Source organism: Crassostrea angulata, chromosome 7 (genome assembly GCF_025612915.1).
Source record: "Crassostrea angulata isolate pt1a10 chromosome 7, ASM2561291v2, whole genome shotgun sequence".
NCBI classification, from domain to species: domain Eukaryota; kingdom Metazoa; phylum Mollusca; class Bivalvia; order Ostreida; family Ostreidae; genus Magallana; species Magallana angulata.
The window spans coordinates 9,175,458-9,391,909 of NC_069117.1; the positions used below are offsets into that span (position 1 = coordinate 9,175,458).

Genomic DNA, 216,452 nt, shown 5'->3' on the forward strand with positions numbered 1-216,452 from the left:
CAACAATGACTTAAACTCCTAAAAAAAAGCATGTACTCCAAAAAAACCAAAATATTCTTATAAATTAATGCCTAATGTATAAACCAGCATACTTTCTGCGGCAACTTTATGCCAGTTGTACACACACAGACTTTCGTTAACTTGTCAAATGAAAACAGGTACATGTTAAGATGTGAAGCTTTTTACACTCATACTACACAAATCACTTACAAAATAATATTGTTAAGACCTTTATGAGATCCCAACAAACAACTTTTCCAGTGACATCCATATCAAAATCCTAACCGTTTTTGAGTTATTAAGCAAAAACTTTTAGAGGCTATTGGCCCTTAATTTAAGGGGCCAGCCCTTTTTTATTGGTGTCACATGAAAGCCCTTGATATTCTGCACAACTTTTATTCTACATGTCTTAACAAAATATTTTTCGTTAAAAAGATATAATGGAAAATATGTCTAAATTTTTGCACTTTTTGGAATCCTGTTTTTTGACCCCCTACCTTTTCCTAAATAAGGAACGTAATCCAAAAACAAAAACCGATGTATACAACTTCAATGTCTTTGTTATTCAAATTCGTTGGATTCCCATTCCCTGCTATCATAGTCTCGGAGCCTTTGTCTGGAAACCAAAGGCCCTAAAACATTTTAAAAGGGGAATAACTCGTTAACGGAAAGGGAATTCTAACTTTTATGAATTGATGAAGATAGTGTTTTGTAAAGTCCATTAGCCCTGAAAATTTGAGCAAAAACCGTTCAGAAATGAGCACGATATGAAGCCTTAAAGTTCGCGTCTAGGAAGAAAAAAAAAAAAAGAAAAATAAGAATAATCTTAACCCGCACAATAATAGAAAGGTCTTCCGTTGGAAACGGAAGACCTTAATAATAATAATAAAACATCAGAATAACAATAGGTCTTTTCGACCGAAAGTCGAAAAGCCCTAATAATAAAACATCAGAATAACAATAGGTCTTTTCGACCGAAAGTCGAAAAGCCCTAATAATAATAATAATAACTAGATTCGATCTCGTTGCGAGCAACGAGTGGGTCTTCCGTCCAATAATTTATTTTCACATGATTTAAAAAAAAATAAGAAAAAATTCAAAATATTTAAAATTCATCCAATCATTTCGACAAAGATGTCATTAGACGCAGAATTGTAAGTGCAACTTAGATATTATGTTTGGAAATTATTCTGATGTCATTTAAACACGATTTAATTAAATTTAATTTTTTTAAAAAATTTTAAATTCATCCAATCAATCCGAGAAAGATGTCATTGGACGCAGAATTCAAAGCGCAACTTAGATATTATGTTTAAAAATTAGTCTGATGTCATTAAAACACGATTTGATTAAATTTAAAATTTTCAAAAAATTTAAAATCATCCAATCAATTCGACAAAGATATCATTAGACGCAGAATTCAAAACGCAACTTAAATATCATGTTCAAAAATTTTTATGATCTCATTTAAACACGATTTAATTAAATTTAAATTTTTTAAATTTTTTTAAATTCATCCCATCAATTCGAGAAAGATGTCATTGGACGCAGAATTCAAAGCGCAACTTAGATATTATGTTTAAGAACTAGTCTGATGTCATTTAAACACGATTTGATTAAATTTAAAATTTTCAAAAAATTTAAAAATCATCCAATCAATTCGACAAAGATGTCAGTAGACGCAGAATTCTAAGCACAACTTAGATATCATGTTTTAAAATTAGGCTGAAGTCATTTTAACGCGATTTAAATGAGTTTAAAATTTTTAAAAAATTTAAAATTCATTCAATTTATTCAAGAAAGATGTCATCAGACGCAAATTTGTAAGCGCAACTTAGATATTAAGTTTTAAAATTAGTCTGAGGTCATTTTAATGCAATTTAAATGAGTTTAAATTTTTTTAAAAATTTAAAACTCATCCAATCATTTCGACAAAAATGTCATTAGACGCGAAATTCTAAGCACATCTTAGATATCATGTTTTAAAATTAGGCTGAGGTCATTTTAACGCGATTTAAGTGAGTTTAAAAATTTTTAAAAATTTAAAATTCATTCAATTTATTCGAGAAAGATGTCATCAGACGCAGAATTGTAAGCGCAACTTAGATATTATGTTTTAAAATTAGTCTGCGGTCATTTTAATGCAATTTAAATGAGTTTAAATTTTTTTAAAAATTTAAAATTCATCCAATCAATTCGAGAAAGATGTCATCACACTTAAAATTGTAAGCGTAACCTAAATATTATGTTTTGAAATTAGTCTGAAGTCATTTAAACACGATTTAATTAAATTTAAAATTTTCAAAATTTTTAAAAATCATCCAATCAATTCGAGAAAGATGTCATTAGAGGCAGAATTGTCAGCACAACTTCAATATTACATTTAAAAATTAGTCTCAGGTCAATTTATAAAGATTTAATTAAATTTAAAATTTTTTAAAAATTTATAATTTATCCAATCAATTCGAAAAAGATGTCATCAGACGCAGAATTGTAAGTGCAACTTGGATATTATGTTTTAAAATTAGTCTGAGATCATTTTAACACGATTTAATTAAATTTTAAATTTTTAAAAAAGTTAAATTTCATACAATTAATTCGATAAAAATTTCATTGGACAAAAAATTGTAAGCGCAACTTAGATATTATGTTTTAAAATTAGTCTGAGGTCATTTTATAACGATTTAATTAAATTTAAAATTTTCAAAAAAATTTAAATTTCATCCCATCAATTGGAAAAAGATTTTATTAGACGTAGAATTAAAATGCAACTTAGATATTATGTTTTAAAATTAGTCTGAGGTCATTATAACACATTTAATATGAGTTTTAAAATTTAGCTTCCCTACTCGGAATTTCCAGACAATGATTTTTCTCGTGATGCTAGTCTATCATGTCCTCTATCATTCCTGAAATTTTCAGCTTTCTATCTTTTCTCGCTTTCAAATAGATGTGTGGACAATGAAAACTCATCGAAAGTGTGTTCTATATCTTGACCCCGGCTAGCTTCCGTACTCGGAATTTCCGGACAATGATTTTCCTCGGGAGGCTATACGATCATGTCCTCTATCATTCCTGAAAATGTCAGCTTTTTATCTTTGGACGTTTTTGAGGAGATGCGTGGACAAGACGTTTTCGTCAAAAACGTGTCCTATATTTTGACCCCAGCTAGCTTCCGTACTCGGAATTTCCAGACAATGATTTTCCTCGTGCGGCTAGACGTTCATGTCCTCTATCATTCCTAAAAATTTCAGCTTTCTATCTTTGGACGTTTTTGAGGAGATGCGTGGACAAGACGTTTTCGTCAAAAACGTGTCCTATATTTTGACCCCAGCTAGCTTCCGTACTCGGAATTTCCGGACAATGATTTTCCTCGTGAGGCTAGACGTTCATGTCCTCTATCATTCCTGAAAATTTCAGCTTTCTATCTTTGCTCGTTTTTGAGGAGATACGTGGACAAGAACTTTTTAAAAAATGACAAAATGGCGGATAAGTCCGAACCGGAAGTGATTTTTACAAAATAAAAAAAAGCGTATCAAGTTTATATAATAATAGATCGATGCTGAAAATTTGACAAAAATCGGACCACCCATCTCAGAGAAATCTTCTGCACAAAAATTGTAAAGAAAAGAAAAAGAAAAAAAAAAACCTGAAAAAGAAACATTACAATAATAGAAGGGTCTTCCGCTGAAGACGGAAGACCCTAATAAAACAACAGAATAACAATAGGTCTTTTCGACCGAAAGTCGAAAAGCCCTAATAATACTAGCCTTCTTATGGAGCTACTTCTCCTTAAAGGTCACGTGACAAGGGGCTCTCAATAGGGAAAAGAGTACCAATTCTTTCCCCTTAAAACTTAATGTTAGATGATAAAACGTATAAAATATATCTTTTTAATAATTATTTTAAAAATCTAATGAAAGAACTTACTGCTAACCGAACTTGCAGACATATCCTTTTTATAATCTAAAATTTCATTTCAAGCACTAACAGAAAATCACAGGAAATACATTTAGTTACATGGCATTTATATGTCCAAATTGAACTTGTTTCCAACTCACAGCGACCCGCAGCAAATTAACCAAACACTCTAAAATGACACCCACCTCCTATTTTAACCGTACTTCCTCATTTCATCATTGAATTTAAACACTGGTAATTTTACTTTAAAATGACAAGTATTCACCCAATCACCTAACCCCTACCTTTTTCTGCTCGGCTCAATCTTTTACGAACTGTTTCTATTCTTCAACTCCTATTAAAGATATCCCTAAACGAACGCGATTTGACGACACAATTCGAAAGGGGAACATGCCTACATTTTTAAAACTACGGATTAAAGGTCACCGCTGTCTGTCCGTATCAAATATGTCTTTGGAGTACTCCCTGAAGAGGAGTTTCCCGCTCTGTCGTCATCGGAAAATGCGCTTCGTTGACCTTTTGACCGTTTGCCAAGATTTTGTGCGGTTTGCACGACGAAGTACGCATTGGGTTTTTTTAACCCAGCCAAAATTAATTCGTCAATGTAGGAAAATGTATGTCACAAGTAATTAAGTCATTGGCATCTTCAAGTGCTTTGTGTAAAGAATGATTCGATAGATAATGCACAGATTCATTACTTTAAAATGTTGCCTGAACAGATCATTGCTGTTTTGTTTGCAATCATTCACGCTTTCATTGAAGCTTTCGCTCAAAACCTCACGGTCTTTCTAACAAAAGTCAGGCTCACTATACATCATTTACGATCGCTCAACATGATTGCATCTGTCTTGGCACATGTGCATTGATTAATGGAACAAAATGGTTTGGAACTTACAAAAAAGGTGTGACAAAAGCGCCTTTGAGTTCACATAATAGTATTAATTGGCGACTCTGAAATGTATACAAATCTACCTACAACTTTCCTGGAATTAAAATCTGACACAAACTCAGCAGATAGTTTGAAAGGTAGTTGGAGCTTATGGGCTGGTCCAAAGCTGCACTGAGTGCGAAAATATGGATCATTGCTGGAAAAGGGTTTCTTAAAACTGCATCTTGCAACATTTGAAAATACCACTCATGTTCAATCCTATTGTCTTTAACAACATCTCATACCTGTTAACCTTTGAAAGCTGCTATGTGGGAGAATCTCCCCCTTACCAACTTGGCTAAGGGGAGATTTTGCGTAAACGACGTTTTTTCACGTGAAATGCAAATATATATTAAAAATACTGTTAGATACCTTATTTTTCCATTGTAGTTAATGCATTTGCAATCATTTTAAATTTTATTATTTCTATGACTACCAGTGTGCAATTACAACTTGTGTTGCTGTACAGGTTCAGAAAACTATTATTTTGTTTGCATGGTACAATACAAGAAGTCATGTGTCACTTTTTATATTAAGTCTTCTTATTGTTCAGTATTGAACCATCACTGCATGCTGACATCTAGGGTAAACACAGAAAATTTATTTTGTGTTTTTTGAATTTGCAGTGAAACCCAGTTAAGAAAATACCAGTAAATAACATTCATTAAAATTATTGTTTGCCTTATACATATAGGATAGATTTTTAATTCACAAAACAGCATGTATTTCTCCAGTATCATTTAAAAATGATCTCTGTTGAAATATCTATAGCATCCCTGGAATTCATAATACCGGTGTTATATAGTGCCTTTTCCCCCTAGCCATCTTTCCCCCCGGAAAATGGCTATATAGCAGTTCTTTCCCCCGGAAAAAGGGCTATATAGCAGTTTTTCCCCCACGGAAAGCTGACTATATAGTGGGCTTTCCCCCTTTTTATAGCCAGATTACCCCCACGGAAAGCCTACTATATAGTGGATTTTCCCCCATTTTTACTTTCCGGCCATGTTTATTGCGGACCATTCGTGACAATAATTTGCAATAACTGATATGATATTAATTTCTCACAAAAAGGATAATTATGGCATTTATTAATACATAGAATAAAATAAATGGTTTTTCAACCCCAAATATGAACTAAGGCATGCGCCTTCATAACATGCATGTGTCATCATCGTTTATTCCACCTGTTCTCGCCCCTTTTTGGAATACCTTTTACACGGAAAACCTCGAATCTTTTTCATCTAATCGATGCTTATCTACAGTTTTGACTTCGACGTTATGAACACGTGAGAACACATCTGAGTGAAAATACGCCGGTTCGGAAATTTAATTTTCCAATGTATTACCATCAATGTATAAGCTTCTCCCAGGGAACTAACTGACCAATCTTGACTTAATTTTGTAGAGGAATGGAATAACAAGAGGCCCATGGGCCACATCGCTCACCTGATGAACAATGGGTATGATAAAATCAGCTAAATGAAGTCATAATACAAACAATCTGGACAATGTACAATAATACATGTAGATCCTGTAAAAATAAAATCCATTTTCCCCCTGGATATTCTTATGTTTATAATCATTAGTCCCTTTTCTAACAGGATGATTTTATAGTCATATCACATGTTGAGTATTGCAGTCCTCATTCAAACACAATATTTCAAGTGGCCGAGAGTCATATGGGTGTAAACTAGAATGAATTTCATCTAATCAGCAAGGTCGAAGTTTGTGTTCATAAAGATACACGTAATATGGAATGCGCGGGTGCTCTTTGACCGAAAGGAGTGATTTTTGCTTTTTTGGTCACACATTACAACTGTATTGAAAGCCAGCACTAGAAACTCGAACACTTTCCAGATTACTTTCACAATGCTGAAAACTAGTCGGACACTTTAAACATTCTACAACAAAATCTGCAGAGCTACACAAACGCCAAAATACTTTGTTGTTCCAAACCATGAACTAATACAACATGTATCAACCCGTTAAAATTATCTCCGCATATGAAAGAACGCCTTTAAGATCAGCGCAGACTTATCACCAAAAATTACAAAAAAGAACAATTCAACCCTGTTTCTTAAAGGGACTTGGACACGATTTTAGAACATTTTTTTTTCTTTCTTTTTTTTTTTGGTATAAAATGGTTTACTTGCTCATTTTGAATGATTAACCAAAATTTAAATGTTGGAAGTCAAGTTATAAGAGAGATACAGAGGTAAGAAATCATCATGATGTAAACAAAGCTCGAGTCTTATATTTGTTTACAAATAATGTAAAGTATGGAATTACCATTTCTTTGACCAAATGACTCCTGACAAATAAGGTAAACTGATCCAATGTGTTTATAGATGATATGATAAGCAGAAAAAGCATTATTTGATTGAGACTTATACCACCGGTATGTAAACCATATCAAAGCTCGAGCTGTATCTTGCTTATACCTCAATATTTGACTTTCAAATTTTGACAAATCATTAAAAGTACCCAAATTAACCATTCTAAACATTAAAATTGGAAAAATAAAATTTTGAATTTTGAGCTCAAATTGTGTTCAAGTCCCTTTAAGGACCATGAATAGGAATTACTGCCGACATGTCCAACGCTTTAAAAGGCTTCACAGAAAATGTGTCCGGGTAGCAAATCTATTCAATTAATTGTGGACTCTTGCGGAAATTCTGATAATAAACGAAGATGTTATTTCTGCAGTTCGACGAACACAAAGATTCAATATATATATATATATATATATATATATATATATATATATATATATATATATATATATATATATATATATATATAATGATTTATTGAGTAGTATATATGAATAAATTCAAGTTATTGTAATTATATAATTTCGAGGTTTTTTTTCTCCCTATAACATTTAATATATATGACATAATTATTTTATAAACTTGTCATAATTTAGTTTTTAAAAATTCAATTTAAATCTGAGTAAGATTAGAGGCTCAGTGAGGGAAAATGAAACCCTTATCGAAGCATCTGTTACAAATCCGATATTACCGTGTCGCACTAAGACCGTGTTTTAAAGTTTATAAATAAAAAGTATTTAAACCCGAGTTGTTTGTATGTACCGAGTTCTAACCTTGAGTTTGCTTGTTAAGTGTTTAACAATACCAAAAAATTTATCCCATTCATGTTCGGAAGAGAAGCAACTTTTTGATTCTGAAGATGAGCTGGATGAAATTTCCGAGAGACCGACCACGAGAAATGTATCGAACCAATCAAATACGGCTCCTATCACAGGCCAGGCTAAGGTCCGGGGAAAAATTTAAAAAAAAAAGGCAAAAGGCCCGTGAAAAGAAAACAACTTACGTAAATTCATCTGTAAAAGGCCAACGTAATTAAAATAAAGGCATTTTCGAATCGTATAATAAAACGTCCATGTGGGGTATTTTTTAAGAATCTTAAAAGAAATAAAGTGTATAAGTCCGTTGGATTTATTACTGTTGATCAGTAGCTTTCGCTGCTAATTACGATTTCGTATAAACTTTAAAACCTTAAAACGAAGGTTAACAAATATTGGAATAATAAAAGGCACACTGCAGCCGTTATCTCGGTCAGTTCAGTTATATTTCAATAACGAAATGTTAAACAATGAAAAATTTGAATAAAAGGGTAGGGTACTCCTCATTAAGTTTTGCACCGACGTCATTCGTTATAAGTAGAGGAAAACAAAAATGCATCATTGATTTGTCAACCTTGAATTGATGAACACTACCTATAACAAGGGTACCCTTAAGGCAACCGTCCGCCCGCCCTCCATTTTCAACATCTGAATAACCGAATTTTTTTTTCTTTGGAAACCCGAGTAAAAAGTTTGTAAATTTTAAACTACAGCATTGTACATCTTTACACTAGTCTTTTTTATGTTTTTTGTTTACAATCGATGTGTAATATGCGGGTTAAATGATTTTAATCAACCGGAAGACGAAACAAAACGATTCCCTTTTTGAATTATGATGCATTTTTTGTGTTCCATACAGAATTCATTTTTTTTTCTTTGAATAATTCTATCTTTGAAAGGAGACCGATTCTGCTGGTGTAAATAGGTAAAATTATATAACTTTCTAAGATAAATGGTTTTTAAGTTTGTAAAAAAAAATCAATTATTTGATACTACAATAGCCAAAAAATCGGACCAAGCAGCTTTCACTAACTGTGGTACGATGTTATCCAGAAAAGGAATAAAAATATTTTATCCTGAATTTTATTGGGTTTTTTCCCTCAAAAGTATGTACTTATCAAAAAATGATGTTCCCGAAGTTATAATTTGTAATTTCCCGCGCCTGCAGTGGATATTCGTCAAGAAACGTATATTAAAAAAACATAAGCTTCAAGGACAGACAGGCATAGGAACTGCGCTGTGAATAAATAAAACTTCGTAAACAATCAATTCAAAGTGGCATGCCGCGCAGGTAACATTTGACTTGCAGGTTTAGCTATTAAAACAGGTAACCGTAGCGAAACGGTCGTTAACTATCGAGTCCTATCCCATTCTGTTCAAGACGATCGTAAATCTCCGAATTCACCGGGAAAAGAATCGACACCTTCCATTGAAATCAATGTTTATTCAGTGAAGGCACGGAGCGGTTTTAGGAAGGTAAGATTTTTTAAACATCTGTCGAAAGATACTGAACAAAAAAGCTGATATTAACTCTTCTATATATTGCAATGCGCGTTATTAACATTTTTGCGATTTTTTAAGTTATGCTTTCCATATACAAAATCGATAACTGTACCTCAAAGTGAAATATAAGGTGTACGTACTAAATTTAGCATTCATATTGGACGTACATGTTTGTCAAAGTGTCTCTTGAATAAACTAACATAGGTGTGCACGCACCATTGATTTGAATACAGTCAGCAGAAAACTTGTATAAAAGGTGTCTGTTTGTGAAAATTCAAAAACGTATCAGATTTCTTTAAATCAGCATCTATCAATGGCCCCGATAGCCAAATACGGCGGCCAAATGATTTAAATGCTACAAGGAGCGGAATACAGTGTTGTTTAGTTAATCTGAACAGGCGAACAGAACGACAATCTATGAATACGGTCTGACTCACTGGACTACGGAAAAGAATAAATTTATCAAGTCAGTCCTACACATAGATGACACACCTAAAACTTTAGGCTTGTTTATAACAACAGAAGATATTCTGTGTTCATCCTTTATTTCCATTGTACTTGTTCATAAAAAAAACAAGGTGTCACGGAAAACAAAACCTCTCAATTAAGCTTATATCCATCGCTATGATTTTATTTAAAAAAATTATTTTCAATTCTACAAACTAACAGATTTTATTTGATAAACGAAAATATGCTAAAAAGGCAGTAAGCCTAAATAACACAGTTCAGTGTTCCAGACGATTCACAGACGATAATTTTAGCCAAAACTTTACATACCGGATCAGCTTATACTCTCTAAAAAAAAAATGAAGGCTTCAAAGAAAGTATGTGACCCAGAACATTCACATGAAAATGGAACACATAAAATCCTTGTCGGTAACCCCAAATAAAATTGCCTCGACGATTTTTAAACCAGTTTAAGATAGAAACGCATCTTCAAGGAATTCTGGAGTTTTCCCGAGCCATTATTAACCGGGTCCATTTAACATTCAAATTACTGGGATTTGGTTTTTTTTATGTACATTGTATACTTGTCCAAATTTTGTTGGAATAAGACTGACAAACTGGTAAGGGGACGTTAAATGGCGAGTGTTTAAATGCGATATTAGTATTCATTTATTTGTTGTGAATAACTGTCACATGCAGTGTTAAAGCAAGTTTTGTTATTGTTTTAACTAAAATTCTGTATTCTTTCAGTTTTAATGTAATAAAGTCTAGTGATCATTGTTCAAATCTCCACATGTTTATTCTCTCTAGAAATCTCCCCCAACGGACCTGTTACCGCTTTTTCCAAAATGCAAACGATTTTTTAAAGAAATTACATTTGGCTTCTGATAATGAAAAAAGCCAATTTTGTAACCAATTGAGTCATCAATGAGCCTTGTTGTAGAAAGATGATATTTTGTGATGATAAAATTCCAGTTTAACCAACAAGAATATAGAGTTAATAGTATTTCCCCTAAACTCAACAAAACCTAAATTTTTATCTTAAAATTGAGAACTGGTGTTAAATGCACGATAGCAGTTAATATCTATTATAACCGTTGGCAAAACACCTACCACTTAAACGCAGAAGTAGATTGGTTTGTGATTCATTAATATATCAGGGTAAAAGAGGACTTTTCATTTTCCGATCTTCTCTAGTTTTGATTTCGCCACGCAGTATTCCATAAAAAGTCAATTTTTGTTGTAAGCATTTTCTAAATCATTAAAAGGGAAGCAAAATATGACAATATTTGACTTCGATTATGTACAAGCAACTTACAAAAAAAAAATTGGTGTACCTAGTATGACCTGAGGTTTTGATAATAAATAAATATCGTCCCGATGAAAATAATGTTTTTTTAAAATATGTTTGATAATATTTATATTGTAATGTATTTTAAAGATAATATAGAAAGTTATTTAGAAGCTTTGTTAGCCATATCTCAATAACAAACAAGTTTGCTTTCATCGCTTGCTAAATATGTTAATTTCTTCCTAAATTTTTTTTTTATCAGTGAAGATACAGAGCACAAAATGATATTAGCCGGGTTTAGTTGTCTATGGCATACATGTATGTCACTCGTATCAACAATGTTATCAACCAACAATGTTGAAAACATTTTTGTTTTCAATCCAATCAATAGTGTTATAACAATTTTTGTTATTGATGGGACAACATTGATGTTACCACTACGAGTTTAAATAGAAATGTTCGTAGTGGCCAAAATGTTTTCAGTGCGTGAAGAAATTAGGAATTTTTTTTTGTTTTACCGACGTTGTTTCGATTATCAATGACAGTCTACCATTAGTGCAATATGTTTTTCCATTGTCCCAACAGAAAGTCAACTAAACATAATGTTTCTTTCAGTTTTCTTCTATGCATTTTTAAATTCGTCTGCTTACGGCGAGGACATTCTTTTTAGCAAAGTCCGGATAAAACCATGTAACCTAAAAGACACGAATGTATATTGCACGCTTTATAAATATCTTTAATGAAAGAGAGTGCTTACGTGAATATGATTCTAAAAGACAACTTGGAATATCGTATCTAATAGAGTACAGTCAGTAGGCAAAAATGTTGGATGCTATTATTCCTGACGTTACGCATATCCTTATCATTCAAATAATTATCTTCAATTCCAGGTTTTGTACAATCACAATGAAGTTGTTATCTCTGCTGTCTGTCGGTATATTTTTGTCCTCTGCAAGTGCAGAGCAGTACCCTGAAATCTTCCATTGGGCGGAAAGTGTAGAAGAAAATTCTGCGGTCACCCTATACTGCAATGAACCTAACTTGAATATCAACACAACTGGTACCACCGGATCTGTTAAATGGTACACCCCCAGTGGATCAGAAATAATGAGTTCAAACAAGAACTACAAGTTAGAGGATGTCGATAATTACTTGAACTTGAAGCTAACCGTCAACAAGGTAAATAATACCAACAACGGTATTTATAAATGCACACTCCAAAACTCAAATGTCAGAATCACGCTGATCCGAGGCGCCAACGTCCGCGGACCCAAGTACACCAGGTTCCTTGACGAGTACGAGTATAACGTGATTGTGGCGGTTGTGGCCACTGTGGTGTTTCTGGTACCCTTCCTAGGTAGCTGTGGAGTGTGGAAGTTCAGATATAGGGAGGATGAAGACGAAAAGGCCAACATGTTCAACATGACCCACGAGGACAACGGGGCAGGGCCAGTGATGTATGAGATTCCCACAAAAACAGTGGAATCGCCCGAAGGCAATGGAGCTTACGATAATTTGGCGACGGACACGAAATTGTAAAACATTCTAAAGCATAAGCGCGTTTATACATATATATTTCTCTATTATTATATACACGTATTCGTATAAACTTATATTTTTTATTATCATTTATATACATTTTGTACTGTATACAGATGTTTTTCTCTGAACCTAAAACGCAATAAATTTTATTTTGAATCAGTGAGTTTACTAAAAGATAACAAAATTGGATGTGTTAAAACTGTTTTGGCTGGTTTTTTGTTTTAAGGCATGTAGAAAGTGTCCTTACATACATGACATGTTGCATATAAAGTCTGAAGAGTGGGCCAACAAGTTTAGGAAGGGTGTTGCTAAAACTCGGAACGGAAACGGCAAATGTATTATAAATTTAATCACTTGAATAGGTTATACACTTGACAAAAACAATGTGCTTTGTACAAGTTGTTGATATCAACCAACTTTAAATGAATATTTGGATTTTACTCTTATGAAAATTGTTAAACTTTAGAAATGCATTTAGCTTGCTGATGCACAGAACGGAAATACGAAATAAACATATTACATTGTGATGAAATTTGAACAATAAATTAATGTTTAATCTATCGAACATAATGCTCTTTCATCAACATTAAAATCTCAATGTGCTGAAAAAGAACAGTTACATGTATGGGTAATAAGTTACAAGTAGAATAAGAACGATAAAATCAGTGGGTTTTTTTTTTTAGAAAATCAAAATCACGACACACGAACATAAACCAAGACCGTCATCTATAAGAAGTTATGCTGCATGACATGTTAACTGCTTATCTTATATCCTCCTTTTTGATAAATAATGCTGTAGATGTCTTTTAAATTCTTCCTTCTTTTAATATACACTACCTGAGAATGCTTCCATTCACGTTACAGCTTTTCTGGCCTAATAGTTTTTAAAAAGAAGATTTTTAAAGTTTTTCCCTATTACTCCTATGTAAAAATCCATCCCCCCATTGTTGCCCTAACATACCCCTAGGGACCATGATTTGATGAAACTTGAATCTACACTACCTACCTGAAGATGCTTTCATACAAGTTAAAGCTTTTTAGGTCACCTGAGTCACTCAGGTGACCTATTGCAATTGGTCTTCGTCCGTCGTCGTGCGTCTGTGCGTCGTGCGTAAACAATTTTACATTTTTAACTTCTTCTTGAAAACTACCAGGCCAATCGTTACCATTTTTGGTGTGAAGCATCTCTATGGTAAGAAGAATCTAAATTGTGAAATTCATGGCTCTACCACCCCTAGGGTGCCACGGGCGGGGCCAAATATGCAAAAAAAAGCCAAATTTTCAAAAATCTTCTTCTCTACTCCCACGCATGTGAGGAAAAAACTAAATGCATGGTTATGTTGTCCATGAAGCCCTCTACCAAAATTGTGAAATTTATGGCCCCTGGGTCAGGGGTTCTGACTCTAGGGTGGGGCCAATGTGGCCATATAGTAAAAATGTATTAAATCTTAGAAAATCTTCTTCTCTACTACCATATACATTGGTCAAAAACTAAATGCATGATTATGATGTCCATGAAGCCCTTAACCTAAATTGTGAAATTTATGACCCCTGGGTCAGGGGTTCAGGCTCTAGGGTGGGGCCAATATGGCCAAATCGTAAAAATGTATTAAATCTTAGAAAATCTTCTTCTCTACTATCATATATATTTGTCAAAAACTAAATGCATGATAATGATGTCCATGAAGCCCTCAACCTAAATTGTGAAATTCATGACCCCATGGTCAGGGGTTCAGGCTCTAGGGTGGGGCCAATATGGCCAAATTGTAAAAATGTATTAAATCTTAGAAAATCTTCTTCTCTACCCCCATATATATTTGTTAAAAACTAAATGCATGATTATGATGTCCATGAAGCCCTCTACCAAAATTGTGAAATTCATGACCCCTGGGTCAGGGGTTCAGGCTCTAGGGTGGGGCCAATATGGCCAAATAGTAAAAATGTATTAAATCTTAGAAAATCTTCTTCTCTACTCCCATATATATTTGTTAAAAATTAAATGCATTGTTATGATGTCCATGAGGCCCTCTACCAAAATTGTGAAATTCATGACCACTTTATTAGGTGTTCAGGCTCTAGGGTGGGGCCAATATGGCCATATAGTAAAACTTTTTTAAATCTTAAAAAATCTTCTTCTCTACTCCCACACATGTGAGCAAAAAACTGAATACATGGTTATGATGTCCATGAGGGCCTCTACTAAAATTGTGAAATTCATGCCCCTTTGTTAGGTGTTCAGGCTCTAGGGTTGGGCCAATATGGCCATATAGTAAAAATGTTTTAAATCTTAAAAAATCTTCTTCTCTACTCCCACACATGTGGGCAAAAAAATAAATACATGGTTATGATATCCACAATCTCCTTTACCTAAATTGTGAAATTCATGGTCCTTGGGTCAGGGGTTCAGAACATGAAAAGGGGGGGGGGGGGCAATATCGCAATATAGTGTTAATGCATATAATGTTTAAAAATTTTCTTCTCTATTCTCACACATCTGTATAAAAAAACTGACTAATAATTATGTTTACCAGGAAGTCCTCTACTGAAATTTTAATTTTCATGTCCCCTCAAGGATGGGTTTTGACTCTAGGGCAGGGCCAAATAGGATGTATAGATGTTAATGCATATAACGTTAAAACTCCCACACACCTGAAAGGAAAACTGAATTCATGATTTTGTAGACCAGATCTTTTAGTTTTTCACCAAAATAATAGGTTTCACAGTTCTTTTTGAAATGTGGTCGTCATTACAAATTTATAATTTTTCTACTCCAGTATGAAACCTAATTAATTAGATGCGTATATGAGACTCCATGACAAGTTTGTGTATGGGATATATGCTACTCAGGTGACCGTTAAGGCCAATTGGCCTCTTGTCTGGCCTAAAATTGGTTTTAGAAGATTTTTAGAAAATATCAACAAATTTTAAATAATTCTGAATTATCTCCCCTTTATAGCGAGCGCAGCTCGCCGGCGCGCAGCGCCGGCGCGAAGCAAGCTCTACCGGCAAGGCGTGTGTGAATAGAAAATTCGGACTAGTTGCACATTCATTCAACGGATTTTTTTGGCGTCAGTAAATCGGACCAGTAATGCATCGTTTTAATCGTCCCAGTAGTTCCCTGTAATCATGGCAATTTTTATCACTTCACACTCTCACGAGAATCAGCAAGACAAATTTAGACAGTAAAAACAATAACGATGTAAGCGACATACAGTCAATGTTACCTCTAAAGTTCACCTCAGTACACTTTCAATCAAAAATAATCGTGTGACGTCACAAACGTTTACACATTGATCCGATATATTTTTTCGGAGTCAGTAAATTTTGACCCACAATTCATAGTACCAATGGTTTCCAACCTCACGTTCCAACATCACGTTCTCCCGAGAATCAAAGTAATACCTTTGAAAAGCTTATAAGATGTGTAATTTTAAGAACATCATGCTTTTTAAGTAAATAAAACAGTATACTTCGCATACTTTTATTTCTCAGGGGAGTTTTAAAGAGTAAGACGACACTTAACCAACGTCAGCTTTGACGTCACAATAAGCACTGATAAGGGGAAACTCTAATTGAAGTTATTGTAAATCTGCTGAAATGACCAAAATCCTCTTAAAATCTTGCAAAGGCTAAGATAAAGAACAGCTGACGAATAAGGACATTTTTTCAGATACAGGAACAGTTGTAAATTGCACTAATTTGGATGAATGCTCACAAATATTTTATTTACTATAATTACGGTAATTTCCTGAAACGTAACGTTATACGTAGCAGCGCCTTTTTTTAAAGGGGGTGGGTGGGTGGATGGCAGCCTCATCCAAAAAATCTTTGCAAGCAAAAAGAAAAATAAATCATGAAACTATGAATAATGAAAATTTACTGAAAAATAGGTATGTTTTATTTTTTGGCATTAAAGAACAAGATAGGATAAGGGCCATTTATGGCCCCCTTAGCAAATATGTTTATTTTACTACCATGCATAGTATTGACCTCAGTTATCAACATGATAGGATTTTTTTCTTGGTAACCCTTCAGTATAGTTGCCTAGCAACGAAACAAATGTGACCATGGTTTCGGTCTAAATTAAGAAAAAAACCTCTTCATTCAATTGGGAAATGCTAAGTTACTGTTATTTGATTAGCATAAGTTTATTTAATTGAAGTATCAACATGAATTAATGCATTAAATGCATAAAATTATTTACTCAGCGTTTCCATGGCAACCATGGATTTCCTTAGTAACCAACTAAATAACTTCTATTTCAAGCCCGATTGCATTCTGAGAAGTATACAAGTTAATAAAAAAAACTTTTAAAAGCTTTTAAATAAATAATGTAACATATTTTTTTTACATTAATGTTAATGACATTGTGTTTCCTGTTACCACAAAAAACATTCCATAGCAACCATATGAATATAGATAGATCTGCAAATGTATAAGGTTGTTTGTGCTTAACATAGCATTGACCTTTGTTCTCGACATCGAGGATTTTCTTGGTAACCATTTGATATACATATACATGTCGAATCATGCAATTCAAAAGATATGAGTGAGGGTTCTGTTATTGAATAGATAAAGGAAACACCTTGTCCTTTTACTTATATGGTAGTTACAATAAATTACGTATTTATCATCTTTCTTTTTAAAACTTTTAAAACTATTAATAACATTAACACATCAAAAGAAAAACGTAATTTAAATTCAGAAATTCATTTATTCAATGACTTTTTTCGGTAACCAATTAAATAATATTTCTAGCCCAAATACAAACAGCATGCACAAGTAAAAAAGGTACATAGTATTTAACATTGCAGTTATTTTTCTCCTTATTTTTTTCTACATATTGAAATGTGCATGTTTCCTAGGTACACATTCCAGAATATATGTGTTCACAGAAAGAGAGAAGATAATGTACAAAATAGTATTATCGATTTTATTCAAATCCAATGATTGGTACCTGTACATGTAACAAAGAATAATACATATCTCCCTTAAGTATTAACAAACATAAATGAAACACATGTAAAAATTAGTATCGTCCATTATACTTCACATATAATGGCTTAAGCAAGCACACATAACATATAGTATTCATATTAAAGTAATGGTTTCAAGAAATCATATTATAGTCAACAACATTGTGATTGTACATGTACACATGTTGTATGTACACATCAAAGAATTCTTCACAACAGGCTACATGTAAATTAAATAATCAACATAATTTATCGTACTATCAACAGAATGTATGGTACATTCATGTACATTAGCAAATACATATCACAATTACATGTACATATGTGCACTGTAATAATGTTTCATTATCTGAAAGAAAAAAATCAACTTTGAACAACACACTTTTAAAAATATATGCTATATACATACTGTAAACTACCATTTATTCGCGACGACTTTATTTCGCAAGCTTAATCCACGTACGTTTTGTTATTACAATCATACGCCAAAGACTGGTTCATGGTGAGATATATTCGAGGTGACAAAGCCCTTGCAAAAATTTCTCGCATACAAATAAAAGTTGGTTTACAGTATATGCCTGCTCACAAAAATTCTGTTATATGTAATATTCTTTCATGGCCATTTACTTTACATTTTCATCTGAATTGAGTCCAATTTTCATGAAGCAGATCTACACAAGCTAGCACATACAATGAAGATTCATGATCTGAAAAAAAAATCAACAATACAAAACACATTTCTTAAACATATGCCATGAAATGCATTCATAAGCAATATTTCTAAGGTTTCACAATTTTGATTCAATTTAATTGATTAAATTGTCTTAATAATTTGATTAAGACACTATTCTTCTCAAGGTCACTGACTCAATCACTACATCTGTTTACAAGCTCAATACCTTACCCCTGTGCTATGATGATGTTCAACCATAATGATTGATACAATTTAACAAAGCATTTTTAAAAATCCAAATGAGGTACTATAGTTGGCCATAAGTATGTTCCCAAAATGGTCGACGTTAACGTAGATCTCGTCATCGCCTGAAGTTTTTTGACTAACTACTTTTAACAACAAAGTAAAATGACTAGGCAAACATATATATATTACTTTGTATTATATCCTAGGATATGAAATATTCTTGCAATTTTCCTCGTTTCCCGATGTAAAGGCTCGAAATCAATATAAAGTGAGACTACTCGAAATGTCAACTACAACTTTTTCTAGGTCACGGAAAATTCGGATTTCGTTTTTAGACTTTTGTAACCGTATAATTAGCATTTTTCACATAATTTCAAAGATATTAATGTCTGAACAGTATGTATTGTAATGATGTTATTCAGCTCTGTTTAACTGGGCCCTGAAGTCTGGTTATCTTTTTCTAACAAACTATTGGCGATTTGTGAAGTGACGAACAATTACTGATGAGAAGCAGTCTACCTACAGTTTTATTCATCACATTATACTTTGGTCTTGCTGTAAATCAAGCTGTTTGATTTTTGAAAGCATGTTTTTGGTTGGTTCTGGGGACTTTGAAATCGGATTCAGTCATCTCGTGGTTACCTAATCTTACAACTTTCAGATCGAGTTACGATTTTACCATTATTCCGGTCTTCCGTATTTTTAAACTTTACATAACAGTTTCGGCTGTTTATTCCGTTGATCTTTCCAGTATTTATGCATAAATACCAAATCTGACATCTGTAATACGACTTGTTTTTGTCTTCCCATACGTTTTTGTCGTTGTTGTTGTTGTGCAGACGATAAATGTTTACCAAAGGGAAATAACTCCAAAAATAAACTCGATCGGCAAAAGAAGAAAAAAAGTCGGAGAATCATAGGACACATTTTTTAAATCTGGCCATCAAAGAAAAATATGCTTTATTTCCTTTTGAAATGTACCTTACAGAAAAAAAAAATGTTACGGCTGCCATTTTGGGAACATACTTATGGCCAACTACTGCAATTTTTTATTCATATAGGTTTGAAAAATATGAATGTTTAAATTATTTTCATAAATAATTTTTAATAAAGAATGAAATGTATAATTAATTTATTTGATATTATTGAAACAAACATATTTCTACATTTTTAGAAATACAAAAAAAATATTGTATAAAATAATTTTAAGAGCATATATTCTTCTTTGAACAACAAAATCTTGTTTTATATTTGATACTTAAACGATCCATATGGTAATGTTTCAGTGTAATATTCCACCTTAATGCAAATACAATCAACATCTGCTTTTCAGTACTTTCAGTACTTTGATTATGTACTGTCAACAAAGTTGGGGGCTTTCCACATTCTAAAAATGGATTTCGAGGGGTTTGAAGACGAATTTGGTTTTCAGCAATACAATCGTGATTTAGCATTGTAAAATGTTAAAAGGATTAACAAAAATCAACCAGTACTTACATTACTTTGAGCTTCTAAGTACTACACGGCTTCTGTGCACAATTTCACTGTACATAGGCTACTATTATAGCTTCTATAGTGACATCAGGCGACAATCGTCGTCTGTAAAAACGAATGCGTTTGTTTACACCACTTTTTTCATAAAAAAAAATAATAAAACACATTCTATTTTAATACATATGAACATTTTTAATAATATTTGTTCTAAATTAGTAAATTTTAACTTTTTATAAGGATATGGTATGTAGTCATTTCAAGCAGTCGGCAGCAGTGCTGCAGGAACGCTACGTAAGCAGCGTCAATCTGGATACTTTGTTGTTCACATTAAAATTCATATTTAAAGGATAAAAACTAAATAAAATCAAAATGAAAAGTAACATTGCTGATAATTTTGTGAAAATACACATATGTAACTACATAAAATAATGTGCACTTACCAAACTTCTGCAAGTTCAGCTTCACCGTCACAATATGTTTGTTTCCGGAAAAAATTAAGCCGATCGATTCAGACTGATTATTATAATTTTTCACATGATTTTTTCTCCGAATTTTCGATATTTGAACATGAGCGACTAAGAATACCACGACAAAAATTTAAGCATAGAAAGTACATATCTATTGCTTACTACAGACGAAATTTTGTTGTGGTATTCTTAGTCGCTCATATTTTTTAGAACGCAAGAAAGTTGAAAATAGTGGTTTTCTTGGTGTTTTTCAGAAATAGGCATGTATTCTATCCATTTAATTTTATTTTACCAACACTTGTGAAGAAATCAAACAGTTACTATAGTTTGTGCTTGTTATCAACTTTATAAAAAATATGATATTTGTTAATGTACGTGCAGTATATTTTATAGAAAAATTGGGGGCATTTCTACTATATATATCCTATCTAGTCCTTTCACGTTGTTAATTTTATTTTATTAATTTATTATAATTCATTGCTGTGCTCGCCCCAACGGTTGCACCGTAAAACATATTAGATGGTGTGGTCATTCATTTCAATAAACTTGAATTTCCTTCGCTCAGTGATGCTTTGTGCAAAGTTTGGTTGAAAGTTCCAGGGTTCTGGGAAAGAAGATGAAGATGTTAAATGTTTACGCCAACGACGACAGACAATGGACAAATTTTGATTAAAAAAAAGCTCACTTCAGCTTTCAGATCAGGTGAGCTAAAATGGATATTTGATGTCTTTTGTTAAAATTATACTGAAAAACATTTTCAAACTTATTTCATGGCACCATATGTTACCTAATCATAAACATTAAACATGGTATGAAGAAATATTCGTATATAAACGTATACATAAAGTGATGTTTTAGTTTAACTTTTCTCGTGTGACGTATGAATGCGAAAATGATTTGTTTTCCCGCGAACTGAAATGTCACATTTTCATGACACGTGACTGGCGGGTATATCTGTATGTCCGTCTAGTGAAATATTCGGCCATGTGACCAACGCTTTGCCTATTTATCTTGACAAAATATTTATTACAAAAAAACGCATTTCGTAAGTTCTTAAAATATATGGAGTATTTACCATTTAAATTTAGTTTTTGATTAGAGTAGTTGCACTTTGAATTGACGTCACATTGCTGTGTCTGGAGCAGGACTAAATGACAGCGTCGAGATTTGCTTATACCTCTGTGAAGAAAGGGGGAAAACGTTAAACATTAAACAAGATAAAAAAAAAAGTAACATTGTGCCGGATAATTATGCCAACGCCAAGCTGGCATTTTTACACCCGTCTGAGCTGCATGTCTAGACCAATTCAAATATGCCATATGATAGACCGTTGTTTACAGAGTTTATAACTACCCCCCCCCCCCCCCATTTCCTGTAGGAAAGTTGAAATTTCCTATCGGCCAATTTTACTGATACTACTGTTTCTATTTTGTTATATCAATCCATGGTTTCGTTTCACAGTAAATGTTAGAACAATAAAGAATAATTTTAAAGCCGTGTTCCAGTGTCCATATAAATGATAAGTTCGTGAGAGAAACGAGATTCATGAAATATAATTATGTTTTATTACTTTCGTATTTGGAATATTTATCATAATTCAAATTTTAAAGAAGTGAGTCCAAAAGTATCGTGTCAATATCTGTACAAGGTTTTTTGGTGCGCAATTAATATCGGTGATAACAGAAAAATTACGATAGGTAAATGCACCTTTGACGTGGATACGCTGTAATTCCAGAAATGCAGATCTGACATTGTGTGTTCCCTCGTTCCTGTTCTAATATCACGAATCTTTAAATCGATACTAAACGTAACTATTTTGTGGCTGGAAAAACATTCAAATCCGTCTTATCTCTTTGTCAATGGTAAGTGAAAATAAAATTTTCATTTAATACTTATTTTGAATTCCATAAAATTGATCCATTAATTCTTTAAATTATATAATTGCTTTAACAGATAATTATGCCATTTAGAGGTACGTTGTAGAAAAGTTTTGCCTTAACTATCAAAAAGTGTAGAATGCTTAATGTTAATGCAAATTGCATTTTTATAGGGGGTATTTTTTTGTTTTTACATTTGTTATATTACAATGTTTTTCTCTCTTGAAGCTTAATAAGCAGACGATTTCCCGGTCTACATTAGGTACTTTTCTCTATTTTAATTTTAGATAAAATGAGGTGCCTTGTTTGTGTTGCGAGTTTAAATCTTCTTTTCACGTTTACATCAAACGCAATTTCGCCGACCAAAAATAAATCAACTGGTACAACTCAAATAAGAGAATCAGTTACAAAAACAGCAATGCTAACAGCTACAACTAAACCAGCCCCATCTGTAACATCGTCAGTTTCAGTTACATCAACACCAAGCGGGACAGCTCCAACAACACCAAATACAACAAAAACATCTGATTCATCTACATCTACACCAACCGCTACATCTTCAACAAGATTAGGTACAACCACATCAACACCACCCGAAACATCTTCAACAACATTCAGTACAGCAACTTCAACACAACCCGAAACATCTTCAACAACATTCAGTACAGCTACTTCAACAAAACCCGAAACATCTTCAACAACATTCAGTACAACTACTTCAACACAACCCGAAACATCTTCAACAACAATAAGTACAGCTACTTTAATAAAACCCGAAGCATCTTCAACAACATTCAGTACAACTTCATCAACACCATCCGAAACATCTTCAACAACATTCAGTACAACAACATCCACACCATCCGAAACATCTTCAACAACATTCAGTACAACAACATCCACACCATCCGAAACATCTTCAACAACATTCAGTACAACAACATCCACACCATCCGAAACATCTTCAACAACATTCAGGACAACTACATCAACACCACCCGAAACATCTTCAACAACATTCAGTACAACATCAACACCACCCGAAACAACTTCAACAATATTCAGTACAGCTACATCAACACAACCCGAAACATCTTTAACAACATCACCAAATTTAACTTCATCATCACTCGGAACATCTTCAACAACCAGATTAGGTACATCCACGTCAATACCGACCGGAACTTCAACAACATCAAGTACAACTAAATCAACAACATCAGGTACAATATCAACACAAACTGGAACACCTTCTACTACATCACCACCACCAGGAACATCTTCAACAACATTAGGTACAGCTACATCTACACTAAACGCTTCATTTACAACAACATTAGGTACAACCACATTAACACCTACTGGAATATCTTTAACAACAATAGGTAAAACTTCATCAACACAAACCGAAACATCTTCAACAACATTAGGTACAAATACATCTACACGAAACGCTTCGTTTACAACAACATTTGATACAACCACATCAACACCTACTGGTACATCTTTAACAACATCAGGTAAAACTTTATCAACACAACCCGAAACATCTTCAACAACCCCAGGTACAACTTTATCGGGTACAATATCAACACTAACTGGGACATCTTTAACAACAACATCGGGTACGACTACTTCAGTGCATACCGAAAGAGCTTCAACAACAGCATCAGGTACACCTACAACAATGTCATTTGAATCAACTACATCTATATCGCCCGCAACACCTTTAACAACAATAACATCAAGCAGAACTACAATAACCCAAAGTTCAAGTACAACACCAGGAGGAACAGCTTCCACGACAAAAGAAACATCCAAGCCTTTAACAACAACGCATTACACAAGCGTTCCGACAGAAGCTCCGATATTCGGTAATTACAAAACTACAAAAATTATGATTTGATGTAGTTTTGGTTTAAAAAACGAAGTTTACCGAAAATTAATATGTACATGTTGAATTGTATGTGCCTCGTTTGGGGTTTTTTTCATGTCGCTGTACATGCATAATCATTAGAAACCTTGAGAGTTTTTTAAATTGATAAAATGGTATTTGATCTTATTTTTGATAAATTTTAAGATATCTATTCAGGGGAAGAAAGTATATTCCAGCTACAAATTGTACTTACATTGGTGAACATTTCTGAAATTAGTCCAGATGTTGAATTGATCTTGAAAGAAAAGGTTTGCTATTTCATTCGATTGTCAAAAAACCGATTTGATTGAATTCTCGCGTTTGTTTGAAGTAAATTTGTCGATTTTTCAGTTAAATCAAATGGTCTTTCTTGGTTACACCAATGCTGTGAAAAACACCAGGTATACAAACATATTTATTTGGAATTACATGTAATTGGTATAAAAGAATAGTTAATTCTCAATATTTCTTTAAAAATCAAGTGTTAGCCGTAACAATATGTTTTTGTACAAATTTCAACAAAAACAAATACAAATATTTGTTTATGAACTTTCATCAGTAAAGTTTACTTGTTTTGTCTGTAGCTTTTCATCAAAAAATTCCAAACGCTCTGTAATATCTTCGAGACGGAACAACCTCAATCGTGATGGTTCAGCGAACAACTTACAAAGGTATAGCCTTTCGAACGGATTATACTAGCATAGAAAATAGCTTTGTGATGACAGTCATATTAAAAGTTGTTGTTATTGAATTATGGAATTTCTCTTAAATTTATTTCAATTGCATACAAATTTGAATATTTTTTTAATCCAAACAAGCAAAAATTTGCCAAAATTGGATTTAATACGATATCAGTACTGTTTAAAATTTGGTTTACTTATGATAATTAATATATAAAAAAGTCCTTCTTGAAAGGGGCAATGTCACGATTTTGATCAAAAATTCTTTTTTTTCCGATTTTAATGTTTACAATACTCCAGTAAGACATTCGTAATAGGTATGGAGGGTAATCGTGTTCAAAAATCCAGATATGTAAACGTGTTAATCCGAATATGCAATCATGTTGATGTGTGAGCGTGAGCATGAATATGTGTAATTCTGATCGTGTAACCTATAAAACTCGGGCATAAACACGTGTAAGATTTGACACAGTTCCTTCGCATGATGCACATTTTGCAACTTTATTGTTTATATTAGTTAATTAAACCTTCAACTTTGCACACTTTCAATCCGTTGTTTCTGCGTTTGTAACTTCAGGCTCGGCAATAACACATCTGACATGATACAAATTGACAAATGTAAAGTCTACAAGTTTGTCGAATTTTGACATGACCTCATATGGCAACTGCCTTGCTGCGGGAAAAGGCATGCCGTAACCGCCGGACCGGAATGAACGAAAAATAAACATAATATTCAGCTTAACTGTTGCAATAAGCTTTTAATGAACGACACCTTTTCTATCGAAAACACCGGTATTATTTTTAGAAAAAAAAATTGAGGTATGATTGAAACTGGACCAAACAGGAAGAGGTTCATGTAGAAAAAAAATCGTTGCCGATGTGACGAATGTGCTAATTTCCGTAATATAATTCTTATGGAATTATAAAAGGAAATGCCTAATATCTTTTATCTCTATAAAAAAATGACATGTAATTTAAACTGGAATATAAGTAAATGCGTACTCTTTTCTAGAAATGAGACGGATCAAGAAATTTCCTAAGGGGGTAAATATATTTTGAGCGGCATGGGGTTCGAAGACCACCGTAAGGTCCCATGTAACTCCATTACTTCTGAATTCTAAGAATTTTGAGAGTGAATTTTTAACCGGGTGTTCGATTATTGAAATAGTAAAAATTGCAGACGGGTGAGTGGCTGTCAAAAAGGTACCCTTATTGTACCGATAACTCCTCGAACAGTTTTCAAGATAGGAAGTTGTTCTTTTGCAGACCATTTATACTTATATATATCAGAAGTATGCAAATTGCTAGGATTTTGATTTCTGATAATTTATAAAAATATCAGCTGTTGAACTTAGTCATTTTTGGGCAAAAACATTGCATATAGAGTACACCATTTTTACTCTTGTTATTTTTCTGAATTAGTTAGAATAAACGACCTGCATGGATTTGGTAATTTTTCGCGGAAAAATTTATGTTACTTTACATGTATTTATACTTTTTGCTGTTGTGTAAGTGAAAGATAAATAATAACACAATCTTCAATAATAATCAAAAAAAATAGCGCATATTTTTGTGCGCCGTAAATTGAAGTTTTACTATGGGAGGCACTGTAGCTCAAAGATCGTCCATCTGTGTTTTTAGACAGGGAGCTACAGACCTGCAGCTAGTTCACAAGTGGCTGTAAAGCTGTATTATACTAGCTCTTAAGAAATTTTTATCAACCAACTTCACAAAGTGAGTCTGTATTGAACCGACATTCAGGACGTCATACTCAATCCCGTAATAATTGCTTAAAATAATTTTTTTAAAAATGTCAATTTTTACCTGCATAATAGGCTTTTTTCCTATATATTGCCGACAATGCAAAGAAACATTTCTTAAAATATTTTATACACATTTTAATTTCACGACAGTTAACCTTATCTTTGGAATTTTTATTCATTTTTTTTAAAGAGGGTGTCGCTTCTTATGTCTCATATTACCGGGTAATCACAATCTCAAAACCAATGTCTTTAAATAGTTTGTTTTTCTTATCGATAACTTTGCAACTCAGCTGACGGACCCCGTGTAATTTTTCGCGTGGTGGGGGGGGTGGTCTTGTCACAACTTCTTGGTAGCGATAAGGATGCATTTGGAGATATTTTCTTAATTCAGCCGAGGCCTATACTTTAACAATTTGTTGCATGTACTCTAATAACAGTGGCGTCGGAAGCAAATTGAAGGGGGGGGGGCTTAACTAATCATGAAAAATATTGACAAGAATTCCCATAATCATGAAAATTCTAATCCGTGGGGGAGGGTATACCAAAAACTCCAATCTTACTTGCCCAATGAAATTCCTAATCCGTAGTGGGTGGGGGGGGGGGGGGGGTGGGGGTGGGGGGGGGGGGGTGTGCTAGTATACCTACTATGACTCTAATTTTCGATATCACTATTAATATTTCATTCTCTTTAAGGTCTTTTAAGGAACAATTTCGTTTGTTTATTGTTGTAATACAAAATCTACTAACTTTATTTCAATAATGATAATAATTCAATTCAGTGACAAAATGATGTTACAAATTCAGTCCTCTTGAAATGCACTTTCTAGAAATTCCCTTGCATTATCCGGCTGTAAATCCCGGTAATAGAACTTATAAAAATGTCTTGAAAAGGTCCATTTAGCAGTTTTTTTAAGAATCCTTTTCATAGAAATTCCATTTCGAACGGTTGACGATGTAGAAGCGCCTGTTACTGAATGGGCTTTATACATATTTGTATCAATACCTGCTGTAGCCATCACCTGTTTTATGTACCTTGACAAAGTGGAAGTGGACACTGATTTATAAGATGCCTTTAGTGCATCAATGTGTTTTGTTTATTTTTTACTGAAGCTAGGTTACAAAACTTCAGCAAACTTTACACAACAATGCGAAACAATGTTTGAAAGACACTTTTAAATCTTATAAAGACATCATTCTCACTTTACAATATCCTGAAATCGTTACGTTTTGAGTTGAGACGGTTCATGGTTTGTTATTGTCATTTTTTCATTGACCCCAATCATGATCACTACTTCGATAAAAAGTTGATGGTTTAGATAGAAATGTTTCATCATACACACTGCTATATACTAAGTTATCTATTTGTCAGAGGTTAGATCTATGTATCTTATATAAAATATCTGCTCGTTTTTTCTAGGTACTTTATTTTAAAATTTTTCATTACTTTTTTTCAATTGTTTTCTTTTAATACTGAATGATTCTAATGGATATAATATGAAATACTCTAATGGGTTATATTTTTAAAAAAATATTTCATTTAAATTTAAACTTTGACAATCTTTCGGAACACAAGTTTTCAATATAATTGATTTTTATCTTCAGCACCAAGAACATCTCTGTCATAATTCAGATTAGCGTGAACAGTTTAAGGGATCTCCACAGAACTATACACGATTTTGTCAACAGTGTTTCCACCAATTTCCTGCATAATATCACGGAAATTACAGACAGTTCCTGGAGTGCATTAAATACAACATATGACATTATGGAACAGCTAGAGATCCAAACAAATGGTACAGTAATCATCGAAGCAGACAAAAGAAGGCTTAACTAAATTAATTTTATATAGTTATTTGTGTATATACATTTAACATGCATGCAATGTACATTTAATCAGCAATTTAATGCAGCATTCAGTTATTCAATGATATATTAGATATATCGGAATGCAACGCTACAGGCAGACTCTGTGTACCAGGATACAAATGTCGCCCAAGCCATAAGAACAACTACACTGGCATTTGTTACCATATATGCGATCTAGAAACAAGGGTCTGTTACAATGGAGGCCACTGCTATTTTGATGCAATTAAAAACCGCACAGGCTGCAGGTAGATAAAAAAATTCTATTTGTGAAAGGTAAAAGGGAAAAAAATTGATCTATATAAAAGTTAAATTTTAAACATGTCAGTTAAATTAATACTTAGTTACAGTTTTTGCACTTACTTGGCTTCAAAATTAAGCAAAATTAATATTCAATGTATGCTTTAACTGATATTTACCATATATCTAAAACATTTATGTCAATAAGCTTTTACAGTCTTGCTCCTTTCAAATTTGCTGTCTTTTTGTCTTCTATTTGGTACTTAGATTTAATGATGAGGACTATCTCCATGATCATGATTTACTACAAAGGAGCAATAATTTATTTTTACTTCTCAAATTCAAAAACAAGATTAAATTATTCAAATTTATGGTAAACAAAAACTATGACATTGTAATCATTATTTCATCTTTAATTTTTAACTAGTTCTATATGGTTTAATAAAGTTCCATTTATTGCTGTTAATTTGTGTTCATCTGTATGATCAGTTGTACAACGACATGGCGGACTGTTTATCATGGAGCTGACTGCATGGAGCAGGCTGGTCAAATAATACCTATAGTAGGATTCTCTGTTGGGTCGTTAGTCATTTTCATCGCAATAATCGTCGTCATCGCTATTATCAGGCGCTGGAAATGTCATGATCATCAAAGTAAATTGGGGTAAATAAGACAGAACAGTTTACACTGGAAAAAATCTTTACATTTAGTAATTTTAAATAAATGTAAGGTATTTCGATAGATTATTAAAAAGACCCTCAATATAAAGCTAAAAAAATTAAAAGTATCAAACTCTCGTTTAAAGTTAGTTTGATTTTGATAGAAATGGTGCATATGATGTTAAATCTGGATCGCGGTCTGATTTTCCCTCTGAGCCTGATAGAGTGGAAGTGATGGAATTTAACTATCGTGAATCGACAAAAATTAATTATTCAGTGAACGAGGTAATTATAAATGGCTAAGGTGTAATGATAATATCTGGTTTCAAAATTCATCTCATTTTGCTTAATTTAGTGTTTTTAATCAATAATGACTCAATGAGATATACAAATAGTTTTTAAGGCAAATGGCTGGATTCTTGAAGTCAAATCGTTTATTAATTGTAGGATTGTTTAAGTGATGAAATGAAGTATCAGGATGCGGAAACAGAGAGAAAATCCCCGTCTACACAGAAGGATCAAAGAATTGACATTGATTCAAAAAGTCAAGATGTAATAGAAACTAATTTTATTCCCGAGTCCGATGTTATTACCGCCCCGGCAACAACATTGGAAGAAACAAAACATGACATCAAAAGCAGCCAGTTGTCTGTGATAACTACAAATGTTCCGGATGATTTTATAAAAAGGCAAACTAATCAAGAGGTATATTACATGCAAAGGATTATTCAATAATGTTTAATTTTCCAAGTTAATATTTTTGAGGGAATTAGAAAAAGTTACATCGTTGTGGAATTAGTTTGAAGAAATTGAAAAACATACTTAATATTTTGCATCTTCTTATCTATTCAAAGATTTCTGGACCCTTTAGTCCCAGAGATGCAGATATCCGTAGACAAAAGTCATTTCTATTTGGATCTAAGTCATCTTGAAATGAATGAGCAACCTTCATCAAAGTGCGAGGGCAGTTCAACAGCGCATTTACATTTCATTTTGTCAGATGTACAATGTTTAGCGTTTCAGGCTTTTTAAATTTTAAATCTTTGTAGACTTTGTTACCACCATTTTACGAATAAAAGTTACAGTAATGTGCTATTTAATTAAATATATCAGATAAAACAGCATTTACTTCTGTGTTTGTGCTATTTGTCGATCGACATATAAAGCGTCGTGGTGTGAGTCGCTTTAGGACCAGACATTAGTTGTATTTGGGTCTTCTTAGATTGTGTCGAATTTGCAATACTGCTCACATTCAATTTGTGAGGAACTATCTGATGCACCACTTTCCGTAACCAAAAAAAAATCATCATTATAAAGAGTTTGCTTTCTAAAAGGTACAATATAATTTTCTAACAATAGTTTTATAACCCGGAACAAAGCTTGCTTGAAAAAATATGACAGTACTTTTTGTTTTGCATTCAGTTGCACATTTTTACCAAACATTAAATGCAACATTTCTTAGGTAGTTGTATAGTTTTATGTGCCTTTGATATGTTTCACTGTAATTAAAATATTTGGAAGAAATCGTTAATTTTCTATTCTTTGTTTAAATTTTAGTTTTAATTTTGCTGGCATTTTCATCTTTTTTTAATTATTATGATTGTCTAATCCATTAAAATTCCAAAAAAACTAAAAATACTTTTTACTAAACAGCTTGGTTTTAAAGTATCATAAAATGAGCCTGCGTGTCTATATCATGTATTAGATAATATCAACACTAATATTTAATAGAACAATCATTAAACTCTCTCGCATAAAAAATTAAAAGAATGATCACACCCTGTATTGTTCCTTATCCCTGATGCCAATAAAGTGCCACATAAATCTTGTAAATATTGACGTCATTAGAGGGGTGTCCCTTGGTACCACGGCTTGTAGGTCAGTGTTGGTCTGGAGTTTCCCCACCTATACGATCCGGTAGGCCACAAGCTGATAGCACCAATCCAGACAGCGAATTTATAGTCTGTTTATACTGGTATCTGTAACAATAATTAATAATATACAGATTCAAAATATTGCTTAATTTGCAAACAGAATTTCAGATCTTAAATTACAAGTGGGATTGCTACAGAATAAACGAGTATTAGTATATAATAACGTAAAAATTAGACATTATTTAAAATTAATTTTCTTATATTTAGTTTGAAGTACATTTGCATGTTTTAAATCTGTTTTAACTTGAAATATAAAATATCTATCTGATATAAACTGTAGATCCCCACAGAAAGCATTGTCATTACTTTGTTTTCACTTACACTATAGTCAGTATTTGACTCCTATACTAAAGGCAAATTTTCAAGAACTTGATATTTTTTGGCTCTTACTAAACTATTCCGTATAAGAAAACAAGGAGACTAACTAATACACATAAATGTACTTATTTTCATTAAGAAGAAGGTAAATTGTAAGCCACGTGTTTTCATCTTCGTATTCGATATGAACCAGGTACCCTTCAAGTCATTACATCAAGACTAGAATTTTAAAATATTTTTTTTCTTAAAAATTGATCTTAATTTTTTTTTTTTTTGGGGGGGGGGGGGGGATCAGAAGTTCGAAACTTTGATCACCTTATTTCAAAAAGAAAAAAACCCATTTTAAAAAGCAGTATAGAAGAAAAGATTAAATCATTAAAATTCCGCCCCTTTTTTCCAGATCATGTTTCGTTGTCGAAAATCAAAGTGAATGTCATATCACCTTATAACGGACGGAAGACCTTCTCGTTGCTCGCTGCGAGATCGTAGTTAGTTATTATTATTATTCTTTGTTATCATGATACATTGCATTAGGTTTTGAGTGATCATATATGATCAATCAAAATGGTGCAGGGAATTGTAATAAAAGAAGTCTTTGAATTTTGAGTAAAACACAAAATATTTTCTGTATAAAAAATTTATTTCGTAATGTACCATCCCGTTAAAATCAATCAATATGATGCAGGGAATTGTTATAAAAGAAGTATCTGAATTTTACATTAAACACAGTATGTTTTTCTGTATATAATATTTATTTGATAATGCACCATTCCGTGTAAATCAATCAAAATAAATGCAGGGAACTGCAATGAAAGAATTCTCTGAACTTCAAGTAAAACACAAAATAATTCTCTGTATATATTAATTTTATAAAGTACCATTCCGTGTTAATCAATCAATTGATGCAGAGAACTAAACTATCTTCAATAAAATAGTAAAGGAAAAATTACATATTTACAGAGTTTAGTATGGGACTTTATTTTGTGGCGGAGGGTTTTTTAGGAAGAAAATGAACAGTTTTCATAACTCAGTTGTTTTAGAGTACCGTCACTATAGCTTCGATTAGTTCCTTATTTTCAGTGCAAAAAAAATTTCTAGATATTTTGTGCATTCAGATATCTTCATTTTGTTACGAAAAACATAATTTTACAATTTTTCAATATTGGCAAATTTAGCTTATATTTCATAAACGTCAAGGAAAATGAATGCCAATTTTTGCCTAAAATCAGCTAATTTCATGCCATATATCAAATTGTACATAATAGACCATACTTTTTGTTTTATTTTCTAAAATTTTAAGATTTTTCTGACAAGTTTATCATAATTTGAGAAAACGCTGAGACTTTTATATAATTTCACTACATGTTGAATTGGTAATAGATAAAAATAGCGTTTTATCAGTGAAAAAAAGGCAAAATATCAATTAGGTGAAGAAATTGTAACATTTTTTTTTCTGATAATTTTAATGTAAAATAGTATAAATTTGTATTTGATGCCATGGTTCATTCCGATAATAAGATATAGAGGGAAAATCGATTTATGTGCAATCTGCACTTTCAGTGCAGAAAGGTCATTAAATACACCGTAGCCCCAAATGAAGCATATAGACCCCAACATTTTGTTTTGAATTTTGGTTAAGCTATGTGTGTATATTTTAAAAAAATACAAGACTTTTGATCGCAGGATCCAACGTCCTTAAAGTAAACCAAAAATGTGTTTTCTTTAAATAATATTAATTTTAATGTGTCAGTCCGCGTAAATCAATCAAAAATAAATCCCAAATGATGCAAATGACTGCAATGAAAGAATTCTCGGAATTTTGAATAAAATAGCATTCTTTCCTGAATCATGGAAGACTGCGTTTTGAAATAAACAGATTTCCGGAAATTTACCATTTTACATGTTTTCTAAAGATTTTGTGAATCCCTACATAAAAATAAAAGCTTGATATTAAAGTCAAATTCAATAAAGTCAAGTGTATACATACAAAATACCACTGACAACTAATGAATAAGTATTTGTTAAGGAAAGTAAATGTATGATTAAATGATTGAAATAGTACCGATAACGATACATTTTATGTTGAATTTGTACATGACATAATGAAGCATTACATAATCATAGAAGTTCTTTCAATTTCAAGCTCTTTGCTAGGCGTAGAATTAATATGTTCTCACTGAATATGGGCTAAATGAAATGAGTTTACAGAGCAAATGTTAAACTAAGCTTTAAAATCTAGCATTCCACGAACATTAACAACATTGTTTAAACGTATGCTTCGAATCTGCCCCCTCCAAAAAAAAAATTTTAAAGGAAGATTAGGGTTTAACCAATTGATTTACATATTGCCACCCTTTTTGTTGTTCGATTCTTTAAGAGACTAAATACAGTGAATTTTACTGTGTAGTTACACATAATTATACTTTCTAGTCAGTATATTTTTGTATGGCTCCAACTTCAGAAACCAAAGGCTCAGGAACTAGGCTTTTCTGACTACTGAACCTTTTAAATTTCCATAGGTCCTAAATAAAACCTTCAAACTAATTAACCGACGAATGTTTGAACCTTCGGATTACTGGACCGTCAGGATAATCAACCTTCGGATTACTGGACCGTCAGGTTAATCAACCTTCGGATTACTGGACCGTCAGGATAAGCAACCTTCGGATTACTGGACCATCAGGATAATCAACCTTCGGATTACTGGACCGTCAGGTTAATCAACCTTCGAATTACTGGACCCTCAGGATAATCAACCTTCGGATTACTGGACCCTCAGGATAATCAACCTTCCGATTACTGGACCGTCGGGATAATCAACCTTCGGATTACTGGACCGTCAGGATAATCAACCTTCGGATTACTGGACCGTCAGGATAATCAACCTTCGGATTACTGGACCGTCAGGATAATCAACCTTCGGATTACTGGACCGTCAGGATAAGCAACCTTCGGATTACTGGACCTTCAGATTACTGGACTGTCAGGTTAATCAACCTTCGGATTACTGGACCGTCAGGATAATCAACCTTCGGATTACTGGACCATCAGGATAAGCAACCTTCAGACTATAGCTACTGGATCATGTCTGCTTCGATGACAATAAGTACGCAAAAGTATTGAAGCCTAGATTTATTGCACCGTAAATACACTCTGCCAAAATAAAAGGATTGTTTAACTTAACTTCAGCATGAAAGCAAATTTTAAACATTTATTTTCGTAAAGGGGAAATACGAGTGAAGACTGTACTTTTGAGCTCGTTCAACCAGATATTTTTCAATCTTTGCATTGATAAGTTATCTATCAAATAACGATTAAATAATAGGTGACGTATAGTATGTGCACCATACCTTTAAGTTTATACACTGTACATTGTTAAAACAATAACATCTACAGTTATTGCTAAAGAATGATATTATTTGTTAGGTCGGGAATTCTTTTTTTATAATCAAGAGATATCAGGTAATCTGAATTATTTAGCTTTTGTTGGTTATGAATATAGATATGATGTAAAAGAAAGAAACACGTAAATACGATTCAAATTTAATAATAAAATATTTCACAACAGTTATTCAAAACATAGCCAACATTTGGACTAGCATATTTCGATTAATCTAAGATAAAATGAGAGAAAACCCAAACTGAATTTGTCAATATATCTTAAAGAGTTAAGCCAAAATAATGTGTTGAATTTAAAACAAATATCAGGTAAAAAATACTAGTATTGCACGTTCTGAAAATAACGCGTTCTAAGCTTTCCACTTTTCGAACGACGTCATGTGTTATGTTATTTCTCTGTTTTAAAAAAAAAACCTTTAGACCCTTTGAAGGCTTTTCTCATGGGTGCAATATATTTTAAACGAGATTGCAATATATTTTTGTTCATTATATCTCATGTTTATTGCATGGGGCAATTAACCAATGTCATGGTAACTCATACAGATCATTTCACTCCACTTTTGTGAAACCTTACAATGTCGAATATGTTAATAAATTACCGAAGCTCCAGTCCGGGTTCTTTATTTGACAGAATTCTCAAAAAAAGTGGCAATGACCATTGAATGGATCCCATCCAGGCCTACAAGCTGTTTAAATACAATGTTTAGAATTGTGTGTAGTAGAAAATGAACACTAAAATTGTTACGTAAAAAAGCATTTTTTTTCAAGCTGTTTTGTTCCGTAGATAGGACCATGACTTAAAACACAAATTCAACTACATGTTAATAAGCACACCCTAATATGTAAGCATACTATTTTGCGTTAATTTCTAGCTTCTTCGTGTTTTTCACAGAAAGGGTACTCATATTACGCTTTCAATAAACATATAATTTGGCATCAAATATTGGTTTTAGGAAAATACTAGAGAACTACAAGCAAATGCAATTATTTAATATGAATTTGAAAATTTTTAAAACTTTAGTTTTAAATTTTATTTTTATGCTCTTGCTGTTATCATTTGCATAATAATTTCATCCATTTGACAACTCTAGAAAACCCTTCTGTAATAATTTCAGATTTACGAAACATTTTAGAAGCCAACAAGACTGGAAGATTTCGTTCACTAAAACTGCTGCACACTTGGTTTTATTTCTTAAACATTGATGAACACACTCCGGTCGAAGAATACCATTTATTGCTTGGATTCGGAAGTTTTTTTCAGTAAGTGCGTAGTTCTCAAATTCAAGCTATCTGCTCATGTCCAAACATCTTTTACCGTAACTTGCAAACAACTTGCCAAAGTTAAAGTCTTTTCACAAGGAAGAACAAGTATCGATTTAATTTAGAAAATGATAAAATCAGGGACGCATGCTCCGTGGTAAAATGCCATTTTATTGGTAGTTATAACGTTTTTTTTTTTCAATTAAAAATATTTGTTTAGAAGTTGTCTTGATTACATACATGTAATAATTTATAGCTTTTAAAAATGTCTTAAAATCTTTGGTATATTTGATGGCTATTTTGTTTTTATCACAAAGCCTTCCTAAGTAAATATTGAACACAAATGGCATGTGAATAATAGTAAACAATAAGATGTGTAAGTTATGCTTGCATATATGCTTTGATATTTTTTTTATCTTATTTTCCTTTATGCCCAATAATGTTATTTAAAAACAAAACATAACAATCCCTATATAGGGGTCATTCAGCCCCTGAAAATGTACAAATTGGATTTTGAAAAAGAATAAAAACAATTTTTTTTATATAATTTATTAACTCAAGTTGAAAGTTTAGCAATATTCATTTCTCGAAAGGTATCAAAATCCGAAGATCATCCATGAATTAAAAAAAGGAGATTCATTTCTTAGAGGTCGAATTAAGTAGACAGTGTGATTGATTAGACAGAATATTCACAAGTAGACACATCATGATGTTAGAAGATTCACAAGTAGACACGTGTCATTGTTTAGACAGTAGATTCACGAGTAGACGCATATCATTGATTAGACATACCATTTACGATTAGACAATTGTTTTTGATTAAACGGTAGGTTAACGATAGACACGTCATTGATTAACCAGTAGAGTAGACACATATCATTAATCCACGAATTGACACATATCATTGATTAGAGAGTATATTCACGAGTATACACTTATAATTCATTAGACAGTAGATTCACGAGTAGACATATGTCATTGATTAGACAAAAAGTTGACAAGTGGACACAAGTCTTTGATTAAAAGCTAGATTCCCGAAAGGATACATATCATTGATTAGACAGAAGATTCGCGGCTGAAGTCAAAATTGATACAATCGTTTATTCACTTTCGCATATAAAATAGTAACGAAGCATACAAGGAACGTTGTTCCACAACCCTGATGCCAATAAATTGACGCATAACTCCCCGGCATCATTAGTAGGTTCCCCCGGATACCAAGGCTGGTAGTCCAGGGTTGGTCCGGAAAGTCCCCATTTGTACGGTCCGGTAGGTGACAAACTGATAGCACCTATCCAAACAGCAAACGCAAAATATTTGTCCGCTTCAACTTAAAATAAATACATATTTAAAACAGTGTTCATAAAGCATATAACAGACATGATTTGAAAGAAAATTTACATTTAACTTCCTGGCGACTAATGTATATTTTCTTTGAGTGAGTGGAGGTTTTGTGTAAAAGAAACAATTGATTTATATTTTTTTCTCCACTCTGTTTTTAATATAAGACAGTGTTCAATAATTACACTTGAGAGACAATAATAAAAGCTTTCCAACCATTTCTGATGTTTAAAACCTACTTTCATCAATAGGAAAGATTGTTTTAAGCCACGTGTTTTCTTCTTCGTTTTCGATTCTGACCAGATAACCTCCAAGCTCTTTGCAATGAAACTGAAATATTTGTGAAATTGGTTTCTATTTCTTTTTCATTTATTTTATATGCATTTAAATTACAAGTGCTTCAAAATAAATGTTAACGAATAAGATGAAGTCACAATTTAACTAATAAAATGTATACATTTATTTGCTTACTTTGCGGCGGAACAGACATACTTATATAGATATCTACACGATAAACAGAAAGTTGTTTACCATAAAAATGACGAATAAAAATGCATTACAAAAGCCTCTCTCTTGTATCCTAGAGAGCCTCCCACAAAACCTGAATTGTCAGATTAGTTGAGTCTTTGGCAGTAGCCCTAAACTTTAAACTGTCAAATTACGGGTAGTCGGTACATACTGGCAATCACAACTTTATTCAACTGTTTTGTTAGTATATCATGCATTACCAAAGTTTCATTCCATGTGTATTTGACAGAATTTCCAAAATAGTAGCAATGGCTGCTGTATGGAGTCCATCCAGGCTTACATGCTGTAATACAAACAAAGCAATGCGTAGATAGTTTACAGAAAATTCAGAGCATTCAATGAAAATGATAACGAATAAGAAATTTTGATGGGAACTTTACGAGTTGTTTGATTAAAATTTTTAACTTTTGTTTTGACTGGTTGTTTCGAAGTACCAGAATGCGGGCTTTTTTTTTTAAATTTTAAACTTTACAAGAAAAGAATTTCTACGGATCTTTTTGTTTTGTTTTGACTAACAACATCTTACTACTACGTCTGCAAACTTAACAAATTTATGTTCATGGACATGTACCTTCTTAAAAGCTAAAATATTTAAATTTGAATCAATTAAGCTATCTTTCAAACTGCTTTGTATTTACCGTTGTCGTTTTTGTAGAAGTTCCATCCACTTGCCATTTCCATAAAACCTTTTTGTATAAATCTCTGATTCATGGAACATTTTAGTAGCCAACAGTACTGGAGGATTTCGTTCACCAAAACCCCCTCACACTCTTTCCCATGTCTCAAACATTGATGAACACACTGAGGCCGATTTATCTCGTGGATAGCTTGGATTCGGAATTTAGTTTCATTAAGAACGTAGTTGTCGAGCTCAAGATTTCTGCTCATGGCCAAACATATTTTACCCTGAATTTGCATACAACTTGCCCAGGCTGATAGACAAAATCCATACAGGAAAAGTGTAGAGACGTTAAACTCAAACATAGTGTTTAGTGTTTTGAATGTTGCCGTCATATGTAATTCTAACTGATTTTGCTTAGCCTAAAGAGCTTGAAAACTGCACCGTCACTCAATCATATAGAATATGTGAATAATTAAGTAAATATTAATTTTAAAGCGTGACTTCAGAGAAAGTGATGCACCAATTAAAGCAAATATTTAATATCATATCATCAATTATAAGGTTCAAAAGAATTATTAGACGATTTTAAATATAGGGAAACCAAGTTTGAATTGAATCTGACTCTTTGAAGGATATCATTTTATCAAAGTAGCAATACCACTATTTATGAATTTTTGATAAGAAAAAAAAAACACTTGTATTACAATATAATCATGTTGTTCTGAAAAACATTTTGATATTCCTATTGATATATTTTAACATATTTAGCTTATATTTCATAGAAGTCAAGAAAAAAAAATAACTCAAATTATTTTTAATTCTCATATGAGACATTAAATGTATGTCTATTTGTATGCAATGTTTTGATTTAAAAAGTTGGCATTACAATTCTTTTGGTTGTGTGTGTTTTATAATTTGAATACCCCAAAATGTTGTAACAATCTCTACATTTGCTGTTGTATTCATCATGTACTGGCATTTGAAGCCATCAGTAAAGCAGGGTTTTCTAACTTGCATATAAAGTCACTACATGTGTTCAACTTCATACTGTATTAAAATAATAACTAAATAATAGGTCCAACTTTAAATATGTGTTTGATTTCTTCAAATATTTAATTTTCATGCCAAATTTAAGCAATGATTTCAGAGAAAATATCATCTTTGTTTGGTACCGCATATTTAAAAAAAAATGGCATGTGACATAGGTCACAAATAAAATAAATAAACATCTTACATTGTAGGTCCCCATCCTTATCTCCAAGATGGTTTTGGTGGATTGACATTACTAGTATTTCAGGTGCCAACATCCTTCTGATACATTTTGTTTTGTTTCATATGGTGCTTTTCTTTCTCACAACTGATCACATGCACACAGACTCAGACTTGAGCATTTTATAATTTGTTTGACTTAATTCATTATTTTTTATCATTGAACTGTACACTTTGTTTTCTATAGATTAAATACTACATTGCTAAAGTAGTTTGTTTTGATTTTATGGGCTATATTTTTAACATATTAGTTTTTTTCTAATGTTAAACAAAAAAAAAAGCAAACACAAAACGTCAAAAAAGGTTTATTATTTTAAAGTATTATAAGCATGCATGCATGCGTTCATAGAAAGCCGATCGCTTTATCGGGGACTAACTAGTTCTGCTCAAAATCAGTAACCAAATTAATCACTTTCGCATACAAAATAGTAAGAGTTATCACACATTATATCATTCCACATTCCTGATCCCAATAAATTGACACACAACTCAACGTTATAAGTTGGGTTCCCTGGGTACCAAGGCTGGTAGTCCAGGGTTGGTCCGGAAAGTTCCCACCTGTACGGTCCGGTTGGTGACGAGCTGATAGCACCAATCCAGACAGCGAATTTATAGTGTCTGTTTATACTGGTATCGGTGACACTAACTGAAAATATGTAGTTTCTAAATGTTGATCAATGGGCAAACAGGCATCTTAATCTTATATAAGATTAATGAATACTTCAGTGCTGTATAAACGAATTTTGAAGGAAGAGTTAAGTGAATATTAATCTTTGAGTAGAATTAGTCAAATACTAGCTGAAGTGTATTCTTCTACCAAGCAATATTAAGAGTTAGTTTGTGCGAATTTGCGATTTTATTGGAAAGAGAGAAAACGTCTTGTTGCTCTTTATTTTGATAAAAGAATAATCGTGTGGTCAAGTGATACAAATGTTTACTGCAAAACTGTTCATGTCTACTAGCTATTCCGTCATCCATCATCCTAATAAAAACATTACACTCAAACCGAATAGTATTTCTTTACATATGTTACACATACTTCTATGTGAAATTTTTAACATTTCGTGACTGATATGTCTTTTTATCAATAGCAAAAGATAAAATGAGACCACAACGATTGAAATCAATTACCCGTGACGAAATGTCAAAACATGAAATTAGTATTTTTCTGCGTGTCTGATATAATTGACATTTTTGTGATTAATATAAGTCTTTGGTGATAGTTTAAAAATAAAACACCTAAATGATCTCTGATAAAACAGCCAGAGCTATTGTAATATTGGTGTCTGCATTGTTTTAACAACACATTGTACGTACTTTAAGTTTGCTCTTTATTATGTCTCCTACATTGTTTTAGATATAAAACGACCAGAACCGTTGTAATGTTGGTGTCTGCAGTGTTTTAACAAGACATTGTACGTACTTTAAATTTGCTGTTTATTATGTCTTCTACATTGTTTTAGATATAAAGCAATTCAAAGGAAACGTTAATTTGATGTAACTTTTATCTTCCATAAATGTAACGTCATTTCCAAACAATCCAAAAGCTCTTAGCTAAATTTAACCAATCGGTCACCCCGAAGACAATACAAACAAAGTTGGTTTTTTTTCATATTTTAAGTACAATATACTGGGTGAACACTTAGAAGCTTTGTTAAGTGTATATTATTTAAAGTATATTCCTAGAAGTCTTCAAATATGAACGAAATGTTTTTTGGGCAATAAGTGATTAAACATGGACGATTTCTTGCATTTTAATTATTTTTTCGAGAGAAACCTTGTCATGATTGCTTTGTAATCTCTTGTTTCTCTGTTTAAAAGTCAAATTTTAAAGGCGATTTAAACGTTGCAAATACTCCTTGTTCTTACCTTACTTAACTGGTACTAGGTCATTGAAGAAAGATCTACTCATAAAAAGATATTAGAACTTACTTTCATCAATAGCATAATAATTAGTAAGCCACGTGTTTTCCTCTTCGTTTTCGATTTGAACCAGGTACCCTCCAAGGTCATTGCATCGGGACTAAAATTTAAAAACATGATTTCTAAGTAAAAAAAAAGTTTACTGTGATTAAAACAAACTGCCTTCTAATATAAACTACATGTAGCTCCAGAGACGAGTTAGGAACACGACACATCAAGCTAATAAAGTCTCAAATATTTGTAATTAAATCAAATTACAAAAATTAAATTGCCAAAAATGGACTTGTAATTATAAAACTAAAAACAGTAGCAAACATTTATTTACGCTGGATGTTTGATTCACTTTAAAGACATTTTTTTTACAAAAGCTTTGGTTAAGCTTAAAAGAACCATCTAAGTATTCCCTCTACAATTTGGGTGTTCTATTTATGGTTATTTTAGTTCGATATGGTTTTAAACTTTAAGGTTTAATGTGCTTAAACTTTATGTATAATATAAGTAAATATAACAGCTACTCGTTAAATCAAGAATTAAAACTTTCTTCTTAATTTGTATTTATAGATAAATCAATATTCATTAACCGAGAAGTCTGGCATATTATGATTTCCTTTGTAGCGTTTATTTCTTTGACCAAAGGTGCAGTAAAGCGACGGTTTGTTTGGACACAAATGTATGCCATCATGTTGATTCGTAGCTATTCATACAATTTGATAATAAATGACTATAACCAAGATTGTCTTATGTTATTGTTCATTATAACTCATATTGACTGTATGGGGCATTCAACGAATATCATGGTGACACATGTCATACAGATCATTTTACTTCACTTTTTTATAACTAATCCATAAACACTACAAAGTCAAATATGTTAATATATTACCGAAGCTCCAGTCCGGGTTTCTTTGACAGAATTCTCAAAAAAGTAGCAATGACCATTGAATGGATCCCACCCAGGCCTACAAGCTGTTTAAATACAATGTTTAGGATTGCATCTAGTGAAAAAAAAAAAACCTCTAAAATTGTAATACATCATAATCAAGCTGCTCTGCTCTGTGTAAACAATAAAACTATCGTTTATAATACAAATTCAAATGTATGTAAGCACAGCCTAGTATGTCAGCATACTATTTTGCTTTGATTTGTAGCTTCTTCATTTTTACTCATCATTAACATTGAATTTGCCATCAAGTATTTTAGGAAAATAATAAATAGAGTGCATACAAACAAATGCAAGTAGAACGTATGAATTCAATAAACATTATAAAAAGTACAGTATCTTTAGTTTCAAATTTTATTTTCATGTTCTTACCATCACCATTTGCGTAATAATTCCATCCATTTGACAACTGTAGAAAACCCTTCTGCAATAATCTCAGATTCATGGAACATTTTAAAAGCCAACAAGACTGGAAGATTTCGTTCACTAAAACCCCTACACACTTGGTTCCATTTCTTAAACATTGATGAACGCACTCGGGTCGAAGAATACCATTTATTTCTTGGATTCGGAAGTTTTTTGCAATCAGTGCGTAGTTGTCAAATTCTAGCTTTCTGCTCATGGCCAAACATCTTTTATCCGCAATTTGCAAACAACTTGCCAAAGTTATATAAATGAAAACATACAAGAAACAGTGTATATCTCTGAAGTTAACCATGGCAATGAAAGTGCTCTGATCGTGAATCAGAATTGTGAGGTCGACTCTTATTTTGATTTCTTACAGATCTAGAACCATTCAAGATGGCAAACCTATATCAATTAAAATTATACTGAATAATTGTAAATGCTTTGTGCAGAAGTTTATCTCAAGGGATAAATCATATTATATACATTAAAGCACATTTTTTAATATCAATTTATCAAATGGTTGAATCTCAAAGAGAATATTTAGCATGATTTATAATTAATTTGAGATATTAGGAAGAATAAAAGTATTTTTGTATTGATATTATTTTTTTGATGCTTTATAATTCAAGTGAAATGCTTCGGATCACTAAATGTTTTTTCATAAGAAAAAACAAATATCGATTCATTTTAGAAAATACTGACACTTCGAAGAGTTACAAAACTCACAATTCTCTCTATGTAAACAAAGCTTTTGATTACATTTTGAATGTTTAAGTGAAACCTCCAAGTTTAGACCTAGAATGAAACTGTTTATTTACGCTTAAATGAATAAGAAGATATACTAATCAGCTTGAAAAAGATCTTTTACAGGTATTTTGAACATGTGTTATAATAAAAACAGGACACGAGCCTTGTTTACAGGACTAAGAATTGTAAGCTCTTTATCTTGTTTATAACTCTACGTCGGACTCTGATATTCCATGTGATCATTAAAGGGGCATTCCTAAAGCATTGTAAATTATTTTTTAAAAAAAGAATTTGACCAAAATCGTGACCATGCCCCTTTAAAACATACTTTCATGAATAGGAAAGATTTTTGTAAGCCACGTGTTTTCTTCTTCATTTTCCATTCTGGCCAGATAACCTCCAAGCTTTTGGCAATGAAACTGAAATATTTGTGAAATTTGTTTCTATTTCTTTTTTATATCTTTTATATGCATTTGAATATTACAAGTGGATTCAAAATGAATGTTTACTATTAAGATGAAGTCCAAATTAAGTAATAAAATGTTTACATGTATATGCTTACTTTGCGATGAAACAAACACAAATATCAAGACGATAAACAGGAAGTTGTTAACCTTAAAATGTCGAATATAAATGCATTACAAAAGTTTCTTTTTTGTTTCCTAGAGACTCCCAAAAACCTGAACTGTCAGATTAGTTGAGTCATTGAGTCTATAAAAAAAAACCTCAGACTCTTTCCCATGTTTCAGACATTGATGAACACACTGAGGTCAATTTATCTCGTGGATAGCTTGGATTCGGAATTTAGTTTCATTAAGATTAGTTCTCGAGTTCAAAATTTTTGCTTATGGCCACACATAAAATAAAAAAAAAACATACAAGAAAAGTGTAGAGGCGTTGAATTCAAACATAATGTTTAGTGTCTTGAATGTTGCCGTCAAATATAACTCTAATTGTTTTTTCCTGTCCTACAGAGCATGCAAACCGTTGCGTCACTCAATCTTATAGAATATGTAAATGTTCTTTAAAGTAAATACTTATCTAAAGGCGTTACTTCAGAGAATTTGCTGCACCAATTAAAGCAGTTATTTAATATCAACTCATCAGTTATAAGGTTCAAAAGAATTTTAGGCGATATCTTTATAATAAATAAAAAATATAGGGAGACAAAGTTCGAATTCAATCGAGGTCTTTGATATCATTTTATCAAAGTAGCAATACTATCACTAATGAATTTTTGATAAGAAAAAAGTATATTTTCTGTATATTTGTTTATCCGTATACGTTATTATCTTTTCCAGACTTCAACCCATTTGCTTATACTTTAACGGGAGGGGGGGGGGGGGGGTAAAGGCTAAAACTTTGACATGTTTAATATAGAGAGGATTTTGTATTATTTAGCGATGAAAGTATTTCGATACAAGTTATTCTATTCCAGTAAGAATGATTTTTTAGTAACTAAAGGAATATCCGCAAACACATAGAAAAAAAGACCTTGTGAGATTTAAAAGATTTATTGCGTATTACAGAAAGTATTTGAAAAGCCGAACATGTACACTCTGTTGTTGGCATTATTATGATTACTATACCTTTTCAGACCCTGATGAAATTATTACACATTTAAACAACAACTTTGTAATTACATTTGTATGTCAATACATTTCCTTCCATCAAATATTTGTATCATTCTTGTAGAATTAATCAAACATCATCAAGAGTAAATTGAATATACTTGTTAATAGAATTCAGGCGATAGTTTTGTTTTCCAAGCTTATACTATCATATAATTTTATATTTTTAGTGTTCCAACGGTTAAGAATGATAACATTATGGTATATCTACACACTGTCAATCTGTTTCTAGGAGATACTTCGACCTCTTCCCATTTGCCAAGGATATACTGGTAGGTCATACCTGGAAAGCACCATAAATAATACAAATTTATACTTATTAATCATTTCCTTAAATACCTTTTATTCATATTTGGCATACTTCAAAGACATTAATTTTGCACATTGTAATTTCAGTTATAATTCAAAACTCGGGGTATAAGCTTTAATATCCATGCAGAGTTAAAACCAATTTTAGTGTCAAATCGATGCCTTGCTGTCTTAGCTTTTCTGATAATGATAGAATGAATAGTATAATAAATGAACCGTTAAGTTTTAAAACAGTTATTATGTATTTTCATTCAATGTATATATATAAGCGCTGAGGTGACTGTTCACCGTAATGCCGCTGTGACGGTGATCAATGGAGCTGTTGTATGGACTGAATACGTCTGTCACAGGGTCACTGAAAATCTTCGGCCGCTTAATGGAGAACTAAAAGTAGACATTGGTATTATGAGAGAGAGAGAGAGAGAGAGAGAGAGAGAGAGAGAGAGAGAGAGAGAGAGAGAGATGGTTAGTTGTAAAATTAGATTCATTATAATACTTCTATCTTGTTTTCAATAACAGTAAATCAGTAAAGGAGATTTGATTTTAATGATTGATTAATGTTGACTGAAAATATTATGGACTAGAATGCTTTACTGATGATAATTCTTTATCCCTGGGTTTAGGCAGACTAGACGCTGATCTCCTGGGTAAATACATCCTGGATTCCAAAATCTGAGCCTGGTGCCTTCTTTCGTAAATCTTAAAATATAAAAAATCATCATGTCGATAAAAGTGTTGGATGAATAGCAGTTGGCATTCCGTTTGAAGGTGTAGGGTGCATTTGATTTTTAATGTACCTGATTAGAAAAACCTGCAGCGTCTGAATACCAGCATGGATTATAATGTGAGAAGTAATTATAATCCAGATCACTATTCAACTCATTACTGATAAAATCGTCAGCTTCAACTTCATGAGATTTACTGAGATACCTAGAAAATAAATGTCTTTTTTTTAATTCAGTTAAGAAAATCTTTGCTAAGCATTGATAATTTTCTTTTCCATCATCAAGCACTAAATATGCAGACGATAGTGTAAAGGGTTTTGGAAAAAAGAAGGGTACCTGTGATCAGTCGATAGACGCTTGCAGCAGACGATAAGAAGAAAGATGGCGACTAGCCCTGAAACGGTACCAACAGACAAACCAACAACAAACTCGACGCGTCCTGTCTTTTCCTCACACCAATGACCATAATACACAGTCATTATACTACTTCGACATCTTAAAAAAATATGTATCATATATTTTTTTTTTCAAATCAACTTCATAAGTTCAATTAATTAATGATCTGGCATATATATACAGTCTGTGGCACCATTTTTGGCTGAACGAATGAGGTGTTCAATACTATTATCTCATTAAACACAGTCCTTTCTTGGTAACTTTTCATGCATTTTATTGTGTTTAATCTTTTGGTTTTCTAAACTTTTGTGTTTATATATACATGTATGCTTATATCTTACCTGCATGCAGTCTGATTGGCAATGATGTCAAAGTAACAGCGGCCTTCATTCTTACACGGTAACCTCGTTCTTTCTTCAGAACACTTGTGCTTGCATTCACCACTGTAGTTCTGGGCATAGCAGTCATATCCCGGGTAACACCGTCTGACATTGGTCACTGCATCACACTCAGTCTTATCTATGTTGTTACAAAAAACATTATTTTTCAGGTAAAATGAGGATAGATGAGAAAATAACAGAGAGAGAGAGAGAGAGAGAGAGAGAGAGAGAGAGAGAGAACAAATAGACTGACTGTTTGTTTGATCCTCCAAACTCTTCGTTATAACGTCTGTTTGGTTGATTAAATATCTTACGGTCGTTTGGTTGATCTCTTGAATATTTTTGACAACGATTTCTTGAAAATCTTGTAAGCTATCTTCTTTTCTCCTCAGTTCTTCGAGAGTCACATTTATTTCCGTATCTACACTGAACCTTTATTATAATAAATATAATAATTTAACAAACACATTGCACATTATGACATATATATATATATATATATATATATATATATATATATATATATATATATATATATATATATATATATATATATATATATAAAACGACGAGAGTATTGCCAGAAACTGAACTGAATACAAACTCTGGTGTGTTCCTATATTTTACTGCTCCTCTCATATCTCGTCTTTGCCCGCCTTTCGACTTTTCGATGCTGTAAAATTCAAACGAATTGAAAACTTTTTTTTTCAAGTTATAAAACCCCTACCCTATGGGGGGAGGTTTTTTTTTATTTGTTCGCAATTTTGGAGATTTAACTTTCGACCTCCAAACTGTGCCTGAAAAGTTAAGGAATTATGTGCATACATAATAAAACTATCAACGAACAAACCAAAATCCAGAAAAGTCAGGAGTCTGGCGTCGGAATAAGGCTTACTAGATTTACCGCTTTGTCAGAGAAACTTGCGTGCCATGTAGCGTCAATTCAGTGAATCAATGTTAGTTTTGCTTCGGTGATCGTTCGTTCTGTCAATTTGTAAACAAGTTTGTTGATTTCATGTTAAAGCTATCATTTTAGAAATGGGGGTGGGGGTATCTCATCCAGAAAATCTCAAAAATAATAGGCGGGGGGGGGGGGGTCGTAAAATATGAAAATCCTAATCCGTGGGGGTTGGGGGGACGTATACCTATGACTCCAAATTCACTGCCAATTACCTATTTTCACTTTGATTTGTTCAGATTCCAAAACATTATGTGTGTGTGTGGGGGGGGGGGGGGGGCTCCATGACAATTCAGTCAGTTTAACAAACATCAAACATGTTTGTTGCGCGAAAAATTGCCATCCAACGTCTTCCGATGCTACGTTCCGTGTGCCAGTGGGGCATGAATATTTTTAGAATAGCGCTTTTCGGCTTTCTTTTTATATGCCAGTCAAAAATTCGATTAAAAAAAAGTTCATAGATTCGAAAAGGTTTCAGATTCTATATAAAATAATATGCAAATTAGAATGTTTATATAGGAAGAAAGTGAGCGTCGGCCTTATATATTTTAAAAATTGAAACAAATTTGAAATGGGGAGGGGGGTCCATGTCTTAAGTGCCTGTGGTTGAATGGAGGAATTTCGTCTTTTGAACAGGAATAACACCTTCCCAAATATGAATACCATGTTTTCGACTACATTTGAAAACAACATTAGCTTGATAATGGAACAATTTACAGAAATAAAACCTCTCTCATATAAACTTTATATGTATGATGGATCTAGTTTCATGTATCTTTCCTTACCATGTTTACACGATCATATAACAGTTCATCGTCAATAAATGATCTACCTTATTGTTACGTCATATCCGGTGAATATGTGATCCTCGAGCTGTTAAGAAGAAAATAAAATCAGTCATTTAAAGACTCGGTCACAACTGGTCGTACGTGTTTGGTGACCATACGTGTGCTACGGGTTTTGCCAGTCGTGGCTCCCGTTGCTGGTCGTAGCGTTGAAAATCGTGTTGAAGTGATAGAGAGTGCAACATAAGACAAACGGACGTAGTTGTCACGCACAGTTTTGTTTGGAGACAAGATGGCGCTCGCAATGTGCGATGCCCGTTTGAACCGTACTTGCGTCTAACGAGTATCGAGCAACGACGTGCGTTTGTCATGCGAACAGCAGTAATACATGTAACATTTGCGTCGTAGATCACTTGCAAGTCAATCGTACCGACGTCTTTCTTAACAACAGCTGCACGGACAACAATTAGTTATCACATTAGATAAAGACTTTTTTTAGACAGGTAATGAAATTGCCGTAAGCAAATGAATGTTGAAACGTCAAAAGAACTCAAAGAAGTGGAATACTTTTATTCTGCAATTGCTGCTTTGATGAATTAAGTAGCCAAACTGGACAACACAAATAAACAATGTTTTGAAAACATAGTTTATCTTTCATATCTGATACCATAAAAGATTAAAAATTTTCTACGAAATCTTGAGGAAAGTCTGAACAAAAAATCGAATTTTCAAATTTTTCCTGGCCAGTGTTATATAGTAAACTATTTGTTGAACTTTACAATATTATCAGAAAAGCTTCGACGAAACTTTCACTGCCAATAATTATTGCTTTTTGTACCTTTTTATTTGGTCAAGCGCATGTGCTGACATGTATTTGAGGATGGAAGGATTAATCTAGGTCTTTCAAAAAGGGTACACTCTATGCCACTTATTTTAAGAGTAGATGCAGGGACAGAAAATTGTTGAATGGCAGGTGTCCTTTCACTGCTCCGTGAAGACAATAACAATGAATTTGTTGAAAACTGTGTTTTTACATTGATTCCCCTAATAATAAAAGAGAGAAAGATGGTAGAGATACCTTAAAGAAACGTACATTAGCTCGTGTATACTACTTTTTGTTGGTATTTGGCTGTTGCGATATTATTTCTACAGAAATTATGTTACTCCATTAAACACTAAAAAACGTTATAAGGTTCCAAAAAGTTTTAATGCCTCGTGCAACGTGCTTGGGAGCAATAGATTTAGATGCAACATTGTTTCTAAAGCAATTTCAGAACACTCGTTAGATGGAAAAAATGTGTTTGTTTTCTAAATATATGATTTTTCCATGTGTCCATTACTCTTTCAAGGTCATTCTGGATGACAGGAATGAAACAAAATCTCAAACATCCTATATGGATAGCATCAGACAAATCAAGAACTCCACTTTCTCTTATGTCTTTCAAAAGTGGTGAACACGAATTAATGCACTCAAAAATTATGTGCGTGATGGGTTTTCATTCGTACTCGAATTGTTAATAAGTGTTTTTTTGTGTAAAATAAGATAAAGGCTATCAATCTATCAATCTCTCCATCCTCAAATAAATGTCTACACATGCGTTTAACCAAATAAAGAGTTAAAGAAAGCATTTGGCAGTAAGCAGTTGGCAGTAAACAGTTGGCAGTAATCATTAAGCAGTAAACAGGCGGCAGTAAACAGTTGGCAGCTGACAGTTGGCTGTCGTATATGGCATTCCATAGTCTTCCACTTTCGCCTTTATTCCTGAAACAAGACCATCTACAAGCAGTAAGCAAGTTGGCAGTAAACAGTAATCAGTTGGCAGTAAGCAAGTTGGCAGTAAGCAGTTGGCAGTAGGCAGCAAGCAGTTGGCAGCTGACAGTTGGCTGTCGTATATGGAATTCCAAAAATTCCTTCTTGTTCTGTTTTTCTTCTTTCTTTTCCACCTTTTTTGTCGGAAAGTACGAGGGGAATTACTAGAAGCTTTGATTTGATTTTGATGAATGGTAAAACTGTCGATTATCTCTACCTTATAGGGAATTTTTCATTATGATTTTTTTTTACATACAGCTTGTTTATGGGCAATTCCCACGCACCACGAGCACTTGGTGTACGCATGACGTAAGTTTGACATACGTTAACTGTGCGTTCAATTTATTTGTTGATGGTGAGCACAAGCGACTTGTAGTCGCCGTACGCGAGATCTCCTTACGACATTTGTGCAAGTCAAATCCTACGAATATCTCTCGGGTTCCTTGAGTGATCATGAAGTGCAACTGCAGCGTACGTTTTCAGATCTCGCGTGGAAACCGTGGTGACTGTTGTGCATGTCCAACAGCCACTGTCCGTGCTTACGTGAAGCGTATGTCCTTCCAAAATCGTAAGATGCACTTGCGTTTCTCGCAAGATTTTCATTTATATTCCCCCGTAGACAACCCGTATAAGCACGTACAACCAGCTGATCGAGAAAAATGCCATTAATGTTACTGTAACGTTTCTGGGTTCAGGTATTCGGCTGCTCTGCCTGAGCAATTTAAGAAATATGTAAAGAAACTATAAATTTCTCAATCAAATATTTTAATCAATAATATTTACAATATCCCACTCTATTATGGAGTGTGCGCGCTTTCTATTAACCCTAACAGCTATCACAAGCTAATATAATAACAACTCAAGTCTGGAAAGCCTTATTCAGGCACATAAGACTTATCCTAATACCAAGGGTTTGTCCTCACCTATCACGAAGTGAACACCATCAGCTTCGGACTGCAACTGCCTTACAACCTCCGTTGTAGCCGCTTATATACTATCATAACCCACGTGATCAACGAGGATCGAAAGGGAGTGATAAACCGGAAGCGCTTATTACTCAGCTCCAGTAAACAGAATGGGATAAATGATCTCGATTTCGATATTTGTTTCATTACCCACGCCTCCAGGAAATGCGTCTCGCATTTAAATCATTAACCTGGTCTAACTATCACGCATGGGACATGAAAACAATAATAATAACAACAAAATACTAAATTTACGACTTTCACTTATTCTGATAAATCAACAAATGATTAATAGAGTATGCTCTATGAACAAATAAAATCAGCAAAAAGAGTCATTGTCGTAAAAAGAAAACCATCATGATACAAATCAGCCAATGATTTATGAATGGCGCAAGCGCCGCTGTTTTATGATCACAAAAAAATGTTATGATTTCAAAAGATTTCAGTCAACAATTGCCAAAACGCTTTCTTTAAAACCAATTCTCGTCCTCGTGAATTTCAACAACTGTTTTTCCGTCTCTTTGATACGTCTCCTGCACTCGATCCAGTTTCCGCCGTTTGTGTCCTTCAGTCTGCGTACCCACATCTTCGAACTGCCCATTGGTCTGGGTACTGGCATCGACAAGTTGACGCTGTGTCTGTGTATTTGCATCACGAGACGACAATACAGACACTGGAGATAAATCTGCATCAATGGATGAGCGTTTTCTTGGAGTGGTCATCGGGTGTCGAAACGGGGAAGGAGCGCGTGGCGTCAGAAGATCCTTAGAAACCTTCGAATTTGTTGTTGGCGCGCAAACAAGAGTCGGTCTTGTCGGCTTTCTTTGGACAACTTCTTCAACCAGTGGCTGCTGTGGTGTACTCCCAACTACATCCGACATATTCCCTGGGTCCAGTTGCTCCCAATCATCAGTGCCGCTATCAGCCGTAACTGAAACAATTTCATTATGTCGAGTGCGGCGATGTCTCCCCATGTCACTTTTCTTATTCGTGGCATAGTCACAATCGGCGCATTCAAATTTCTTCTGCCTGCTCTTTCTTCCACATTCCACTACATGCTTTTCCCACTCGGGCACCGTTTCACTGCCTTTAACCAATGTCCTTCCTACGAAAGCACGCCCCTTCTCAAGAAATCTTTCTTCTGGCTCGACAATATAATCTGAGGCTCCAAATGTATTCTGTCCTGGGATTATAGCCTGTACAATCATTTCACTCCGAAGAGGGATACAAATATCGTCGGCCGCAACAACACGAAAACAACCCAGGGTCCCCTCACAAGAAATGCGATATTCCTCATTGTTAAGTCGTATTGTATTAGAGTTGAGATCTATTATACCCTTGCCTTTTTTCAGAAAATCTAGACCAAGAATTCCATCGACCGTAACATCTGTAACCATTGCTGGGATGAATGCTTCAGTCTTCCCAATTTTGATATGATATTCTGCTTTTCCATATAGAGAAAGTGGGTTTCCACTTGCGTTCAAAACTTTCTGTCCACTCTCCTCTAGTGCTGGGCGTTTTTCTGCTGAAATTATATCATGCACCCTTTTTGAGATCAACGTCAATGATGCACCTGTATCAATCAACATTTTTGACCGTACTCCATGTATATCAGCTTCAACAAAAATACCAGATTCGTTTATCATGGTGCTTCCACCAACATGTCCTTGCGCATAGCGCTGCTTCCTCCTGCGCTCACTACGAATCCGCCGCGCATTGCCACCTTTCTTCGCTGATGCATTACTGTTTCTGTTTGTTTCTTTATCTTTAAGTCTCGGACAATTTCTACGAATGTGTCCCTTTTCCTTGCAGTAATAGCAAGTCACCCCATCATTTGTGTTTCTGACTGGCAACTGTAATGTTCGTCTCCTCCGAAAATTCTGATCTTGGACCTGTTTTTCCAAATTATCTAACTGGGTTTGCATCCTCGTCATTAATTCAATAAGCTCTGTTGATTGTGCGGGTTGATCGCACTCGCGTTCCTTACCCTCAGTCATCCGCAAATCACCTCGCCTTTCTGTTCTATAGTATGCATCTAGTTCTACAGCAAGTCGGATTGCATCATTTAAGTTTTCAGGCCTATTCTGTTTAATGCGCAAGCGCATATCCGAATTTACTAATGCATCAATGAATGCGTCCTTACCAAGCGTCTCCCTTAATTCCGCTGTCGCCGTAGGATAAGCAAGGCACGTCAATCTACGGATGGCCTGTCCTAGCTCGGACAGGGTCTCGGACGCTCTTTGTTTTCTCTCCTTTAACTGCGCCCGGTAAAGTTCGGTCTGATTGGGTGGAGCAAATCGTTCTTCAAGAGCTTTTACCAACAAGTCATAATGCTGCCCTGTTACTTTCGAAACATTTCCCAGTACGCCCTGAGCTGTCCCTCTTAGTGATACAGCTAAATACAGGCCTTTCTCTTTTTCCGACCAATTGTTTATAGTAGCGCATGCATCAAAATGGGACTTATAGTCAAGCCAAGAATTACTTCCATCAAATGTCGCTGGTTTGATGTTACACCTTGAACCTTTATTACCGTGGTCAAATTCCTCTCGTAGTCGATTTTCATTTATCAAATTTCTGGTTCCAGCTCCCAGGCTATGCGTCTGTGCGCTGTTATGAAAATCTCTTTGTCGATCATTTGGCGCATTCGCTAATAAAGCAGAAGCATTCACAATCGACGGCGCTCGCGCTCTCCGCTGTGGGCTCACCATACCTGGATGTTCATTATTCCTTAAGCTGTAATTATACAGCGCATCCGCAAGTTCTGTTTCACTTCTGCCATTTCTGTTTTGCGCTCTCGCTGGTCGCAATGTAACATGTTCATTGAATACTCCTTCAACAATGTTTCCACTTTGCTCATTTCCCTGCAGTACCACTGTATCATCAGTTGCATGACTCTGGTCCCCGATCGCACCAACCAAAGTCGCTATGCCCGAATCACGCGCTTGCGCTCGTCTATCTAACGGTGTTGAGTATCTCTCTATCTCCTTGCGCAATCGCTCGCAACTGCTCTCCAAAAATGAAATTTCTTCATCTACTATTTCCTCCATTGTAAATACTGATTTAAAATTATTAGTATAGATTATTTCTTTTGCCGAATCCCGACGCTGCCACCAAATTTATGTAACGTTTCTGGGTTCAGGTATTCGGCTGCTCTGCCTGAGCAATTTAAGAAATATGTAAAGAAACTATAAATTTCTCAATCAAATATTTTAATCAATAATATTTACAATATCCCACTCTATTATGGAGTGTGCGCGCTTTCTATTAACCCTAACAGCTATCACAAGCTAATATAATAACAACTCAAGTCTCGAAAGCCTTATTCAGGCACATAAGACTTATCCTAATACCAAGGGTTTGTCCTCACCTATCACGAAGTGAACACCATCAGCTTCGGACTGCAACTGCCTTACAACCTCCGTTGTAGCCGCTTATATACTATCATAACCCACGTGATCAACGAGGATCGAAAGGGAGTGATAAACCGGAAGCGCTTATTACTCAGCTCCAGTAAACAGAATGGGATAAATGATCTCGATTTCGACATTTGTTTCATTACACAGTTGTGCAGGATATATAAAGTTCACCCACTTATTTACAAATTATAAAGGAAATTTTGATTCGTGTCTATATTTTTTGTTACAAAATTTATAGCGCCTCTCTTCATTATTATTTTTTTAGGCCGTGGAGTAAAAAAAACTACTAAAACAGTAACGAAGAGTAAACAAACTTAATAAAACTGATGGCTCCAAATTGATTTATATTTATATCCTTACAAGAAAGTAATTGATTAAAAACTACTTTAAACTATATACCTCTTTTTTCAGGTTGGTTTCAAATACGTCGCTATAATTCAAACCAGTGAAGTTCAGCAGAAAAAAGATCCGAAAAACAGCACCGGAAACTAAAAAAAATAATTCTGATTAAAACCAGATCTTTGATTGGCTCCGAAAAATTTCGATGTCGCTACACAGACTTTGTGTAGCGACATCGAATTTGTTGAACTGGGTCAAAGATCTGATTTTAATCAGATTTAAAAAAAAAATGTTAAATTTTTCATCAAGTTTCTTCTCAGCCTCGGAAGAGGGCGAACTAAGTTCCATGGCTTGTGCCGGATCCCAGTTGTATATTAGTACAATAAAAATATGTTCATATCAATTTAAAAGTTCATCTTGTGACGACAAAAGAGTTTTGTTACTTTATAATTGGTAGTAAGGAGTTTCTAATATAGGATGATAAAATGATCTTACAATTGTATTTTATAAAAAATGACCATTTAAACTTTAAATACTTTGACACTGTTTCTTAAGGATATCCCTTTATTTTGAATACCTTTGCATTTTAAGATAATTATATCTAATGTTAACATATATATCTCAATGCTATCAAATATGTTGTTAGTTACCATGAACTTTCATGGTATTACAACTGCCATTACGTGCATAATCAATAACCCAAACACATACCTATAAGCGGTTCGGAAGGGTATTCGTTACCTCCGTGACTTTCGGTTAGGGGTTGCCTTGTGACCTCGGATGAAGTTGTTTTAGTTGTGTCAGTCGAAAAAGCTGTTGTTTCACTGTGCGAATGTGTATTTGTGTCACTGGATAAGGTTGTTGTAGTTTTGTCACTGGGTGTAGATATTGTAGTTGTGTCACTGGGTCTAGATATTGTATTTGTGTAACTGGGTGTAAGTGTTGTATTTGTGTCACCGGGTGTAGGTGTTGAAGTTGTGTCACTGGGTGTAGGTGTTGTAGTTGTGTCACTGGGTGTAGGTGTTCTAGTTGTGTCACTGGGTGTAGATATTGTAGTTGTGTCACTGGGTGTAAATATTGTAGTTGTGTCACTGGGTGTAGGTGATGTAGATGTGTCACTGGTTGAAGGTGATGTAGCTGTGTCACTGGGTGTAGGTGATGTAGTTGTGTCACTGGGTGTAGGTGATGTATTTGTGTCACTGGGTGTAGATATTGTAGATGTGTCAATGGGTGTAGGTGTTGTAGTTGTGTCACTGGGTGTAGATATTGTATTTGTGTCACTGGTTGTAGGTGTTGTAGTTGTGTCACTGGATGTAGGTGATGTAGTTGTGTCACTGGGTGTAGGTGATGTAGTTGTGTCACTGGGTGTAGTTGCTGTAGATGTGTCACTGGGTCTAGATATTGTATTTGTGTAACTGGGTGTAAGTGTTGTATTTGTGTCATTGGGTGTAGGTGTTGTAGTTGTGTCACTGGGTGTAGATGATGTAGTTGTGTCACTGAGTGAAAGTGATGTAATTGTGTCACTGGGTGTAGTTGGTGTAGATGTGTCACTTGGTGTAGGTGTTGTAGTTGTGTCACTGGGTGTAGATATTGTATTTGTGTCACTGGGTGTAGTTGTTGTAGATGTGTCACTGGTTGAAGGTGATGAAGTTGTGTCACTGGGTGTAGGTGATGTAGTTGTGTCATTGGGTGTAGGTGTTCTAGTTGTGTCACTGGGTGTAGTTGTTCTAGTTGTGTCACTGGGTGTAGGTGATGTAGTTGTGTCACTGGGTGAAGATGATGTAGTTGTGTCACTGGGTGTAGATATTGTAGTTGTTTCACTGGGTGTAGATATTGTATTTGTGTCACTGGGTGTAGGTATTGTAGTTGTGTCACTGGGTCTAGATATTGTATTTGTGTCACTGGGTGTAGATATTGTATTTGTGTCACTGGGTGTAGTTGGTGTAGTTGTGTCACTGGGTGTAGATATTGTAGTTGTGTCACTGGGTGTAGTTGTTGTAGTTGTGTCACTGGGTGAAGGTGATGTAGTTTGGTCACTGGGTGAAGGTGATGTAATTGTGTCACTGGGTGTAGTTGTGTCACTGGGTGTAGATATTGTACTTGTGTCACTGGGTGTAAATATTGTAGTTGTGTCACTTGGTGTAGATATTTTAGTTGTGTCACTGGATGTAGATATTGTAGTTGTGTCACTGGGTGTTGGTGATGTAGTTGTGTCACTGGGTGTAGTTGGTGTAGTTGTGTCACTGGGTGTAGTTGTTGTAGTTGTGTCACTGGGTGTAGATATTGTAGTTGTGTCACTGGGTGTAGTTGTTGTAGTTGTGTCACTGGGTGTAGGTGATGTAGTTGTGTCACTTGGTGTAGCTATTGTAGTTGTGTCACTGGGTGTAAATATTGTAGTTGTGTCACTGGCTATAGGTGATGTAGTTGTGTCACTGGCTGTAGGTGATGTAGTTGTGTCACTGGGTGTTGTTGATGTAGTTATGTCACTGGGTGTAGTTGATGTAGTTGTGTCACTTGGTGTAGATATTGTAGTTGTGTCACTGGGTGTAAATATTGTTGTTGTGTCACTGGGTGTAAATATTGCAGTTGTATCACTGGGTGATGGTGATGTAGTTATGTCACTTGGCGTAGCTATTGTAGTTGTGTCACTGGGTGTAGTTGTTATAGTTGTGTCACTGGGTGTAGATATTGGAGTTGTGTCACTGGGTGTTGGTGATGTAGTTATGTCACTGGGTGTAGATATTGTATTTGTGTCACTGGTTGTAGGTATTGTATTTGTGTCACTGGGTGTAGGTATTGTAATTGTGTCACTGGGTGTAGGTGATGTAGTTGTGTCACTTGGTGTAGCTGTTGTAGTTGTGTCACTGGGTGTAAATATTGTTGTTGTGTCACTGGATGTAAATATTGCAGTTGTGTCACTGGGTGTAGGTGATGTAGTTATGTCACTGGGTGTAGCTATTGTAGTTGTGTCACTGGGTGTAGTTGTTATAGTTGTGTCACTGGGTGTAGATATTGGAGTTGTGTCACTGGGTGTACATATTGTGGTTGTGTCACTGGGTGTAGTTGTTATAGTTGTGTCACTGGGTGTAGATGATGTAGTTGTGTCACTGGGTGTAGATGATGTAGTTGTGTCACTGGGTGTAGGTGATGTAGTTATGTCACTGGGTGTAGTTGTTGTAGTTGTGTCACTGGGTGTAGTTGTTGTAGTTGTGTCACTGGGTGTAGATATTGTAGTTGTGTCACTGGGTGTAGTTGTTGTAGTTGTGTCACTGGGTGTAGATATTGTAGTTGTGTCACTAGGTGTAGATATTGTATTTGTGTCACTGGGTGTAGATATTGTGTTTGTGTCACTGGGTGTAGATATTGTATTTGTGTCACTGGGTGTAGTTGGTGTAGTTGTGTCACTGGGTGAAGGTGATGTAGTTTGGTCACTGGGTGTAGGTGATGTAATTGTGTCACTGGGTGTAGTTGTGTCACTGGGTGTAGATATTGTACTTGTGTCACTGGGTTTAAATATTGTAGTTGTGTCACTTGGTGTAGATATTTTAGTTGTGTCACTGGGTGTAGATATTGTAGTTGTGTCACTGGGTGTAGTTGTTGTAGTTGTGTCACTGGGTGTAGGTGATGTAGTTATGTCACTTGGTGTAGCTATTGTAGTTGTGTCACTGGGTGTAGTTGTGTCACTGGTTCTAGGTGATGTAGTTGTGTCACTGGTTCTAGGTGATGTAGTTGTGTCACTGAAGATGGATGTTGTAGTTATGTCACTGGGTGTAGATGTAGAAGTTGTGTCAGTTGATTTTGGTGTTGTGTTTGTGTCATTGGATAAAGTTGTTGTTGCTGTTTCATTGAATGAAAAAGTTGCTGTAGCTGTATCACCGAGAAACTTTGTTGTTGCTTTTTCACTGGATGAAATTGTTGTGTCAATGGATAAAGTAGTTGTAGCGGTATCATTTGTTGTTGTATTTGTATACCCATTTGTATTTGTCGGTTGTTGCTGAATATTGGAAACGGAAGTTGACGTTGGAAAGTGGATTGTGGTCAGGGCAAGAAAGCCAAATAGAGCTACAACAATGAACAAGTTTGTATCATATCTTTGATTTTACAATTAAAAACTACCACTCTTCTTTTGAAGTTTTGCTACACCTGAATTTTACATTTAATTTAGTCTATATTCTGCATTAATTTTGAAAGAAATTAGGAAAAGAAATTGTAAGCTTACAGGAATCATCAACACGAATCAGTGAGGATTTAAATGTCTATTACCTCGAAATGCTTCAGGTTCGAACATAAATTAATTACTTAAATATTGCAAGATATATTATATTGAGAGTTGGAAAACATATCTATTCCGGCCAAAACAAAACTTACAGGATTTCTAAAACGGACAATGGCGGACAATGAGGGATAAATTAAACCGATAAATAGTTAAAATGGAAATGCATATCATATTTGTTTTTTTATACAGTCAGGTATATTAGTTATACTGTGTATCATAAAATATGAACAGAAAATAGTGTGTATATAGCAGAAATAAACATATAATCATTATTGTTTTAAAAAATAAAAGTAAATCAGTAGAATATTTTGAACTCAAAACCTGTATGTCTATATTCACTAATCCAGAACGAAACCAGTGCGCCATGCGAGCCTTTATCATATGCGGTATAAAGCGTAACGCAGTGGCTAACGGATCTGTAGGTCATGAGTCATGAGTTCGAATCCCGCTTGGGATTTAAAAATTTTTACCATTCCAAAAATTTTTAAAACGTATTTTTTGGTTAAATACATGTATTGTGAAATTTAACAACACTAAACAGGTGAAAGTATTTCAATCATGATGTACTTTAATCTACATTAATATTGGCAGATGTCACCAACCACCTTAAAACAAGATTGTTATGTCTAGATTTTTTTATATTATCCTCCAAAAATATTTTGAAAAGTACATAATTGGTAAAAGTAGTAGAGTAAACCCAGAGACAAAAAAAAAATCATTTAAAACAGCTTAAAATAAGTACGATTTGCATCAATTGCGCATATTTAGACCCATATTATGATAAAAACCTTTTGTATTTCAGATATTTTCTAACCCACTCCGCGTCCAAAAGAAACAAAATAACCGTTATAATTCGAAAAATCTGCAAAAAATAATCGGTGAAATTTTCACTCTCCCTTTGCGCCCAGATTCTTGTTGAATCTACATCTTGAGCGCCCACTTTCTTTGATCTAATATGGCCCAATTTTTTACTTTAAGATAACACACTTACCTGTAATAATTTCCATATTTTCCCCCCAATTAAATTGGGTTTTTTTTTTTTTACAATTAGTAGATTTAATCCCCAACTTTCTTGCTTTAGGTACTGCCACCCTTTCCTGGGTTGTCTTTCAGACAAAAGACACGACCCGCAAACAGAAGTAACATTCAACGATGTAAGGTAATAAATAGCTCTTTGACTTGTTTTAACCATTGGGCCCTCTTTTAATTTTTTTATTTCTTTTCTGTAAGTAGTGATGACATAACTTGCCTACTTGATTATATCTTGGATTTTAGTCATGACATGTATATATTCTTAACTAATACATTGTGTTTTACAAAGCTTAGAAACAATCAAATATATTACTGGTATACATATCACTTGACAATGATACTTTTATTACAGTACTTCAAGGTAATTTATCTTGTCTCGTGAAGTCGTTTTCAAGCTTTGAAAAGGTTTCGCCGTAGCGACATCGTTGTTACACATTGTATGAAAAAGTTAGACGTGTTTCAATAATCATACATTTTAAGTCACAATTTTGTTCATTACTTTGAGACATCTGTTGTCAACGTTGGATTTCAATGTGGATTCGTTTTTCTACATTTCAGATTTATTTTGTCATTCTCTCCTACAGAAATTTATTTTCATAATTTTAAAGTTGTGAAACAAGTACGCCCTTTGTGAGGATGTCACTAGTGTTGTGTGGTTTAGCTTAATAAAACTGAGTAACAGTTACTCAGAAATTAATCAATAGTGCCTCTGTTGGAATTAACCAAACCATACCTCATGTTGTTGGCCTTTTCCTGTTTGCTATCAATGTAAACCAACTGTTTGAATTAATTCAAATATTAAATTTTGTATTACATAATTTTAACTTTTTTAGTTTGTGTTTCTTTGCTTCAAAACAAACCAATCTTTCCCTTGAGTCAATAAAGGTGCAGGAATGAGACTTTTTAAATAAATGAATGTATAGGTGCGGTGGCCAAAGGTACACAAAACCGGTTTCTGATAAGAAAGGAGTCCAACTGTTAGAGTTTTAAGATACAGCAGTGCTGGACTGCTTCATGTTTGAATGTATTTTACGATAAATGCTAAACCTGTAAAAGTGGTAAATCTACTCCAGTAGGCAAGATAGTTTCAATGGGAAAAACTGCATGATTGTGGAATGGGGGAAATTCTATTAAAAACAAGATTTCCTTAAAGAATTTTTTATCCAAATCATATTTTTGGGGGGAAATAGCAATTGTTTTGTCAATCTTGGGTGGGAAAAAAGACCGTTAGCTGTATGGGATATTTTTGAACACCATAAGTATATTTCTAAACCATCAATCTGATAATTCACAGAAAGAATATTTGATAATAAAATCAACTTGTGTGTATCAGGGAAAAATCTTTATTGCATTTAAAGTTGTACCACATCTCAACATTGTCTGAGTTAAACACTGTCAAACAAAAATAGATAAAATTTCAAATCACTTTTTCATAAACTGTTATAATTCAAATGCTTAAAGTGTTTGGCTGAGTTTGGAATTCCTAGCACCAACCACATTTAAAGGCTGTAAAATACTGCTACCAATAACAGTGAATATAAAATATTTTAAAAAATCTGAGGAGACAAGGCATTGTGTATATATATAACAACAACATCAAAATACAATTAATAAATAAAATAAATATAATAATTAGAGTATATCAATACAGATATGTCACAACAATTCATTGTTGTCCGATTAAACTGTCATTATCTTGAATATAAATATATGTTGTGCATGATAAGAAAATGGTCACTAACAGATAAATCACCTTTGAATCTTCCAATTTGGCAAACATATCACATTCAATTGAGTACAACAGATAAAAATCTCAATTTGTTTGTGTTGTTGGAAAAAAAATATACCAAAAAGTCTCCCATCAAAAAAGCAATTATTAAAAATTGACATAAACCGTGTGTACCCCCAGCGTTATAATTGGCATAAAGATAATAATGTTGTAGTGAAATCCAAATACAACAAAGAATACAACAAAGAATAAACATTGTTTGTTTTAAATATCAAATCAGTCACCTTGGAGGTGAAAGTAAATGCTTTATCATTACATGTGTACATGTACAAACATAGTTAAGGCATCCAGATTGTTTTTTTTTCATGACTTCTTTTTATAAAAGATCTGTTCAGTTTTAAACCCCATGGATGGCATCTCCTTCATCGTATTTCGGAGCGATTTTTCACACCTATGATGATCAGCTTCCCGTCTCGGAGACCAGCGAAGATGTGGCTGTTGCTGGTAGTGATGGCGAGGGAGTGGACCGGCACGTGTAGAGGAAGGACCGTCAGCTGTCGCAATCTGTGGGGAAACAACATTCATGTATCAATGACTATTACATCGCTAATGTACATGTTGATATTAATAATATAAAAATATATAATATCAAAATTCAAATGTAAAATAGACTCTCATATTGTAATCATAAATAGCAAAATCCATCTAATAGCTCAGTTCTATTTCTACTGGTAAATGCTAATCTATCAAATACGTGAAGAATATTTCTGAAATCTTGTATCCTTTGGTTAAGTACAGTTCTCTTGCTGTTGTACTTGAAATGAACTTTATATATTATCTTTAATGATGGGTTTACCTGACATTGCTGTAATACTAATTTGTCATGTATAATAAACATGGCAACTAATTGTATAATCACGCTACATGAAGACTCTTACCCAAACGTTTCCCAGATACAGAGCTGTCCCTGACTGTCCCCTGTCACCAGGTGATCGCCAACATTGATCACATGACCCAGTCCATGGTTCACCCTCTCTGTGCATAAGTGTTGTCCGTTGATCGAATAAAGATGGAGGGAAAATCTCTCCTATAAATCACATCAAAATCATAAAACAAGATTGCTGAAAATTTTAAGATTTCAAAACAAGTCTGCCTATAACAAAAATCTTTTTTGAAGATGAAACAAGAAAATTCTCCATTTTCATAAAATAACTTCAAAATTATTCCCTTGTACTAGTTACATGAAGTAAGTTTTACAAAAGTATGGGATGAAAAAAACTGTTAAGAAACACATGAATGACAGAGCTTGATCATACCTTAGGTTCTATTGGCAGTGTCTCATGACAATATAGAACAATTCGACCCATGTCATCCATTACCATATGAGGAATATTTAGGGTGTATCCCATGGTGCACGGTGGTCGTAGGGTCCTCATATAGAGTCCCCTACGAACTGTGTGTATAATCACAGTGCCATCCTGGAAAATAAAACCAAGTATTTGTAGATCTATGCTGAAAATGTACTCAACATATATTAGAAATAAAGTTTTACAGAAAAGCATTAAAACTTCAAAGTTAAAAATAATGGTAATAAACTGTAACTGATAAGGTCTTGTGACATTTTTTAATACTACATCTTTTTTCATCGTAAATATATATAATTATACTTATTATATAAGTATTTATAAAATCAATGATCTGTGAATTTAACTACTGAATGCTGTACCAAGTCTCAGCTTACCTTGGAGGCCGACACTGCAGTGTCCAGTTCTACAGAAATCTGGACTGCAGTTATTTCTGCGTCATGTCCGTACAAGGTCTGGAGTCTCCTATTGTTCACACTGCTACTAATTCCTCCCTACAATCCAGATGTTTTGACTTTTTACCAAATTTGTAAATACAATGTTTATACTGAACATTTCACTGGCATGTTCTCAACATTTGAACATCAGCATGTCTTAAATGAAATACAGTTTCAATGTTTTTCAATGGCAATAATCATGAACTGTATATAAGTGAACAATGTGTTGAAGTTTACTGTTTACCTGCATGATAACCTCCCACACGATACAGGAAGTGTCCGCGGAACCAGTGATCAGCTGTCGACCACAGTGATCCAGGGCCAGGCATGTCACCACAGCTAAACAGGAAGTATTGATAAGGTCAAGGCTATATCTAAAAGTCTCTCAAGAGTCAAGGTCATAAGTAAACGAACTATCTTAATTTTATACATGTATATATTAAGCCTATTTCTTCTTATTTCAAAGTTCTTTAACTAGAAACAATATGATCTTTCATGCACACTTTACTTGCTCTGATAAATGGATCGGAACAATTAAAGGATGAAAATACAATAAACAATTTGAAAGTACAATGTACCTGTGTGTTGTATGACGTGGTTGACCTTTTTGCCCTTTCCCAGGTGATACACCTGTAGACTGTTATCCCAGTGACCTACACTGAACAGCAGCTTGGCATCATGGGATACTGTGAATAACTTTGAATCGACCTTCAGGCTCGGGGAGAATGGACAGGGCATCCTTCTCTTACTTCTGCAGGAAATAAAAATGGTGACATTTATTTTATTAAATTCACATATAATGTTTGCACAAATTTCTCACTCATCAGATCTGTTAGGTTAAAATATATATATATATATATATATATATATATATATATATATATATATAATGCTTACTTCGGGTTACTTAAAGCTGGATCTTTTTCGAAAGTGAAGTAGTTGGAGATTGACTTATCATAGGGAAGCCAGCCGTGGAGTCCAATGATCCCTCCCTCTGAGATTGTCACCTAGAAATTCATAGCAGAGATAAGGTAGATGTTATTTTTTAGGAAAATGAGGAAAAAAGAGGGCATCTTTAGTAGCTGAACCTATATCAATAAAGTCTTCAGCAACTAATTATCAATAATATGGGTTGTTAATAATTCTATTTCTTTACCATAGTATCAGCCATTCCATGCTGTATAATAGATCTGGCCTGACTTCTAGGGACCGAAATGTACACTAAAGGATCTGTCTCCTGGGAAACCTGTCCAGAAAAAGATCACAGAATCAATACTGATGTCCTGGCTGTGCAACAGTTATCAGGTAAATATACACAACACATATCTAGAAAACACTTACCTCCACAAAGAAGACCTTGAGCTGATGGAGAAAATCGAACACACTGAGGGGGCGGTCAGCCTTGACGGCCCTGGCTACCACCTCATCCATCGTCATCCTTTTGGGGTGGGGTTCCTGTAATCAAGGTTAAAAGTGATACTTGCTGATCTTTCTTTCCATTTTAAAACATAGTACTTGTCAATTTGCATTTACATGCATAATTTTTGTATATTAAATCTTTACTTTACCTATGATAAATTCATATTTGTAATACAATGTATAATCCTCAAGGTTAAAGTTGAATTCTTGAACATGAAACTAAACAGCCTTTTAGTGAAGTTTGGAAGTAAAAGTTACTATGCCATTTAATGTTAACATTGGAATAATGTTTATCAAATATAGTTATCTGCTCGTATCTGATTGCAACTATGTCACTCATTTGATATTCATTGATTTTAGTAAATACATAATTATCTAATAGATGAGTATCAATTTTTAACTATGTTATGTACATACATGTACTAAGAATTGGACTACCTACTTAAGCCCTCTTCTTTTGCACCAAGAGGTGGCATAACATATGTTTAAAATGATGAGCATTAGTTAGCCTATCTCTTACAGAAAATACAGAAGCAGTTCTTATTTAGAGAGAGAGGCATACCTTCAGAAGCTGACAGGGGGTCTGCCCAAAGTTGTTGATCATCCCCTCAATGGCCTTCCTCTCTTTCTCATCCTTCACTGCATCCAGATCCACCGCTCCTATAACAAGATCATCCCTCCAATTACTGCTTTATCCAGGCAATATCAAATCATGTACCGGGGGAAAAAAGAGAGGAATCCTTAAAAGTGTCACATTAATAACAGAAACATGTCCACCAGAGGCATCAGAATATTGGATATTTTATACTCTGTCCCAAGTTTCTGCTTCCACCCTTTTTTGCATAATTTTTTGATAATCATAAATACCTTTGTTGCCCAAACTACATTCATTTAGTAAAATGAAAAATGTCCAAATATTCTGTTTTGAAACACCCCCTCTATAGCCTCACATTTTAATACACATCCAAAAATAAAAAGTCTATGAGGATTTTGCATTGCAAACTACATGAAAAGTCCCAACATGTTAACGTTAAAAAATCGTTTTATATATCTCTACTTCTGAATGATAAGAGATGTAAACATTTCCCAATATAAATCTCTGTACAAACTTTTTTTTCATTCCTGTGAGTTTCTCTTGGTAAAATCTTTGGATTTTCCCCCTTTAATCAATTTCAATTGTGCTTAATACACAGTTATGTTTATTTTCATTAAGAATCGCCAAAACATGATGGAAACAGTTACTTAGGACAGACTATAGACTATAAGTGTAGAATTAATATCATGCCAACTAAAACATAGTATATAAAGACGCCAGTAATTGATAAAGTTGAATTGCAATTTCAACAAAATTGTATGAGAAGTGTTTAATTTGCTTAATCATTAAAAATTCAACAGCGATTTTGAATATTTTTCTTTTAATAATATTACCTTTTATTGCCCAAATAGGATTACAAAGTACAGTTTTCTTAATGTTGTATGCATAATAGAAAAGCATAAAATTTAGTGATACACTTTTCATGCAACTTGTTTCTTTTGTTTGTTTTTCAACATTATTTCTCTGTTTTTGGTTTCAGATATATACGTGTATGGGTTTCAGAAAAATATTTCCTGAATTTGTTTTTCCAAAACCAATCAAATTCAAGTACTGTAAATTCCTTAAATTTCGCGAGTACTTAATTCCGCGATCCCACTGTTTTGTATCAAATCGCGAGAATATAAAATCTCGAACGCGGAATTTTTATCGCTATTTCTTATAGTTCTCAACTCTAAGAAAAATAATAGCCATATTTTTAAATCCGTGAAAGATGCCTCTCGCGATTTTACGTGGATATTTTAAAATTCCTCGCGTTTAATTAGGAATATACAGTAAACCATACACTTCATTTGAAAGATAAAAATATAAGCAATAAATGATGGCGTATGTGATATATAATATTTGTTTTGCTTGGTTTACCATCATCATCATCATCAGATGCATCCTCTACTACAAAAAAATTATTTTCCGCTACATTCTCAGTCATTTCTTTCTCTAATATAGAAAAGGGTCTTCACAAAATTTCTCAACGTTATATCTGATTATCAGTTGTGTTAAATTGGTTAGTAAAGTACTTTTAAATGTACAGTATACTATTAATCCCGTAATTTTGCAAGCCATTGATGCATTCTAATTTGTGTCTCAAAGTTCAGTCAGGATGCTTATACATCATACTACACAAAACATTAAGCAAAGTTCTACTGAAGGATGATTTTGACCCCTGCATGTTAAATACAATCTGATCTCACCTTCATAGGTACAGTAATAGAAAACATTGAGGGCCTCCACAGCAGCAGGGCCTTTCTGTTTGTATCCGAAGATCAGGTCGATCCAGTTGTGTATATTTTCTGACACGTACTCGGACTCGAGGGCTTTCCTGTGTTTATGGATGAAGTCCTCCGGCGACTTGGCCCAGCGGGGGAGGACCACATGATTGACGCGCTCCTTACAGGCCTGTAGCTTCCCAAGGTCAAAGTCTGACGAAGCAAATATCCAGAGAGTTTTTACAGTTTTATTCATTCTAACTTGTGTTTCAATTCAAAAACTGATACAATGGTAATGTTCATTACAAGCATCTAAGACTATGAGGACAATGAGTGTTAAGAAGCTAACTCTTGTTTATTCATGAGAAAAATATCAATGATTAATTGCTAATGATATAGCTAATGATATGGCAGATAGCAGTTTTACAAACCGTTTGCATTGACAAGGAACTCGGAGAGGTAGAAGAATTCTGGGATTAGTTCTTTGACATCATTTGGATTGTCCATTAGGGACTGCCATGTTGCAGGAATAGAGTGGAACTGGCGGTCAGCTACATCAAATCTACAGGGACAGAGATAAAAGAACACATTACATTATTAAGTACAGTGTGCTTGTATTACATTTGCATCTGAATTCCATAACATCTGAAATAAATTTACATTAAAAATCAGTCTTCTTTTTAAACATAGAGAAAAATTAACATACAGAAATCTTTACTAGTATGTCAGGTAGTTTTCCAATGTGGAGACCTCTAGTCATTACCTGTTGCTCTGTAGCTGTATGTGTAGCGTGGTGAACGGCTCCATCCTGATCATATAATGCATGACCCCTGGGGCATTGGAGTAGTGGGTGCCATAGTGAAACTTCTCTATCACACCTGACGGGTCCTCAAAACCATCATACCTGTGAATCACATCATAACAAGAGGCCCATGGGCCACATCACTCACCTGAGGAACAATAGGTATGATAAAATCAGCTTAATGGAGTCATAATACAAACTATCTGGACAATGTACAATAATACATGTAGATCCTGTATAAATAAAATCCATTTTCCCATGGATATTCTTATGTTTATAATCATTAGTCCCTTTTCTAACAGGATGATTTTATAGTCATATCATATGTTGAGTATTGCAGTTCTCCAAAAGATCCTTAACAATAGTTTATATATGGGATATAAATGTACATCAAACTCTGAACCTTCTCGGGAGGCCAAAGAATTGTCCTGGGGCCAAAGTCTTAACAATTATAAAGAATCATCTGGCTGATTAGTTTCTGAGAAGATTTTTAAAGATTTACCCTATATATTCCTTTGTTAAACTTTGACCCCCCATTGTGGCCCCACCCTACCCCTGGGGATCATGATTTTCACAACTTTGAACCTACACTACCTGAGGATGCTTTCACACAAGTTTCAGCTTTCCTGGCTGATTAGTTTCTGAGAAGAAGATTTTTAAAGATTTACTCTGTGTATTCCTATGTAAAACATCGACCTCCCATTGTGGCCCCATTCTACCCCAAGGGGTTATTATTTTCACAACTTTGAATCTACACTACCGGAGGATGCTTCCGAACAAGTTTCAGCATTGCCAGCTGATTAGTTTCTGAGAAGAAGATTTTTAAAGATTTACTCTAAATATTCCTATGTTAAACTTCGATCTCCCATTGTGGCCCCACCCTACCCCCGGAGGTCATGATTTTCACAACTTTGAATTTACACTACCTGAGGATGCATCCACACAAGTGTCAGCTTTCCTGGCTGATTGGTTTCTGAGAAGAAGATTTTTTAAGATTTACTCTATATATTCCTATGTTAAACTTCGATCCCCCATTGTGGCCCCACCCTACCCCCGGGGGTCATGATTTTCACAACTATGAATCTACACTACCTGAGGATGCTTTCACACAAGTTTCAGCTTTCCTGGCCGATTAGTTTCTGAGAAGAAGATCTTTAAAGATTTACTCTATATATTCCTATGTAAACCTTCGACCAACCATTGTGACCCCACCGTACCCCAGGGGTCATGATTTTCACAACTTTGAATCGACACCACCTGAGAATGCTTCCACACAAGTGTCAGCTTTCCTGGCCGATTAGTTTCTGAGAAGAAGATCTTTAAAGATTTACCCTATATATTCCTATGTAAAACTTCGACCAACCATTGTGACCCCACCGTACCCCAGGGGTCATGATTTTCACAACTTTGAATTGACACCACCTGAGGATCCTTCCACACAAGTGTCAGCTTTCCTGGCCGATTAGTTTCTGAGAAGAAGATTTTTTAAGATTTACTTTATACATTCATATGTTAAACTTTGACCCCCCATTGTGGCCCCACCCTACCCCCGGGGGTCATAATTTTCACAACTTTGAATCTACACTACCTGAGAATGCTTCCACACAAGTGTCAAGTGTCTGGCCGATTAGTTTCTGAGAAGAAGATTTTTATAGATTTACTCTATATATTCCTATGTAAAACTTCGATCCTTCATTGTGGCCCCACCCTACCTCCGGGGGTCATGATTTTCACAAATGTGTATCTACATTACCTGATGATGCTTTCACACAAGGTTCAGCTTTCCTGGCTGATTAGTTTCTGAGAAGAAGATTTTTAAAGATTTACTCTATATATTCCTATGTTAAACTTCGACCCCCCATGGTGGCCCCACCCTCAGGTGAGCTAAAAAGGTTAAGTTTACAATACAGTAAGTTGTTAAATTTGGTTTCTGGAAGAACAGACTTGAAAATTTTCTTAATAAATATTGACATTTTTTTTTTACTTTTTTTAATCTTTAGTTTTTAAGATCTGTGTACAAACATAGAATTGTGAGCAAATCTATGTATCTTGCTTATAATTCGAAGCTTAACACTCAAATATGGTTAGTAAATAGAAATTGTAAACAATTAAACACAAGAAACATGCACTACATGTAAAACAAATAAAGAACACAATTTATTTTTTCGAAATGAATCATATATATACATGTATATACCTACATATTTCCGTCAGCGATATCAAACTCTATTTAAACTGAATAAACTCGAGAAAAATGCCGAGCATCTCAACAAAACCTATTCAGGCTATTGCATTAATCTACCATTACGCAAAAGATAATGCAGAATTACCGATAGAATGAATTGTATTTCAGTACCCCTACATCAGATTTTGCTTAATTTGCGCAGGAAAACAGTTAACTGTTTGATTTACCGAAGTCTCTGTTTGATTTGATACGTAAAAATCACGAAATACAGACGATAGTTTCCAGGTTACAAAGCATAAATAATGAAAACGAAACGAAAATCAGAACAAGCTAACACCAACGTCATGTGTGAAAACTGTCAACGCATTGAAATATTTAGCCTCAATTTACTTCACAAAATCGGCACCAATATATTTTGCATGTTTAAAAATTTCCCTTCATACGCGAACTGTTGCACAACAAGCAAATTCATCATAGTCAGATCGACCCTTTTTCGTATAATGTCATGGCTGCTTTAAACAAAGAACCTCGTTTTAGAAGTACGGAATCATTTTACCGTATGCCGAACCCGAAGCTATTAAACTGATTGAAACACGCCTTTCCTTTATTATTATTTTCGTAATAACTCAGATTAGAAACAAAATTACCTCTTAATTTTTGCATTTATATTTTCCTACCCATAAGGATAATTTATGCTAAACTACGTTGAATTTGCCTCGGTAGTTCTTGAGAAGAAGATTTTTAAAAATGCACCCCCCTTTTTCTACAGTTTCAAGGTTTTCTCCGCTTTGAATACAGATCGGACTTTTATTTCTGCAATTTATATTTGCCCTCCAATAAGGATGCTTTGTGCCAAATTTGGTTGAAATTGGATAAGCGGTTTTAGAGAAGAAGTTCAAAATGTAAAAAGTTTACAGACGGACAGACGGACAGACGGACGGACGGACAGACGGACGGACAGACGGACGACGGACAAAATGTGATCAGAATAGCTCACTTGAGCTTTCAGCTCAGGTGAGCTAAACAAGAGGCCCATGGGGCCACATCGCTCACCTGAGCAACAATGGGCGTTCAAAAGATATTGTGCCGTATGGTCCCTCGGTAGAATAACAAAAAATAAATATTGTAAAGTATTCGAATTTTACACTTATTTTTGCATACACGTAATCTTTGACATTGTACCTTCATGAAATGCTATTTTTTTTTTACAAAAATAAGAAAACCCTTCGCAAGATATAAAACTAAACATTTGGTAGGAGTACACTGTTAAGTTGTTAACTTCCAATTCCCTATATTTTCGTTCTGCCCCCCCCCCCCCACTTTGTAAGGCGATCAAAATATATGAAAGCATATAGGTACATTTTTTTCATCAACTACTTACTAGTTATTGTATTTTTAAAAAGAAAATATAATAGTTATTGTTTTTTATTTTAAAAATCCTACATGTATAGATGTGAAGAAGAAAATTGTACCTCAATGTGCTCAATCCTCAAATTAAAAACATTCAAAAAATTTATTTGTCTTCTCCATTATAATTAAATGAGTGTTATTTGCTTGGCGTACAAACCAGGATAATTTTCCGATGTGATAACTTCTTAGGAATAGCAATAATTACTTTATCCCCGCAACAGAAATGTGTCAGAACTATGGAAACTGTTGTAAAGATGTCGTTTTTATTTACCCATGTCTGAAAAACTATCAAAATTGATGTAGATTTCACATTATTTATTGTATAAAGAGGGGGCCCCAGAGAGTAGGTATATACAGAAGACCATTATTTATTTTGTTTGTACAAGTATTTAACATACTCTAATTCATATAGAATTTCTAATGTTCAACCAAAATTTCAGCGTCAATCGTAGAATTATAAGCAAGATACAGAGCTCACAGTTCGCCTAGGTTTGAGTCATATTTTGTTCCCATGAGTTTATTACATTCAACTTAAGATTTTTAACTTGGTATTTCCTATTCAGCATTTAAAATGGAAAAAAAAGAATGGCCTAAGATTTTCAATTCTTTTATTCACTCAAGACCAGTTCACTGGTATTTGAAGTTCAAAATCAGTTTATACAAATGTACACAAACACAGTCAAGGATCACATGTACAGTAGGAGTAATAATGACGAAGAAAGGTTAAGTTTACAATACAATAAGTTGTTAAAGTTGGTTTCTGGAAGAACAGACTTTGAAAATTTTCTTAATAAATATTGACAATTTTTTTTATACTTTTTTAATCTTTAGTTTTTAAGATCTGTGTACAAACATAGAATTGTGAGCAAATCTATGTATCTTGCTTATAATTCGAAGCTTAACACTTAAATATGGTAAGTAAATAGAAATTGTAAACAATTAAACACAAGAAACATGCACTATAACAAATAAAGAACACAATTTATTTTTTGTAATCATATATATATATACATGTTTATTCCTACATATTTCCGTCAGCAATATCAAACTCTATTTAAACTGAATAAACTCGAGAAAATGCCGAGCATCTCAACAAAACCTATTGCATTAATCTACCATTACGCAAAAGAGAATGCCGATTTACTGATAGAATGAATTGTATTTCAGTACTTTTTTGATACATCAGATTTTGCCTAATTTGCGCAGGTAAACAGTTAACTGTTTGATTTACCGAAGTCTCTGTTTGATTTGATACGTAAAAATCACGAAATACAGACGATAGTTCCCAGCTAGGTTACAAAACATAAATAATGAAAACGAAACGAAAATCAGAACAAGCTAATACCAACGTCATGTGTGAAAACTGTCAACGCATTGAAATATTTAGCCTCAATTTACTTCACAAAATCGGCACCTATATATTTTGCATGTTTCACAAATTTCCCTTCTTTCGCGAACTGTTGTACAACAAGCAAATTCATCATAGTCAGATCGACCCTTTTTCGTATAATGTCATGGCTGCTTTAAACAAAGAACCTCGTTTTAGAAGTATGGAAAACGAGTCTTGGTAAAACGGGTATGCAAACCCAGGCCGTGGCAAAATAAAAGCCGGGGCAGATCGGCAATTGTCAATTCCAAATACGCATTATTTTGCAGCAATATTTACAGCAAATACAAATATACTGGTCCATCAAATATCCTGAAATTTTAATGATATTGGCAGATCAATAACTGCGAATCTTTTGTTATGCCCAGGCCAACCAAGTCTTGTCTACCCATTTTACCGGATACCGAACCTATCGGATGCCGAACCCGAAGCTATTAAACTGATTAAAACACGCCTTTCCTTTATTATTATTTTCGTAATAACTCAGATTTGAAACAGAATTAGACCTTAATTTTTGCAATTTATATTTTCCTTCCCATAAGGATAATTTATGCTAAACTACAATGAATTGGAATCAGTAGTTCTTGAGAAGAAGATTTTTAAAAATGCACCCCCCTTTTTCTACAGTTTCAAGGTTTTCTCCGCTTTGAATATAGATCGGACTTTTATTTCTGCAATTTATATTCGCCCTCCCATAAGGATGCTTTGTGCCAAATTTGGTTGAAATTGGATAAGCGGTTTTAGAGAAGAAGTTCAAAATGTAAAAAGTTTACAGACGGACGGACAGACGGACGGACGGACAGACGGACAGACGGACAGACGGACGACGGACAAAAGGTGATCAGAAAAGCTCACTTGAGCTTTCAGCTCAGGTGAGCTAAAAACTGATAGGAATTTTGAAAGTGAACAAATTAAATTCACTAGAAATAAAAACATCAAGTTGTTTTACTGAATTGTCGAACAGGTGATTATATAATACATGTATCTATCAGATTAAAAGAAATCTTTCCTACAATTTCCAAAAATCCCCCTAGACGTTTTTTATTCATAAAAATTCCTTTTTACATATATTCCTTTTCAATTGATTGGCTTACTTTTCTTTGACCTCTCTCTCATTTTTGGGGTTGTTTGCTCCGATTGGTTTACTGAGATTTCTATATACGTTGGGATTCTCCAAATCTAGAGTGTCTGAGGTGTAGTCTGATAAAATCCATGGAAACTGAAACCAAGCGAACAAGATTATTAATTCATCTAGAATAACAATGTTTTTCAGTTATGGGATGACCAAACTATGGATTATAGACATGTATAGCATATCCCTGTTACAGCCAATGTTTGACAAAGTTTGTCCATACCACTGGATATTGGCTGAGATCATTGTAGGTCCGCCCAGCTATCGTGTTTAATTCTATCAGGTACTCAAAATTAGAAATCTCTCTCTGTATCCATTTCTGAAATACCAAATACACAAGTTATACACAATAACCACCAAAAATTGCAGAAAAAAAGTTTGGTTTTCAATAATCATCTAGATAATTCAGACAAATACAGGTTTAATTGCGCACAAGTATGATTTAGGATAAGTACAGTGTATGATTTATTCACTACTTACCTTGGTGAGTCCTGACGCCCTCAGCATCTCGGCTGGTGACCTTGACACTGTATAGATCAGGTTTGGTGGCTTCAGACTCAGAATTTTACTGTAAACCTTGTTTCTTTTCTGTAAGGTAATGACAAAATATAAAATCTTTAGTCACTGTCCTAAAATTCATGTACTAGTATAATGCCTATTATCTTCAATCCATGTAACTTATAAACCAACTGACCTAAGCACCTATACATGTAAGTGTGTTAAATAAAATATAATTCATTAATAGGTTACAAATAGTAACAATCATTTTTCAAACTTCAAAATAAAAGTCTAATATCAAAAGCCCATAGTTTACAGTTGACTATAAATCATAATTCAAGGTAAATCATATTTTGAATCATGTTTTGTGCAAGCTTTACGTTTATATGATACAGTCTAAGTCGTCAGTTAAGAAGCAGCTCTACCTTTGGTTCAAAGTTGAGGAAGAAGTTGGTTTGGTCAATCATAAACAACTCAATAGCACTCCTCTTGAGATTGTATCGACGGAAATGGATTTCTCGAAGCAGAGACAGCGACCACTTGAAATCCTCTCCCCCTAATTAAGGATATACATCAACCATAGTTTAACTGACTAAAATATTCTCAAATGCATCTGTTAAGTTATTCATCTAGAAAAGACTTAGTAATATGTTGTACCTAATTTCTTTAACTTTAATCCATAAAACAGTAACAAATCAAGTGGATTCAGCAAGCAGCTCCACTGTGAACAAAAAACACATACCCTCTTCTCTGTTAGAACTGCAGTCAAAGAAATAAATATTCAAGGTCGTAACCTCTAGGCGACCTTTGATTACATCCACCAAGGTCACCAATTCACAGTCCTCTGAGAGCACCAGTTTCTCTTTTCCTTGGGGTTCATTGTTTCTGTAACACAAGTCATTCTAAATGTATATGTATGTACAAATCATTCAATATCTAGAACTTGTGACCTTTCTAGAGCATGAGATGACTTTTGACCTCTGACCTGAGATCTGTGCTGATGTCACTCCAGTCCTCTTCCCCTATAGAGTCCTCATCAATCTGGTCTTTAGACACCAGGGCCTCCCGGGCTAGCTTCATCTTCTTTATCTCCTCCGCTATGTCTGCCTCACTAGCCCCTGTTTGTTAAAGCATGTTTACTCATATAATATTAATATACAGATACTGAAATATTCAGTACATTATTTGAACTCTACCAAAAAAATTCTGTTTTACTAACCTCTAAAAGCTGACACATGATCACTCAGATGGATCAGACTGTATGATTGTATATTGTAAAATTCATCAAATTCGCTCGCACATGTACATGTATCTCTGTGTCAAAAATTGTCATGCATGAAAATAGGTTACTTACCTAGATTATCTCTTTGGTAGCTGGCCTCTCTATGAGGGTCAAAGTTTATATTAGGGATCATCTTCACCTTCATTCTTTTAAAATTCTCCTGATTAGACAACTTCCAATGTATGGTGGATGTAGAACTATGACAATTAGAAAAAATCATTATAATCACATGTAAATCTGAAGCAAACGAAACTCCTATGTTGAAATACTAAACATGCAAATTATTTTGTTTACAAGATTACTTTTCAATTTCTGTTCAGCATAAAAACTCTCTCTCCCTTTCTCTCTCTCTCTTTCTCTCTGAACTTACTGTTCAGACCAGGCACCCCTCTCTCCAGTGAAGAATCGCTTTGTGGCCCTCCACTGCCTCAGTGTGGACTGATGCTGATTCTTCAGTTGGACAGTCACATTGTGGAATCTCTTCTGCTCTGATGATTCTTTGTTGTGGAAAGGATCCAAGATTTTGTTCTAAATAAAACACAACATTGTTAAACTTGCATATTCTCTTTTTCTGTTCCATTAACTCCAAATTCCGACTTAAATTAGCTTGAGGTATAGATAATGACTGATTCAGCAAGAACAACAAGAAAAAAGCTGTCAATGTGTAAACAGTATTCATAAACCATTTGTCAGCCCCAAATTGATAAACACTACTTATACACCTATACAGAGAAATAGAGTACTCTACTGCAAATGCAATATTTTGCCAAAAAGTAACAAAAATAAATAGCAGGTATTTTTCGGACAAATTACTTAATTTCAAAATCAAAGTAATAGACACATTTCTGTTTCATATACAATTGATTTGCGAAACAACAACTTCCTATCTTGAAAACTGTAGGAGGAGTTATCTGTACAATAAGGTACCCTTTTGGCAGCCGCCTGCTCATCTGCCGCTTTCACCATTTCAATAACTGAATTTTTCCATTGGAAAACCTGGTTAAAAATCATAGAAGATGGATTTGGCAGAAGTTCAATTTTTTAAAAAGATATCGCCTCCACTTACCTGAAACTTCAGTTTAGACTCGCCCTTCTCTCTGTTCTTCATGTGCATGCCAACCATCATGGCCTCTTTGCACTGACCCCAGAAATCCCTGATGTTGGACTCCAGGTCGCCAAACGTACTCTCGTCAAAGTGGAGCATCTGAGGCTTCACCTGCAGGAATACAGGTAAACAAGAATTAAGGAGAGATTTCAATTTGTAAATTCTGAATACCCGGTACTTTTTTATATAAAAAAAAAAATATTTACATATAAAAATCGGTATATCTTTACATTTGATATTATGATGTACTTGAGCATGCAAATAAATAAACACTGCAGTATTGCTACTGTTTGTAATGAATTTGTAATTATATCAATTCACCTGACAGAAAACCAATTTAAAACTTAAAAGTTTCATACTCGTAAAGACAACTAACAATTTTGTATTATATGTATACATGTATTATAATAAATATATACTAAATAGTTACATAAAATCGCACAGTAAAACTCACATAGCTCTCTATAAACTTTTTCCACTGCTCTGACAGACAGTAAGATTTGAAGTCATCGAAGAAGACAGGGCTATTACTGGTCGGGGGGAGATCTGGCAGAAGAAGGTCAAGGTTAAGGAGACTTCTGGCCTTGTCCAGGAGGGCCTTCATCACGGGGATCAGGAACGAGTAGGTGTCAGAGGACTCTGTAATCATGGATACTATTGTTAACAAATTACTGCACAACATTTCAGAAATATGTTACTGTACCCTGATAAACAAAATCCACAAATATGATTTTTTTTCTGGCTTGAAATCTAGAAACTCTTAAACATAATAAAACATCTTTATCTTTGGAATATGGAATAAATAAAAAGTAAGACAAATACACGTTAGAGTAAACCTCTGCATACCTCTAACTGCCTTGAGCACCATGAGGTTGAGGTTTCCAATGAGGAACGAGGCTTCAGCAGAACTGGAGATCAACTTGGTCTGAACCAGGGTGTGGAGCTTGGCTGTTGCCACAGCACACAACTGAAAAAAATACATGTACTCTATACAGGTCTTGTGTGTTCTCTGATATCACAAAGCTATCCAGGGACATACAAAATGAATCACATTGGAGAATTTCTTTACTACTGGTATATACACAGTACACCCTGTTCATCAGATGATGGGAGAGGTGCTTTACCTCTAGGTCAGGCTGACTAGCATACTGTATGAGTAAACAGAGTCCTAGGCGGGCCATCTCCTTCCACCCTCCATCTGACTCTACATCCCACACTGATAGGTTGTCTAGCAGAGCCATCAAATCCTCTATCAACTAGACAACAAAATCAGCCAATCAATTATGGGTAATCAACAAAATCAGCCAATCAAATTTGGGAAACCAGCAAAATTAGCCAATCAGCTACATGTATCAGACAAAGTCCACTAATCAATTATCAAACAAAATCAGCCAATCAACTAAAATCAAGAAAGCGGAATTCTGACTGCATCGAAAACCATGAGAGTGAATAAAAATTTGCTGAATAAATTCATCTTTTCTTAGTACATGTAGTTATTTATAACACTTTGTTTATTTCATATTGTGTTGTTTAGTATTATTATTATTCATGTGTTTGACTTTTCTATATTTACCCTCTCGCTGAACTTTTCCTTGTCTTGTTTGGCATCTTGGGACATAAAACAGTGGACCAGTTTAACAAGCTGTATTGCATTCTCTGAGGGAGTCGCTGTATCTTGAGCTGTCAATCAAATTAATTATATAATTATATAGATATGGATAATATCATAGTGACATTTACATCAGTACCAATGAAAGCATCAAATAATGTGTTATTATTCATTAATGATAGAAAATACATGTACTGGTATATAGGTTATATTCAAATAAGATAAATCATTATTAAATGTCTATACATGTATATGCATAATGATTAAACATATTATTTGTAAAATGAAAAAAATAAAAATATATAAGATAAACAAGAAAGACAGTAACAGTTTTCTGAACACAGAACACAGGATTAGTGTAAGGGTTAGTACATGTATAATATTAAGCTTTGGTTAGTTCACTTTCATCTGAACAGGTAAATACAGGTAAATAAAAGCATGCAAAAGATTCCATATCTAAGGTATGGAGGAAGAGCCTAAACTACAGACTGCTTCTTGGATAAACCATTTGGACATGCATTGATGGGTTTTTTTCACAAAACTTCAGCAGCATTCTAGAAAAACTTCTCATAAAATTATATTAGTTTAAAGCTTTTCTCCAAAGTAAAATGAAGCTTAATTGCTTTTCAATAATAAAAGACGTACTTACGAGTAAATGTACGAAAATCATTAATTTCATGATTATTTGAAAACCCCTCACCAAAATGATGTGTGAAGAATTTAACTATTCATAATAAATAAAATCATAATAGAATCATACACCTTATGCTGTAATTTTGTTTTAATTTTGCATAAAAGTTTTGTCTACAATGCCTTTGAAATGTTAAGGAGGAATGTTCGAGCTAGGAAAAATTCAAACAAACTAACACAGCTTCATGCTGTCGATAATTTGGGAGGCACTTTTGAGAGTTGAGCTCAGTATCTGTTGCATTTGATTGGACGAATCCAGCTCAGAGGATCGTAATAGTTTCTCTTCATCTAAAATGAAGACATAGTTCATCAACACAAATAAAAAGAGGGATAAAAACATCCCCTAAAGTTGAGGCTAATTCTCTTGGTCACCATGGTTGATGGAATTTTTTTTGTCTTCATATACCGGTACAAAAACATAATTGGATGCCTGTCTGTCTGAATCTCTCTGGTTTTTTTTTTAATTTAAGAAGATATCAATCAAAACTAAATAGACATAGCTCAATACCTAATCCCAAACCCCACTATTTGTAAACCTCTACATCCTTTATCATTAACACGAGACAGACATTTGTCTACAATCTAAACTACCAGGTTTAGTAAACTCGGGTACAATAAAAACAACAGCTAACTCAGGATTGTACAGAAAAAGGCTGACATCACATAACATTGAATATACATGTATAAACATGAGTTTACATAATACATGGCCAGTACATTTAAATCACAGACATGTATTACATATTTATTGTTATAAAGATGTGAAAATGTGAGGTAAAAATTAGCATAGTTAAGGTCAGCATTAAAGCACACAGTGTACACAAATATACTGACAGAATGAGTGCAAACCAACATTCACTTTTGAAAGACATAAGTTATAATTATGCCCAAAATCTTGAGATTCCTTAAAATAACAAATATTCATCATGAGACTGAAAACTGTCATTGTTTGTTTTTCAGCTTAATTTCAAATACCTAGTGCTAAGAGTATATTGAAAAGATATATCTATAAAAAATGCAGCTGATTTCTAGCAGTTTAAAAAATTAAAATTTCAATTAAGAAAACTGCGCAATAAAATAAAACATAATTCAACTACAACAGAGACTTATCATGGAGCAGAGAGTACACAAAAACTACTTTAGACGTTGGATCAATTCTAAATCAACAGAAATCTACTGACCTGCTTCTTTCAAGTCAGAAGTACAGGAGTGGATCATCATTTCTAGGAGGCGTCTCTTGATTTCCCAAGACGACCTGATCAGTTCATGATCCTCACAGAGAGAGTCCACCCATGATATAACAATACCTCTCTCCTAAAAGAGCACAATTTACATTTAAGGTCACAACATTCTTGTACAGTCAAAAAACATTTGCTGATAATGATTTTCAAAAAATAATCTTTATGCACACTATCTCAGTAAATCTTCTGAGTCAGATTGACAAAAATCCTCTCTTAATTAAACAATGCTATTGTCAATGAGTAACATAAATCAATGACAGATTTATCTTCCATTTAGAGGGCCATTGTGGCTTAATATACTGCCTGTTTCTATACTTGTGTCAAAGTTTTTAAATTTTACTAAATCATTTATTAACTGTAAAATATACATGTGTATCACAAACTATAGTGTGATACTGCCTACCTTCCAGGCAGAATCATCCGAGCCCTCCACTCCCTTCCACATGATGGTGAGGAGAATGAGGAGCAGATTCTGACACAGTTCCTCTGTCCTCTCACCACTGTCCTTGACACAGATTTTCTGAATCCCAAGGTTATCTAAAGCTTTCTGGATTGTATCGGCCTGAGTAAAACCCGAGCTTACGCGCTTCTCTCTGGATGAGGTCACAGAAACGTTTAAATCTATTGCACTATCACTGATTGAGAACGAGGATGTAGAGGCTGTAATGGAGGATGACCTTTGACCTACGGCTGTCAAATCCTCCACACTAGTACTAGAGCTCCTGCTGACCGACCTTGACTTTTCATCCTCTGAGCTATTAATATCATCAAATGTCCTTGACAGGTAGAGAGGCGTGATTGGCTCTCTGGGAGGAGACACTTGTTTTCCATTATCACAGCTGGATATTGAAAGACTGTTTGGAGCACTAACAGTTTTATTGCACGGTTCACTGAGCTGAGTTGCGGAATCACACTCTTCAGTTTTCTCCTCTTCAATAGTATTATTCAGAGAAAACTCAACATTTTTATCTTCAGATGCAAAAGAGTCAGATTGCTGGACATCCTCTGTTTTCCTGAAGATGAACAGCTTAGTTATTGCTTCTTGCCAACCAAGCTGTTTCACAAACTGCTTGGCAGCCCCAGGTCTGTTGACCAAAATAGACAGCAGCTAAAAAATATACTAAACAGATTAATCTACTAATATTTTGGACTTTTGAACTTTAGAAGAATCGTGTTAACAAAATCATTGAAGACTGAAATAACAAAGACAGTGAGAGACAAAGCGGTAAGATCCAATTCCTCCCATCAATATACAAATACTCACCTGTCTGCTTGCCTCCAGTTTGATATCTGACCCTGAATAGTGGATTAGTTGTAGCAGAGCAAGGATTGAGTTATAGCTCTGGGGTGTATCTGTGTATAGAAAATTGTAAGCCAAATACATACAACTTGAATATCTATTCAGTTCCTAGCTACCAGGTATATCAGTTCATTCTAGTATCATCGTTAATATAAGATGTCCAGTGTCCACAAGGTCATATGATCATCAAATGAACTCCAGGAAAAAATTAAATTAGATATGCATGTATTAACAGAGTAGAACCGTTTAAACAAGACCTTGGATGTTTGGTAGGATGTAACTACCTTTTTCTTGTGTCAAAACAAGTTCAAAATGACGCAAATAGACAGGCATATATCATATTGCTGTTTGACACAACTACATTAAGTCAAAACTCCTGTTAAAATGGTTCTAAACTAATTCACTCCTATATTCATCTTTCCTACCTTGTACAGAAACTTGTTCCAAGAAGCGTTTGAACATGGGTCCAGAAATATCACAGTTTTTCATCATCTCCACCAAACCAAGATGTCCTATTTCGGTCAGTCGTAAGGGGAATTTACTCTTTTCATACACCTTGTCTGAGGTTAACAACAAATATAGCACCTGAAAGAGAAAAAAAAAAACATTAAATGAAAGAGGGAAACACTAATATTCCATCCCGATTCATAGAGCAGACATGTATTATCTTAATTAAACTTGGTTTCTAAACTTGATAAAAGTATTATAATGATGCATAACAATTCAGATAAAGTACCTTGATTATCTTTTCATAATACACAACAGATTTCCCAGGATGCACCAGAAGACCATACAACAACTCGCCCATCTCTGCCTCAAACATCAGGAGATAGAGCTGGTCATTCTTATACTTCCCCTCCAACAAACTGATCAGAACATCAATCATCTCACACACCTGTCAATAAAGGAGATCAATTTTTACCAATAATTACAAGAATAGCTCAAAGTTTATTTTCCTGACACAAAAATTATTTTGGGGGAAAAGGCAGTAGTTTCCTAATGTGAAATAAATAAAAATTTTAATTAATTTTTAAAGTAAAATTGAATTTACAATGCATACCATATCTTGATCCTTAACAGCAAACAGAAACTTCAGAATGGCATCAAGCTCGTTGTAGGTAATGTCTCGAGATATGTAGTACTTGATTAGACTCATGAGGGAGACACGAATGGTCTTCATGTCCTCAGGCGACAGGCCCTTGGCTGGTGAGGATGTCGGACTAAAGTAAGTTTATTCATTGTTTAAAAAAATACAAGTAAGTAGAAAAGAATTCAATTTAATTTTTTTTTTTTTTTGGGGGGGGGGGGAAAGGGGATTAATAGGCAGCCTTCAACAAATCTTCAATTCGGTACAATTAAAATCAATTAAATATCGAGAAATTGCTAGAGGGGCATTTGATTAGTGATGTTGTTGTACTAATATTGGAGGGGGGTTGGTACTGAGAAGGATATAAGGACTAAGAAAGTTACCTATAGAACACTCTCACTGTATCCAAAACAAACTGAACTCCAAATCTCTTCCTGAAGAATTTCTTGTCATCCTTTATAATGGTGGACAGATACTGAATGTGACCTGTGTGTAACAGAGAAATAATAACAATATTCAGCCAGACAGATGAACTATTTGTTAAATCAATCATACACAATGTTTTTAAATTACATGTATTGAAATGAGAAAAATTAATCTAAAATGCTAAGATTCTGCAGCACAAGGTATTTTAATGTATGCTTTATCTATCTCAACATTGTTTTCCTTTTAAACATTGGTCTTATTTTCATTGAGACTGTTTACCAATTCTAACAGGAAATTCACTGTTGCTCCAGATTCTGAAGTCGAACAGCAGGTACTGGTAAAACAGGTTCAGTAAAGTCTGGTTAACACTGGCTGTAGTCTCAACCAGTAACTGAACTGACATCAACACGTTCACATCTATCAACCGCGGATTCACCTAAAACGAGAAATGTCCCTGCTTAAAAAACAACAGCTTTTCATAATGAAAACAACTTTTCTATGCTCATATGATAATATCTTTTCACATCCTTCCATTCATATTTACAATATGAATTTTTTTTTGTTTCCTTGAAACTTTTCTTTAAAACTATAATCCAAGAATTGACATTCATGCATACATGTAATGATCGAACTTTAAGTAACATACTTTCTGCAACAGAGCTCCAATGGTGGCCACGCCCCCTGTTCTTATCATTGTTTCCTGATTGGTTCCCTGGGAGTGGATCATGTGTCGCAGTAATGTCAGGAATCCAGACACTTGATTTTGCTCCAACTTTGAATCTGTATGTCAGAAAACAAATATTAATAACAAAAGTTCTATGGCCATTCAATGATATTTCCTTTAATTACAGTAATTAACTTCAAGTACTTACATGTATCTACACGTAATATAATTGGTTAAATTATATGTACAGTTTTAATTTGACAATACAAACAAGGAAAAGCCTATAACCATGACATAACATATAACATCTGATTTGAAGTTGAAGCTTACAGGAAATGCAACAGTTTGAGGTGATGATAGACTTAGAATCCTGTAAACATGTACATAAAGATGACCTTGATTATAACCTTGACAGTGTGTACCTGAGTAAGAGCTGCTGGGAACCACCACCCAGTCGTCCGGTTCCTGCACAGGGTCCATGCCGGCCCCAAGGTCAAGTGGCAGGGGCAGGCTGTCTGTGTCAGGGAGGGGGCCCTTGTTGACTTGTTCCAGCAGAGGAAACAGGACCTGTATGCCTCCTATACCATTGATCACATCCTACAGTGAGACAGAAAACCATTCAAATATAGTGCATAATTATGTGCATCTGTTTAAATAGTACATATTAGATCATTTTTGCTTTACTGATAACAAATGTGCTTTTTGAAATATAAAAAGAAAACAAATTCATTAATATTTTTTAATGAAAATATAAATGAACATGAGCATTTTACACTACAAGGTCATTTTAAACATTATACCTTGATATCCCATGTAACACATCTTTGGCCAATGAAATGCCCGTGGTTCTGGTTTGGAGACAAGTCAATTAACTGACCATCTTTACTAGCCTAAAATTGTACAGTCAAATCATGTTAAAGTAAATATCAACAAGATTGCAAGAATGCCTCTGAATTATTATCTTTTAATAACAACGAAAATATAAATATAACCCAATAATGCTGACATTTACAGCTTACATGTACTGTGACAGTATGTACCTTAGCATTGTAATAAACCACTGCTTTACTTGGGAGGTCTGCAAAGTCTGGAAATTCCTCCTCAGAAAAGAATATTGGATGATTTGGTCCTAAAAACACAAAGTGCAAATTACCGTTAAGACTTCAGAAAAACTGTCTCATAAATAAAAATTTTACTTTACGTCAATGCCTGCTGTTGAGTGGTAGTGAATATGTAGTAGTGAGTGAGTAGTGGCTAGTGACCTTGACCTCACCTGCTGTGTACAGGGCCTTGACCTGGGAGGGACTGATGGTGTCATGGAGCACTAACACAGAGGCCAGTAAGCCCCGGAGACAGACAGGCACCCCCCAAACATCCTCGTGGGTACCTATGGGGATGGTGGTGATTTCTGGGTCCGAGGAGTCCTTCTTTCTCTGGAACAAACGTCTGAGGGGGGACTGTTTGATGGTCTCTGTATTGTTGGATAGGTTCTGGTCTATCAGGGCCTTCACCACAGCCTTGTTACATGGACTCCCTATCCTACAGTCTGTCAGGGGCTAAAAAAGTCAACAACAAAAAAAACACATTCAAATACACTGTACTTCCAAACAATGTGTAGTGATTATACTACACGTACAGAAGAACTTTTGATCTTGACCACATAATTTTTTAAGATACAAGTTTGATCAACTTAATACTTGAAAGAATAGAACAAGAAGCCTCTGCTCTTTGATTTCATCTGAGGACATAAAAACCCATTTATAGATATAATGAGACGAGTGCATTGTCTTCTGTATGATCTTTTTATCAATTTCTCTTTGTTTTGCAAACTCACATCTGAGACATTGGGAAATTTGAGCTGGGAATCTAGCTTCAGATTTCCATCGATGTAAATATAGAGGTGGCTGTTGACAAATGGTCGCCTGGAGCTACTGTGGACTATGTCAATGGAGTGCTGAAAGTACGAAAAATTGACAACTACATCAAATCATAATAATATATTCTTCATAGAGTATATACAAATACCAGTCTAACTTTCATATATATTATACTGCTACATGTACATGTATTGTGGAAATAAAAGAATTGAATAATGTCTTCATCAGCTTGCGAATATTTACGATCATTTACTCAATGAATTTTTTTTGTGAATGCTATTCACAATATGTAGAACTTCAGAATTCAGAATATTGGTACATGTACTCTTTTTGCATGCATATTCTAAGTATCTGTGTGTTTATCATAGGCTGTACATGAAGTAATGATGTACCCAGTGCTCATCCCCCAGGTTTGTGTCGGAGATCTCCACTGAACAGTGCTCCTTCCTGTTAAACACAGACACCACGAGGTCAAAGTCCATGGTGATGAACGCCTCAAATCCACAGCCCGAATTTGTTACAAAACTGTTCGGACAATAAAGGAAGAGACAATACATAAATAATCATTATTAAAGTTTTCAATAGAAGCACATTATTACATTAAGCAAATTATGCCTGCCCAAGAACCAACTGCCTTTTTTCTAAGTCACTAACCTATATAACTGTCTTCTGAAAACTTGCTCTATTGATCCTGCAGGAGTGGATCGAGAACCAAGACAAATCCAGGAGTGGAAGGCAAAAGCCCCTCCAGGCCACTTCCTGATCCCTGGCATAGAAACCATCTGTAAATCAAAGCAAAATAATCCATCTACAGTTCAATTATTGTCCTTTTTCAATAGCAATCATCCCTTTGTAAAATAGACTTAGATTTTATTCCAGTTCAATAGACTTAGATTTTATTCCAGTTTTTACCATCATTGATTTTTCAATGTACTCTAAACACACACACACACCTCATTTTCCTCCACCAGAGTCAGAAAATAATGGGCTCCTTCTTTCCCTTCCCGTCTGGCCATTGTACATAATGCCCTCATCAACCTCGAAAAATTGGGATTCTGTATTTAAAGGAAAAAGTTAAATAAAAAAATTAGTACAACTACATGTAAATGAACAATGCCACCATCATCAGAAATAGCATTTAAATATTTTTCAAAATGTACACATAGATGCAGTCTTTGACTTATTTCCTATACCTGGTTTTCCTCTTCATCCAGTTTTAAATGCCCCATCAGTTGTTTTAACTCTATTGCTGTTATTGAATGAGTTCCTAAAGTCTCCAAAAGGTTTATTAGTAATGCTGAAAATAAAAGAAAAGGTTTAAATGCTTTATTAGTGATGCTAAAAATGCAACTTTTAAACAAACTTAAATTCTTTTATTTAATCAAAATTGTCAAAAGTTTACAGTACATGTATAGCATATAAAAAAGGCTTGCATATAAGATATCGCTTTCCAGCAAAGACACTTTCTAAAGAATCTAAGTGCTTCCTACCCACAGCTTTAGGGTCAATCTGTTTCTGTCTACCCAAGACTTTGATTATGGCAGAAATCATCCCCTCATTACAGCAATTCATTTTGTTTTGTTTCTGAGAGCTCAAAGTACAAAGATGCTCAGCCAACCAAATCTGCAGTTCCTTGGACTGAATGTCTGGCAGCCAGCAGAGTAACATGAGAGCTGATTGGACATTTCTGATCATGTGATTCTTGTCCTCACAGAATTCTTCTTCAACAACCTATCGGAAGTTTTCAAAACAGATAACAAAGATTTATTATCCAAGGCAAAATCGTCATTGAACTTCATCACTCTATCTCTCTCTCACTTACCAAATTAAGAACCCCTTTCAGCAAAGCCATGGATGGCTGTCCTAAACTTTTCAAAGCTTCAACAAACTTCCCATAACCAACTCTTAGGGCAAACCTTTCCTGTTATGACAAAATATTAACAACATTTAGCTAAATTGTCAACATGCAATGAATTCTGGGCTTCTTTTATCTTCTGTGTAAACTATGTGTTGTTTTCTTACTTTGGCATTGATGGAGCCAGTAAGGACTGAACAGATGACTTGTAACACAGACATGGCTAGGCTTTGGGCTTCTGATCCTGTCAACTAAGAAAAAAAATTCAAATCATAAGTTTTAAAGTTTATGAAGGATACTAACAATAAATTGTCACAAAAAATTTTATTTTAAGAAGAAAGGCAATATCAAAACTTACAGAGGTTTTCTGCAACAGTGCTACTAGTGAGTCGAATGTGCCGCCGCTCACTAATGTCACCTGGAGAGCACTTCGATCCTGACAGGTGAGCATCTCATTCACAGCATCTGAATCAGACGGAGGTTTGATTTAATTCATCATTCAACAGAATTCATATTGTTACTTGTACTTACAAATCAATACAATGCTACGAAAGTGTCTGTATGTATAAGTGTTTAATCAATGCATGTTATCTTTAGAGAGCTGTCTTCAAGCTTCATCCTTGTATGGGTACTTACGAATCATGCTGAGCTATGTGTACTTACGAATCATGCTGAGCTATGTGTACTTACGGATCATGTTGAGCTATGTGTACTTATGGATCATGTTGAGCTATGTGTACTTGCGGATCATGTTGAGCTCTGTGTACTTACGGATCATGTTGAGCTATGTGTACTTACGGATTATGTTGAGCTATGTGTACTTACGGATCATGTTGAGCTATGTGTACTAATGGATCATGTTGAGCTATGTGTACTAACGGATCATGTTGAGCTATGCGTACTAACAAATCATGTTGAGCTATGCGTACTTACGAATCTTGTTGAGCTATGGGTACTAACGGATTATGTTGAGCTATGTGTTCTTACAGATCATGTTGAGCTATGTGTACTTACGGATCATGCTGAGCTATGTGTACTTACGGATCATCTTGAGCTATTTATACTTACGGATCATGCTAAGCTGCATTTGCTGATTGAAGCCATCCTCAGATTGGATGTCAGCTGTTGTCAGAACATCCATGTATCCTTCCATCACCTGTGAAACCTCTACCTGTCTCTGAAATCAACAAAAATCCAAACACTTTAATAATCCCTGAAATCATATCAATATTATCATCTCCTTGTAAATATTTATTGCTCCCATTCCAGGAAGGGAGCCATCGTCTCCTCCTAATAGATCTTGAACCAGCCGAAGGTTGAGATTTATACATCTACTGATTTTTTAAAACATACAGACTCGGAGTGGCCAACACTAACCTGGTCTGGACTGGATCCGTGGATCATGTGAACCATACAGATGATACTCTTCAGAGCGAGGTCCTTTAGTTCCAGAAGATCCTGACGCAGCTCATTGGCTGGTCCAGATAGCTCACTGGAGGACAGCATCTTCAGCAGGATATCCAAAGTGGCAGGGGTAATGACCTTCAGTGCATTGCTCTGGAACAAACAAGTTCTTATGTATATGTGTATATGTTTTTTTTAGTAATTACTCAGTCAGAATTAGCAAACAAAACTGAAATCCATAGTGTATTAAAAAGTTAAAACCAAAACTGGAATTATATCATTAGAAGTAGATCAATTCATCCATCACTTACTGTGGAATCGTTAGAATTCGAGGTGGCTCAATTTTTGTGGTAGTCATGGGTAGCCCTCACCCACGAATTTACATCCTCCATGAAACTTATTATTAAAGATTTAGTTTTCCAAATGAAACTATAAACCAACGCATCCACAAAATTACATCCCCATAAATAAGTAAAAATCCCACAATCTACGAAAATTCGCCCCCTTGAAATTAAATGATTCCATAGTATTTGATCCTCACTCTTTTTCTTTTTAAATGTACCTGAGTTCCACACATCAATGCCCCAAACAGATGAAGAAACCTGATTTTCAGTGACACAGATAAACAGGGCTTGTTACAGCTGTCTGCAATATAAAACAGTAAATTCACGTAGAATAATTCCTCTGTTGTTTATTGTTGGCCATACTTTAAATCACAGAGGCACTTACCAAACAGGAATGGGACCACCTCTACATGAAGCTCAGCAGGTCTATATGTCATTCGACTCTTGTCAACCACCCAGCTACAACAAGATCAGAGTTTCAAAAATCTAGAGCAGTAATTTAAATCATGATCAAAGCATGTGCTTCAGATACATGTATCTGATATCTGAACATAAGGTGTGACATATTGTACAAATGATTTATTAAGGCCTTTATCTACCCTCCCAAAAGATTCCTGAGTCTTTTGAGAACTAGCTGCTTCATTTAGTTCAAATGGAATTTCAAATATCTTTTATAGCTTTAAAGAATTCTATATCCAAAAAAAAGTAAATACACACTTGGATTTTCTCAAAATTTGTTCAATTATTTAGCTCACTTTAAAATCCTCGTAAATACTGTCACACATCAAAGGTATATTTCAAGGACAATGATCTATAATTTTAAACATGCAGTTAACACATTGTATGAACATACCCTTTTAATCTTTTTCTCCACACAAAGTATGGGTCATACAGGCATTCGAAAAAATGGACGGTCAGTTTTAGAAAGTCCTTGATCTGGATTTCTTGGAGAGTATTTTGGGTCAGCTACATTTAACAAAAATAACTTAAAAATGAAAACTCACTCATTTATTTAAAAAGAAGTTATCATGTATGTTAGCTTTAATACCTTGATTTAACTATCTATTTTAACTATGACTCACGTTTTCTGTCAGAAAGGTTCCTATGGAAACCAGATATTTTACGAATTGACAAGAACCTAACAGTGGTACATTATCATAGTTCCTGAAAATAAAAGAAAAGAAATTAAAATTCTGAGCTATCTGTATTGATATAAGAGTAGAGTACACTACAGTACAGGGTGGTGACAAAAGTGAGTAAATAGGTCGCCATTTTGAATTCTGATTGTAAACAAATCAGGGTAATAAAAAACCTACTTACCTTTCTGCTGAGTTGTGTTTTGACCTAATATTTTGTAATATGGCCCTTTGATCTGATAACTAACTGTAGTCGACGGGGAATTGAGGAATACAAGTTCTGTATGTACATCAAAGGGATTGAGAGCCAGGCATGCTGAAGTACTGCTTTCAGATCATCAACTGTGTCAATGTTCATCATATGTCTTTTTACTTGATTTTTTAAAAGCAACCAGATATTTTCGATAATATTAACATCAGGAGACTGAGCTGGCCATGTAAGAGTTGGAATGTTGTTATTTTCTTTCCAGGCTTTAGTCATCCTTGAGGCATGAGGTGGTGCATTGTCATCCTGAAACATGTATGGCTTATTTGAAAAATATTTGGCTATGACTGGCCACAGGTTCTCATATAATACGTTGATGTATTTCTCACTGTCCATAGTTCCATCTATGAAAGTCAATAACCCCTGACCATGATAGGTAATACAACCTCACACCATTACTTTCAAATTCCTGCCAGTGTGACGTTTCAAATGACCGATGCATTCGGGAAGGTACTTCTCTCGTTTTGTTCTCCATACTTTAACAGCCCCACAACCACTAACAGTTACTGCCATTTCATCACTAAATATGATCTTACTCCAGTTTTCAGCTATTGTCCATGTTAACTTACTCCTGGCCCACGAAACACGACGGACTCTATTTATTTGTCGAACGCCTAATTTCTTGGCGATAGCTCGCTTTCTCAGGTCATATTTATGAATGGATCGCTGGATTGTCCTTTTTGACACAGATACATGATTAAAAGTGTTAAATTCATTAGTAATATCTACCAGCGTTGATGTACGATTCCCTCGAATGATTCGATTCAGAGTCCGGCAGCTTCGATCGTCCATCTTTTTAGGTCGTCCTGATCGGGGGCGATTTTCAATGGAGCCGCTTTCATGATACCGCTTCAAAAATCTACAGATAGTAACTGGACTTATTTTCAACACTTTAGATATTTCACTTTGTTTGAAACCGCTGTCAAATAACTCCAATATAATTGTTTTCGTTTCATCTGTCATTTCCTGTCGTTTGGTATCCATTGTAAACTAATGGCGGTCGAAAGCAGAAGCAGATGCTTGTACCTCTAAAAACTGAAGAGCTGGTACAGTCGTACCCAAAATCATTCTTATGCATGACAACAACAATATTTGACGCTGTGTATGTATCGAAAACTTTATTTTTACAAACCCGATAAAAACAATCAGAATTCAAAATGGTGGCAAATTTACTCACTTTTGTCACTATGCTGTACATGTATTTCTATCACAAATATAGACTTTTGTGTTCAGCTTGTTTCTATCACCCAAAAGGGACCATACAAAAAATTTAGGTAACCTGACCTTGATATGATAATCAAACATTTGATGATTGATTCAGCGAAATGAACAGTCTCCGGTTCCATCTCTGTCTGGACTTTTTCCAGACACTGAGACAAGTGATGAGATAACATCTGTAGCAGTCCATCTGGGAGTTTGGTAAAATGAGGACCAGCCTCCGAAAATCTGCAACATCAACAATTAACTGTAAATCAGACATTTCATCTTTCTAAGAATTCCAGAATTGCGTTTTACTCATGAATTTAGTATCAACTTCCAAATGTGGAAAGTTATATTGGAAATAGTACCACATAAGGTGGAAATTAGAGGCAACATACATGTATGTAAGTAAAACATCAATCAACTTATTTCAACATTTTTTAAAAATATATCAGATATTACTGTGAATGTACATGTAGTCAATTACGATGAATTAGGTACATGTAATAGTGAAGGAGTTGTAACTGCATGATCACTATCTTTATATATAATGAACTAAACATTCTAGACTGTTTAGGTCAAACATAGTTACCCTTCTATGAGATGTTCAAACTCCAAGTCAATCAAATTTTGGTAAGTGTCCACAAATGTATCGATAAATTCCTTTAAAATGACCACATCGTTCTGAAATGTTAAATAACAATTTAAAATTAGCACATAATGACATATCCTTACACACTGTACCATATTTATTTCAAATAAGACAAGACCCTATAGTAGCATTCAGAGATATTTAAGAAATAAACAACGTTATTTAGTGAACATGGCGTTATGAATAGCAACTGCTCTGTTGGCATATTCCATGATGCGCGCTAGCGCATCATGGAAAATATGCCAGCAGAGCAGTTGCTATTCATAACGCCATGTTCACTAAATAATCGTTGTTTATTATTTATATTTGCATTTTACCACTCGCAAAAGCCCTGTATTAGCCTAGACCTTGGCAGTTAGCTATTGCATCAAAAATAAACATTTAGACTGTAATGTATTTTAATTCACATAGATTTGTTAACAGAATCAATGATATGTTATAACAGTCAATCTTTTAAAATGTTATTATAAGACAGGTTTTAATATTAAATACATCAATTTTATGGAGTTGGAGAAAAACACATGATGTATTGTATAGTGGTTTTTAAAAATCTATAACGTCATGGAAAAGTATATGACGTCATAGTATACAGACGGAGCAATTGCGATTATAGAAAAATAATTGCAGTTCCTCCTTATGGACTTACAGTGGGAAAGAACAATGCATATGCAAATATTAAAGAAATAAACAACGTTATTCAGTGAACATGGCGTTATGAATAGCAACTGCTCTGCTGGCATATTCCATGATGCGCGCTAGCACATCATGGAAAATATGCCAGCAGAGCAGTTGCTATTCATAACGCCATGTTCACTAAATAATCGTTGTTTATTACTTATATTTGCATTTTACCACTCGCAAATACCCTGTATTAGCCTAGACCTTGACATTTAGCTATTACATCAAAAGTAAACATTCAGACTGTAATGTATCTTTTTAATTCACATAGATTTGTTAACAGAATCAATGATATGTAATAACAGTAATTCCTTTAAAATGTTATCAAAAACATGTTTTAATATTACATGTAAATACATCAATTCTAATGGAGTTGGAGAAAAACACATGATGTATCGTATAGTGGTTTAAATCTATAATGTCATTGAAAAGTATATATAACGTTACACCTTTATGACGTCATAGTATACTGACAGAGCAATTGCGATTATAGAGAAATAATTGCAGCTCCTCCGTATGGGCTTACAGTGGGAAACAACAATAGAAATGCAAATATAAACAAATATTTAACATGAAAATTTAATACATGTAGTGTATTAGTTTTGGGACATTATCCTCAACATTAACCTCAATATTGAGTACTGGTACATGTATGTATTTCTAATTCTAATCCTAAAAAATAGCTTTTCATTATTAGTGATTACATCAATATCTATAGATGTAGGAGTACTAGGTAGTAAATTTGCATGTTTATGACAAATATCCAGGTCACACCTATGTCATTATGTAACAGTTACAATGTTGTCATAACATCCTTTTAAAGATAGAGATGCAATACCACGTACAAAAGTAAAATGTTTGAAGTAAAAGAAAGATGACTCATACTTATCAGTTCAAAATTAATGAACCTTGATTACAGTTTAGATAACAAGGATTATAATTTTCTCATTGGAATCGAGCTTAGTTGTTTCACTATAGGTAAGAATCTGTTCTTTTTCATTTCATCTGACTTGCATCTCTTGAGTACTAGACATATGTGATATTATTTCATGAATTCCATACATTACTTGCACAATTAAAAAGATGATAATGTGTAACAGTGACATGTCATATTTTTTTCACTTTCATTTTCAAATTTTATGGATATCACTACTCCTAATGAATAAGCTTAGCTGTAATAAGCTTACATTTAATCCTGGATGAATGCATGTTTGTTTGTAAATCATAGTCATTATATAAATTTTTCAGTTAATCTCATTCTTTAGTTTGTATTAGTAAATATATATAGCTGAAACTGAAAATGTCCTTTAGGCCGGAAATAAATTATTTTATTATTTCAAAATCTGGGATAAACTTATGTCTTTCCTTTCGAGATAAGGGTTCTAACGCTGCATAGGATGAGGTTAACAGGTTAACTTACATGTACATCCAAGAACAACTTTATAAATAAGTACTTTCAAGGCCTGCATGTTTTAGAAACCCATAAAGATACACATAAATAGTAAGTAGAAGTGTGTTGTTCTCATTCAACATCACCTGGGGTTCAGAAACATTCGATGTTAAAGGTGTGACATTGCACATCCCACTGGATTGGTAGGTTTTATGTCTATTTATGGAGAAGTGATGCAAAAGATTTACATTATGCAGACATCGTGGGTACTTAACCTTAGTAGAAAACCTCATCCATATCTGGAACAATTTTTCTGAGGCTGTCAATTCGTCCATTATTAAAAATAACGACAGCAATCAAGCATCTTATCCCTCTCGTCTCATCATCACTCTGATCGAGCTAACAGTTTCCGGCTTCTTGTCACAGGTGTACATCTTCGAAGTTAAACGCTTTTTGATTAGCTGATGAGAATCTTACTTTTGTCAAAGTTGTTTTCATTGGTGGTTTAGTTATAGGGATATTATCAAAATAGGATTTTCTCTTTCGACAAGAAAGGAACATATCAAAGTGAAAAAAATATCACCGATCTATTTCTTTTATTTATTTTTTTTACATGCGTATGCCTATCTAGCTATTTACTGTCTAGCAATCTTATCATACATATTTTTAGTAATTGCTTGGTTATTATAACATTTTTTGATTGCAAAGACTATAGGTCAGGAAAAAAGAAAGGGGCGTAAAAACTGACATGTTCGTTTTGATTTCACTATACTGTATATTCAAAAGTAATTAGTGTTTTATTATCTGTGTGTTTTTATGACATTTTCTACTCTCTTTTACCTTACAAATTCTAATTTCACGATCGTATCAAGAACAGTTTTTCAGGTTTGGTGAAGTAATGAAGCCCCCCCCCCCCCCCCCCCCCGGGCAGGATATGAGGCCGATCGAATGGCTGTAAAAAAAAAAATTACTATTTAGGTTTCAAGGTTGATAATGCTTATATTAGTGTAGAATGAGTAACTATGCAGGTGTAAAACATTTTTATTTAAAATGTTAAAAATGTTAATATAGGTCCCCCCCCCCCCCCATTAATCCACGAAGATAATAAAATTCTTTCTTTCTTTTATTTTACTTATCAAAATATATTTATTGTAACGATGACACCTTTTATTTTCTTCTTTGTTTGTTTGTTTGGTTTTATTTTTGTAGAATAATTAATGGTGTAATGTGCCGATTCTATTATATTCTACAGCACATTGATTTTAAAATGTACCATTCACATTCATGAATTTACTCTGAATGCATCTTCAGGTTGTTTTTGTGTTATGCAGTATTTGCCGACAAATGCTTTAAGAATTTTGAAATATTTCTCACAATATTACACAGTGTCACAATGCCGCTATGTTTGCATAAATACCCATTTAATGAACTTGCGCTTGCAAATGTTTCTGTTGGAAATGTAGAATATAGTAATATTGATCGATATAATGTAGTACTTCTCCAACTATAAAATGAACACAATGCCAACATTTCAATTTAGTCTTTCAGTAAATTGAATTGAATCAAAACACTGTACTAAATACAAGCTTTTTAAGTGCATATGCTTGCATGGCTCCCCGTCCTATCGACAAAATAATGAATCTGAATTCATTGTAATCGGCTTGGAATAAAAAATTGTCTTAAAAGGGACCTTCAATCGTTTCCGATAATCATGATATATTTGAAAATCACTTGTATATAAATAGTTATAACAACTGATGGACAAATGCAGAACTTCTCATGCTTGTTTGACATAGCGTTAAAATTATTTTCCGACAATCCATTTTTGAATAAACAATAAATCTAATGTAATATTATATGGTTCGCACCATCCAAAGGATGTGATTAGAGCTCTAAAATTGCCTTTTAAATAAAGGTGCTTTTTTTTTTACAAGAACTTGAAATATCTTTTATATATACTGGCAGGAGATCTTTTATACGATTACATTAATCTGAATATGAATAAGATAAACAAGCACCCGAAACATTTTCAAAGATTAGGCCTATCCACACGCACACACAAAAATATGTAACCACACTAACTTGAACAGGTGCGTCAGTCCAGAAATATAGATATCACAAGTACATCAAAGTTTAAAAATCATTCATAATCAAACACTGTTACCGATGTACATAACCAATGTTACTGGGGGTAAAAGTCAGGACTAATTTCTGGCCATATATGGAAATATAGATTGTATTATCATTACGTCGATGTTGTATCGTATTTAATAATAATATTATTAAAAAGCCATATTAATTGATTGACGCAAGTTCAAAAAACTTTTAAGTATATTCATTTTTGTTATATCATGTTTAGTGCTAATAACAAAGATATTTGATCCGCCGATGTAATTTAGGGTTTCTCTCAAGACTTGTGATTAGTAAATATTTCTTAATTGAACCAATCACATTGCTCGTTATGTATGCTCAAGGATCTTCAAATGTGTCATGGCGGACAAGGGTAAGTGAAAAACATATGAAATAATAATATGTGTGAAACCCAGACATGAAAGAGGCGATTTATTAATTTTAAGTTCAGAAAGACTAGGATTAAAGAATATTTAATGCATCTAACTAATCTGTATGTGTATTGATATGAATAAGACGGAATGTTTATTGACACAATAAATATTCATAAGGTGATAAGTTTACCTCCGTTTATGGATTTTATGATTCATCTTAAAAAAGTATGCTGCATGCAATTATTTTGTTACAACTTTCATATCGAAAACATCTGATAGTTTTGTTATTTGTAAATGTTTCCCAATCTGTAAAATGTTCTGTATCTGCAAGAGTTTTCTCTGTTTACATTATTTTGATTAACATTATCAACTGATCAGGAATGTGCAACTCCTTTAAAACCACATATCCAATATTTGAAGTGTCTTTTGGAGACCAGTTTCAATAAAAGCAAGGCATAATTATTCAGTTAGTCATTAAATTTAATAAAGATAAACATCACTATTGATAGAAGTATTAAACAAATTTATTAAAATTCTACACCATACATTTTTACATATTGTAAAATTGACATTCAGTATTAATGAGGATTGTAAGCAAAAGTGTGATTGTTGCAAATTAGAACATTTGAAAACAATAACACCCTAAATTGTGTAAAATTAAATGCAGTTTAATTTGGCCTAACATCTCTAATATTAAATTTGATATATTTACATCAAATGCACTCCTACTAAAAATATTGCAATTGAGCTATGTATTTGCAAAGAAGTTTGATGAATATTTAATTTAATTCTGGTAAAAACACTCTATTTGATTGACTGAACAAATTAGTTTATGATATATAAAGAAATTGATTTACCGGTACAACTCAGGAAGGCTGGCATCAAAACATCTAATCCACTTGACGCTACATTTTAATGTCATTTTAAAGGACAAAAAGCTTCATTAACTACATCATGTAGTAATTTATAAAAGGGTTTATAAAGCATAAACTGTCCCAAACCAGTTAACACACTTATAAATTAGGTAGCTATTGAACTCGTTCCTAAAATGAAATACCTTATTAACAATAGATATATGATAATCATGTATTTTTAGTTTTTGCACATTTCTACCATAGTGACATAATATTCTACAATTAACATAAAAGATTACCATAGACAGCATTTAAAAGTGACTTTTATCTCTTTTATGCATATTATACTTATATAGTCTTTGAAATTTTGCAGGACCAGCTTGCCATATATTATTTGTATAGCTGTCAAAGAGTAAAAGAAGCTTACACCCTAATTTAAAGGGTGTTCTGTTTATCCAACAAACTGGACCTATGCGATGACACCCTTTACGCATCATGTGATATAAACCACAAAGATGGGACCCCAGATGACCCCAACTTAGTGACCAGTGACGCCAGCTGTTTGACTGGTAAATATATTAAATTCTACTTACATATTGTTACATTATTAACTTTGGTTTGTTTAACACTTACTTTTTAAACACCACAAAAAACCACTTATGTCAGTTTTTCATACTACAAAGTAAATGTAGTGTTAGTTCATTAATGCATTTATTGAAAAGAAAAAAGGTCATTAGAAAACTTAAAAAATTCATCTGTCATTGAAGGCATAAATATCTTAAAATGCATGTACCAGTAATAAAAATGTTTTCATCTTGTGGGAACAATAATGAATTTTTAACATGCCGTTTAAATCATGTATGCATACAGTAAATTAAAACATGCATTTCTAAATATTCTTAAAAATTCTGTAAGAGACTTTTTAAAAAGAAGATATTGTTTTTAAGGAAATGTTCAAAATGATTATTGAAATTAAAGTTCTAAATCAACTAAAAATACATGTTCTGAAAAACATAGAGGGTAAATAAGTTTGTACTTAGTATGACCACATTTACTTGAATATACATGTATTGCAATTTATGTACTGGTAACTTTCAAAAACACAAGTTGGAGACACTTTTTACAGTTTTAATTCCTTATGGTAAATGTTTTACCTCGAATTGTTTCCTTACTTCTGTGTAATTTGGCAGTCTGACATTGTTAATTTATAACTTCCTATGGTTTAAGCAATTACTATGAATGGTAAGTGTATATAAACACAAGGCAAGAAGAAACTGACTTAACAAATGTACATGGATTAACACAAGGCATACAGCTATTTACTTTTGGATATGTACAGTTAAGTTCCATCCAATACACAGGATGCACAACAGTTCATATGTATTATTTTAAAAGCTTTTTAACCAGGACAGATAACTCTTACACCCTAATTTGGCAATTATTTGATGGTCATGGCAATTTTTAGAGTATTTTAATCTCCATAAGAAGACAAGCTTAGTATAAAGTTATAGGAAGATGATCAAATTTTATAGCTAAAATATTTTGAATTTTTTCTTAATGATTATTTATATCTATAATCAAATCATATCTAAAAAATTTAAGGTAGATCTGATGGTTAATTTGTTAACCACCCAGCCTCCTTAAAGGTTGTATTGTATTATCTTTATAGTTTGAATATCATCAAATTGACATCTGCTTCAGACTGAATATAGAATTGGATGCTTAAAATATTGAATATAATGATAAATGAATAATAAGGAAATACAGGTGGTTGATATGAAATGACACATTAAAATGTATTTCTTTGTTGACAATGTATGCAGAAGTACAAACCAATAGGCAACAGATGACAGGTTGTCAGTTTATTTTTAGATCCCACCATACACCATCTCACAATAAAAATATGTAGATAGAGAGGGAGGATTTACATAGAGTCCAGACTGCATATTACAGTCAGATTGTTTATACATGTAAAAGATTAGTGGAAATTAAAAGATGCATGTTACTTAAGCAGATCTAGATAAAGTATTCCTGGAGTTTTCTGCGGTATGCAGGTAAGTTACCTGTAAGTTTGTAGTGATATAGATATTTAGGACGTGACATGGAGGAGGTGAACTTACACTCACCTGTACAGGAGTAAATGATAATGTTTAATTTAATTTGGAGCTTTGATAACAGGTATATATGTATTCATCTACCAATCTGTTCAGGTAGTCAAAGGTCACATGGCAGTGGGGATTCATTTTAAACGGTAAAACTTATTTATTATAGATAAACATGTCTTGTATATAATTGCATTTGTAACATAGGGATAGTATTTATATGTTTTATCAATGGCAAATGTGTACTCTTTTAAATTTTTTTGCAAGCACTGTATGTACAACAGTGTAAACCAGTTGATTTAACAAATGATAAAACCGTTCATTGATTACACAATCATAAAGTTACTGTAACTGTTTTGTAATATTTTGTATTACTTGTACACTTAATTTGAACACGGTGCAAATAAAGTTAACAAATTCAAAGGGTGGTAAAATCTCATGTGATGTCCAAAATCAACTGGTTTTGAGCATTGTCTCTAATCTTTTGTTGACTTTTTGGAACATACAATTTCCTGGACTAAATATATAATTCAAATATTAAGAATTAGTCAATATTAACAACAAATCTTTTAGAATGAAAATATATTCATTATAAATTGTGTTTTTTATGGCAGGGGAAAACTTGCACCCTGCTTGATAAGATAAATCATAATGTATTTTGACTTGATATATGTAAATAATTGTATTAATCAGAGTACATATTGTATATACCAGTGCACACTGTACATGTATTGATTTATTTCAATAATTCATACTGGTAGTGTTTCTTCTAATTTTTATATCAGTATTGATTAGCTACAAAATCATTGTTCCCATTTTTGGGAGTTGATTTTAATCAACTCTCCTATGCAGTTACTCTGGCAAACTGAAAGTGAAACAGTGTTTGGACCTAAGCACAAATCATCACCGCTGACAAGACTTAGTTCTTGAAAATAATAGAAAAATTCGATGTGATGTATGCTGAAGCATTGTTTTTCAAGAAAAATTTATCTATAAACACTTTGAAAATAGTCAGATTTTATATAATACGAACAATGTAGATATTTTTGTAGTATCATGTATTCCTACGCCAGAGTTTAATATAGTCTCGTTCAAACAAACGCTCGGCTGTCTCCGTAAATCTCCGACAGAGAGGCTCTCTTGCGTGTCGGAGATTAACAGGGACAGCTGAGCGTCTGGTTGAACGAGACTAGAGTTCGATACCAATAGTGTTTGGATCCATACAATTTTTAGAATTGCGATTACTGATACATAGTTTGAAATCTATCTTAAAGTATTACACAACATGATTCATAAAGGGTTTCTCAAAATTCTTGTCGGAAAAGTCTGAAAATTTATATTATAAAAATGTGCCTAATTTAAATACAGACTAGAAACTGATTGCAACGCAAGATAAGTTGATTTTGAAAGAAATGATAATCGATAAAATCAACTCCCGTCAGTACTTCAGTACTTTGATTAAAAATTATTTATAGCTATTTGCGCAAATGTGGGAATTATTGGTAGTCGAGAGGTTTTACTTTAAAAGGATAACTTATGAAAATAAGCATATAAATATACATGTGGTACATGTAGGTGCATTTTATACATTTATTTGGACATTCAAATGTATTGTATACAGGCAGACAGTTAAAAACACATCCAGTCCAATTCACTGTTGTGGTTAGGTAATGCATATGTAAGTGTTGACAGTAAAGTATATGATGTATGTTTCTGTGTGATCTTTTTTACACAATGAATCAGTAATTAGGAGGAACTCTTTGGTGCAAGGAGTGAGAAATGCATTCTCTTCTTTGATGAAGCGTGAAGTATTAAGACAAACCACTGTTCAATGTCATACAATATTTCCTTGTCAGTGACTCGGACTTCCTGAGGAGAGTCTGTTATAGTGGCATATTTGTATGAGATTATACCAGTTTGATGCATTTGTATTGAGATTTATGCCTGTGTGGTGTATTTGGACGATATTTATGCGGCATTGTCTGATTTTGTCGAAGAATCAATGTCAGGTCTCTGATGTATGATGATGCAATGATAGGAATGGTCTGTGACTAATGCAGAGTATTGCAGATTTCTAGGCAGGTCAGCAGCATCATGTGGTAAAATACACAGAACTTGTCTCATTAGTAACTGTGTTTTATACTATATGTTGATGATTAGGTCATTGATAGGTAGAGATTTCATGTACTTCATTTTTCAGCCATCTCATCTTGACCGAATTTCAGAGTTAAACCTTTGCCGACTTTACTGGTAGACGTGACTTTTTTATGAGTGTTTTTGGGGCAGTGAAGATAGTGATATGCAGACCAGATTATATCATCAAACCAAATGCCTTGAAAAGCATGAGTTGTTACACACAGAAAGACAAATATTATTGGCATGTCTTTTCCATTGCTCCAGAAAATGGGTGTACATTCCTTCACTGTATAGCAGAGAACTGTGCAGCTAGGATTTGTCAACCCTAAAGTTATCTGTACTGATCTCTTGGGTATTTTCAGTGTTAGAAAGAAATAACAAAAATTGTTGATTATTACATTGATTAGGAGTGTTAGATATAGCAATTTATGACAATTTTCCTTGCTTGATTTGAATACATCATAAATATTGATTGTTGATACTTGTATATGTTATTAATAAAGTTGGACCCAAATGCCAATCTTCATGCTTTCTCGAGATTTGTTAATGAATGTATATGTAACCTTGCTTCCCTTTGATTTGTAGATGTATGTAACCTTGGGAACCTCCCAGAAGTTGAGATTCTGAGTCTGATAGAGGAGCAGATCCCCAAGTATCGTCTGCGGGCGGACACCATCACCAACTTCTGTGGCTACGACAATCAGGACTGGATCCAGACCCCTCTAATCCCCATAGATGAGGACCTAGAGCTATCCAATGACCAGATTCAGGAAACCCTCAAGTACTTTGGTAAGGAAACACAGGGCTCTGGTAGTACTGTACAGGTAGATCACCCCACCCCCTCATCCACCCACACACAATCTGCTTATCACTGAGTGTAGGTGATCAGAATGGACACAGAATCAAAACGTCATTCTAATAGCCCTTTATATTACATAATATGTAATGCACTATTAATGCAGTCGAATGTTGTCACATCATTCTAAAATATTTGAAAAGCTGATTTTGAAATAAAGCCCTTTATTTCTTGTTTACCATATTAACTTGAAAATAAGCTTTGATGATCAGCCTAATAAGTTTTGGCAACAATCAAGAGAACAACAGTTTTTAACAGTGAAGAAAGCTGATCTCAATGATAACATCCTCTTCTTCCCCCTTTCCATATATACATGTATATTTTAGAATGTTGCTATTTTGTAAATGAAAACGTCTTAATTCATGGCATGGCCACATTGCCTTCTTTTATAAAATGTGCACATATAGTTTGTGTTTGGTTAGTGTGACCAAAAAAAAAAAAGTTTAAGAAATGATTTCATTTTTAGCTCACCTGAGCTGAAAGCTCAAGTGAGCTATTCTGATCACATTCTGTCCGCCGTCCGTCCGTCTGTAAACTTTTCAAATTTTGAACTTCTTCTCTAAAACCACTGGGCCAATTTCAACCAAATTTGGCACAAAGCATCCCTATAGAAAGGTGATTATAAATTGCAGAAATGAAAGACCGTTATTTATTCAAAACTTAGAAAACCTTGAAACTATAAAAAAGGGGGGGGGGGGTCTCATTTTAAAAATCTTCTTCTCAAGAACTACTGGGTCAAATTCAACGTAATTTTGCATGAATAATCCTTTTGGAAAGGAAAATATAATTTGCAAAAATTATATGCGAATTCTGTTTCAAATTTGAGTAATTTACAAAAATAAAAATAGAGATAATCGCAGTCAATCAGTTTATAACTTTGGGTTCGGTATTCCATATCGAAAACAAAAGTTCTTTGTATAAAGCAGCCATGTTTGAATGTTGACGCATGACAAACAGTCAAACTGACAAAGATGAATATTGCTTGATGTGCAACAGTTTACGTGCGAAGGGATACTTGAAACATGCTAAACATATTTGTGCCAATTTCGTGAAGTGAATTGAGGTTAAATCTTTCAATGCGTTGACATTTTCACTCGTGATCATGGTTTTACGTTGTTTTGAATTTCGTTTATGCTTTTTAACTTAGGGGAAATATCGCCCGTATTTTGAAATTTTTAAATATCGAATCAAATAAAGACTTCAGTAAATCAGACAGTTAATTGTTTACCTGCGCAAAACAAGCAAAATCTGATGCACTAACAACATATTATATTATAAATACTATACATTCTATTGGTAATTCGGTACGATCTCTACGTAATGGTTGATTATAATGCAACGTGTTTAGTTAAGATGCTGTGCATTTTCAGTCTAAACGGAGATTGTTTTTGCTGCTAGAAATATATAGATATATATATATTATGAAAAATTAATTGTGCTCATTCTTCGTTTTAGTGGATGTTCCTTCTGTTTTAATTGTTTACAAATTTTCTCTTTACAGCTGTGTCAAGTTTCGAATTATAAGCAAGATACAGAACTTTGCTCACAAAACTGAGGCCATGCTTTTGTTCATTCTGAATAGGAAATACCAAACTTAAAAATCTTAAGTTGAATGTAATTAACTCTTGTGAACAAAATATTGACTCAAACCAAGCAGAATTGTGAGTTCTGTATCTTGCTTATAATTCTACGGTTGACGCTAAAATTTTGATTTATCACTAGAAATGTCTCACTAAACGTTAAATACTTGTACAGAAAAATTTAAAGGATGATATGCTGTAACAACTTTTTGGGGCCCCCTTCTTATACGATGAATCTCAACCAACTTTGTTGGTTTTTCAGACACAATTAAATAAAAACGATCCTTTAAAACAGTTTAAAACATTACTGTTACGGGGATAAATGTATTATCGCTATTCCTAAGAAAAAAAATTACATTGGAAAATCATCTTGATTTGTAGCCATTTGTTAATGTTGCTTTTGAATAAAGATGAAAATAAAGGATGGGCCTTAGTAGAATAGAGGGATATGCCTGTCAATACATTGCAGTCTGAGGCTCATTGAGAGGGGGAGGGGCTAGACCTTATCAGAAATCTTGACAAAAAAATGTCTAACTTTGCCAAAAAAAGTGGAGGGGGACACCCCCCCCCCTCCACCCAGGTCCGACGCCTATGCATTGATTATACATGTAATAGCTCTTTAACAAATCGCATGATAACATTTTTCTTTCAAGTGTAGTCATCGATCAAGCAAGTGAGTAAGGTAATAAAATGTTCACGCCTGGTAAACAACAATCGTTTATAATGCGGAAGACCAATCAAATTTTTTGAATGTTCTTAATTTGAGCGCCTTGAGGTACAATTTCACTTTCACGTGTAGGAATTTTTTTAATAAAATACAATAACTAGCTAGTACAATGTAGATGAAGATGAATATGTACCTATATATATATATGCATATTCTCATATATAATTTGATTGTTTTATAAAGTGAGGGGGCAGAACTAAAATAAAGGGAATTGGAGTTAACAGTGTACCCTACCAAAAATTTAGTTTTATATCTTGCATAGGATCTTATTTTTGGTAAAAATGGTATTTCATAAGGGTACAATGTTAAAGATTAAGTGTAGGAAAATAAGTGTAAAATTTGGATACAGTTTATTTTATGGTATTCTTTTTTGTTTTTCTACCGAGGGGCCATATGACACAATATCCTTGTACATCCATATAAAGCCATTGTTGCTCAGGTGAGCGATGTGGTCCCATGGGCCTCTTGTTTTAGTTAAGTGCCCCATGCATTACTGCATATGTAGTCAATGGGCTGTGTTTGAATGATTTTCATATCCACCCTGTTGTTTGTAATTTTTGGATGAACCTTGTTACATGTAATCTAAGTAAACATTGTTCATAGGAAACTCGCCTAGGGTAATTAAACACTGGACACTGGCGGGGTATTTGATCCTGTTGGGTCAGTCTTTGTGTGTGATGTCTATGATTCCAACGTAAACATTCACAGTCAGCCACCCTGTTACAGTAAATGGCTTTTACCCTGTTTTGTGTATTGATTTTGCCATTCTGTGAAAAAATAGAACTGTACAGGAATGACATCATTGTGTTCCAGTCTATGTTACTGTCAGAGAAAGCTGTTGCAACAGGATTTATTCTCTGAGTTGAGTCAGTGAATCTTGATAGCTGTACTGAGTAGCCACTAGCTTTCCATTGCTTGTTTCTTACAATTAATATATTATAAAGACCTCTCCATTCATGATAGAAAAATTCTTTAACAGAATGACTAAACAAACAGCATTTTTTTCTGTAAAGATTAAGTAAAAAATACCAATACACAAACCAAATACCTACAATTAATCTGAAATTGGTAACAATTTAATGCATTAACTTATATATTAATCCTACAAGTAGTTGACCCCTTTTTTTGTAGTTTACACTTTTGACCATTCTGTGACCTATAAATGTACACATAGTAAGTTATGGTATGTGTTGGGCACAATCATGTATTAATCTTACTGAGGCAAATAATTGGATTATACCTGGTGTGCTATAAGCATGTAGTGTATTAGAATAACGGCTCTTTTTTCTCCGATTTGACCTACACAATGTATATTGATCAAGTTCTAAGGCATGTTATTTATAGCAATAAAGTTCCAATATCAACAATGGTCAATCAAATTTTAAAGGTAGTGTGAATTTGCCATATTTTATCTGTTTGGGGTTCTAAAATTTATCAAGAGCAATTTAAACTTGCTTACATGAACCCCAACCTTTAGTGCAATTGAATCCAGCTAGCTATAGGTTACAGTTTTGTGTATTGTTCATTGATTGAAAGTAAGACCTTTTCCAGGAGGTGGAAAACTGTTTGGCAAGGAGACTTGACAAAATTTCAATGGCTTTAATTAGCGCTTTAGTCTGTTGGACTAGTGCCATTGACCGACTCCTGAGAACATGTACTGTCTGTGAAACAAGTTTGGGATTTAGCAGTTAGATCATATTACTGCATGACTATTAAATACACCAAGGATTGAGTCATTTGTAAACACTCCTACCGGATTTCATGTAACTGGTTTTTTGTTTTAGTGTCTGATCATTTTGTTTGTTATCATGTGTTAAAAATGAGAATGTAAAAGAAATTATTCCATTGTTACTGGCAGACTTTATCTGAAGGTGCTAAAATCAAGGCATTGCTTTTTCTATTTCTGGATTTAAAGTATTTGTTTTGAAAACTAGAATCATTGAAGGGTTATGAAGATCCCACCTCTGGAAAATGCATTAAACCTAATGATGCATTATCAGTGAAAATTTCAAGTTGAAATTTTGAATTTTTTATGCACATCGATTGGAACATTTATCCCCAGGTATTGATTATTGATTAGTTTCGTTTTACATAGCCATTCATTAATTTAGAAATTGCTGTCATTCTGTGTATTCATGATGTTTTAATATCATTTCTCATGAAGAAAAATAATCCCATGTAAAATTGATTCAGTTTCCAATAGCAACCATCAAGTACAGCGCTCAATGTGACAGGTAATTTCAGGAAAATGCTAGCTACCTGGGAATAATTTTCCTCATGGAATATTTATTGTGGCGACTGTAGGATTTTTAACGGCTGATGTACAATAGAATAGATTGATTATTGATCTAGTAATGTGTATTGGGTTGACTTTGGAGGTAGCTCCATCAGGGCTGTGCAAGGTTGAAGAGGACGGTGACAGGCTTCATTGTGACTATTCAGTGTTTGATCTTCCTTGATCCCCCCAAGGTCATCAAATTCCAATTATTCTGTGAAGAGTTGATTTGATGTGCAACAATTTTATCTGAAGAATCAGCACTTATATATATATGAGGTTCCAATATCATTAGAATGAGTGCAAGCAACAGTTTTGGGTTTGGTAAATTTTGTCCAAGTCAGAAGGAAGGTGCTGCTATGCAGAAGTTTCAATATACAATTGTGGTACATACATGACTGTAGAAAGTGTGGATTGTGAAATGCTGAATTTACTGAAGCTGGAAGTACAGCTGATTTCTAATTAACCTAATTGACAATGGAGTATGGATGATCAGTTTGAATCGGGAAGTAATGCAGACAGTAATTTATGGAACTTAGCAGGTATATAAACACATACTTATATGGGTATTGTGTGGGTTTTGGCAGGTAATGCACTTTTTTGTGTTGACACTGTGAATTGATCCTTTTAAATGCACCCGTCCTTAACAGAGTGACGTCAGGAATATACATTTGTTTTGATCGCTGTCTGAAATCGGGCCAATATTTAAATACACAAAAGATTAGTCTAGTTAACTGGAAGCATTTTGACATGCAATATCTTTTTTATCCATGTTATGTAATCCTGGAGAAAACTTGTTTACAAAAGCCCCAGAACTTTGAAGTTGGTGATATCTTTGTAAAATATGACATAGTGGAGTACCGGTAAAAAACAAATGCAGAAGTTAAAATGGAGCTCATCCAAATTTGGATTTGAAGGCTTCACATGGGGTGCATGCATAATTTAATATGCATTAATGGCATAAATCACAGAAGGAATTAAGCTCTTAAGTTTGACATTGGTTTGAGACTTAATGAACAATTTAACTGGTAAGGGAGCTTATTTATTAATTTATATTGAAGGCAAAATTAGAAAATAATAATGTTACAGAATTCTTACCTTGTAATTTCATTATTTGTATGGAATGTGTTTTATTAGCTTAGTGGAAAAGTTCAGAATTTATGCAAGCACATGATTTTGTCTTTATGATATACTTGGTTATTAAATCTAAAATATTAGGCACATATTTATATTTTTATGCATTATCTCTTATTCTCTACAATATCTCTTTTGATGTTACAGTTACTTCAACTGAATTGAAGCTTGATTTGTTTATCATTTGAATTGATAAAAGAAATTTTAGGCTAATATGATGAATGATTTAATTATACTGTAAAACCCTTGTGAGTAAAATTTAGCTAAATGCACAACATTTATAAAAAAGGTAGGATTAAAAAATTGCTCAGTAATTCTAAAGATTATGAAAATGTTCTAGTAAATTATACTCTAATTCATAGATCAAAGTTTTAAAAAATTCTTTCTAAAACCTTAATTGTCTAAACATCTAAGCGTAAATACTGGATAAGTCTTATTATTGTGTTGAAATGTTTCCTCTCTGAGTAGCAAATTCATTATGAATTATTCTTACTAGAACATTCAACAAAAATTTGAAAATTACAGCTATAATTTCATCAAAATCTAAATTTCAACAGAATGCAAATTTGATTTATTATAAATTGCTGACCAATTGATAGGAGCATTGAGAAAAACAAAATTAATGTACATGTTTATACATACAGGGGCTATTTATAGCATTTGTAAATTTGTACTTGTAATTGCATCTAAATCAAATACTGTAGGTTTTTATTAAACGCGATGCTCAAATTAATATCTGCGTACAATTGGAAGAAGCGACCTTTGCTTATATTTTTTTATTTTTCAGACAGTTTTCAACCATAGAAAATTATAACAAAAAAATTTGGTGTTAACGATTTTATATTCTTGCAATTCTATATTCTTGCAATTTTATATTCTAACAATTTTATGCAAATCAGCAGAATCACAGAATTAAGTATTCGGTAAAGTAAGGAATTTATAGTATTATATATATATATATATATATATATATATATATATATATATATATATATATAAGATATTTCAGTGATATATAAATTGTTAGAAATTTACTGTGATACTTTTATTTTATTTCAGTGCTATGTTCGGATCGTGTGACACAGATGACTAAGACATACAATGATATAGAAGCGGTTAACAGACTACTGGAAGAGGTAACAAAAAAACAGCAAACCCCAAAAATGGTCAATCCTATCGCACAACACAAATATTGAATCTAGGGGTAGCTTTTCGTAGAAATAAAAACAACCAAGAGTGCATGCAGGCCTAGTTCTTCTGTAAATCTGCGGGCTCAGGATACCCTGATATAAAAAGTCAGACAGGTTCAGGGCCATAGATGTAAATCACTGTGATCTTCTGTAGGATGGCTTCTGTAAAAATGTTCTATTTAAATTTATAACATCTTTTGCATATCCAAAAAGAAAAAATTTGTCATGAAAAGAATTTCTTTATTGCATTAAATACTGTAAATTTAAAAACAAGGATTTTGTGAATATTGAGTCAAAATTTCAATGTTAAATTACCTCTTCAAAGTTGATAAATTGTTTGTCTATGATATTTGCAGAAAGAAAGAGATTTAGAGCTAGCAGCTAAAATTGGACAAACTTTACTGACAAAAAACCAGGAACTCTCCGAGAAGAATGACGTTTTAGAGGAACAGTTGGTGTTACTCTCTGAAAAGGTAAACAAAAGGACATAAAGAATAGGAGCATGCATATACTTTGTTAAATGTGGTAATTATGTACATTATGTTCCTACACCCTCCTTCTTTCCTGTCATCCCTCTTTATTTCTCTACATCATAAGCAAAACTAAATCCCAGTACATGAACTTTCCTAGAAAATCTTATTTTTTTAGCATACCTGTAGATAATGGTTATTTTACTTGCACTGTGTCTGACTAACATGTATGGTGTATTTGTAGGTAAACCAAATCAAACATGAGTTATCATTAAAGGATGGCTTGCTACAAGCTTTCTCGGAAAATGTGGACTTATCACCAAGTGACGAATCAAGGTAAAATACTTGGAATATTATTTTCTGCCTTTTGTAATTACTTACTTAAATATCTGGGGGGAAACAAAGACTTTCTTTGTCAAATGTTTACTTTGAATGTAATATTTAAAAAAAATTACCTGTCATAATTTTACCTGTGATTTCAGTGGCAGTACAGACTTCTTACAACACCTGGGTGGAGCATGTGCTATCGAGAAAAAAGTCAAAGTTCTAGAGGAGGAAAACCTCAAACTCAGATTAGAGGTTTGTGAGCTGAAAGCATTCATAGGCTTTTTATCTTTTTATAAAATTGAAGAAGGAAGAAATTCATGTTTACCTTTTCATGATTCGTTGATATTGGTAAATTATGCAGCAGAGTGCAAATAAGAAATTTCAATTCTTTATTCAATAAAAATAAATCCTACATTTTTTGTTGCTAGACTGAGCAGTTATCTTCAGAAACTTCAAGATATGAGGAGAAAGAACAGAGGCTGGTGGATGACTGTGTGGCACAGCTCAGTATGTATCGTATCATACTAGTATTTACTGTCAGAGAGTTGAACTATTCAGATGTAAACTATGTTAACTCTCAAAATTCTGAAGGGCTATAGTGTAGTTTAAAGTATAAAATTACAGCTTTTAGCTGTTTTTAAAAAAATCTTTGAATAGAAAAACTCAAAGTGAAATATTACATTACATTGTCATACAATAGATGCCAAGAAGAAGGAGCTTGACTTGCTGGCAGAGGAGCTGATAAAGCGGTCAGAGGAATGCAGCGGACAGAAGGAAGAAATCACCGGGCTACTGGCCCAGGTGGTGGAGCTCCAGCGCCGCCTCAAAATTGTGAGATAACCCATCTTCACGGTCTATTTTTTTTTTTTCCTGGATGCTCTTAACCATTAAATTTCTATCATCAGCTATTCATGAAATTTTGTCTTTATTAATTATTTTAAGGAAAGAAAATTGTGTAAATTTACATGTCATGTACATGTACAATGTACTAGCACTAAAATTGGCTTCCATGAGTTAAAATGATTTCACAGTAAATGAATTTTTATCAGACGAGTCTGTTTAACAAATATTCAAACTATCCAGTTTGTATCCTGTGTGTAGGTTTAAGTTTGTCTGGCAGTTGAGATGCAGTTTTAAGCAATTTTGTTTTTAAAAAAAATGAAGTCAGTAATTAAATGCATGTTTGCATCTCCAACATAAATAAGGCAAGGTAAGGGAGGCTCTCAATGTAAAGAAAAAAATGAAGATCAATATTTCTTTAAATCGTACGTGCGGTGTGAGTTGATATCAATGGACATGTTTTGTCAAGGAATACAATCTCCTGTGCAGCATTAAATGGACAATTATTTTTATGACTGCTCTTAGCATAATTACTTTGATGTTTTTATATAGATGACTTTGGAAAACATGGAGTATCAGAAGCACTTGGAGGAATCCCAGAAAGCTCAGAGGGAGCTCACCACAGAGGTCTGATTCATTCATTCATTCATTCATTCATCCATTCATTTTCTTGTTTATTTATTCATTCATCCACTGAGTCTTTCAGTATTTCAGTCCATTCTTTTGATTTGCATGTTTGTTTTATTTTCAACTGTTTTATTTCTCTTACATGTACATGTTTGTAAGAATGATTCTGAGAACTCTTTGCTTATTCACTTTATACCTTTTGAAAAAAGAATGATCCTTTTCAATATTGTTACATGTACATAAGGCTTACCATCTTTCTTAAACTATTCTTGTTTTACTTGTAGCTTTCAGCCTTAAAAGACAAGCATGATGAGTTATATGCCCTGTATGAACAGGCCCAGGAAGAGATTAGAGAACTCCGTCGTAAACAAAAGCCAGGAGCGGTTAGGCACAATTATATGTCTGCGTCACTCCTCAGCATACCCTCCGACTCACTGGCCTCAGAATTAGAAAGCTCACTGCGAAGTGAATGTGATTATCCTCCAGGATTCTCCCCTGCAGAGAGAAAGTAAGGAAAATATGGCTGTAAGACTGTATTTGTAATAAAACTAAGATCTTCTTTAAATTATTATTCTCGGTAATAATCTTGACAGGGTACATAACTGGAAGATATTTGAGACTGCAAAGGCGGCCCTAAAGCCAGGAAGTTCTCAGTATTCTCTGCCAGGGTCAAGAAGTTCCCTTGGACCCTCCGCTAGCCAGAGCATGATGAATCTAGGTCACAGTCCACCTGGGGCCAGTAGCCTGGACATGAGTCGTAACGACAGCGGTGGGGAGTCAGCCTCTGTCTCCACCAGGAGTTCTATGTACTTTGCTGACATGGAGGAAAGCGAAGCTCCGTCTGACCTGGCCGGATTTAACAGTTTGTACAGGTAATGATAACGGCATTAGATTGCAATAAAAACATCTTGTACATCTTGTAAAGTAAAGAGGTTAATACTGTTAAAACAATTATCGGAAAACCATAAGGACAAGATATCTTCATATCTTTATAAAGATATATACATGTAGGAGAGTGAGTTGACATTTCAGCGATATTTGTTATAGTTGTTTCAACCTTTGAATAGTGAGAAATTTGTAGTAACATATGCTTTTGCAGAAACCAGAAATGTCAGTATGGAAAACCAGGAATCCCTGGTTCCAATGATCTGGAGACTGCCTTACGTAAACTTTCATTGAGACGAGCCAATGAGTTGAATGAACAGGATTACAAAGAAGATGAAGACAAGAAGCATCGAGGGAGAAATAGGTACCATTCTGATTGATAATGAATAGATAATTAATGGCCACGGTCAGACAAGAGACATGAAGGAATAAAATGTTATCATGTGCTTAGTTAGAATAGTAAGTGATAAAGTTAAATTTGTAATCATGATGAATTGAGAAGAAACTTGAGAAAAAAATGATACACAGCCACACAAAAAGGACACAAATACAGAAAGTAATTTTTCTGGATTAGCTTTATGTATTGAACAATTGCATGCTTGGATGAATTAATTTCACTTGGGAAAAATCTCTAGGATATTTGTTATCTGAATGAAAATAGATGACAAGACAGGTGTTTGTTACACATGCTCATGCTATTGATGTATCTACCTTTGTGATCCCTGTAGGATGGAGAGTGAGATGTCGGACACACCTGGAGTGTGTAGGACCCCCGACAGTACCCTGTCCACAGGCAGTGGCCTGTCCCACTTCTCTCTCTCAGGGAGTAACAATCCATACTACCGCCTCCCTCAGAAACTCAAAATCATCAAACCACTCGAAGGTATACATTGTCAAACTCAAGTCTTGTCTTTAGATACATGTATATTTGTTTGTGTAAAAGCTGTCATATGTGATATCTCTAGTGACATTTTTTCACACTTAATACAATTTTTCCAACAAATAATACAATGACATGTTTCATTTGCATTGTACATTTAGTTAGTATGGGGGACCTGATGAATTTTACATGTTTTTACTAAAGTGAACACACCTTTTCTGCACAGGATCTGTTACCTTGCGGCAGTGGCAGCAGTTGGCTACTCCCAAAATAGAAGGCCTGTTTGAGTCCAGACCAGGAGTAGCCACGCGTGGAGACAGGAAGCTGGACATTGAGGCAGAGACGTATAATATCAGTGACTTTGAAGAAGACGGTAGGATATTCTTTCACACAGTTTATTTCATATCACAATTTGATTTTTAAATGCACGGCAAGCATTAACCAGTCTGGATTTGTAAATGATTGCAACATTATTTGTACACCTATTTTTATAATGTATCTTGCTCATTTCATAAAATCCTCTAGTCTCTGTCCTGATTTGATCTGATTACATGAATTAAAGCCCCAAAAATTTGTTGGAATAGAGGAAGTGACTTGATTTGCCTGATTTACAGATGACTATCAGGAATGCCCCAGTAAACGCGTCGAGGAGAGCACCACCATTAACACATTCACCGACTCCAGGGTCAAACACCCCTCAGATTACAGCAGGTACGAAGGGACATAACTCTCATAGCATGATTCTGGATGATGTTGATCAATGTGTAGAATTTTCATTCATTTGATATGCTTTGACATTTTATTGATTTTGATCTCCCATATTGGTTTTGAATTAATTTTCATTAATAGCTACTTAATTCAATACGTATGAAAATATTGAATTATTGAATCGTATATCAAACATGTAAATAAACCTTATAAAATAGTTTATACTAATAAGACTTCTTAATCAGAATTAAATACAACTATATGTATTAGTATTCACCTTACTAAAAAATAATAGCAATAAATTCATTTTGATTTTTATCTCTTTTGTTATGATAAATTTTCAGATGATTTATATTTATTTTTAATTTTGAGAACTCTGATTACAATCATTATGTTGCTTTCAAACAGTGATGAAGATGAGACTTTATCTGAATGTGATAAAAGCGAGTGAGTTTTCTCCCTTTGAGTGAACTTCATAAATGTATTAACTGCGTCGAAAGCTCTGTAGTGCCACTGACCCATCAAGAATATAATCTGGTTTATTGCATGAAATACATGTAGAGATTGGGGTACATGTATTTGTACAATCACATATATGTATGGCATCTTTATTCATTCATTGAAACAGCTAGCTTGCATGCCTTGGTTGATTTGTACATACCTGGTACATTTGCATTATCTGTTCACATAGATAGAAAACTACATAACTATATGGAATACCTATCCACATGTAGATAGATAAATACAAAAATACAAATACATGTACATATTTGTACAAATTATTCTATAGGCCTGTACAAATACATATTTGTATGTATACATGTAGAGGCTTGCCAGCACTACATGTATATTGTACATGTCGGAGTTGGCAATTAGGCTGTTGGGGTACTAGGGTGTGTGTACTGAGCTTTGTATGAGTGTCTCCATCCCACTGCATGCTATAGGTCTAGTCCTTCAATTTTACAGAATCAGGAGGGTACATTTTGCACCAGGTACAGGCAGTGCCTTGCTCTTCTTATTCTACTCTAACTCCAATCTCCACTGATCATTTTTCACTTTTTTTTTTCTCAGTTGAATGCCACTGCATGCTTATTTGTTTTTATAAAGTCTGTTTTGGCAAAAATATTTGAACTAACTGGTATTGAATTTATAATTTTATTCAAAAATTAAATTAGTATAGACAATGATACATACATTTTAGAAAAATTACGGGTAGATTATTTTCTTTTGTTTCCCTTATCCTGTAAATGATTTCAAATTCAAGTGATACTAAGTGTTACAATATTTTACAGGGTATTTAGAAAAGCTATTTTTAAACTCTATTTTGTATTGGTTTCAGTACCACTGCTTCTCCAAGATCGCTCACATCAAGAATGGCCACTAGTCAGCAAGGCTCAAACAGTGGAACTAGTACGTACAGCATGTCGATGGGACTGGCCTCTATCTTGAACGAGCGAGATCTCTTGTCTACAGCAGCAAAAAAGAAGAATGCAAAATCGATGCCAGAAACGGCAACAAACCCAGAGAGGGTTGACAGCATCGTGTCCGATTCCCATTTTGAGTTTTCCAAAATCACAGCGTCTTCCACATACACCACTACGACTGGATGCAGCACAAAGTTGTCTACAGGGCAAGAAGCACCCCCTCAGGATTCTGGATATTCAGGATCAAGTTCATCTGACTCGTCAGGCTCCATGAACCTGCCCTTTTCACTACAGAGAGGGTTACCCTTCGATCATTTGAACCAGGGGACCCATGTTTTAATGGACACCCTGAAACATACAGGTTACTCGCTGATAAACTCAAGGTATATCGGGGGAATACTGAGGCCTCAGAATAGAGAGGGAATGTCTGGGGCAAGTTCTACTGCATCGTGTGAACAGGCAAATACTTCCTCAACAGCTGATAAATCGGATGTTATTCATGTGACTGCAGGGAAAATCTCGAAAAGTGAGGCATCAAAGATCAGCTCACTGTTTGGGCGCGCCCTTCCAGGGGGTGTGTCCGGGGCATTGACACAGCTGCGACAAAACGGAATCTTTTGAATGAGAGAGTCCTTGAAGGACTTGTGACAGACCGACTAGGGTCAAAAGGGGGGATGGGTGAACCTGTGGTGTGTGCCTTATCATTTTGCATTTAATCACAATTTTATCACAAGCATTAGTAATCTACCTTTACATGCGTACAATCAGGTGATTTATTTGTGTACCTAGTATGTGGCATTTTTGTATCAGCTTTTTGTGATTTATTACAATAAGTTAGTATTTGAACATAAAACACTTAAATTGATCATGGAATGAACTTAATTGTGTAGTCATTGTTCAGTTTAAGTTACCAATTTATACCAAACCTTGCCAGTACTCAATGGAATGGTCCTACATTTTTCAACACTAGTCACATAATTGTAATAATTTTTATGAAGAAGGAATTTTGACCTCTGGTATGTATTCCATGTGAGTTTTTATTTTTCAATCAGTTATTTCCATATAAAAGTAGGATTTCTGATACATGTATAAATAAACAAACATGTACATGATTATTTAATTATTAATTTAAAACTATAAAGTGAAATACTTAACAATCCTAATGTATATAAAGTACTTAATAAACCACTTATCCATTAATTGTGCTGTGTACTGTAGCAAGGGCTAGAAACAGTGCTAATTGACGGAATCCTTCAATAGAGAAAAGAAAATCGAGTACCGGTATTTATTTGTAGTGTGGTAATTTACAATTATCTACAAAGACAGAAGTCATTTTCATTCCATTGTATAGAGTTCCGAGTGACCGGCATTCAGTGATTTGTTACTGCTCTTACATATTGTCCATGTGTCTGTGTTGTACATCTACCAGTAGTCAGGGATGAATCTACATAATGTGATAATCTATACTGCTATAGAATGTACTAGCTAGGCTTGCAGTGATGTGTGATATAACCATTGTAATGTTGTGGAGGGGTTTTCTTTTGAAGTAATTAATGGCCCAACACAAAATTTGGGTCACAGACTGACATATTTAGGGCTGTGATGACATGTACGTGTTGTAACTAACAAATTGGGATTTTATTTACACTGAAAATGTCAATTAATCTGTGTTGTTAAAGTTTGGTTTCATTTTGTAAAAGAGAAAGTAAATTAAAATTACATGGAGATGGTGCATTATTAGAATCTCAGCAGTTTTGTAATGTGACACATAACAAAGTGTTTTGTGTTTGAATTTCCTGTGTGGTTATAATGACATATAGTGTTCAGTGTGAAATGATACTACTTGTACCTAAATGTCTTTCATATTTTATATGGCCATTGCCTGCAAATTATTCGGAAAAATTATCAAGTGAAAATGGTGTAGTGTGTTTTAGAAGACCAAGGCAATTGTAATAATCTTGTCTAACCCCTAATTTGTGTCTATAACGGAGTTCATGCCAACCTGTATACTTCATAGAAATTTCATAGAAATGTGTCTATTAACTGAGTCAGTTATGTGGTACATGTAATTGTTTTCCATTGTGTGTTAACATCAATAGTAGACCAAGATCAGTCATTCTCTCACATTCGATACTCACTTTAAGAAGAATTAATAATCAAGTGCTTTGCTTTATGTCCAAGGTATCTTTGCTGAAGATAAATGGATCAGAGAGCAAACAGTGGTGACAAGTTGGGGTCCATTTTATGTACTTGCTGATTACTTACTGGGGGTTTTTGTATTTTTTGTTTTTATTGAAAAGAAAACTATTTGCCAGATAAATTTTGACCTTTGTTTATCCTGACCATTCTGTTTTTCTTTTAACCAGAACATTTTGTGTTGTGATATTTTTAATCTCTGTATATATCTCATTGTATATGACTTCCAAGATAGGTTGGGGAGTATAGTATGATGTGTTTATGTATGTGTAGGAGATGTGATTTTTGTATAGCTTATCTAAGCAGAGACAAAATATTTGTACTTCACCATAGGACATTATTACAAGGTAGGTCAGAGTTCTCTCCTCTTTGATGATTTTAGGATATAATGTAATAATTTGATTAGATTATTATTCATCCTTGTGAGTGCCAAATTTATGTGTACTGTCTAAATATTTTTAAATAATTGTACATGTACATGTAATATATTAAATTTCTTATTAGTTATAGGGAAATGAATGTATTCCTATTCAATTGTTGATTTTTTTTCTCTTTCAAAGTTGTACTTAAATAGCATTGTTAGATTTATTTCAATAACTTTTTCATAACTACTGCACATAATTTTTTTATTAAAATTTCTTTTAGAATTAAGATAAATTTGGATTCTTGTTGAAATTTTTACACAGGTGTGTGATTTCAATCAAGACTAAGTAAATGAGTGTATGAATTGAGGGGTCGCCTGGCGACGATTTGGTAAAGGTGCTATCTTGCAGGAGGAGGCTTGTTTTGATTGGTTACTGTTTTTATTTCCTTTGAGGACCTCTATGCATCAGACCAGAGATATATATATATCTACTGGAGTCTGTTATTGATTAAAATGATTAAAGAGTCAGAAAAACTACACATTCTTTTGTTGTTTTGTACAGTGATTCCATGGTGTATTTGTATCATATTAAAAATCTTTTAATGAGATGATAATTCAAAAAATTGGTTTTTTTTAAATACATGTATAAACAATATTTAGTGGAACATGATACTAGCTTAGTAAGGTTATAACTTCCATGTCTACAATGCCCACTCCACAATGTCTTTGATATCCAATATCCAGGCAAGAATTTCAAACCTTAAGTATTTCTTTACATAGAAAAAAAAATTAAATTTGAGATCATGTCTTTTTATTGTTAACAGCATAACAAAATAATCTAAAATTCGACAAAAATTAGTCAAAACACTGAGTACATATATTTAGGGAGAGACAGTTCACCTGTGAGTAGAATTCGGTGTGTAGAGGAAAAATTAAAGGAAATATGAGACATCTTGGTTACTTGTGTAATTTACAACAAATCAATCTATGTCTATAATATCCGAAGATTTCTTTTTATGCATAATGAATAAATAAAGTTAAATTGTGAAATTCACGTACTAAATGTTAACAACAGCCTCAACACCAAAAACCATTACAAAACAACATTTGATCTTTAAACCATAAAGTGTATAGAAAATATTATAAGTTCTCAATCCTGGAATAAAGTACTGTAAATTCCTTATATTTCGCGAGTACTTACTTCCGCGATCCCGCTGTTTAGCATCAAATCACGAGAATATAAAATTGTGCATGATGGTCAACATATTTACCATTATTGACCTCTCCAAAACTTTAAGATGTGATTTTTTAGGTATAAACTTATGCCTTAGTAAAGAAAAAATCCATTTTCCTTACGACATTTTTATATTGAACTCTTGTTCTGAAGAAAATACAGTCTAAAAATGGCCACGACCATCGAGTCCTCTTAACTTCCAGCTATTATTGTTCAACTTTTATTTGTAAACATACCTATTATTGGATTAATTTCTTAATGCAGAATCAAGCTATTAATACTTGTAATAAATTTTTTTGTACATACTACAGGTGTGTGTGTGTGTGTGTGTGTGTGTGTGTGTGTGTCCACACACACACACACACACATCGTATATATATTTATTTTCTTAACTCTAATTTTTTGTGAAGATTCAATAATAAAAAAAAGGAAACATTTTTAAAAATATATACACAAAATAACTGAAAACAGGCTATCAAGGTATTAAAACAAATTTGGTAAAACAAACAAATTTTATCATCTTTTCAACACAACAATCAACCTACTTTGGCACAGCATAATGCATTTTGTATAAATTCAGTAAGTATGTATGAAAAAAAAATGTAAATATATTTTTATAACATTTTAACAAATAACACTGAAAAACTCTCGTTTCACAATCAAAACCTGAGAAATGTGACCTGTGACAAAAATCACAGATTTCCACATGTGCTTAATATCATTATCAAACAATGATAATATGACTCAATTTTAAAAAAAATATTAATTGTCAGAAAAAAATTTTTCTCTAGACTATAAAATCAAACTCTATCTACTATCAGATAAAAATTTCATCAGAAACAACACTTTTGTTAATATTCATACTAATGAATACTTTGATTAGAAATTAACAATTTTTCTATTTCTGAGTACCATTAAATCTAACAATTTCGTAGGATCTACATGATTGTGTTTTATAGAGCAGCATCCAAACATCTCCGACTCTCTCATTACCCTGCTGGAAGGGCCAGTGGTCTGTCGTAGATGGTCTCGTTCTCATATCCGTATGACCAGTATAGGTTGCCCTTGACCGCCGCTTCCTCAAGGACGCGTATCATCATGATGGACAGTTTGTGGTCCTCCTGTACGACATTCAGAGTTGTGTACATGGAAGACAAGGCGCCAACGTAGGCCATCGTCAGATTGGCGTCACGGTCAGCCTCCGCAATCACCTGGATTTTCTGGGACTCTGCATTTCCCACCTCTACTATTTCATTGGCTGTAGTAATAATAACAATGGCATGTTGAATAATGCATCAGCAATACAGAGTGCTTGCATATACATGTATTTGACATTGATACATATTTGTATTAATGCTGCATATGATAAAGGAGATGTTTTGTTTGGTTACCTTCATTGTAAACTAGACTTGTTTGACGGAGAGTAATTTTATCTTCTACAGCTTTTTCTTGCTTGAGATATTCTGTCAATGCATATTCCTACAACAAAAACAAAACACGGTTTTTTCATGTTTTTTTTGGGCCTTCCTTAATACCATTATGTTTTAAGTGAAGGTTGAGATGAAAGAGAGATGAATCAATCCCCTTTTCCCTACCTGTAGCAACACACTTTGAAGAAAACGATCTAGGACCTCCTTTGGAATGTCCACTTTAGTCAGCTGGAAGTAGCTAATGCTTATGTGGTATCCCTGGTCACATGATGTTGGCCCGAGACAGCTGCTACATATTGTGTTGTTGGTACAGCTACTCGGACAGCAACTCTGACAACAATTACCTGTCAATCAAGATCAATCAAGAAATGTCAAATCCTACTGACAGGTCAGAGCCAAAAAGAGGGCACTGTCGATGTCTTCATCAAGTTAAAGGAAGGAAAATGAGTCAATTATTTGTCAAAGAGAAGATATTCTGTCAAAGGGGGAAGGGGGCACTAAGAGAATACACTGCTAGAAGTTCCTCAATGAGTTGGCATTGTCGAATATCTGACAAAAAGGAGACACAACATTTTAGCTATATGTCAAACAAATACATATTGCCCTTTTCCTGTCATAGGTAGCTCCATTTCAGTAAAACTTTAAAGAAAAAAAAAAGAACACACTGTCATAAACTTTTCAAAGAAAGGACAAAATGTCATATATCTGTCAAAGAAAACTTTGTCAGATATTTGTTAAAGTTGAGTGTACTGTTAAATTACCTGTCATAGAGAAGTTACTGTAAGACAGACAGCAGTCATAAAAGAGACATTGTCAACTGACAAAGAGAAGGAAATGTCAGTGAGCTGTCAGCAGGAATTCATTGGGAAGTTACTTTCAGACAGTAGTCATAGTTACAATGCTGTTATTTAACTGTCAGAGAAGGCACAGTCAGTGAGCTGTTAGTGATATTATATAGAGAAGTTTAAATAACTGTCAGAAAGTGGTCATAGATAAAGCAGTCACAGAGATAGGGTTGTCAGCTGTCATAGAAAAGACACTGTCATTTAACTGTCTTAAGAAAGTACTATCAGTGAGCCGTCAGTAAGAGTTCAATTGCATTTTGTTTCATGACAAACCTAGCTGATTGATCAGAAAACAATACAGTAAGATATGTATTATTGCGAACTTGCTTATGATGAATTGACACTTACAGCGAAGTTATTTTCATTCCCCATGACCTAATAACCTGCTGTAATCTTGACATATATAATGAATTACGCTTAAAACGAAGTAAAATCGCCCTTCCCTGGCACTTTGTTATAAGCGTGTTTTACTTAACACCTCACTATTGGGTGGGTGTGTGAGAGAGAGAGAGAGAGAGAGAGAGAGAGAGAGAGAGAGAGAGCAGGCACCAATTTCATACTTCCTACGGTTTTATCAAACAAAACTGAATAAGTGTTGGCTAAATGTGATGTGAATATGCATGCATTTGACTTCAAAGACAAGTAGATAAACTGAGTTGCAAATTTTCTCAAATAGCACGTAAAAGAACAATCTGTGAAACTCTATGAAGTGGTCCTACCCTCTAATCTTTTCTTGAGTTTATCAAGGAAGGATTTTTCTAGATTAGATCTCTGGAATCTGAAGTGATCGATGGATATACCGGCTGCTGAGTTCTTCATCTCACTCTCCACAATAGAGCGGATCACCGAGTCATAGCCTGAGGCAAACTCTTTATGCAGCGTCCCTATCTCTGACTTTCTGTTGAATGCAATTGAGTACATGTACTAGAATATATTACTGGAAAATTCACAGAGAGAGAAAAAGACATACTGTACATCTGAGAAATCGAAAAGTTTCATTATCATTTCCATCTTTCCATTAGGCTATAATAACTTTTTCTTCTGTACCTCACCTTAAGAAGTACTGTATGTGGTAAGTAATTTTGATGCTCATTTCATCAGCTGTGAACACTTCATGAGAATTAGAGATAACATGAGCACTTCTTGGAAATGACAGAAACGCAGTGCTTGGACCGAGGATATAGCAGCCAAACTCGTAAATCTCTGACCGGTCTACTGCTCCTGTTACCTTGTCGTACTTCATAGCATACTGAAATATGCAAGATCATTAATACCTATTCTTACAGTCTGACTTTAACCAAAAATTTTTAATGTAAAGTTAATGCAACCTACAATATAGACTATACAGATCTCATTTTTGCAGTCAGTGTTCAATTTTAGAGTTAAAATTCTACATTGTTTTGATTTTTTGTGGATTGTAGTGTATATACCTCATAATAATCCAGATACACAAAGCTACTTGGGAACAGGCCTAAAAACACAATGGCTGCTAACACTGATGTTACTATGGCAAATATACACTTCTTCTCCCGTGATGTCCAGTCTCTGTCCTTGGTTATAAACCTCCAGAGTCGAGTGAAAAATCTGCCGATGGCGGCAAAGCATGGTCTTAGTCTAGCAAGACAGGGAAATCTCTTACATTCAATCTCCTTTGATTCCTCTCTGGAAATTGAAAAAACTTTGATTTCTGTGCAATGTATTTGTAAAAACTTTACTGTTATCTTTATCAAAACTCTAGCAATGTGTCATAGCAAAAACTGGTTTTTTAATATTTTCCAACATACAAAGTTTTTAATTATCATGTCTGTCTGTCTGTCCATTTATCTAGCCCATGACTTATATGAGCAGCTTATATTTGGGAAAAAAGTTGCCATTGACCTAAGAGTAGGTCTTGTCCTTGATCTGTGGTCACTGACCAAGGTAAGGGTCATATATTATCAGTATAGTACTCATCCAAAAGAGGTTTTACAGGAGAGATATTTTCATGGACATTTCTTGTTTCAACAGAATAGTCTTCGGCCATTTACTTATATGCGCTTTTTCATATATAATGCCATAAAATTTTTAATCAACATTCAAAGAAACTTATTAATAACATCTTTGTTTTTTTAACCCTAGATCACACGGGAATCTTATTCACTAAGTTTTCTTTCACATATATGATTAATACACAAGGAAAAATTTACAATACACATACAGCAAAACTCGGTTATAACAAAGTCACTGGGACCTAAGACATTACTTCGCTATATCCGTAATTCGTTATAACCGTATAAGAAATTCATTAAATTTACATAGCTGGGGATCCAAGATGACTTCGCTATATCCGTAAATTCGCAATATCCGTGTTTGTAATAAACGAGTTTTACTGTACATGTTATAAAGAACTGAGAGAATAAGGTGCCCTTGTGCCTGAATTAGCCCTGAATTCTACATCAATAAGCTCACTTGTCCGGGGCCTGAGGTTGTCCCTCCTCAAGGTCCCTGAGGCGCTTCATCTGATCCCCTAGAAGTGGGGTTTTCTTCTCCTCCTCTTTTTTGAGCTTTTCTTCTGTCTTTGTCTTGTCTTTGTCTCCTGCACCCATCATGGAGGCTATTGGTGGGATGGATTTTCCCACCAGCACAGAATCGTCTCTTAGTATCTCAGGAATTTTCTCCATTTGCTTTGAATCAGCTGTGTGAATTTTGTTGAGAGAGAAAGCACGCTTGGTCAGTAGAGGAGGGAGGGCCCTGGTTTCTGTTGATTCTCTGGAATTGGCTGAGGTGGCTGTTTCTGGCTCTACATAAGCGGCCTTGCGAATCTGAGGGGGAAGTTTCTCATCCTCTGGAATCTCTTGACCTGGTACATGTAATCAGTTTGGATTTTTTCAATGTCACTATTGAGTATATACTAGACAAATCAGTCTCAAAATACATAGTACACATAAATCAAAGCAGGAATAATAAACAGTTTGTATAAAATATAGTTTTAAAGTATCTATTAAAATAGGTCGTTAGATCTCAGCAATGTTAAATGTAAACTGTGTATTAATGTTTTTTTATTTTTCATACATTCTATCTCACCTGTCATGGCTTCGATGACTTCTTTTTCCCTTATCTTTTTCTTTTTCTTGACTTTTTTCTTTGCCTTCTTCCACAACAACTCCCCCTCTCCTGTCTCTCCCTCCCCAGGCTCCACCCTCTCGGGATCCCTGGGGCTGGTCTCCCTCTTCTTTTTCTCTTTCTTGGATTTCCTTTCTGTCCCTTCAGTCTGCTCTTCAACCTCTGTGGAGGGTTGGGTTAAGAGTGCCTCTTGACTCAAGGCCCGCCTCTTCTTCCTCTGGGAACGGTCTGAAAGGTCTGATGGATCTTCAGGGGCACCTGTCAACCCGTCCTCTGGATTATGAGTGGTCTGCATCATCTCTGCCACTCTACTCTCACTGGCATGTCTCTCAAGGTACTATTCCATGTTAAAATCCCAAATATCTTATATTACTAACTTTAAGATATAAATATAAATTCTTATCAATGAGTATTGCAACTTTTCACGCAAATTCTCATTTAAAAAAATAATCAGATTAGAAGATTTCCATGCATGGTCATGATATAGTGGTAAATTACTCGTCTGTCTGCGCCAAAGAACTGGATACAAGACTAAAGATTCCTCACCTTCTTTTTCTTCTTTTTCCGTGATTTTCGGGAGGACCTCTCTTCCTCCATGATTGACATCTCTGTTTCCCCATTCTTGATGCCAGTGGAATGATTATCCGAATTATCTCCCTTCACAGCAATCTGCAATGGAACCTGAAAAACACATGATGTGGTTCATACAATAAATCAAAGAAGGGAATGTCCTTTATCTTTGATAAATCAACATCACTTTGCCAACTGAATTGATAATCTTACATTAATTTCACTGAATTTTAAAAACAATGTTACTTGTTGCATATTCAAACATAAAACTTATCACTCTTGACTTCTCTCTGTTTTCTTCAAACACTAATTTAAAGAATGAATGGAATACTTCTTGTATTTTCTTTAGCTTAGTTGATCAGTGCATCGTGTTCACATTAAATTGTTCCTGATTTTTATTGTTCAATTATAGAGATATTTTTATCTTCATTAGAATCTGACCAGCTCCACTGCCTCTTCTTCCTTTGCTTCCTCAGACTTTGTAGTGCTACTCCTCAAATCTTCTTCATCTCTGCTCTTTGACCTCCTTTAATTGTGATAAAACATAATTCTTAGTGCTTTAATATCCATTAACAAATTGAACAGGTTGAACAGATTTTTAGGTTAACAGAACTGTTTGCTCTAATGTGTTTTGGCTGAATTCTTATACATGTATACAAATGGATTTCCATGCCCAAATTTGTCTTCATATGTTTTTGATACAAATATATTTTGCAAAAAAAACACATTCATTTGATTTAATTTACATTTTAAAGATTCATACATGTTGTTTTAAATTCAAGATTTAATTTAAATGAAATACTGTAAATTCCTAAATAAATGCAATAAATATTCTTGTAATTAAAAATCATGAAAAGCACATCTTGCGAATTTTAAAATCTCGCTTAATTTTTTCAGACAGATAAAAATATGATAAAAATTTGGCATTTGCGATTTTACTAGTACATTCTTGGTATTTGATGCAAAACTGTGAAATTGTGGAATTAAGAACTTGTGTAAAAAAAGGAATCTTCACTAAGCATTTAATTGCTCGTAAATTCACCCCCGCTACAGTGAGTACAGTTATAAAGTATTGACTATGGTTGGAGAGCTGTTAAACAAGTCTATGAGTTGCCCTAGGTTGAAAAAACATGTTAATGTCTTCCTGTTAATAAAATTTATCCCCTGATTATTATCTCACATTTTACATTTTATTAAAACTTTATCAGCACTTACAACTTACATCCTTTTTAAAGTATGCATGTATTTTTATGTGCATAACAAGTAAAAAGAGTGCTTAAAGCTTTTTGTTAAGCTCTTGATCTTTCTTTTCACTTTTTTTCTGCTCCCTTACTTTTTCCTCCTTAATTTACTTCTTTCCCTCCCCAGAAACACTGTTTCCCGGAGTGCTGAAGTGTTTCCTTTGCCTGCATGGGTCGGACCAGAATTCTCCAGCTCATCCCTATAAGTATCAATGATATGACAATCACAAATACGAACAAAATTCTCTTCATTCATTCTCATGTATTTCTGTGCTTAAAATAAGTTTGCAACCTAGAAATCATATCTCGATATCCTTATAAAATGCAGGTAAGTGTTTGGAATATACGCAAAACTTTTCAAAACCATCCTTAATTGTAATACACTATACTTGGTCAGCTTATATATCATCAGGATAAAATCTTCAGGAGACAAATCAAGACCAACCAAATAACCAAAAAATAATGCTAAAAGCAAAACTTACAATTTCTTGAGCTCAAAGACATTAAAACATGCTTCCTCAAATGCAGGTGTTTTGTCATCAGGAAACACAGGCTCTGGGTGGATAAAACTGTCCTCTTTTTGCTCTGACGATCAGATAAAATATTTAAATTGGATCAAGAAAGGTTTGATAGATATGAATGAATATGAGAGAGAGAGAGAGAGAGAGATCCTACCTTCATAAAACCGCCTGAGTTTATCCCGGTCAACAGGAGCTATGGACAGAGTTCGGCTCACAATTCTGTCATGAACCTCATCTGAATAATACATTAGATAAACCATTAAATCAACTGTTTAATAAACTATTTATAATTGATCAATCTTATTTTTGATCATTTTTAAATCAAGAAAAATTCATCTCATATTCTAAAATTCTATTTCATTGAAATAAAATTGGATCTAAATTTATTTTTATCTGAGTGCTTTTTCAAACTGTGGCATTTAGTTGTGGTAGGTGAATTAGAACAGAGCTATCACCATTGTTCCTGGAGTTCTCCTCGTCGGCCATTTACAGAGCAGTTAGTACTCTCATCTCCTACAACAAATTACACTGTGTTCAGTGAAAGTTATAGGTGAAAGGGCTCAGTAACTCACAACTAGTCTGGTAATTTGTGACAGGAAAGTTCTAGTTTGTCTGATTGGTTTGTCACTGATCATGAGCTTTAGAAGTCAATTACTACCAGTAAATCATCAAAATCTATTAAAAATTCTGTAAAAAAATTCCTCTTAAAAACTGGGTTTTTTTTTTTTTTACATATATAAACTTCATGCTCCTTTTCCTCAGGAGGAAATGTCACCCAAGAGGCAAAATGACTAGTCCACTTGGTTATTGGCTAAACATATGAAACCTGCACAATCAAGATTAAATATGTAACATTCAGCTACAGATATAGAATTCTACATGACTGTGTAATTACAATATACAACATGTGGATTAATTGGAATACCAGTATACAGTGGCTCAGTTTTTGTGGAATTGTGTGTATTTCAGTTCACCCAGAAATTTACAATGAATTACAATATTTAATAATTTTAGACCACAAAAATATGCCTCCCTTAACTTTTAAAAAGTTGGCAAGCAATTAATTAATTTCCCCCAATATGTACAATCTGTGTAGTACGTACCGGTAGTAGTAAATAGCTTAAGATATTGTTGATCATATGCCATGCTCAGTTCTCTAGTATTTTAAAACTTGAATTTTATAGTTAAATTTTTATGGTTTACATTGCAAAATTTTTTAACACTTTGCAATAAAAAAGTTTTCAGCAAATTTCATGTGAAAATGCACACAGTGACAGATCATATGCATAATAAATTAATTTAGTGACTAGTATTATCTTCCAGTTACCCCATTTGCTCCCTGATTCCATATGCCTCTGTATAAAACCATACAGCAACTAAATATTAATATCTAGTGACATGCTTATATAGTAACATGTATTTTTTTATCTTCAATTATATAAATGTTCATGACTGTATGTGGACGTGTATGCATTATCACAAACCACGGTTTTGAGTACATTATAAGCCCCCTTAGTGATATGATGGAGAGAACCAATGTGTGAATCACACAGTCATGGGTTACTGACCATATGACATGCATGATGATTGTATTAATTTTAAATTTATAATTCTTAATCAACAAAAATGTGAATTCAATACATTGCACAAAACGTTCCATTATTTAATAATTTCTAGTAAATATGTCAAAAGTTGTACATTACATGTACATATACAGTACATGTAAATATTAATTTTACATGATAATCATAGATCGAGAGAGGGCCTATTTTAAAAAGGGGGGGGGGGTCAAATAATTAGCAATAAAGGAGATTGGACATTGCATACTTAGGGCTTTAACTATACTGTTTTTAAAAGCTGGCCTAAACATGTATATATGTAGTCAAGGAATTTACATGTATCATCAATATAATTATTAATTTGTAATCTCGGTGGAGGTACCTGCATTGATTTAGGTCAATCAATATATTTTAACTGTCCCTTTGAGTAAGAAAATAATAAATTAATTTACAACCTGTTATTGTTCTCACCTGTCAGGCTACCTGTGTGTAGTACGTAATCGATTGTTTTGTTTAGATACAATGCCAAACAAGTCGCGGAGTCCATCTGATATTCTTCGGACAACCTTTAAAATTCCGAATAGATAACAGGTGCCCGTGAGTGTACCTGTTTAGGTACATGTAACTGTATACCGCTTGTCAAATTAGTTTAAAAACCACCATGTTACAATCTTAAAAAGTTTTAAACATCTACGAAATAATTAGATATTCTAAATAGACACCTTATTGTGGAATCGGCGACACTTTTGATCACCGGCCTCTGAATAATCATCAATAAGCCGTTAGATGTAGGGATATGTATGGAAGAGTGATTTCATTTTAATCATTGTCCAAAAAAAACCCTGAGTAAATTATTTGATTTCTTATAGTTGTAGGCACTGTATATATAAATGGAATGGATGATTAAACATTGAAAGATACAGCAAATCAATTAAAATTCACCATATGATACTTGTATCTCCACCCCACCTACTAGACATAAATATATGGCCTTCTATACCAATATGTACTTGTATTTGAATTCGATTGCAACAAAATTAATTTTATCAAAAAAGTAAAATAAGGATATAATTATTTCTTTGAAAATCGTTAAAATAAATTGAATAACATTTTTTCGCCGTTAAAACGTACTTCTACTGATTCTGAAGCTTCAAAATATGTACATGCGAGACTTCAACAGATTAATATACATGACTGAGATAAAGCGAATAAATAAGTAAAAATGACATAGAAAAGCAAGTATATATATTTTACATGTGACATATGCCTAGTTATCTTGAGTTTCGCAGTCTTGAAAATGTGAAAATGCCAGCGAGAATTGAAATAAAAACATGTCACCCGCTATTCAACAAGATAACATACGATGTGAGTGAATTATTCTCTTTTGAAAAGTGGACAGGCATATAAAGTAATCAAGAAGCTTACCAATGGAGATCTAAAAAATGAGTTACAAACACTTAGCAAGGGAGACTGAGAAAGGGGGGGGGGGGGCAGTTTCTTTTTTCTACATATAATATTATTATTGCACTATTCGCGCACCATACATATACAGCCCATAAATTGAACTCGCGTTAATCTAACCACAGTGTATTATCTGTGTACACGGCTGGACCTGCTGTTTGTTTTACAACATCACGATGTACATCATTGTTTCTGAGATACCTTGACTCTCCCTATGGCTCATTGAACTGATCAAAGTAAGTTCATTCATTTTACATGTATTGCAATGATATATTAACACGATGTACACTATTAACGTTATAAGTTATTACTGAATTTTTGTTAGACATGTTTGAAAAGTTTTGAATCATGGATATATCTGAGGGGAAAACTGGAAGATTATGGGTAATTTAAACAAATTTTGTTTCACGTGAGTTTTTGTTTCTGCCTTAGTGTGTATGGAACAATGTTATTGCAACTTTCATGTAAGAAAATAGTTCAAACGAATTTTCTATCTATTTTAAAGGGGCATGGTCAAGATTTTGGTCAAATTTTATTTTTCTGTTTTTATTATTTACAATGATTTAGAAAAGCATTTCTAATGTTCAAATGAAATTTGGGTGCCAGTCGATGAGTTTTAAGCAAGATACAGGGCTCGCAGTTCTTCGTCATGTAAACAAGGCTCGTGCCCTGTTTTTGTTTACATAGGTTTAAGAGCATGTCTACGAGAAAACCATGCAAATATGGAAAAAAGCTGCGACAGCAAGTCTCAAGAATGAACAGAATTTTATCATAGATTTAAAGGATACCCATCTAGTCAGATATATGATGTTTGTTTTTGCACTGGATGTTTCTATTTATAGTAACGGCCAGTATTGCATTCTGGTTAATTAGCCTCTAAAATCTAAAAAAGTTAAGAGAAAAATTGTCAAATTCAGTAATTAATTACAAAATGTATAAACAATGTTTGAAAAAAATAAGACTATATTCTTAAAGAGGAAGTTCAAACCTTTAATCGTTGCATATTTTTTTTTCATATATCTATTTACACCATGAAGTCCCAAAGGTGTAAATGTTGGCAGGATGCCAAGAAATGATAATTATACATTTTTGTCAATTTTTCAGAAAGAATTTCTCAGAAAATGGCATATTATTTTTTGAAATTTTGTGTTAATAAGAAACTGTTTGATGTAATGTTACAAATATATAAAATCCATCTTTGGACTCTCAAGGAATAAAAAGTAATAAATTAAACATTCCATTTTCAAATAAAATACACATTTTTTGGTTTTTGAAATTTTATTTTACAAGTGATTTTAATCCACTGAAGTCAATATTTGTAATTAAACATGAAAAAACACCCTATTTTGCTTTTAATTAAAAAAAAATTAGTGGATATCATTGTTTCTCATAGAATTCTTTTTCATTACATTTGCATTTCATTACTACTGTTAGAATTGTCTCCCCTGTTGCGCTCTTCTGTAGAGAAGGTAAACTAGTCAGAATGTTGACAAAGCTATACAAGTTCAAGTTCAGGCTACATGTGTAAGTATTGAGAAATGCTGTGAGTGTTGTTAATATATGTTATGATATTGAATGATTTTAATTGCACAAAAATTGCCCCATCTTGTTAGTGTTATTCACTATATCACATACATATTGAAGTTTGATGGAGACTTGTATCTAGTCTATAAACTGCTATTTTCTGTCCCAATATAATTAAGCAGCACATTTGGACGAATTTTAATCAAAATATACAAACTTGTGATAGAGGTACAATTAAAATAGATGAAGGGGAAATTTTCCAAGATAATCTCATTCACAGATTATCATATTTTACTCGAAAAAATCCACAAAAACGAGAACTGATTTCTTACAAAGATTTAATTTATAATGGGGTATGACCTGAGCGTAGCCTGGTCATGCTAAGATTATTCTTTCTATGTTGAAATAATTCGGAATTCACAAGGAATGCCTCGTGCAATTTTTCATCGTTATCATCGGAGTCTGTTGCAATAGACATCACATTTCTATTCGTGTACATTTCACTGGCCATCTAAAAATTACCCTTTAGATGTTAAGGTTAGACTTCATGGAATCTTGAAATGACGGGGAGGGGGCCAGGGTTTTTTAAGTTCTTGAGAATGTAACACAGTAAGTACATCTGAAATTAATAGAGAGGTCTACTCCCTACCTCTCTATTAGCAATTGATCTCCTCTTGGAAAAAATTAAAGTTTGTATCTTTTCTTAAAATTAAAATATAGGTGTAAAGGAAAAAATGAGGTGTTAGGTTACCCTTTCCCCCGGGGATCTCAACCTGCGAAAACCACAGATAAATACAAACATAAACTACCGGTATAAAAAAGTTATCCCAAATATTAAAAAAGACATCATAACTTGTTTTTGTGGGATTGTTATTTGGGATGTTATTTAATTATAACCCGTCATAAGAAGACCTGGTCCCAGAGTTATGAAGCAGTCGAATAAAAAAGTCAAAATTTTTACACTCTCTTATTGTCTTGTGATTAAAAAAAATTGAAAAAATGAAATGCTAATAAAATGGTCTCTATATTATATTACGCTGATATTCTGCTGATATTTACTAATTTTAAGTGTAATTTATGATGTATCATATTTTTCATTAAAAATTTTTCAGGCTTGATATCGGGTCCCTCTACCCCTCAAACAATAAAAGTTTAATCCTTTATACTGTCGGACAAAAATAATTACCAAATCTACCTTATTCTATGATCATTTAATGTGATGGACATTCATTGGCAATTGATACCACACCACTTCCACATTTTTAAAAACATTCTGTTAAATTCAACAAAGATATGTTTAATCATTTTTTCATGGAGGTGATCCTTTTGTTTTTGTTTGTTTGCTTGTTTTTTTTTTGGGGGGGGGGGTTGAAATTTGGTCCTACTTCCTGAATTAAAAAATCACTAGTTCAAGTATAAAAAATGAAATGATCAATACATAATACATGCACAGAGAGAGAGAGAGAGAGAGAGAGAGAGAGAGAGAGAGAGAGAGAGAGAGATTGTCAATCTGTGGTAAACAATATGTAAAATTACACACCAAAAGAGCCCGGCTCTAAGTATTTCAGTACTTTGAATTTTGTAGTTTTGCCCCTGTAATTATTCATTTGTGTATCTAATGGGCACTCTGCTTGTCTTAATGTCATAGGCGTCGGAACCGGGGGGGGGGGGGGGGGGGTCTAAGGGGGGGGGGGGCTTAGCACCCCCCCCCCCCACTTTTTATGCAAAGTTAGACCTAAACATTATGAACATATCATCATAGAGGATTCAGCCCCCCCCCCCACTTTTTCTAGCAGTAAAGATAATTGTTCCTACATTTACCTTGAAAGATTGAGAAGTTGGAGTCACAGGCATACTAGTCCCCCCCCCCCCCCCCCCCCCCCGGATTAGGAATTTCATGATTTTAGGAATTTCATGATTTGGGGAAAAACATTTTGGTAGGTAAGATTTGTATAGGGGTATACCCCCCCCCCCCCCCCCCACGGATTAGGATTTCCATGATTTGGGGAATTAGTTTTTTTCCCCAATATTTCTAAGAATTAGTCAAGCCCCCCCCCCCCCCCCCCCCCAACTTTCAATTTGCTTCCGACGCCAGTGAATGTGTAGCACTGGCAAATAAGTCCAATTCAGCTTACATGTATATTCAAATTCCCATTTTCCCATGATTTCTCGTGTTTAATGGCATTGATTTAAAAACAAACTGAAATGTGTTGAAGCAATCCTTCAGTTCAGTAAAATATTGTTTGGCTCGCGAATATGTCTGGTTTTTTCCCCATAATATACATGTTACAATGTAAAGCTTATGCCAAACTACAGATTCTGGAGAGTTTTAAAAGTAGAAAAATGTCCAACTTTAAGACAATATATTTGCAATATTATTGAGAGTCCAAAGACAGATTTTTGATATATTGTAAAGATAAATGTCCTTTTATAACTAGAAACAGATTTAGTGAATTTAAAGTGCCATTTTCTGACTTTTAAGCATTTAAAAAATGTATATTTTCACTATTTTACAAAAAGTTGGAAACATGCCAGATTCATGACCTATCTGCACTTAACAGAAAGAATATATGGGAATTCTCACAAAATGAATTACACAAGTGTACCTTGTTAGTCTTAACTCTAAATGACTTTTTGAATTCATATTTAAACTAAACTCAGAATTCTTAACATTAATTTGGTAAATTATACAAAATTTTATTCTTAAAAGGGTCAAAATGCTATTTTTAGTAACAGTGCTGCAGAACCAAGTTTAGACTGACCACATCAAAAAATTTTTGTGGCAAATTAATTCATATAGATGCACATTGTTACACACAAAATATGAAGTTGATCAGAGAACCTTGCTCCCACCACCTTTTGCATGGTTTTCTCGTAGACATGCTCTTTAAAATATACCAGTAAAAATTCTTTTTCAAGCTGATTTGTCTACTTTCTTACTCATTTTAAGCATAAAAAACAGTTCCTAACGATTAACACATTCACTGTAGGTCTAAAATAGGAATTTTCACTTCAACATTCAAAATGTAAACAAAAGCTTTGTTTACATAGCGAAGTATTGTAAGCTCTGTAACTCGCTTAGAACTCTATAAATGACACATAAATTTGGGTTGCCTATTAAAAATGCCCTACTGAAGCATCGTACACATTAAAAGCGGAAACATAATTTTGGACCAAAATCGTTACCAAGCCCCTTTAAAGTAGATCCAGTGTTCTGTGATGTCATACTTTTTTGTAAAACTTTGAGTTCTTTAAAATTTGTGTAAAATAGTTTTATCTATTTTATGTTAATATAATCACATGGAAGTAATTACAATAGTGGTAGGTTCAAGATATTTTCGCAGCTTAATTTAATCCTAAATTTCCAATTTTTTATACATTTTATCGATGGTTAGGGAAAATAACTCTTTTTCTGACTTTTCTTTCAGTTTTATGTATACATACCATAATTTTTCTTATCCTAACGATTAATTTTAAAATATTTTTGTAGTTTTAGTTTTCTGATAAAGTTGACAATAAAATTAAACAAGATAAATAAATTTCTGCCTACAAAACTTTTACTTTTAACCAAAAAAATACGGTTTTCTGATGCTAAAATATGCTTTAGTTTATGTTTATCTGGCATCTCAAAAAGTGTGATGACATGTATATTTTTTCTAACAATTGATGAAATTTAAGCCTATTAAGTTGAAATCAGTTCGGTTATTCAACTTTCATCCGAGAATTTTACGAGTATGGAGTTACCTTAAAAGGAAGCCTGATGGTCAACAAATTAACCGTCATATCTACCTAACATTATAATATAACGTTATGGTTTGTTTATCGATAAACTTTTATTTAACGTAGAGTAAATCCATACAGTTTACAGTTTAAATTTATAGATATTTTCCTCTATATTTTTTTTTTATATCTAGAGCTCTTCTCCTTAAATAGATCAATAAGGTTTTAAAATGGCCACAACCATCGAACTTTAAAGGCCAAGCAACGTGATTTTTTCATACATTTAATTTAGACTATGTACATTCATAGGCATTGATTTACACAAGAAATTAAACGGGCTGTGATTTTGGATCAATTAATTTATTCGAAGAAATGTGAAGTTGATCTCGAGGTTTGATATTTATTTTATTAAAAAAAAAATTTTTATCCTGATTTCTAGAAAATGCCTGTTATATTTAAGAAAAACTGTAAGAAACGGCAATTATATACAAATATAAAGAATCTAATTTGAAGTATATTGTGATCATTTAGTTTATTTAATTTGCTTTTCAGATGACGTCAGAGAAGCGGGTGGCAGTGATTGGTGCAGGAGCCAGCGGTTTGACCGCCATCAAGTGTTGTCTGGACGAAGGGATCACCCCTGTCTGTTTTGAGAAAACTGACCACATTGGTAAGAATATAAGAATTACTCAAATTTGAAGCTAAACGATATAAAATTTTCCTGACTAAATAGTTATTCAATTCACAGTTTTAAAAAATCATAAATAAAATTGAGTGGTAGATCTGATGGCTAATTTATTTACCACCCAGCCTCCTTACGTTGATTTAATGTCCTTGTCGACAGGTGGGCTGTGGCACTACACCGATGACCCCCAGGATGGACAGGCCTGTGTGATGAAGTCCACGGTCATCAATACCAGTAAAGAGATGATGTGTTACAGCGACTTCCCCATCCCCAGGGAATTCCCCGTCTTTATGCACAACAAATACGTTCTCAGATACTTCAATCTGTACGCTGAAAATTTTAATCTTACACAACACATCAATTTCCAAACAGAGGTAAGTTTACTAATATCAAATTTCAACTGACACTGAGTGAGGACTGTAAAAAGGTGAAAAAATGTGAAAATTTTAATAAAAGTGAATTTTTTAAAATATTAACATTTTGATCAGAGACATAAATGTTTATGTCTCTGTTTTGATCAATCATTGAAATTGAATTTTTCGAATTTTTAGGTAGTCAGTATCAAACAAAATAAAAATTTCAAAGACAATGGGTGTTGGGATGTCAAAACACGTGATCTGAAGACCGGTAACACCCAAGAAGAGACTTATGACGGAGTACTGGTGTGTACGGGTCACCATGCAGACAAAAACGTCCCCAAATTCCCCGGTAAACGCGACCAAACAAAAATGCATACTTTCTATCATTTCCCATTTCTTAACTTTTATTCTTCATTCAACATTTATTCTTGTTTTTTTTACAAGTTAAACTCGGTCTCTTACAGGACTTGATAGGTTCAAAGGAGAAATAGTTCATTCACATGATTACAAAACCCTCACGGGGTACGAGGACAAACGGATAGTAGTCATCGGTATAGGAAATTCGGGCGGAGACGCGGCGGTAGAACTCAGTCGTGTCGCTAATCAGGTACACGCTGTAGTAGTTAAGTAGTCCTTGCCATTCTGCTTGTTTGAAATAAATGTTTGTTGTTTTTATTACAAAGAACTCCTTATGTTGTAGGTGTTCCTTAGCACGCGGAAAGGGTCATGGATCGTGAATAGGATCGATAGCTACGGACAACCGGTAGACATGGTCCGGACAACACAATTCATGTTCTGGTAGTAAACACGATGTGTAATATAAGTCCAAAAATTGCTAAATAAAATGTATTGCTATTATTAAAAATGTATTTCAATAAATATCAGTAAAATGTATTCTACAGGTTGAAAAAAAATATTGTACCGGAGGCTGTTATCACTAAGATTATCGAGGCAAAGTTGAACCAGAGATTCGATCACGCAACCTACAGTCTTAAACCCGACTTCCCACCACTGGCGGCCCACCCCACCGTCAACGATGACCTCCCAAACAGGATCATCAGTGGCAACGTGATCATCAAACCCGACGTCAAACGCTTCACTGAATCAGCTGTGGAGTTTGATGACGGGACGGCAGAGGACGATATTGACGTTGTTTTCCTGGCGACGGGGTACATCTTCGGGTTTCCGTTCTTGGATAAGTCTGTGTTGGAGGTGAAGGAGAACCGGGTACACTTGTACAAGTGGATGTTTCCGCCGGATTTAGAACACGATACTCTGGCGGTCATTGGGTGTATACAGCCGCTAGGCGCCATAATGCCGATCTCTGAGCAACAGTGCCGGCTGTATGCCCGGGTCTTAAAGGTGAGGGGTTTTATATTCAGAATTTTGACTTTGAAAACATATAGTTAGATTTAAAGAATAGATATCATTGGACTTTTGATTAAAAAAAAAAGCACGGAAAGTTTATGCTTGCAATTTTCAAAGGATGGCATATAGAAAAAAAATTGTATTAGATCATGACATGTTTTCAAACATACTACATTTATTTATCTCATTTAATCTTCCATAAATAATTCACTCTACTGAATTTTCAGGGAAAAGTAAAATTACCACCCCCAGACGTAAAATGGCAAGACATCAAAGAGAAAGTAACGGACATGGCGAAGCATTACGTCAAAAGTCAACGTCACACAATTCAAGTCAACTACGTCGATTTCATGAACGAGTTAGCGATCCTGAACGGAAACTGTCCCAATCTTGGTGATCATTCATTTCCATTCTTTATTATTACCTGAGTACATTTCAACCATCATGGCACCATGCATTGGCCACGCTAATTTGTTTCGAATTTTAGTCCCGATTTACTTCATTATTATCTGAATACATTTCCACCATGCATTGACCTTGTGAATTTTTTTCATATTTTAGTCCGCCTGTTCTTCAAAGACCCCCGGCTAGCCATGAACTGTTTCTTTGGACCGTGTACTCCGTACCAGTATCGATTGCAGGGCCCCGGGCGATGGCGCGGAGCCAGGCAGTGTATTCTGACCCAGTGGGAGCGGACACTTTACCCCCTGAAGACTCGACCCGTTAAAAACCCACCCAGGGAATCCCAAGCGCTGTTCTTCCTTTTCTTTCTGATTATTGTTGGAGTGTTCACCATTACAGTACATTTTCTTTTCATGAGGTGATTCCGAAAGGAAATCTGAATGGAATATATTGTTACTGGTGCTCAATGTGTTTGTACATTAGTAATGGTTATCTTCAAGATCAAAACTGATATTCATACTTGGTATAATTCTATTTAATGTTTTTGTGTTCTATAGACTGGACGTTTTTTTTTTTGTAGATTTGTAGAAAACATATATATTCGTTACAATTAGCTTTGTTATCCTCACTCAATTTCATGCTCTGGTAAACAAAAATTAAGAAATAACATGTATACATAGTGTGTTCTATTTTTTTTAATAACTCGTAAGATAAATTGAACAACCAGCATTTAAAAAGCTATTTAACAAATCTTTAACATACAAATTGAATAGAATAGGTGACAACACTTCGCCCTGCCTTCATTAATCCGAGGTTATTACAAAAGCATTCACTTAAAAAATTGTCAACACCAGTACAGGACTTAACATGACGATACAACGCTTTCATAACAGCCAATAATTCTTCTTCAACGCAACCTTTGAAAGTTTAAGACACGAAAGTCGTCTATCAACAGAGTCAAACGCTTTTTGAAATCGATAAACACACAATATAACCTCATTTTTTATTTTTATTTTTTTTTACATAAACTGTTACTTAGAATGTAAAGCAAAAATAGCATCATGCGTACCATGCAAAGCTTGGTTTAAAACCAAAGTGTGTATCAGTTTTAACACCATTGCATTTTGACCATTCCGATAATTTTAGTTAAGACATTTTGTTAATTATAACAAGTACGTCAATATTTATGCTTGGATTAATTGGATGAAATAATTTCAATTATTTTGTATTTATTTACACAAATACGGTATAAATATAATGTTATTTTGATATGAAGATCAACGGCATCAACGGAAGCCTTTGTACAGCTTGGGACAAGTTTCCATTCCTAACATCCAAATATTCACATTCTCAAATGGCAGTCTATGATAACCCAACAAATCAAAGTAATGTATAGTCCAATACATTTCATCACTGACTTGAATAACGTACTGTTGGGGCGCAAGCGGGGTTTGCCTATATAATTATATAAAATGAAAGTAATATAAACGTCAATAATTCAATTTTTAATTGAACAATTAGTGAAAGTTGTATAAATTTAAGTTACAATGAAATCATTCTTGGAATAAATGTATTATATGGGGTGATCAAATACGATTGGGCGTAATCAAATCTATCATAAAGCCCTTCGGGCTTTATCGAATATGATCACTTAATCTCACCACATACTAGTAATATTCTAAGAATGATTCCGTATTCCTTAATTAGAGACTTCCATTCATTATTATGTGTCTAGGTATGCTCTCATGCATTGTTAGCACACAATCAACTTTGAATAAATTAATGGTACTCATTGCTCACATATACTGATACGATTTATCATCATGAGGGACATATTGACCCAAGTAATGGCCACTAAGGACACTGCTTTAAGATAAGAATTGCCAACACTCCCGTTGAATTTAACTATGACTATGGGGTTCAACTACCTTGTCCTTCTGATAACCGCATCTTTTCACGCAATTTACTCCAATGGTAAGTTCATCTAACTAACTTTCACTTTTTCTTTAATGAGTTGCCCGTAAAGAAAGCAATAAAGTAAGGTAAGGTCAGATTCACGTACAGTACCGTCAACGCGGATCCCGTATTTGACCGCGCTCCCCCCGCGGTTATTTAATCCTTTCCGCGTTACACCATCGCGGTTAATTCATCGCGGTCCTCGCTGCAGCCATGTTTAAACCGCGGCGGTGTGACCTACCGTTGAACAAGGTGATCGGAGATTTTTACCTGTATGCTATTAGACAATAAGACGGCCACCTAACACTGAGAGTCATTCTATGCTAGCCATGTCTGATGTATTGTTTTCATTTCACATATTAAAATGATTACGTATTTTTAATGCACGTTTCAAAACTCCTTATCGATTATTTTAGAGATATTTTAATTAAAGAATCATCTGCTCCCGTAATAATTTTCATGTAACTGTTGATATAACTATTATTTCAAAAATATTTAATCATTTTTATAATGTAATCTACATGACGGAGAGGGTTAGAACTATAAAATATTAATTTTCACTTTTTTAATGATTTTAAACATTTCCGACTACAAAAATGTTTTAATCCATATCAGTTTGTAGCTCGTTTTACGGCACTCTCTCGATGCTCAAGACAATTAATCTAGTCCGTGACAGGCACATGCTACACTGAGAACGTTTACCTACGGTCAACGGCATGATATGAAAATTTTACTCAACCCTTAAAATACTAAATCATATTGACATAATTTTATGTGAGTTCAATATGAAGCTACAACACAAATGTACATGTAGTATCAGCTGCGAATACCGTTTTTCGTAACCGCCCCCTCCACCTCTTCAACGTTTTAATGACTGTGAAAGTACATGTAAATTGTACTTGACTTTAGTCCCAATTGTTTAACACAAAGGTGTGAAACCATCGCATTGACGGGAAATCACTCTACGCTTGAATGCACAGAATACACTGGTTCATGTATATGAGACAGGTGGATAATCTGTGTAACGTGTGACCATCGGGAATTTCATTTGTTTTTCAAACAATTTTACTAACAGCAATAAAAATAAATAGTTATTCATTTTACTGTTATCTGTTTAACTGTTAAACGTGTTTAAGATGCACCCCTCCGCAAAAAACCTAAAACCTTCAATATATATATATAGAGAGAGAGAGAGAGAGAGAGAGAGAGAGAGAGAGAGAGAGAGACGGTCGATACTCAAGACAATTAGCCTAGTCCGTGACAAGCACACGCTACGCGGTGTACGTATACCATACGATCAACGGCAAAATATGAAAATTTTACTTTACCCTTAAAATATAAAAAGATATTGATATCATTTTATGTGTGTTGAATATGAAGCTACTACACATACGTCGTATCTGTAGCGAATTATAACGTTTTGTGTACCCCCCTTTCCAACGTTTTAATGACTGTCAAAGTTACCTGTATTTGTCCCAATTGTTTTACACAAAGGTGTGAAACCATCGCACTGACAGGAAATCACTCTTCGCTTGAACGCACAGAATTCACGGGTATGAGGCAGGTGGATAATCCTTGCAACAAGTGACAACCAGAAATTCTACCCGTATATCAAACAATTTATCTAACAGTAACAATAAATAACTGTTTCATTTTACTGCCTTCTTAAACTGTAAAAGGTGTTTAACATGTCTCTTCCCCCGAAAAGAGAGAGAGAGAGAGAGAGAGAGAGAGAGAGAGAATTAGTTTTCTTTTTAAATAACGTTGTATACGAACTAAACTTCACAAACACAGTGTCCATCATTAAATTAAACATCATAAACAGTGTTAAAAACTTTATTGTTAGACAAACTTCTTTTCTTCCTTTACCTGAAGACTAATAGAACGAAACTGTTTTCCTTTATCAAGGAAGAAGCACGTGGTGCAGCTCGCGGGCTGGTTTGATTGACAGGTGAAGCACGTGGACTCAGACTGAAACTGCATATTGGATTCAATCACAATGTCTTTTATGAATACTAAACTTAGGAAATGTTTATATTAGTATATTTCAATTGAATGCAGTGGCATCGTTGGGGGGGGGGGGGGCTAAAGAGCATTACCCCCCCTCTCTCTCTCTCTCTCTCTCTCTCTCTCTCTCTCTCTCACACACACACACACACACACACACACATAAAGATCGTAGATAAAATCAAGATCGGCGACACTCAATCAAGAAGCCTCCTCTGTAAGTTAGGTGTACGGTTAGACAAAGCCGTACGCAATTTGGAGGTTTTCTTTTGTCTTGAATAGGTGTGAAAACCCCTAGAGCATGTCGTTTTCTACCCTAGGTTTGTTAATCACTATACACAGGAAATGATCGCGACTTATAATTAATATATATACACAATGAAGGAAATGTGTACAAAAATAGTTGGCATTTGAGTTTTTTTAAAAGTAACTCGAGATGTATGCATTTAATAACATGTTCAACGTCCCATGTTGTTTTGTGATGTAACAACCTTATTCCATTTCTTGTAAAGAAATGTCTATCTTCACGCACACCAGAACGTCTAGCCATTGTTTTATGAAAATCACAGAATATACGTGTATATACACTGTATCTTTTCAGGGTAACACTTAGTTTAAAACTGATTAAAACCCGTGCGATGTGAAGAATCATACAATTTTAATAATGAGTACCATTTTCCTTTGTGTTTTAATTAGGAGAACTGATTTTTCTTTGAACATTTAATTGTGAGCATGTGTTTTTATAAGGCTACAACTCGTCGGTCTACAGAGCTGGTTGAAATCAATTTTCCGAACAAATCATAAAATTTTTATCAAAACAATGACGCTTGTTACAGCAATTATAAAGACGTGATTTTCCGTAATATGAGCGATTAAGCCACTTTTAAAATTTGAATGAATTTTTAACGGTTTCATAGGATAAAAAGATAAAATGATATTGAAAATAAACATACCTGAATATTTATAAATTTTTAATTTAATTTTACATTTTTTTGTTAGATTTTAAAATTTAATTTAATCGTATATCAATAAGTTAGTAAAGCATGATTTTTCAACCACCTGCGGGCATGGCCCATTTCACCTTAGATTGTACAGATAACAGCTTTAGAATTCAAATATTACCCCAGTATTACCCCAGTATTACGAAATAAACAGCAGATATTAAAAAAAAATATTTACCTTCAAAATATGTGATTTTCTATAAAAGGATCATGATTATCTTTATGCATTTGTTAAATTACATTAACGTTTAATGCATGTTATATTTTTTTTTAATCGAGGGAGATAACTCGTGTTCCTTTTCGATACTTTTCTGTAATCGATCGTTCAAACCGCGGGGGTGTTGTCATTATGGGTGATTGCACCGCGGGGGCACGCGGTTTTTACCTGAGACAGGTGTTTAAACCGCGTTGCAATTTGGACCGCGGGGGTGCGCGGAAAATACGGGATCCGCGTTGACGGTACTGTATGTATCATATAACCACAATGAACTCTTGCTTATCGGTTTTCTTTATCTGACTGATGATAAAAGGAAAGATAATATGAGCATGGATACTATTTAAGCGAATCATATCTGTATATAACTTTTGTGAAATGATGAAAAGTACGATATTCAATTAAACTAATTTTATTTATTTGAATAATATCCAAGAGTATATGACAGGAATTTATTCTGTACAAAAAAAAATTCAAGTTACATTTGTAATACTAGTAGTAAGCTCGACAGTGATTGCCAATACCAAAAGAAGCACGTGGGTGTTATGTTAGTTTATGCATCATAGTTTTTAATAAGTAATAAACATGAAGCTTTCAATTGAGGATATACATGTACAATAATTCTCTTAGTTATGATATTTTTAATCTGTAATTATTTATCTCTTTTAACCGGAGAGTTCTGTATGAAGATAAATTACTCAAATTTCAAAACTATAATATTTTGATTTTTTTTAAATTATAAAAGTTTATGGTAAAAAAAAAAAAACAAACAAAATCTTAAGGTCAATCTGATGGATAAATCGTTGACCATTTCGCCCTTTTGACTATTTTTTTATAAGGTATGAGTATAATGATCACTTTCAAACTGATCACGATTTATTCCCGATTTAAAGAGCCCGTGTCTACTTTAATCATACTGATCATTATGACTTGCAAAGCCATTCTGAACATTAATTTTATGTACAACTTTTATTTGATATATAAAAGTATGAGTATGCTAATTAACGTCATGTATATGTACGTGTACAACGTTTATTTGATATATAAAAGTATGAGTATGCTAATTAACGTCATGTATATGTACGTGTACAACGTATATTTGATATATAAAAGTATGAGTATGCTAATTAACGTCATGTATTTAAGAAATAAACAACTTTATTTAGTGAACATGGCGTTATATTTGCATTTCCATTGCTCTGTTGGCATATTCCATGATGCGCGCTAGCGCATCATGGAAAATATGCCAGCAGAGCAGTTGCTATTCATAACGCCATGTTCACTAAATAATCGTTGTTTATTACTTATATTTGCATTTTACCACTCGCAAATATCCTGTATTAGCCTAGACCTTGACATTTAGCTATTACATCAAAAGTAAACATTCAGACTGAAATGTATCTTTTTAATTCACATAGATTTGTTAACAGAATCAATGATATGTTATAACAGTAATTCCTTTAAAATGTTATCAAAAACATGTTTTAATATTACATGTAAATACGTCAATTCTAATGGAGTTGGAGAAAAACACATGATGTATCGTATGGTGGTTTAAATCAATAACGTCATTGAAAAGTATATTATATAACGTTACACCTTTATGACGTCATAGTATACTGACAGAGCAATTGCGATTATAGAGAAATAATTGCAGCTCCTCCGTATGGGCTTACAGTGGGAAACAACAATAGAAATGCAAATATATGTACGTGTACAACGTTTATTTGATATATAAAAGTATGAGTATGCTAATTAACGTCATGTATATGTACGTGTACAACGTATATTTGATATATCGATGCTACATTTCAATTGTGTCACGTTATCTTCAGTCACTAAGGACATCTTGTTTGTCTTGGATTCCTCCGAGAGCATTGGCGAGTTCGTCTTCTACGGACAAATCATTCCAGTGGTTGAAAATTTTGTCCGATTTCATACCTTGGAACTTGATCCTCTGAACACACAAGTTGGAATGATAGCATTTGGAGGCAGGCAACAGCGGTACATTCCAATGAATAACAACGCAACGAAGGACAAACTCATCAACGCTCTCGGGGTTAGCGCTCTCTCTCTCTCTCTCTCTCTCTCTAATATGTACACAATTATATGTGGTTAATGTAATCATATATATAATTCCATATTATTTTGCAATAAACAAAACCAAGAACGAATTACATTTGTTTTAATATAAAAATTGTCACAAAAGTCATAATTCCATAGATAGGGGTGAGGGGTGATTCATATTGTAGCACCTGCATTGAATATTCATGCCAAGAAAGTGGTCATTAACTTTTCATATGCAAGTATGATACAAAATGAATTCACATGTTAACATTAATATTATATGAAATTTAAGAAAAAAAGATGGGGGAATAAGATGGCGCTAGTGCCCTTTCGGTTTAGAAGTGAAATACAATTTTGAATTTATTTTTCCCCAATTAAATCTACTCAAATATATTATAATACGAGTTTACAAAAGCACAATTTCTAACTATATCAGTTTTTAATATATTTAACTAAAGATCAGAAGAAAAAAATAATTCAAGAAATATTTGCGGTATCGAACCCATAACATAAAAACCCTAGATAATATTAATATATTATATAAGGTTAGCTTGTCCGACTGTGTATGAGCATTTCGCACGCCTCATCCACCCATCTTCTTTCATTGCGTATTATTATGAGCCATCACATTCTCTACAAACATAGAATCAAATACCCCAAAATTTGAAGTGTTGATTTTTTAAAAAAAGGTCATAAAATTATGATAGCATTACAGGTGTTTTAAAAACGCCAATTAATTTTTTCAATTTAATACTTTTCTTAGAATTATGGAATGGTATTTGCAAATGAATTCCATAGAATTAATTTTTTTTTAAAACTAATATATTGCACGGAAAGGGAGGTAATTCATGTAAAAAATATCTCCTTTGCAGTGCAATAAAATGGCCGTAACAATAATATCGTAATGCTGATGTGTTAAAAAGGAGGGAAAAATGACGTCAAATTATGTTACTGTCATGTTGTAAATTTTGAATTTACTGAGTGGGTGTAAATACAAAATTTACAACATGACAAATATTGTATTAACATCCACCCAGTAAATTCAAAACTTACAACATGATATTACACTGCACTGTCCTGTTTCCCCTTAATATGTATAGAAAATTACAATTCTATTATAAGAGCATTTCTTTCCACGGTGGAGCAACAGGCTTGCATTACGCCCTGAACCATGTTTTGAAAGACCTTCTAACGCCAGAGTATGGTGACCGAGAGGACGCCGAAAACGTGCTTGTTCTGATGACAGACGGTGGCACGACAAACCCGCTGGAAACTTTTACAGCAATTGACAGGTTAGGTTAAACCCCTAATTCTTTTTTTTAATTTATACAGTATGATTTACTTAGGCGCGAAATTGGTGCCTTTCAGCAAAATCAGAATATCATACTAAGTATGGAGGGTAATCGTGTTTATAACATTAGGTGTACCGGTACAGTAGTACTTGTGTCGTTAGTTTTTGCACGCTGGCATCAAAAACTCTATAGAACCTATAATACACATGCTTAGTATCCCAAAAAAGAATAAAGGAAATATGCTTCAAAATCTGGCCAATTCATGATTTAATTCTTACAATACTTAGACATTTGAGGTCCAGGTATGCTGTTTCCAAAAGATAAAGCAATGTTCTGAAATATATGTATTAATTGTTTATGACCCCCTCCTCTAAATTTTACATTTCCAGAATTTCAAATCACTTAATAGTCAGTTAATTGCTTAACTTTGTTATTGTGTATTTTTTTCTTTTCAATAATTTTTCCAGCTTTAAGATGATGCCACGCATTTAACTTGCGAAACAAAAATTTAAAACACATTGATGTTATAGGCTGCATCGCTCACCTTACGGAGTTTTATTATCCGCTGAAGTCAACTACTATTCTTTTGTTGTTTAAATTAAATTTTGGACAAAATTTTTTGTCATATCTCAAATTTCTTAGGATTAAAACTATAGCATGCTTCCATGATACAATTTCATAAATAACTAACAGTGTATTAAGCTTTGCAAGAATGTGTTTTATTCATTGTGAACCCAACCTTGAACACTGGGATCATCCCTTTGAAAGAAAGCGTGGCCTTGTAATAGCTATTTATCCAGCAATACCCTATGATATACCCCCAGGTGAGCTAAAGCAACAATTTAATCTAATCCCATGCCACTTGATAGTGCATCGTAGTGTATGCCATAAAATTTGCTTCACACAAAGTACAGGATACATTTGACTGCCATTCAAGTAAACTGTTATCTACAACAAAAACTTTATACTGCACTTTTTAAAGTAGTTTGAAAACTAAATTTACTACTCTTAAATAAGCAAAGGCGTTTTTCACTCGGCAGTATTTCTTTATCCTGGTTAAACATTATATAAATAGTGCCTGTTTGGGAGGGTAACAGTTGAAATTGACACCCCGAGAAAACCATTGTCAACCGACGCGAAGCGGAGGTTGACAATGGTTTTCGAGGGTGTCAATTTCAACTGTTATCCTCCCAAACAGGCACTATTTATTTTGTTATACTGAATGTCTTTTTTTTAAATTTTGAAGAAAATTTTACTGCTTTTATATAGGAATAACGTGAACTATACAGCGAACCGTACGCGCATAATTTTCGCGCATGTAACATTTTTTAATGTTACCCGTTGCCAAGTGCGTTGCTAACGCTGAGGGTAATAGTAAATATTATTAACTGCGTCTTAACCAATCAGATTTCAGTATTTAACATGAAAGTATAACAATAGCACTTACCCTTTGTTAGGGCAAAATAAAAATTGGGGGTTAAAATGAATGGATGTTAAGGTTTAAAATGATTAATTTCTTTCTACAATTTTATTTTACTATGTTAGGGCAAAATAAATGTCGTGGGTTAAAATAAATTAATGTTAAGGTTTAAAATTGTTGATATGTTTCTACAATTTTCAAAGACTGAAAGCACAAGGTGTAACAATATACGTAGTGGTAGCCGGATGTCGCTTTAACTGGTTCAACATCCATCAGATGGCGACCAACTCCTCCTATATAATCACCGATCTACACCACCACAGTCCTAAATTTACAGCCTACCACATCTGGACCGACATCTGTAAATGTAAGATACAAGTTTACACGAAATGTGAATATGATATGTAAACTATTGTTTGTATTTTATTAGCGTTTGTCAGTTCACTGTAGTTACAGAACCTGCATGAGCGAATAAAACTGCGCATGTGCCGACCTGTTTATTCGTACAAAATGAAATTCTAAATTACATATATTGATCATTTGATTTCGCGTCTTACTGAATAAACAATGTTTTAAACTTTAAAAAAAATCAAATTTGAAACACATCGTATCCAGAGCATGGTCATATATATAGAGGTGTCAAAGATCAACATAAGACTTAATGTGAACTGACTCTTCATTGATGGGACAGACTATAGCCGATAATACCATATTTTAGCCTCTCTCACCTATAATTTTTATTAGTTTTCTCGAATAAAGATATCAATATAAACAATAAAACCATAAATTTAGAATCTGCTAATAATTGATGAAATGTGATTCAAATGTTTACATATTAAATTTAACATAGGTCAACCGCCCATTCAGATAGTGACTGCCATTCCTACAACTGAACCTCCACGTCATCATTTTTACACAGGCAGTTTAGCACACACAGCACACTGTAGGTATAGAGCACAGAATGTATGCAAAATAACTATTGAAACTTATTGCTGATACGTTTTATCGAAATAAATAAATATACCAATTCATTTACACTACCCTTGTATTGGGTAATTACAGTATACAGTTGTTGACTGTGGTAGAGGGCAACAGTTGATCTGTCGGACCGGCTCGCAAACTGTTGTCCAAGGCCAAAGGCTTAGTGACTTATATTGACTTTGTTTACAGTGCTTTTTATTGACTGTTTTACGTTGCTGTATTGACTATTTTATAGTGCCTTGTATTGACAGTTTTACAGTGCCTTGTATTGACTGTTTTGCAGTGCCTTGAATTGACGGTTTTACAGTGCCTTGAATTGACTGTTTTGCAGTGCCTTGTATTGACTCTTTACAGTGCTTTGTATCGACTGTTTTGCAGTGCCTTGTATTGGTGGTTTTATAGTGCCTTGTATTGACTGTTTTACAGTGACTTGTATTGACTATTTTACAGTGCCTTGTATTGACTGTTTACAGTGCTTTGTATTGACCGTTTTGCAGTGCCTTGTATTGACGGTTTTACAGTGCCTTGTATTGACTGTTTTGCAGTGCCTTGTATTGACTGTTTTACAGTGCCTTGTATTGACTGTTTACCGTGCTTTGTATTGACTGTTTTACAGTGACTTGTATTGACAATTTTACAGTGCCTTGTATTGACTGTTTTGCAGTGCCAGTTATTGACTGTTTTACAGTGCCTTGTATTGACTATTTTGCAGTGCCTTGAATTGACTGTTCAACAGTGCCTTGTATTGACTGTTTTACAGTGATTTGTATTGACTGTTTTGCAGTGCCAGTTATTGACTGTTTTACAGTGCCTTGTATTGACTATTTTGCAGTGCCTTGAATTGACTGTTCAACAGTGCCTTGTATTGACTGTTTTACAGTGATTTGTATTGACTGTTTTGCAGTGCCAGTTATTGACTGTTTTACAGTGACTTGTATTGACTATTTTGCAGTGCCTTGAATTGACTGTTCAACAGTGCCTTGAATTGACTGTTTTACAGTGACTTGTATTGACTGTTTTACAGTGCCTTGTATTGACTGTTTTACAGTGATTTGTATCGACTGTTTTACAGTGCCTTGTATTGACTGTTTTACAGTGCCTTGTATTGACTGTTTTATAGTACCTTATATTGACTGTTTACAGTGCTTTGTATAGACTGTGATACGTTGCTTTGTATTGACTGTTTTATAGTGCTTTGTATTGACTGTTGTACAGTGCCTTGTATTGACTATTTTACAGTGCCTTGTATTGACTGTTATACAGTGCTTTGTATTGACTGTTTCGCAGTGCTTTGTATTGACGGTTTTACAGTGCCTTGTATTGACTGTTTTGCAGTGGTTTGTATTGACTGTTTACCGTGCTTTGTATCGACTGTTTTGCAGTGCCTTGTATTGACTATTTCCAGTGCTTTGTATTGACTGTTTTACAGTGACTAATATTGACTATTGTACAGTGCCTTGTATTGACTGTTTACAGTGCTTTGTATTGACTGTTTTGCGGTGCCTTGTATTGACTATTTTGCAGTGTCTTGTATTGACGGTTTTACAGTGCCTTGTATTGACTGTTTTACAGTGTCTTGTATTGACTATTAATGACTAATTAACAGTGCCATGTATCGACTGTTTTACAGTGACTTGTATTGAAGGTTTTACAGTGACTTGTATTTAAGGTTTTACACTGCCTTGTATTGACTGTTTTGCAGTGCCTTGTATTAACTGTTTTGCAGTGCCTTGTATTGACTGTTTTACAGTGTCTTGTATTGACTGGTTAATGTCCTGTATTGACTAATTAACAGTGCCTTGTATTGACTTATTAACAGTGCCTTGTATTGACTAATTTATAGTGCCTTGTATCGACTGTTTAACAGTGGCTTGTATTCACTGTTTTTCAGTGCCTTGTATTGACTGTTTTACAGTGCTTTGTATTGACTATTTTACAATGCCTTGTATTGACTGTTTTATAGTGCACTGTACTGACTATTTTATAGTGCCTTGTATTTAATGGTAAATGTCCTGTATTAACTAATTAACAGTGCCTTGTATAGACTTTTTCACATTGCCTTGTATTAACTGGTTTATTGCCTTGTAATGACTGTTTTACAGTACCCTTTTTGTTTTTCTACATACATCGTATTGAAAGATTTACATTGTCTTTTATACAGTAGATTATTTTTTACAATGTCCTTTATTGACTCTTTTACAGTGCCTTGTATAGACAATGATATCTTTTGTGAATTGATGCCCAAAGAAAACTGTGTTAAATATAGAGATTGGGCCATGGGAAGCTGCCGGAAAACGTGTGGCCTGTGTCCTAGTAAGTAAAGATATTCCTTCATTATAGAATCTCTAGATATCGTGGTATTCTTTATCTAAAAACGAATTTGAGTCCATCACCTTTATACCACTGTGTTCTATTGTAATATCTATGCTCGTTGTTATACTGATATTTCAGTGGTCACCATTCCAATGAAATCTACAACCGCACCGCCTAAACCTACAACAATAACTCCCAAACCTACAATATTGACTCCTAAACCTACGACAGCGACTCCTAAACCTACAACAGTGACTCCTAAACCTACGACAGCGACTCCTAAACCTACAACAGTGACTCCACGATACACAATAGCAAGTAAGTTATATGCGGTGACTCAGTGGTTAACTATAGTAAGTAAGTTACTTCATTACTTCAAGTTACTACATACAATGATACCACTAGCGCCCCACTTTTGATGTTTTATAAGTGGTTCGTGTTCTATTTCGTCACACTTTTGTTGCGAAAATCTCACCAAAACTATTTAAGGTTACGAATGCATCTATAAACAACAGCATGTTTATTTTTTCAGAAACTAAAATTTTCGACTTCTCATTGCTGAATTAAAAATAATAAATATTCATAAGAACGAGAAAAGTTCAATGAGTTGGCCGGCGGTCAGTTAGCGTATGCAAGACAGCCTGGTCGTGGGTTTACGACGATACTATTCTTAAACGACTCAATATCCAGGAAGTTACAAATTGAAATTCTTGCTATATTTATTACAGACAATTGTTTTGATGTGGACCCAATTTGCTCACAATTCCCATCAACACAACTGTGCGCAGACAAAAACTGGGCCTTTGGCAGTTGCAGGAAAACATGCGGCCTTTGCTCTGGTTTGTCAATCCACAAGTTAACACTTTTTTCACAGTTTCATTCTTTATGCTTATACTGCTCATCTAGTATTCAGTAGCTTTCCCCCAAACGTTGGAACCTAATGGTCAGACAACTATTCCGTTTAAAGTTGAATAAGTAATTTTTTGGGAGTTGATTTTTAATCAACTCTCCTATGCAGTTACTCAGGCAAACCGAAAGTGAAACAGTGTTTGGACCTAAGCACAAATCAACACCGCTGACAACATTTAGTTCTAATGAAAAAATTCGATGTAATGAGTTCTTAAGCATTGTTCTTCAAGGAAACTCATTTATAGATACCTTGTAAATAGTCAGATTTTAAATGGTACGAACAATTTAGACAATTTTTTTGAAGTCGTACATTTTATGTATTCCTACGCCAGAGTTCAATATAGTCTCGTTCAACCAGACATTCGGCTGTCTCCGTAAATCTCCGACAAGCATAGAGTCTCTCTTGCTTGTCGGAGATTAACGGATACAGCCGAGGGTCTGGTTGAACGAGTGTAGAGTTCAATTTTGCTTGGATCCATACAATTTCTCACAACTATTTCGATTACTAATACGTAGTTTGATGGAACAATTCTTTGAATATCACACAACATGATTGATATTGGATTTTCACGAAATTCCTGTAGGATTCATATTATAAAAATGTGCGTAATTCAAATACTTATAGGAATTTACTTGCCATGCAGAATAACATATCGTTGATTTTATTGATAAATAACAATCGATAAAATCAACTTCCGTCAGTACTTCGATCAGTACTTTGATTTTTCTTTGCGATCAGCATTGTAAAGAAAAATACGTGAGTGTTATCATATGTACTAGCATTGCTTACATCTCAAGAAATTCATCAAAATAATACCCTTTAGTGCTAAACATGTACATGTAATTGATACTTTGCAAGAAGCTAGCTGTCTCTGCATAGTAAACAAATTAATACAAAGCGTAATGAGTGAAATTCTGGATGGGGAAAATGGTGATTGACCGGTCACAAAAATATCAGAGGAACGAGGTTTTAAATATTACGAGTTCCCGTTTTTCTTTGCGCTTCAGGTGAAAATAGTGTGCACTTTAATGTTTTATTCCCGAATACACTTCACTTACATCCGTATATGTCAGTATATATCAAGGATTTATTCTTAGTCCAAGGTACACATTAGTTGAAATTTTTGTTGATTTAAGGAGAATGTCTGGCCATCTTGTAATATACTTTTTATATGTGGACAAAAATGTATACATTTCTTGAACTGATTTTTGTATTCCAAAAAAAAAAAAAGAAAAGAAAAGAAAGAAACGTCGAAAATTGTTAACGTTGTTAACAGGTAAAAGAGCAATAGATATGAGGTTTCACATGTTTTTTTGTTGTAAATTTGTCTTTATTAATCAAGTGAAACTGTCCAGCCGCAGATTTGAACTGAAGATTTAAAAATTAAAAAAAAACCAAAAAGATAATATGAAAATAGGTCATTGGTGTCCATCCATGACATGGAAAAACAACTTGAATATTGAATAAGAAATATTATGTATTACAGTGAAACGAATATCTTTCAAAACTTTCTTTGGTTTAATCATTGTAATGCGATTGTACTTTAGTTTGAAAAATGCACAAACGAACATTTTTTGGCATGATTATTCAAAATAACAATTATTTGTTAATAGAAATATTTCAGGAGGTAAAGGGGTATTTCAGAAACATCTTTCTTAATCGGCTATGTTTTTTTTAAATTAAATAATTAGCTGGTTCTCTGCTTGTTTCACCAAATGAGTAATATTTTATGATTTTTTAACATGAATATCTAGTTTATGAATTAAAAAATCATTCAAATTACACAGTTTTTTAAAAGTCTAAAAGATCTACAAGTAAGACGAAGAAACAGTTTTAGTAATTTTCGCAGTATGTTGTTTTCCTCTGCAAGTAAATGTCGGCATTTCGTAGAAACAAAAGAATGTATTCAAATAATGTTAACGCTTGTTCCATCAGAAGCACAATGAAGATTAACTTTTTAAGTTTAAAAATATAGAAACAATGCCTAAGCATACAACCCCAAAGCCTACTACAACAACCCCAAAACCTACCACTCCTACACCAAAACCTACGACAACAACACCAAAACCTACGACTACAACACCAAAGCCTACGACTACAACACCAAAGCCTACGACTACAACCCCAAAACCTACCACTACTACACCAAAACCTACCACTACTACACCAAAACCTACCACTACAACCCCAAAACCTACCACTACTACGCCAAAACCTACCACTACTACGCCAAAGCCTACGACTACCACGCCAAAGCCTACAACAAGTATGAATTCTTTTATGTACGAAGATCAGAGATGTGGTGCACTTATTTTCAATTCATGATACCTAAACAAAGGTTAAGATACAGAAAAAAGATACGATTTCATCTGATTTCAGCTACCCACCCTCCTCGTTTCTTTACAATCAGGAGCATTATGAAAGGAAAAGAGGAAGCCAGTCTGTGATATTAACAATAAAAAAAATCAAACAAACAAATTAAAAAATAACTGCATTTTATATGAGCGACCATTGCATAAAAAAGTTTACCTGACCCGCTAACGCGGGTAATGTATTTTTTCTGCAATGTCGCTGCCTTCATCATATCCCACATAAATCACCAAAGAAAGCATTTTATTTAAGGAATAAGGAATTATTCTTTAAATATCATGAGGTGATAATTTTGGTCGGGGCGTGATCAAATCCAATAAGGGCTTTATGATAGATTTGATCACGCCCCGGCCGAAATTATCACCTCATGATATTCAAAGAATGATTTCTTATTACCTATATTTATATAATTAAGTATTTGAATATACAATAGAAATAATCATATTCCGCTTTTTTTTTCGTCATTTGAATTTATTAAACTGCATAGTACAAACTCGATACGTAGTGTTATCACAGGCAGACACTTAAAAATGTAAATATAATCATATACAATGCAAGTGACTGTATTTTGGACATTTTAAGGGATGAAAAATTATTTTTTTCTTAATTCTAATGAAAGCCCAGGTATCAATAGATTGATATATAATTTAAAAACACATTCTACTCAGTACATGAATTTTTGTTAAAAAACGGGGAGATTTTACACAACAGTTTCTAGGTAAAATATAAACTATTTAATAAAAGAAACGCACAGCATTTTTTTCTTGAAAAAAATATTTTTAAACACTGTGCAGTTTAAATTGTATTTTTCCGAAAAATGATAATAAAAGACTGTTTTGGATTCAAACTGGTTGTTTTGATTAAAAGTCATTTCAAAGGACTGTCCTGAAATTTTGGTCAAATTTGTGGTCACTCGCTTTTCACAAAAAGCAAATTCTAATTGACAACGCATGCTTTTCATGCTAAACCACGCCTTTAAGCATTTAAACACCCGGGGTGTTCAATGCGAAAATCAGTTCTTTCTTGAAGCCGTAGACTCGCATATTATGCCACGTCTAAATAAAGCCCAGCGCAACAATGCTATTGGTAGATTAGGAGCAGGTGAATCTCAGACAGCTGTAGCGAGAATACCATTTTCACCTATGAAATAGTTTTCGGCAGCATTGGTCAATTCGGGACCTTCCAAGGTCAGGCTGACCAAGGGTCACCACTGCTGCGCAAGACCGCTACATCAGGTTACAGCATTTTGCGTGAACGATTCAAAACAGCAACTTCAACTGCTTCATCCATTCCTGGAGGGCGTAGGATCTCCGATCAAACGGCCAGAAACCGACTACGAGATGCTGGTATCCGAGCAAGACGTCTTGTAAGAGCTATTGTTTTGAATCGGCAACATCGTTAAAATAAGATTCAGTGGTATCGCACGCATAGAGTCTGGCCAAAGCAGCGCTGGAATACCGTTTGGTTCAGTGACGAATCAAGATTCTTGTTGCATCGTGCAGATGGTCGAGCAAGGGTCTACAGACGACGACATGAGCTCTTTGCGGCTAATTGCGTCCAGGAAGTCGACAGACTTCATAGGCGTCGGAACCGGGGGGCTAGGAATTTTCTGATTTTTTTTTGGGGGGGGGGGGAAGGAATTTTGGTAGGTAAGAAATATTTTTGGAACAATAGGTATCCTCATTGTTCCAATGATAATAGCAGAATTTTCAACATGACAGCATTACCCTTCTTCCTTGGCCTCCAGATCACCAGATCTGAAGCCAATAGAGCATATTTGGAATGAACCAGACAGACGCGTCAAACAGCGGCAACCTGCATCCCAGTCGCTGCAACAACTTGTGCAAGCGTTATGCAAGCAGAGTGGACCAACATTCTCCAGCAACTGACTAGAAACTTGACGTCATCAATAGGGTCGATACGCTTCGATCCAGGCCGGTGGGCATACAAGATATTGAACATGTGCGACCTTGAACTTCTGGTGTGCAGGAAACTCTTATCAAAAATGATCTAAAACTTTATGTGATGTTGAATTAATTTATTTAATATAAAATATCTTATAACTCTTTTATCTTGTTTGCCTTTGTATTGAACTGAACTGAACTTGAACTGAAATTTTCACTTTTGAATTCATAAAAGATAAAAAGGAATCATTATTTTTAATTGAACGCTTGAGAGAGAGAGAGAGAGAGAGAGAGAGAGAGAGAGAGAGAGAGAGAGAGAGAGAGAGAGAGAGAGATGCGTCCGGATTCGGGAATATCACATTCCTATATTTCGCGCCAACCTACCAATGGTAGTACCATTAATAGTTTCGTAATTTTAAGAGAGAGAGAGAGAGAGAGAGAGAGAGAGAGAGAGAGATGCGTCCGGATTCGGGAATATCACATTCCTATATTTCGCGCCAACCTACCAATGGTAGTACCATTAATAGTTTCGTAATTTTACTATATATTTTTTTTTGTCATATCTGTGTCAGATATCATTCGAAACTTATTCGATAGAATAAAAACGTTTCTGTTTTAAATAAAAATTGATTTGAAATGTATCATTTTTTCGTCACATTTTATGTTTTTTTTAAATATTGGTACGAAACAGTGGCTTTGACTTCAAAAAGGAGAATCAAACAAAAGCGAAAGTTTCCCTTCATCAATCACGTTATCTTTTGGGCTAGTTTAGACAGCTCAAGTACTTATGATATAGCCTAGACAAAAACTGGGTAAACAGCGTGATGCCGAAAATATAAGCAATACTCGTTATACTGAAACCATGTACGGAGGGACTGGATTACGCTCTAACAGCGCTGTCTTTGATGGGGAAATTCCAACCCAAACTAGCAACTGGAATTGTACAGTGTTTCCAAAATTGCACATTGAGTCGATACCAGATGTATTCTCACCTTATGTCGTTTTTTCGTCTTACGCAGACTTCTTAGAAAATCAGAAAATCAAAAGAAGTAAGATTATTGCAACAATGAATGAACATGTGTCAGAGAAATGGGAACTTCGAGGCTGCTATACGTATGCAATTGAACACATTCTTGACCTTGATTATGAACATATTGACCATGTTCCTGTTCATCGAGTGAAGGAGTTGCATAAATACACACAGTCTCAAGCATTGGATGAGCCATTATTAGAAGAATGGCAAAAGTATTTTGCAGAAAGAAATCTAGAAGATGGTGCTAGTACATCTAAACAAAAATTGCAATGGTATATCTTTACTTTTTCATGTAGATAAGATTGCTTTTCTTTATAATGTCCAACAAACCTGGTTTAACGCATAAAATATGGCTAATACTCATTATACTCAAACAATATATAATTTTTAAAAACTGATGAACCTATTTTTTTACCTCTTCTTTGAAGAAACAGATGAAATCTATTCAACTAAATAATTTACTTTTGGCCTGTTTTTATAACACAATGGAAAATAATCAAATTGAATATTTTGGTATGTTTTTCACCAGCCGTTGCACATTTGAAACAAATATTTATGACAAGGAGGAATCTTTGTTCCACTGGTAGCATGAGAGAACATTGAACAAAAATATGAAAAATAGTATGTTAAATGTGAATTTCATTGAATTTATCTCGTCAAAATTTATCTAAGTGTATTAAAATTGATAACCTGGACATCTGCTTTTGTGACAGCTTTATTACTGAAATATGGGATTCTCACTTGGAGCCTCATCATAGTTTTAAATTGAATACATGGATGTCTGTCACTGCAAATGATTCTTACAGTTTGTCAAGGTACAAAGTGTTCTGTGAATGACAGAGCTTTACAATTATATTGGATGACATGATTGACATCAATCAACTACATGTCTTATTTAACTAACAATCAATGGATGCATTGTCCCTGGTCCATTTCTGAATTCATTTTTAAAGACAGTGTTTAAGACATCCAATTGAAAACACTTATAAAACATGTACTGATTAGACCGGTATTATGGAGAAGAAGTTTATCTGTTTCTTTTAATATGGTCATTATGCACTGATTCATTATGCTGGTATTTTTCTCTACTATAGGATGCATGAAAAAATCAGTGATTTTCTGTGGCAGCTGCTGTATTTGGTGAACAAAAGACAGATTCCAGAACCTGAAGAACTAACAGAAGGAATGTTCCAAGATCTGTTCATCAGATTTGCTAGAATATTTGGTTTGAATTTAATGTAAGTTGCCAAAAACAAAGTTTTATAATGAAAGCAGGTTATGAGAGATTTTCAGCTCACCTTAACCAAAGGCACAACTTATCACAATTTCATCTCCTATCAATAACCACAATCAAAATTTGCCCAAGTAATCCTTAGGTAAAGACCACATCCATTTGAAAGGAAAGTTAATTTCATATACTTTATGGTATCTTTATGTATTTTCAAGAACACTGCCCTAGAAATAACAATATTTACAAAAGAAAAATTTTAAACTATTCAGTTGTTGCTTCGGTGAGCGATGTTGCCCATTGGCCTGTAGATCAGTTTAAATGAGATGTTATTATTCCATGATATGTTGCTTAGGTGAGCGATGTTGCCCATTGGCCTGTAGATCATTTTAAATGAGATGTTATTATTCCATGATATTATCCACCAGACAATGGATGCTTATCATGTCTACAGTACTTCATTTATGTTCTTTGAGTAAAACAAAAACACACAGTAAACCTGCAACAGGCATCTCAGTTACATGTACAATGTGTCTCCTGCTGTAATGTTTCAGAGGTGTTCCCAGCGTTGGACAATACAGTTTTGATTTATACAATAAAGAAATTTCCTCAGTCCCTGATGCTCTGTTGATAGATCCTTTAAAGGGAAATTCCATACTTGGCATTGTTAAGGTATTTGATTTTTATGATATACTTATTTAGTCATACAAATTGAAAAATCTATGCTTTTTAACATAATTTACAAGTTGATGTATTAATTGTTCTTTATTTATGGTTGTTTAAGTTTGACACACTACATTTTAAAGTGAAGTTATTTTTATGAAAGCATAACAGTTTTTTTATGAAAGCATAAAAGTTTTGTTGTAGTTTCAAATTTAAATAAATATTTTATGTTATCCATCATATCAGCATTTTTTTTATCTCCATGAAAATAAACATGCATTAAAAGTAAATGGTATAACACAGAGTTGAATTACATGTGTATTTATCAAATTTATTTTTTCCATGTTTGAAATTCAATTTTTATTATGCTCAACTTTGATATTTATATGAACCAGTTGCATGTCAATTGCTAATTAAAAGTAAGATTCAGGTCTCACAATTCTTTTTTTATATAGACAAGGCTTATGCTATGTTTAAGAGTTATCACACTTTGCAGAGAGATTGACAATGTTTAAATTCAATTACATAATGTAAAACTACCCAAAACATTTAAAAATCACAACAAACACATTAATTGGGTAGCTATGAAGTAAATTCCTGGCTATCATTTCATTCATAGTATTGGTCTGGTCAGAACTTGACATATTTGGGTAATGGCACTTTTCTTATAAAGATGAGTTTGATCAGACAGTTTTATACACTATTTTGACATTATCTCTTTTAACCACAAGTATATTATGTTATGAAATAAATGTTTCGTTTTAGGTTAAAAATTATTATAGCAAAGAAAGTGATTCACAGACACAAAGAAACCTAGAAAGGGGGACAACTGTGCACAACCAAGACCAGGGTGTGGACAGTCGGTTGAAGGGTCAGCTGGTCGGGGATATCCTGGCGGTGCTGAAGAACTCTATGTTTGGTCCTACTGGAATCTTTGGTCTGATAGTTCAAGCTACAGAGGTGAGTAAATGGGAAGAAAGAAGAATTGTTTAATCTGCAACTTCATATTTGACAAGATGTTTGACATTGTTCTACAAAGAGAGGGAAAAAGGTCATATATTAAAATACTGTTTAATTAACTTTCTCAATGTAATCAATGTCAATTAGTTGTTCAGTTCATTTAAACATTTTGTATCAAATTTTTATCAGACCATTTATTTAAGAATTCAACAATTGTCCTTAATATATAACTATGTGGGTTGAAGTCTATTGATTTTCAGGTTCAAATGTCTATTTGAATTGTTCATTACTTTTGATATAATGTCCACACAAAATAAAATGTATGGTTTTCCTTCCATGTGATTAGATGTTTACCAGTACTTATCAAGCTGTTGAGAGAGTTCATGCCCATCAAAATCTTTATCAAGTAGTGACATGTACATACGTAACTATAATCATGATATTGTAAAAGTGTTATTAACAAAAACTTGCATTATGTAAACAGATCTTGAATGATTAAGGCATAACGCAGTAAAAACTCTTTTCAAAGACACCTTGATTTAACAAATTCTAAGTTATAGCATTAGGTTTTTTGTTCCTGAAAAATATTTGTAACATTGCATTACATTGACATTACCTGAAACTGAAAAGCATGGATTTAACTTACTGGTCATGTAATGTTAATCAGAATGGTCTGCCAATGGGCAAGGCTTTAATTCAGTGATCTGTGTACATTACTGACATTGATTGAGGAAAACAGTTTCTGGCATTTCTCAACAAGTTTCAAACCCATCCTAATCCGACAAATTGATAAAAATATACCTATATTTTTTTAAATCAAAGCTGATACTAGATAGCATACAAAAATTCATTTTATTTATACTTTTATAGGTAACAATTGTTGCATTTGCAACAGAAAACAATTATTTGGAGTGCATAAAGAACGGCAAATTTCCTAACCGTGACTGTGCTACAGTGAAGTACAGTGAAAAGTGCAATATTCTGACAAAGAGAGGGAGGCTTGAACTTGTTAAAGCTTTTCTTGGCATGGCGGATTTAATGGAATGCTTGTAATTGTGAAAATGATGAATCGTTTCAGTATTTTCTTCTGTCAGAGTAAAGTATTTGTTTGAGATGTTGTCTGAAATGCAACATTTAGGCATTATTTTGTATTGCCATTGTATATTGTTAATATGTCATTTTCATTTGAATGTTGATTTATTATTAATAATTAAAACAATAAAATTTGAAGTTTGCTTGAATTTCTGTAGATATATTTATGTAAACATAAATATAGACAGTAAAAGCATATATATATTTATTGGAAATATTTGCATAAATGATGATAGAGAATGTACTGTGCAGCAACTTTATGTTCTACAAGTTTCCGGTAGGCTTAGTTTCAACAAGGTATGCATAAAGTTTCAGTTTTTGCTGAAACTGGATTTTCAACAAGTTGATATGATTGATAACGCTTTGAAAATTATAAAGAAACATCAAATAGATTGGCAAAGAGTAGAAAAATGTTCAGAAATTATAATTTAAACATTTTTTTTCAAGGCAAACGGTGCACAGGCACCTGACGTTATAAATTTTTGTCATAATGGATAAATACCCTATACCTAATATTACACTGTATTATTAGGAATAGGGTATTTATTTATATTATGACGACATCTTATATAACGTCAGGTGCCTGTGTAACAGAGGACTTACTTAGACCTCCAACAATGTATAGCAATGTACTCCTGGGAGCTGAATTTCAAATCAATGAATTAAACAATCAGTTCATTATCAAATTAATTCAGTTGTTTAATTTTACGATTTTTGTGCTGTCAACTTTAGAATATAGTATACTTCACAAAGAAGATGGGTGAATAAGGCGTGTAAAATGCCCATATGAGGAATGATTAGATATCGCAAAATTAAAATATCACTAAAACTGATAATTTTTTAAATAATAATTAAAAACAGTGTATATATATACCGTAACATCGGTTTTTAACCCTTAAATATTTCAAATACATGTAATTGGTTGATTTAAACTGACGTATGCGTGTCAAAATCTCCAAATAGTGTCATTTTTATAACTTCAATGCCCTTTCTTTTATAGAATGGGTCTAAGCTCCATATTTTTGTCATAGTCTAAATGCGGTTTAATGGAATTTAAACCGACTTCCATCAACAAAAATGTGGAGACATGACCCACTATACTTTTAAAATGTCATTTTGTAGCCCAACAATTGAACATTTTAGTAAAATAATACAAGTCCGTAAATTCGTGGCCAATGTCTCATACAGCATTTAAACAACGCACTTTGTTGTGAATGAAATGGCTCAGTGGTTAGAGCACCAGACATTAGATCTATTTCTAGAACTTGGGTTTTTAGGTTGTGGGTTCGACACCACCAAAACTTAAGTATTTATATTTTTTCTTATCGTTTTTTTTAAATATTTCAAAGTGAATGTAGTAAAAAAAAAAGTACCCTTTTGTAAACTTTTATTATAACATTTCAAACATATTCAATTAAAAAAAATGTTAAATTTGAAATTGTATTTTACGACTAAACCAAATGGGCAGTTGCGCCATCTTATTCCCCATCTTCTTTATGTTCGGTATGCATTAAGCAAACCTTCAATACCTAAAATCAGCATCGAACTCGTCCATGCAGTATCCAGTACGCTATTAATGAAAATGCCGTGCGACTTCGGTAATATAACTTGCTTTTGTACGCAATACGTAGTGATTTTATTTTGAGCTCATATTTAAAGCTGCAAGCTTCTGCGAGTTCTGATGCATGTTCAACCGTTCCGGTGTTCGCTTCACATTTTGGACTTAATTTCAAACAAACTTGACACGATGCAGTCCTACGTAAAGGGTGATTAAAATCATTAGATAAAGAGCCACATATTTTTAAAAAGAATTTAAACAACTGTCATGAAAGGTCGAGTATCTTTAATAATCTTTCTCACAAGATCATCTGCATCATTACGCCATTATCATTATTTGTGCAAATTCTGAAATCTTGAAACCTGGACCATTGAACGAAAAGGTCCCGATGGGGTCGGTGAGGGATCCAAAGTTCTACACATACTGTAGATTTTGAATTGAAAAAACCGTGACCTTACGACCAACAGTAGGTTTCAGATGTGGTGCAAAATAGAACATAAGATCGGGTAAATCATTAAAATCTTATACTAATACTAAAATAATTCATTTATGAACTGTTAAGCATATAAGCGATGTATCCATTGGCCTCTTGTTTCGACCAGAAAAAATGTTTATAGAGAAACACATGAGTTTATTTTAAATTCATTAATCATTATACTTTTTTTCTTTTTTTTTATGTGGCGCTTAAGTTGGTACACCGTTGAAATTCTAATAATAAAGTAAGAAGTATATTGGGGGCTTTTTCTTTGGAAATTATTTTATACAAGGAGCTACACGTATCACCGCTCCTGCGCACTGACCATCAACCCCGATGCAACACTGCACGCTGCACGGCGATTCATACCATGCACGTACTTCTTCTTATGGCCATATATTTACGTCTAAGGAGTATTTTCTCATCCATTTCACTAATCGATTTGGTTGTATATCGTCATAGCCCAGTGGTAAAATTATCGTGCAGTCCTTGATTTTTCTTAGGTTGCTGAAGGTTTCAACCGATCAATAAACTGGTAAGAATTGGATTTGGAAGATTTCAGTTCTGTCAGTATTTACAGCGCTGTGAATTACAATCGGTTTTCTTAAGAAATGGGGGAGGAAATACTCGGTAGATGAAAACAATAAATACGTCCATTAAACAATAATATAGTTACCTTTACTTACTCTTTACGATTGATTCATTAATTTGTGAAAAGCAAGATGTAAAAATAAACAAAAGGATGCTTCTTTGATGATTTATATGCGAGCTGTGGATGTAGCAATCACTGCAGAAAAAATTAACGCGGGTTATGTATTTTTTTTTTGTCGCTATCTTTATACCCGCATGAATCATCAAAGAAAGCATTATATTGTTTAAATATGGAAAAATTAATGAAACTATTAGTCAGTGATTCGAAATTATAAAAAAAATCAATCGACCATGATTAAATAATTCAAATTGAAATAAATAATTTAATTCGTGTTCGTGAATAAACGATTGGCATATGATTCAATAATGCATAATAGCAACCCTGGGACATTCATATTGCTATGATGGTATGAAGATACATCCTTATAAATCTTTTAAAAATTAACACACTGTCAAATATCTAAGGGGACCTTGCGTGATTCTGAGGGAAGTGAAGTTACAAAAGCTTAAACCGTTTTCTGATATCTTTTGAAATTTGACTGTTGCATGATCATATAAAGCAAATTGTAATAAATTTAAAGAGAACATTTTTCAAATCGGTCAAATGTTTTGTACGCAGTGGATTTCCGATAATGGAACTGCGTCTCATGATCCGACTACCAGGGGAGCTAATGTTTGGCAAACACGAGAATTGACCACATCATCAATTTTGATCATCCGGCAGTTTATTTCTCAATGAAATGTTTTTAATTTTATTGTCTTATAACAAAATTATAATCAATGTAACTTACAATGTCTAACATGCTGCAAACAAAACTGGTCATCTACACAACGAGAACAATATCATTCAACGAGTTCATGTGTTGGTGTTACAATGTTCACATTTTCATGACTATTTAGAAAATTTATTCAAATCCATTCACCGTCTGTGTTTATCTACTTCATCGACCAACTGTATGTATAAACTTTCATCACTTTTTGTTCGGATAACGAAACGTTTCAATGCCGTTAAAGGGTAAAATTAAGCATGGATAATAAAGATTGCAATACAGTTCCAACTTCTATTGATTTTTGCAAAACAGCGTCCTTAACTAGATTTTGCAGACATTCTGTTTTAACGACAATTGTATTTTGGGGATCCAACACGGGTAATGCTATTATCACCATAGACTATAGGCTGCTTCGTTCTGAGAGAAGATTACACTATTGACACCTCTCCCTTCTCATTGTTACGAGAACAACTTTGGTCAATGAAGAACTTCCATAAAAGGATATAAATGCACATAAAATGAAGGCAATATTGATTTAATGGTATTTATTTGCATTGGTCATGATGTACATGTAAACATTTGTGCAATTGCATCATGATGTAAAACATCTCAATAAATTATACAAAAGCCAATAGCTCAGTCGTTTTGGTTTAAGCTTCTGTGTCTTTTATTGGCACTTTCACTTTTTATGAGGCAATTCTTCAATCTGTATTTGAAGCCGAGTAGCCAATTACTACGTAAACAATTGCGTCTTCACCACCAATAGTTTCCAAGAACGTGGTAGTTTACTCTACCATATAAGAGTTGTCTCTTTCCTTTGGTCTTTGTGTGACAGATGAAACTGGCCTAGGTGTGACAACGTGGCTACTAAACGCTACACGGTTATATACTTCATGTAGTATATCTATTATGATAATCAAGTATTTCATACTGATCTTCAACATTTTATAAAATTTGATTATTTCAGTGCATGTATAATTACAAATTACTAGCAATTCCAGAGCATGTCTGTTTTCCGATTAACCTTCTTTTTATTTATTTATTGCTCACTACCAACGTCGCTAAATTTTAATGAAGTCGAACGCTGGAGTATGAAAATAAATATTTGCAGACACTCTCATGCAAGATTCGAAGATGTAAAACTCAAAATAATTTAAGTTATTGACATAAGTAACAATATTCTGACAAAGTATTATTTTTGTCACTGAGCATCGATAATCAATGCTACTTTCAAACAAGACTTTCTAAATACGCTTTTGGCATTTCACGTATGTGAACTGTTCGTCCTTTGCGCGGGGTCACGTGATGTCTTGGATTCGGTTCCCCTTGTTCATGCACAAAATGTGCGACCCCATTAGTTTCTAGGTTTAACTGTCTCTTTTTGTAGACGTCGAAGAGTTCTTGGACAATATCTGTGACCATGACAGTATTACAGTTAGATGTTATCAATTTAAGAAGGAAAATTCCGTCTTGGTGAAGATACTTGTCCACAAAATCTCGCGTGAGTTTCTGTGTAAATAAGTCTTTGTTTTCCCGGTCATAAGCATCAATGATTTTAAGGTATTTCTTGATGAAACTTTTACGATTAAACGGGACTACTATCAGGAGAACGGTATATAGTACATTGAAAAACGTCAGAACTGCGACTATCGTTATCCAGAACCAAAGGAAAATGAAAAACTTTTCGTTGTAGAGATTCACGGGAAGAACACATTGCAAAGTCCAACGTTGAACATTGGTCATTTGACGGAGGTCAAAGTCACACAAGGTCACTCTCGGGAAGCGTTGGGTCCTCGACCAGTCGTTCTCTGTCAGTATGGATTGAATGACCTCGTAGCCATAGATGTAGAACTTATCACTCCCCAGGAATTCGTTCAGAAAGAACAGTTGTCCAACAGCATTTAGCAAAAATAAACACTTTGTAAACAAACAAAGAAACACCAGGTAGTTTCCGTGGTGTCTCCCAATTCCTATTCCGAAATAGCCAATGACTTTTGAACGTTGATTTGGAAAGCATCCACCTCTATGGGGCGATATGTTGGTCATCCATTGGTCTAAAAACATAGCTACAGTCTTCAGTTTCTTCTTTCTATCTTCTGGCGTGTCACCTTGAGTCATTTTTACCAAATCTAACATTCTCTTCAAACCAATCCCAGAATGGGTGTATGCAAAATATTTCCATATATTTCTGGGAAGTTTGAATAAAAAAGCCATCAACAGAAGAATCAAAGGAACCCATTGATAGTAAGTTATCTCGTCCGTTCTGCGGACCTCGTAATTAGCAGGAATCGGTTTGGAGAAAGGTATCTGGTAGGTGTTGGCGACCCAACACAAATAGTTCGTATAGTCTATTTCATTGTACGTGAACTCTGTCGGACAGAAGCAGTGGATTGGATCCCCGACATATTCATTGGTCACCACGGTGATTTGCATAAACAAAAGGAAGATAACCGTGTAGTAGTGGCTGAGGCGGTCTACGTAGTTGTCATCGTGAACGGTCCTCAATCCCTCGTAAACCCCGACAGGTCCCAAGATGTGGTCCAATCTGGAAAGACACAAAAAGACTCCTTGTTTGAATACTTTTGAGTCGACAACACCTTTTTGTCAACAGATGATCTCTAATCCAACACCAAGATTTTTTACGAAAATCTCTCTAAGACATAACTATGTCAAACTTTTCATTAGTTTTTAGTCAATGTTCTCTCAATTATTTTGTCAACTGGTCATATAAACACTACCCATCTTACCACATTAAGGTTTTGTCTCTAAATACACAAAATTCTTAGCTACATTTTATCCAAAATTGTCGTTTGATATGATTCTTTACAAAACTCTGAAATTTCTTTCTACTATATAAAATATAGTCATGACAACTGATACACTTTTAACTATTGGTGATGTAATTGTTTATTTAGAAGTTTTGAGTACACTTTAATGATATGTATATATTACATCAAAGTGGGCCGTTTGGCTGTTTTGTTAAATCCATTATATTCCAAAGTTTAAAAAAATGCTTTGTTGGATTGATTTGATGTTATCCCTCTCTATGAAGATCTTACGATGATATAAACATGAAACTATTATGTAATAAAAAAACCTTATGTATACAATAAACAAATGAAGTTTTATTAATTATGATTTACCCTTGAAAAGTCTAAGAAATGTTCTTAATACCCCAAAACATGAAGCACACATAATCATGTATACACAATAGTGTTTTTTTTCGCGAAATGGCGGCAGTAATTTTAACAAAGTATTACAGAGAATTTGACAAGGAGTTGGGGACATCAACAGATACAGTCTCGGTCAAAAACAACAGACAGACTACTTACAAAGTCACCAGCGGCATGGTTTAAACATGGAAAGTCTTCCATTTAAAACAAAACAGGGACATATTCCTCATTTGTTTCCGTAAAGAAACCTAATCCATCGGCCAATGCTTATAGAAGTCGGCACCAGAGTTCGATCGCCAGGAACATGCCATGTCGGGACCACTGCTGTTCACGGCCGGCTGACTTTTGGCTTTGAAGAACAGGGAGCAATGGCGATGCCACAGTGATTAATTGGACGATAAGCAATATACCCCCGATAACTGTGTGGCTCATTCTGATTATCAAACATTAGGTTGTGGGATTAAAAGACAAAGGAACCTTGGTGTAGATTTAAAGTACCCGTTGTCTCACTCCGTATGACTAGCAACCCACGGTCTTCTCAAATTAATTAATATGGGCTAATGACTGACAAGTAAGATAGTTTTGTTTTATTTTATCCCACCTTCGGTTTGGGGAAATGATTTATGACATAGTTAAATGTTTATAGTTGACAAAGTTTTAATTTGTAAAAAAAAAATGCACCGTTATAAAAATCTTCCACCCCAACAATTATTCAGCAGAAAAAAAAATGTAGGTTTTTTGTATTAACAAGTAAAAACAATGGTTTATTGATATTTTAGGAAAAATTTCTTCTGAACATTGTAAACTATTTGCGTTGTTCATACATTGTATATTGATTTTTAAAGATTGTTATGCCATTTTAAATATTAAAGTCATTGAGTTGCCTCCCTTATTCCGGTCGTGATAGGCAAGTTAAAAAGTACATTTTCAATTTCCTCAAAGTTCATACGAGGATTAAAAGATTGAATTTTCAACCTTTGTACTTTAACACGTATTTTATGCTATTTCAAACCAATATACAAGTACTTTATCATTAATCTTTCAACTTACCACACCAATTTTGAATCGCAATCAAGAATTTTACTTTCAAACTTTTTCAACATTAAATTCAGTAAATTTCCAAACCCCTGTTAGAGTTACTTTGTTAAGTACACAATATCAACACACGGTGTTAGAACTTCTTTGACAAGTTGTCTCTCTTTTCGGAGAGTCTTTTGACCTTAAAGAGTAAGTAGAACCATTTTAACAGGAGCTTGGACTTTGGATAGTTGTGTCAAACAGCAGTGTGACGTAGCCCTGTCTATTTCATTGCTGGCCACTCGGCCATAGCTCAGTGAAATCAACAAGATTTGTCTGGCTTTTGAGCTAAGACTACGCATTCGGTGTATATTTCACTTCAAACCAGCGTCCAAGGTCTTGTTAAAATGGTTCTAAGTTAAATAGTAAAGAGTATTAAAGTTATCTTGAATATTGTTTGAAAAAAAACATTTGCTACAATAATCTAATAGTTGTTTATCAGAAAGTGTTTATTCAAATTTAATAAATTCCATGTAACCAAAATATTATCTAAAATCTCATATTTAACCAACACTTCTGTATTAATTTTGTTTTTATGTTTTTAGTCGAATTATATTTTATTGAAGTTCACCAATCTTGAAAACTCATACATCGGCCGGTATTGAACACAATCGTTAATTTCCTCTAAAGAATAGGTAGATATCCCCCCCCCCCCAAAACAATTACTGAATTTAAAAGTTATTCACTACCCCTATACACTAACCACAGGTGGCTGTATTGTCACCAAAATTTGTGCTAGAGACTAATATTCAATACATGTTTCGAATCAACTGCTTGAAACATTGCAACTTCTGTTTTACTTGTTACATATATAAAAATAAACTTAACACTCATTATGTACCTTTAGTTACACTGAATTAAAAAGAACTTTTGCGTAGTCATTGCCAATCGGAGCAGATTTAATGAGGTCAAAATGCATATAATCGTTAATACGTATAATCCACAGGGGGCGAAGAACCACACCAACTTTATCAAATTGCACATGTAAACATCATCATCATCTGTTTTACATCTTACATGTATAGAGGACCTAGGACAAGAGGTAAGATAAAATAATGAGTTTTTCCTAAGAATACACGTCGAAAATACTTCAACCCAATTTAAGATAAATCAACTGTAACGCGCGAATTCAGATGATCCGACGTGTAAACTTTAGAGTGATACACCGTTTCAAGTGTTGAATTCATTCGTTAGTGAAGTGGGAGCTTAAATCTATTCCGTCAATATTTTATCTAACGAATTGATATATCCCGTTTCTTAACAATAACAAAATGCCCGAAGATTGAATGCAATGTAAATGAGTAAATATTCAAAGCTAAGTAACATTACACTGATATCAGAAAAAAGCAGGAGGAACACATACATGTATATATACATTGTATAACGAGTATTTGTTGGTTTTTTCGGTCAATATCTTTAATACCGTTTCACATGATATTAAGTTTACATTTTGAACAAAATGTAGAAAGAGATCAACACAACGAAAAGAACAATGAAATGTCAAAGAGGGTTTAAAATTGTCGAATGCATAAACGTAAAAGAACGGTTTTTCAAATCCAAAATAATTTGATATCTAGGTAAATTTAAAGTCCTAACTTGTAAAGAGGGTGTTAAAGTAACTTCATGTATGCTAATTTTGCTAAAGGAGTTGCAGAAAAAATGGAAAAATCATAATTACAGAATTCGATCGAAATCTTTTTTGCATGCAACTTTGTACAGTTAAACTCTGTTAAAGCGAAGTCCTAGGGACCAATGGATTTACTTCGTTATATCCGTAATTTGTTATATCCGTATAACGAATTGGTAATAACTATTGCAAATTCACTGTACACATGTTTTCTTTCACCAGACTATAATTGTTGCTAATTGGGGCTTAAATTAAAAATACATGACTTTGATTCTTATAATAATCGGATTGTGAATTGAAAAATTTATATTAAAACAATTTCATTCAAACTATTATGTTAAATGGTAGTGCAAACTTTTTAAATTGTAAAGAAATTCGTTCTAAAAGTGTAAAAATCCGTTATTATTCGCCTCTACGGGACTCAAACTCAGTTACTACATGTATATCGATCCGTAAATTCGTTACATGTATATCCGAATTCGTTATAACCGTAAAAGTTTGCAAATATTTGTTATAAAGAATTTTACCGGGGACACCAAATTTCGCTATATCCGAGAGTTCGCTATATTCGTGTTCGTACTATTTTTATAAACGAGTTTTACTGTACATAAAGCAATGTAGAATTTTTTCTGGAAAGTTTGTACTAACTTTTTATAAGACCATAATTTGAAAATGGTTACACAGACAAATGGGCAGATTTCACGCTTAATTTCTTTTTTTCAACATTCTATGTGAAGTTCCCGTTATTAACTTGAATTAAAAACATTTTCTGAACAAGGGATTTCAAAAAAATGTACTCATCAATATATTTCATGAAATAACCGGGTATGCCGTTTTCAAAGATACATGTACTGGTAGTTAAAGCAAAATACTCATTAAAAAAGAATGCATCAGTTATGAAGCAATACGTGAATACAAATATGCAAGTATAAATTTGTTTCCCCTTTTTTATCTCGACTATGCGTTTATTTAGGTTCTATAAAAATATTTACATGCATGCTATGCTATGCTATGATTATAATTACAACTCTGCCTGTTTTGAAGGGTCAGAATCAAATGTATTAATTTATCTCCGAAGAATGATATTTTAAACACGGTGGACAGTAGAAATCAAATTATATATGTTAACATCAAAATACAGAATATATGGTCATCTTCTTAACCGCATTTATGAAAATCAAATAGTGGTTGCCATGTTTAATAGAAATGCATGGAAAATGTTTGAGTATTGCTTACGTACGGAACATACCCGCTATGTAAATATAGTCATCTATTGGTCTATATTTACATATGACTCTTCAAGTGTTACGGATATTTAAGGTCCCTTCCACGTTCGGTAATAATCCTGCTTTTGTGCAACACCCTCTTTTCTTGCTGCACATTTTTTTTCGAGTGTGGGTGAGTATTTGAAGAAGATTACCACTGGGTTTTTTTTTTCAGATAATGGTTACACGATAGCCTATCTTGCAACCATTATTATCTAAAAACACTTGCAGAAGGATCCACAAAAACTTAAGGTCTCCCACCCACACCCACGCAAGTGATACTTATACTTTCAATGGCAATGGTTTATATCGCCTTAAGTCCCTGTAGCCAGCTCGTTGAAAGCATTTGGTGCATGAGGAGACATAAATAAGCATTACGGTGTAGGGAGGGGGTGGAGATCAATTTGTACCTATAGGCACACAAAACCGCTACAATGTGACACAGAGGAAAAAATCCTCACGTTCTTGCGACAGACTATTATTGCATAGGATTCACATCAAACCCTTTGAACAGCGTTAGCTTAATACATTATGTTGCGGGAAAATTAAAACATCAGACATCTGGCAAATTATGTGAAACGCTGACGGTATGATTCATGCACAATTCATTCATACCATGTTACAGAAAAGTGATGCATATTCTATTCACCTTTACCACACATATCAAACAGAAAGATTTGACGTTTAAACTATGTGGTTCATGCGAATATGGCGGTTGTGGGATTTTGCAGGAAAAAAATATTTTTTTTTTCTGCAATGATCGCATTCATCAAATCTAGAGAATGAATTACGAAGCAAACATTTTAGTATTCATTTTAAAATTCTTTAAATTTCTCTTTTTTATTTTTCAAATACAAATATTTAATTTTTAAACTTATAATATGTTTGGACAAGTTGCCCCCCCCCCCCCCCAAAAAAAAAAACCCTCAAAAAACAAAATGACGAATTTTGACCGACAGAGAGAGGTCAGATTTCGTAAATCCATCATTCGTAGGTGCGGAGAGCTGTTTGACTAAAATTTTGATCGGGTTAACCAAATCATTGACCAAACATATTGACTATCAATGGGGTTCCATGTAAATCGAATATCGTATACAGTTCTTTCATAATAATCTTAGAACTATAATATAACAATTTTCTGAACCATTAAACATTCTTCCATTCTGCACACAACAATGTCATTGGTCATGTATTCCTAACTGAATAAAAACACACATCGAAAACATCATGCTTATCTTACAACGTTTATTGGTCTCTTTAGCTTTTCATGCGATTATGAAGGCATGCTAGCATTGCAGTAACAGAAATTCATAACCGGCATTAGCGGCTTTTAAAAAGGAAAGCATTTTATTGTTTATATTTACTTTGTTTCTGAGTCATAATTGATTATTCATTAAAAGATAGGTACCTTATATCTTTTTTTTTGTCAAACAACATTTACATGTACACAAAAGAAACAGCCAGCTTTTGCCTGTATGTAAAGGTTACTACAATTACTTAAAAGTGACAGAATTTTAAGTATTTGTAGTATCCAAAGTATTAAAAATTAAATTTAAATTGAAGTTTATCTACAAATTAATAAAGAATTTCAAACTAAAAACTTTGCCTAAAAATCACGTACTAGTATATTCATTAACTGAATATGAGTTTTAAAATAATACATGTTTCGTAAGCAAGGTAACATTGAAATCTTTCGATTATTTTCGCTTAAGTATGGTAAAATATTCTTTGCTTTTATACCCATGAAAAATCTTTTATATTTCTTCAACGAAATGAAGAGCTATGTGCAATATTATTTCAATATATAAATGCATATCACTTATTGGTATTATCGAATTACGCAATGTGATATCCTTTCTTTAATTATCTATATTACTTACATATCTTGTTTAAACAATGAAAATGCCATTGTAAATCCAAGGGGTTATGACTACTTTAGAAACCGGTGAAACTTGGTCATACTGAAACACAGAAGATCTTTGGGAGTACGGGAGGGCGCCCTCACGGTCCAATGCACCTTAAGGAGGCGCCCAGCACTTATTTCATTTCACGTCACAATCCCAAAATGGGTACATGTACCACTCATTAAGCCAATGACAGCAGGACAGACAAGCGGCTTGTGCAGCGAGTCCACGCGAAAAGTGCAACTGTTCTTCCTTCTGTCTTGATGGTGATGTAATACGACAATGGGAGAAGTACACCTGGTCGTGGATGACAATATAGGGTATGTACACTTTTCATTTGACAGATATTGCTCTTGGGGAGAGCGTAAATATGCAGTCTTGACAACTTGCATAATGCTCTTTATTCCTTCACGATTTAGAGATAGTTTAGCGACAATGCAAAATGAATTAACCAAAAGGTGTTTATGGCCATAAATGGGGATCTTCTGATCAGTTTGTATTATGATATCATCTTAATTGTTACGCTCCAAGGTGTCAACACGACTCTTCCAAGGCCTCTACCCCCTCTTATTGTACCCGTCGTATACAAAGGCTGTCCTAAGAACACTACCAACAAAGGCCAAGAAGCGTTGGCCGTCAAAATAAAAAAATAAATTATACTAATTGAATTTAATTTTTCAATGGTGGCTTTTATGATCATTCAAGTAGACTTTTAAATTGAACATAAAAAGAAGAAAATGCATGCATAAGTAAGGTGTGTGCATGTCGATGCTAGTTATCATGCTGAAGGCTGATGTCATTTACTGTGGCAAGGTATGCTGGACATTCTACTGGAATTAAGCAAAGCAGACCCATAGTACGACAATATGAAATTTTTGACTTGTGTCAATTCTGATTTAAAAAAAAAATTAATCATTTTCTCATAGATATTGGATGAAAATAGCAATTTATTTATGTATGAATTGTTAAGTATATAATTCAGTGTTAATAAGCTTCCTACAAAAGTTGAGCGACAGGTATTGAAAAATTATATAAAAGCAATAATAGTAATAATTATACATGAGAAATGAAACCAAAACTTGTCTGAGAAGGTCTCAGACGAGAATTGGTTGACCCTCCCTATAAAAAAGATCTCAAGTCTCAAGTGAGTGAGTGTAAATGTACAGAGCAATTTGTGTTGACTGATATGATTACCACCAATTCTAGATCGCTACTTAAAAGAAAAAAAAATTACACAAACTGTTTTCTATTCAAAGAACACATAAAATACAAGAGTGGTTACAACTTATACGTTAACCGGGTTCCAAGACTGTCAACTGAGAATTGACTCAATGAAAAAACAATTTTTTTCCCCAAATTACAAAGGGTCATTAATTTTAAATGTGTATCCCTTTGATTATTGTTAAGCACACCGGTCTTGTCATAAGGGTTATTGATAATTGAAGCCAATTTTCAGTTTATGGTCTTGGAACCAGATCATGTTAAACGACAACCAATACGATCGAATAAGCTAAAAGGTAAAGTCTTATGCTTTTGTTAGTTGTGCTTAGTCAGCGTTGATCAACGTATGCAAATCAGAAAGCAATGTATAATGAGATAACATGCATGCAAATGTATAATGATATAACATGTATGCAAATTCTTAAATCCTCACAGAAACCTGTCTTCAGCTGCTGGCAACTTTAAATGATTTTATGCTTCCCATTTAGTTCAGCATATTATCATTTAATTATGCCAGTTTCTGACAAACTTACGAAAGGCGAATTGGGCCACTTAAAAATATATTTATCTCGTAATTACAAGAAAAGATCTCGTTATTACGAGTTCACTATCTCGTTATTACGAGAGAAAAGATCTCGTTATAACGAGTTAATTATCTTGTTTTTACGAGAAAAGATCTCGTTATTACGAGAAAAGATCTCGTGATAACAAGAAAAAATCTCGTTATTACGAAATAATTTTCTCGTAATTACGGGAAAAGATCTAGTAATTACGAAAAAAGATCTCGTTAATACGAGTTAATTATCTCGTTATTACGATAATAGATCTATTTAAAATGGCGCGTTTCATTATTCTATATATGCATGTAATATACAATGTATATAAGTTGAATAGTAAAATTACATGAAGTTCTTTCCTTTTATTCATATAAAATAAAATGTCAAATCCGATCATTTTTATATGTAGAAATTAATAAATATTGATCGTTGTTATTGAAATATTAATCAAAATTGAATCAACGTTTCTAAAATGAAAAATACTGAAAGTGTGATTCAGTCGACTTGGAATTCGTGATAACGTGATAAATAACTCGTAATAACGAGGTCTTTTCTCGTAATTACGAGATAAAAATATTTTTTTAATGTGGCCCTATTCGTCTTCCGTACAAACTAGAGCCTATGTTATATCAAAGATAAATTAATATTCCACATAATGTGTCTTTGCCTGTGCATGATAACACTACATATTGATTTTGTACTATATAACCCATAACTTCGAATGACGCTAAATTGAGGCGCCAGTGGGGTTTGCTTATCTATATTTAAAAATTTTATCGTACGATGGTTTAAGATTATATAAATAAAAGTAATAAGGAATCATCTTTGAATATTATGAGGTGATAATTTCGGTCGGGGCGTGATCAAATCTACCATAAAGCCCTTCGGGCTTTATTGGATTTGATCACGCCCCGACCGAAGTTATCACCTCATAATACTCAAAGAATGATTCTTAATTATTCCTTAAAAAAAATTACATGCACTGACGTTTAGATTATTTCCCTATCTTCACTCTGCTCGTGTTTTCAAAATATGTATGGACTAAGATGCACATCTACTCTAAATTCAACGAAAATTCAATGCTTTAATGGAAAACAAAACTTTTCTTGTTTTAGATGCACCGTCCAGAGTCTGAACACTTACTGTTACATCCTTTGATTGTTTTTATTGTAGATTGACAAACACTCTGACATTAAGTACCACTGACCAGTGGTTGCATCCACAAATAAGAACCGCCATCGGGACAAACAACTGACTTTATGAAATGACGACTTATCGAGCACTGCTGAGGAAAGAATATAAATTTATGGATTTGATCGATTGTATAGTAAAATATTGGTGTACAGTCCTGATCAATTACGTAAGAAACAACGCTATATTATTTGAAAGCACTAAAAGTTGTCTAACTTACAATCAAAAATAGTATTTAAAACAATTAAGAAAGTGACCTTATAAAAAACGACAACTCTATGCATAAGTTTATATCCATAAGGAACTGATCAATTTCCTAGTGCCTTTACACAAAACTCAATGGCTTGTTAATTTTTAGTTGCCTACAAAATTATGAAATTTAAGACATGAATTCATTTTTTTAATTGATTTCTCATGATACTAGCTTAGTTAAATGACTAGAGGTGTATCCAAGCTCCCCTGTCTAGGTTAACATGATGTAGAATTACTTCCTGGAATTAGATATCTAAAACCGCTGATTTCACAAAGGATTTAATATATGTGACGACATCCAATACGAAGTGTCATCTAAAATCTACATAAGAGTTGATTTTGACGGGGGTCAACCATTGATTTATTTATTCGATGTTTACATAAATACAAACTGGTGTTCTTAGTAATCTTTTTTTCCCTTCGATTTCAGGAGATAAATCATAATTGTATATTTTGAATAAAGTGAGTGGGTGTAAATACAAAATTTTAAAATGACAACTTTGTATTTACATCCATTTGATAAATTTAATATTTTAGATGACATGTCTTCAAAACAATGCTCAACAATTGAATGTAAAGAGGTTTGTGTGATTACTTTATTAGTTTTCATTTACATTATATTTTCGTGATATTCCAGTGTATAGCATGTGAATAACTTCCGTATACAATTACAGGGAGTAACTCTGAACCGAATAATAAACTCCACAATAAAGATCAAGTGTCCAGAATGGTTTTTATCGGTTTCATCGCTCCAGTAAGTTTGAGAAATTTTCTATGTTTTTTTTTTAGGGTTGTAAATTTCTTAATCTTAAAATCTTATCATTAAAAGTTTTTTGCAGAAAGATAACGATATGCCAAATTTTATGATAATAGTCATCAAATAAAAGGAAGATGATGGAGCTGGCATGAATGATGTTTTCTCATAAATAATTTAAGTCTGGATCAAGGAGAGGTGTAGTTCGCTGATCGATAACAGAGTGATATCGGACGCTGCCGAAACCTACAAAAATACTAGCTTCAAAACTTGTAGTATATCTAAGCTTTAAATACTAGCAGGATATAATAAGTAAAAGCTTCAAATTTCAGGGGGAAATAATTTGACTATGACCATAGTTTCGTTAATTTCAAAGGTCAAGTACTATTTTAAAATAGTAAACAGTGTTTGAAAGAGAAAATATTAATAAAAGAATTTTTAATCTCACTACCTGATGGTTGGCTTTATTGCTATGCCAAATTATTCAATAAATTTATGTTATTGGTTTTAATTGATCCTTGGACCTCAATAGTTCTCCATACATGTACTATACTCCCTACAACTGGTATTAAATGCATGTAGTATAGCAACCCCGAGTCATTTTTTATGTTTACATACGTTTAATGTTTATTTCATATTTAATTTCATCCTCAACATTTATTCAAATAGTTTTTTAAATGGATTTTTGCATTTAAATTGTGTAGGATTAAAAAAGGCACGGCGCGGTGACAATTCATTGCATAACCTTTTGAATGGATTATGCAAGAACTTCAAGATGCAGTAAAAAAATATCAAAATTGTTCAGAAACACGCGACAGAATTTCAATATTTCGTTTGTAGTATACAGCTTTACAAATGATTTTATCAACCGAAAGTACACGCTTTTATAAATTGGACAAAACCTGTCCATCAAAACATATAAAATTGAATTAAAACCACATGTCAAATTAAATATATCACAAAAACTCTTACATTTCCTTACAGGTCTTAGTGTGATTCATCCAATAATTATATACCGCTTTAAGAATAAGTAATAAACGGATGTGCACTTCAAATCTCTGAACGGGTTTTAAACACAACGTTTGTTAGACACTTTTGATAAATTCAAAAGATTTACTTACATTTTGAACCGCAGCATATCAAGAGCTGGACATCACCCCAACGTTCAATTCATCATCTACATGTGCAGTTGTTTCTTACAGGGATGATGTCTCTATTGAGGCGAACGCAACCCGAAGATCGCCGCCATTTTTCTCAGCAGAAATCTTGTTTGGCTGAAAGAAAGCTGCGTTATTAGCAGAGATATATCAAAGCAGACGATGTAATGATGGGTTAATAGACAATACTCACGCACTTCTTACGGACTCTTCTAAAACAAATAATCTATACTCAAAACAGGGTTAATAACCTTACTTGCAATGGTCAATTTTCACCTGAAGATTCTGACGTCACGGCCCCACTTTTGTTTGGGTACATTAAATCCTTTAAGAAAACTTAAATGGCAAGATCAATTTTCTTTTCTCATTTCTTACGGGGAATCAGACACAATGATAAGTTTTGACAACAATGAGACATACAGTTTTTTAAATTCTGTCTTATTCGGTTTTTAATAACTGAAAACCCGTATTTTCAAAATCTGTTTAATCAGCACAGGACGGTGACAGTGTGTATAGAAACAAGTATACATGAGATGCATTATTGCTGCAGAGGTATTGGTGCTTACAAACACTTATCGTTTGCTATTCTATGGAAAGTCCGTTAGCAATATAACCCAAAGTTTGGATTGTGCTGCTTTTTTTAAATGGTGCTGCATTATCCACCAAATATATATTTGTTCAGAGTGGTTTACTTTTTGTATATTGGTCATGGCGTCCTTGGCAACCTCAGTTTTTCTTGTCCACATACCGGTTTTAAAAGCCACAAAAGAACTCGGACAATTAAATACACCATTTCTGAATGCAAGTGATTATAAATTCTAACCCAAAAGAATACATAGTACACTCTTGCACATATTCCACCCTTGACAAATCTTCGATAGAAATCTTTAAAGTGCGAGATTTTTGATCTGATTATATTGGCGTTTAAGGACCAAAGGATTAGAAATTCTGAAGTGTACAAACAGGACATTCTCCTGTACATAGTTCTTCCCTAATTGTCAAATGTTTTAAAGTCTGTCAAAGATTTTGTTGAAGTTATTTTTACAGAAACATGCCTTTGCTGTATGCGAGTTTTATTTAAGATGTATATAAACAAGTTAAAAATTAAATCATTAATATCAATCTCCCTGTACAACAGATCAAGATATGATGGTGATTTTATTTCTATTCTATTAAACACCACAAATATTTTAAATTGTTCTCTTGCTGAATCATTTCATTCCAGTTCTAGCAATTGTAAAAATACAGATATCAGTCTCTTTCTGTCAGTTGTAACATTTGTAAATAAACCTAATTCTTTATTTTGTTGAACATGCAACTCAGAAGCGTATCAGACTTGAAACTTAAAAAGAGTCATTTTTTAACTAATGCTCTGACACAAGAGAAAAGAGAAGCAGCGATAGCACATACATGATCATTTTCAAAAGAGAATACATGCAGGTGTGCTCTAAAACCTGAACACAAAAAATGTCCCGCTGAAATATACACGATTGTTCAAATTGATTGCATCTTTGACGTTTCCAGTTTCCAACCAATCATCTAATACGAATCTAAAGGATGTTTTGCCAAAAGAATACCACACACGTAATATTGCAAAAAGAACAAAACTATTATCATTATGTTATGAAATATAAAACTGATTTCTTCCTTTAATATGTTTTTTAAAACAATCTTTGGAATTGTTATCTTTTGATAAACGAACTGAGAAGTTATACTGGAAGAAACGCGATCATGGCCTACATAGAGATAGAAACGTCGAGCGAACGGGCCAGCTTGATTTTCATCAAAACGAACACAGCGGAGATGCAGTGTAATTCATGCCAATTTTACAGCAATAACAGTATGTAAAATTTCCAAGATGTCAGTACATGACCCACGCAATAATCAGTTCTATTGATACAGGTCATAATATCATGTAATGAGGATGGCAGAAGTGTTGGCTTTATGAACTCTAGTTTTGCCTCAGATCAGGAAGATCAGACTCTTTAGATACTAAAGCAGCGGGTGTAAGAAGCTAACAGATAGAGGCATTGAAACATCAAACACTTCCAGCTAAAAATACAAACTCGTTGTCTTGAAAACGGGAGCTTAAAAAATTCTAGGATTTGATAATTTGCAGTTGTTGCGTAATTTGGTTGTGCTGAACTTCTGTGAAACACCTTTGAAAAATGTTTAAGTAAGTCTTCGAATTAACGGTGGAGTTTCTGGTAAAAATAGAACATGATTTCTACACTCTTAACATTTTGTTTCTGTTGAGTAGCTCCTCTCAAACCTTTTAGTTGAACTTTACCCATTTGATGAGCGATGGATCAAAGTCGTTCGTTAAAACAAAGAAAAGCTGTAGATGATGTCTTTTTTAAGAAATGCTAAGAAATATTGAGAAGTTGAACTAAGAAAGAGAAAACCACGTGTATGAACCATTCTATAAAATAAACATACAATCAATAACTATTATAATACCCAGTATTTTAGAGAAATTGCAAAGAATTACTGGAACAAGATTCACCAGAAAAAGTAAAATTGGCCCGATGATGATTAAAAACATGAGATTTTAAATTATTTTTCGAAATAAAATATTGTATCTAAACTGTGCTAAATGCGTAAAAACTTCCAAAGTTTATGTTAGTTTGTAAGTGAAGACCATTAATAATTTTCAGTATGCTCCTACAATTGTTACTTGACACTTCGCTTGAACCTTTTCAGTTGTACGCTTTCAATTTACATCTTTAAACAAATATCAGAACAACAAATGCCTTAAAGGCTGATATAGATTCTTATGAATTTCACTAATACAACTGCATCATAATGTGTGTGGTTATTATGTCCTTAAAATTATATCATCATGATCATGACAAATGTACCCAATGAATTCAATATCAATGAAATCAAAAAAAAAAAAATACAGGTGTTCATTTGGTCAATATTGATGAAGCTTTCTGTCTTTTTATGCGCTAACACCTAGACAGATTATCTGTCACATGTAGGACTAGCCTGCATCACAACATTTTACATCTACACTAGAAACACGTCGTTTTGGAAAAGTCGCTTAATAAGCGTATGAAATTGCTAATTTACTATATTTGGACATTGTAATACTGGGAAAGTTGGAAATCGATTAAATGCATAATTTAGAAGAAAAAAAGCTTTAGAAAGAGAGCATTTCAAAATTAATGTAGAAATAAATGTTAAATGTAGAACTTTGAATTATGAGGATTTATAAAAATAAGGAAATATTTTGAGGATCAGACTTTGCATACAATATTTAGACTTAATTGTAAATAATACCAGACATTTTTAACATAACCCGATACGTATTGTTAGCTATGTTATCGCATCTCCTTCGGTACAATAAATATATACTCTCTATACATCTTTAACCAGTACATTAAAAAAAGACCGGCGAATAGTTTCAAAGCTATTTTATCGTTTCTTGGAACTTAGTGGGTTTTTTTTCACAAACGTGTGGGTTTATAATGTTACGGAGGGGGATTTCATAAAGGGAAATTAAATATATTAACAATTTTATTCATTTCTGCATCTACCATTACATAGATATAAATGTGCTTTGTCATTCAGTCGTTCAGGTAACGCTCAGGTGTGAAGATATGATACCTGACCAATAACTCATTGGTCATAAAATCTACTCACCCAGGGATCTGAAACAAAGATGGACAGGTATGTGTCAGCAAAGAGGGGTCGAGGCACGTCGCGGTAGCCAGGCAAATTAACGTGCTGCAGATGATCTGCAAGAGCGTGATGTTAATTCGATGCATCTGTCAATACTTACCAGCTGGGCAGATCTTCAACACCAATAGACTTCAGTCTACATAGGTATAGTACGGGTGACCTGAATGATAGCTGTGAATTATTAATCGAGGTACACTGTGTGTCGGGCCATCCTTCTGATGCGTGTAAATTTTACTGGCTTTTTTGTCTTGATGAATGTTTAAGGACAATGGATCATTAAAACTGACCGTTTCACATAGAAAATTAACCTTTAGGTATATATTGGGTTTTATATGAACAAATACAGGATCTATGGAGTAATACAATGCTCCTGTAACTCTGACATTCGCTAAATGATTGATTTTTAAGTCTAAATGTTTGATAAGTCATTGAGAGTTTCCGCTTTTTTCTGATTGACATTTACACTTCATAAAGCGCCCATTCCTTCAATAAAAGATTCAAATGACTTGGTTGAGAAACTGACTGGATACAAACTTAGCAACCAGGATCTTTCATTGGATTATAAAGGTTTATATTTACATTTTCCAGTGCCCTTGCCTGTGATAACACTACGTATCGATTTTGTACTATATAACTCATAACTACAAATGACGCCAAATTGAGGCGCCAGCGGGGTTTGCTTATTTATATTTAAATATTTAATCGTACGATGGCTTAAAATTATATAAATATTAGTAATAAGGAATCATTCTTTGAATATTATGAGGTGATAATTTCGTTCGGGGCGTGATCAAATCTATCATAATGCCGTTTGGGCTTTATTGGATTTGATCACGCCCCGACCGAAATTATCACCTCATAATACTCAAAGAATGATTCTTAATTATTCCTTTTTAGATGTATAAGATCTGCTGCTTTCACTTTACCTGCGTTGAAGAAAACATCCACATTCCTAATTTAGCGAATTGTATGATGTACTTTGTATGAACATATATTTTCAATCCAATTTCGATAAAACAGAACATGTTGTGAATTGAATCTACAAGGATGAGCTAGCAGCTCATCCTGTATCTGTTTATTTGCACGTCTTGTTAATTGCATAAGACTACAGGTTTATTTAGTTTCAAAATTGCAATCTAATAATTATATTTAATAAGGAACATTCATCAAGCTGTTTTTGTTGTCTCGACTGCTACTGTCTAGCTCCTTGTGTCAGGCGATGTTGCATGTCCTATAAATTCCGGATGTTTTATTGACAATCTCAACCTTTACAGACAGTACAGAACTTTAATTTCTTTATGCAATTGATTATATTATATTAAAAACCCAAACACCTTAAACTTTAGAACACTTATGTCATCTTCAAATCATGTAATACTTATGAAAATGTGTATTTTAATTAGAAAAATATTTGATTTGGTAGGCCATCCTACATTACAACTATAACAAATTCATTGTTTACTTTATTCTGTTTCTTTTTTGTAAATCCTGCTTTTCTTATTCTTTTGTATATAATTCTTCTGCACCTCATGTAACATTATATGTTATGAGTGAAAATAAATGAACTTGAACAAGTTTTATTGATAATTCAAGTGTTATGTATATTTAATAAAAATCTGATGTGTTTTTTTAAATTAATTTTTGTTCTATATGTTTTCTAATTTCATTCGTGTAGGACTTGAATGCCATTAAGACTGTTAAAGACATACCAAGAACATATTCAACTATACGATGCAATTTTATCAGAATGTTTCATTCATAGTTTGAACGAAAAGTCAGTTTCCAAAGATTACATCAAGATACTCAGGACTACATGTACATTATTTTGATTATATATGATTGATTTAGTCAGTGTGATTTTTTTGGCAAATTGATCTGTTGGTGACGTAAATGACATAATCAACTTTAAAATGAGTATATTTTGTTTTGTCCGTGTAAAATGACACTGACAGAGGGACAAGATGGTTAACGGAGGATTTTACCAAAACAAAGGCGACCTATTGTATTACTCCTTTATATCAATTGACAGGTATTTGATGTGTCACGACCAATCGCCTTATTAGATCTTTCTTATAATATTTCGTTGAAAACAGTGTGCCACATGCTGACTGAATCATACATATCGATATAAGCTGATTTTATTATTTCAAATTATAAAATTATATTATATATAAGTCTTTTGTTGATTCTAATATATATAAGCAGCTCAAAGGGGTATGATGTGAAGTTTTATATCTTAAAATGAAAGAACTATTATGGTTATACAGTATGGACTTTTGCCAAATGACTAAGCACTAGCTAATAAAGTAAACACATATCTCCTTTTCAATCAAAGTTTCAGTTTTCATAACAAGAATTTAGAGAAGGGTAGGATGTGAATGATATTAACAGTGAGCATGTGTGGTTATGTATCTGAAAATGCTTATCATTATTTTTTTGTCTGTCCACATTAGAATGCACAGAGGCAAGTTTTTATACAGTCAATAAGTAATTTACACTTAGATATCCCCATCTCTCTGGACTTATTGTTATATGGGGACAGTAGTTTGCCTTATAACGAAAATGTTGCTATATTTAAGATTGTACATGATTATATTTTAGCTACCAAAAGATTTAAGTTTTAATGCATTATTCACAGTGTCACTCAAACAGCTGAACTGCTAGCTTTCTACAACTATTTTTCATTTTATACATAAATAATACCCGGTACCAAGCATTCTGATTCCACTTATTTTTTCCTTTATTTTTCTCTACTATATTCTATTGTTACATTGTACCATCAATGTTTGTCAAATTGACTGTTAAAGGAGAGGACTCAAATAGGCAGATTGCCTGCTGCCCAATCCTATTATGTAATATTTTTTACATAATAAAATATTGTTTAAATAAATGTCTAACTTTATAACCTTTTTACCAGATCTCTCTCTCTCTCTCTCTCTCTCACTCTCTCTCTCTCTCTCTCTCTCTCTCTCTCTCTCTCTCTCTCTCTTCTACATTGACATTTTAATAGTTTGATTCTATTTGCTATATTTGTCAAAGAATCTAGTGCTGATTACGGAGATGAATTCTTCTCGAAAAATTGTAATAAAAGAATTGTATTTTACAAGCTTACTGATACAATATTGTATTAACTTGCAATGTTACCGGGTATGTATACTGTAACTATTAAAGTCGTATGGTAAGGGCAAATACAATAGTTACAGTGTAAATAGAGTTCATTTTTGAAAGAAAGGTTTACAGTATTACAATAGAATTGGTAAACCTAATTATGATGTTAGAATTCTGTATAAATAAAAGTGTTAAGTAGCACGTAGATTACCTTAGTTCTAACATTCTAGTCTATTGTATATCTATTGATCATTTTGTCTTTCTTGGGAGAGCAATGTATACCATAGAATAAATAGTGTTCCATTTATGAAAATTGTTGATGTGTTCAAGTCATGCTTCTGTACAATTGATACTGTAAAGCATAACATTTCCAGTAAATAAGAAGACAACAGAATTAGTTTTGTACTTTTATATCCTCTCTTTGTATAAAAATAACACAACCTCATCATCACTTTCATCGTAGTCATCGTCACATTATGTTGGAGTTAAAATAAAAACACAGCCATGTCGCTTGTATTCATTAAAAACAAACACGAAATATTAGAATTATCATAATGAAAATGAATATTTGCGTCAGTAAAAAGCATGTACATTTTGAATGAAACTTATTTACAACAATAAAGCATGAACCAAATGTCTGATCTTAAAGAAACAAAATACTAAACCGCAAAGTTTTATTAATCTTGTGTCATGTATTGATGTGAATCATTCGAAGAAAATACATGACATTATTTTCATAGAAAATATAGAAGATAAAACAATTCAAAAAATGTTGAAAGTCTATGTCTGGCCCTCCCAATAATGCATAAGTATTTCATCTTCTTGCCAATTATCTACGAAATCTTAAATTACAAATCAAAACCCAGAAGACAAAACACATTAGGAGCAATTAAATGCCACCTAAACCCCACAAGGGGCGTGCATTAGCGTGACCATTCCCGGGTTAACCAGATTTTTTTGTCTAGTTCTAATCTTTTGTAAAGAAGCCCTAACTGGAGGAACAAAGGGATTTTAAATATCATTACATACAAAACACCCAATCTTCCGCGTGAATTGATTAAGGTCAGTACTTGACTCCAAGTTAAGACATTTAGGTGGGTTAATTAGAATTGCCCAATCCCACTTACCCTCCTCTACCGCTAACTACAACATCAAATTATGCAAAACATTAACACATCGTGTGAAAGTAATAATGAAACTGTACGCCGAGTGAAGGAGAAAGAGAAAAAGAGAGAGGTGATCTTTTTAAGAGAAAAAAATCTACATAATCTATATCGCAGTATCACAGATATTTATATTTCAAGGGTGACGGGTGACGTTGAAACTGGAATGAACCGGACAAAACAAACAAAAAGCAAACAAACCTTAACAAGTTAAACGAAAACGCAAGAAAACAGAAAGAAAACATAAAAACATAAATTACTGCGGACAGAGAGATCATTTCTGTGTAACACCTTGGTGTTAAGCAGTGATATTCATTAGATTTTCAATATCAGTATTAAAACAAATACGCTGAAAGACGTCGATTCACATCAAGTGCGTGCATACTCTCTCAGCGCAAGAAACCATAACCAATATAAGGTGCTGGCTATTTAGAGTCCTTTGGTAATGAATATTTTTGGCAACAAGCATGTTTCAGAATTAACATGTCATTATTTTTGGACATTTCTAGGTCTTCGTGTATTTAAGACCTATTTTTGGCTATCCTCCATTAAACCATTTGTGTCCACGTCTTTGTTTTCCCTCTGCTCTTTCTCTTTTACATAGTCCTGATAAAGATATTTAATGATTTCAGATGTGATGACGTCATTAGCATTGTTACTGAACACTCGCAAGACATAGCATCCATCGTGACGTAGGTAGTTGTCCACAAACCGACGAACCATCTTCTTTTCTCTCTCGCTTGCCATCCTGCCTGTTTTGTACAGTTTGTTGAGGAGAAGGTACTTGCGGATGTACGATTTACGGTGCTGCGGAAACATGAAAGCGTACGCGCTAACAACTAAACTAAACGCGCTGAGGAAGGCCAGCAAAACGTGCCAAAACCAAAGGAAGATGAAGATTTTCTCATTGAAGAGATTGATAGGCAAAACGCATTGAACTGTCCATCGTTGTAGATTTGTCATTTGGCGAATCTCAAAATCACACAATGTAACGCGAGGAAACCTCGGCGAGTAAGTCCAATCTTCGCCATTGTACAGTGACGTCAGAACTTCGATTCCATAGACACTGTAGTCAGTCCCGAGAAACGCGTTCAGTATGTACAGTTGTGATATAGCGTTTACTAAGTACAGTAACTTTATGAAAAGAACGCACGTGACCAGATAGTTTCCAAAATGACGGCCGCAGAAGCAGCACGCAAACTTGCTGGCGCTTTCTCGTAATTTTACGCACATCCCTGCTCGGTAGTGCTGTACACCACTCAACCATTGGTCAAGGTACTTCACGATGTGATTCAGCTTTTTCTCCCTGTCTTCTGGACTAATGTACTGAGTTTCTTTGGCCAGATTCCCAAGCTTATCCATACTGATCCCACTGGAAGCCGAGAGAACTTTCCACACCATTCGAGGCATTTTGAAGAGTAAAGCAAGGATAAGGAGGATAATTGGGACCCACTGATAATATGTCAGCTCCTTCTGTCGACGATTGTCAACGTTCACCGGAATTTGGTTCTGCATTGGGATGTAGTACGTGTTACTGACCCAGCACACAAAATTAGTATAGTCCACGCGGTTCTCCGTGAAGTCCGCGGGGCACCAGCATTCTATAGGGTCCCCCACGTACTGGTTTGTACTCACTATCACCGTGAATACTATTAATAGTATTACAGTGTAGTAATGGTTGAGTCTGTCAATGAAATCGTCATCATAGATTGTTCGTAGACCAACTTGTGCCTGAACGGTTCCGAGGACATGGTCCATCCTGAAATATACAGATATTTGAAGATATTGTATCAAAAATATTTTCTGCTATTCTACATGTATCAAAAGATACATAAAGTGCATGCATGGTAAAACATAATTCATAAGCAAGAAAAAAACTCTATGGAGAAGATAACAATCGGTTTACATGTTTAAGTTTGTTTTTTTTTTTTAAATTAAAAACAAGTTCATGTGAAATTGAATTATTGCTTCTTTTTCTTTATTAGTGTTGTACAAGTCGATTTCAAAATTGTATTATCTCTAACAATTAGCTTAAATTCATTTAGGCATTATGCAAGCATTATAAATATTTGATCACTAGAAAATCTAATTTATTTTAAAGAAATTGCAAACAAGAAGCCCTTCATCCCCTTCTCGAAAAGCCTTTGTAAGGCTTAACAAAACGACTGTATCTATAATTGAAAAACAGTAAGCATCTGGAAGCAGTTAAAGCAAATTAAATCTGGCACATTAGTTTGTTATCCAATAGTGCACCTAGTTCTGCAAACATTGAATATATCTTCTCTTTGTGTTTGGAAGAAATTGAAGTGCGGGGTGAATATGAAAGCGCGGCGTTCTTATCCCACCAACTGCTTTACACTGAATACTGGGCCAATCAGTTGTCATTATGTTTGGAATTATCATTCTGCTCATCCGTAAGAAATTTCTTGTCTTGCTGAGAAAGCGTCGACAATTCTAAGCTAATTATCTACACTAAACTCTTATATCATATTTTAAAAGCTCTATGACGTCATGGGGCGGTTTTATTGCAGATACACTCTTATAAATTAGTACAGAAACCGCTATCGTACGTATGATGAAAAAATGTCTATATAGAACCAACATGAAGGCGTTATGTAAAATGAAACGATGCTGCTAATTGCTTTAGATACTAATCATTGTCATAGATGAAAGTAAAGAAAAAGTCTAGTCTAGTAATATAAACATCAAATTAGTAATTAAGCAATTGGCTCTGAACCCGTATGTCGACTTCTAAAAAAAAGATAAATAGTGGAGTAACTAAAACTAAAAATCCAAAATATACACAACGAAAACAAATTCTCCACATGTTTCCATACTTTGGTTGATTTGGGTCTTGTGGTGGTGGGTCCGGGGGCGGATCTGGCGGGGGCGGTGGTGGCGGCTTCCGGCCGATAAATTTATCCAGAACTGAGGCCGCGGTCGACATGTTTTACTCGGTTTACCAACGCAAAAACTCACAAGAAGTAGGATACCACAACACAGGCTAGAATCCCCTGGTGGAAAAGCATTCACATGGTTACAGTTAACTTTTGATCCGTCTGGCAGACAGGAAAATACAAATATAACAAATATAATATTTCTTTCCATTCATTTTCATCTCAAGACTGCGTCAATAGTATGTACACTAGAACGAACTTCAAAACTTGGCCACCAAGAACAGTGCCTACCTGAGAACCTTATTGAACCTTTTGTAACTATAATCACTTAGCATTGAACATAATAGTAACATAAGTCACTGAGTAATCCGCTGTAACAACACTTTGGTCGACAAGCACAGTGAATGGTATGAGAGGTTTTGGACGAGTATGTCGATCAAAAGGCTGAACGTTGTGAGTTTATGCCACCAAGTTGAAGACGAGATCCACAATAGTCCCCCAAAACTGACAGAACTTCGAGACTAGTTTGCACTGACATTCGTGAACAAGACAAAAGGCTTGACAAGCGAAGAAGATGAATTTGACAAAATCTACAGCATTCAAGGCGATAAAGATCACTGTTTGATAATATAAATAAAGGTCGCAATAATCAGCGGTAGATAAAGAACAAGCTTCTATGCCACTTTATGCACAGAAGCAACCCTGTTCAGAGAGATCGCTATCTGAAGTGTCCATATTGAGTGAGCGTTTCTCAGCCTGATATTGATTGGGTCTTACTATACAACCAGAGAGAAATATGACAAAATAACCCACTGATATCCCCGTATCTTCACGTCTTATCCATGTGTCATAAGTACAACTGAAATATGTAACATGCCGTCGCAGACAACTAACTAACAACATGTAGCTTATTGATTGTGTACATGGCAAAACAACTCGTTGTCTTCCGCAGATGATCGGAGAGATGGTTCCAGCATGTGATTTATTGCTTCAGTCATATCTATAGACCACCAAAGAAATATGTAAACCACTTCAAAACAACAGGTTTAACAGGTTTAAACGTAAAGGTCATTGTTTGTGTTGATGAGTTAATGGGACAGTTTGCTTATGTTTAGAACTTTTAACGTTTATGAAGAACTATCTGGACGCAAATCTCAAGCATTGTAAGTTCTCCTTGTCTTCATGGTTCTATTTTATAGCACTTTAACGCATTCTTGCATATGGTGCCGAAGACGAAATACACGTTGAAGCGAGCCATAGGTTTTGGGATGGATAAATAAAAAGGTTATATTATTTTGTCATGTTTTACTATGTACTCCTGATTGATTCAATGTACGCTACTTATGTAATAACATCCAAAACCATGAAAAAAATATCATGGCTCTATTTTCATTGAACTGAATGTTGGCTTTTCGTTTGTTTTCTTCTTGGGTTTTTTTTTTCGTCTACATTTATGCAAATGAAGCGGCGGATTAGCATCAGAGCATAACAATGAAGCGAATTTTGACTTAATACCGTTTTGTCACGATGAGTTATTTGGTCTGTTAGCGTCTAGAACGTATTAGCTGTATTTCTTTGTGCTTTGGAAATTGCTTTATGATTAAACAATGCCTTTCGACAAATTAAGACAATGGCCAGTAATCGTTTTAACTTTTAAAAACCACGTCTAAGTCCAAAATGTAATACAAGACCGTTTTATAACTTAGTTATTGCAAAACACAATACAAGTGATTGATCCCAAAGAAAAAAAATTCTTCTTTTTAGTTTTTGAAAATGTTTCTATAAATAAAGTGGCTCCTTAAGTAAACCATTAAATCTGTTGAGCATATTTAACGTTCAGAGAAAAATGCTGATTGAGTGGCAAAGAAACTTTATTGCAAAAACCCTAAGATCAACAAAGCTTTGCTCAAATAGAAGTGTTATAATAAGAATTTTACGAACTTCATCAATTTGTTTGACTTGAATTGAGTACAAAAATCTCAAACATAACAAAAAAAGAGCAAGGTATGAAGATCCAAACAATGCTTAAACATTACAAGACGCGTTTTGGAGTATCTGCAATAATACGACGAGGAATTAAAATTGAGGCATAAAAAAGCTAAACTTAATCTGTATTTAATAACAAATCAAAACATCCGACTCTCAAAGTAACTGTACTGAAGTGGTTTTGTTTATATTATTATATTTATATGCTGTGTTAGTACAAGAGAATCGCGTCAAATGCGGGGCATACGTTTCTGATGATTATCCGAGTGTGATAGAATAATTTTGAAACATTCCAAACAAATTAGGAATATTATTTCTGAAGATTAATCACTGCTGTTGTTCGTTGCTTGGTTGAATTCTTCCGCGCGAATTCTTGTTTCTGTTCTGACTGAATGAGGATGTACAACAGCTGTATGTACAAAAGAAAGCGTTCCATCATATGACTCCCTACACAAAGAATCAACCGATCACGCGTGATTTCGCGGACAGACGTCCCCACAATTTCGAGGCAGAGTCTTTGATTTGTATTACATTGCATCCTAAACGTCACATTTTCCAAACTAAGTATGCAGTATTTAGCAGTCATAGGCTGTAGGACCGTCTTAAAACGCTTTGATTGGGTACATAAATATTGCACATTCTGCTGTAGCAGCCATGTTGTACTTCCAAGATAACAGATGAATTCTTAACGGAAAGTAATGGAATAAAAATGTTGCCTACCAATTTAAATCATTTAATGAAAGGTGTTAACAAAGGTTGTTTTTTTTTTAACAAAAATGTATTGAATTCAGCCTCTCGTTGACAAACCTTCGATGATATCTATGGTGTTGTCGTCTTTATCAATCATAAGATTTCACAATTGTTTCTTTATGTACTATTGTTTTTCTCTAATATTAATGTTCTTCTTTCAATATTAAAAATAGCATTTGATTTTAACTGGTTAAAAAAAGAGATTCACAAACGAAAAAAATAACCAATCAAGTTGGAATATGCAGGTGAGATTTTTTTTTGGTATAGTCATGAAATTATTTTATATGTAGGGTATCAGAGTTTCCTATTGAGTCCTTGAATGCTGGCGGATAGCCTTTTATCTGTTTGCATGGATACGAGTTTGAAACACGACCAACATCGATAAAGTTTATCTGATGTAAGAGGCGATATATCTCAAAACTTTGATGTTGACACCTGAAATTTTTGTTATTAATGTGTAAACAATCACCGACAGAAAACGTTGATTAATAGACAGAAAGCAATGGGTGTCTATTGTATATATAAAGCACAGGGACAAATAAATCAAAGGCTCTGAATGATAAACGATATTTAGCAAGTATTGGAACAGAGGCACACAAAACGGAAATCTATACCATCTTTTTGTCAGAATATTTAAATGTCCTGATAATTTTCAATGGCCAGAAAACATAATTTGTGATGATATCGTTGCATATGAAGGCTCTATCGACAGCGGTTTGAATCAAGGGGGTGGCAGGTCAAGACTTGTTTAGCTAACTCTAAGGCAATGTTTACAATACAATACATAGATGGGGGCTTCTTCTAATTACAATAAAGCACACTGTTAGTACTCTATGGAAGAGCTCTTCCACGGTGAGAAGGAAAGGATTAATTATTACTGCAGCAGATAATGCTGAGTTCATCTTGGGTGTTGACTATATATCAATTAAACGTATAGGTCTGTTTTCGTGTATAAAGTTCATAGAGTTCCAGGTTCTGATCTTTCTAACGCACATTGATTTCTTTTGGTTACATGTACCTTAATCCACTGTAAACAATACTAACACAACTTCCAATTTGTTTTGCGGGTGTAATTCACTGTATAGAAAGAATATTTAACAAATTGAGACTCCTTTTTTGTAAAAGCTACCGTTGTGTGAAACATACATAGAATATACTATTACTGAACTAAAGGAAGATCGACTTTCATTATTCTCTCAGTTTAAGATGAGCGTTTCTGGTTTCTTTTTTGATAAAGAATTTCAAGTTTTAAACATGCGATGTAAACGTTTAAAAGTCAAGGTTAATATCAATGATAAACTTATTTCAAAGAAAGAAGAGTCTTAATCTAGATTGTGCAGAGGTGTCCAATGATGAAGACGCCTGTGGGTCTACGCCACCTCTATTTATACATACTACTGGTATATAACATGTAATTTATTCATGCTTTATATATAATAATCAAAATTATTATACATGTAAGATGTGAAGATTGAAGCCTTTTGATAAATAAATGAAACTTTGATAGTACTATATTTCAGTATCAATCATACACTCTCAAAAAATTAAATGTTTTTTTTTTAGTGCCCAGATTTTACAACTTGAACGAATCTATATACTAGTAAAATGATGTGTGTGTAAATCACGAAGTTAAACACCAGTGTCCTGCTTTCCTGGTTTCTGTTTATTCGGCTCCGTGATGGTAATTATTAAAAACATTACAAGAACTATAGTAAGCAAGTTAAAGCGGACCATTTTCTGCATATTTTCTTCTCGAAGTCTCATTTGCATAAAAGCATTAAACGGCTATATTTACGACACTGTCTTGGCTTTTGATTATCAGTAAATGATTCCGTGGGTGAGATTTTGGAAAGCATACTGTCCTGGCGCGGAAAATGCACACCATCTCAAAAATCGATTTAGTGTCTAGCTTCTCACTCAGATCTGTACGGTTCATCAATTTACAAAAAAAAACCTTCTCAACTTCTCAATGATGTTTCAACGATGATAATTAAGTTTTTATTGCTCAACAAAAGTTTTTATGTGGTACTTGCATTACTTCCTTTCAAAACATCAAAACATATTACAGTTAATGAGAAGACCTATTACAATTGTAATCTAATTATTTTACTGTATTTCTTCTAAGACAAAAAGCCCATCGAATTGTGTTGCAGAAAAAATGGTTAAGTGTTTTGCTCTCAAAATGAAATTGAACAGGCCAAAATACATAAACATAAACAACACTGAAGAGTAAACGAATGTCTGCGAGGTATTTTGGTCAGAATCCACGTCAATTTACAGATCTCAGAATACTAAAAGCCATGTGTGACCACAAACTAAAGAGCATACAAACGAACAAACACACATTTAAACAGTGAAAAACAAATAAGCACCATGCATGCATTTTACAGTCAGCTTCAAACCCACACAAGCTTGAGTTTTATACTGAATTATAATGAAGCTGTTATGTGCCATGCCACTGTAAACACATTAATTGCAAGAAAATGGTCAGTGATACCTACCAGTCAAAGACTGTCATGGAACTGCCCGTTTCTACACAGAGCCCGTTTCCCATGGTGGCTGAAACGTCTCCTCACAAGTTCAAAGAAAAGTATCAACAACTCAAGAGTATAAACTCATATATAAAAATCTCCACGAGTAAAATTCCTTATTCAAACGTTGCCAGAATATAGAGCTATCCAGACTTGAATTTGTTGAAGTATTTCAGGAGAGATATAATATAACTTTGAGGCACTGTCAGTTCAGGGGACATGTTGGAGATTCTCAGAGTAAAATCCTGAAGTCGGAAGATCACGGAGCTTCTCCCCTACAGTCACAACTAACTTCGGTGAGTTCGAATAAAAAACACACGGCTCTCGTGTATCGCCGAAGCCGCTAATACGGCAGGATTTTTCAGAGTCTATGAATGTAGATTTTTAAATTCTATTACATATGAATATGACAAATTTGGAATACACTGCTCTGCGCGGACTTAATACGCTGGCAAATCGCCACCGAGGGGTGCACGATTGTTCCTTCTTTGTTAATTTAAATTCTAAACACAATACGTATTTTCTTTACCGACTGCTTGCTGTTCAGAATGATCAGTTTTGCAAACATAAGAAAGAAAATCATCGAACTGAATAGATATACATTTAGATTTAATTGATCGAAGTCTTTGAATCCGATTGAATTACATAGACCTATATTATTGGGTCCATTTAACCGTAACCTAAATCCTTACGATTAAATCCAGATATTATTCAATATTTCAACAGAAATGTTAAAAACATTATGCTGAATTAAAGATATTTGGATTTATACAAGTACATGATTGGCGATTTGATCTTCTTGATTTACTCTGGCGGTCAAATCACCGGTCTCCTTCGTTTATTAGTCATGCCAAGCTTCTTGTGGTGAAATGCGTGGCACCCACTAGAATTAATTCCAAAAGTCATTCAAATATTTTTTTCTTATAATTAATCATCGTTTTAAATCCTTCAGAACAAGTATCCGCGTATTCCATTGTATTTGAAATTACAGCTTTCTGCAAACATGAATTGTCTAGGAGATATAACCCATTAATCCAATCTTCTTGTGAAGTCCACATAAAATGTAAACAAATGTGAAGCACATTCATAAAGAAAAAGTTACGGCATATAGTCAGACATGTGTCAAATTATTGTCTGCACGCGCTTTGCACGAGAGCCAGATGGCAGAACCTGACATACAAATGTAGATGTTTCAGCCAGATTCATAATCCCTCTGTGTTATCACTTTACCCCTAGTATAACACGTGTAGACTATAAACCCGCACGGTAGCGCTACTTAAAGAGATCAAAATATTTTCTTAATTATCAGTATATGTAAACTAAAATTAATTCAGATGTGCATTATTTCATGATATAATTTCGTGGAATTTGCGACGGTACGAAAGCCAGAATGGATGATTCTTGCTAAGGAACATATATTGTTCAGTATTTTTTTTCAGACCGATAAAAAAGATTGGGCTCGCTGTTCGAGTCATTACTTATTGAAGAGGGAACTCGTAATGTTTGAGAGATAAACGAAAATTTGATATTGAACGAAACCTTCCCCGAGGATTGAAGGGTGTTAAATAAGGAGAAGAGACAGAAGCGGCACATAAACTCACCATGTACACCGTGTGTCTAATCTCTTGAAGCAGAGAGAGAGAGAGAGAGAGAGAGAGAGAGAGAGAGAGAGAGAGAGAGAGAGAGAGAAGGGGTGGGGAAGGACAGAGAGAGCTTTAACACTCCAATAATTATAAAGTGTGATAAAATATATCCTTAAATCGGAAACTAATATCAATGTTTTTCAATCTAAAAGAATGATATCTTTGCGGATCAAACGATGCATATGGACTCAGAACTTATCCTCAATACAAATGTACAGACTGCAGGCATGCATAGCATCACTTTTTGACGGAATAAACAATCTTTAAAAAAGTTACGTAAAGAAAATTTATTTAAAAATCACCCAAAATATTTTGGGAGCATGTATAATTTTTTAAGGGTAATGGGTAATGAATTTACATTAAAATTTAGGTAACTCGCACTACGCCCCCCCCCCCCCCCCTCACACACACACATACCACGGATTAGGATATTAAAAGATTGGTGTAAAAAGGGGTTTTTTTCATCTAAAGATTTTAGATGAGTAGCCCCCCTTTCGAAATAATAAAATGCTAATTTAAAAAAATGTCGGCCGCAAACTGTATTTGTTTTTGTTAGTATTATATGATTATAAAGACTTTATCAGTTTTGTGTTGTCTCTTGCAATCGTTAGACTGTTTTGGTCTGTGTTGCCGTCACTGTGACTGTATTGACTTAATTGTTTTAAGTTGGTGTCTGCAAGTGTACAGTCCTATGTACAAACTTTATCACAAGTTTGTGTTGTCACACACAAATGTAGAATCTGTTTCGGATTGTATTGTTGTGTGCAAACAAACTGTATCTTTTTTTGTTGTTATTCACAGTCGTGCAGACTGTATTTGTTTTGTTATGAACAAATGTACAATCTGGAAACTTTTTTTTATTCAGTCAACCAGTGTTTTACAACCAAAATAGGGTCATATTTTAATTCGTAAGAGTTTCAATACTAAGTATCTATTTGTGATAATGAACATGTATATAGCTATTTAGATTGTATCGGTTGTGTTGGCATCTACAGTTTTGATTTGCAGACTTAATCGGTTTGTTTTGCGTACAAATATACAGACTCTAGCCTACATATCGATTTTGTTTTGAGATATAATGTATGTACAAATGTACAAAGTGTACAGTTGTTCTGTATAAATCTATAGACTGTACATATCGATTTGTTTTGTTATGAACAAATGTACAGACTTTATTGGTTTCTTTGAGATGTAGACATAAACAGACTTTGTCGGTTTGTTTTGTTCAGCACAAACTGTTATATGTTTGTATTTTTGTTTGCAAATGTACAATCATTATCGGTAAGTGTTGGTTTTTTTTACGAAAATTACTGACTGCATTGGTTTCTTTTGCAATTTGTCTGGAAGGAGGTTCTAATTTGATTCTCAAAGATTACCACGCTATGGTTAATATCCTCATTCAATGTTAAAAAGGAGGCAGGTGGCCTTTTCCAATTAATGCTAATCACTTCCGGATAACAAAATACTTGTTAAAGAATTAATGAAATTTTGTTCTGTGTACTTTTGTACAGAAAAACAGCTTTTCTTTGAAATGGTACTATAGCAAAAATATTTACATGTTATGAAATAATCAGGAGTACCTTTTGACTATAATTGTAATCGTAATTGTAATCGGGGGATTGCATTGCTACAATGTACTTATAACTCGCTAAGATCAATACTTGTGCATTAACTATACTAATTTCCAGAAAAAATATCTTTTATACATTGCGAATGTAAATTTGAGTTGAGCACAATGAAAATTATTACAATATGTATAATGAAACACATATATAATTGTTCCAAGTTAAGTGTTTCTCTTATTTCGGCCTCCTCGTATTTGTATATTTTAAAATAATTGCTGCATCTTACTTTAAACTTCATTTCCTTGTCATTGGGGGTTTTACGATTCAATGACGAATGCTGAAAATATATGATCGTTGTCTTTATTGAATGGCTGGATAGGTGTAACACGGTCGACTTGAACGAAATGTACTAGTTCAAAAGAAAGATAACTCTATGTATAATATCAAGAGTGAGCAGTTTAAAAAATTGCAACAATATGATTTTTGATTTTGTATCCGTGTAAGTTCTGAATTTTTATGGTTATCCATACTGTAACTTACAAATAGCTTTCCTTTAATTTCTTTTGATTTTCCCCCTCAATATACGCATATTTCATCATGCTACGTAAAACCCATTTACATACCAAAGGTTCAGGGTTTAACATTGCAATTTAGGACACGAGTGAACGTTAGACATACGGCATTAGATTAAAACACAATCCCCAAAATCTATTCCAAATTCTGAAATAGTGCATTTTTCAATTTTGAGTTAATTTTCCAACCGGTACGCTTGTTTTCGTCTTATCAATATTTTCATTCAACCCAAAAGAAGTGAGCTGTTTCATTTGATGATAAAATCAATGTTTTACGAATATAATTCCTAATTAAATTTAAATTTTCTCTTTTTTTTGTCGTACATTTCGAGGCGGGCAGATATAAATTGAAGTATCCTTCACGAGATTTGTATTCCATAGATTTACCATTCTCCAATAAACAGATGAATTTGAATATGGACTGGATATTGCCTGAAGGAGGCTGGCTGGTCAACAAAGTAATCCAGGTTAAATCAGATCTACCTAAAACTTTAAGATATGATTTATTTAGTTATAAACTATTCTTTAGTAAAGAAAAAATCCGTATATTTTACCTTTTAAATTTGGCTGTTTTTCTATATCATTATATATAGAGCTCTTCTTAAAGAGATCAATACAGTCTAAATAAGGCCACACCCATCGAACCCTCTTAATTAGCAAAACATTCATCCTCGGACCAAGGTGTATTATACATGACCGGTAGGTCACCAGAAATTTGGCTTTTTTAAATAAATAATTTGAATTTTATGTTATTTGATAAACATCAATTTAAAAATAAATATCATAAAAGGCATTTTATTTTAAACTTTACATTATAGTACAAGCTAATCAACATGTGTATTGGATACAATTAACAGTCATCATTCAGCCAACTAAATCGGCTTCTGTAGGTCGACCAGATCGGATTTCCTCGGCACGATTCCCTCAGACTGGCCATGCAAGTAGAGAACCTCCACCAATATCTAATAAACAGATAATGACACAGCATAAACTGCAATGGACCTTATTAATATATAAATCGATTTTCCAAGAAAGCTAAGTGATCGAATGAATAAAGATTGAATGAATGAATGAATGAATGAATGAATGAATGAATGAATGAATGAATCTAAGTTTACGATCGGTCAACAGATGAAATGTAAGAAAAGGCTACTAAAGACTATTCACATAGGTAAATAAAAACAAATTAAATGTAAATCTAAGTAAGTAATTTGGATATAGGGTTACCTACATAATTAATTTTTCGTTATGAAATACTAGATCTTTCAAGCATGTATTAATACCAGTTTAAAAAGTTATATAGAGTGCAAGACGTAAAAGTAAGTAATTTAAGAAAATAAAAGTGTCGCTGTATGCATTTGCAATCAAATAATAATAATTCCAAGATTAAAGTTGGAAATTCCAAGATTAAAGTTGGAATTGGAATCAAAGTACTGAAGTACTGACGGGAGTTGATTTTATCGAATATCATTTATTCAAAATCAACGATATGTGGTTTTGCATGGCAAGTACATGTAGTATCAGTAATTTCTGAGAAATTGTATGGATCCAGGCAAGATTGAACTCTAGTTTTGTTCAACCAAACGCTCGGCTGTCTCTGTTTATCTCCGACAAGCAAGAGAGACTCTGTTTTGTTGGATATTAACGGAGGCACCCAAGCGTCTGGTTGAACGAGACTACATTGAACTCTAGCGTAGGAATACATACGACTTAAAAAATATCTAAACTGTTTGTACAATTTAAAATCTTAATATTTTCATGTTATTAAAAAAAAATTTTTTTTTGAAAAACAATGCTTCAAAATTCATAGCATCGAATTTATCGATTATTTTTAAGAACTAAGTGTTGTCAGCGGTATAATTGATTTGTGCTTAGGTTCAAACACTGTTTCACTTTCGCTTTGCCCGCGTAAGTGCATAGGAGAGTTGATTAAAATCAGCTCCCAAAAATCAACTTTAAAGTTGAAAATTCCAACTTAAAAGTTGAAAATTCCAAGATTAAAGTTAGAATTTCCAACATTAAAGTTGGAAAAATCAACTTTAAAGTTGATTTTTCCAACTTTAAAGTTGGAAATTCCCAAGATTAAAGTTGGAAATTCCAAGATTAAAGTTGGAAATTCCAACTTTAAAGTTGGAAAAATCAACTTTAAAGTTAGAAATTCCAAGATTAAAGTTGGAAATTCCAACTTTAAAGTTGGAATTTAAAAAAAAATATATATATATAGAGTGGCACTAATACGCTTCCGTAAAAAATATTTCAGAGGAAAACAAAATCTGAAAAATTTAGTCCGAATTTCCTCTGTTTTGCTAAAAGTCAAACTTTGTCAGAGCCTAATTCCATAATTTAGTAATTATATCGATTGTTATGTCAATAATAATTCATTTCATAAATACCTTTTGTATTTAAATCAAATTTTACTCATGAAATTGAACTTTTAAACAATCTGGATTTGAGAACTCAAACCCTGAGTTAACAACGTCCTTAAAAGGTTCGAGGCCTACTGCCAAATTGAAATGTTATTTCTTATCGTAAAAATGAATAAAGAGAGATTCTAAATTTAGATAAGTTTGTGAGTTGTCTTTTTCTTACCCACAAATGTCGGCCGCGAGCTGTTCAATAGAGGCAGACGTCAGTACATCAGTACAGTCCACGATTCCCAAATAATCGCATCCAAAAGCCACTGTTAAAGAAAGAAATCAAAAAAAAAAAAAAAAAAAAATAATACATAATATAACTTAATATATTTTTTCAGTATAGATATTCTACTTGATAATATATCCGCAAATTTCTTTTTCAGATTAAAAGCATATTTTAATCAATGATATATAGTAATATACACGATTAAAGAATTACAGAGAAAACAATTAATCCGTAACAAATTTAAAAAAACATTAAATTTCTAGTACTTTTAACGTAAGTGTAAAGCCTAATTATGAATACTCATGATATACCTTGACTGCAAAGAAGGACAAAGAGCAAAACAGCACCCTTCATCATGTTGAGAACAAAAATAACACTCAGACCTCCAGCAGGTTCCCGTTATGAATGAAGAAAAACATAAACGCGTGAGCGAAATGCAGTGCTTAAAACTTTTGACCCAGTAAGTGGAAATCTTCATTCATGGTAGAATTGTCGGCTTAATTAATTGGTACCAAAAGGTTATGTGCTCCTTAATTGGGTTCTTCAGAGGTTGCTCCTGGTTTTCGAGTTGATGTACTTCTTTTCTTTCATAGTAAACAAAGGCCAATGGGCGATATAGCTAGTGAGATACAATGTCTTTTTTTGACTTGGATTACGTAGGCTGGCCGGTGCAAATGTTAAGCTCAAAAATAGTAAATTTATGTATGCTTTCTATATCACATTTCTTCAGAAGCAGGTACATGCTTATTTGAAAATAACAAGTGCTTTATGATAGGCATATATTTAATGATATATGCATGTTTAGTTTACATTTCATTTAATGACATTAATATGAATACATGTATTTTGGACTGCAGGTGACAGTTTGCCAAGATTGCAATAGTCATCAAAGTTTGTTGAATTAGTTAGCGTGCTGAACATGAGTTCATCGATTATGTAGAATAAATTAAAAGTTGTTTTTTGTTTGTTTGGTTTTTTTTTTACATTACAAATCAGCCCATTAACAAAATCCAACTATTTCGGGCCAAAACAGTTGTTCATAGAGTAAGATTACATGTATTATAACAATTACAGCATATCTGCAAATTTCACAATATTGATTTTAAACATTTGTATTTTTGACATATTTACAAGTACATCGATATTGGATCTGATATTGTTTTTCAAATATAAAACTAATTCATTATATGTCTCTGTTTTCTTTTGAGATCTACAACACATTTTAAATTTAAATATCTTGATAAATTAAAAGTTGAATAAATCAGATTTTAGCTTTCATCAGTTTCTACGCTCTTAAAACTAATTTTGACTAATGTATGTCTATTGACTAATGTATGTCTATTGAAATTAGCTGTTTATCCTTTTACTTTCTTAAATATAATTAATCACTTTCCGCAAACTTGTGAATAGATTTTCCGAACGAAATTTTTAAAATACATGTATCAACTAAGCTAAACTTTTGTAGAGAGTACTTATAAATAGAAGACGAGAGTCATTTTCTGTTGAATTGTACAATGTATTCTGATTTTTGAAGGGAGTTATTTAATAATATAGGATATAATCCAACACTGGTAATGTCAAATTTAGACTGTATTATTTTTCTACTGTCAAATTTTCCGAGACAAACCTCTAAATATTTACTTGAATCTTACCTTTACAGACAATCATTATTGTATAAATAAAAAACGCAATGCGTAATATGTGTATATATGTTATAATTGTATTTGCAGTGACATATAGGCCCAATGGGCCGGGTGTTTCATTATCTATTTTGTATAACATTTTGTAATTTGTTATAACACATGTCACTATAATAAATTATTTACTTACTTACTTATACAGGTTAATCGAATGCCTACACGAAATCTGAGGGGATATTGTTTGATGTGTTGAACCCCTTAGCTGATGCAGAACATTAGATTAGCAACCTAATGTTATTTTGGAGTTGGTCGTAATTAAAAGCTAAAAAATTAACATCAACGATGAAAGCAAACCCAACATTTAAATTAGATCATTAGAGCAAAGTAACTAAGTCTTTGATCCAGGTAAGCTAAAAATAGAAAGACTAAAAATGAAAAAGAGTGACCTTTCTGGTGTCGATGACATACTGTGATGATGATGAATTGGCTCAAGTGTTAACACTTTATGATGAAGTACTGTTTTGTTTTGGTAAGTGTTTTGGACTGTTATGTACATGACGTTTAAACTATCACTCGGATTTGACATTTTATAGAAATTGATTAGAACAGGTGTTAAATTAATCGAGTTTATACATGCTACTGTTAACTTTTCAATTTCCTATTTTTTGTTTACATTGTTTTGCCAAACTTTGGCATTCTATACATATTAATATTTTACTGTTAATTTCTTGCTTTTTTAGCTCACCTGAGCCAAAGGCTCAAGTGAGCTTTTCTGATCACAATTTGTCCGTTGTCGTCGTTGTCGTCGTCGTTGCTGTAAACTTTTCACATTTTCATCTTCTTCTCAAGAACCTCTGGGCAGATTTCAACCAAATTTGGCACAAAGCACCACTAGGTGAAGGGGATTCAAGTTTGTTCAAATGAAGGGCCACGCCCTTTTTAAAGGGGAGATAATTGAGAATTATTGAAAATTTGTTGGTATTTTTCAAAAATCTTCTCAAAACCTATTCGGCCTTACAGGCTTAAACTCTCAGGTAGTGTAGATTCAAGTTTGTTCAAATCATGGTCCCCGGGTGTAAGGAGGGGCCACAAGGGGGGATCAAGTTTTACATACGAATATATACAGAAAATCTTTAAAAATCTTCTTCTCAAACTCTATCAGGCCAGAGTAGCTCAAATTAAAATGGGAGCATCCTCAGGTAGTGTAGATTCAAATTTGTTCAAATCATGGTCCCTGTGGATAGGGTGGGGCCACAATAGGGGGATCAAGTTTTACATACGAATATATACAGAAAATCTTTAAAAATCTTCTTCTCAAAAACTATTTGGCCAGGAAAGCTCAAATTAAAGTGGAAGCATCCTCAGGTAGTGTAAATTCAAGTTTGTTCAAACCATAGTTCCTGGTGGTATGGTGGGGCCACAATGGGGGAACGGATTTTTACATAAGAATATATAGAGAAAATCTTTAAAAATCTTTTTCTCAAAATATATTAGGCCAGGAAAGCTCAAATTAAAGTGGAAGCATCCTCAGGTAGTGTAAATTCAAGTTTGTTCAAACCATAGTTCCTGGTGGTATGGTGGGGCCACAATGGGGGAACGGATTTTTACATAAGAATATATAGAGAAAATCTTTAAAAATCTTTTTCTCAAAATCTATTAGGCCAGGAAAGCTCAAATTAAAGTGGAAGCATCCTCAGGTAGTGTAAATTCAAGTTTGTTCAAATCATGGTCCCTGTGGGTAGGGAGGGGCCACAAGAGGGGGATAAATTTTTATATATAGAGAAAATCTTTAAAAATCTTCTTCTCAAAACTATTAGGCCAGGAAAGCCCAAAATTTGAGTGGAAGCATCCTCAGATCGTATAGATTCAATTTTGTTTAAATAATAGTCCAGGGGTAGGGTGAGACCACAATGGGGGATGAATTTTTACATAGAGAAAATCTTTAAAAATCTTTTTTTAAAGACTATTTGGTCAGAAAAGCTTAAACTTGTGTAGAGGCATCCTCGGGTAGTGTAAATTCAAGTTTGCAAAATCACAGTCCCTAGTGGTAGGGCGGGGCCGTGATGGCGGTTTGAAATTTTACATAGGAATATATAGAGAAAATCTTTAAAAATATTCTGGGAAAGTTTTCGGTCCAAAACTCAGTACTTGGTGTAAAAGCACAGGTTATGCAGATTTAAGTCTGATGAAACCATGATTCTCTAGGGAAAAGTGGGGCCACAAAATGGGGGGGGGTATATAGGAATAGAGAAAAATCTTCTTACAAGTACAACAACAAAATGGGCTTGGTATTGACCCAAAAAAAGGAGGTGGATAAAAATTGGCAGATTTTCAAATTTTTTTTTAGCAAGATCTACTGTTCATAGTTGTCAAGATGTTTTGATACTGTAATGCAAATTTGATCAGAATTAAGGCAATTATTGCTCAGGTGAGCGATGTGGCTTCTGGGCCTCTTGTTATTGTTTTACATTGTTCAGTGCAATTTACAGTCTTTACTTGAGGCAGATTTAAACTTTATTATATTGTGTAAGTATGAAAGTTTTTAAAAAGTCTATTGTTTGCAAGTCAGCACCATAGATAAAAATTTGAGAGTTAGATGGTCAGCCACCCCAACGGCAAGACAAATGATTGTGTTTATTTCATATAATGAATACATTATATTGGGTGAACACTTAGAACTTTAGTTCAGTGTATGTGTAAACGTGATGTTGATAATTTTATTAGATTCTTTTTTTTAAATTGTCCATATTATCCCCCAAATTTACTTTTTATCCGGAAAAAGGTGCAAAGAATTTATTCTAATTAAAGCACAGCTGTCATTGTATATATTTTTTTCAATTATGTGAACAATGTCCTCTCAAAATAAATAAACAAGTCAGCATTCTTGAATTACGTGATTCAACCATTTTTTTAAAATTGTCACTGAAAGGTTAAAGGTTCCAACTTACATTGGTATATATTCATGCGGGGTCTGTTGTGTGTTACTCCGGACTAAAAGAACTTCCTATTGTAATAGAGACTCAAATTACGATATAATTTGTAAAGAACTCCCATAGGATTTTAAAATCCGGGAAAAAAAACTTGTACTTAAAAATTCCTGTAAGAAATACGTTTCTCCGAAAAGATGTGTAAATCCTGTAGTATTTTTTGAAAATTCCTATAACAAAAGTTATTTTCCAATGTGATTTATTATTACCCTATGAGATATTTATTTTTAAAGTTAAATATCTCAATTGTCAGGTGAGACACGCTAATTTATACTCGCTATCCAATGGTCTCATTTGGCATACATGTATATGGATTTTTACGGAACTACGGAACAAAATATTACTTGTTGCTTTGAAAAACCAATTTAAAGTTTTAAAATTCGTGCCATATTTGGGTAAAAAAGAAAAAGAAAACCCCTAAAGGGAGAGAACAAGGTTGGAAGGACTTTAAAAAAAAATCAATCATCTGTTTTTATAAGTGAAAGTTTGGGATTTGAACTGTTTCTTTGTTATTCTTTTTACTATTGTGACATAAGCTGTTTTAACCTCAAAATTCATTTTTCTTTTTCGCTAGTTTAATCATTATAAGAAACTGTTACAGCTCTATGAAAAAAAAATGAAAGACATGTTCCAAATTCATCTTGAAATCATAATCGTTTTATTGGCCACGAATTGGGTTACGAGTGTGAAATATGGTTTGTTGACTAACGCTTCTGAAAACGACACGTTGATATCAGACGGGTGACCGTTTCACGGCTACTTCGCCAAGAAGCCAGGTTTTCACACTGCGCTCTGTATGGTTGCGTACAGTCTTCAAATGTTTGGACTATTGGCCTGATCACACTGTAAAACATACGACAAACTTATTTGTAAAAAAGCTGAACAATTTAGGGAACATGTAATAAAATCAAAACAATGCTGCGACATTTAAGTCTCGACACGACAAAGTCCGGACTTCAGCTACCCTTTCGGTTACACACAACTTCTAAATAGTGATTTATATTTAGGATGTGTTTATATCCCACCTAACATTTCATCTTTTCACCGTGTTTATAACTGTGATATATTCAATGAACTGGAGTCTCAAATAACCACATATCTGGCCAAAGGTAAAGTAATCCTTTTAGGGGACATGAACGCAAGGACATCGAACAGAGTCGATTTCATTTTTAATGACTTCATCAACTGCGATACAGTGAGTGAAGTTTTTGAATTATTAACGTATGAAATTGATAAACCAGTACCTGCCCGTATTAACCCAGATAAAGTTGTAAATGAATATAGATCCAAACTCCAATCTTTGTGCAAATCAAGCGGCTTAAGAATCTTAAATGGGAGACACAAACATGCACTGGACAGAGAATATACCTTCTGTGGAGGTAGAGGACTAAGTGTTGTTGATTATTTTATATCTACGCCTGATATTTTTGATATAACAGAAAAATTTATTGTGTCTAGCTTTACTACTTTCTGAGATCACGCACCATTATATAAATAGTGCCTTTTTGGGAGGGTAACAGTTTGCAGTCTTGCTACAAAATGCTGTATAATGAATGTGAATCGTCTTTGGCACCTGCTGAAAATTGGGTTAGCGTAATTAAAAATAAACTTTTTGAAATAGGTCTAGGGCATGGTATGAGCAGGAATATACACTGTGCAACCTATTTTCCTTTTATTAAGCAAAGAATCATTGATCACTTTATTCAACAACTTGTAGAACATATTAATTCCTCATCTCGATGTTATTTTTACAAGCATATTGTTGATCAGTTTTCATTACAATATTATTTAACAAAATCAATACCTTCTACATATAAGAAACAAATTGCAAGAATTAGATTGTCATCTCATAAACTTGCAATTGAAAGTGGACGACACACTAATGTACCAAAGGAAAGGCGCTTATGTAAATTTTGTTCAGATATTGAAGATGAATTCCATTTTGTTTTGAAATGCCGACAGTATAGAGAAATCAGAGTAAAATATATTAAGAAATAGTATTGGAAAAAACCTTCTGTATACAAATTTATACAATTATTAAGTGTTCAAAATTTTAAAGAAATGTGTAATTTTGGGAAGTATCTCCATCTAGCTTTCAATATTCATGATAATTAAGAAAAATTCTCTGGTTTTTTTCTCGCCTGTTAATAAAATTTTATTTTATACACATTGTTAATGTACTTTACATGTACATGTACCATACCATTATTCAATATTGCTATTAATTATATGTAATAACCTGTGCCATAAGATGTATGTCTTGTGCAAATAAAGAATGTATTTAAAAACTTTCTTGGGATGAAAAATCCCACCATTCTCTCATTGGATTCTGATATTTTAGAGATAATTAAAAGAAAACTAGGGCATTGTGTATAATCAGATTGAAATGATAGGATCAGAGTAAAAAGTCCCAGCAAAATACATAGACGAAAGTGAATTATGTCTTACCGAGAGGGAAAATTCAGGACTCTGTCATGTCCGGACTTAAATGTCGCACTGTTAAACGTCACGTCGGAAAGCTTGAAATCATTTTTGCTTAATAAGCTTGTGTATTATAAATTTTGTAAAAAAAAATAAATATTGTCGTCCTTTGGACCAAACCTTACTTGCAATTCGCAGTGTGTATAGCCTGCATGTTGCTCTGAAACTGAAACTTACAGGCCTGGAGGTCTAAACTACACGCTACAGGAAAAGAAGAACCATTTGTTGTAAAGTAAAATGATGGTAAATAGTGCTATATTTTATAATATTTACTAACAGCAATTCCTTCTATATATAGATCAATTTCCATACGAAACAAGTATTTAACAGGAGAGAAAATTAAAAATCTCAATGGCAAGACCTGTTGTTCTCAATATTAAAACCCAGTACGTACATGTAGACCTTGCTTTGGTGAGCAGACTCAAACACATCAACCAGTAAAAGACATTAACTGCAGTTCTCATTTTGACAAACCTCTGTGCTGTGATTGGTGGCCTTTAAATGAAGTGACTCACTTCAAGTGAGACTAATTGTTGGTCGTGGTGAAGTTTTCTGCATAAACAACATACATGTCCTATACTCTGTCCCAAGATATTTATGCAGCACATTTGGACGATTTTTAATAGAAATACACATACCTGTGAAAGAAGTGCAATTGACATAGTTGAAAGGGATAATTTCCAAGATAATTTCATTTACACATTATAATCTTTCACTCGGAAAAATTACAGGAACGAAAAAAGATTCCTTACGGAGATTTATAATGGGGAATGTTTACATCTTTTCTCCATTCATGGGGGGGGGGGGGGGGCTAGGGGGGCTTAGTCCGCACCCCCCCCCCCACTTTTTTTGCAAAGTTATACCTAAGCATTAAGCACATAGCATCAGAGAGGGTTCAGCCCCCCCCCCCACTTTTTATCGCAGCAAAGATAATTGTTCCTAAATTTACCTTGAAAAGATGGAAATATTGAGAAGTTAGAGTCATAGGTATACTAGCCCCCCCCCCCCCACCCCCTTATTATCTTTGCTGCGATAAAAAGTAGGGGGGGGGGGCTGAACCCTCTCTGATGCTATGTGCCTAATGCTTAGGTCTAACTTTCCAAAAGGGGGGGGGGGGGGGGGGCTTAGCCCCCCTAGCCGCCCCCACCCCCCGGTTCCGATGCCTATGTTCCAAGTGTATTCCGAATGGAGAAAAGATGTAAACATTTCCTATTACAAATCTCCGTAAGAAATTTGTTTTCGTTCCTGTGAACTTTTATGAGTGAAATATGATAATTGTTTTAATAAAAATAATAATAATTAAGTGAAGATATCTTGGATACTTTCCTTCTCATCGATTTTAACTGTATTTCTTTCACAGGTATGTGTATTTTTATTAAAAATCATACTGAAAAAGTGATGGAAGCAGTAACTTGTGACAACCTATAGTTTATAAGTGTAATTTATGTAGGTCCAAATGTTAATCTGCCAAGATGCTTAATTATTATTTTAGTTTATTACTAGAATTACTAAGATTGGTTGAATTTTGGCATCATAAGTTGTATATCTATGTTTAATTTAATTTTGTTATCTTGAAATCTAGAAATGATTATCAAGTGGAAGCCAAACCATAAAATTTTTAAGAATTTCAGAGAAACATGTAAAACTCACCAATTAACCAAACGAGGTTCCTGGAGAGCGATGTGTCACTGTTGGCTCATATACAATCCTCTTTGGTCTGAAGTATGATTGAGATAGATAATTGGTTAGTTATAGTCACGTGTAGAATGTATACATTCCATTTCTACGATAACCTTAAACAAAGTCGTACAAATGACAAGAGTATAGTTTGGTTATTGTTTTAATACAAAACAATTTTATCCACGGATGAATTACATTGTTCAAGGTTGAAAAGTCTTTTTTTCTGTCAAATATCATGTCATAATCACTAGGATCCTAACAAATACGTAAATACATGCTAACAGTTAAAACTTTAAATTGGAGGTAAAACTGGTATAATCATGCATCACAAAATATACTGTTTATTGAGCAAAGAATGGTGAATTCATATTGCTTTAATAGTATATGATTAATTTTGCACATAAAAGCAGATTGGTCTCAGTATTTGAGATCATATGCAATGTATACAGTATTATATGGTGAAGTGTGCACACGACATACTGGAACAAATCTATAAAGAAAATCTCACATGTTTTGGGAAAAGCACGTTCAATTTTCTTCATGATGACTCACATATTATTATTCTTTTTTCATTTGGGAAGAAAGGTCTGGTCTTAACTTTTATCAAAATAAAAGCCAACTTGTTTCTTCCTCTTGCATATCAAAAAGGCATTCAAAATTTGCAAAGCCAATTATACATAATATATTTGCATTTCCATTGTTCTTTCCCACTGTAAGCCAATACGGAGGAGCTGCAATTATTTCTCTATAATCGCAATTGCTCTGTCAGTATACTATGACGTCATAAAGGTGTAACGTTATATATACTTTTCCATGACGTTATAGATTTAAACCACTATACGATACATCATGTGTTTTTCTCCATCTCAATTAAAATTGACGTATTTACATGTAATATTAAAACATGTTTTTGATAACATTTTAAAGGAATTACTGTTATAACATATCATTGATTCTGTTAACAAATCTATGTGAATTAAAAAGTTACATTACAGTCTGAATGTTTACTTTTGATGTTATAGCTAAATGTCAAGGTCTAGACAGACTAATACAGGGTATTTGCGAGTGGTTAAATGCAAATATAAGTAATAAACAACGATTATTTAGTGAACATGGCGTTATGAATAGCCACTGCTCTGCTGGCATATTTTCCATGATGCGCTAGCGCGCATCATGGAATATGCCAACAGAGCATATGCTATTCATAACGCCATGTTTACTAAATAACGTTGTTTATTTCTTAAATGACTCAAATCAATTCTAGTTTTGTTAAATCATTTCAGTATTAACGACGATCTATATAAGTATAAATATATATGTAAGGGACACGCGTTGATCAACATATTGCACTTACGCGTTGCATGATCAACATATTGCACTTCACGCATAAATATGCATTTGTAAATTTACCAGAGGTAGACTATTTAAAGAAACCTTCACGCTCCTGTTATGAGTGATCCCGTATTTTTATTTTTCGTTGTGACATATCAAATTGAGACTGTTAAGATCTAACTTTCATTAGATTGTTTCAGAAGATCAAATTCATCATATAGCCCAATGCCAAGTCCATTAAGTCTGCTTCTGTGTATCTTCGCAAGCCAATTGGTTGGAGCGGTGTGGACCAAAAACCCTTGGCTAGCTAAGATGGATGGCATCTGTATTCAGTCCAAATTAGTCCTCTATCAAGCTCATAATCAAATAGTAGGTAAGTTCTTCAGACTCGCTAAGAACCCCCCCCCCCCCCCCTTCTTAAATAGTGAATGCATGAAATTGACTCAGTTTGTTGTGTTACTTTGCAGGCATAACTGCTAATATTCCTTTTTGGAAGTTGATTTTAATCAACTCTCCTATGCAGTTACTCAGACAAACCGAAAGTGAAACAATGTTTGGACCTCAGCACAAATCATTGCTGCTGACAAGACTTAGTTCTTGAAAATAATTGATAAATTCGATGTAATGTATGCTAAAGCATTGTTTTTCAAGGAAACTTATTTATAGCGAGCGCAGCTCGCCGGCGCGCAGCGCCGGCTAGCGAAGCGAGCTCTAAGAACCAGTGTGCGCGGGAAAATGAACGAGCTAAACCTACAGTTCATCAAACAAAATTTTTTGTCTACGTCCCATAATGCTCTCTAATGTTTACACCCGTGGTGCTATGCCAAAAATGGCCGACTTATAACTCGTAATTTACGGTGACTTAATGTTTCAAGACACGTTTTGAGTACCGCATATGCTTTGGCGAGACTCAAAAGATTTGTTACATGCTTCCATACCTTCGTATTGAGTCGAGAAACGTAAACAAAGACGAACAAAGTCATGGATGACGTCACAGTGCACTCGCGCTATATTTCCCGCGATAAATTTAGAGGTGGATCAAACATCTGTAATGAGTGTACTGGCTATTTCAGTATAGTCTGCGATATCTGCCTCATTAACATATGATTTGTTTTTAATCTTTTTTTAATATAGAGATTTTATATATATATACTAGCAAGAGGCATACTTTACTGTCATATCGATCCATTTTTAAAGTAATTGTGCATGCATGTACCGTGCAGTAGGCAGGTAAGTATATATGAGTAGGGAGGAAATAAACAATAGGACATTTTGAACTAATTAAAAAGGAATAAAATTAAAAAAAACAAAAAGGTAAAAAAATTATGTAGATATTGCATATAGTCATACCATTTAATTTAAAAGTGGGAAATTACACACCTACAAACAGGTACCGGGCTCGCTCGCTCTCTCTCTCTCTCTCTCTCTCTCTCTCTCTCTCTCTCTCTCTCTCTCTCTCTCTCTCTCTTTCTGGGTAGGGGGTTGCGCTGTATGTATCATAACCATTAAAATTAGTACATTTGGCATACTTATTGTAGAGCAATACTCTCTCAAAAAATTTTTGACGTTCGTTGATACCTACCGTAAATAAAAGTATAATTTGACAATGATGCAAGGTACGGTATGTGTAATTCTTGCTGCGCTCGCCAGAACGGTAGCACCGTAAAACATATTAACTACCTTGAAAATAGTCAGGTTTTAAATGGTACGAACAATTTAAATATTTTTTGTAGTCGTATGTATTCCTACGCCAGAGTTCAATATAGTCTCGTTCAACTCGACGCTCGGCTGTTAACGTAAATCCTTGTCGGAGATTTACGGTGTCAGCCGAGCGTTTGGTTTCAAACGAGACTACAGTTCAATATTGTTTGGATCCATACAATTTTCGAGAAATATTTCTATTAATGATACATAGTTTGATTGAATTAATTTTATCTTTAAATATTATTTAACATGATTCATATGGGGGTTTCTCAACATTCTTGTCGAAAAAGTCCAAAAATTCATACCGTATTATAAAAATGTGCGTAATTCAAATTAGAAACTACATGTACTTGTCATGCAAAATAACATACATGTATCATTGATTTTAAAATAAATAATCATCGACAAAATCAACTCCCGTCAGTTCTTCAGTACTTTGATTATTTGGATGCAACGTACGTCTATCTTATAAAATACATTAATTTCATAGGCATTTTTATAGTACATGTAGTACATGTAATTAGGATTGTATTGGAACTAGTCATTAAAAGGGACAAGTCTGGCAGGCAATATGGCGATGCGTAACACACTCTGCATAATTACCAATAGAAAAAATAGATACCGGTAAATCAACAGCTTTGCAAGTTTGTTAAAAAATAAAACTGATAAATCCAATGCCAGACTGCTCAGAAATTGTGAGGATGAGAAGATAATACTCAGTTTTGAGGACATT

At 33.8% G+C, this 216,452-nt stretch overlaps 13 protein-coding genes and 3 long non-coding RNA genes across 33 annotated transcripts; 7 read left to right on the plus strand and 9 right to left on the minus strand.

Annotated features, from left to right (window-relative positions):
• Positions 1 to 9,202: 9,202 nt before the first annotated feature.
• Positions 9,203 to 12,936, plus strand: LOC128156603 (uncharacterized). Its single transcript, XM_052818798.1, has 2 exons — positions 9,203 to 9,473; positions 12,129 to 12,936. The coding sequence occupies exon 2, from the start codon at positions 12,145 to 12,147 to the stop codon at positions 12,775 to 12,777; it is 633 nt and encodes a 210-aa protein (XP_052674758.1). The 5' UTR covers positions 9,203 to 9,473; positions 12,129 to 12,144; the 3' UTR covers positions 12,778 to 12,936.
• Positions 12,937 to 17,474: 4,538 nt separating this feature from the next.
• LOC128156284 (uncharacterized) lies at positions 17,475 to 20,995 on the minus strand. The gene is made up of 3 exons (XR_008239696.1): positions 20,610 to 20,995; positions 20,173 to 20,274; positions 17,475 to 18,463 (listed from the first exon to the last, which is right to left on the minus strand). It is a non-coding gene; the product is annotated as an uncharacterized LOC128156284 (long non-coding RNA).
• A 1,059-nt stretch (positions 20,996 to 22,054) lies between these two features.
• On the plus strand, positions 22,055 to 31,169 carry LOC128191224 (uncharacterized). The gene is made up of 12 exons (XM_052863317.1): positions 22,055 to 22,498; positions 22,590 to 22,608; positions 22,801 to 24,387; positions 24,606 to 24,697; positions 24,780 to 24,829; positions 25,013 to 25,099; positions 28,474 to 28,664; positions 28,808 to 28,982; positions 29,464 to 29,637; positions 29,798 to 29,918; positions 30,081 to 30,338; positions 30,488 to 31,169. The coding sequence occupies exons 1-12, from the start codon at positions 22,496 to 22,498 to the stop codon at positions 30,563 to 30,565; spliced, it is 2,835 nt and encodes a 944-aa protein (XP_052719277.1). The 5' UTR covers positions 22,055 to 22,495; the 3' UTR covers positions 30,566 to 31,169.
• A 5,740-nt stretch (positions 31,170 to 36,909) lies between these two features.
• On the minus strand, positions 36,910 to 39,427 carry LOC128156917 (snaclec rhinocetin subunit beta-like). The gene is made up of 4 exons (XM_052819250.1): positions 39,052 to 39,427; positions 38,614 to 38,696; positions 38,125 to 38,215; positions 36,910 to 37,874 (listed from the first exon to the last, which is right to left on the minus strand). The coding sequence occupies exons 1-4, from the start codon at positions 39,425 to 39,427 to the stop codon at positions 37,645 to 37,647; spliced, it is 780 nt and encodes a 259-aa protein (XP_052675210.1). The 3' UTR covers positions 36,910 to 37,644.
• A 1,281-nt stretch (positions 39,428 to 40,708) lies between these two features.
• LOC128156494 (secretory phospholipase A2 receptor-like) lies at positions 40,709 to 45,993 on the minus strand. The gene is made up of 6 exons (XM_052818665.1): positions 45,982 to 45,993; positions 45,175 to 45,290; positions 43,540 to 43,829; positions 43,111 to 43,193; positions 42,233 to 42,327; positions 40,709 to 40,931 (listed from the first exon to the last, which is right to left on the minus strand). Exons 1-6 carry the CDS (start codon positions 45,991 to 45,993, stop codon positions 40,709 to 40,711), a joined length of 819 nt encoding a protein of 272 aa, XP_052674625.1.
• Positions 45,994 to 46,197: 204 nt separating this feature from the next.
• Positions 46,198 to 61,319, minus strand: LOC128156499 (mucin-2-like). Its single transcript, XM_052818670.1, has 13 exons — positions 61,304 to 61,319; positions 57,561 to 60,098; positions 56,748 to 57,410; positions 56,097 to 56,185; positions 49,554 to 49,594; positions 48,368 to 48,436; positions 48,017 to 48,195; positions 47,725 to 47,902; positions 47,324 to 47,482; positions 47,060 to 47,192; positions 46,857 to 46,961; positions 46,551 to 46,646; positions 46,198 to 46,236 (listed from the first exon to the last, which is right to left on the minus strand). The coding sequence occupies exons 1-13, from the start codon at positions 61,317 to 61,319 to the stop codon at positions 46,231 to 46,233; spliced, it is 4,272 nt and encodes a 1,423-aa protein (XP_052674630.1). The 3' UTR covers positions 46,198 to 46,230.
• Positions 61,320 to 62,671: 1,352 nt separating this feature from the next.
• Positions 62,672 to 96,637, minus strand: LOC128192612 (neurobeachin-like protein 1). 4 transcript variants are annotated; one of them, XM_052865424.1, is made up of 59 exons: positions 96,486 to 96,637; positions 94,083 to 94,174; positions 93,575 to 93,736; positions 91,972 to 92,053; positions 91,743 to 91,855; positions 91,275 to 91,348; positions 91,108 to 91,190; positions 90,519 to 90,698; positions 90,210 to 90,318; positions 89,500 to 89,606; positions 89,309 to 89,392; positions 89,109 to 89,207; positions 88,777 to 89,017; positions 88,480 to 88,583; positions 88,240 to 88,341; positions 87,941 to 88,068; positions 87,679 to 87,811; positions 87,244 to 87,363; positions 86,683 to 86,965; positions 86,450 to 86,538; positions 86,210 to 86,299; positions 85,832 to 86,006; positions 85,392 to 85,525; positions 85,025 to 85,181; positions 84,703 to 84,805; positions 84,293 to 84,452; positions 83,969 to 84,127; positions 83,658 to 83,817; positions 83,197 to 83,285; positions 82,336 to 83,040; positions 81,873 to 82,005; positions 80,869 to 80,979; positions 80,651 to 80,725; positions 79,966 to 80,072; positions 79,517 to 79,648; positions 79,239 to 79,359; positions 78,847 to 79,031; positions 78,354 to 78,503; positions 77,658 to 77,815; positions 77,360 to 77,484; positions 76,991 to 77,123; positions 76,748 to 76,890; positions 76,431 to 76,561; positions 75,988 to 76,095; positions 75,731 to 75,826; positions 75,470 to 75,594; positions 69,355 to 69,495; positions 69,023 to 69,153; positions 68,577 to 68,804; positions 66,856 to 66,953; positions 66,216 to 66,329; positions 66,031 to 66,120; positions 65,772 to 65,881; positions 65,453 to 65,625; positions 65,119 to 65,213; positions 64,815 to 64,931; positions 64,390 to 64,551; positions 64,012 to 64,160; positions 62,672 to 63,637 (listed from the first exon to the last, which is right to left on the minus strand). In XM_052865424.1, the coding sequence occupies exons 1-59, from the start codon at positions 96,543 to 96,545 to the stop codon at positions 63,496 to 63,498; spliced, it is 8,160 nt and encodes a 2,719-aa protein (XP_052721384.1). In that variant the 5' UTR covers positions 96,546 to 96,637; the 3' UTR covers positions 62,672 to 63,495. The 4 variants fall into 4 exon arrangements, with proteins under 4 accessions (XP_052721384.1, XP_052721385.1, XP_052721386.1 ...); XM_052865425.1 differs by lacking the exon at positions 80,651 to 80,725; XM_052865426.1 differs by lacking the exons at positions 80,651 to 80,725; positions 80,869 to 80,979.
• A 2,063-nt stretch (positions 96,638 to 98,700) lies between these two features.
• Positions 98,701 to 120,826, plus strand: LOC128156503 (trafficking kinesin-binding protein 1-like). The gene is made up of 17 exons (XM_052818673.1): positions 98,701 to 98,713; positions 104,392 to 104,595; positions 111,438 to 111,514; positions 111,925 to 112,041; positions 112,283 to 112,374; positions 112,521 to 112,617; positions 112,794 to 112,872; positions 113,066 to 113,196; positions 113,758 to 113,832; positions 114,117 to 114,340; positions 114,426 to 114,704; positions 114,932 to 115,081; positions 115,446 to 115,600; positions 115,824 to 115,970; positions 116,212 to 116,308; positions 116,714 to 116,752; positions 117,645 to 120,826. The coding sequence occupies exons 1-17, from the start codon at positions 98,701 to 98,703 to the stop codon at positions 118,348 to 118,350; spliced, it is 2,682 nt and encodes an 893-aa protein (XP_052674633.1). The 3' UTR covers positions 118,351 to 120,826.
• Positions 120,827 to 121,956: 1,130 nt separating this feature from the next.
• LOC128157092 (uncharacterized) lies at positions 121,957 to 131,355 on the minus strand. Of its 2 annotated transcripts, none has more exons than XM_052819459.1 (15): positions 131,263 to 131,355; positions 129,688 to 129,745; positions 129,387 to 129,467; positions 129,194 to 129,296; positions 128,804 to 128,911; positions 127,912 to 127,996; positions 127,447 to 127,581; positions 126,862 to 127,237; positions 126,247 to 126,637; positions 125,229 to 125,460; positions 124,851 to 125,047; positions 124,518 to 124,696; positions 123,119 to 123,297; positions 122,915 to 123,002; positions 121,957 to 122,781 (listed from the first exon to the last, which is right to left on the minus strand). In XM_052819459.1, the coding sequence occupies exons 2-15, from the start codon at positions 129,716 to 129,718 to the stop codon at positions 122,513 to 122,515; spliced, it is 2,454 nt and encodes an 817-aa protein (XP_052675419.1). In that variant the 5' UTR covers positions 129,719 to 129,745; positions 131,263 to 131,355; the 3' UTR covers positions 121,957 to 122,512. The 2 variants fall into 2 exon arrangements, with proteins under 2 accessions (XP_052675419.1, XP_052675420.1); XM_052819460.1 differs by having other exon boundaries at positions 131,247 to 131,277.
• Positions 131,356 to 132,336: 981 nt separating this feature from the next.
• Positions 132,337 to 140,992, plus strand: LOC128157093 (flavin-containing monooxygenase 5-like). Of its 2 annotated transcripts, XM_052819462.1 has the most exons (10): positions 132,337 to 132,488; positions 137,806 to 137,887; positions 138,049 to 138,166; positions 138,341 to 138,555; positions 138,733 to 138,889; positions 139,005 to 139,147; positions 139,241 to 139,338; positions 139,443 to 139,902; positions 140,136 to 140,301; positions 140,470 to 140,992. In XM_052819462.1, the coding sequence occupies exons 3-10, from the start codon at positions 138,049 to 138,051 to the stop codon at positions 140,730 to 140,732; spliced, it is 1,620 nt and encodes a 539-aa protein (XP_052675422.1). In that variant the 5' UTR covers positions 132,337 to 132,488; positions 137,806 to 137,887; the 3' UTR covers positions 140,733 to 140,992. The 2 variants fall into 2 exon arrangements, with proteins under 2 accessions (XP_052675422.1, XP_052675421.1); XM_052819461.1 differs by lacking the exon at positions 137,806 to 137,887.
• A 144-nt stretch (positions 140,993 to 141,136) lies between these two features.
• On the plus strand, positions 141,137 to 156,960 carry LOC128157094 (uncharacterized). Its single transcript, XM_052819463.1, has 10 exons — positions 141,137 to 142,284; positions 147,324 to 147,547; positions 148,678 to 148,847; positions 150,471 to 150,634; positions 151,118 to 151,210; positions 153,451 to 153,561; positions 153,700 to 153,879; positions 154,290 to 154,400; positions 156,447 to 156,737; positions 156,851 to 156,960. Exons 1-10 carry the CDS (start codon positions 142,218 to 142,220, stop codon positions 156,916 to 156,918), a joined length of 1,479 nt encoding a protein of 492 aa, XP_052675423.1. The 5' UTR covers positions 141,137 to 142,217; the 3' UTR covers positions 156,919 to 156,960.
• Positions 156,961 to 159,484: 2,524 nt separating this feature from the next.
• On the plus strand, positions 159,485 to 163,870 carry LOC128155427 (uncharacterized). The gene is made up of 5 exons (XM_052817127.1): positions 159,485 to 160,050; positions 160,873 to 161,016; positions 161,561 to 161,678; positions 162,435 to 162,629; positions 163,500 to 163,870. Exons 1-5 carry the CDS (start codon positions 159,608 to 159,610, stop codon positions 163,680 to 163,682), a joined length of 1,083 nt encoding a protein of 360 aa, XP_052673087.1. The 5' UTR covers positions 159,485 to 159,607; the 3' UTR covers positions 163,683 to 163,870.
• Positions 163,871 to 167,705: 3,835 nt separating this feature from the next.
• LOC128192309 (innexin unc-9-like) lies at positions 167,706 to 186,331 on the minus strand. Of its 6 annotated transcripts, none has more exons than XM_052864897.1 (3): positions 185,967 to 186,331; positions 181,318 to 181,470; positions 167,706 to 169,720 (listed from the first exon to the last, which is right to left on the minus strand). In XM_052864897.1, the coding sequence occupies exons 2-3, from the start codon at positions 181,332 to 181,334 to the stop codon at positions 168,406 to 168,408; spliced, it is 1,332 nt and encodes a 443-aa protein (XP_052720857.1). In that variant the 5' UTR covers positions 181,335 to 181,470; positions 185,967 to 186,331; the 3' UTR covers positions 167,706 to 168,405. The 6 variants fall into 6 exon arrangements, with proteins under 6 accessions (XP_052720857.1, XP_052720853.1, XP_052720856.1 ...); XM_052864893.1 differs by lacking the exon at positions 185,967 to 186,331 and adding an exon at positions 181,610 to 181,746; XM_052864896.1 differs by lacking the exon at positions 185,967 to 186,331 and adding an exon at positions 181,551 to 181,629.
• Positions 170,775 to 181,285, plus strand: LOC128192311 (uncharacterized). Of its 5 annotated transcripts, none has more exons than XR_008244530.1 (5): positions 170,775 to 170,919; positions 172,372 to 172,467; positions 176,257 to 176,541; positions 179,173 to 180,196; positions 180,272 to 181,284. It is a non-coding gene; the product is annotated as an uncharacterized LOC128192311 (long non-coding RNA). The 5 variants fall into 5 exon arrangements; XR_008244529.1 differs by having other exon boundaries at positions 170,776 to 170,919; positions 180,282 to 181,284; XR_008244532.1 differs by having other exon boundaries at positions 170,780 to 170,919; positions 179,173 to 180,023; positions 180,117 to 181,285.
• A 2,210-nt stretch (positions 186,332 to 188,541) lies between the features above and the next one.
• Positions 188,542 to 198,003, minus strand: LOC128192310 (innexin unc-9-like). 3 transcript variants are annotated; one of them, XM_052864899.1, is made up of 3 exons: positions 197,446 to 198,003; positions 192,149 to 192,325; positions 188,542 to 191,070 (listed from the first exon to the last, which is right to left on the minus strand). In XM_052864899.1, exons 2-3 carry the CDS (start codon positions 192,256 to 192,258, stop codon positions 189,840 to 189,842), a joined length of 1,341 nt encoding a protein of 446 aa, XP_052720859.1. In that variant the 5' UTR covers positions 192,259 to 192,325; positions 197,446 to 198,003; the 3' UTR covers positions 188,542 to 189,839. The 3 variants fall into 3 exon arrangements, with proteins under 3 accessions (XP_052720859.1, XP_052720860.1, XP_052720861.1); XM_052864900.1 differs by lacking the exon at positions 197,446 to 198,003 and adding an exon at positions 192,500 to 192,730; XM_052864901.1 differs by lacking the exon at positions 192,149 to 192,325 and having other exon boundaries at positions 197,446 to 197,991.
• An 11,154-nt stretch (positions 198,004 to 209,157) lies between these two features.
• LOC128155800 (uncharacterized) lies at positions 209,158 to 212,761 on the minus strand. 2 transcript variants are annotated; one of them, XR_008239645.1, is made up of 4 exons: positions 212,654 to 212,761; positions 211,398 to 211,555; positions 211,129 to 211,204; positions 209,158 to 209,365 (listed from the first exon to the last, which is right to left on the minus strand). It is a non-coding gene; the product is annotated as an uncharacterized LOC128155800 (long non-coding RNA). The 2 variants fall into 2 exon arrangements; XR_008239646.1 differs by having other exon boundaries at positions 211,398 to 211,498; positions 212,654 to 212,751.
• Between the last annotated feature and the right edge of the window lie 3,691 nt (positions 212,762 to 216,452).

Coding starts and splice junctions, on each gene's coding strand:
- LOC128156603 (XM_052818798.1), top strand. CDS start 12,145: ATGAAGTTGTTATCTCTGCTGTCTGTCGGTATATTTTTGTCCTCTGCA.
- LOC128191224 (XM_052863317.1), top strand. Junction 28,983..29,463: donor AAAAACCGCACAGGCTGCAG/GTAGATAAAAAA, acceptor CTGTATGATCAG/TTGTACAACGACATGGCGGA. Junction 30,339..30,487: donor AAAGGCAAACTAATCAAGAG/GTATATTACATG, acceptor ATCTATTCAAAG/ATTTCTGGACCCTTTAGTCC.
- LOC128156917 (XM_052819250.1), bottom strand. CDS start 39,427: ATGACGGCAACATTCAAAACACTAAACACTATGTTTGAGTTTAACGTC. Junction 38,697..39,051: donor CTTCTACAAAAACGACAACG/GTAAATACAAAG, acceptor TTTGTATTACAG/CATGTAAGCCTGGATGGACT. Junction 38,216..38,613: donor ACACATGGAATGAAACTTTG/GTAATGCATGAT, acceptor CAAATATTTCAG/TTTCATTGCAAAGAGCTTGG.
- LOC128156494 (XM_052818665.1), bottom strand. Junction 43,830..45,174: donor TTTTTTTTATTTTATGTGTG/GCCATAAGCAAA, acceptor TTATATAACTTT/GGCAAGTTGTTTGCAAATTG. Junction 43,194..43,539: donor TTATTACGCAAATGGTGATG/GTAAGAACATGA, acceptor GTATTTAAACAG/CTTGTAGGCCTGGGTGGGAT.
- LOC128156499 (XM_052818670.1), bottom strand. Junction 49,595..56,096: donor AAACCAACCTGAAAAAAGAG/GTATATAGTTTA, acceptor TCTTCTTAACAG/CTCGAGGATCACATATTCAC. Junction 48,437..49,553: donor GGATATGACGTAACAATAAG/GTAGATCATTTA, acceptor TGAATTTTACAG/CATCGAAAAGTCGAAAGGCG.
- LOC128192612 (XM_052865424.1), bottom strand. CDS start 96,545: ATGGACGAATTGACAGCCTCAGAAAAATTGTTCCAGATATGGATGAGG. Junction 82,006..82,335: donor CGGATGATTCTGCCTGGAAG/GTAGGCAGTATC, acceptor GTGCTCTTTTAG/GAGAGAGGTATTGTTATATC. Junction 64,932..65,118: donor TGTGGGAGGTTATCATGCAG/GTAAACAGTAAA, acceptor TCTGGATTGTAG/GGAGGAATTAGTAGCAGTGT.
- LOC128156503 (XM_052818673.1), top strand. Junction 104,596..111,437: donor GGAAACCCTCAAGTACTTTG/GTAAGGAAACAC, acceptor ATTTTATTTCAG/TGCTATGTTCGGATCGTGTG. Junction 115,971..116,211: donor CAGTGACTTTGAAGAAGACG/GTAGGATATTCT, acceptor CCTGATTTACAG/ATGACTATCAGGAATGCCCC.
- LOC128157092 (XM_052819459.1), bottom strand. CDS start 129,718: ATGGCCGACGAGGAGAACTCCAGGAACAATG. Junction 129,297..129,386: donor ACTCAGGCGGTTTTATGAAG/GTAGGATCTCTC, acceptor TCTGATCGTCAG/AGCAAAAAGAGGACAGTTTT. Junction 125,461..126,246: donor CAACCTCAGGCCCCGGACAA/GTGAGCTTATTG, acceptor TTCAATTTCCAG/AGAGGAATCAAAGGAGATTG.
- LOC128157093 (XM_052819462.1), top strand. CDS start 138,049: ATGACGTCAGAGAAGCGGGTGGCAGTGATTGGTGCAGGAGCCAGCGGT. Junction 138,167..138,340: donor TGAGAAAACTGACCACATTG/GTAAGAATATAA, acceptor CCTTGTCGACAG/GTGGGCTGTGGCACTACACC. Junction 138,890..139,004: donor AAACGTCCCCAAATTCCCCG/GTAAACGCGACC, acceptor GGTCTCTTACAG/GACTTGATAGGTTCAAAGGA.
- LOC128157094 (XM_052819463.1), top strand. CDS start 142,218: ATGACTATGGGGTTCAACTACCTTGTCCTTCTGATAACCGCATCTTTT. Junction 151,211..153,450: donor TTTAGCACACACAGCACACT/GTAGGTATAGAG, acceptor ACTCTTTTACAG/TGCCTTGTATAGACAATGAT. Junction 156,738..156,850: donor CACGCCAAAGCCTACAACAA/GTATGAATTCTT, acceptor ATCTGATTTCAG/CTACCCACCCTCCTCGTTTC.
- LOC128155427 (XM_052817127.1), top strand. CDS start 159,608: ATGTACGGAGGGACTGGATTACGCTCTAACAGCGCTGTCTTTGATGGG. Junction 161,679..162,434: donor CCATACTTGGCATTGTTAAG/GTATTTGATTTT, acceptor GTTTCGTTTTAG/GTTAAAAATTATTATAGCAA. Junction 162,630..163,499: donor TGATAGTTCAAGCTACAGAG/GTGAGTAAATGG, acceptor ATACTTTTATAG/GTAACAATTGTTGCATTTGC.
- LOC128192309 (XM_052864892.1), bottom strand. CDS start 176,226: ATGGCATTTTCATTGTTTAAACAAGATAT. Junction 169,721..176,197: donor TCATTGTTTAAACAAGATAT/GTAAGTAATATA, acceptor GTGTCTTTCCAG/ATTGGACCACATCTTGGGAC.
- LOC128192310 (XM_052864899.1), bottom strand. CDS start 192,258: ATGTCGACCGCGGCCTCAGTTCTGGATAAATTTATCGGCCGGAAGCCG. Junction 191,071..192,148: donor CAAGACCCAAATCAACCAAA/GTATGGAAACAT, acceptor TGTATATTTCAG/GATGGACCATGTCCTCGGAA.